The sequence below is a fragment of the Vidua macroura genome, chromosome Z (assembly GCF_024509145.1).
Source record: "Vidua macroura isolate BioBank_ID:100142 chromosome Z, ASM2450914v1, whole genome shotgun sequence".
Lineage (NCBI taxonomy): Eukaryota > Metazoa > Chordata > Aves > Passeriformes > Viduidae > Vidua > Vidua macroura.
In genome coordinates this window covers 7,917,804-8,157,453 of record NC_071611.1, presented here as the reverse complement: position 1 = coordinate 8,157,453, position 239,650 = coordinate 7,917,804, and the positions used below count along the sequence as shown (strand labels likewise).

At 40.1% G+C, this 239,650-nt stretch overlaps 5 protein-coding genes across 13 annotated transcripts; 2 read left to right on the top strand and 3 right to left on the bottom strand.

Moving 5' to 3' along the window:
• Nucleotides 1-28,387: 28,387 nt before the first annotated feature.
• CDC42SE2 (CDC42 small effector 2) lies at nucleotides 28,388-113,641 on the bottom strand. 5 transcript variants are annotated; one of them, XM_054003571.1, is made up of 7 exons: nucleotides 113,315-113,641; nucleotides 112,305-112,370; nucleotides 98,346-98,428; nucleotides 62,571-62,878; nucleotides 35,952-36,053; nucleotides 31,366-31,483; nucleotides 28,388-30,939 (listed from the first exon to the last, which is right to left on the bottom strand). In XM_054003571.1, the coding sequence occupies exons 4-6, from the start codon at nucleotides 62,622-62,624 to the stop codon at nucleotides 31,385-31,387; spliced, it is 255 nt and encodes an 84-aa protein (XP_053859546.1). In that variant the 5' UTR covers nucleotides 62,625-62,878; nucleotides 98,346-98,428; nucleotides 112,305-112,370; nucleotides 113,315-113,641; the 3' UTR covers nucleotides 28,388-30,939; nucleotides 31,366-31,384. The 5 variants fall into 5 exon arrangements, with proteins under 5 accessions (XP_053859546.1, XP_053859547.1, XP_053859548.1 ...); XM_054003572.1 differs by lacking the exon at nucleotides 113,315-113,641 and adding an exon at nucleotides 112,953-113,023; XM_054003573.1 differs by lacking the exon at nucleotides 113,315-113,641 and adding an exon at nucleotides 112,499-112,595.
• A 7,745-nt stretch (nucleotides 113,642-121,386) lies between these two features.
• LYRM7 (LYR motif containing 7) lies at nucleotides 121,387-153,152 on the bottom strand. 2 transcript variants are annotated; one of them, XM_054004364.1, is made up of 6 exons: nucleotides 153,101-153,152; nucleotides 150,954-151,026; nucleotides 150,265-150,335; nucleotides 147,779-147,860; nucleotides 144,791-144,843; nucleotides 121,387-121,637 (listed from the first exon to the last, which is right to left on the bottom strand). In XM_054004364.1, exons 1-5 carry the CDS (start codon nucleotides 153,116-153,118, stop codon nucleotides 144,827-144,829), a joined length of 261 nt encoding a protein of 86 aa, XP_053860339.1. In that variant the 5' UTR covers nucleotides 153,119-153,152; the 3' UTR covers nucleotides 121,387-121,637; nucleotides 144,791-144,826. The 2 variants fall into 2 exon arrangements, with proteins under 2 accessions (XP_053860339.1, XP_053860338.1); XM_054004363.1 differs by lacking the exons at nucleotides 121,387-121,637; nucleotides 144,791-144,843 and adding an exon at nucleotides 144,847-145,368.
• A 4,060-nt stretch (nucleotides 153,153-157,212) lies between these two features.
• On the top strand, nucleotides 157,213-161,163 carry HINT1 (histidine triad nucleotide binding protein 1). Its single transcript, XM_054003688.1, has 3 exons — nucleotides 157,213-157,376; nucleotides 159,963-160,067; nucleotides 160,823-161,163. The coding sequence occupies exons 1-3, from the start codon at nucleotides 157,266-157,268 to the stop codon at nucleotides 160,985-160,987; spliced, it is 381 nt and encodes a 126-aa protein (XP_053859663.1). The 5' UTR covers nucleotides 157,213-157,265; the 3' UTR covers nucleotides 160,988-161,163.
• Nucleotides 161,164-173,318: 12,155 nt separating this feature from the next.
• LOC128821738 (ubiquitin-associated protein 1-like) lies at nucleotides 173,319-206,081 on the bottom strand. 4 transcript variants are annotated; one of them, XM_054002991.1, is made up of 9 exons: nucleotides 205,476-205,731; nucleotides 204,675-204,870; nucleotides 188,665-188,705; nucleotides 184,235-184,359; nucleotides 181,479-182,402; nucleotides 178,064-178,102; nucleotides 177,412-177,609; nucleotides 175,963-176,064; nucleotides 173,319-174,538 (listed from the first exon to the last, which is right to left on the bottom strand). In XM_054002991.1, exons 3-9 carry the CDS (start codon nucleotides 188,696-188,698, stop codon nucleotides 174,398-174,400), a joined length of 1,563 nt encoding a protein of 520 aa, XP_053858966.1. In that variant the 5' UTR covers nucleotides 188,699-188,705; nucleotides 204,675-204,870; nucleotides 205,476-205,731; the 3' UTR covers nucleotides 173,319-174,397. The 4 variants fall into 4 exon arrangements, with proteins under 4 accessions (XP_053858966.1, XP_053858963.1, XP_053858967.1 ...); XM_054002988.1 differs by lacking the exons at nucleotides 204,675-204,870; nucleotides 205,476-205,731 and adding an exon at nucleotides 205,954-206,081; XM_054002992.1 differs by lacking the exons at nucleotides 204,675-204,870; nucleotides 205,476-205,731 and adding an exon at nucleotides 205,954-206,081 and having other exon boundaries at nucleotides 178,064-178,099.
• Nucleotides 206,082-209,327: 3,246 nt separating this feature from the next.
• LOC128821687 (DDB1- and CUL4-associated factor 12) lies at nucleotides 209,328-233,411 on the top strand. Its single transcript, XM_054002886.1, has 9 exons — nucleotides 209,328-209,631; nucleotides 210,457-210,711; nucleotides 221,233-221,439; nucleotides 222,665-222,725; nucleotides 225,376-225,569; nucleotides 226,671-226,736; nucleotides 227,407-227,569; nucleotides 231,309-231,493; nucleotides 232,231-233,411. Exons 1-9 carry the CDS (start codon nucleotides 209,551-209,553, stop codon nucleotides 232,387-232,389), a joined length of 1,371 nt encoding a protein of 456 aa, XP_053858861.1. The 5' UTR covers nucleotides 209,328-209,550; the 3' UTR covers nucleotides 232,390-233,411.
• The last annotated feature ends 6,239 nt before the right edge of the window (nucleotides 233,412-239,650 follow it).

Genomic DNA, 239,650 nt, shown 5'->3' with positions numbered 1-239,650 from the left:
TTTAGACTTAAACAGTTGCATAGTATTGAAGTTATTTGGTTCTTTATGAGAGCTAACAAACTCCTCAGATGTCTTGGTCTTTTTCCTTTGAAGATAGTGGAATAGTTATTTTTAAACCAGTAAGATAAGTAAAAAGCACTGTGAACTTTCTTTCAAATGATTCCAGTTTAATTTGTCCATATAACTTCTCTGTTCTTTTTATCACTTGTTAAAGACACATGATACTTATTATTGTGCCATGATGCTTTTGAAGAAATGCATTAGATTTCTGAAAGTGATTGCATAAAATAAAAGACCCTCTGCCTCTTGGGGTTCATTCATAACCAGAACGTAAGTTGAAAAAATTTTCTTCTTTTATACACCTCTTAAAATGTCTGTGTGTCACAGAATCAATTCTGCTTTGTCTTGCCCAGTTGACTTCCAGAAGAGATCTTGGAGGAAGGGCAAGACTCTATATAGGTAGTGTTGGGAAAGTCACTAAAAACTTGTGCTTAAGCCCCTAAATAATGATCAAACAAAAAAAGAAAAGAAAAAAAAAAGTCCTTATGGACGGTAATGTTCTTTACTAATGAAATGGTTTACATTTGTGCAGTGTGAATGATTCATTATCATAATTCCTTTATGCAAACCCAGGAAAGAGAAGATAAATGCTTATTCTCTTACCATTGAACTCACTTTAACCAGAGATCTCAAATGTTTTAGCTGTTTGGAGAATCCATGGCTCTATGCTTTAGCTTTTAATTGCATTTAAAATGAGACACATGTAATCAGCGTGGAAATCCAGTGCCTTTTTAATCTGAATGTTGTGTAAGTAAAAAGCTGACCTCACTTGGATGCTTTCACAATTAAATACTTTGAAAGTAGAATGTGCATTCAAAGAACACACTAGTGCCAGTGGCTCAGCTGGTGTGTTGAAATGAACTGGGAAACCTGGCCTGGTAAGGCTGTTGGATGTAGCATTTGGGGCTTATGGCAAACTACAGGGTCAGTTCATCTGAAACCCTTGGTGATAGGGAGGCCCACCTTCACATCCCCCCTCTGTTCCCAAGTCCTGAACTTCAGAATTGTAAAAAATAAAAAATCTTCTTAGTCCTATTTACCTCCTCTGATAAGCACAGAGAGCAAATGAGTGAAGTGCAGCATAGCAATACACCCTGAAATACACACCAAACCAGGATATGCATCACAGACATCAGTGGGATAGAGGATTCTGCCAGTACAAAAGCAGTGAATCTGGTATGAGTTGTTGATGCTGCTTGCTCTTATTGTAATGGGTGCTGGTGAAAATTGTCATCAAGAAGCAAGAGATACAGGACCAAATCCATTTCTGTAGATACTGGAAGATCAAAATAATAATGAAAAACTGAATTCAGAGCATTCTCCTTCCACATTGTCTGGTGCTGCCGCTAAGCAAGGGGGAAAGTACTATTGCCATAAGAAAACACTAGAAGGATCACAGGTGATTGTCTAATCCTGATTGTGAAAAGCTGTGGACCTCTGGTAATTTTTTTACTTGGTTTGATTGGGATTTTTCTTGGTCTGTTGGTTTGGGTTTTTTGAGGGGAGGGTCATTTTATGGTTTTTGTTTATTTGTTTGCTTTTAATTTTGTTTTGAAGTGTTTTGTCCAAAATCAAATTTTAATGTGAAATTGTTCTATGAAGGACAAAGTAAGCTTGAAGACATGCTAGAGTCTTGATGTGTTCCAGAGGAACTAAGAACAGAGAAGAGTTTTAGTTGAAATCCTACTTTTTAGTAGTTTGTCAGCTATTACAGAAAAAGCTATGGGATCATCTTTGCATCCTCTGGCCTACTCCTTTGAGAAATGATCAAAAGTATGATTTTATTGCATTGCAGACCTGGAGGCCTTTCTTCTTTCTTGAGTTTCAAATTCAGTGGGGTTTTTTGGCAATCTTCCATCCTATGCAGGTTTTGAAAGGATATTTGGCTGAAATTTAACTTTGTCTTGCAGCAGTATTTAATTAACCTTTGTCCCTCTGAGATGAAGATTAAAAACTATCAGGAAGTCTGTTATCTATCTCAGTTTTCACAGGTAATTGTTAAATGGAGCTGACAAAATACTCCATCAGAACACTGTCAAATTCAGTAGCAGTCTGTGAGGAACTCTTCAATACTAGTAAGTCTGTAGAGGCAGTAACAGGTAAAACAAACATAACAATCTCACATTGTGTGTTCAGCTTCTCCTGATGGCTCAAGCTCTTTTCCTACACAGAATGAAGTCAGGATGATTGGCTAAACTACACATCCTTTCCTACCAGGCACAGTACTTTAAGTACTGTTTAATGCATAACCCACAGCATAAAATACTGCGAGGAAAAGGCTGCCTGTCTATCCCTTATTCATTCTAACCAAACCACATAAAAAGATAAATTAAAATGCTGAATCAAGATATCCCTAAATTATGTCACCATTATGTTACAGACTTGTCTCAGCAAAGATGACTCAGCGTTTCAGTGGTGAAGTAATTTCCTAAATTGTAACATAGCTATAGAATGTGGCTTAGATTGCCCAGAAATTACAGTGGAAGGCAGAAGGCAAGAGAAGTGATGCAACTGTTTTTCTTCTCTATATTTCTCCCTGGTTTTTTGGTTGGTTGGTTTTGGCAGTCTCCCAAGATATTTCTGTTCAGCTAAACACTAGGTACTTAACTGCCAGTGTGCAAGCCTCACTCTACTGACTTCAGGCTCCATCTTCTCAAAAACTCTGAGGTCAACAGTCAGCTACTGATCTTGGTGACAAGTGCAAACCCAGATGGATTTTGTCAGCCACAATGGAGCCATTCCAGGTAAACCGTGTTTTATTAAGTTGGAATCTGGCCTGCTTACTAATTGTTTTTACTGTAGTATTTGTGGAAAGTGGAAATAGAAAATGAGAGAATTCTTGTTCAAGGGGAAGAGTTTACTTAGATGCCTAGTACAAATATATAAATGAGGTAAGTAATAGGACCCATTTTTTGCCTCAGTTGCAGCACCTCAATGTCCTGATGCAGGAAAACAACAGAATTAATCACAGAATACGCTAATTACTTTCTTCTAAAAAGAGATTTTACTTAAGGACTTTATTTGGTCAGATAAAAATGATTGATCCTTAAATTTATGTATTTATTCCTTTCCTGGCAAAAAAAGATATCAACACATACATTTTCACATAGACTTTGAAGGTACATGTCTGTCATAGTTTAGAACTGGTACTCCCAGTATTTTATGTACATCTTGAAGCTGCATTTTACACTAAATTTGCTGTCCTTGGAGAATTAAGGCATTCCCAACCACCATGCTGTTCCCCTCTAAGGCTACTTTGCAACATGTAAGCCTGGGAGTCCTGCAACTTGTTGCCCTCAGCACTTCAGTCTTCACTATTTTGCAGCAGATTTAAGTGGGTTGATTCTACTTATTTAGACTTTTTTTTACAGAACTTTACTTTTTTTTTTTACAAGTGCCTTTTGGCTTTCCAAGAATAAATCTGGGCCATTTCTTCTGTCTTCTTTAGCTCTGTAGCTCACAATGTGTTACATAGAGCAATTTTAGTTGCTGCATTCATGTCCTGCTTCATTATTCATAGCACGTGGTGTTTTTCCCCACTAGTCACATAAACCAGGAACAAGTGTCTGTTAAAATCTGCAAATGTTCTTTCTTAATGAAAACGAAGACAATAGCGCCTGCTGAGTTACAATTGTGTGCTCCATACCTTGAGATAATTTTTAATACTTAAAATACATGTGAACTTGAAGGAATACTAAGTAAGTCTGCAGATGGAAGGCAGAGAGACCTTGACAAATCAGAGGGCTTGGCAATGACCAGCTGTTGGAAGTTCAACAAGGGCCAGTTCTGGATTCTGCACATGGGAGGGGTCAACCCTGGATGAACTGGCAGAAAGGGGAATGACATGATGGAGAGCAGTGCTACAGAAATGGACCTGGGAGCCCTGGTCAAGGGCAAGTTGAACAAGAGTCAGCAGTGCCCTGGCAGCCTGGGGGCCCAACCCTGTCCTGTCCTGGGGTGCATCAGGCACAGCATCACCAGCCAGGGTGATGGAGAGGATTGTCCTGTTCTGCTCTGCACTGAGGCTGCCTCACCTCTGAGGCTTTATATTTTGGCAGTTTTGGGTGCCAAAACATAAAGAAGTAATTAGGGGCAAAGAAGGGCTACAGGGATGGTGAAGGGCTTCAAGGGGCAGCCATATGAGGAGTGGCTGAGGTCACCTGGTTTGTTCAGCCTGAAGAAGAGAAGACTGAGGGGACACCTCATTGTGGTCTTCTACAGCCTCATGGGTGTAGATGGAGGGGCAGGCATTGTTCTCTTCTCTGTGAGGAACACTGTCAGGGCTTGAGGAAATGGCTTGAAGCTGTGCCAGGGGAAGTTTAAGCTGGATATGAGGGAAAGGTTGGACTTGTGAGTCCCATCCAACTCAGAATATTCTTTGATACTACATATTTTTAATGAGTCCTTTACTGTCTCCATCTTTCCCTTACTTGACACTAAGCTCTGAAAACTGGCATTGCCCAGTTTGGAAAGCACTCTAATACTTGGATTCTTTAGTGATTTCACAGGTGCACAGAAGGAAGACCAGAAATAAGCTTAAGGAATAGAAAATGGTAAGAGCAAATAGGAAGCCCTTGTACTACAACCATTTTAAAGTAACTAAATAGTGAAACTAGTAGGTAGGAAATGCCTTTTTCCTGAATCTGTTTATATCAAGAAAATCCATCTGAAATTATGGTCTCCTCTGAGTCTGCCCCATGCCATTCCCATTGTTGTTCAGGTAACAGCTTTGTTCATTGTAAGAAGTATCAGTCTAAAAGCTTCAAAGAGTGCTTGTGCAGCACTACTGATATTTTATGTACTGCTGTTATGTTATGTGGAGTACCAATCTTATGCTAAACCTGATGCATGCCCTACAGGCAGGAAAAAATGTAAATTTCAAGTGCATTTGCAAAAAAAGACAACTAGAAAACCCAAACCTCACCCCCCCCACCTTCTCTCTCAAGATACTAATTTTCCATCAAATACCAGGCAATTCTTGTGTGTGGGCATCTGTGTGAAGAACTGGACATTTACAACGGTTGTTGTAACTTTTTAATTAATAGTATAAACTTCCTTTCTAATGCCAGTGAATTAGATTGCCATTTGGGATTTTTTCAGATAATGACGCAGAAAAAGAAAATATTAAAACACAATGCTGAATTTTTATAGCCCTGGCCAAATGTTTTTTCTTCAGATGCAGTTCTCAGGATCACACATAGTGATGTTGTGCTACAGGAGAAGATCTCTCAACATTGCATGGGAAAAAATAGCTCTGTTTTCCGCTTCCTCAGTCTGATCAGGAGCAAAAGGATTCTTTACAAGGAGTGATTTGTTACTACAAGCTCTCGTAAGCCATACTTTCCAAATTAGGCAGTCCTACATGAATGATGGAAGAGTAGAGGTAGTTCTTTGTATATACATTTTAAATGGGGAAGATTAGGTTTTCTATACACAAAAATCCTGTTCACCTTGGACCTGTAATGACACTTAAGCAACACAGGTGGGAATCAGACCAGGGATTTTTTTTCTTATGCTGTATATTGTATACAATGACAAAAATGTGGAACATTTCCATTCTTGGCAAAGCACATCCACTTAGTGTGATGGAGCATAGAGCTTGACTCTCTTGAATGCATTTAGGCCTTACAACCAGAAATTAATTGCCTACTGCAGTGGTATGGATTCTTTTCAATAAACACTTCAACATAATTTGAAAGAAATTCTGTTGAACTATAGTAAGTCTTTGTCTATTGAGAACAAGTTTTTGGGAAACAGGGATTATATTTCTCAGTCTGTTTGAGCACAGAACTGTGAATGAATGTAAAATGACTAGGTTATATCCAGAGCAGACCATGTGTGCCACTTCTGAGGATTTTGTGGGTGTGTCTGGCTGAGTTTATGGTGGGTATGTGTTGATGTTATGTAATCAGTGATATTGGATAACCCTGTAGCTAATAGGAATTGAATAGGTTGAGCAAACTCAGTTCTCCTGTGCAAGACACCTGAGCTATAAAACCTCCTGAATGATCCAAGAAGAATGGTGAAAGTCAGGAAATGGAGTAAGTCAGGAAAATTAATATAACCCAGGAAGCTGCTCTATCACTTCCCCTCCTCAACAGGATAGTGGGGGAGAAAATCAGATGAAAAAAGCCTTGTGGATCAAGACAAAGGCAGTTTAATAAAGATGGAACAAAGGCCGTGCATGGTAGCAAAGGAGAACAAAATATATATTCTCTCCATCTCATCAGCAGGCTATGTCCAGTCAAGTAGGGCTTCAGAACACACAGCAGTTGGTCCAGATGACAAACATCTAAAGAACGAATGCTTCCCACCCATTTCTCTTATATTTTATTGCTGAAGAGATGTCATAGTTTATGGAATATTCCTGGGTCAGTTCGTCTCAGCTGTCTTTGTTGAAGAAGATCCTTGAGTGAAGGGCATCCTTGATGCTGTGGGAACCCTGCAGCCAAAATAGTGGTATGTCATCAACACCCTTCTAGCTCCAAATACAAAGTACAGCATTATCAGGACTGCTGTACAGAAAATTAAGTTCATCCCCTACAGATTCAATACACAAGCTGGACAGGATTCCACAGTGAGTCAGTGGTGGAAGTTTTGTTTGAACTAGTTTTGGTTTAGTTTCCACTCTCCTAGCCTTGTGAAAGAAGAAATCTCCCTGGCAGTTCAGGCAAATTAGATTCCTAGAAAATCCAAAAATTAATCTACAAAATGAATACACCCTTAAAGAAGAGAAAAATTAGCTGTAAATATATTTCCTACATACATTATTTGGAGTAGCATAGGTCTGTAACAGGCTGCAATATAGGGAAGAATTAGTAAATCCATATCCTGGAGTCAAATGTACCACACTGTAACCAAGTGAGCTCTGTTATTTGTCTGAGAGTAGCTCCAAGAACATGGGAAAATTATTGTGGTAAGTAACTAAAGAAATGTTGCGTAATGTGGTGGTATCTGGACCAAATTGCTATCTAGCTGTACAAACTTAATATTGTCCATATGCATGAACATTGAAATAGTCTCCAAGCAATGCAAATGAAGTCTACATTCAGCAGAGCAAGACCACAGTATGCACTGGGGACCTAGAGATGTAGAGGAACTTTCTAGCTGGTGTGAAGTCAAGCTAAAAAATGCTGATATCTTTGGAATTGTCAGTGATCTACATGTTTTTCTGTAGAAAATGCTGGAGTAAGTGTAAAATATATGTCTGAAATAGCCTGCGAATTATTGTGAAGCAAAATATTTTGTAACCTAAAAAATATATGTAGAGGTCCCAATTTAATATTTAACATAGCAGCTTCTCATCTTGTGTCTAAAGCATACACATTTTGATCTCTCATGACAGCACAAAGAATTTTTAAGTGAGAATTTTTCTCACCGGGAGCTGTCAAACAAGGCTTAATAAACTCTTTTAGCTACTCCTTCTCCCACCCACACAGTTATATCCTCAAACATGAGACCCTCTAAAATCATGCTGAGCCAAAAAAGTTTGGAAGTCTTACTGGTCTGATTTCATCAACTACCCTATGTGCCAACATAGCAAACAAATGCATATTTCAAAGATGTACACTATGCCTTTTTACTCTACTCTCTTTAGCCCCACTAAGCAGAACAGGACCTAGCCTGTTAAGGTTTTTTTCAGATCAATCAGTCTTTTGATGCATAATGTTACCTTCTTGTACCAGTCGTGAATTGCTTTAATGGAAATGCAAGACAGAGCTGCTGATGCCAGTTCTGCTGGCATGGATATGAATAAGGGGCCTTCAGAGCAAGTGTTTACCCATGGGAGGTCAGGAAATAGGGAAGACTGGATGCTAAGGTCATGACAGCAAGGATTTAATGTTTTACTGGGCAACAGCCAATGCTACACCTGCATGAATATATAAAGTTAAAATGCTCAAAGTAGCAGCATTGAGATGTCTCTCCCAGCACCTCATCTGTTACATCTGCTCTCAATTTCTAAACAGCCAGGCATATCCAGGAAAACTAAAGTGACTGATTCTATCTAAGCTGTTAGCAGAGACAGGACTGTGATACCAGATCAGTCTGATTATTTGCAGTTCTCTGTACATGCATAAGGAAAGCTCTACTGTCTTTCTACATTTATCAGCTTTCTAAGGGTGTTCCCTACAAAGTATCACAAACAGATTGCAGTGGTTTATTTCTGGCGAGCAATGATCTCATTATCCCAGCAGAGGGAAATCTGGAGACATTGTCAAAGCAGACTGAGTTTTACAGAATTAGCTAGTGAATGCCTTTCTTTTCAATTATATGACTGCAGAAAATGATTCACTGATGTTATTGCTTCGTATGCATTAGGAAATGTTTGTTTTCATGTTGCACTCCCAAGAGTAGTATCTGGAGACTTAAATTCATTAGTGGTGTCACTTGACTTCCTATAAAAATTACATCTGTTTTTGTAAGTTATTCAAACTTCTAAGTTTTTGATAGAAGTGTGATATAGTATTTGGGAATTTTTTTGCTTCTTCTTTACATATTTTACATGTGCCAAAGTTAGATAACAGATCTTCACAAAAAATAAAGAAGTTATGCTTAAATATATTAAAAGCATCAGGTTTTATAGAAAGGGATATACATTACTTAATGAAAACTCTTCTGGTGCTTAATAGAAAGTTATGTTGTGGAAAAAAAAGATGAGTTTTTTCCTTTTTTTCCCTCTCTCGAGTTTTCATCTCCTGCAGAAACAAGAGCAAATATAATACTATCTCCAAAAGGGAATTCTGCTGACCTACCTATGGTGGACAGTAGCAGGAACTTCAAATGCCTGAGAAATGTATAAGTGACCAAAGTCTCTAATGTAAAGGTAATTATGAGGAAAAAAAAGATTCCTGATTAGTCATGAGAGCAAGAAAGAATAATTACTTGATTATTATTGAATATATTGAAACTGGAACAGAACCACAACTGAGTGGCTTAGGATAAATTTGATCTCATTGTTCTAAAGGAAAAGTCTGGCAAAAACTACACAGTGCCAAGTTAGAATTATTCTGAAGTGATAGGAAATAAAATATTTGCAGAAACAACCAACTACAGACTCGTACTTAATTTACTGAACAAGTTTCCTTGGCCTTCTAGGCAAGACCTTACCACAAAACTGCACTCCAGAATTTGAAATTTCATTTTAATACTACTAGTTCTGAAAAGGAAAAATAAACATGTAAAAAATGGAACCAGATGCACTCTGCTACTTGAAGCTCAAGAATGTTGACTCACCATCACAAGGAACTTCAACTCCAGTGGTTGATTTCTCTTCCTTCTTCAAGCCTTCCCCACAGACTGTTGACCCCACTGCAGCAGCATGCAGTGCAAACATATATACCTTCTCCCTAATCTCCTTAGCTCATAATATAAGCTAAGGTCATCAACAGTTTATACACGTCAGGCTGGATGCAGTGGTAGGACTGTAAAGAATATGGCATCCTCACTGTAGAAGTGATGGGTCCATGGATAGCTGACTCCAGAGCAAAGCTACTGGTTTTTTATTGCTTATTTAAGAGTTCATTTTAACCTTATTTAAGAGTTAATTTTGCTTATTTAAGAGTTTTAAGAATTTAAGAATTTTAACCTTAGTTCCTTAGTTTTGTCAATTGTGGCTTTAGAAGCAGTCTCACCAACTTCACAACCACCAAAACTGAGTGAGGACATGACAGGGCAAAGATGACAGGGGACAGGGAGGCAGAAGCTGCTGGCTTTAATTTTGCCAGGAAGCAAAACTTGGCAAAACTTTGACAGAGCAAAACTTTGCTCTGTCACCATAGCCAGCAGCAGGGCAGGGGACAATGGTGATTGTGGGGAACAGGAGGTGCTTCTGTGCCTGCAGCTGAGCCTACTGCAAATAGAGTTTAATAATGTCTGTCTAGACAGCATGTGAACTCCATCATTTGTCTCAAGGATAAACTGTCCCAGCAGTTTAGCAATTTGTGTCACTAGTCAGCTGTTCTGCAGAATACCTTGTTAATCTTCCTAGGCCTTGTAGGTGCCTTATACCTAGGTACAAGTGCCTTGTAGGTGTTAAACTAGAATATTGAACTCAGAAACTGTGTGTTTGAACACCATCTTTAGGATTTCGATGTTAAACTTCTCATCATCAGTACATAAATCTGCACGGACCTGAAGATATAGATAAAAAAACCCAAAGCACACTGAAAAAATCATATCACTGTATGCTAATTAAAAAAAGGAGAGGAAAAAAAAGAGCAACTTGATTTTTAGAACTGTCTGAAGTTCTGCAATGGTGGAATGACTTTTAATTTTCTTAAGCAAGTTGACTTTATTCCTGAGATCTTGAGCCCTGGTCAATACAGAAAAGCTTTGCTACAGGGTCCTCTGTCAGATTCCTATAACCTGTGTATCTGGGAAGTTTGTCTATTATGTCAAAGCTGAAGTGCTTTTACAGAGATATGCCCTTTTTCTGGGACTTGTTAGCTGGCCTGCATAGCAGGGCATACTACCTTGGGCTTATATATAATTGAGGATAAACACAAACAATTCCTGACTTTGCATATATGTCAACGAGACACATTGGCCTTTTTAATTGCTGCTTCACACTATACAGGTGATGAAGGTGCCACATTCTATGCAAATACTCATGAGAAAAAAAAATCCTTTCTGCATAACCTAGAAACAGCTAATAATGAAATTATCAAAAAATGGGTTACAGATGAGTCAGGGGAAGAGGGGGGTTTTACACCAGTTGAGCAAACCATTGCCAGGTTAATTCAGTATGTTGTCAATTTCTTTTGTTGGTGGCTAAGTGCTTAGGATAGAATAGTGCTTACTCCACGTTTGTTGGCAGGAAACAATCTTGTCATGTGAAGTACTACAAAAATTAACCAGGATGTGCAGTTTAAGATACAATAGCTAGGTAACAGGCCTTCCTAGCTCACAGTGGTGCCTAGAGTTCTGATTTATCTCTACAAGGAATGAGTATTATATGTGTTAGCACTAACACTATATGTGGTCCCACAAAATAAGTCTTTACTGTCTTGGACAAAGCCTCTATCTGATCAGCATTTCAAACCTACCTGAAAGTGCTAGGTCAGCAGGTTAATTGGAAATTTGTGACTGGTTTGACAATCCAGGAAAACTAGAGTAATGTCTCACAGGTTTGTATTTGTAAGACACAAGTATGTTGAGGTCAGTAAGTCAAAGGCCTTACAGAAGCATCCCCAAATTTTTTCAATTCCTGTGTCAGCAGAGCACTCTTACTATTTAGTATTTTGAGATTTACTGCCAGCAGGAAATCTCTAATGCAAAAACCCCTGGGGCTTGTGACTGTATAATTCTAAACAGTGTAACAATATATTTTGTAGCTTTTATCACTCTGATGCCTAAGGCCAACAAACTGCAGTTCTGTGAGGTTTACTTCCTCAGAATTATTTAGGAGAGGGTATTTGACTAGCAGAGATGTTCAGAAGTCACAAAGAGAGTGAGTGATCTGTGTCAAAAAAGAGAACTGAAAGTAAAGGGGTTTGCTTGGGCAGACATCTCACTCTGTTGCTTTCTTCCTGCTGCTGCTACTCTTTTCCCATGCAAAGCAACAGGCTCCTTCTGCACAGTAATTTGCTGCTCCTGTAGCTCTCCCATTATTTCTGGCATATCTTTTCCAGCTGTTGCTTGGCAAGAGCCTTCCCGTCACCCTGTCAATGTCTCAGTTTCTAGTGGAATGTTTGAAATGTGTACGCTTTTGGAAAGGCATATATAATGATGGTCCAGGCAGCCCCTTGATGGTAGCTTCAGACAAAAAAAAGGACAGTGTGACTAATAGCAAGTCCACATTTTGTGCTCTTACTATACACCAGAGAACACAGTAATGCTTTCAGAATTTCTTATCTCTTTCATTAAAGAATCATATTTTGATTTTTTATAAGATTCCAGGATGTTCTTTTTCAAAACTGCAAAATATAGTTTAAGTCTTTTTCTTTAAATTTATCTTCCTCATTCTGTATGGATTATTAACTTTGGTTGTCTTTAACACCATGAGGCAGATACCATAAATTGTTAGGGGACTAAATATATTCATGTTGAGATGCAAAGTTCCCGTCTTTGTTTCCAAGCTTCCTGCCTCATGCTAGGCCAGATTCTTTAATCAAGAAGCGCAAGGGAGGAGAAAAAACCCTTGTGGTCCATCCAAAGACAAACTGATGCTTTAAGTCAGATGCTTTTTAAATCTGCATTTACACTTCCTTTAAAGACTTACCCAATTATCTGTCTGTAGAATTTCTCTGCTTCAGAGCAATAACCACATGGGAAAATGTTTTCAGTACATGTTCCATGCTGTGACATACCTTATTTTTCAATAACTCTACATAGAAGAGGTAATTCTTGCTACCTGCTGAACTTGCTCTGTAACTTTGGGCTGTGTGGAGTAAACCTGTTTCCTGTCTCCTCCTTAATACTTCATTAAATCATCAGTTTCTGCTTGTTCTTAGATGTGTCATATTTGGTTAGCAAAACGGAAAACAGATTTAATTCTGTTGTATAAGATTTCCTTGGATATGGTCTGTGCATGGAGAAAAAAAGGATCTGCTGCCTTCACTATCAGAAACTTCTGCTCAGGGCAATTAAAAAATTTATTGTCAAAAATCATATCTTATTTCTTGGAAGACAATAAATGTGGGTTACAAAAGTGAATGGCTGTTGCGTGAAACATATTTAATTTCCCCATTTTAATCTTCCATGCTAAAATTTAGTGCTCAATTTTGAACAGTTCTGCTGGGAATTCACAGTAAGAAAGGACAGATTTTAGTGGGACAATGACATTATTCTATCACTGGTGAGTATGATTTTAGCCCAGAATATTGTTATCTTTGTCCATCAAGATAAACAATTGCATTTTTGCTTAGATTATCTGATCTGTGTCCTTTTTTGTATTTTACTGCAATATAGGAACCAGACCCCCAGAGAGCTGGTTCCTCACATTTTCTTTCTTCATCCAATGCCACAGGGTCAATTCCTGCTAATAATGCAACTAATCTTGTGATTTAATATATCTCCAGATTTAGAACAGTTTTCTTGATGTTCATAAAATGCACATTTTTCAATAGCTTCTGAATTTTGTCTAATAAAACTAGAGAACAAATTGTTTGGCTTTGAGTTTTTGTTTTGGTTTCATTTAGGGTCTTTTGTTTGTTTGTTTTTGCTTTTTCCTTTCTAATCTTATAGATTTGAAAGAAAACTGCTATAATGAATATACCACACTGGTGAATTATCTAATATACTGCTTTGGAACAAATTATGATGACATTCATGGCCTTTACTCCCTTGCTAAGTTGCTAAAGATTTTCTTGACAAATCTGAAATGTGTACATTTCTCATGCATTTGTGTATTGTCAGACATGTATTTGAAAATATGGAGAAGCTCTTGTGTTTCAGCAACCTACTCAATGTGCTTTCATCTAGCATTTTTTACAGGCATGGAAAATATCTCTTTGCATACATGGGAGTAATTAAATATCCTGTTTGCAGAAGCATTTTTTTGCTGACTGAGAAGTCCAGCATTAGGCAGGCTTGCTTCAGCCCATGAAAAACTTGCCAGTCAACAGAACAGCCGACTTAAGGTACTAAGCAAATAAAACCTTTCTTCTTCTAGAAAAAAATCCTTACTGATACCCTTTCTGCATGGATGGCTCTAACTGAGCTAGGCAAAAATTGTTTTTTTCTTTAGCAAAGGGATTGGAAGGGCAGAAATACTATGGTGCCTCTGAACAAGAGAAACATGACACACTGGATCTCTTGATGTAGTAAGGGGACAAGAAAGAAGAAAAATTAGATTTGGCATGTTTGCTATGAGGTTATTCTAACACCATTTTGTAATAAAATATGGAAATTAAACATGAGGAAATTATGAGTGGAATGTATGTCATATCTAGCAGATATGAGCAGATAATATTTTTGAAGAATGCAGGTTATCTTCAGATGAGAAAGCACATTGGAATGGACATTCCCTCATCTAACTCCTACTTTTTTAGTAGCTTTCTTCTAAGGAATGTTTTTCCATTGGGAAGGATTCCCAAGAGCTATTTCTAGAGAAATGATAGAGAAACCACTGTGGTTTTCCTTTAAACTAGTGTTTAATTACATCAGATGCCACCTACAATGTACTAAGCCATCTGGCTTGCATTTCTTTCATTACTGTAAGTTGGCTTATGGAAAAAAAGAGAACTAGATTAATGCCAATTCAAAGCTTAGACTGGCACACCTATCACCTGGAGAAAAAGCTATGGTGATGTTAAAGCTATTCATCCAGCAATTATTGTTCACTGTGGGCATTGGTTATATTCTCTAATTGAATGGAAAGGAAGCACAAAGCAAAGGCTTTGACATGCTTTTAGGACTGATGGAAGAAAATCACGAACTATTTCTGCATAAATACTTCCCAATTTGGCCTGTTACCACCTTCACAGGAAATTATGCCACAACCTGAAGTCATTACATTTTTGGGGTTGAAAAAGGGAGATTCTTTGTATTTTTGATCTGACTCCCAAAAATTATGTCATATCTCTTGTTTTGGGTTCAGATTTCCCTGGAGAGCTTATACTGACTATACAGAGCCTATTGAAAATGGTGTTCTCAGACAAAGCTGGAGACTCTAGGCATGATTTAAAAAAAAAAAAAAAAAATTAGTCCAGGGTACTACATGGATGAATTTGTAGATATCCTAAGGCCCTTTTTCTTCCATGACAGTAATTTTAAGTATATTAATTATTTAACAAGCATGACATTGCAGATGTAGTCTGAAGACTGCTGCTAATACACTTCTCTGTCCCATTGCTCGCTGCTTATCCTTGAGGGAATGCATGTAATTCATGCTTGTAAGTCAGGATGGCAGCCTACTCTTCTGACATTGTTTGGAAGTTTAGTTGGCTTGAGCAGTTAAGAAAGATCTATAGTTGAGCAGAGACTTCAGAAATGTACCAACCCCATTACTAGCTGAGGACATTATGCTCTTGTATTTTGGGTTTACTTCTAAGTGGAAAGGAAGAGTGGAAAAACACAGAAGAGGTCAGAATGACCTGACCTAACTCAGTTCCTCTCAATCTTTGTCCTACACTTCTTCCTCCAAAGTCCCCAAAAATGTCAACAAGAAACAGTCTCCAAGTTTCATTTCAAAATAACTGTCCCTTCTCAATCTGCTGTTAATTTAAAGCCAACATTACAGTATTCATGCTTACACATGGTACTGATTTACTTAATTTAGCAAGACTGATAACTATCTTTTATAGATATTTGTTAAAACAGATACATAGACTGGTACTGAAAGGTAGAAAAAACCCAACAGCTTCTAAGGAAAGGAAAAAGCAAACCAAACCAAAACTACAGTTTTCACATTCTTGGGAGGCAGTTATTTTTCTGACCCTCTGGCTCCTATTTTGACATAATTAGACTTTTCTGTCAGCATATTCTTGCAAAAACATCACCAAAGGTGTGCAACATTTTCAGAAGTGTCTGTAATTAGGATTCACTGTTTATGGGAGCACCAACAGCTCAGAGGGTATGTGGATCACACGCATTTCTTTCTTACTGCATTTATTGTTATGAGTCATGGAAAAGAAATGAATGGGTGCTCGAGAATGTTTTCCAAAACTGCAGCAGCCAAATTCCTTTTGGTAGCAATTGCTTGCTTATATATGCATATTGTATATAGACAGATTCATTTTGATCTACAGGTTAAATACAAAGGGAGAATATCTTGTTAAGAACAGAGAGCCCAAATGGAGGAATACCAAATATAGGCACATGGTGCCTTGTGTGTCTCATCACCTACTGGCCAATGAGTGTATACTTTTCACAAAGCTGTTCAATCCTGGCTCATCATGACAAAACTATTTTAAAACAGTTCACCCATATATGAAAGACAGAGAAGAAATTAGAGAAGCCTGACTATCCCTGATGGTATTTGTCCATTGTTACTTCCTTTTGTTTGAGTCCTCATATATAGGTTTTAATTGTGAAGGTTGGAAATTTTTGTTGTTAGCAGCTACAGGCTACATTTAGTCCCTGTTTTCTCTTAGCTGGAATCAGGCTCCACACAACTCTCAGCCTTACAGCTGAGTTCGCAGTTGTTCTCTGATCTTGCTACATTGTGCTTCATTTATTTGTTCTTATGAGATATACTGCTGGTGTGCTGATTCTATTCCTAGTAAAACTCTTACCTAAGGAATCAAAACCACAAAAAGAAAATACAGGAAAGGAATTGAATGTATACTTAGGAGGTTGTTTTCTAACAGACACATTCCCTTCACTACTGCCTGCAGAAGAGGTTGAGGAAATTACCATATTTTGCAGAGCATACTTGAAGTACAAGTGCAAAAGCACTATCTACAGTGCTATTGCTTTGTCAGTCCCTGTGCTCTGTCATGGACTTGGGAACTCTTAACATTAAAACTTCCTTGCATCTTTTCTCAAATGTATAACCACTTTTTAAGTACTCAAGAAAAGCTCATAGATTGAGTATGGATAATCAAGACACCCTTAAGTTTCCACCCCAATAGGCACCACTTCCTGAGACCTGCCAGCCTGAGGAACCTCCCTTACAGTAGATGGGGCCCAAAAAAAGCTTACTCAAATGAGATAATGATCTGTGGAAATGACGCTAGCGTCAGAGGTGAGGACATGTTTCACCAGAGATCGAAGTGTTCTAGTAGCTGAAATATTTCTCTGCGGAGCAGCTTTTGCCAAATGCTTTATTGCTATAATGAAGAACCTTAATTATATGAGCAGGAGTTAAACCTAGAGTATGTAGTTGCTGGTAGCTTATCACACTTATGGGACAGTGCACCTATTATTGTAGTTCCAGATGTGTTGTTCATATGCTCATTTACTAATCTTCTCCTTCTCTCTCCTGCTATTTTTTCCTCTTTTTTTTTTCTTTTTTTCTATGTCAAAGGTTGAGAAAATAGAGTTGTGCTTTGCACTGTCCTTTTGTGGTCATGCACAGAGGAACTGCAAAAAGGGACGTACACCACAAGGTTCTGCAACAACACCAGAATAAAATAGGGCACAAGAGAGCAAACAGAAAATCACCATGAACAGCACATGGAGAAAAAAGTAAGGGAACTATCAGAGCATGGAGACAAGGCATAAAGAACATAAGGTAACAGCAGTAACAGACTAGCAGACTAGCCAGAGCTTTGGCCACAGATCTGAGAATCAGATCTGTGAGGAGAGGAGACTTGAGAAAGTAGCTCCTTCTGATGCTGCTGACTCAAGCTCAGAGCTTCCATTCAGACTATAGCAGAGCTTTAAAAATGCTCCTGTTCTGGTGCTTTTGTTCAAGCCTCTTCAGTCACATTTTGTTAAATGCAGTTTGAGGAGAAGATTGAACTTTTTTTTATCAGTGTATGAGGAGTTTAGGAACAAGTAGGAGGTTGGCAGAGAAACCAATGTCAGAATGGCACAAGACAATGAGTTTTATAGGTAAATGAAATGCAGGTGTGACAATTTTCATGCCCTATACTTGCAGCATACCTTGCTCCGGTTATTATATTACAGAGTACTAACTTTATTTTTTTCTTTACTGTGGGGAGTACAGGCCCTATCTGTGTGATACATGGACCTGACACCTTCTAACAATCCAAGGTGTGCAGACACATGGAGTGAAGGGAGAGGAAAATTGGGCTATGTGTAAATTGATGGAGCAATGTACCCAGCAGTCATGCTGCCACCATTTTCAGTGTGCAGGAAACTGCCAAGATAGCAGAGCTACATGAAGCACAGAGCAGCTATTCCCTTTGTAGCTGAACAGAATAATACCTTCAATGTAAATGGATTCATCAAGAATTGCAACAGTGCCCTGTAGATTGCCTAGGCAGCTTTAACATCTGCTCTCAAAATACTTCATGTGTCTGCAGAGCAGGTTTCTTATCCTAAGTGACAATTCGGAAAAGCATGCATATGAGCTTTGCTGTTGCACAAAGCTATATTCCCAGGGCTGAGGGATGGAGAACTTCCTTTTCCTGGTGTTGGTAGGGAACTTCTACACGTGGTGCTAGAAATCAGCTTGTCCTCATGGAGCAGGATTTCAAGGCAAAGCAAATCCAGAGGACCAGAGTGGGAAACACTCATTTGCTCTGCCATTCCCTAGTGGAGAGAGACTGGAGCCTTCCCAAAGGAAATGGCAGTATCAGAGCAGCATAAGGCCCTTGGGATTACTGCAGATATGATGTGATCTCTGTGGGGCTCACTCCTTATGCTTTGAGCTGTTCATGCATGTTGGTCCTGCATATCCTACACTGCTAGGATCAGCTTTATAACAGGAAAGATTGAGTGGGATGTGAGAACAAAGCACTGCAGGAAGGCCTGAGATAAGGCTGGAAGGCTAGCTGTACTCTCTTAGTAATATATCATGTAACTGCTCTCAGAAGCAGCTTAGAGCCAATGAAGCTTTGAAAACCAATGACAAGCTGTAGCGTGAGCTGAGAACCAGGCATGCTTATGCATGTACTGCTTTGTCCTGTGTACACTCTTCTTGTACAGCATGTTTCAAAAACACTGTATTTCCTATCTAGTTCAGAATTGTCTTTATTCCACCTAGACAGAATAAAGGTGGTTGCACAAACAGCTCTTTGAATTTATTTGTAGGGAAGTAATGGAGATAAAAGATGTCAAAAACCAACAATGGTTTCAGTAGTCCTTGCCAGGTCAGTTGCTTGCCAGGTCTAAGATGAGACAAGAGATCAAGAATTCAGCCAGCCTTGTTGGAAAATGATAGTACCATAGTTTGAATAATGCATTTTCTTCTGCCTCATCCATATTTTTGTGCTAACTAGAGCTTATTCTTGAGAGCCAAATGCAGCAGAAAATGTGTAACATCTTTCTTGGTCGTGCACGTATTTATTAGAACTTGTAAGTTTCTTGCTATGGAGGAGGGAGGAAAAAGCACTGTCTCTAGTTATTTCTTTGGTTTGATCCTCAGAGATTTGGGACAGTCTTAAGTAACAGACAGAGAAGCTTTTGTATTTCTGAGGTAGTAAACCTTAGGGCAGTAAAATGTTTCTTTTCAGTGTGTCTGGTGGGAAATGGGTAATCTCTGGGACTAAATGGGTGGAACTGGTACTAAAATGGCTGGTAGCAAGTCTCATAGCTAGAAGTGAGCAGAGACAGTGCAACAGGAGGTAGGGTTGCCAGCAGAAAGCCACTGGCAGTGCCAGTTAGGATTTTCAGTTTTAGCTGAAGCAAAAGATTAGAGCAGACAGTAATATGGCACATATGGCACTGTGTCAAACGAGCAACTGTTTCACCCTTTAGAAGGGAACTTTGCTTCCTTTTTTGCCTTTCCTTTGAGCTGAGGATTCCGTGAGCGTCATCACAGACGCTAATATAGTGGGCGCTAAACTCTGCCTGCGCTGCCGAAAGGCACAGCCTAGAGGAAGATAGGCTCAAAGTGCAGATGGGGACACAGCAGGAGTTCCGGTCTCAACACAGCCCAATCAAACCACCCACTGTAAGCTGATTTGTAGCAAAAGTTTATTAAGTGTTTGGGATCTAGTGGATAATGTCACACTGGAGTTTTTCTTAATTTACATGATTTTTCAGGATTTTAGACCGTTTTAAGACAGACAGCCAAATGCTCAGTGATAAATGGGGTTGACCTGTGTGAGACAAGTCTCTGTGAAGCTGCAGAGTGTTCTGCAATGCCAAGAAAAAAAAGTCAATGGGGAGAAAAAACGCATATAGGGTTTTATTATCCTGGTATTGATCCATGTGTTTATGTGTTTCTATTATTCTCTTGGAATAAGAAACCTATATACCAACTATGTCAGCGTGCTTCTCACCTGTTCATGGTGCCTTCTTCCAGAGAGACATGCAGAGGACAAAGGGCAGCAGCACACCACAGAGACATGGTGACTCCCACCACCACTTGCAGTATGCCAGAGGACCTCTGAACTCTTGAGGTTCTGCACCAGTTAAAATCACCATTACACTCTCAGAGGTAGGTCACCTGTTAGTATGAATTTTGGTAGCACACATCTTACACCACCTGTTCCATGCAGTGTTGTGAAGAAAATGAAGCTTAGCACTCACCAGTTCACCTTGTCCAAAAGAGGATAATGTCTGCCCATTATATTTTTCAAATAAGCTTTCAGGTATAAAGGAGAGCTTAATAACAGGGGTGTACTGGGGTTGTTTGGTTTATGCAGCAAGATTTTGATAGAAGGGAGGACTGCAGGGATGGCTTCTGTGAGGTGATGCCAGGAGCAGGTCCCAACAGACAGTGCCATTTCCAGCTGGCTCTCAGATGCACCCACTGCTGGGCAAAGCTGAGTCCATCAGGAACACTGGTAGCAACTATGTGACGGCATAATTAGGAAAGAGTATAAAAACCCCACTGTGCAACCCCAGCTGGGAGAGAGGAATGAAAATATGTGAGTGAAAGAACTCTGTAGACAGCAAGGTCAGTGAAGGTGGGGAATGAGGTGCTGCAGGCACCAGAGCAGAGATACTGCTGCCCTACTGTTGCTGGCAAAGATTATGATGAGGCAGGCTGTCCCCCTGCAGGCTGTTCCCCCAAGAGTGTCCACAGTGGAGCAGGTATCGACTGCAGCTTGTGGAAGACCCCATGCCAGAGCAGCCCAAAGGATGTTGTAACTTTGTGGAAAGCCCATGCAGAAGCAGGGTCTTGTCAGGAACTGCGGCACCATGGGAGACCACACTGAAGCAGTCTGCTCCAGAAGCACTGCACCCTCTGGAAGGGATCCAAGCAGGAGCAGTTCTCACTGAGCTGCAACCTGTGAGAAAGATCCATGTTGGAGAAGTTCATGGAGGACTGTGTCTCATCGGAGGGACAACTAACTGGATGGACCACTAACAGGAGAAAGACTGTGAGAATTCATCTTGCTGAGGTGGAGGGAGCAGCAGAGACATATGATTTAATAACCCCATTCCCTGTCCCCCTATGCCACTACAAGGGAGGAGATGGAGAATTTGGAGTTAAGCTAAGCCTGGGAAAAAGACTCAGCTAAGTTAAACTCATTTCCCCAAACTGAGCCTGTTTTGCCTGTGATGGTAATTGCTGATGACCCTTCCTTGACCCTCTCTTGATCCATAAGCTTTGTGTTATATTTTCTTTCCACTGCCCAGCTGAGGGGAGGGTTAGAGCACCTTTGGTGGGCACCTGTTGTCCAGCCAGGGTCAACCCACCACAGCTGGCAAACTGACAAAAGGGTCAAAAGTAGAGGGAATGGAGCTGGACAATACAACTGCTCTTCAGTGTTACGGTTCCTCAGACTACATGGCACAGTGAGAAAACCTAATGGGGAAATCAGGTTTGGAAAATACTCCTGCAACAGTCAAAGTATTTCAGTTCATCAGCAGATATCACTGTGTCTTTCACCTTAGTCACTTCTGCATCAAACCCATGACTGCTCCTACTGAAGGCAGCTGCTGCAGTTCAAGGTCAGTTTCTAGTTTTCTGTGAGATTAAAGAAATTAATGTCACTTAGCCTGCCATCTTCCTTGAGTCCTGAAGTGACAGTTGTGTCATCTGAGACTTTCCAGATTGCCATTTGTCAGTCCAGAAGGACTAGGTGTCTGTCCCAAAAGGGTTTGTTCCTTCAGGGACTAGGTCTGGCATCACTCCAAAGATTTTTCCCATTTTCCTCTATCTAGGCAGTTTTACCTGACCAAAGAAAGTGGAATCTGGAAGTACAGTAGCTGCTGTATTTTCATTTTTTCACTCTCAAAAACTGCCGCCAAGGTTGGCTTGTATTTGTGGGCTTTTATTTTGAGATGTGTGCTCAGCCTCAAAGCAGCTGGACAGCTTCACTGTGGGTCTGACTTTTTGGAGAACAGCTGATTCTGCAACACACATCTTTTAGTGTACTTTCACCTCCAGGCAGGCTGGGATTTTTCTGTTGCTTCCCATAACACATGAATGCAAACATCTTGCTCATTAAGGAATCTCAAACAACCAAAATCAATATTGAAGCATTTAGCTCTGAGGAGTACATGGTGCCATGTTCACAAAAGCATTTCTCAATTAATCACACACTCTGTAAGAAGAGGTGGTATGTTTTTCACACCTCTGTTCTCAGAGATAAGAGGTGAAGTTGGTATTACATCAGTGACAATGTTGTGTCATTGGGGCTGACTAAGAGGATGTCTTAGTGTTGTTAACAACTTCTCTGATGATCATATGCAGGCATAGAGTCAGAAATATTTGTCAAAACCATGCGAAGTTACTGCACAGCCAGAGATCTGAGACTTGCAAAGACTGGTGATATACTGTGACACTGTGTTTGAGCAAAATGCCAGATAAGCAGCCCTTGTGGACTGAGTTGCAGCAATCATGACTGTGACAGCCACTCTTCTGTTCTTCTTCCCTCTCTCCCTGGATGTATTGCTTATAGGAGCCAGAAGTTTCCAGTATAGGAAAAAGAAGTATCCCATCTACCTATGTAAGTTCCTGAAACTTACCCCCTATGTTTTGGTGTTTCTTTCATTGTGTCAAGATGTCAGTAACAGGACTGTCTCTGCAGAAGCTTGGTAGAGGACAGATCTTGTTCCTGTGTCCCAACAAATGAATAATTGAGATAGATGTCACTAAAAGCCATATCTGAAACTGTATTAGAAGTGGAAGTTTCTTTTTTCACCAGATGATTCTAAGTGTTCTTACTGACATGGATGAACAAAGTAAATATAAGTTGCAGTGACCTCTGGTAAGAAAAGTTGTCCTATTCTGGCTTAGTTCCTGCATTCTTTGTTCAAATAAATCTTTTTATTACAACAAATGAGGCTTTTTGACAAGAATGCTGTGACTCTTTTACTTTTCTCAGAGGGTCTATTTTTTCTTATGTCATGGTAATTGCTTGAAGCAGCAGAGGACTCTCTTTTACCCTGCTGCTTCTACAGGAATCTTATCTTTCTGACTACAGAACACAGGCAAGGGACAAGGCAATTAGTTTATGGGAAAAATGGCTGGTTTAATATAATTATTACTAAAAAAAAAAGTTGTGTTTTTCTTCTTCAAAGGGTCTATTATCCCCTGTGTGCTTGTGCATCTCACTAGGAAGCTCTGAAGTAACCTTACAATAAGTATTACTGATGAAGTGAGGGTAAGGCATGGGATGACAGTAATTCAATGCTACATTACAAAAGCAGTGCTGTTACCCTTTACAAGGTTTTAACCCCCAAACAAATTTCGAACCACTGCTGATGCTACTGGTTTAAGAGCATTGTAGATATTTAGGGGTAGTGTTCCTATATTTGCTGTTTCAAGTCTCACTTAAATTCATTAGCTCTGGCTGCATATTCCTGACAATCCATTGAGATATGGCTATAATGCCATTTATGGTGTGAGAATTAAGACATTCTTGCAAAAGAATGGTGCAAAACAAGAAGCAGCAGCACACAAAGTCTTTGGAAACAGTTCTCAGGAGCCCCAAAATCTTAAACAGTACACAGTGAAGGAATAAAAATCAGATTATGTGGTGTACCTGAAATTTGGGCAAAAAGTTGTCTAGAGGACAAAGCAAAGCATTGAAATCCTGAACCACAGAAAAGTATTCTTAGTTCTGTAAAATGCTCTAAACTCTTTGCAGCCCTCTGATTCTGGATTCTCTTGTTCTGATTAGAAAAGGCCATTCTCATTTGCAGGTTCATTCATGGTCAGAGGACTGGACTGTAGACTTCTCACTGGGAAATAGTTCAGTGTGCTGTGAAACAGGTTTTACCCTGAGACAATAGGGAATCTAAAGCAGTTGCCCATCCAGAAGGACCAGTGCCCACTTTCTAATTACCTAAATATTTATTACAACTTTTAAACATATTGTAATGTGAACATCAAATTGCAAATAATGGGGCAGGGCAGGGAAAGGTTATGGACCCTGTGGCATGGTTTGTTGGCAAGGGCTGTGGAAATGTCTTACTTAAAGAGCTTAAATTTAGAAGGCATGTCTGTTCCCTGGAGAACTTTTCATCATGGGTGTGGATAGCTTTCCTCAGTGAGAAAGCTATTCAAATAAGCAGCTGCACATACTTGTTGATCGCAGTTTTCCAAGCAGTGACAGCTCTGATTATTGTATTGATAATAGCCAGGTCCATTGGCCCTTCCATGAGCTGACTCTGCTGGCATAACCCTGCTATATGGGGGCAGGGAGCAGGAGGACCTGACTTTCTTCACAGCATTAACCAAGTGCCCTTTCTTAGGAAATGTGATTTGGCAAGTATTTTCTTAGTGCAGTACTGTGCAAATTTGCACTTGGAAAGACAGTAGTGCAGCCCAGGAATGCGATGTAAATGCCTCACTTAGTGTGTGGGGAGGCTGAAGGAGTCTGGGCTGCCTCAGCTGGCCCTTGAACAGGGCAGCTGTTGTGGCAGCACGTGTTGGCCGACCCTGTAGGCCCACTGAGCTGGGGGCATGGCACTTGCATCAGGCTTGCATCAGGCAAGCAGTGACGAAAATAGCTGCTAGTCCCTTGTGCCAAATGGCTTTGGCACTTTGGCTTGGAATACCATTTCCATCTTATCAGTCCTGTGCTGGCCTCCACATTGCTGTGGGATGGATTTGAAGTGCTGCTCCAAAAAGGAGGACTCTCAGACAGGAGGTGAAAAGTGCCTTGTGCTCTCAGAAATTGCTAGGCACTCTTAGAGATAGAATTGTTATGTCTCCTTACAGCACATACATTGCAGACAGTATGAGCTATGCATCTACATAGATCAGAAAGTTTTAATTTTGCTCTACAACACTATGCAAGTGTGTTGTAAGAGGCTGAAAATCCTACTTTAATTGTTTTAGTAAGCAGTTGTGTTCATATAACTTCACTGTTCAAGGCTTTATAAAGCTGTTGTTTTAGCCACGGTATTTCCTTCTGTCACCTATTTCCAGTGCTCTGACTGTGATTCAGAGAACAACCCAGGAAGCTCTTAAAGCAAATCATGGCATGGCAATTTAATTCCCTTCCATGGACTGGGCTGGGTGCATTTTGGCAGTCTCTGAGGAAAACAGCATCTTTGCAATTGCAGTTAGATGTAAGCAGATAGAAGTGGGTGGTTCTAGTAAATAAAACTAAATAGTGGGTCTTGAATCTATAGCAGTAGGTCCAAGTATCATCTTGATTTTGACCACTGCCAGTAAATGAGTCTGGAAACAGACTTCTGAGTAAGTTTTTAAAGAGATGTGAAGCTACATGACCATCTATTCACCATCCTATGTATGTTCACAGTAAGAAAAATAGTTTACATTTAATATGGACTTTGAAAACTGTCAAAAAGTCTCATTTCTCAGCTCTGTTCCCCACACAGCCCTTTTGCCCTGGGCTGCTCTACTGCCCATTCTGACAGATCCCAATTATGCCAGCTGGAAACCAGGCAAGCGTTGCAACTTACAGAAAGAGAATTTTCTTGGAACCTACTACCTAAAACAGTGAAAAATGAATAAACCTTGCTGCACTGGGCTCTGGTTTTTGCAGCTGTTGCCAATAGCTTCTTCTTGAAAAGGATGCCAAGGGGAATACATACACTACTTGGTCATCTATCGAAGTTTAGCCTTCTCCCACACTTATTCTTCTTTCTTTTCACTCACTCATTTATATCTGCCCTCCCTGCTGTCCTCCATCCCTCCAAACCCAATACTGCTTACTGAAATGTGAATTTTTATTCCTTATTTCAACCCTTGGAAATGTTTCTCTCCATTATAAATGTGAAACAAAATGCTGCGCAATGCCCCCTATCAATGCATTACTCTACTGCTTAGTGCATATACCATATATGAGATTATTTTTAATGTTCCAGAAGGTGGAATTTTGACAAGTGAAAAAATATGTGGAGTGCCAGAATCTCCATTAGCATCAACCACTTTGAAATAGTACTCTTTTCCAAGGTGTATGGTTCTTTGAAAGCTTTATTGATAGTGTAAAGATGATTTCCTAAGGAAAACTGTTTCAGAATAGCCATTTCCCTAGAGATACCACATTTCAAGAAAGCTGAGGACTTCAAAATCAATTTCAAGCAGTACTCATTTTGCTCCTTGAGGCAATGTTTTAAGAACTGGCCTTGCACAACAACTGCCAACCACACACATTGGATGAGGAATCACGATGAGTGACAGCAGTTGCAAAAGATAAACCCAGGCTCCTCTGTGGTGCATTAGAATTCCTCATACCACTGTTCCATCAACTGGAGTCATTGACCTGGAACTTCCCATCAGGAAAGGCACAAATTTGATATATGTTTATTTTGCCTGGCAGATCATTTCAAATCAGTTAGGACCTACAAAGACTGATGAGAGACTTAAAAAAATGAAAGCCAACAAGCCCTTCCTGGAACTGAAGGCATAGTATGGGTGAAACAAAGTATATTCCTGGGAAACAGGGATATGCTGAGGACTCTGACCTGCAGGGCACTGGTAGAAGACTAGTACTCCTAGAATGCTGACATCAATATATAAAGCTTTCTTACTGCTTAGTGATGTTCACTTCACTTGAAAGAACTGATAAACCAAATATTAACACCCTACTGTTATTTTCTGCTGATAGGCTCTGTTACTATCTTGTATATAAAAACACACTATCAAATTTCTTGAGAAATACACCCAACGAACCATGAATTTGTCTATAGACAATGAATGCTATAAGCTCACACAAATGCTTACATAGCTTAAATTCAAATGATTTAAATGCTTAAATACAAATGAATGCAGCTTTAAATGCTTAAATACAAATGAATGCATGACAACTTAGTTATTCATAAACGGACGATTCTGCATCATATTGAAGGAAGCAAGTTTGGTATTCAGCAATTTATTGCCAACTCAACCAGCACTTTGAGTTTTCCAGGCTTAATAGAAAACTTGCTTGAAATCTGAACTTATAATAATTTCTCGTGTCTAGTGTGAAGGTAGAAAGTGATTTCTTGGGCAGTGCTGATAGATGGAATTACCACTGATAGCAAAAATGAATCATACTGCACGAGGATGGCTGACACTTGGTGATGATGTGGTTGCTCTTTTAGCAACATGTTCAATGTGCTCTGTGCCCCCAAACCAAGCAAAATACTCTAGACAAAGTTGGTGAGCGCAGTACATGGAAAAAGAGCTCCGAAAATGTGGAATTAAGTCTTTCCAGTAGATGTATTCACCACTGCAAAGCCTAAATGTTCTGTTTTGGGTGGGTTTTCCTTTTGGTTTTGTTAGGGTTTTTTTGTTTGTGGTTTTGTTTGGGTTGTTTGTGTTGGTTTTATTTTTTGGTTTGTTTCTTGTTGGTTTGCTGTTTTTTATGTTTGTTGTTTTGGGTGGGTTTTTTTTTTTTTTAATTCACAAAAAGTTTGATCTTTTTCCATGGCAAGGTTAAATTATCAATGTTCCCTGTAACTGATTATCTCTGATCCCATGACACTTTCTCCCATGTTCCCATGCTTACTCTGAATAAGCATTAGGAAACCGATCTAGGTTGAAACTAAGCAATTTAGTCATACGACCTTTCCTAGAGGTCAGTATCGATGAGTTAGCTGCTGAATCAGTGTCAGAGCTAGCATGGACTGTAAGGGTACGCAGATTGGACCAGTTCAAATCAGTTTCACATATGTGCCTTTGAAGTAATCCTACTAATTACCGGCAGAATCTTTAATGTCAGTCACTGAAAGTGCACTTGCAGTGGAACATCTGGTCTTCAAGATACACCTTTGTAGACAGTTTTAAGTGTATATAACCTCAGCATTTTAAAAAAAGGAACCCTTTAGTTGATTGGTATCTCATGGATTTATCTCCATCCTTATTTTACTTTAGAACCTTATTTCCCTCTAGCTGCCTTTTTTCCCCCTCAACTGGCAATTTAATGGACTTGGCATGAGCTAAAGAATTCATTATCAGTCTTAGAAGAATTTGGCATGAAATTTAAAGTAGTAAGTTAGTGCTTAAGGAATAAACTTTGAGAGTGTCAAATATAAAAATTAATTGACCCAAATAGAGAGTAGGCAATACTGTGCCTTGCAGGTACTTTTAATGCAGATGAGCATATTATGGTGACAAGTCTTTTACTGACCACCATAGTGATCTGCAGCACAATCAGGAAAGTAACACACATATGACTTGCAGTCAAAAGGAAACATTTCCAAAGTATTTTTAAGACACTCCCCCTTCCTTGCAGAAGCCCCTGGCACACATGTTAAATCAGTGCAACAATAATACTGATAAAACTACAGGTTAATCCATTTGGCAACAAAAGGGTCAAGTGCCACAAAAAACCTCCAGCCTGCAATTTATTTATTGACACTAGTAGGTTACTCTTTTCACCACAAATCTGTCTGTAAGATGCAAGTCTTTTTCTAATGCAAATATAATTTATGGAAAGGAAAGAGGGTAGGCCACCAATTGAAAGAAAACATTTATTGAATCAAAGTCAATACTTTCCTTTTAATATCTACAAGCCAACACTGAACTGACTTTATTCAAGAATGAACACAATGTACAAAAAAAGTATGTCTGTTATAAAAATATGTCAATTTTTTTCCTGGCTATTGAGCTGAAAACATTTTGGCAAGTGCAAGATAGGTTTGGCAAGCAAATTTAAGCTGCTATTACCAATAACAAAGATCAAATAATTTTGTAATAGCTTTGTAGTATATTTAAGAGTCATTGTTAAAGTGGCATTGGAAATGCTAACCCCTAAAAAAAAAATATGTATCACTGCACTGCCATGTACTTATGCATTCACATAATTTAACATCTCATCAGGAATCAGTATCTTTATCAATTAACACTATCCAACCTAATTTGAACTATTCAACCAGATAAGTGACATCTACCACTGAAATACAAGCTAGGGAAGGCAAACTACCTCCATAGCTGTGTATTTTATGTGTTGTTTACAAACAGAGAGAGAAGATTAGGTAGGTTCATAGATAATTAGATCAACCAGACAGCTGTTGTAATGTGAAATGAGGGAAAAGATAGAAACAGAATAAAGAACAATAGTGTTGCATCCCGGGTTGCGTTCCGATTAGAGTTTTATAATGTTAGTTAGCCGGTTCTGTGTACCCCCGTGTTTCTGCCATTGGAGCTTCCCCACGTCACTCCAGTAACCACGCCCTGTTCATTCCTGAAACTTCCGTGTCAGTTACCCCATCCCCGTGTCCCCGTTTGTCCCAGAGCCCTGTATCTGCCCCCATCACGTTCCCGTTGGTCGTCGTGGTCCACGTCACCGCCGTGTTGCCTGTCCCCATTGGGTGGGAGGGCTTCCGCCCTCGTCTGCCCGCCCACTATAAAACCCCACACACCCTCGGTCCCAGCGCCATTTTGTCCACGCGGTGCTGGGAGCGAGCCGCGGTTCTCCATCGCAGCTCCACGCGACAATAAAAGCTCTCCAGCCGACCGCACGGACAGATTGGACATTCCTTCGCCTCTTTGTCTCGCCCCAGCGCCGGCCACAGAGCGCGGCCAGCCCCACGCCGGTGCGCTGAACGCCAAAGCGCCCGGGCCGCGCAGCAGCCCTGGTCCCGCCGAGAAGCAGCGGCCTAGCTGGGCTCTCCAGAGCTGCCCGGGACCGGGGAAAACAATGCAAAGCCGCACAATAGTCCACATGCGTATATGCATATTTTGCATATCTATATGATATCCATCATATAGAGATGGATTTGATTAGAATCAGTTATGCCTTATTTGTTTAGATGGTTTGGGTCTTTTTCCCTCATAAAAATGTAATGTAACCAGGCCTCAAATAATTGACTTCTCTAAAATCACCACCAAGAAGCAAAAAAAGGGACCATTTATAGAGATAATCTGAAAACAGTGCAATATTAAAATGCAGTTTCACAACATGTGAAAGAAACATGCTTTGGAACCTGAGCAAAAGGCATTTTACTGACTTAGTAAAAAGTCACCCTGTATGTTGTTTTCATTGGCACCTGTTCTGCCAGATTAGTATGTTGCTCTTAGCAACTTCCATGGCCCTAAATATTTAGTACACAGAAACTGCCAACTACTTAGAAAGGTCTACTAAACTTTTCAGCCAATATTGCAGGCAGTCTGACATGCTGCTACTGGAAATGACTATACAGGTTGAAATTAAGGAAAATTGTAGAAAGAAAAAGAAGCAGCCAAACATGTTGCTCTTCTGTGTAAATAGACTAAAGCGATTCCACAACACTTAGATACGGTACTACACTGGTTTATAGTCTCAAGGTCAGCTCTTTCAAAATAAATATACTGAACATTTACAACAAATGCCTCATGAATGCAAGTTCTCTCTTAATAATTTCAAGATCAATTGGTTAAAAACTAAAATAAAGACATGACTCTGAAGTAGCTAAGTTACAAGTCCTTTTTCAGAAACAGGCATTTCTTGGTGCCACAGCAAAATTTTTCACATCTGCAATAAGCAATTTTTTTTCTTTTAGCACCAAGCAGGCCACCATAAAAAGCAACCTCACAAAGCATGCGGTCATCTACTCTGTTGATTTTGTATGAAATAATTATTTGTGCTTGCAGGTCTCAGACCTTTCAAAAATTCAATGAACATTAGGTAATTGAAGACACTAATGGAAACTCATTCATTTCTAAACTATTTGAGTGGAGAAAAGATTAAAAGACTAAAAAGCAACAGAATGTTGTGCATTAGTATTTCTGAGGAATGATGAAAGCTAAGATCGGAGCTTTAATTTGCCTTAGAACAACTAAAAAATGACAACCAATTCGAAACAGCTCTATGTCCGTGATACTGGTAGAGGCCAATGCGTGCATGCCACTGAAAGGCACAGTTGGACCAATCTGGCAAGTGGCATCATCAGAGCAGAACAGCAACTTTTCACTGGACTAATCACGAAGGGTGAACAATGAGCCATCACTTCTCTTGTCATGAGCACAGAAAGCAGTCACCAAGGCAAAAGAGAAGACACAGGAAAGAAGATACAGGAACTCACATAAACCTAAAAGACAGAAAACATGCATTAAACCAAGTTTGGAGCATTCTGACCATTTTCCAACTGCAACACTGCTATACATTGACTTAACACCATAGATCTTAGGGAACCACTGCCAAAGTGGTTCCATAATGACATCACAAACTTCTTATGAGATTTGTTTTACAACTAACTTCACCTGCGAAGACTGACCTACAAGATCACCCTTGGTTAATCACATGCTTAAGATCAGACTGATAAAGTCCGAACAATCTGCAGTCCATTCTGTGAAAAAGTAACATTCTTATGAGATACCTAATTTTTTACTCAGAAATGGATTTTAAAATTGGTCATCATAAAGACACAGGTTTTTGCAGGGAGATAATTATGAAGCAGGATGATTGTTTTTCATACTGCTCTAACAATACCTAAGAAGTAGAATGAAATACTTACAGCAAAGTTATCCCCAAGGTTATCCTGCCTTTGTATCTACGAGCTGCATTTGAACGTTTGCAGATATGCCACCTCCATAGCCTCCCTTCGATTGCATCTGATTCTGAATTGAGCTGACCTGGGGATAGAAGGGAAAAGAGGGGTAGAGGAAAGAAGAAGAAAATGAGCTGTAGCATCTTCTTTTAATTTTATTTTTTCTCTAGGTTTAGCTTCCAAGAGCTCCTTTGTTAAAAGCAAAGCTATATTAATTTTGCACAAGGACACATGCATCCAAGGCTTGCTTAAATTTTAACTTCAGCACGTAGCTCAGCAGAAAAGATTGAAGAAGTGGTGCTGAGGCAAAAGTTTTTCCTCTCACCCAAAGAAAACTGGCTGATTCATGGTTTCACTGACCCATTTGATTAATCAAAAAATTTAAAAAATCAAATCTTTTACTGGCATTGACTCCACCTGACAAACTAAAATTTATCTTATTATATGGAAAATATTCTTTGGCAAGTATGATGAACCATTCATTTATCAACAAGTTTACATCATTAAGTTAAAAGTATAATATACAACTTGCAAATATCTGTATGGCTAATTCAGATCACTAAAACAGGGCTAAACTAGGCTTTTCAAATCAAAAAGGACCATTTGGTTTGTTGAACATTTTTGATTTATCTACTTACATGACAATATTCAATTCTTCCCTTAATTGATACTATTCCTTTAAATGGAGGGCATTTATTTTTTAAATCACAGTCAATCTGAACTTTCCTGAACATAGCTGATTTGAAGGTATTTTTAACCTGATGTACACAAATACAAAGAGACACACTCTTTGTGCCCCCTGTTTCACGCCTCATGTTTCAAGACATGCACATCCTGCTATGACTTCCACTACCTCTATCACCAAACAGAAAAGGAAACCCATAGTTCTTTCCTGCTTGTGTTGCATGAGTCAAAATAATCATGTCCAAGTGCCTGCAGGAAGACAACTCGAATCTCAAAGGTTTGGTCCTTTTTTCTCTGCATCCCAGACCATACATAATAACTACACAAAGAGTGGAAAATAACATTCATTCAAGGCTATGCCTGCAGGGCACCACTTGCAATTATTTCATCTATGCTCCTCCTTCACAGAGACCTAAAAACATCACTGGAACATCACTATGCTGTATTAAAACAGCACAGGAGGAATATTTCCAAGCACCTTGCACAACATTCCCTGTCTACAAAGACAAAAGAAATGTATTTTCTTTTCTACAGCAAGCAAAACACATGCACATGTACAGAATGCATCAGCAAACTCATTATTCCATGCAGTTTTTCAAACCTATGTCACAAAAGAGCCTGTTTTTTTTGATCTGTATCTTCAATGGCATATTGCAATGTTATGCAAAGGATTGTGTTTTTATGTATTTAAGCAGCGCAATGTAAAACCATTTTATACTTCGGCCTTTTGCTGAAATAAGTGATACAGCTGCACAAAGCAATATTACCATCTTATTTTTCTTCAGGGAAAAGTATTCAGAGCCAATTTTCTAGTGCATCTGACATCAAAAACTACGAATGCAGTAAAAGAATGTGGTGAAGTGCATGGGGATGTATTGAAGAACTTTCACATATTACCAAGCCACCCATCTTTTTCACCAAGCATCATTTGCTGCCCATGGTAAAAAACAAAGTCTGAATTCAGGTTTTTTCCTCAGAAAATAATTAATCTACACATAAATGTATTCACAAGAGTGAATATAGGATGCCGGTAATTTTATCTGAATGAACTGACTCCAGTAGAAAAAAAACCTACAAAAATCTCCAGGCCACATCACCTTTCGACCTAAAAACTTGCTTACAAGACTTGAAAATTTTGGAGGGCAGCAAATCAACACAAATTGCAAGGTTGAAGTGGAGGTTTTCAAGAGTATTTCTAAAAGTTAGACTAATTTCTCCAGTACATGCATCACACATGAGTTACTGGATAAGGAAGTATCAGGCTTAAATGCAGAAACTGCTGCCCTTAAAACAGAGAATGCAACAAATGAAACTAGTCTGCATTAACAGTTCAGTAGCTATTTTGTGTATGAAAATGTTTGTAGCAGACATACAACGTTAAAATTGCTAAGCAAAAAAGGTCTAACATTTGTAGGCTTTTAAGGTGGCATTCTTTCTGAAGCATTGCCCTTTTGAGGCTGAGCAGCAAGAACAAGCACTGTGAAATGTAATTTTTGGTCTTTTTCTTCCCCAAAGATGCCATTGCCTTTCTCTGATAATATGCAACAGCAAGGTCCTTCTCTCTTATGTCTAATTTAGATGGGACTTAAGAATTTTAAAGATTTTGGAAAGGAAAGAGGATTGTACCCATTAAGGATCATGCAAGCTGTTGTGTTGCTTATGCATCTCATTAAATTTCCTTCTTTCCTTTTTTTACCCTCCCTTTCAGAATTAGGAAACAGTACAGACAGACCTTGAGAAAGAAAACAATGGGAAACTACATGAAATCAAAGACTGAACTGAAGAACATGAAGCATTAAAAGTAAAAGATTTCACCATGGACTGTGAAAGAAAAATAAGGAAAAAAGGGATGGGAATGAACAAGAAACAATGCACAGAGGGATCCTGCTGTTTAAGTACACCTCTGACAAAGAAGCAAGGCACTCTACAGAGAAGGAAAACAAAAAAGCAAAATATTTCAATAATATTCTGAATAGTCAGAATACTATTCAGTCACAACTGTAAAGATGTATAACAAAGAATAATGCTGATGAAAAAAGGCACAGGGCAAACAGGAAGTGAATAAAGAACCAAATATAAATGGAAAAACAGTAATTAAATTGCAGGTTTTCACCTAAGTTATTTAAAAAAAGAAAGCACAAAGAGGTTCCTTAAGGAATATAATGCCCATACTATAAAGGAAATTATGGAGCAGAAGAACATGTGAAGGTTAACACTGTAATCTTGGAATATACAAAGAATGCAAAATAAAAAATATACAAATATATGCAAAGAATGAATGTGGAGACCACCACAGAAGAGGCAGAAAATATGCATTGTGAGAAAACAGAGATTTGAGCTTCTGAAGCAGGGGGAGAGGGAATGATTATTTTTCACATACAGACATTTTCTATCTAGGATCAGAAAAATCTCGCTGGTCATTGATGCAGCACATTATCCAAATTAAAAAAAAGGGGGAAAAAAAGAGAGAAAGAGCTACTTAGAAGCATTCAAAATGAAAAAGTTTATGTAGAGAGACAATAATGATTACCTACAATCTGGAGATAAACTGGGTATTATGCAAGAAAAAGATTAAAGCAAACAGGCAGAAAGGGAAAAAATAAAGCTTCAGGCCACCTACACAAATTTCAAAAAGGCAGCTCAGCTGTGTGAATGAGGAAGGTTCCCTCAGGAGGAACAACAATTACTGAAAAAGCAAAAGCCACGCTTAAAAAAAGTAATCAAACAACCTGGTCACATTATTATTAGTCTATTATTTCAATTTATAATGGCTTTAAATATTAATGTAATATATCACATTAAATAAGGAATCAGTTTTAACTAAATTTTATTAAGTAGAATCTGTGTTTGGCCATTTAACTTGCATACAGAGGTTTTACTAAAAATAATTTCCTGCACACTATGTTGTTTCCAAAAAAAGGTATTGCATTTTTTCATGTTGAATTTGCTAGCTTTGCCCTTCCTCATTACATGCTGAGTTACAAAAATTTTTGTCTGATGTCAATAACACCAACTTAAACTAGTTGAAACTACAAACCTTCCTAGCCCACATTTAAGCTTTTTTAGCTCTGCTTTCTATTCTGATACCTCTAACAGTGATTTTTCCTCTCTATCAACAAGTCTTTGTCATCTCCAAATATGTTTTCCTTTAAAGACTATTAATAAAGTCAAGAAGTATTTTTCATCTACATAAAACTATTTTCTATATTTTATATTATTGTGCTTAGAAACAGATTGACATTTCACAGAAATTTGAAGCTCTAGAAGATACACCTACTTCCATAAGTTCATTTTCATTATTTATCTTACCTTCTGTTTTTTCACTTTCAGAGAGCTAAAAATATTTATTGTGTCCATCTTCTACAGGAAGCTACAAAATCTTACCTGTGACACTACTTGCTCTGGAAATAATTCACACTGCAAAGAGGGCTACAGAATACAGAAAAAGCTCAGCAAGAACATCCAAACATAAATTCATGTGCACCATAAACTGAGGTAAGTTAGAGTTCTACATGAACTATATTTAAAACACCTTGAGGCATTCAAAGTAAGAAATCTAGTCAACTATAAGACACTTGGATTTTTTTATATAATACCTGAGTATATTTTCAAGTATACATCTATTTTGGTTCATACATATAATCAGAGTGAATTTTTAGTTAAAAAAAAATCATTATCGTTTAAACAGCATCTAAAATGCGTTATCAATAAATATAGGAATTTAAAAATAAAATGCTATCAGGTCATTCTTCAGTTTCATACAGATTCTTTCTTATAGCTGAAAGACTCGTTGCTTCAGCTACAACATACAAATACAGTGTTCCTGTATTCTGTCTAATATGAAATTATGTTCATCCACTCATGCTTACTGAATTCATTCCACCGAATACGTCTCCAGATCCTACATGAGCTGTGTGAACGAAGTTTGTCGGCTCCCCAATCATGCTTCGATCAATCCGCCGTCGTCTTTTCTGAAAGGAAGGTTAAGAAAACATCTGAGATTCACTGAAAAGGCAAAACCAGCATGTGTCATAAAGGTAGAAGTTAACCATCTATAGGAAGGATATTGCATACACTGTAAGGTATTTTAACAGAGTAAAAAACCAGAGACCAAATTCTGAGGTTAACCGAAACACTAGTATTACTGTCCTTTTTACTTGGAGGATGTGTACCAGACAAGCACGGATATCACTCCCAGCATTTAGGCCAACAAAACATTTGTAAATAACCTTAATAAATTCCATTTATTAACTAGTATTTGCAATGTTTCATGCAGTAACTTCTGCCTATATTTGTATTTAAATCACAATGGGACAGATCAAATTTGAGTCATTCAGAACAAGAATTAAGGATCAAAGCTTGTTAGAATAGTCTATGAAACCACTAACATACAGAATTTCTTATTTGCATGCCCTGATGTCACTGTAATATACTTCATGGCAATGTCCAGAACAGTGCCTTGAGTTTGATCAGGGTTAGTCACAGACATATCTTTACTGAACTCTGAACCTATACACTCAAGATTGCTTTCAGTCTGCATGATTCTCGACTGTGAGCTGAAGGGGCGCAGTGCAGTAGAGTAAGGCAAAATGCCAGCTCAGGAACTCTTCTGATTCCTATACCATGCAACAGAAGGCAAGAATTGCTTAACCTCTGCTTCCCAATTTTCAGAGTCACAGCTTCATTTTTTAGTAATCTAATACCATGCAAATAAAAAAATTAGAGGCAATAAAGAATTTCCCTAATTAAGGCTGCTTTGGTTGGCTGCCTCCAGCTAAGCAATGCATCTAAAGGATAAAAACAAGAAAACCCTATCCTCATTTCTTAGACCAGAGCCAGGAGCTTAAACAGAGCAAATCATGCAGTGTGTAGTCACCATATGCCCATACTCTGAAAAATGCCTGCATTTGGAAAAAACCCACAGTTCCAGGATCTCAGTTCAAGCTATGTTGTACAAAGTAGAGCTTAACAGCAAAAACTTACTTGAGCTCATGTGAAACCTTCCCATTACCTTAAAGTTCACTTTGTCTTGTTTTTAATGATCTCTATTTCTAATTGGCTATGAGATTTTAAGACCACACAGATTCAAGGCATGAAGGTACATGTCCTGAGTGAACTAGCTACTATTTCAATAGCTACAGATGAATCTATGAATTCTCATAGCCCATAGCTTTGAGAATACATCATAGGATTTAGCCAGGAAGTACAAAACACCTTTAGTCCTGTTCTGCTCCTTTTTCCTATTACAAAAGGAGATTTCAGTAGATTTCAGTACCTTCTTGCATGCTATGAATAGCTGGGATGAGGAAGAACACATAAAATTCTGTGGGAACAGCTAAATACAATGATCTGATTTATGCTAAAACTAGTAGTGAATTCTCTAATTCCAAAGAATTTTGAAAAATCAATCAATTTATAAAATAAAATATTCCAGCTGTAAAAAAGTTGTACTTACACCATCCTCTACTATAATATGCTGTAATGTTGACACAGAAAGATGATCTAGACAGCTGTATGAAAATACACTGCTTTAATTAAAACACTTAAAATTATTTAATTCCTGCAGCAGTTGCCCCTCTCCCTCTTTTAAAAAAATAGCAGCCAAATGTATGTATCTACACAATACACCCATAATTTCTTCATTTTAATAGAGTTTTGATGCAGGGAAGAAATAGACAAACTCAAAGACTTTAGATTTTTCTTTATGAGTTTTTAAGACATTTTAACTTTTTTTTGTTGTTCAAAGTAATTTATTTTACTCCTTAACTTGTTAAGATCACTGGCATGCCAGTAACAAAGTGCTGGATCTTGTAAATGCTTCTCCACTAATCATCAGCTAGTCAACCAGTAACCACTAGTTAAACTGCACTGCCATCAAACCATGTCTCTTATCTTAAGTAAGTTCTTTATCAGAGGCCATCAGCCTGCTACCCCCTGACATGTGCCCACTGATGTGAGCTCCATGAAGCTGTGGAACAGTATTCAAATGCAGTGCCACAAAACAGTTCACTGTGAAAGCAAATAAAAAATTGATTTACTTTTCTTTTTTTTTTTTTCTGCAGGAGTACCCAGCTTGTATTTACATTACTGTTTCAGCTTGGATTCTGAGAACGCTTTTGAAGCAACTTTACCAGTTCTCACTTATCATGATTCATTGCAATTTCAGACTAATCTTGGAGTGTAAAAATTACACTTTTTTTTTAAATGAAGCTGAACTGGAAGACTAACTGATGCTCTCCCATTGCTAACAAGACATTTAAACCAATGAACCAGGTGAGCCAGACTGGAGTAGATCACAAGACATCTAATACACATAATGACTCCCCAACAGCAACTGTTCTGCTGTCCTACACAGCTGATCCTACTAGAATGTACTGTTCCTGTAGACATGGTCTCAGCCAGAACCAAAATGACCAATTAGAATGTGTAGGGAGACATGGGGAGCACTGTAAAAAATCACCTCTTTACAAGGAGTATAACACAGAAGAAAGCAGTAGGGGAACATGCCTGGAAAGGTTACAAAGCTTCTACAGAGGACACCGTAACTATTAGCTTTGCCAGGATTTCATTTTGAAATTACAGGCCTCGTATCTGTAAGAATACATGCATAACAATGTTTTATACACAGTAAGAATTAACACATGAGATTGATTTTTTCAGTATATTGAATTTGAAAGAAGCTGAGAAGCATCACATTCATCTTCTACTTAGGAAGAAACTAAACGTAGTAAATGCTCATTTCTCTCTACTATCTGTGGCTTTCCATGCTCTGTCCTTGTGCAGCTCACAACCTTCTTTCATGACTGATTTGTAGCTGTGAAGGACTGATTTTGTGTTCTGGGAGTTGAAAGTGCAGTGCTTGGGAAATGACCTCTCTCTTCTCCACAGCCATAGAAGCTGTGGCTGATCAGCTGAGATAATCACCATGACTTTCAGGAGGGGAAGACACATAAAATTCTTCATGTTAAAAGGAAATAAAAAATGCTGACAGGGTTCAGCAAAATTTAATCCCACTAGGCTTCACCCATACTTCAAACTGCTTGACATCATACCATAAATAATTACCCTTAGAATACATTTACACACCACTAATCTAGTAATAAGTAGTAATGAAATGTGACTAAAGGTCATCTATAAAACAAATAAATGTTTATGACACTAGTGCAAAGAACTTCAACATACACACCCCTGAGCATTTGTACCATCTAAAGCTTTGCTTTCAAGATGTTTCTGACTAAAGAAATAAATGCCCCAACCTAACTACAATGAGTCCTGTGTCCTCTATTTGCATTCCCTGTGGATTTTTTTCCTAGCAGGAGGGAAACAGAAAAAGGTCCATATTATAATTAGCTAACTTGACTGTTATCTTTCTTGACAGTTTAGATCAAGTTACTAAAACACTCAGTATCAGTGGACAATAAAAGTTTAAAATCTGTGTTAAAGTATTTTTTCCCCTCTGCCTTGTGCCACAGCACTTCCCCTTTTACTGGGATGGCAAGGGGTGACATGGAGCACAACAATGATGAGATGAGAGGAAAAGACCTGTAAAAGGATCCTGGAAGTGGAAAATGAAGTACCATCATTTAATGGCTTTACTCAGTTTGTTCCCTTGACAAAAAGCTGAAGAATTTGGATTGTGAAGTACATACCATACAATCTTTACACCATGAAAAGAAAAACTGATCTTGAAACTGAAGCAGAAGAGATGCAGGCTTGTGTATTAAATGTCTTCAGAGGAATGGAAATAGTGCGAAGACCCACCTAAGAAGCCTTGTTTTGAATGTGTACTAGATGCAGTGAAACAGGATCACATTTCAGTTACCATAGAAATGAAGTAAAAATTGATCTTTTCTATTCTTAATCTGCAAGTGACGCTTTGCACCCACACGTTAGCATTTCCTTCGAAATACCAAATTAGAAATCAGAAAGTCTCCAATAGTTGCATCATACCAAATATTTGAACCCTGCAAGTTTCTTGAAACTTTAAACAATTTTAAACTTTTGCCTAAAAATTTAAACTAATTATACCATGTATTCGACCTGCCCTTCAGCAAAGCCACAAACATTTCAATGAAATGCTGTTTTTCATAGTTCAAAAGACTACTTGTTGCAAGAAATTCAAAACTGTAATTTGTTTCTTTAAACATACTGATGGGTCCAGAAGTATGCAAAATTTTCTTTCTACTCCCCTGTATTTTTGGCTTTGGAAGTTATCTTTTTTCACTATCTCCAGATTTTGTCCAGAGGTCAGGCTGCGCTTCTTTAGCTCAAGCCCTTTCGTAAGTGATGGCAAGACTTCTGAATAAGGCAAGCTCTCTGCCTGTATGAAAAAGACAACTTTGGGAATTTTTTCTCCTTTCTGCAGTAATGCACCCCACTCTGCTCTTCATGAGTGGTCTTCTCAAAAACAAAACAAAAAAACAAAACAAAACAAAACAAAAAAACAACACCCACAAAAAAAAACAACAAAAAAACCACAAACAGAGTAACACCAAGGTCTCAAACATATATAAAAAATATTAAGTGATATCACTTAAATCTTGGGAGGCTGACAATTACTTTCCTGCTAGAAGTTGAAGATGCAAGTGAAGTCAACCTTTGTATGAAGTTTCATACAAAGATATTCCCAAGTCAAGTGCCAGCCTACATTTGCTAGGTATCAAAAGCAAAGGATTCTGTTAAGCTCCATAAGAGCAAGTTCTTCTAATTCTACACCATATTTGAGATGGCTGTGACAAACATATCAGAAATCCAAGTCGAAGTGAAATGTAACTGACAACAGCATTACAAATGATCCTATAAAACACAAGTCTGTGTGGATTTTACCTGCAGCAGGCAGTCCTCAAATGAAAGGGGTATTGCAGGTGCAGATGAGGAATGTGCATTAAAGTACATGGTGGAAACTGAAGAAATTCAGGATATAATATATAATTCAATATATTATTGCCATATTGTGAATACAAAATCTCCAAAAACAATGCTTCTTTATTAAAATTCACACATATGGCACCTTTCTCCTATTGCTTACCCATTTAATTTATCCCTTTACAAAACAAGAAAAAGTGCCAACTCTTTTTTCTACACAGAAATGTTATTTATCCAGCTGTATGATATTTATATCTGGCTATTTATATCTTAGGACCTCAGTAAACTAAACTGTAAAAAAACCAGGCAACAGAATACCCAATGTCCTCAATGTCTACATGAGTAACAAATCAGTGGCAGGGATAGGCTGCATTTTGCACCGCTCATTCAGAATAACAAAATTTGGTATTTATGTCACAAGTAGTAAATCCTTGTTTTAATCATTCTTCTCTAAAACTAACAGAGACAGTTACGTTTGTATTGAGGAGAACTTTAAAAAAATCAATACTTGTTAATATCATCAAGGTACCACAAGGGAAGGATAACTTTCCTACTGCCAACTTTTTAGCATTTACCCAAATGTTATGAGTGTTATTTTTAATAACTGCTTTATACATATGGTTTTTACTTATTTCACTTGCAGTAAAAATACATTGCACATAAAATATTTATGTACTACTTAAGTTATATTAATATATCATGCATCTAAAGACATTTTTCTGTCATTCCATATTTATCTGTGTCCCAAAAATACAGGGCAGAGTACAATACATTAGAAAGGAAACAACACGCTAATCTGATCTATCTAGTCTGATTTTGTGCAATGTGTTTCCAACCAGATCCAAATCAATATGAAGTATTCCATATATAAAATGCCAAGTGATGCACCTTCCTTTTTTTGATCAAGATTGTCTAGTCTTTCATTTGAACTATCTGTAGAAGAGGAACTTTTGTCCAAATTTGTCACAATTTCTCCTTATTCTTCAAGACATGATTATTTTTCACGACATATTATTTTGGCTTGATACATAATGAGAAAAAAACAAAACTATGTACCATGCTTTGGCATCTCAACTGATACAGAGTAAAAAAATCCAAGATTAATTTTCCAGTCTTGTATCAATTTCTTCTCTAGTATCAGAATATTAAAAAAATAAAATTAAAGGGAGTGGAGATTGTGTAGATCAAGGTATTAATAACACTCCACATTTGAGTGGATTATGGCAGGAACATCTGTGACTTCAGTGGGACCCATTCACCTGCCAGGCTTGCCTTCATGGAGTCAGCAATGCTTACTGTTGGCTGGCAGACTCAGCAACCTTGCCAAGCCAAAAAATAGATTTTCCCTTTCCTTAAGTGAATACTGCCATAAAACAGGCTTATCTCTCTTGGCAAATGCTAACTAAAGAACATTTAATTCCTCTCCAAAGCCTTATTCGAGATTTAATAAATTTACTAGCTAACTCCTCACACAGAAACTCTCCCTGGTGAGCAGAGAACTAAATGATCCATCTGCACACTATAGAGTTGCTTTGCAGAATGGGTTTCTGCGGTCAGAGAATAATCACTTAACATGTATTGCCTCCAAAAAGTTTTCTTTTTTAAAAGCAAAAATATGACTGTGTATTCATAAACACTAGAAAGTTACTAGAAAGCTTTTAATACTTGTCTCCACAAAATGAGGGTGAATTTTGACTGCTAACTCAGTCATTACAATGGCATGAAATACAATAAGAAACAATTCACTCTGTAATACTTCTTTCCAAGCTTGACTTTTAAGTAACAGTATGGTAGTTAGAACATAATGAAATATAATAACTTTTAACATCATCTCACCCTTTGTAACACTAGGGATCTAGTGCTAATACATCTTTCCATTCTAAACCAATCCAAATCCCAAACTATCCTAAAGCAAAATAAATCCCAGTAGAGCCACCACAACTGCTATTCTTATGATAAACAGGGCAAATGCAAAGAAGGAATATGCTCCTGGTTTTCCTCTGTATCTACATGCTACATTTGTTTTCACTATATTTTGTTTTCACACTATATGGGTGCACTATCAAGACACTGATAATACAGATACAATATGGATTTTTTAAAAAATTAAATAAGAGCTATCAAACTATAGGGTTTCATATCTATTGTGTTGGATTTCTCAGAAATAACCCTCAAACAGCAAGCCTTTTTTGGAGAACTTCTGCTACCACTTATTCTAGTGATAATTTCATGATTACCCAATGTAAAAAACAAACTCTTAATCTGCAAATTCACTTTGGGTTCTTTTTACCAATCAAGATAAGTGTCCCTGAGGACATTTCAACGATAGAACTGTTGAAACAGAGTAATTTGCTAGATTTGCATTCAAAAACTCAACTGAAACTTCAAAAGCAGTTGCAGGCCAAAGATTAAAAGAAATCCCAAGACAGAAATCTAAGGGAAGGATTTAATCAAAGTCAAGATAGTCAACCATTTCAAGTTGGAGGATTTGGATGGTTAGAGGAGAAACTGAAACCCTTCCCATTATTTTCCTTCTTTGACCTTTCATACTTTTTGTATCTGCTCTGAAAAAATACCAGCAGCAAGATTCCCTCTGCTGTGGCACCCATTTGATCCTCCAGACATTAACACACAGGAAGGGCTAGGTACTTGCTCAGAATAGGAAGTATCAGATCACCCTGTAGAGGTAGTTTTCTGTCCTCCCACACACATGCTGTTCTGTTTCCAAAATAGTCTCATACACAGAACGTCTGAATGTGTCTCAAGACAAGCTGTGGTCTGAGTGATGTGTCTCAGGTCCCAGTAGTGACCCATCAAAATTGCCTAAAAAAGGTTGTAGCATCTTGCATCAAACTCTACATAAGGGGGCTGTAGAAGCAAAGATATCCCTTGCATTTGTTTTTGTACATTGTGTGTTTAAGATGCATTTCTCCACACTTTCCACCCTAATTAGGTAGATTCATGTTAAAACCAACAAAAAGCATGTATACAAGTGAAGCTGGAAAGCTAACACCCATCTCTACCAACTAGATTGTTAGGTAGCAATCTAACCCTGTGAAACCAATGGCTGGATGTACATCATAAAGTCGGTGTGATATTTTTGAAGAAGAAAGGTTGCACGTTCCCTAAACATTTCTCTGAATATTGTGGTAGTCTCATTTTTTCAGCTGTTTTAAATCTGAGGTTACACTGCAGTCCATCATTTATACAATCTCCAAGTACTACATAAAAGTTGATGAAAGAGACATCATACAGAGTAATATTAAAATTCCAGTCAGCACTAGCATATGTTTAACATTTCAGTGTTTAATTCAATTTTTGAACCATAAAGTGACAATGACCATTTGATGAAGTGTAGCCCACATACTCTCTCAATAAGCCAGAGTAGACCTATGGGTTTCAAATGCCTCACGTCAAAACATCTCCCACACAGAAGAAACACAGAGATGCACAACTAAGGTAACATGCAAGATAAATTGAAATGCTAGACACTGTCTCCAAACCACTGAATTTCGTGACAGATTTATTCTAAAGCAGTAACATCTGATATCTAAGCCCAGCATAACAATGTTCTAATCAATGCTGTGATCTTTATTAACAAGATACCAAAGGTGCTGCCCTCACTAAAACACATTTTTTCTCAGTCTCCTACTTGGGCAGTTTTTAGCAGATCGTTTAAAGACTCCTGACTGATTAAGGATCTTGCAAACTGTGGCTTCATCTGAACAGAAGCAGGAGGAAACTGGCACAAGCTTTCAAGCCAGCTCTTAAGCAACACGTCTCCAGCACACTCAGCTTTCATTAAGTTTCCAAAAGTTCATGATGCTTCATGATTTCTGTAGCCAAAGGAGTTAGGAAATTGAGACCAGATACTGAAAAGAGCTAAGTTTTTTAATAATGTGAGAGGTTACAACTAGCATCTAATAAACCGATTATCAAGTGTACACTGGATTTAGCTTTTACAGCAAAATCACCTGGCATGTACTGACTGACTCAAGTGGAAAAAAAAGAATGATGAAATCTGATTGTCTGAGCTCCTCAGCAAAACAACTAACAGTTCCATTCATGTATATAAAAAAAATCGAAATTAAAGGAAAAATACAATAATCCAAAATGTCAGCAAAGACGGCATCAATCAAATCTTCCAGGTTGATTTTAAGTTTCAACTTCTTATCAAATTAATCTATTTCATAACTTTATACATCAAAAAGGATTGCATAATTATCTCAAACAGCTCCTCTTTTTTTTTTTTTTTTTTGCAAATTCGCCACTTTCTTGCATCTTTTGAAGTATAAGCTTTTTGGTTTGTTTACACAATATTCTATTATATTATGATGATGTTAGTCATCATATGATAAAACTGGCAATTGTAGCCTATGTTTTCTACATAAACAGGAAAAAAATGCCAGATTAAGTCAAATGACTCTGAAAGACAATAGGTCTTTTAAGAAATGTGTTTAGCTCACACATCAAAGGGAACTTGTTCCATTGCAGATGCTTAAACCACCTTTAAGTTACACAGTAAATCCAAATCTATTCCTTAGCATTAGCTAGAAAGCACTGTCCTTTTCAAAAAACACATTAGTAAAATTTTAAGATGCAAATTTTAACATTTGCAACTTTCAACTTGGCTGTCATTCTGTCCACAAATTTACTTATCCTTCTAATAGTTTTATTTTTATTACTTTGGGTGGTTTAATGTCTCATAAACATAATTTTTTAAAAAGGTATTAAAAAACCCCAGTAATCTAAAAGAATCATACTGATTTTCTGCAACAGTAACTACACTGCTTTAATGTCTTTAGACTGTCAAGTCTGACTGAAGATTAACAGATAATCAATTAAGGGACAGTAGAGCATGATGAAAGCAACAAATTATAGATTCAGAGAACAATCTGGATTGGAAGAGACCTTAAAGACCATCCTCTGCCCCCAAGTTCCAACCCCCCCTCCCAACACCATCCACCAGAATACACTGCTCCAAGTCCCTGCCAGGGATGTGGCAGCAGTAAATTCCCTGTGCAACTTGTTCCAGCGCCTCACTATCCACACAGTAATTAATTTCTTCCTGATATCCAATCTAATTCTACCTTCTTTCATTTAAAAGCCATTCCCCCGTGTCCTACCACTAGCTGCCCTTGCAAAACATCCCTTTCCAGCCTTTTTAGGCACCCTTGTCTGTGATACCAGCTTTAGTTTCTCAGCAAAAATCAGAACTTAACATATTAACTCTACCCTTACAGCTGAGTAACTTCCAATAGTTTAGCTGTTCCTTGGATCAAGTGGTCATTATCAACCTGCACAGATGAAAATAAAGTTAATCACTGAAACTTCAGTCAATCCAGATCTACAACATGGATAAGGGACAAAAACTCTGCTGTACAAGACATTGGAAGAGAGACTGAAATACTGGATTTGTTCATCTGTAGGAAAAGAGATATCTCCTTGTGGTCTTACTGTTCTTCCATTACCTATACAGTAGGGAACAGAAGACAGACAGCCTTGAAGGTGCACAGTGGCAGTTTGAGAAGCCACAGCCCGAAGTTACAACATAGAAAACACCAATTAAACATATAAATACAATGAACAGTTATGTAGGTGGTCAAACACTGGACCAAAAAACCCAGTGAATTTGCATGTCCATCCTTTGAGATCCCCAGAACACAGCTGGTCCTGATCCTGCAAAAGTCAAGTCTAGCTGGTTCTGCTTTGAGCAGCTGCATTGCACCAGATGGCATCCAGAGGTGTCTTGTCATCTAGACTACTTTACAAGCTTCTAGCTTCAGATGGTGATGAAGAGCAGGGTGCAACTGGCCTTCCTGCATATTCTCCTCTGTAACCCAAAATTATAGCAACATAAAACAGAGATTAAACAAATGATTTAAGGACTCAGCACAGTACAAACTTTCTGGAAACTTCTAATAGCTTCTTATAAAAATCAAATCCCAAGGTCTTGATAAGAGCATGCCATAAACTGTGTCATGTTGAGCTTTCTTTCCATTTGCTTACTGACCTTTCTCAACAAGAACACAGGAAATACTTGAAAGGTCATCTGGCATGATGAGAACTGTAGTCCTCTAGAGGATGCAGCCAGGATTACAACATGTAGCCCCTCCTGCTGAGTCAAATGAATGTCTCCTTACCCCCCCAGATACAACACAAACAAAAGCCTTGGGTGTGCTTAAGAACACTGAGCATTGAAACTGTTTTGTTAAGAAATTATCTTCCATGCGGTAATAAGACTTCCTAGAGTTAGCTGACTAATTTAAAGAGGTTTGTTATGTCCTGTGTGTGCAAGTGTCTGAACACATACGCATCTCAGTGGAAGCACACATGTTGCATAAGGTACATTACATGAAAGTCTTCTCTACTCCTTTGTACACTCTACATAATCTTCTACAACACAATGATATGCACATACCAAATTCCACTGCAGAAAACCAAAAGAACAAAAAATAAACTGAAATATTACCTCCAAACAGGTAATAGCCACTGTCAGACACAGGATCCTCATGCTCACTATTACAAAACCAATCCCTTAGTAAGCCTAACACTTTCTCTGGACCATCCACTGCATTGAAGGTAATACCCCTAAAGGCACTGCCGTATGTTCTCACAAGCCTGCACACTGTGATTCACCTTTAACTATGGCAATAAATCAGTGGTATTTTCAGAAAATCTCTTTATGCAACTCACTGTAATTCCCTTACTGGGAAACAATGGATTTTCATGTGTTATGGCACTATTTATTTTTTAGCAGTAGGATTAATGAGTGGAAGATCTAGTACTTTTGCTGTAAGCAAAGACAAAGTCACAATATTTAATAGCAATATCCTCAGGGATCAACAAACACACAGATAGTGATTTCATGAGTTTTTAAACACCTCCGTGAGTATCATCTTAGAAACTTGGCATTAGTTTTCCTGGATAGTAGCAGCTTCTTGTTGGTATGTGTATGTGAATATACACATGTATATATGCAAAAAAAAAAAAAAACCTGAATATTTTCCTGGTTTTCTAATGACATACTGTACAAATTACTTCTCAGTGAAGTTTTATCAAAATGAACTTGCTCTAAATGTAGATAGGTTTTTTTTTTTTTTTTTTTGCTTAAATCCCTTTTTAAGGGAAGTAATCCCATTACAGCTTTGTGTGTCTCAGTCTGAGACACACTTCTAACAGCTGACCTCTCTGGAGATCTCCCATTGGCATTTCCTTGCTAAGTTATTTGTCAACTGAGTAACCTCAGCATTGTCTCAGCATTGTCCCTCCCCTCTTACTCTAAAGGCATACTGAAGAGTTACATCCTCAGCATGAGTGCTATCACATGGCCTTGGATACCCTCATCTGTAGTAGGGGAGAAGAACTTCTCCCCTAAGCATGAAATCACAGATTTCCTTTAGTGGCAATCCCATTTCTTGCTCTTGTGAGGACTTCTGCAAAGGTCCCAAATTTGACTGTCAGTCTGTTCATCCAGCTCATTTTAGGCAAATAATTTTGAAAAAAATGCATCCCAAAATACATTATAATGTGACAGTCTGTCTTTGCTTGTCCTTGAGGCATCAAAGCAAAAAGGATTTAGAACCTACACAAGGGAAACAGGAAGAGCCTCCCATGTTCTTCCCATACTATGGGAAACAGTCAAATATTTGAAAGGTGATCTCACTAGTGGACGTAGAAATGGTGACACTATACACAAAATTATTAAAATACAATACAACAAGCAGCCAAGACAATTTAGCAAGGGATGGCCCAGTAGGTATTTTAGAGATGCTTACACATCAAGCCCACACACACTATGGCTAGAAGCATCTCTGGAAGAGCAGTCTACCACCAAGTCTTAAGGAACGTTCAAATCAGCAGCTGTGCCTAGACTTAGATTAGCTTTCTGCTCAGCCTTTGACATATTCGGAATAGTAACTAACACAAATGCCTATGCCCAACGTGTGGCAAATATCCCCAAATGACAAAAAGGAAGTTGTTCAGGAGCTTATTACCAAGTTCCAACAGAAGCATCGCAGCAAAGGAGGAGCAACACAGTGTGCCACTGAAAATCTTTGAGTTCAAAAGACAGACAATAAAGACAAAAGGACATTGTGTAGGAAAACAAGTCAAGCACTGTAAGCCTACATATTTTATTACAACAAGGAACATAAAAAGGAAGCCCTTTCAAGAAGTGTCCTGCTTTCCTTGGCAAAACAAAGGAATCTCTACTGCCTTGTCCAGTGTCCCATAAAAAGGAAAACACCAGTTCCAAACATGCATAGACCCCTTTGTGTAGTCTTGCTGAGGCATGCCACAATTCCACAGGTCTTGAGCGTAAACAATCACTACTAATTCAATTTCATCATGTAAGGAAGAACCCCATATTCCTAACTTACTTGTCCCATTCTACTCCTCTAAATTCAGTGTTGTTGAAAAGATGTATTCAGGAGCAGTAGCAGAAAGAGCTTCTTACTATTCCAACAGCTGCACTGCAGAAATTTTTTTAAGTCAGGTACATCCATTAGTCATAATTTACCGCTACACTCACAAGTAGTATCAACAACATCACACCATCATTTCTAGAGGTAGTGTTGGCTGTTCTTACTGTTCAGAGGAGCCCTCCTACTTACTAAACCATTTCTATGGCAGCCTATCCTTCCTTATCTTGCAGGTTTTCTGCACCAAGTTATCCATGATAAATCCATTCCTGCAAAAGCAGATTTTCTATTATTGTCTATGTCTCCTATCTGCAAAATTTTTGATAGCATTACATACAATTCTTTAGCCTAATACTGGCAATCCTGAATTTGCATTCACTGTAGAAATCCGGGAAATTTACAGTGTGTCTTTTCTCAGCGTGTAAAATCTGGTGATCTTACCAGAGTAAAACCAAATATTGGAGCTTCTTATAACAGGAAAGCATGGTTCTTTGACAACTGAACAGGAAGCTTTGGCATTGCAACACTGAGCATGAAGATATTTAAGATTCCTCCAGGTTCATGCATTTTTGGCAACTTCAGGGACACTGTTTCCCGGTTCCACAAATGTAGTCAGCTTCTACCAAAACCAAGATACACTCAACATCAGCTTTTGGCTATAGATTTGCAGTGACTGGCAGTCAAAGTCAGAATGAAGAGTAAAAAGAACAATGAACATACAGAGTAAAATCAGGTCTTTTGAAGAGCTGCTGGCTTGGAATTTTAAAAAGGCTGCATAATAATAACAGTACATTATTTATAGTAAGCATTTTTCATTTTACTCTTCAGCAAATGGAATCATGTGATATCTAAAAAGACAGAACATAACTCCATCTTCCTAACAACTAGAACTATGAATACAGAATTGAATAGTAATTTTTGGTAGGAAGATAGATATTGTTTCTAACTTAAAGAAAAACGCCAACAACCAAGATAAAATATTACCACCACCACCATTCTGTGTTTCATAACCTGAAACAGGACAGGTACCCTTTACTAATACCCAGGTTTTCAGTGGACTATGGTACCTATGCCAATTAAAAAAAAAAAAAGCTTTGAACCACTGGCTTGGCAGCATGACAACTGCCAAATCTCAACCATTTTCTATTATTTTAAGAGTTCCCTATGCCACACTGTCATCAGGCTATACCACCCAGAAGCATACTTCCATGATCAAGGCACAAAATTTGCAAGAATTGAATTTTCTTCCCAGATTTTCTGCATGATTTCTATGCCTAAACCTTGCTTCACTATCTCACCAGGTTTCCCTGGACATCTGTCAATGTCCTTGAACAGAAGCATTAGAGTAGCCACCTACAACTGCTGTCATGTATAGACATTGACATATGCTTCTCAATTGTGTTAGTTTTAGACTATGGAGAGATGTATACTACATCAAAATAATTCAGGACAAGAAGTGACTCTGGTCACTTTTCTCTATAACATCATTACAGACAATTTTAAACATAATTTCTTAAGCTTTGAAGTTCATTTTAGCACATACTGAAAATGCAAATAGATTTTGAGTACAATTTATGAATCCAGTATTTGTCAAAACTCAAAGGAAAACATTCTCCACTAAAACCACCACAGAGACGTTTACTTTCCAGCTGCAAAGCTAAAAAAAAAAAAAAAAAATCAGGATTCAGCATTATCATGACACTCAACACACCTTCTTAGGGACTACTACATAAAAACACTGAGAAATTCAAACCTTTCTGCCCTTTCCAATTATTTCCCAGCAAGGTTTACTTTCAGACCACTCTTTGGTTTCAAAAATTTTATAGTTACAGTTCATTTTCCTTTAAGAAATGAAACCACATTAAATTGCTTGTGGCTGTTTATCTGGGGTAATAGTCAAAGCACAGTCCACATATCCTACTGTATTTCTTGTCTTAGGCATTATAAAAATAAGTGTCTGCTATGTTTGGTCATAAAAAATACTTTGTCAGTAATACTCACCCCTGCAATGTATACAGAGCCAACATTGCTAAGAACCTAAGCTGAATTCATGCCCTTCTTGGGCATGACCAAATTATTTACTAAATTCCAGGGAGCTGAAGCCAGGGGATTGTTCACAGTAAGCTTACTGTACCAGTGTGGGAAAAAGATTCAGCGTGACTCTGAACACAGTGGGAGCTTGCAGAGCTGGCAACTTCAAGTTCAAAAGTGATTCCTTGTCAGAGTCAATCACTTGATGTACATTTTATTGATCAAAAACAACTCTAAGGTAAAACAGGTTTGACAGTCTGAGCTGTCTCAGAGCATGCCTCAAAGGGAAAATTTCGCTGGTCATTTACACAAAAGTTACAAACACACCAATACCAACTAAAATCTCACTCCCTTTATAATTTTTCTTTCCTTTTCACTGGGGAATAATGTGAGCTGACTAATTCTAGAACACTAAATTACATAAATTGTTATGTAATGTAAGGTATTGTAGGGTACCTGGTCATTTCTCCTATCAGAAAGATAGATCAGACTGGTGTAAGCTCTTCTGTTTTCTCTTACTAAACAAAGTGAACATTATTTACACAGGTGTCTAGTTTAGAGGCACTGAGAAACAGACAAAGATATTGCAAAACATGATCTTGGTGATATGAAACATGCTACTAGTATACAAGGAGAATAATTTCACTGACTCAGGGGATGATCAAGACACCCTCACATTTGTAAGCATTACAGCATTTGTTTTGCAGCACTTATGTCAGGTGAATATTGGTCCCTTCAGAAACCCTTCCTGTTTTATAATCTCATTAGATACAAAAAAGCTGTTTAAAATGAACATCTAGTAAGTTAAAAAAACAAACAAACAAACCTGAACCAAACCCATGTAATCCAGAATTTGCATCATCCATTTTAAAATCTAGCTAGAATAAATTTTTGCCTTAGCACCCAAGATGAGCTGCCTTCAAAGAAAACCATGATGTTTATACACATGCCCCATAGAATAAGCATCCTACTACTAATAAGCATCCAAGAGTATCTTGGCAGTCAGCAGGATCCCAGGGAAGCACCAGGGAAAATACTCTGGCAGTCAGATTTTGCTTCAGCAGATTATCCCAAAACATACAAAAAAGAACCCAAAGCAAACAAAAAAACCCCACCAACAAAGCAACAACAAGAAAACCCCAACAACAGAAAAAACAAAAAAAACCACCACTACCACCAACAAAACCCCAGCCAAAACTCCCCCAAAAACCAACAAAAAACCCCAACCGTGACCCAAAAAAAAAAAAAAAAAAAAAAAAAAAAAAAAAAAAAAAAAAAAATTCAACTAAACAGCAAAATCCAACCCATCATACAACAAATATTTTCACAAATCAGAAAAAATGTCTTTACTATGTAGAAGAACCTGAAGTTTACAACCTGTAGAAATCACCACAGCATTCAGCTCTTTAACCACTAAATCAGCTAACACACATCTATCTTCATGCCTCAGTCAATTTTTTGTCAGGTTTTAATCTAGGTGTGTATGCATGAAAAAGTGTGAACTTCCTTTTCATTGTCTTCTCTGTGCAGGAACATTAATCTCCTTTAATAATGGAAAGGTTGGCATTTTATTCCTGAATTTAAAAGAGCAGCTGAATCTCAGTGATGTGAGAAGCATGGCACATGTTTTGTTTCTTTAGGGGCAGGACCATGCAAAGACGCCTCAACTGCAACATTTTTAGTTTTCCATCAGTTTAATCCATGCTTTCATCATGACCACATCTTTTAAAGGTTTTAAAATAGTTTTAAAAAGCAGTAATTAAGTAGCTCACACACAAATCTTGTTTCTTTATTCCCTGAACTACATACATTGAAGCTTTCTTCCTTCCTCCCCTAAATTTTCCTTTCTTTGCATTATGAACTCAAAAGTAATTTCATTTTCAAAGTTTAGTTCCAATGTTAAAAAGAGAAGACATTCACTTGATATTCCTCCATGGAGAGTAAAAGGCCTGTAAGCTCTTTTGCCTGCTACTCTGTGGATCAGCATGTCTATTCTTGTATTGGCATTTTTCCACTCTTCGCAAGTTCAGTAATGCCAAGCTGCTGCCACAAATGCAAGCAATCCAGTACGTTGCATACGGGCACATGCATGTATGTGCATGTGCGTTTACATATCCTAGCAGATTCCTTTGGAATTGTGCCTGGCAGGATTTATTCTCCCATTTTAAAAGGAATCCATAATTTGACCACCATCTGAGAGCCTAGGAATTAAACGCGGTTTTAGTAACTGCAGTACAACAAGCTGTATTTAAAGTAATATTTGTTCCAAACAGAGTTAAATAGGACATGTCCTATATAGATTTCACTCTCATCTTCAAGAAAGACGAGATGCCACCTACATTTAGAATATACATCATAAGAATAATTTTCTTCCGTAAGTAATACACTCTGTTGATACAGAGCTGCAATTCCCAGATGAACATAGGCATATGTGCTTTTTTTAGGCAATTTAATCCCTGAAAGCATCAGCTTTTCAGTTCGCAAAATTAAAAATAAGTACCCTAAAAGATAAGTTTTATGCAAATATACATACTGAGAAGACTAGTAACTACATTTTATGCAGCTGTTTTTCTTAAATTGATTTGCCCCCTCTAAAGGGGGAAAATATGCCTTAAGTTTTAGCTTTCATAGTTTTAAGATTCTGTGCTGCCTAGGTGTGTAGCTCTGAGCTACCTATTAACAGAGTACATAGACAAAACAGTCCTTTTCCAGCTTGAGACCAAGGAAAACTGTTACAAGTTTCAGTCCCAAAAAGCTTAAGAGTGGACTGAAGAAAGAAAAGAAGAAAGATGGGACTTCATAACCTGCAGGTGTAATTGGACAATTAACTCCAACATCCAAATGGACCAAAACTTATAAAAGTGTGAGACCTTGTGACTAGTTGTCTATTTTGTGACCATTTTGGGTCCATCTTGGGTGTAGCCCTGGCTGGGCTCTTGTGCTGCCCAAGGTATATCCATTAAGGCCTTTCAATAAATACCGACTTTATTCCTTTAGCTCTGTCTAGTCTCTGTTCCAGGCCAGCCTCCCAAGACATCAGTTCCACCTCTAAAATTCTAAAATTCTGGTGTAATCTCCAAATAACATCTTTTCATAAATCCTATTTGGAAGTATTTTCTTCCATTTTATTCAAATTAGATTCATTTTCCACTATGTCATCCTGTATGTCCCAATTTTTCTGTTCTTTCCTAATTTAAGGTCACAGGTTCTGAAGCCACTGATGGACCACCATGCAGCTCTCCAAATAACTTGCCTGACATTTTCCAGCTGTAAAACAAGAATTGCAATGTTGAACCTTCAAATGAGTCAAGCCTGAACTGCAAGAAAACAGAACTCGGCACCCGTGACAGAACTGGAGAGTTTCAGCGAAGGCAAGACTTGAACCTACTTGGAGCTGTCTGAGGCCAGAATAAAAGGAATGCTGAATTTCCAGAGCATTTACCTACACTCAGCAGTCATGACACACTGCCCATGGGAAGTATTTTTACTTTTTAAGTAAGTACAATACTTTCAAAGGCCACAACTTCTTTAAACAAACTTGAAGTACAAAGCTTTGTGTTACACCATATCCCACTCAGACAGGTGGATGTAAACCAGAGGGAATGCAGACGCTGATAAGCAACAAGCAACAACTATTTCCTCCTGTGCACTGTGATAAGATGAGCTCTCTATGTCTGGTCCAGAGATTGAAAACTCCAGGTGGCTGAACAGTAGAGCATGAAATGCCATCCTTTGTCAGCAAAGAAAGGCTGGTCGGGGCAAACTTAAAAAGTCAAATCACAATTTGGGCTCAATTAAATTTCTCATTCTCTGGAGATATAGCAGCTACATACCAACTTGAAACCATCTTGAGCTGATGAGAAACACATAAACCACAATGTGCCAAAGATAAGCCAAAATTAAAAGTCTGATTTGAGAGCATCCCAATACCAAAACTTATGAACTGTGAACTAGGTAGTCCTTTATGATACACTATCAAGCAGAACATCAAGGGTGGTTATGTTCACCCTGAAAAAGTTAAACCACAAGCCAGAGAAAAGAAATTAAGACCCTGTCCACGTAAAGACAACATATTATAAACCCAGACTATTTTCTATGCTTGAACAAGCTGAAATTTCAATTGCAATAAGAGAGATAATGTAGTCTAAACTATTTAAAAAACATCATGTGAGCCTTATCCCTTTTAATGTCAAGTCACTTTCAGAGCATGACATATTAAAAAATCACTCAGTGTTACACATTCATTTGAGAGAGTAAACACAAAGAGAGATGGTATCTTTCCTTGGCTACAGTTCACTACAGCTCTCTTGAAGATAAACCCAAGTAACTAAAAAAACTCTCTAAAATTATTTGAAAAAAAAAAATACCCAATGGGTTCAGAGAGTCATTACTTCCCTGAATCTGCAACCCAGTGCAGTTGACAGCTTCAGCTTTTCTGTCCTGCCTCCACTCTTTTATTCTCCCCACTCTGCCTCCTGTGGCAGGATAGTTACCCAGAATTACAGCAGTCAGCATTTTAGAGTGATCAGCTAAGCCACTCTGAAGACAAAGGCAAGAAAATAATTACAATTGATTACCTATTGAAGTCTCTGACTTAATGGATACCTTATAAATTCAGGATCTTTGAGAACAGTGAAGAATAGCATTATTGTAACTAAATGGGAACTTTGGTATCATGCATATCTCCTGTGTAAGTGTCATGACAGGAGCTGCAGAACCAGAAGTTTGAGGAACAGTCTGAAAAAGGAAAACTTTCAGCATTGTGAAATGCTAATGTTGGGAATTAAAAATGCAAGTGCAGGCAGAGATCTTTTAAACAGCAATTTAAAAATACATATTTTTTGAGTTGCATATTGGTCTTAAGAATTATCACAAACATCTGAGATCCATACCAGTAATGTTACAATAAAAATACAGTAAGATATCAGCAGAGGAAGCTCCTAATGTCAATACTCCCTTTCATATCAAAAGCAGTCAAAGCCAGAAGGCTGAACATGTAGCTTCAGGGCAACGACTGATTTCTCTATTCACTACTTCCAAATAGTGTCGGTGAAAGTGTGCATCTCTCAGGCTATGTCCAGATTACCCCTGCCTCTAGCTGTTGGCCAAGTAGAAATACCCCTAAATCTCCATGCTTCTCCACTTCCCTTGCTCTGACGTGAAAGGCAGAACAGGATAAAACAGCTGAACTGACAAACATTAGAACTAAGGCACATCAAAACCACCAGGGCTTCAAGTTCCATTAGAAAAATTACAGAAAAATTACAAAAATTTGCATTGGAAATGCTTCAGCATAGTCTCCAAGGGTGTTTGCAAAACTATCAACTTTTACTAGGAAGCATCAACTAGTGGAGCTTGCAGAAGCTCCTTTTGACAGTGATTCATACCAGGGTTTTGATCTTGAAAAGGTCTTCTCACTGAAAAATTGGGAGTTTTGAGAGAAATAAGAATCAAGAAATTCAAGGGCTCTGGCACTGGTGTCCCGATCAACAAATAGCACAATCTACTTCCTGCCCATGTTTAAGTGGAAAGCCTGAGCTCCGTGGAGCCTGCAGCTATTAAAAGCATATTATGTCCTTCTTCAAATATGTTGATAATGGCAAGACACATTATCATCAACAGAAAGCTGGCATAATTCTTGTTTCTAAACTCCTTCAAAGAGTTATTTTCCATGTCATCAACTAGTATCGTATTAAGTAAATAGGATCAATGCAGCTAATGAAGGGCTAAAGATTTCACAGCCGTAATAAAAGAACATAAAATATTAAGTTAATTTTCATTCAGGTATTTATACATAATCGCAAAACACTTCCTTTGTTTTCTTTGTAAACAGTTTAATACTTGAACATCTCAAAAAATATTTTATGATGTGTGGTGGCTAATTTAAAGGTAAAAGAAAAATCTAGAGCAGCTCTATCAGGTGAAAGTCATACAAGAAGTTCAGGTTTTATAAATAAAAGCCAAGCATTTTGCTGCTTTTTTGATTGTCCCCCTGTGATAAGGTCTTCCCTCAAGATACTTCTAACAACAGCACTAAATAGAAAAAAGAAAGAATTTCAAGCCTCTAAACTGGCAGCTCAAAACATAACTCAGTAGGGTAACTCTGAAATCTGAGGGCTCTCTAAGGTTGTCATCTTTTACATGAGTCTTTACTAGGGTTAGTGAATGTGGTAGAATGATTGAATTTACTGAAAAAAGAGAGCCTGAGTTTTAGGTATTTTAAACTGGAAGCTGCACTTGCACAGAGCAGTTGTACTGAACACAGAGCCTGAACCAGTACTTCAAGTAGCAAGGCGGTATGTGTGCCTGCTGGGGGGGTGATTTATTCTGCAGTTATAAAGCACATAAAGGTGCCTTATGAATGTTTAATGAATGAATGTTTAATTCTCCTTTTTAAAAGTTGCATAAATTGCAGTGTTAGATGTATCCTCAGTTGTATCTATGGCTCCTTCTCCAGAAAGGAAGCTAGGGCTGACAACGTCCATCCATAGATAATTTCCTTAAGTAACCAGAGTTAAGATAATTTATGTCTTCTGAAGCATCCAGCATTCAGTTACACAGCAGTATGTGCAGGGTTTTTTCCTGCCTCTCTTTTAAGACTGGCCTCCCCACTCTAAATACCTACCTGTCAATCCTCTTTCATACATCAAAAGAGACACTAAACAAACTTCACTTTCCAAACCACTTTAAACCACATTTATGGCATAGCATGCAACAAAACTCTAATAACCCCTTGAAAAAACACAAAATGGAAAACATCTAAACAAGAGACAAGCAACAAAATATCAACAAATTAACTAGGGAAGGAAGCCTGGAGCCAGAAGTAAGAGAGCATAGTTTATTCTTTCGTAGCAGAGCAATAATTTTACTGCAAGGTCAAAGCAAACTGAAAAGCTCAGCTGTACTGAGCTTTGGCCCAAATCAGGTGGGAGTGCACCAGATCATAACCAAAGGCTTCTCAGACCAAAAATTAACTTTGCAAGTTAAAAATGGACAGACCAGGAAGAAAGCAGTATAGGAAAATAATAGATTCCTGGTGTAGGCAACAAGCTTAGCCTATGAAAGAAAGCATGAACACTTCTTCTAAAAACCTGCAAGATTTCTAAGCTTCTGTTATCAAGCAATGCATCTCGTGGTGGGAATTTGGTAGAGTTTAGTGAAACACAGCAGTGGATGAGATGATAGCACAGAGGAAGCATGTGAAAAATGTCTGATCTTGGACTAGGAAACAAAATCAGCTTACAGAACCTATAAAGGATATCAGTGGGAGGTGTAAGAAAATGTGCTATCACAGCAAGTGCTACTTTTCCAAAACAGAGGTCAGATCATAAGAAACTGAATTCAGGCTACTTAAACCACCAAGAAAATCTGGACATAGTTAGTAATAGATTAGTATCTCCTCCTCAGTATCATGAAAATAGATTATGAAAGCAACTAGTTGTCTGAAGTCTTCATTGTGGTAATATATATTATGAATCAAAATCATGTATTATGAATCAAAAAGAACCTCAGGCTATTAAGAAGCCACCACAAGGAACATGCTTTCTTCAGCTGCATCCCTAATTAGTTTTGTTGCTTTGAATACTTGCTTTCTTCATTTTATCACTCTATTACAGAGAAGCTTAGAGAGACAGTTTCCAACCTATGCCTTCCGTGATGGTGAATACTGCCATTCTGGATGTACCAAGTGAAATATTTAGCAACCAAAGTAATATTTAGAAGAAAGAGTAGAACACTGCTTTCCAAGACAGGTGTTTTATTTTACAGTAGCATGGTGCATCCAGTTAGCACTGACAAAAGACTAAAAGCTGTGCCAAGATACATTTCACTAAAAGATGATGGTAATACTTGAAGATGTCTTTGATTTAAGGACCCATAACGAACCCTACTATATAACTGCAACATTGCTACTGTTCTGCTCTGGGGTATGCTATTAGAGATGTAATGGCAGTGAAATTCACAAAGTAATGTGTTCTTATTGTCCTTCCATAAAAATGACTGAAAGGACTCATACATGTACAGTTCTCATGTTAAGTGCACTATGGCTGAAAAGAATACAGATGCTGTATTTGACCATTTCAAATGTAGTATGCTAGAATTTTGCCAGCAGAAAGCAAGGACATCCTGGATTTCAAGACAGAAGGAAACTCCTTAGCTCAAAGGATGCTAAAATTACCACAGAATCCTGCAACTATTAGGAATTTTTTTTTTTTTAATTTCCCCCTCTAGCAAGGAGGGTTAACATTTATGTCACTACCCATGACATTAAAGGTGCCTCAGGTATCAGCATCTGCCAAAGATATTAAAAAAAAATAATTTCAGAACATGTCCCCTGGCAGAAGGAGGGTACCTAAGAGAAACAGGGGAGAATGGAAGCAGGTTACTACTGCTTGCAGTGACAGGCAAGTTCCCTCCCAGGCTGCCTCACCTTCCCAAATGGCCTTAGACAACAGGCATGAGGCCCTGGAACAGGATGGACAGGCAACTGATCATGTGGACAAGATTTTCTTGCTGTGTTGATCCTCCTTTCTCTGCTGAACAGCAACAGGACCCGAGGGAACACATGAAGAAGTGTCAGGGAAAGTGTGGGCTGGATATAGGAAAAGATTCTTCACCAGAGGGTGGTTGGGCACTGGAACAGGCTCCCCAGGGAAGTGGTCACACCAGCACCAGCCTGACAGAGCTCAAGAAGCACTCGGACAATGCTCCCAAGCACACAGAGTAAATTTTGGGGCTGTCCTGCACAGGGCCAGGAGTTGGACTCCATGATTGTTTTGGTTCACTTCTGACTCATGATATTCCATAATAAATATAAGTTTAAAAATAGAAGGAACATTTTAAACATTGATCAGAACAATTAGCAAATTAACTTCCTGTTTTCAAGGTCTGTTTTGAGAGGCTGGTGGTTGTTGGTGCTGCTACAAGACTGTATTTGTCCTTCCACAGAAGGCCACTCAACATGTAATGGCTGAATGTGAAATGGCTGGGACACTTAGGCAGGCCATGAAAATGGTTGAGATGCAGGAGTTAAAATGAAAGAGGGCACATGAAAGGAATGAGACTGGGCAGATTAGGCTTTTCTCCTTAGAAACTGAACTCAACAGACAAGTTGAATGCACAGCAGGGGACAGACACATAATTTCTATCCAAGGTTGCATGTTTCACTCAGTTTGATACAATGGGGAAATATGTAACAGTATTTTGAGACTAAAAACTAGCATGTTTTTCAGCAAGTCTCTCGGACATACAAGCACACAACATCTGCAGAGACAGGGAAAACTGCTTGCTTATCACTTGTCTCATTTATCAGACTCATTTGCCTCAGAGTTACAGTACATACTTTGCTATTTGTCAGAAATGGAAAACATTCCTGTACTTACTCAGAGGTTTAAGTGTCTGATTAAACACTCCACTTAGTGCAACGGAGCATGGCAGAACAAGTGCTGTACAATACAACACAGCAAACTGAGATGAGTAACTGCAGGGAAAGGACTACTAAGTGCCTTTCATCAAGCATGCCAAGAAGGGCAGACATCTCTTTTTTTGAGACATATCCTGAAGAATTTCAGAATCTAGGTTAGTGCTCAACAAAATGCTATTACTATCTTAAACCCAAGGCTGGTTTTAATTATCAAGCCAATGCACGCCACAGTATCAGCAGAAACATAGTGGGTTGCTTCCTTTTCCTCCACTTTCCACATACAATCTCCACCTGCTCCATGAGTCATTACTCACAGACCACTGTATTAACATATATGGATTTCTTGGGCAGTAACTTAAACAGACCATAGAACTCAAGTCAAGATGTTGTAAGGACTGAGCCTCGGGATTCTCAAAAATGAACAGAATATGCCATTTTGCTATCTGTAATACTTTGAACTGTCACTTATTCAAATATATGCTCAAAAACAGAGACAAATAACTTTGGCTCTATACAGGTACAGCTAGCATTTTAAAGGATTGCTTGGCATTCAAGCAAGAGAGGAGGATCACAACTTCCCATGCTGATATCTCAGAGTTCATCTCCCACAACTCTGCTTGACTGAGACTGAAATAAAGTTGCAGTCATTAGTTCAAAATGTTAATGGTCATACTTTAATATCTGCATGCCATCAGTCTGGCTTTCAGGCTTTGTGCAACGACAGCGCCTAATGTGAGGCGCTTTTTTCCAATCTTTTAGTTTCCCTAAAGCCAAGTATTAGCAGCTGAGCATATTAATGTGAGGTTTTCTGGGTTTTTCTTGCTTACTGTAATACTACCAGTAGTAACTGGGTTTTTTTTTTAACATATTTGTAAAACTACTGTATGACCACTGTCACTTCTACATAGAATAGAGATATATTTCTATCAGAAATGACAGTGCTCTTAGCTTGATCTGGATGTCACATCATACAATGATATTTCCCACAGTCCTAACCACATTCCTGGTTAATTCCACCTTCATACAGGCAGAATTTCTTCCAACAGCAGTGGACTCAGAAATATACTCTAAAGGTACTTAAAAATATATGAAAACAAATAATATTTCTGTATTTTCTGTTTTCCTAATATATGCTTCGAAATTTTCTTTTATCTGTTTGCTATGTACTTTTTCAAACAACAGCCATTTAAAATTCTATTTTTAAGAAAGTATTTATAATACTAATGCATCCCTTCAGTCTTCAAAGATTTAATCTAAAAACTAACCTAATAGTTAAAGATTAAATCCTTTTTTAAATTAAGGTCGTGGAGGACTGGATTTCACTTCGGACTTTTTAATGTAATCATTTTCTTCTACCATCATTGTCTAGCCACACCCAAAGGCAGGCCTTAAGTCACACAGAAGTGAGGACATTTACACATCTCCACAAAAAAGGTATTTACTCTAGAAAGACAGTTTACATATTCATCACCCTTTTCCCTTCCTCTCCTTTTCAATTCCAACAAATATAGGCTCTTTCCAAAGACATTGGATAGATTTGATCTCAAGGACAGGAAAGTGACAGTGGTTTAGAATAGACTTTTTTGATCCCCATCAAGGCAGGTTATCAGTTAACTGCTTAATTCTCACCAGGCCAAACAGCCCTAATTAAAAAAATAATTTTAATAAAAGTAACGTAAGAAAACTAAAAAACATGAACAATTTAGTTAATTATATAAAAACAAGGCAGTGCCAATATTCATACTTACAGGCTGAGGCTGTTCTGCAATACAGCAGTTGAAACACAACCAAAACTCACTCATTGTTCACAGTCTGAAGTGGGAACACGGATGAAAAGCAGGATTCAACCTTTGTACTAAGTTCTTTGAACAGGTTTAATTTTAATGGCTCCAATGTGAGAATCTTCTTTTCTGATGAACTCTTCTCCAAAGACAAGGCAGACCCAGGACAAAGAACTTGAAGGCAAAAAGTTATTGTAGAGTCTTCTTCCAGAAGGTTGATCCCAGCACCAGAGAAATATTATGTATGCTTCTTTGGTCCCTAGCGTTACGTGAACCTGAAAATAGAAGTACATTAATCAAAAAGAGAGAATACAAAGAATCTCATGCTCCAAGCCAGCCACCCACACCACTGATTTCTTGGTAATACCCTGATCACAGACTGAAATATATTAGCAAACAAGGCATGCACTTTTTTCTACAGTGACTCCCAAAAATGGCATATACCATAAATCCATATGAGACTTACATTCCAGCTTTGGGTAGATGAAGTGGTATCAAGGACTGCCATCCAATCTATTGGCAGTCATCTTGGTTGGTTTCTAACTTTCAAATATCATTTCAGAAAGTGGTAATTGCCCATACACCCCTTTATCTTCTTAGAGAATTGTGCCTGTTAACACATTATACTTCTCAATGCATACATACACTCACACTGTGAGATTTAAATGGTATTTAACCTCAACCCTGTTACACAATTGTCAGTCAAAGGTATGCTTTCCTAAATGTTGAGGAAACAAATACATTTCTGTTTATAGAATATTTGCAAAATGGCTGGACCTGGTCAACACAATGTATTTTGTTTCCTTCCACCCTCTTCTATCCTATACTTCATTTACAGTTGACTTCAAAATAGGGTATTAGTTGTAGACCTTGAAATTGTTTCCTTAAACCTCTATAACTCCTCAAGTGGAACAAATGAGGCTCCAGATTCCAACCATTCCTTTGCTCAAATTATGTTTGTTGGTAAACCTCCATTCTGGTTTGTTTCAGTAGGAGTGCAATAAAAATTCCTGTGAGACTTCACTTATCTCACCACACATCATAAACTTTACTTGAAGAGAAAGTGAGATAGTGAATATTCAAAAGTTTTTACAGGTATACTCCTTAATAATTCTTTATACAACTGCATCTTCACTCACACAGATGTTTCCACAACTATGTAATTTCTATTTCTATGCAATTCCTCACAGTATGAAGTTGTTTGGAGGCTCCATGCATCGGTACACACGTTCTGTGGCAGAGCATCTCCACTTTGCTTCCACCTTCATTAGTTCTCTACGTGCCAAGCACATGAGCAAACATGTCCCTCATTTATTACATACGTGCCAAGTCACTGCACTATGTGGCCATGACTAGCCATGTACTTTCCACAACTACTGTCTACAACACGCACAAAAAGAATACAGCAGAACCTTTTCCATCTCCAAAGCTTTTGGGAAGCTCTCACACTTCTTGGCTTTTAAGACACTACCTGAAGCTCTTTGAGAAAAAAATGCATGCTGCAGTAAAAACATCTAAATAGCAAAATCCCATCTAAAGTACTCCTGTCTCCTAGCTTTGAAAAAATCAACTGATACTGTCAAAATTAGGTTTATCTGCCTGTTTCTGACATTCCTTGCATAAAGATCAGAACAGGAGGGGGGCGGGGAATATGCTTTGCTAGGTTATCTTATTGTTAACACCATATAAAACAAAGCAATTTTATTAAACAGGATACCTTGAGGGCAAGAAGGAAACCTAAACCCCGCTCTGACAAAAATACTTCTATATAACCTTTTGCTTGTCAGGCACTTAAAAAAAAGGTCTTGGTACAGTGCTAACATGACGTATTTTCACTATTTAAAGGATGATTTTCCTCCTTTAAAGATCACCATCTAAATCCCACGAATGAATCAAGAAATTGCAATAAAACTCGGGTTTCAACAACCAGTAGTGTGAAACCCAAGAATGAAAATAGAAGTCTCTACAGAAGTTCTCACTCCACACCTAGGTGGCTTCACACCCATTTTCTAAATTATTCTGGTGACTGAAAATTTCATTAGCTTTAAATAGCAAGAGTAACAAAGAACACCTTGACAGAAAAATACTCAGCTGTTCTCTACACGCTCAGAATTTGCATGCTACACAATTCTTTTCTAAATTTGATCCAGTATGTTACAAAATCAGAAGTAAAACACAGTTAACTCCTATTAAGCATGCAACATTTGACAATTCTAGTCCCATGTGCGTACAGCTTATGTCTCCTTAAGAGCTGGTAGATTTACTTCTAAGATAGGTGTGAAGTTGTTCTGAAACACAGCAATACCTAGCTGTTCAGATTATGAGGAACTGAGAAATCAAACATTCAAAGTTAGCATTTTAAAGTTTGATATATTCTAAGCTGCTAGAGCAAGGAATGGGTATTACACAGTGAGCTTTTCATGCTCTGTAAGTACCCCAATATTCTGAGTTGTGACTCCTAAAATTATGATACCTGTTGCTTCCTTACAATCACTTTCTAAGTCCAAAACTGACATACCAAACTCTTGTTCTCACAGAGGGTTAACTTTGATCCTCCTGTTACACCCAAGTACAGAAGACATACTCTGAAGGGACAGGAGATTCCTTTTGTTGACCTGTCTCTGTGTTTGTTCACTGACAGCTGGCAGACTCCTCCAGCTCACTGCAGCCTCTAGCACTGTGCAGAGCTGAAGCCCTGGGAGCAAACCTGAAGGGTTTGTGTGGGCACCTGCAAGCCTGGAAAGCTCTTCCTGGTCGCAGAATACCCAAGGACACAGAAGCCTTGCTCTACCACAGCTGCTCTCTGCATGCAGGACTTGTGATCTCCAGGACAGTCAAAACTAACTCCCTGCCTTAGATCTAAAGTTTTCGAATGACAAATCCAAGCTAAAGATTGTAAAGAATAATCTCTGAATACATGTTTATTCTTAAAAAGGCATTTTTAGTTCTATAGCCTGTAAGGTACTACATTTGCCTTTAGTTTGGAGTTCTGCAATAACTAACACTTTTTCAATCTGTTGACTTCTTATTAAAACACACCGCTGACATACCAGTATGTCTGGAGAATAACATTAACTGCACCTCTTAAAAGGCAAACAAATGCTTAGCAGTATTATTTAGAGCTCTGGAATTTCATACGACTTCCCAGTCTGCTAAACAAGTGATTTTTACAGGAATGAAGTTAATATAAATATCAGGTATAAATCCATTGCACCAACGTGGAAAGAAAAAGCAATTAAGCTGAAAGAAAAAAGGTGCATTGGTGCTGTGATGTTAATGACAACACACTAAAACTTCTTTTACATTGTCAGTTGCTTGTTTAAAGAACAAGTTGAAGCAGGAAAATTCTACTGTTCAAATTATTGGTTATAAAGAAAGAAAAAAAAATATCATAGCGGGCCTACAGCTTCTAGTCAGGTAATTATGTAATATTAGCACACCAGCAATCTCATGGGAAATTGTTCCTGCAAAACTTGAATTGTACCCCAAGCCTAGCTGCAATTAATGAGGTCTCAAAATACAAGCAATATTTCCCTCCTTTTTCATATGATTAAGATTTGAGTCACAGAACCATAGAACAGTCTGGGTTGAAATGGACTTTAGAGATCATCTTGTTCCAGCCTCCCTTCCACGGGAACACCTTCCACCAGCCCATCCAACCTGACCTTGAACACTGTCAGGGATGAGGCATTCACAACTTCTCTGGGCAACCTGTGCCAGTGCCTCACCACCCTAACATAGCATTGTTTGCAGTATTGCTGCATTTGTCTATGCAGACCTGCCATATGCAGAGCACAACAGAGGCTGAAGAACACACTTCACAGTAACAGCTCTGCCACCCTTTGATTTTGCTCTTTGCTCAGTTTATGGTGCTCAGAGTGGCAGAACACCATAGAGCTCACATTGAAAAGACAAGACAATTACTCTGTCTGAACCAGAAATTTATCAGAGCGATGAGTGGTGAAAGACCAGTTTGCTTTTCCCATGTAAACTTTCTGAACTCTGAATGCAACTTATTTTAGAGTGGATGATTCACATTATAGAAACACACAGGATTATCATGCTGAACAACTTTGTTGCATCTTAAGGTTTATTATACCTTAGTTATGATATCAATTTCATAACATTTATAGAAATTCTAAATATAAAGAAATCAAGATTTTAAAAATAATACATTGTTTAACATTTAAAGTGAAACACCAATAATGTAATTTTCTTCACTCTAAGGTTTATTCCACAGTGGCTGGTCTAAGGCAAAAACCAAAACTACTGCTTACTGTTAAATACCAGTCACAAAGGCAGGAAGTGCAAGCACTGCACTAATGATTAGTGGACAAAGCACATTTTATTACATTATCATCCATTTTTCTTACTAAAGCAGTATTAGCTTTTCAGTGAGAAATATACAGAGCAGGAAAGGAGGAAAGGTGTTGTCATGCACTAAATAGTTACTTAGTTGTTGTTTTGCACTGGGTGATTGGGAATTTGCACTGAGTAGTTTTTGTATTGCACCATGTAGTTTATGTCACATTGGTCTGTTCCTCACACCTTTCCCCTCCCTGCTAAGCCTCAGGTGTGGTGGTCTCTCTCTGACCTGCTCCCCCCTCCCCTTCTCCTCACCTGTATCCCATTGGATGTGACTTCCCAGTTCCGCCCCACCCCTCTCCCCTGGGCTCAAAAACCCCTGGACGAGACATTCGGCCTCTTTTTTTCTTCTGGACGCCACCAGACGCCTCGGCCTCTGTTACCCCCTGAGGTGTCACCTGGATCCGAGGTGGCTCCTGATAATAAACAGGATTTAGTCCCGAGGAGAAGAGCACTTCCCATCTTTTATCTTTGTCCATGTAGGATACCCCTGCACCGTGCTCAGAGGGGACCAGGGGATTCTTACAGAAAGGTAAACTAAGACATCAATTTTCCCTCTGAGCTTTTCACATTTATTGATATAGAACAGGTTAGACAGCATTTACCTTAACTGATGCAAACAGGAATATGCACTATGCTGTGGAGAGTCAAAATAAAACTATTTTTTAACTATACAGCTTGAGAACAGCCTGGTCTTTTCAAAAAGGCATCCTTTTAAGGGTGAATTTTCTATATCCTTTGACTGTATACCATTCACTGTGGCTTTACACAGGAAATGTGGAAACAACACTCTTTGACAATCACTTGAAACAAATAAAACCACAGGAAGAGAAAAAAAAAATTACAGAAAAAAAAATCTGAATTTAACTAGGCTTGCTCCAAAGCTCAAAGCACTATTTAAGGAGAATGGGGAAAACAGGGTTAAAAAAAAAAAAAAAAAAAGGCAAATAATGAACCAAAATCATGCCATGCCATGGTATGTCATGACACAACATGATGTGCCATAATAAGCACATGTAGGCACAAAGTCACGACCAAGCCCACTAATAGTATTTTAGTCTCAAGTATTTAATAAGAAAGAAACCTTCCAGTTATTCTTACTATAGGAGATTTATCCTATGAAATATATGGGTATTTTGATTTGGTTTTTTTTGCCTTAAAGGCTTTGAAAAACTATCATTTCTTTCAATCCTGCAAGCTGTAAATAGAAAATTATAATCTCTGAGTGTATTTTTAAGACTTCTTTCACATTTTGCACTTTAAATTTCTATTGTAGCCACACTATTTCCTCTTGATGATGACTAAATAAAGTCATGTGGCAACTAGAAATGAGGGGAGGAGAGGACTAAGGCATGTCCAAACCAAGAGAGAGGCTGTGCCCGTGCACATTTACATACACTTACAGCTGTAGCAACCAGAGGAGTCTCTCCAGCTCTCAAAGGAACTGAGAGGTGTTTATTCATTTGCTAGCCTAATTTTTTGAAATAAAACATTCTACAAGAAGCAAGAGGTTTTAAACAAAGACAACCTACAGAGAAAGTTGCCTCCATTCATGAATTTTGTATCAAAAACTTTATCTCATCAGGGCACTGAACTTACAGAAGCGCTCTTCCTCCATTCCCTATACAAGAACAGACACTTCTGGGCACTTTGACACTGATTTTTATGCAGCAATTATGTTCTGCACTTCCAAACCTTGAGAAACCTTGAGCTGCAAGTAACTCTTGCTACACAAAAGACAACATTCACCATCAACATAGCCTGAATAAGGCTGAAATCCTTTTTTCAATTCCTCATAATCTTCTCATATTGACTCTGCCTCCCAAGTCCCTTAGGTTTAGTTTCAAGACATTTAACAATCTTCTTCAAAGTCTGAGTTAGACTTTCTTGTACATTTTTAAAACCTGAATGTATATGTCCTGACTCTGTAAAAAGGTTATTTTATTCATGTCTTTGTGATAGTTTTTTTTCACATTATTACTGAAGTGGTAAGACTGTAGGGCTTTGCTTTGGCATTATTGGTCAATTGGAGTCAGTTCTTATTTTTTCCCCCTATTAATACTGAAATAGTTTTCATTAGTATATTTCCTTAAACAACTTAGAAATAGGTTGTACTTAAATCGAGCTCAATACAAACTAATAACCATAAACAATTACCATTATAAGAGCAATTTGCTTCTGAGTTAAAGGTTTGAAAGATTCTTGAAAACAGGGGAATAGTATGAAGGTACTATTTATAGCTTACTTAAAGGAGACAGACAGGGTGATTTTTTTAACTGTTGTTGTAGCTAATAGTACAGAGTCTAGCTTTAGGAACAATCACATCTTTCACTGAACACCTCCAGATTTTGTGCTTTCAGTTTGTAGGAAGCCATCACAGGTTCCTCTGCAATAAATGTACCGACCCACCTGGAATAATACATGGGAAAGCAGAAAAAGATACAGAAAGGAAAACACAGGAAGTGTTTAAGGAGAATTACTAGGTTTTCCTTATCAGGTTCCTGATAGCCTGAGAGGGAGCTGTAAACAAGGGGATAGCAGGAAAGCATACAATTCTGTCAAGGAAAGAACAGCTCATGAAGTGTGACAGTAAAGACATTTGCAAGTGCCAGCTGTGACGTTAAAGCAGAAAGGCTCTAAACATTTTTACTTCTTTTTTTTTTTTTTTTTTCACTCTCATCTGCAACTGCTTGAATTTTACTCTGTTTTTTTCTTCAGAGTAAAACTCTGAAGTTTTACTTCACTTACATTTATTTATTTCAGTTGAGGGATCCAGCCCTTGAAAGGTCCTTACTATATTGGGCACAGAACCAACAAATGAGACAGTACCACCTAGTCATATTAAAATTCTTCTTGTCCATTTCTTTTCAAAGCTTCCTCCTGTCTTTAATTAATAACTACATTTGATATATAAGGGTTCAGTGCGTCTTTCTGAAACAGCCAATTCATAGCTCATACTATTCCCCACACTTACATGCTCACAGCAACCTGCTTCTCTTGAAACCACAGCACTAATAGTTCTGCATTATGAAAATGTAGAAAGACTAATAGAAAACTCATAATCAAAAATTTTTTACTAAATAACAGGAAGGCAAACCACAGACTTAATAAATATGTTCTGTCCTACCTAAGACATAATCTAGGCATATTTTGCCCTGCCTCCAAAAACAGCCAGCTAAGAACAAGTAAGAAGCCTTTGAGAATTCACTCCTATGGTTTAGAAAATCTGATTTCATACTGACTTATTTGCATTTAAAAAATGGTGTTAGACAAGATTTTAATTGGTCAATAACATTTTTTTCTTAAGTGGCAAGTCCTATAGAAGGAAAAACAATGCTTTTCTCAGCTAGCCTCCTTGTTACTTCTAATAGGTAATACCAGGGAGGAAAAAAGTGAACAGGGGAAAGTAATGGTTCAAAGCAAACCATCAATAACGTACCATTTCTGTAAAGAATGGAAAGAAAGAAACCCCCAAACAAACTTTCCTGAAGAATGCCCAGTTATTATTATTATTGCCATGTTCTACAGTAATGATGGGGAATCCTCAACATTGGCATCCATGGAGACCATCATTTTAAAAACAGTGCAGCATTAGAGAGAATGGAACAGTCTATGCTCACAACATACTACATGGCAGACCATACAAGATGCTGAAAGGACCTGTTCTTAGTATGACAATAGATAAAAAGCATTACTCACAGCATTTAAAATGTTCTTTTTTCCACAGGAAACTAACACATCAAAGCAATATCCAAGGGAAGTTTGGGGTAGAGGAGAGGAGTTAATGTGAACAGGAGAAGAAAGGCCATTAAAAGTGCAAGAGTTCACAGAGGCAAACTCTTAATAGTACAGTAAGTGTTTCATATCAAAAAATATATCACTATGGTATACCACTATTTCAGCTTTTAACCAGCCACTATGAAACAGAAGTGCAACACAAGTGTAACATTGTTCCTAAAGACCTTTTAATGAACTTCAGGAAATTATTGCTGCTACTTCTGTTGTCCCTGGTGTGCGGTGCCAATTTACACACTGAGACAAGGGATCCCTATCTTTTTATTCTAGTTTGTGCAAAGCATGAGCTTTGGCCACTAAAGGTGACTCCTCAATCACCAAAACTTTACATCATTTATACCTTTCAGCAAACAAAGAAAGCACAGGTCACTGGCTACAAGTTACACAGATATCTTTAATTAGTATTACACCTTTTACTGGTTAAATTATTCTCATGTTAAGTAGTTCACATGCTCAGATTTTCTCCTGAGTTGGTAAGTTTCTTTAGTTCATGGGCTGTGAGTCAGTGGTCCCCGTCTCCCTCTGCCAGAATTACTTTTTACCCAGTTGCAGCTGGTCTCAGCACAGCTGCTGTGTTTGCTTTATTAGTTTCTTCCTTATCATAGGAGTTGTGCCAAAAGTCCTTGTGGCACATAAATTGTGCTTTGTTTTTGTCCACTATTAGCAGTACATTCTTCTCCCCTAGCTTTGTCAACCTCCCTCTGGGTCTGAGATCACAGAAGAATGTCAAAGCCTAAATCTTAACAAGGCAATTCTACTTAAAAGTAATTTATCTAATACCTGGACATCACTTCTTCACCTCCCACTTGAGTGCAAAACAATTATGAGACCAAGCGCAGTAAGCAAAAGCAGTCTCACATTTTGTGGGACTGGATAAGTCAATTTCACTGCTACCCCATGAAACTACCCAGGATTCACATGGAGCCATCTGAAAAGCCAGATGAATTATCTCTGTTCAAGTCCTCCCCGGCATGTGACAGTGCATGCTTCAAATGGCAAGAATGTATCAGCAGGATGTCTTTGCTTTAACTTTCAGTTCCACAGCTTGCAAAAAACAAAACTGAAATACGTTTTTGTTCAAAGTGCAACAGAACTGGGTATTTTTAATCTGCTATCATTTAAGGCCTTACCAGTCATTAATAATTGTTCTCTTGACCTTTTATAATTTCTCTATTATTAGCTTGTTTAGATGACTTGAACTCTGTATATGCATGCACATGTAAGCACATGGGAGATGGCTTAAAGAAACTTAAAAGTTAAGACAAATCACATTTTCAAAGATACTTTGGGTCACTCTAGAGTAGAAGTGCAACATAGGACTTCTGGAGTGGGTACTCACAGAAGTTGTAGGCAGAGGCCTGTGAGTTCATGCAGTCCATTTTTTCAAGTGTACCAATTCCCAAGAAGCAGTACATTCTCTTTTTACTGCCCAGTGTACTGTACTTTCAGAACTCACTTAAATGACCACTCTGCAGCTTAATACAGGTGACATCTCGTAACTGTTCGCTCATTTGAAGAGCACACACACAAGAACCACACATACACAAGTCTAAATTAGGCTTTAACTGGTCTGAAGTGGTATCAGTTTCTCCTGACTAGACACTTGAGAACAGTATATCGAACACTTGGTGTATTTTACATGCAGTGCATCTTCAGACAGAAAATGGTGCAGAAATATCACCCAAATTTGGAAGAAAAAGCAGGATGTAACAGGGCATATGGCAGAGCCAGAAAGCAAAGAAATTTTAGAACTTATGAGAGATGGAAAAGTGCTAACTGGGCCTGTTTAGATTTCACTCTAAAGATAAGCATGGGGAGTGGCACCAGTAGACTCACAAAGCAAGTTTCATAAAGAATTATCTAGTCAGAAACCTGGATTCATGTAAAAATCCTTTCCATAGCATTATGTGTGGTTGCAGAAACCTGGATTCATGTAAAAATCCTTTCCATAGCATTATGTGTGGTTGCAGACCAGACCATGTGGAAAGAAGAAAACTGATAAAATGTTTGTCTTTTTCCTATTCTCCATCAATAGCCAGAGATTAGCTAGCACATTAATGTGTAACACACAGCACAAAGTGATGCCTAGACAGGAGGGTCATGTTTCATCTTTTTCTAGCAGTATAGAGCAGTAAATGCTTCTTTCTCCTGCCTCCAGACATTTCTTAAAGTCACTTCAGGGAAAGGAAAATCCAGACATACCTACAGCAACAAAGAAATCTGGTCCGAGTACCATAATTTAAGTATGCCATAACGCAGCTAACAGTGTCCTAATTCTGTAACACTTATACAAGTGCAAAGAGAACAATGAACTGAAATACAGCTCCTGAGAAGCACACAAAGAGAGCTCCTATGCTTTCCCAGCAGAGAAAACCCCTTTCAGTCACTTCTACACACAAGAAACCTGCTAAATACCGTGACTGCATGTGTGTGCACGTGTCCATACAAAGCCACACACACAGCCTACAATTAGTAATTGCGGCAATCATTAAGTATTTCATTCCTATGGCTAAGGCTCTCATGCTATATCCACCAAGTACGAAAACCACTAACCAGAAAGCTAACAAACATCTACAAACATCAGATAGGCAGCCTGTACTAGGAGAACAACTACAAATTGAAAAACTTTCTAGGGATACCTGGTTTAAAAAAAACCCATATATTAGAGTTGTAGTTAGTATGAAATAACATTTTTTAGGTCAACAGTATATTTTGATTTTTTTGCTGGAAAGATTCATTTTTCAAAAGAGAATGAAATTCAGAAAAGGGAAAATTTCAGAAGCTCTCCAGATTTTTTTATACACACATCTGCTCTCACTAAGGCATTACACATGCACAGAGTTATATCTCCTTACTAGCAATAACACCAGTACAGGGTTGTTTATCATAGAAGAAATACTGTAATTTCCAAAATATCTTATTTTGTGACTATCTTCAAATTTCAGCTTGATTCAGATAAAACACATTAATAAAATGCACATTAATTAAAAGGAATTACTGTTCTTTGCTTCTCCCTTTCCCAAACTGAAATTCACTGCAAATGATCCTTAATATCGAGTTAAATTTGAGTATTTACTTTACTCTTTCAAGTAAGTACTTGACCACAGAGAGCTCTTGCTGCTTACACTGATAAAGATGCTTACCTCCACAGAGTATGAAAAAAATGCAACTACCAACAAAATCTTGAAAATCCTCACTGACTTTAATTTTGTGATAGATAGATGCTTACTAATTTTTTTTGGTTAGAGATCTTGCTGTTTCGCAAGTCCGTGATGGATGAACCCATTCTGAGTGAAAAGTGCTTTGATCCAGACAGACACCATCAACAAGGTCGTCTGACTGAAGTCTGTCCTGCTGAGCAGAACTCTGCTAGGCTATATCTTCACAGGAACTAAGGAATCTAGGCTATGTCCTACCATGAGCTGACAGAACCAACCTGAGCTGACTGTGATGGGGTCATTCCCTCAGCGTTATCTTCTCCAAGCTGAACAAACCAAGTCCCCTTAACCACTCTTCAGAAGTCTTGCCCTCGAGACCTACCACCATCTTGGTCACCCTCCCTCTCTTACAGCTTTAGATAAAAAGATATTTAGATATTTAAATTGTGTAACCCAAAACTGCCCCCACAGCACTCAAGGTAAGGCTGCCCCAGTAAAGAGCAGAGCAGGACAATCTCCTCCCTTGCCTGGCTGTGATGCTTTGCCTGATGCACCCCCGACTGCCGCATTGGTCCGTGTCTCACAAACAGGATGGGATCCTGACTGGTTGCAGACTTAGGATTTATTATCTGTCTGTATCATACAAGCAAAAAGCAAGAGACACAGGAAAATAACAACATCCATGCAAATCCAGATCAGAGACAAGATGGCAGCCCATGCAAAGCCTTTTTCTACATACTCTTTGAACCAATAGCGTAAAAGAAAAGGTGTAAAGTCATTGTACTCTAATCAATTAGAAAAGGACCCACGTGGGTTTAACATTAACAAAAGGACTTCTGTGAACCTCAAACAATACACAATAATTCATTATTTAAGATGGAAACTTTTTTCTATCTTTACAAAGCATATATCTAGGACTTTTCACATCTTGAACTATCAGTAAGTTCTTGTTCTTTCTTGTTCTTTATGGTAAATATAAATGTATTCACTTGGTTCTTAACATCCTAGCTTCCCATGAGAAGGTTTAGAAATTTCCCAGCCTTTCTCAGCTTTATGTCTACTTTCTGGGGCCTTTTTGCACTTTCTAAAGTCTTTTACCTTTTTATATTCCTACACCCCATGACAGAGCTGGCCCTCCTGGCTGCCAGGGCACTGCTGACTCATGTTCATGTTCAACTTGCCAGAAAAACCAAGCCCCAGATCTCTTTCCAACTCTCTTTCTGGATGGCTGCTTTTCAGACTCTTGCTCCCCACTTTGTATATTCAAGCAGCATTACTTTAGATCAGACAGAATCTGGCATTTGCTCATTTTACATTCCATATGGCTGGTGATTGCCCAGCTCTCTAGTCTATCCTGATCTCTCTGCAAGGCCTTTCTACCCTCAAGGGAGTCCACAGCTCCTCTTAATTTAGCAAAATCAGTAAAGTTAATTCATGTAGGACAACTTACTTAATATCTACACTCAGAGACCATTTTTTAAAACTCTACAGAGCACTGTCCCTAAGATGGAACCCCACTAGCGCAGATCACCAGTCTGACGTCACCCCATTCACTGTAACCCTTTGCGCCCAACCCATGAACCAGCTGCTCACCCACCACATGATGTCTTTATCCAGCTGTGGGCTGGACATTTTCTCCAGAAGGGTCCTGAGAGAAACAGTATTAAAAGCTTTACAGAAATAAAAAAAAAAAAGATTACATCAACTGGCTTTGCTTGATCAACTAGGTAGGATACCTTGTAAAAGAAAATTAAGTTTGGTAAACAGATCTTTCCCCTCATGAACTCATGCTGGTTGTAACCAATGACTGTATTGCCCTTACGATGTCTTTCAATAACTCCCATACCAAGTACTGAAGTGAGACTGACAGGCCTGCAGTTACCAGTCCTTCTCACCTTTCTTGAAAATTTGATTTAAACACTGCTTCATTTGCATTCAATTACTGCTTAATTGATTACCATTTAATTTCCATTCAATCACTGATTAATAGTAATTTGATCACCATGTAATCACTAATAAAAGCCTTTTAGTTAACATTATAACCATGACTTCTCTTAGTTCACCTGCCACTTGGCATTTTATACATTGGGCAATATGAACAGTTTTACCAAATTAAGTTCAATAATAAGTTATTAAAATTTAGAAAAGTAAACCAGGTAGTGACATCTAGCTTTAAGCCCAAAATACACTACGACACCTTTCCTACATATGCAGAAAAATAACTAAGTACATATAGTCAACTTAAAATAAAAACACATGGCGCACAAATTTTCAACACTTCAATGCAATTTCATTGAAGATACCAGACTGATTGACCTAGTTAAGAAACAAAGTGCTATACAAAAAAAGGAATTTCAAAATGTTCCAGAAACATTTTAACAAAGTACATATTCTCAGCAGAACAGTTACTGCTCTTCTGCAATCTGAACCCAAAGGAAACTAGATGGTCTCCTCAGAAATGAGTTGCCTATCTTGCCAAGGAACACTGACTTGTGTTCCCTGTGTACCCACAAAAAGGTCATTATTGTTAAAAATATCCATTTGGGAAATGTCCTGTGGGTAATATCTCAGTAGCAGAGTAGAACTCACCTGGAGTTCTTCAGCCAATGAAAAACCACTGCAAACCTCAAACAGTTTGATTTTCACAGGAAACACCCACATACACAGTGGTGTATGGCTTACCTACATTGACAGGTATCCAGGGAAAGGAAAACCTAGAAGAAACCTGTCAAGGCTACAAGCCATTTTTCCTACAAGCTTTAAATTTGCTTGTTCAAACCAGTAAATCTTAAACAGATTCACTGCAGCTCCCAAAAGCGAAAGCTGCTGACAAAGCCATATACAACATGCAGTACTTGTTCACTAAATATGGAAGAAATGCTATGTCTCTCAATTCTTAGCTTCTCACTATAAGGAAGAAAATAGGTAATGTGAAAAGCATACTCTGACACCAAATAACCACAGGATGACACTATTTGAACTCCGCAGTGAACTCCTAGTTATAGTAACAACTCCAAATTGTTGTTATATATTAGACTGTCATATATTAGACAGAAAATATAAGCAATATCCTGTTAAAAAACAGGCATATTCACAGACAGGATATAATCTGAGAGATGTAAATTCAGTCTGCCAACAATACACTAATAAATTGCAGATTATCCCGTGTCACAAACTCTCCTATTTTATCCAAGAGCCGAATGTGTTTAAATGTGCTTAAAATATCCTTCATAGCATATGAATGTGTTCAAACATGCTTCATAGCATAAAAGACTGCTCTTTTATATTCTGAGTTTTGGGGGTGTTTTTCATAAAAACAAAAAAATCAAACAAACCTCAATTTCTTAAACTGTCAAAACCACATTCCTATGAAATAAATTGTGAAAAATATAATTTATCAACTAAAAGACCCTCTGTTCTCTGTGATGCAAAGTATTTTCTGTAAGTTACATTAATAAGCATGAGAGGACTGAGACATTATACGTGGACACTTCTTGTTTTGTTTCTCAGAACACAGAGAAGCTTTCCAAGATACATCTGGATTCAGCAGATGGTCTCTTGCCTACCCTCAAAATAGCTTTCTAGGTTGTGTCTATTTCACCATTAGCTTGAAAGTTTTCTGTGAAACAGAAGCATTGGTTTGCTTAAGATCTGGGCTGTGTGACAACAGGGGACAATAACCAGATCAGCAGGTATACTGGCAAGATCTGGAGCAGATTCTTGGCCAAGGGTGCAGCCACTGGGCATCCAGCTGGCTCCAGACTTCACCCCAGGAGGAAAACCCTGGGTCAGGGACCTCACACAGCCTTCCAACCCCCATGTACAGCCTCGTGGATATTATCTACCTCTGCAAGCACCCTCAGTGCAGGTACCTGACGTCTTTAAAAGCTGAAGGAGAAAACAGATGGATATGTAGATTACTAAGGTTTTATTTTTTCTCCCCACAAGCAAACATTGGATTCACCTGAATTACATTTACACATTCATTCTGACTGGAGAAGTACTTCAGCCAGCTGGCTCTGATGCAGTCATGCACCTGCTGTTAATTCTCTTCCTTAAAAATGAATTTTGTTAGCTCCTAAGCATATTTTGCACCAGAAACACCCTATTATTTTTTCCCCAATACATTCCAGATTAAACTTATCTCACACAATATAAATTATATTCACTGGAGGCAAACATGACATTTGCAAAGCTGAGTCATGCCAGCTACTTAATACAACCTCTTTTAAAGAGGATTTAAATAACACAATTTTTTTAAAATCAATTAATCCAGGGACTGTGAAGGTAAACTGTTAACCTTATTGTTGATAGAAGATGTTTTCCGCATGCTAAAACTTAACTCACAACAAAGTTACCTGCTTCCCAATTAAATTCAGTTAGAAAAACTCTACTTCATATCCTGCTACCCCGTGTTCAGAAACAGATCTTCTGAATGCAGAGTCAAACACAGTGCTTGTGCTACCTGGGATCCTAATTAGATCCCAATTTCATTAAATAAAAATTAACAAGGTGTCCAGCTCTTCTTATCACGTTCATGTTCTTGGACTGATCAGAGAGTTTTATTCTGCATTAGTAAATACCTATCACAACATAAGATGTTCCCAAAAAATCTTAACCACACAAAAGAGTCCAGAAAGAACCACATCACAATCCTCCCTGCCCCCAAATAAGGGTATTTAATTATTTAGCTCAAGGCCAGACAGCATTTGCTGTTTAATTCCTTAACTTAGCTTTCAGTTACTTATGTTCCCACACAAAAACTTCTGCCTTTGAATGTCTGTTCTTAACATAATTCACAGATTAGAGACAAATTTATTAACTAAGAAATCAGAAAACATTCTGGAAAGGAGGAAAAAAGAAGGCAATAAAGAACACAGTGGATATGAGACTAGATCTGCCCATGGTTAGATACACTACGCCTACAGAAGAGGCAGGTGTTTAGTTGTCTGAGATGTGATTTTGTGCATAATCATTGCGCTCCACATCCCAAGATGGCACCTCTGGAGATGCCAAATGTGGCTGCATGTGAGGGAGCTGACTTGCACAAGCAGAGCAGTGTTAGCCACACCAGACAGAATTCTGGAGCAGACTACAGAAAGTGAGTCTGGCCCAGCTGCTGCAACTCCCACAGACAGACATGACTGGCCAAGCCTCAGAGCATGGCCCCTCCCAAAATGCCTCCCTGCCCCTCACACATTTTTGTACTTCAACCCCTCCATGGCCATCCCTGTAGGTTTGACAGCTGGGCATCCAGAGCTAAATCTAACTTTGTTTTTAAGATGCGATAATTGCAAAGCAGAGTCATGCCATATGGCCTAGCTAAAACTTAGTTCAGACAAGTGTTTTTTCGCCTGAAAAATGCAGTGTATTGCTATCCAGCACAAAGAAATCAGAGCTGCATCATGTGAAAACTAAAATAACTACTCCTATATAATTGTAACAACAACAACAAAAATAGGTACTTAAGAGATTTTGAGTCTGGCCTAAGTAAACGCTTTACAATAGCACTGTGCTTGATATTGTAAAATATCAAGTTACTTGCCCATTGCTACTACATAGCACTGACAAGCTCAGAGCATGTTGCCAAGTCAGACATCTTGTATGACACTCGTCTGTCAATTTCACAGAAAGACACTGCTGCTCTGAAGGGAAACAGAGGTGCCTAAGCTGAGCATAGATATGGACTCCTCATTTAGTTGATGCTAGCTAGAAAGTCATCTGTTAACAGAGTATTTTTAATCACTGAGAACAATGAAGACACCAGTACAGTGTTTTCAACAATAAATAAAAACTCGAAGTTAAATTACAAAGGATAAACACGAGATCAAGTTATCTAGCTTATTTATCAAACACAGAAGGTTTTTATTTGCATTATCATGCTTTCAGATGAAAGATGGAAGCATAAAACACAACTTCAATTACAAAAATAATTATTATGTCCAAAACACAAAGGACATCGCTGATATAACTGGATTGTTATTTTCTAAGGCAGGTTTGCAAAATAGCACTTTTGTACTCTGACACACAGACTCCAGGCCCCTGTTACTACTCTAACACAGACTTAATCAATTTATCCATTAAATTAAGCTAAATGGTATAGGGGAAAAACCAGAATGCTATTACCAAAATGCATTTCCTGGAGTTTTTTCCTAAATTATACAACAGTCTCAGGAGGCAAGTAGTGGAAGTTTCAGGCCATTATTCAGTGGGGGAAGAAATGAAAAGGTTCTTGATGTATGTTAAAAAGCTACATTACCAAAAAAAAAAAAAAAAAAAATTCATTAATGACTGAAAGATTTCACCAGAACTTTGAAAAATAGTACCAAGCAGGTAACCAGCCCATAGCTTTCACCCTGAACAGGCATGATTCATCATCTTAGATCCAGTGACTTCTTTGCTACAATTTGTGGTATCAATTTTGAGATAGGATTTTCACAGCAAAGGCTGGTAGTTACTGTAAAAAAAAAAATCATGCATTTATATAAGGATCTTTGAGTATAATCAATCATCATGAATTCTATTTATAGTATTTAACAGGAATTAGTTTAATTGTTAAAACCAAACAAACAAATAAACAGGAAGCTCATGGCAGGTGTAAGGAAGTCTCCTGACCTCTCCCTCTTTATATGTGTGGGAGACTAAGGCATGCAACAATTGTATTTTAAGACAGCCAGGAACATTCGTAGTCAACTTTGTTCTAAGCACATACATTTCCAACATTTCAAGGACTTCCATGTGTATCTTTTCACAGAGGTAAGGCATTGGAACTGCTCATAGATGCAAGATGTCTCTTTAGAGACAGAGATCCTTTCATCAGGCCAACAAGTATCTACTAGTTTTTGAAATTCTGTATGTTAATCTTTTACAGTTTTATGAACAGACATAACAACAGTAAAATATGTTACCTTTTCCTAGAAAGCAACAGATATAGCCTCAGCAGAAGTTGTTCTATACTCTGCTCACAAAACTCTGCAGTTCATTGAACAGTATGCCTTGAAAAAAGCCCCACTGAATACACACTGCTGATTACTTTAATCTGTGATGTATTTAAAAAGAACTCTACACATCTGCCTTGGTATCTGTTTTCATTGCATTCTAGCAATACAACTATAAAGACATATTCAGATAATTTCATGACAAAATCACATTATTTTAAAGGGAATTTTTTCAGTTATACAGTTTTACTGCTCAGAACAAACATAACAAGTGGTCCTTTGCATGTCTGTTATTAACACACGTTGCTCCTCAATTAACATATATTAAGAGAAGACCAGGTTTAATCCTTCTTTAAGTGGAAAGACTGACTAAAGTAAGGAAATATAATATGAATATACTGCAGTGGCTGCAGAAACTACTTCTCTACTAGATGGGCAAAATTACAGTATCCACGTGGCAAGTTAAGATATATACTTATCAAATTTTAGGTACTCTTAGTAGTGTCATTCCCCTTATGTCAATCTTGTGTATTTATAAAAGCTCTGCAGTATCCTCAGCAGCTCTTTGACAAACCATCTAACAAACCCCTAATGGATATAGTGAGTCTGTTCTTTAGGTAACACTAATAAAACACATACACAGTTGTAAGAGTTATCAACGCTTACTTGCCAGATACACACCAAGCAAAATGTGAAAGAAGATTTGTTCTCTTTGCTACAAATAGGCAACAATACAAGACTAGAACTGTGCCAGATAACACTACATTTCTCACTGTTTATTATTACAAGGGTTTGTGCAAGTCTAGATTTTTGTATCCTACTTTGAAAGGATTCTCATATGACATAACAGGATTTTAAAATGCCTCATTTTTTTCACAAGATACAGACTTTATACTTGAGATTACATATAAGAGTCAAAAGCCTTGTAAGTGAGACAAACTGCACAAGAAAAACAGGTTAAAAAAAAACCAAAACACAGTTTGGAAAGAAACTTTAGTTACTAATGCTGACATACTGAAGTTACCAAATCTCTCTTGCATTATTTCAGTTAGTTACCTGCTTGCCAGCAGGTAAGGAAGGCAAATGAAATTCACACCATACTACCCTCTAGTTCCCAACCTTCTGACCTAAGCAGAAACCCTAAGTGAAGCCTAAAAAATAAACAATGTTTTGACCATAGTATTTCTCACGCCAAAACAATCACAAGGCATGGAGTACTTCTCCTGATAACTTGAAAGTCATGAAGTCCTACACAAATGTGAAGTATAATACTTGTGCTGCCTCACTATGAAAAGAATGCTGCTTCCACACAGAGTAAGAATCTCAATAAACATAAGCATGAAGACTCAAGTGCTTCTCGCATCATACAAAACCATTTACCCACTTGAAACAGGGAAATACAAGTTCCTTTACTCAAGATCACCTACAGATTTTTCAGACATCCAGCACAACAGGCAGTTTTTTGTAACATACATCACAAAGTCATAAGGAAAATGGTAGTGACAACTATTGCAACTCTGTATCAGGAAAGATTACCAGGTTCCTTCGAGACCCAAACTAGCCAGAGACAGCACAGTAAATTACAAGGTTTAGCTCCTGATGGACTTCACATCAGATGATTTCAAGTTTAAACCCAGAAAATAAATACTTTTCCAGAACCTTCTACACTACTCTTACCATCTGGTGTCTTATTCTACTCTTGTGCCAGGTAAACTTGGTTAATAAGTTATTTCTCTTGGTAATTACTTAGCTCCTCCTCTAAGGACCTTATTCAGAAGCATCATCCTAGCTCCAACTGTTATTATGGAGAAACAAGACAAACCATAAGAATTTCCTAATATTCAAATCCGCTACTTTTACTGGTACTGCCATGGTCAACACATGCTTCCCTTTCAAAATAGAGACGTAGTCTCATTTAACACAGCAGAACTTGTCCCATGCCCTCATTGCAGCAATACAGAGATATAAACCACTGACTAGTACAACAGCTTCATTTTCTCTCAAGAACTACTGTGGCAAATGATCACAAAACAGGCATTACACAAGTTTTGAAAAGATAAAAATAGCCCAAACTAGTACACTGCCTTTTACAAAAGAGGTACAATGAGATATTTTTTGACTTTGAGAGAAGATTTTCTTTAGTTCAGAGGAGACACTTTCCCTGATCTCCAGTTACCTTAAACTCCTAAGCAGCTTTGCAGACACTTCTGAAAAAGACATTGTAGTATCTCTGAAATATATAACTGGTATTTACAACTGGTAAATATCTTCATACTGACATTCACAAACTGCGGTTTGCTTTAGTGCTCTGTCTGCACACTACAGAACTGCTGAGAAACTCCACTATCATGACAAGTTAAGCTGTAAAATTCAGTGGAAGCCTCTCTATCACCGAAAAAAATAAAGGTGCTTCCTGCCTTCACACTCCTCTTAATTGTGTCTGGCTTTGTTTGTTTTATTTACTAGCATAATAGTATTTCATTTATATAATCCTTCCCAGTGAAAGATCTGTTGCTGAGTAATTAAGAGTTTTGCTGGAGGGTACAATCGAATCTGCATGTGCAATTGACTTAAGTAAATAAACTCAAATGAAAGAAGCAACTACTTTGACTAAATTGTCAAACAGCTGCACGGTGACAATTCAATTTACCATAAAAGTTTCTCTGTTTTGAACAAACAAAACAGAATGTCACACAACTGTTCATTTTTCTTTCTCTATATGTGGGTGGGGTGGGAAATATTTTCCTTTAATCTGCTGACAAAGATTCACTCTGTATATTTGGAAACAAAAACCCAAAAAAAACCACACACCAATTCTTTTTACTGGGATAACAGTTTTTATCTGAAAGTTTAGATTAAGGTGTAAGAAGTATGCACTTAGATAAAAGTTGCAGTTGTTCTTGAACGTGTTTTTCCTTCTCAAATAAAGGAAAAGGACCGTTAAAGATGGTGTCAAACTTTAAATGTGTAGCTTTGATTTCACTAGCAACTTCTGAAAGGAGCACAAGATATAATTACTCAATTAAGTATTTAAGTACAGTCTCAAGTCCCCTCCCAAACCAAAACATTTCCCTCATTTTTCTTACACCTCACAAAAAAAATACAGAGAATTCTACAACTTGAGTATCCAAGTGCCTCCAAATATTTTAACACTTGACCTTTCCCCCTAGATTTTACAGCAAGTCAACAAATATACCTAGTAAAAGGAACACATTCTCCTTAGCATTCACCTTCAGTGCTCAGGTTGAGAGGCAACAAAAAAGGGAAGCCAAGAAATTAGAAACTCATTCAATCCACCATCAAGCTTCATTCAAGCTTGCTTGAACAGTTTGGTGGGATGATAGCTCTTCACCCAGCTCCTGTGCAGGATAATAGTGCCTACATACCAGAGTCAGTGGAAGTGAACTGTGGTCCTGGACTTGCAATTGCCTCACGTCAGCATTTTGGCCTGATCAGAAAACATCCAGGAATCACCACATCTGCTGCTCCATTTGCTCTGGGCTGTGACTTAGAATCAGCTTGTAGGACAAATATTTTACAGACTGCATCTAGGAGGTATGAAAATGTAAGGGAGAACAAACAAAGATCTGTACATAACTTGTTAAAAATGTCTACTGCATTTGACAAAAGGCTAGAAAAGAGAACTAAAATAACCAAAATGTCCTCATTACAGTAACTAGATGAGCATCATGCAGTCAGTAACAGCACCTTCACTGGCAAGGTGCACTTCCTTCCTAAGTGGATTTGATTTCCCTTTTTTCTCTGGAGAAATAAGGAGTGACAGCTCACATGCGAGATTCAGTATGCAAGCCAGATATGGTTGTGGTCCTTTCACACAGAATAATCAGTCACTGCCCCAAAGCCCTCTTTGTCTGCCATTCAGACACAGATCATTTGGTTTAAGGTATTCATTATTCAGTCTCTCCCTCCAACAAACGCCCCCTCTCTCCCAGACATGCAGCCCAAACTGTGGCTTGTGAATCCCCATCCACAGCAAGGTAATTAATGAAGCCTATCGTATTCTCATCAGTAGAGATATCCTCAACTCATTCATGGAACTTCCCATGGAGATAGATCAGATTGCTGCACATAAAAAACCAAGTATTTAACATCAGTTTCTGTAGAAATCGTCGGTCACAATAAGCATAACCACTTTAGAAGCACCGACGCAAATAACCCTTTGAATTAGTACACTTTTAAAAATAAATTCCTTTCTTAAACCATTGCATCTTTAAGGATTTTGTGCACCTACACTACGAAAGTCAAAACTGACTTCTTTCATGCTTTTTACCTGGTGACAATGAACTGTTTGCACTGTACCAGACAACACTGTGAATTTTCCAGAATATGCACTATCAAGACTCTTAAAAGCAACAAAGACACTGCCAAGTCTTTAGTCATTTGTTTATCAATAATACTAAAAGACACATGGATATATTTCAGTCTAAGTGTCAAAATTAAAACAAAAAAAAAAATATATCCCAAGAGAGAATAACAGGCACACAGGTTCATCTAAATACTATGCTCATCCTTAACCCTCTGGCCATCCTGTGCTGGGAAGCTGCCCTCATTCTTTTCTCCAGGCCCTTGTTGCTAGGGTTGCAGCTGCACAGCTCATTGCTGTTGAAGCACATGTCTCTGGAGGGGGACACAAAGGGTTTCATTATCTGCTCCTCCCAGTGCCAGATAAGAGCATCCCCCCCGTCCCCCCACCAGAAGCAGGCAGGCAAGCCTTTGCCAGACGTGACCACTGACATGAAGAGCTGCAGAAAGCACAGTGCCCTGGCTGAGCTCCCTGTCACCACCAGCTTGCTCCCTTCCAGGGACACACTGCATAAGCTGCTCATTTATGATCCAGTCTTGACTCATGACTTGATGGGGAGCCCACATTGCAGTTCAACTTAAGAATTACTGAGACGAGACCTGTATTTTTAAAACTAGTGAGAAGAGTCTCCTAATATACCCAGTCTTCCAAAAGAGCTCTGCTCAAGAGATGTGGCCTTCTCTGGGGCATGGAGATTGAAGACAGAAAACAGAAAAGGATTCAATGACCAAATCAGCATACTGTGCTGTGGTCTCAAGCACGTTCATTCGCACTGAACAACCTTCCCAAGGTTTAATTTAAATTTTTACCAGCATTAAGAGCTAGATTCATTCTGTACACTTGTGAAGGAGAGGGCTATAGGCAGTGTTTCCATACAGGAAATGCAGCTAAATAAATAAAATTAGAAGTATTTAAAAATTAATTATATTTTGGATGGGTTTTGGTATCTTATTAATTGTAAATGCCAGAATATTGTCAGCAATTTTTCAAAAGGAAGTTGTTTAGCATTTCTGGTGTTAGAAGAAAGAAAACAAAATTAATTGTTTTCATTTTGGATTTCCCTTTCTCAGGGCAAAAATTCACTGCTGAAAAGCAGAAAATTAGAGAAGAGAAAGACATTAACTCTTCATGAGAACCCTGAGTATCAATACACAATAATTGATTAAATATGTTTTTTGGCTATGTACAAGTAGTTTACAATGGAAACAGAATATTTATTTCATGTACATCTTACATAGAGACTTTAATGATTATCAGTTCTACATTAATAGCAGATACAGAGATTGAATAGAGTACAAAAGTATTCCCACACAGGGTGCCAGACTATCACACAGCAAAAGGTAGAAAGGAAATCACAGTTTATCTGGGCCTTTACTAAAGGCCAGACTATTTTTTCACTTAATGTCATCAAATGAGCAGTCTGAAGGTCTGTCTCTTCACAACAGTGGACAGTGGAGGAAACATCTAGGATCTGTGCCAGCTCCGAAGAAACCAAGTCTCCATAGAAGGCAATATGAATTCCCTTGTTTCCTGTCCGTAAGATTACCAGAGCATGCTGGCAAGGCTGTGCACTTACTGTACTCCTGAATAGTCAGGGAGTGATGACTTCCAGATAGTCTGAAACCAAAAGGCTGGTATCTGTCCCATGATCTGACAATTGCGACCTGGCACTGGAAGGGCCATAGGCAGAAGCATGCTGTTTTAACTCTGTGTTAACAAAGGACAGCCCAGTCTTGTTCATGGTAACTTTCTGAGAAACAGGTTAGATCTTCCCTCATGGTTTCTCCCTTGGTAGATCTACAGAGGTCTTCTAGCCTCATTGTTATTTCCAATGGGCACAAAGAAAGCAGAGCTGAGCAAACCACACTTTCGACGAAATAGAAATTCACATTTTGAAAAAAGCAGCACATTTACAATTACCTGTCTCAGCTCTGTGTAAAGCATCTAATCCTGAAGAATACAATCGGTATTATTCAAGGACCCTGAGTGAAATACTTCTAGTACAACAAAAAGTTTACTTTTTTTCTTAACCTACAATTGTGGGCTTTCTTCCATCATGAGAATATATCATAAATAGTTAAAGCAGAAACAAAATAAGATCAAGAAATGGTACAGGTACCATTGTTTACTTGTAGTACTACGTATTTCAGTATTTGATTCCACCTGCTCTTTCATCTAGCCTTATCTCATATCTCTGTCTCCCCCTCCTGTTGCATAGCTCTGTAACTGGGATGACAGAACAACTAGTAGAGAGAACTTCAATTTCCATGTTAAAGACATACATCAGCTACAGTCCATGATAAAAAAAAAAAAGCAAAAAACACTACAAACACATGTATTTCATGTTAGGCAGCCAAAAAGGCAGAAATAAGTAGAAAAATAAAGAAGGATAGGAGAGGAGCAGTAGAATAACACACAGTGATGCTGAAATAACTACAGCTCTTGAACATGCAATGTAGTGAATAATGCTGACACCTGTCAAAAGAGAGTGAGTCTTCTTTTATGTCACTAATACATCTATTATTGAACATCTGAAAATAACTAGCAGGTGTGTATATTTTTACATAGCTAGATAGATACCTCAAGCATTTCAACTGCTGTAATAAGATGTGCACAAACCTATCACTCTCCAAAAAAAAAATGCTGATTTAACTTGCTTTGTAATACACTGATATCCCAGACAGCTGCGAAATTTATACAGCACTGGTAACACCAGCAATAACAGTCAGTGCATGGTGGTCGTCAACTTTGACTAATACAGTACTGGTATTTTGATGGAAAATGCACAGTGCTTAGGATTTTTGCAAAAATTCTGAAAACAATAGTCTAAAATACAGTCTTTCACTTCTTGATGAATATCGTGTGTTACTGTAACATTGAAAATGCAGTTTATCAAAAATTAAATACTCTTTAAGTGTACCAATACTAACAGCACAACAATGAGATACTGAAAAGTCTTTTAGAAGCTCTTGTAAATAGTTACTGCTCTTAATTTGTCAAGCCATGGACTTTTGTTCCTTTTGTAGCTGCATGTTACATTAAATACACCCTCAGAACATCATTCTGTAAAACAAGCTATTATTTCTGGATATATGTGCATCTTGCTTCTAGAGGACTCTCATCTATATGAAGGACAAAAAAAAAAAAAAAAAAAAAAAAGGCAGCGAAACAAACAAAAAACCACTTCCACACTTGAGCTCAACTTGAACTACCAAATTAGCAAGAGCTGCAGTGCTACCCTATTGTAAAGCTTCCGGTGAATAAATGCTACGTGACTTCTTCAAACACATATGGAAATGAAAGTATATCAACCTCTAGAGACTGGAACAAACATGTGCTTTTGTAACAGTTTGTTATGGGACACAGAGGTTTTTCTGCTACAAAACTTCACACTGGGGAATTAGACATCTATTTACAAGGGGTCACTAGTCACAGAATACCAACATGTAGGACCAATACATAGGTTAACAGAGTATCCATGAGTCTCCAGTACTACCTTAAAGATCCCTTTTAGGCCAAATCATTCTGTAATTTGTAACACATATCAACTCCCTTCCCCACAAATGGCACAACAGTCAGTTTTTGCAAAGCTATCAACTTTTTCCTGGGCTTTAAAAACGGTCTTTCTCCTGTACCACCCACCACACAGGATTTCATAATGTAACACTATCCATCAGGCTTCAAATTCTGTGTCAAACTAACAGAACACCACAGTGGTACCAACCACTACAGCTAATCTGAGATAAAAGCAGCTGAAAGGAAGAGGCAGAGAGGCAGCAGGAAGGGTTAGTGCTATACTGGAGGTAACAGGAAAGGCTGGTGCTCTAACGGGGGGAAGAGACAAAGAGGAGAAACAAGACAGAACATAGCAGAGAGAGAAAAACTACACTTATGGAACAGGTTGATTTGTTTGGTTTTAAACAAGAATGGAAAGTAAAAGCCCAATAGATAACCTACTACATTAAAAAGCTTTGCTGAAATATATCTTAATATTCACAGGCAAAGATAGTTGCAGGAGATATAGAGGAGCTAGATGGAGAGCGAAGGAAAGAGGGTACAGAAACAAAGGAACCATTGTATTTATGAGAGAGCACTTGCTGGCAAAATCATTCATTCTATGGACTGGGTTATCTGAAGGTAAATAAAATTTTGACAGAAAGTCGTGTTTTTCTTCCATAGCAATTCTGTTAACAATGAGAAATTTCAGCAAGTCTCCATGAATTTGTTTTCATTACAACAAATAAATCAAGTAGTAACAGCTATATACAAACTACTCTGGGGATCTGCACTTTAAAATCAATGGGGACTAGAGATTCATGTCACTGTGTGGCTTTTCATTTACTTGTTAAGTCATAGTCCATTAAAAGACATTCAATACCGCAGTCTCTTGTGGCTTCTCAAGTTAGGGCCCTTATGTTAGAAGCACCTCAAAACTCAGATGGAAAGTTAGGTTGTGAGATTGTCAGAAGTGTCATGTACCCAGCAGTTTCCACTCAACGCCTGACAGATTCTTTGAGATGCAGGTGCTACTCAACTACAGATTCAGCTTGCTACTTTATAAATCAAACAATTCCTCTGGTGCTCCTGCCCCCCAGTAATTAATTACAATGCTTTTCTGAGCCTCCTATCCCTCTTCTGCCTAAGGTAATTTATGTATACATAAATACATATATACAAATATATATATGCTGTAACAAGTAACTATCACCCATGTAGTATTCTTTAAGAGAAGGTATTTCACACTTCCTCCTTACCACAGTAAAAACATCTTTCCCACAATACTAGCACTAATTTGAACAGACCATTCTTAAAAAGGAAGCTAGGGTAGCCTTACTATCCTCATTTTTTAATTCACTCATATTAACTAAAAAGCAAACAAAACCCACTGAAGCTACTGAAATTTCCCACAATTTTCCTGCCTGAGATAATTCAAAAGCAGCATTCCTCTTCTGCCTGTCAATGGGGTTTACAGAAGTTACAGCTTGAGGCCATCCACTCTTACAGGTCTTCCAAGTGTGCACCAAGGAATGAATGTGCCCAGGATGCACAAATGCAGCTCAGCCTCTGAATGTGATTCATAATTAAGGCCCAATATGACTGACAAAGTAACTGTTGAAATGAAGTTTAATAAACCAGCCCCAAATGGACGGTCAGTCATGCATAATACAGTCAGCGAGAGGCAGATCAATTATGCAACAGGAATAATGGAAATACTGGCCTACTTACCCTTCCTCTCCAATTTACTCACTAACAGGAAACATTCCTGGTAGGATTAATAACTGGGAATGAAGAAAGACTAGAAGGATTAAAGACTGATTTCAGTGCAATTGAAATTTCATTTCAATGCAGAGAAAGACTTAAGACATGTTTCTTTGGATTGGTCAAAAGAAGAAATCAGATTCTTGAAAAATCTACAGCCACTACTTCATGCTGAAGGGAGCAGGAGCAGCAAGATATTTCTTCACTCATTGTATTTTAAAAAGAAAATTACATAACTAAGTAATGTCTCATGGTAAGCCTAATACGACATGAATGAAGCATATTCCAAGAAACTGGATCAGTGTCTCCTGGACATAAGGTAGCACACAAACAGTCTAGTCAAATAATTCTGGACATGAGTAGACATGCAAATTAAGTCTCTGTGAAATGACAGAAAGGAAGCAAGAAGTCTGTAAAATCTGCACCTACAAAGCAAAATGTTACTAACATTTTCAAGACAGTATTCTGAATCTATGTGCAAATCTCTGAACAAGTGTATATGGGAACACATCAGTCCTTAAAGGGACACAGGTTAAAGTGTTTTTCCCAATAAGAACACACACAGTAAGCTACACATAATATTAATAACAAAGCTAGAATACAATCCATTCTGTGCCCCTCAGTGGGCTGTGCCAACTGTTGATCTGAAAGACAGACTGCAAGACTATTTTGTGAGGCCAAGATGAAGTTGAAAATTTATTTCTGCCATTAGCACAAATACTTGTGCTTTCCTTCTTTATACTGGATCATTCATATGGGAGAGAATAGGATCCTGGTCTTTCCTTTCAAGAAAATGGACAGCTGCATGATTAGAAGCTCCACCCAGAATTCAAGAACATTTAGACGCGTTAATGAAACTAACAGATCTCCCCTGCTTCTGCTCACTTTCAGCCAGTTCTTCGATTTCACAGGAGCTTTTCTCTGTCTCTGACCTACCTAACTTACTAGGTTTTAAGTATTTCAAGTAACTTTATGCTGCAGAATGGGAGTCTTTAATTATTTCATAGCTATAGCAATCTAATCGGACTGTGTAACACCAAGGCATCATCTGGCAGCTTTAGTGAACGGACAGCATCGCACATACAAACCTGACACACAGAAGACAAACAATAAGCACTGAACATAGCAAGGACTATTAACACTCAGCCCAGGCTCTCCCAAGAAACAGGACGTCAATGTTCAAGTACATCCAGGACATTTGTCCTTGGCATTCTCTCTGCAGAGAGCACTTTGTCCCAAACATTAAGTATTGAATGGACTTCGGGGCATTTTCCGTTGTGATGTGATCATTCAAGGTGCAAAAAGCCAGAATTATACTCTTATGCCTCTTGGGCTTTGTGCCATAACTACAAAATGGCAGATTTTTTTTTCCAGTATAAAATCAAATATTTAAAAAAAATATTGGTTGCAAAGTACGGTGTAAGAGGGCAGGACACAGGTTTTTCAGGAAGTCTTATTTCCCACTGTACATAAGATTAGCCATTTAAGAAAAAGCTTTAGCATGCAACTTCCAGAAAGGAAAAAAAAGTCTTATAGGAGAGAACTACTCCATCTGTAATATAAAGTGGATTCTATAGCAAATTAGAAGTTTAATTATAAAACTCCAAAAATGAAAGATCTCTCGTGTATATTCAGTATTTCAAATTAAAGACCCTGGACATTATGCAGGTATATTTCCCAGCATAATTCCTTTGTGTGTCTTGTGCTGTCCTTCTCTTCCTCATTACAGCACAAAGAGGCAAACCAGTTTAAGTACCTAATTTAGACATCAATCAATATTCCCTACACACTTTTCTATCCTACTTTTTGTTTACTATTCTCTGCATACAGACAGGTATAATGAAATTTGGTTTCCATGACTTATTGAAGTCATTTGAAGTACTTATTGAAGTAAATTGAAGTCATTTCCATGACTCATTAAAATTTTCTTATTGACAGACTTTGATTCCTAGCTTTCCTCGGTTTTATGGTTTCCAATGCCACAAAGCTTCAGAGAATTTGTGCTTCATGTTTCACATACTGTGAAAAGTGAGAGCAAAAGGACTGTGGACTTTCACATTAATATAACTCAGCTGGATCAGCTATATTCTACCTCGAAATGCAAATAAAATGTTTCAGGGAGATAAACTAAACCATTTCTGAACACTTATGTGAGAAGCTGGATCAGTCACATAATTCAGCTGCACCCCAGTGATTTGACCCAAGTTTAACAATGGAGGAAGTGGAAGACAATCAGATACAAATACAGATGGTATAAGAGTCAGCAGTAATGAAATGTGTTGCACAAATGGACATCTGAAATGGAATAACAGAAGGACAGTTTTCTACCTGTGTTACTTCAATTATTCTACAGGATTAATATGATGAAACAAATTTAGAAGTTAAAGGTAGCTAAGCTACACTGAAAAACAAAAGTCCTTCATGAAAAAAAAAGTTGAGATCCAACATCTTATGTGAGTTTCTTTCCTTTGCCCTTAAAGTAAAAAGCACTGAATTAAATTTCAATTACATAAATGAACTAAAATTTCTCTTTATGGCATTGCTCCAAATTAATGAATCAATTATTAAACTGAAAATTAGACTCTAAGAGAATTAATGAAAATGTGGTGGATGAAGTCTAAACATTTCCTTACACAGGAAACTAAAGTCTTGCACAGAAAAACCAGCCCATGGACCCAATTTGAAAATCATACACTAGAAAAGCAAGGAAACATAAAAGACATAATTGAGATTTTGAAGATGAGTGTTTTTTCTATGGTGGCATCAAGTTGTGCACACAACATATGAACAGTCCACCAGCATTTTAGGGTTATGACTTCTGGATGCAAAGAGTAATACAGGAATGTTGCACCAGCTTTTACTGCTAGACATGAATGGAACAAAGGCTTCCTCACCAAACTTAAGTAATTTATAGTTTTGACACTACTTTCACAAGAGAGAGGTTTTTTCCATCTTTTCCCTCACCCCAGTATTCTAGAACTCTACTGAAATAGCAATACGAGAATGGAAAAATTGAGAAAAACACATTTTTGGTTTTTTTTTTTTTCCCCAGATTTTTCTGAGCTTTCTTTTAGAAGTTGGAAAGTGTATGTTTAAGAGTATTGTGAGGCCAGATGAGGAATATACTAACTATGAAGAAGAGCCACAAGCCTAAATACTTCTACTTCACATGACTGCAAGTACATCCACAAAGCACATGATCAGAGTCATGCGACAAAATTCCTGGCACGTGAACAAACTCCACCACATAACTGCAGTGAAGCAGGGAAAAGCAGGGAAAAGAAAAGTTGCAGGGTTCTAGGCAAAGAGGCAGCAGGAAATGGCACTAGAGCACTGCCCATCACTATCTTACATACTTTCAATTTCTGAACATCAAAAACGTAAAAAAAATGAAGAAAAATTAGGCTCTAAGGCTTTTTTTTTTTTTTTTTAATCTGGAATGGGCCACATTGTAAGGTTTTTATGGAGATTTTACCATCCCCAACTTCATAGCTGCCAGCAAGGCAAGTCAGGAAAGCTGTACTTCCTGATCTATGATTGAAGCTTCCTGCAGACATTCCTGGAGCTTGTACAGAAAGGCCAGCCAACAGGTTGGGAACACCCATTGCACTTCACTTGTTTCTGGCACAAGAATGAAACACACATATTTTTGCACTGCGGAGTTCTCTTTGCTTCCTGTCTACTCCACTCCAGTGGAGATCACCACTCACTGAACCACTGCTCCAGAAGTTCTCCTTCTTCCCCACTTGCTTTCCTGCACCAATTGCCATCTATCCCTGTGCCTTCCTGCTGCTGCTTACAGTGCAGCCCTTACTTCCCTCTGGTTTTAAATATTTCTCATCTTTTCCTCTTCTTCAAATAGACATCATCATCATCATCACCATCTTTTACCTATCTTTATCACCCCTACATATGCTACCCAACTGCCTGGTTCCTTCTTCTATCCACCCCCACAGGACAGTATTTTTCTGGTTGTGAATTTTTATGGGGTTGGCAGTTTATAAAACGACTTAAAAATTACCTTAGGTTTAGTAAAGATACTATGATTGGGCTACTACTTCTTTCTCTCTCCCCTTTCCTGACCGAGTCAGAAGGATGGAGACGCCCCATCTGCAAAGCCCATTCCCGCTGTACAGTGAAACATTTTTCACATGGGGGGCACATAAAACATCTGGGAACGCCCCTGAGTCCCAGCAGCAAGCAGCAGGCCAGAGGAGGAGCTGCAGGGTCAGCAACAGAGACTGCAGCTCCTGCTCCCAGTATAGGATGCCATTTATACTTCAGTTTCTCATGCTAATAATACAATCACCTTTCTGTCACATGCTTCTCCAGGGTAAATTCATGTGCAGACTTTCTTCCTCAGACTCCCTGGCAGAAACATTTTACAAGTAATAGTGAAATCAGAGCTAAAAAGATCAGGTGATAATGGAAAGGAAGTGCACAACATGAAGGATAAGCCCAAACACGTCTGGTATCATCAGTCATACTGAAAACACTCCAGAGTGTTCAAAGGAACATGGGGGAAGGGAGACAAAGAATGAAACAGAAAATGTAACACTGACCAGTATCTTAAAATGTAAAATGTAATTTTACCAGTATTTAAACAAAATTCAACATACTTTGAGTATTTTTAGGGTAAAGCATAAATTTTTACTGGTACTTGAATTACATGCTACATGAATGGTGATTAGAAGCAGAGAGTAAGGTAAAATAGAAAGACACTTAGTTCCTGAAAAAGAAATTGACAACAAAGCCTGCAAAACACTATATGGGGAATTTTTGCAATATGTTCCACAAGTTGCATCTCTTTCTGAGGAAACAACATGTGTAAGAGATTTTTATGTACATTTCCTAAGGTACTGATATCCTACAGAACTATTTTCCACACCGTTCATTTGGATTTTTAGACAGTAAAATATGAAAACAGTAAAGAAAAATATTAAAGGAGAACTACAAGCTTCTAAAATTAAAATTACTATGTAGAATTGAGGTCATAAGAAATCAGCAATAGTTTCAGGGTTTAACTGTTTCATTGGTATTTGTGTAATCCACAGCAATTAACCCTACATAAATGTGCTATAGTCATCATCAATGCGTGAAGTCAAATAGGAATAGATCTATCTGAGAATTCTGGTGGAAGAAAATTCAGGTAATTAAAACTACTGGCCATTCCTACACATTATTTAACACTACAACAAAGCACATGTACTTGAGGAAAAAAATAGAAAGTACTGAATTAAAGTTGGATGGATCCTTAAAATCAGAGCAAACCAGGATAAACAACATTGTAATATATGGAGTTGCAAACTAAATTATTACAGAATCACAAGGTTGGAAGAGACCTTCAAGATCATCGAGTCCAACCAGTTCCCTGACACCTCAACTAAACCATGGCACCGAGTGCCATATCCAGTCTTTTTTTAAGCACATCCAGGGATGGTGACCACCACCTCCCCGGGCAGACCATTCCAGAACTTTATCACCCTTTGCATGGAAAACTTTTTCCTAATATCCAACCTATATTTCCCTTGACACAGCTTGAGACTATGACCTCTTGTTCTGTCAGCTGCTGCGTGGAGAAAGAGACCAACCCCCACCTGACTACAACCACCTTTCAAGGAAGTTGTAGAGAGTGATAAGGTCACCTCTGGGTCTCCTTTTCTCCAGGCTAAACACTCCCAGCTCCCTCAGTCATTCCTCATAGCGCTCATGTTCCAAGCCCCTCACCAACCTTGTTGCCCTCCTCTGGACGTGCTCAAGCATCTCAACATCCTTCCCAAACTGAGGGGTCCAGAACTGGACACAGCACTCAAGGTGCGGCCTCACCAGTGCCGAGTACAGGGGGAGAATGACCTCCCTGGGCCTGCTGGCCACACCATTCCTGATACAGGCCAGGATGCCCTTGGCCTTCTTGGCCACCAGGGCACACTGCTGGCTCACGTTCAGCCAGCTGTCAGCCACTACTCCCAGGTCCCTTTCTGCCTGGGCACTGTCCAGCCACACCGTCCCCAGCCTATAGCACAGCAGGGGTGATTGTGGCCAAAATGCAGGACTTGGCACTTGGATTTATTAAATGTTGACTCTGCCCACCCATCCAACTGTTCCAGGTCTCTCTGCAGAGCCCTCCTATCCTGCAACAGATTGACACAGGCTCCCAGCTTAGTGTCACCTGCAAATTTACAATGAAAGACTCAACACCCTCATCCATGTTGTCAATAAAAATATTGAACAGAACTGGCACAGACCCCTGACCCCAGGGACACCACTGGCGACTGGCCACCAGCTGGATGCAGCACCGCTCACCACCACTCTCTGGGCCCAGCCATCCAGCCAGTTCCTAACCCAGCAAAGAGTGCTCCTGTCCAAGCCGTGGGCTGCCAGCTTTTCCAGCAGTGTGCTGTGGGAGACAGTGTCAAAGGCCTTGCTGAAGTCCAGGTACACAACATCCACAGCCCTTCCTGCATCCACCAGGGAGGTCACCTGGTCATAAAAGGAGACCAGGTTGGTCAGGCAGGACCTGCCCCTCCTAAACCCATGCTCACTAGGTCTGATACCCTGGCCATCCTGTAGATGCTGCATGATACAGTTACTCAGTATAAATTGCTCCATTATTTTGCCAGGTACTGAGGTCAGGCTGACCAGCCTATAATTACCAGGATCCTCCTTCCCATCCTTTTTGTGAATGGGCGTCACATTGGCCAGCTTCCAGTCATCTGGAACTTCCCCAGTGAGCCAGGGCAGTTGGTAAATTATGGAGAGAGGTTTCACAAGATCATCTGCCAGCTCCCTCATCACCCTGGGATTGATCCTATCTGGTCCCATGGATTTATGAACATCCAAGCAGCTCAGCAGCTCTCTGACTGCCTTCTCTTGGATAATGGGGGGACCATTCTGTTCCCTGGCACCATCAACCAACCCAGGAGGACAGTTGTCTTAGGGACAATCCATCTTCCCACTAAAGACTGAGGCAAAGAAGGCATTAAGCACTTCTGCCTTCTCCTCATCTGCAGTTACTAAGTTCCCTCCCTCATCCAGTAAAGAGCAAATGTTAGTCTTACCCTTCCTTTTACCATTAATATATTTGTAAAAGCATTTTTTATTATCCTTTACATAAGTCGCCATTTTAAGTTCACCCTGAGCTTTGGCCTCCCTAATTTTTTTCCTGCATACTCTAGCAGCCCCCTTAAATATTTCCTGAGAGACCTGACCCTCCTTCCAAAGATGATACATCCTCCTTTTAGTCTTAAGTTCCTTCAAAACCTCCTTGCCCATCCAAGCTGGGTGTTTACCTTGGCGACTCACCTTTGGGCACACAGGGACAGTCTGTTCCTGTGCCCTGTGCCATTATTAAAGCCATGAAAGTTATTACACAAAGAAAACCAAAAGAATTTTGCCATCTTATATAAGAATTAAGTATCAGAGATCTATTTAGAAGCCTTAGTTGAAACAAAGGAAGTGAAATGTGAAATACATGTAATTAGCAATTCCATCAAGAATTTTCCTTGATAAGAAAATTGGGAAAAGAAATAGAAGTGTATGTGGCTGCACATACCATGAATACCGGAGTCTGTTGGCAACAAGACAACAATTTGTCAAAAATAGTGTGTTAAATTTATTACAAAGTATCTGGACCTCCTATCATATTAGACATGAACATTAATATATTTTTATTATGAACATAAAGAACAATTGAATATCATACGTCTGTTGGAATTCTTATCAGGGGCTTATCAGGGCCTGTTTAGAGCTCACAAAAGGTGCCATGAAACCACATTAAATCTTATTAAGGTTAAAATCTATATCATGCTTTGATGGTTTTAGTACCACAATGAATATTTATAGATCTGTCATACATATTTGCATCAACATTTAAAGTGAATAGTAAACTGAAAGTATTGCCTACCTGAATTTCCCAACTTCTGTTACTTTCTTTAAGCAGCAAGTTATTCAGTGAAGATATCCCCAATTCTAGAAAGCGACAAAAAACTGAAAAAAAATAATTAGATTACTATCTGTTATAGCACCTAATCCAAACTATTCACAGTGAAGAGCAATGTAACTTCATAGTTCCAGGAAAAAAACAGCTACAAGAGGGAAAGTCAGAAGTTCCTCCAAAGCTTCTCCTTTGCAAAGCACCACAGGTGTCAAAATGACTGAGCTACTTCCACTTGTGAATGATTTCAAGGATTACGGCTACCTTGTTTACAGCACTGCTGAAAGAAACTTTCACTGACTTGTGCACTCTCAGGTACTCTTAATTCTAACATCCCAGTCTGTTTACACACTATTTAAAATACATAAATAATTTTATATATATATATATATATATATATATGTTTAATGTAGTTAAATGAAGTAAATAAGGAACATGGGTACAAAAGCAGTACCTACTTAGTTTTGGCTGCTTCCCTTGCTAGGGTCAGACTTTTATAATAGCAGAGGTGTGTGGAAATTGTATGCATGTTCCAACATTATTTTTGCAAGATTACAGCTAGGTATCTTTCTTAGTGATCAGATTTCAAATTACTGGTAACACCAGGTAGTTCAGGGAATAATTGTTTTGTACCAGTTAACATGGCAATTAAATGACATGAAGTGTGTGAGGTTTAGCAAACAAGTTTGATACTGAATCACATCCATGACATCTGCTACAGAGTTCAGCAGTTCTTAGTTAAAGGAAGGATGGATTACAAGTACTGCAGGCAATAACAGAAAGGAAACACATTTTTAAGAGCTGGCTCTGAGTTACAAGAAGAACCACTGCTACTTGAAGTAGCATGAGAATATTTAGTGCTGTTAAACCTCTGTTCAAAACTCAACCCAAACAAACCAGAACACCCTGGTATTCACAGAACATCCACCTGCAATGATAGTCATGACAGCACTGATGTATCAGAAATGGGTTTCAAAACAGACAGAAGACGTGAGGAAAGCTGAAAATACCAAACAATCTAGTTCATACTTCAAATGTACATATAAAAATAAGGTACATGCAATAGTAAATTAAATTTTGTACATTTCCTGTGTTAGATAGGGCAATGTTTTGCAGATTTTATTAAAATAACCAAAACAAACCAAAACAGAGCAAAACAACTCCCCAAACAAAAAGTTCCACCTCCCTACCACACTTGAGATCCCCAATGCTTAACCTTCATGCTTTATGGTAAGGCATTTGCTTGCTGACTTCTAGTGGGGGCTTTTTTATCATATCTCAGCCCTTCCTTGCTCACACACTAGGGAACCAAGACTTCTCTTTCTTCTCAGACTGACATAATACAGATTTAAAAAGTAAAATTAAGGGGTTTTTATCTTTACCCATGTAGTTTTCAGAAAAGATTGACAGAGAAATTGTAGACTAGAAACGAAGAGCTAAGACAGACAAGAGCAGGTGTAACAGACCATAAATGCAGAAAAATGGTTGAATGAAAAGAAAAATGTTGTGAAGGAAAAGGGGAAAGGGGTAAACTTGTCTGCATAGCATTGCATGTCAAGAGCTGTGAAAGTCCAATATGAAGCAAATAAAATCCTTAAAACAAGAAAAGCAATCATGTCTTTTTAGAGTAGATGTCAACCTTATGACAGAAATGTCATTGAAGGTTAGCTACCTTCTAGTTTAAGACTCCGTGGACAATATCTGATACACAGATAGGAGAAACAACTAATTTAGCTGCAGTTAAACACAGACTTCCTCACTCACATGCAATGCAACTGTGAAAGCAAAGTGGAGAAAGACTCATACTAGTAAATTTCACTGAGAGAAAACTGCATTATGAGAAATTAGCAAAGAGAACACATTAATAGCACACATTAATAACATCCTAAGCATGTAGAGACCAATTAAGTATAAAAAATTTAAATATGTAATAACATTTATACAAATGAGGTAACAGTAGATATAAGAATATCTATATTTACAATCTCTAAGCCAAATGTCTTCCTCCACCCCTCTCTTAAAGAAGAAAAGACTTCAAGACTTTCACTAAACTTCAGCATTAGAAATGTGGGGCCATGCTGTAAGAGCAGCAGGACAGAACAATGAAAGCCATCCTTGTACAATAACATCTTAACAAGTCAGAAATTAGATGATGTGGACCAGTGGTCATGTCACAGCTATTTAGAATCCCAGATGTATGAATCCTGGAGACTAAACATACATCCTAAAGGACAATTTAATTAACAAAGTAATTTCTATAAATGGTAGACTTTTGGCTTGAAAGGCTATTAAATGACAGCAGAGTGGAAAAAGTAGTTGTTTGCAGGTACTGCCAAGGCACACTACTTATGCAGCTGTGCCAACTTTCTGTTAACTCTGGACGGCTTACTGCAGACTAGCCCACATCACATTCATCAAAAAAGCCAGTTATAACAAGTATTTGTCTAAGTGGTATCATTTGTATGAGAATCTGAAGCTGTTTACTTCTCTGAAGCCTTGTTTTCAAGCCTGTATTTCTAAATAATAATTACATTACTATAGACATTACTGATTTACCCAGTTACAAGAAATCACTAATGTGGCACTAGTGATTAACAGGTCACATTAACAGGCGATTTCATTGTCATCCTGGTATTATCTGCTCAGATGATTTCTTATTTTACTTAATCCTTCCCAGCTTACAAGTCACATTAGCCTTTTATGAGGAGTTCACTATAAAACATGCATATGAAACAAAGATGACAAAACCCAAATCAACAAGGTAAATGAGATATGGGTGCCCATAGAAAAGTGAAACATATCTATCAGTATAGTGCTTCTACGGAAGAGAGACATTATTTTAGAGAACTTCAATGCCAAAGAAGTCTATTTTAGTGAAGCAGCTATAAAAGCATCATAAGCATCAACAGAATTGAGAAAATTAATACTGCTATTTCTAAGTATCAAATTCAGAGAGTAAAAGCATTACTGCAGTTCCATAACATTTTCTAAGCTGTTTTCCAATTACACAAAACAGGTTGAAATTTGATACATAACTTGAAAACACAACACATATACACTGTAAACTTTAAAAATGTATTCATGCCATAAAGAAAAATATTTTCAAAGCTAAAGAGCTCATGAATTTACAGTACATGAACAGTTAAATAGCCTGCAAACATTCAGTCCTGTCCATTGGAAGAAAAAAAAACAGTGAACTTCAGCAGTTTCACTGTTTTATCCATTAGAAAATAAAAATCTAAAGTTTGCATTGGGTTTCACTGTCTTCATTTGAAACTTTTTCATCATTTTGAAAGTTATTAAAAACAAAAATGGAAAAAATGCCAATGATTTATCTTGCACCTAAGTAATTTTTATCTCCATAAACACATACCATATATACACACAGATTTACAATCCTCATTCTATTCTAGTCAAAGGCAAAGTCAGATACATACAGAAAATTACAGACAGGCCGTAGAGCATATTTTATAATTCACTATGAAGCCTGTAACTGGTACAGCAATTAATTACACTGAACCATAACGAATGGAGTCAGTGAAATGTGAGTTTACAGCTGTGAATACTTGGCACCAAAAGACACATTCAGTATATAACATTAAAGATAAGTTAAAGAAAATTGTGGAGATTCATTTTAGTTTCTCCCATTCCTATCAGAGGGATATAAATCTCAAATTCAGAGTTCCTTAAGAGGACAAACTAGAGATGGAGTTTACACTTAGGGTATGTTTTTAGGAGAAAGGCACTCTGTTTCTTAAGGAGAAAGATACTTCTATTCACCAGCTTAGCTCTACAGGAGGACTTGGGACAGTAGCCTACTTAAACTTACCTCAGAATGCCTTTTCCTCATCTCAAGCATTGTTCTCAAGAGATCCTCAGAAGATAGCAACACAGATATTTCAATACTTTATAATGTTTGCATTTATCTTGGTTGGCCTCCAGAAATTCCCCCCAAGACAGAAAAAAAAAGGCAAATAATTCTCCCAGAATTAGGAGAAGGGAGGAAGAGTCAGACACCCATAAGACTGGCATCCAGGTCGTGTTTATCTGCACTGGCATAAGGCTTTCCTATTTCTCCTCTTTCTAATGAAATTCCTTGGCTCATCCGAGACACACACATGCCTGCTTTAGAAGATGAACACATAACACTGTATGAACACACTAGGGAGAATACTGAAAAGTACTTTGGGGTTAGAAGCAGAAAGTGCAGAAATTCAGCTACATAAAGGGTGAAACCTTGTATTTCACTTTAGACACACTGAATTTTGAGTATGGAGAAATTCAGTATGTATTACAAAGTTTGAGAGGCTAAACCTGTCTAAAGTGGAAAAAGTTGTATCTGTGTATTAATATTTCTTTCTCAAGATTATTTTACTACCATAAAGGCTTTTCTTTTTTTCTAAGCAGTGAAAGGAAGGTGCATTTAGTAGCATGCTTTTCAGAGCAGGTAGTGTTTTCACACCTGCCAATATAGACTTTGAAAACCTGACATGAGTAACTTCACTGATTCATCTGATAAAGGATGTAGTCTACTTGAATTTTTTCTTTGAAATCTAATATGAAAAATCTGTCTACTTTAAATCACCCAGGTGACAATCAATCTGTGTGGTACTACAGACCCTGCACCTAACAGAAGCAGACAGGTCAAGGGAACGATGGAATGAAAAAAAATCCCACCCAAAACTACAACAGTTCACTGTCTGAAGCCCTACTGACCCTCAAGTTTTGTCTTTTAAAGAGCTTTAAAGAGAGATAGTCTAGTGGATGGTAAGTATCTTTCTCCTCAAAAAGCAAAAAAGGACCTAGCAAGTCACTAGATATACAAATGACTACACTGCATACATAGTGATGTTCAGCCCTCGCAAAAAGAACCTTGAAAAAGCAGCTTGTTTTCCTAAGGCAAAGACTGTCAAAGCCATCACTGCCCACATTTGCACTCTCAAAAGGAGGCCTGGCATTTTGAAGGAAAAATATCACAGTAATAAGCGTTATTACTATGACAGATTGTGTACAACAAGTGAATAGCATTGTAAAAACAAAATGCACCAAGAAATGTGAATGCACACACAGATGGCTCAGATCTCCAGATGACCTCCCAAGTTAAGAACAGTCTAAATGTTCACATTACACTAGGCTAATAACACTGCTCTACTGGTGGCAAAGGCAGCTCTGGTGAACCTCCTGACTCATTTAAACTCTGATGCAGCAAGAGCATCTCAACTCCCCATCCTTCTTGGTTGTTTTGCTAGAAGGTTTACCTATGCAATGAAAGAGTTAAGAAGCCCACTCTCTCAGGCAATCTAACAAAAGTCATAATGACTTGGTCTGCATTTTGAACTCGTATCAATGCCTGTAATTCTCAATAGCAGTGGGTTAGTGCTTTTAAGCTAGTAAGTTATTCCAAGTAATTAAAATTTCATAGAATCATATAATGTGCTGAACTGAAAGGGAACCAAAAGGATCATCATCCCACTCCTGGCCCTACACAGGACAGCCTTGAGAGTCACACCATGTGCCCAAGAGCATTGTCCAAACACTTCTGGACTCTGTCCGGCTTGGTGTCGTGACCACGTCCTAAGGGAGCCTTTTCCAGGAACAAACATACTCTGGGTAAAAAATCTTTTCCTAATATCCAACTTAAACCTCTCCTAGCACAGCACCTTCGTACCATTCCCTCGGGTTCTGACACTGGTCATCAGAGATCAATGCTGCTCCTCTTCCCCTCACTAGGAAGTTGTAGACTGCAATGAGGTCTCTGCCTCTCCTCAGTCTCCTCCAGGCTCAACAAACTGAGTGACCTCAGCCACTCTTTGTATGGCTTCCCCTCTACATCCTTCACAGACTTCATTGTTCTCCTACTTTGAGGCTTGAGACAATCTATATAGCAATGGGGAAAAGAAATCATTCTTCATCCAAATCTCCAATTTTTCCAAGTTTATTTAGGCTACAGTAATAAAGCGACAAGAAAAGTCAGTTTTAACTTTTCTCTTGTCCACTTTTCCTACAAATTCATAGGCATTTATAAGTATATCTGTAATCAGCACTGAGGGCAATTAAGAATCAGTTTCAGAACAGAACACAGTTCTTCTTTATTTAAAAAAAAACTAACTAAACTATCATTGATGATACTTCAGAACTAATTCCGCATCTGAGAAAACAGCTGCAAGTACAAAAGAATCCAAATATGCTTACCCAAAATCAAGCCCCTTAAACATTAACAATGCTTTGACAGAAATCACCAGGACATGCACTATCAGTAGCAAGTGCTCTTGGTAGATCTCTCTAACTGTAACACAATGACTTTTAAGTCTATCTATAAGTTCTCAAAGAGGGAACAAAGAAATTGTGGAGCTTCTTTGCTAGTTTACAAAATCATCATCTGCCATCTTCTGAACAGAAGGAAGATTCCACAATTACCCATATTTTATTATTTCAGTAGATTTGTTTCAGAAACGCACATACACACACACAAAAAAAAAGATTAAAAATTAGACAATAGGGGCTTTTAATTACATCATATTACTTTGTTTTTAATTAAGCAAAGAACATGCAGTTAAAGAACACGCATGTCAAAGAACAAGCAGTGCTACTGCCACTGAGCATATGTAATATTAACAGATTCTGTTAATGCAGATTCCAACTTTAGCCTTCCTCCCACATGCACACACGCACATTACCATGGTGATCTGCAAAATTTGCTGCCTGGGACTTCAGAACAGTACAGCATTTGACCTCAGCATCTTTGAATAGATACTAGCACAAATTAAGTTACATTTTAAAAGACATTAAGTCACAAATAGTTTGATAAAATTGTCTGTACAGAAGAACACTGATAAAAATATCTGAATATGATCTCAACCAGTAGAAACAAAGCAACAAAGCTTTCAGATCACACTTTCTGAAAAAAAAGTCCTTGAAAGAAAAAGAACAAAGCTTAAGAATTTTTAAAAAGAGGTAGCATATATACAGTATAAAAAGCATAATCTGGAATCACCCATTACCTCTGTGAATATTTGAGTACCTATCTGATCTGTGGAAGCATCAGTTTCAGAAAAACCTATTTTCTTTAATGGAATTCTTAATTTACATACTACTTCACTAAAATGCACACTTATTTGGACTATCAGAGGTCTGTACCTGCTGTGAGCTTCTCCCAAGTGGGATCACTCTTGATGCAGTCTCCTTTTATCTATTACAATTTTCAACTGAACTAATAATAATAAAATAATCTTAAGAAATAAGGATCATCTAACTGTGAATACATATATATCCTGACAACACAGAAAACAAAAGGACTGGGAGCAAAGGTGACAATTGTGCCCCAACCAAATAATAAAAACGAAATTCACCACAACTTCCAGTATCTGTATTTTTCTGTATATAAACTGATAATGCTCACACTTTGGTCTATAAGCACCTCTGGATACAATTATCTGCAATTCTACTGAAGAAATACAAGAAGTAAGACTCCACCGTAACTGCTAACTGCTGGTTGGTGGCCAGTATCACTCTCACAAATGCATTCTTGCAGAGATGCAGCTAACTTGCTCTGCAGACTTTAAATTGTAATGAATTTAGGATCTCAGTGAAAGCTTCACCACTAATTTAATCATAGCCAGGGTTTGACCTGCAATGCTTAGAACTGAAAGGAGTCACCACTCCTGCTGACTTCCTGGGAAAGGCCTGTGCTAAGTGAAAGTGCCACTTAGCAATCATTCATGGAAAGTAAAGGCAGGGAAAGTGCAGGGATTTAGAGTTCTTCTACAGAAAAAGCTTATAGGAAGCTTGGATACAGTAGACCCTAGAGGATGATCCACATGTGAAACTGTCTGTACTGACATACTGCCCCTTCAAATTCACCTCAATGCAGTCTCAAGTTGAACCAAGATTTTTGAAGAGTACCCAAGGCTTTGCCATTTAAAAGACAGCTTAGAAGAAACAAGGTACAATTAATAAGAAATAGCAGAGCTGAACACACCTAGATTTATCCTTTAAAAAAAGTCCCTATTTCAACACTGAAATAAAGACTTGATTACAAGCAAGGGTAGCAAACCCCGGCTGTAACCAGTGACATGCTCCTACTGTGGGCACATTACCTAAACATTTGTGCAAGATGAGTTTTTGATAGGACAAAACCATCCAAACAACCAAAAAGAAATAAAGTAATGAAATGCATCAAAGCTTAGTTTTTCTATTACCTCTGCAAAGATAATTTCTCACATATGCTTGAGGACAAAAACCAAAAAAATCAGATGAGCAAGGAGTGCATGAAGTACCAAAAATGACACTTTGGTGTTATTTGGTGAAGACTACTCCCTGCTCCCTTTTTCCTCCCCTTAAAAATTAGATGTTACTTAAAATACACATTTTAAGTCTTTCTTACAGTCCACTGTACACTGACTTTTTGAACATGTCTTCACCAAATAAAATGGGTAAAGTCCTATTTCTGATATACTTAATTTTGGCTGAAGGAAATAGCTTCTACTGTATCTCAAAATCTGTTTATACAGTTCAAGTGAACAGGACTACTTAACTTAAAACTACATTCTCACATCAATTTTAGGGTTTTTTAACTATATCAAGGCAAAACAAACCTTATAAAACTCAGCTTACTAGAAAAGAACTTCAGTGCAAATATACCAAGGCAAGATACCATTCACTTGAAGGGTTAAGAGAAGAAATAGGTAGTTGAGCTCAAGTGAAAAATTGTTCTCAGGAAGCTTTAAAGGAGTAGGTGGAATTCCTCTAGCAACTGGTGTTTGATGCTAATAGCTGCATCGCATGGGGCCAATTAAAAGAGGTGTTATCAGACAGTACAAGATTTACTGAATATGAGCTGTAAGATAAAAGCAACCAATAAACATAACAAGACACTTTCTGCATATAATATTTCAGTACTAAGAAGCATGACTGTTTTGACAAGGAAGCCAGCTGCAAATTAGAAAAGTCCTATTTTTGCAAGAGATTTAAACAGGTGGTCTCCAAATTCAGTGAGTGAGTACAAAAAGGATGATAAAAGGCCCCATTCCAAAAATGAAGCATGAGAAAAGTATATCAAGCCCATAAAAAGATAAGCCAGAACTTTAAGACAGAAAAGGTACTAAATTTAAGACAGAACTCACAAACCTCAGTCTGAAGGCACACATTTATTTTTTTCTATGAAGACAATTGGGATTTTAACTGGGGAGGCTTTGGTGACAACACACTTTCTATTCTTTGAAAAGAAGGATTTTGTAAGGAAACATTTTTGAACTCTTTGTAATAACTGATAAAGTTCAAGGCATATACAGTTAGAAAAAAACAGGTTGAGTTGTACAGCATTTTGTAAAAAAGTACAAGATACCAAAATACCCAGCGAACCATGACGCAGTCTGTAATCAGTTACTTGGCTCATGAAGGGTTTTGCCCTTGTACTGTTCAAATATTGATTAAAAAAAAAAATAGCGCTCTCTTTTAGCCTAAATTGATAGAGATACTTAAAATATTTTATCCCTGCTTGCCTGAAGTGCAACTCAAAGCATTCTAACTGTTTAGCTGTGAAAAGTTACTAGATCAGAGAGGTCATCTCTATGTTCACTATTCCACCAGCATTACTGTTTAGATCAGAGTTTCTCCTTTTCTATAAAGATGAACTGTAATTTCTCCTCCAGCACTTCTTCCCCAACAGAGAGGTTCTGGTTTATGCAATGCAAACACAGGCCAGCACACTTCTGTTACACTTCATGTAGGGTGGGGAAAGGATTCAAACTCTGTCCGTGAAGAATTGAGATAACTGTTTTCTAGTAACTATGGTAATCAGATCAAGGGCTCAGGTAACTGCAATTCAATACACCTTTGACATGACTAGATGTCAGCCTAGAATATGATCCCTACTTTCAACATCAGCAAAATAAGTAAACCATTGAACGCAACTCACAGAGACCCATTTCAGTTTTTTGTTGAATATAGTTTAGCCATAACACAGAAGTAAGTTGCATAGCAGCTCCTAGCTCTTCAAGCAGTGCAATTATCAGCAGTTTGTATTCTCCCATGCACCACTCATGCACTAATGCACACGCAGACAGAAGGTACAACAGAATCACAGAATATGCTGAGTTGGAAGGGACCCCCAAAACAATCAATTCCTACTCCCAGCCCTGCACAAGACATCCCCGAGTCACACCAACAGCTCTCCCTCTGATGTCTGACAACAAATATTGCAAATCTGACTGGACAGAAAACTAAATAAATTAGAAGAGGAAATTCATATATTTCAGTTATGTTTCAGGAAGAAGCCTGCAAAACCTGCTGACAATTTCATTTACACCTTATATCTTCCTCTTTACACCTCCTTCCTAAGCCATTCTGTTAATGTGACACTGACAAAGAATATATAAGACTGCTTTGAAGTAGGTCTGCACTCCCTTAACTTTGCCTTCTATATGGACAAGGCAGCTCCTCTTCCCCTTGTTGTTGAGGTGAAGCAGTCAACAGAAACTACTGTTCCTCTTATGCCTACCCTTGGTCTAGCAGCTTCATCTCACACATCCACTTCTGAGCACACACAAAACATTCAATTTGAGAAAGACCACGGGAGTCCTCAGGCAGAATTACCCATCTATGTATGACTCGGGGATGTCTTGGCGACCCTCTCATAGGACACTCACCAGCCCAATTTTCCTACATTCACTTTGCTACTAATAGGCAGCTTTCTCACTGCTAAACTTCCTGCTCAATCTGCCCTTTATGTGAAGCCTCCACTTAAACATGTTCACCGCAGCTGTTTGATTGCTCTTTTACTCACGTTCAATTGCTTCAGGTTGCCTCTTCCTTGAATTTGTCATCATTTCTTATCACTGCTAGTCATACAATAAAATGAGCCACTCATCATGCAAGACAGACTTGCTTCATCAAAATAACATGAAACCTTTAAGTGACTGTGAATACTCAAAAGCCTCTCTTCAGATCAACTGATTTTCTTTAAAGAAAAATTAATCCAATCCACCCATCTCAAGATCAGCATCCGTCAGAGCAGCATTCCTCCTCCCCCTCTCTCCTTCATTTTCCTCCTAGGCTTGGTTACAGAAAGGAACACCATGTGCCTGCTTTTCTAGCGCATGTACATCTAGTCTATCCAAAAAATAAAATCATTTATTTGTGTAGTGTTATACACTTTGCTTCAGTACTTTTTAACATAAAAGTAACACAGCAGCTATAATATAAAAATAACTCCTTCATGTCAACCCTGCTAAGTATACTTTGAGAATTGATAAAATTGGATTGGGAGACAGGCATTCATGTTTCAGCAGTTAATTGTCTACAGTCCTTCAGAAAGCACTTTTAAAGTATAAAAACAGTGACGAACACTTCCACAACACCCTAAGTTCCTCTAAAACTCTTTTTAATTGCTACACAATACAAGGCCAGTATTAAAACTAGGAGACACAAGATGGCTAATATTAAAGTCATGGTAGCAACAAACACATTTTAATGAATATGGTACTAGAAGCAAGGGCCACACTAGCCTTCATCTACTTTCTCTATCTACACGCACACAGAGGCGTAGAACGAGAAACACACACCCAGGATAAGGCGGTGACCAAAGATAAGTGTTTACATACATTTACGTAAGGCAACAGTCTATAATGCTTGCTAGAATCATAGCTAGGAAATACACATATTGCACTAATGAATTATATGATAAACTGCTATTCACAACCTGGATCCAGGCTGTCAAGTGCAATCAAGAGCTCCAACTGAGTTGCTGAAAACTGATTTGAATAGACAAAGTGTATCAGTCAAAAGTGAAAATTAGTCTCATTTGAATTCTATCCAAGCACTCACTGACACTGACCAGAACCCAGTGGGTTTCTGTCCAGAGCTAAAAGGAAACATGACAGAGCATGCAAAACAGACTGGCACAAGATTTTCCTTAGCAGTATGGTATGCTAAGTTTACATTTAATTTGTAAATCTAAGTTCACTGAAAATAAAGTAACAATAACCAAAAAAAAAAAAAATTAAACAGGAGCAGTATCTCAAGGGAGTACTTCAACACCAGGATTCTTTTTTTCCATTATTGAGTCATTTAATTCCACATTATGCTTCATGCCTAAAAGGTAGGACTATAAATCACATTAAGCAGAGCAAATATCTCAGTGCTATTCCTAATAGTTTGAAAAAATAATCCTGAACTTCAGGAAACTGCCACCTCAAAGATGTATCACAGCATGAAATATATTCTCCTCGTCAGTGGTGTAAAGGAAAAAGTGCACTACTTTTCTAATAGTGCACTTTAATTCTAGTGAGGAGAAACTCAAGAGGCAAAAAAAGAAGCCCCTTCATCCCCAACTCAGGGTCAAAAGGTCTGGCACAAGTATCTTCAGGGTTTGTGTAAGCTTGCTCAAGTTAATGGGTGTTACATGGACTCCTCTGCAGTGGACAATCAATTACAGCAACAACTGTTGATTAGCACTATTTCACCACCAACAACCATTACTCCTAGAAAAGCAACTTATTGTTGGGGAAGGAGATGAAATGAGACATTTAATCCTTCTTGTTTGCTGTAACAACTCTATGGTACATGGTCTGATTTTTTGAAATCATTTTAGGGTTAATATTTTATCACTGCAATGAAACCTCTGATATACAGGTTAAAAAAGATACAGTAAAATACACAGAAAGTTGGAACACATACTCAATTTATCATCCCCTTTTCCTGTTTCTAAATCAACTCAGCTTTTTTTTTACTTGATTGGGTATTTGAAATCTTTCTATCTTTTCCCTATTGTGATCAGCCACCACCTCCTCAAGACTTCCCATAGACCACTACACTGCACACCAAGCCACCACAGAACTTCCAAAACACTCACAGCGTCAGAATTACTAGCAGGCTTCAAATGAAATTTATTTAGTATGGTTATATGACAGCACAAGTAAATTGACAATTATTTTTTTGCAAAACAGAACAAAAGATAATTTAACTGTAATATTTCTGTACATATACATAACCTACATATAACAACAGTTTCAGAGTTCTTTGTTCCTCTGGTGCACAAATGCCATATAACATTATATGGACTGTGTGATGTAATTTGTAAGCTATACAACTCTGGCCTAGATATAGAGAAAATTCACCAGGAAGTGTCTTGAACACTGAATAACTCATGCTTGTTAGCAAAATCATTTTAGATGCCCAGACAGCTATATCCAGGTTCCAGCTTCTCACTCAAGCTAATGGGAGAACCCAAATTTAAAAGAGCAGTGATATAGCTATTGACATACAATGAAGTTTATGTATATACTAAATTTGTACAGTGAATTATCTCACTGCTTATTTGATCCACTACTTATTTCATTAGTGTAGTCATTTACTTGATCACTTCTGCAATTTCATCTACAACAGTCCTTTTCACCCTTCAAAAAAACCTCATTATTACAGTAGAAATTTAATATTTAATTACATCTTTCAAAAATGCATCTATATTTTAACACTGTAAAAAACAACTCAGAAATATATATATACCTTCAACGAGCTGCTATTAATCAGATCACCTAAGTAAAATACTTAGCTAAATATGCCTTATGCGTGAGGAAAAAGCAGCATCTAATCTCACTTATTTCAGTCAAATGTAGGGAAACACACTACTATTACTCTTACCAGTATTTCCTAAACACTGATTTAAGTCTAAAAGGTGACTGTCAGCCCTGGAGGATTAGATAAGATCCATCACACTAACACTTAAAGCAAGCACTTAAGGCATCACTTTCTCCCAGATTCTCTTTTTTATTTTTTAATCAGTTATTGCAGTCTAGGAAAGACATATATAAACAACAGCCATGGGAAAAGTCTGCCTAGGGTCTCACTTAAATTACTTCTCAAGTTTTTATCTCGCAGACATGAAATAATCATTTATCAATCCAAGTTCAGAAACAAAACTGGAAAACTTACAGTTTAATGCATATCCAGCTTCAGAGTTAAATGTCACAGGGCCTCACGTTCTCCTGGAACGTTCTCCTGTGGAAGAGTTACAATTCTGGTAAACGCACAGGATCACACGCACGGAGTAACTGACCGAAAACCACACGCTCACCCCAGCAGACAAGCGCCACATTTCAAATAACAGCTGTTAAACGCTGATCTACCTCTCTAGATGCGCACGAAAGTCATCGCTGTTGCACCCTAGCTCCCTCCTTCCCCAGCCGGGAGGGCCTTACACTCCTCCCGCGGCCCCGCGGGGCTCCACACACCGCTCGGGGACACGGATGGGAGTGACGGAGGCGTCGCAGCATCCCCGCCGCGGCACCACGCCCTGTGCCGGGCACAGCCCGACCCCAGGCCCCGCTGCCCACCGCGGCACCTGCCCTCCCGCCGCACGCTCGGGAGACGGGTCGGGGGCGCATGGCATTAAAAAAGAACCAAAAAAAAAAAAAAAAAAAAACAAAAAAAACCAAAAAAGAAAAAAATCCCCAACCCACCCCCCAAAAGCCTCACAACAAATCAAAACATCCAAAAAATAAAAACCGCAACACCCAGGAAGCCCAAACCCCTCTTCTTTTTTTTTTTTTCTTTCTTTTTTTTTTTTTTTTAATCGCCCACCAATAAATTTGTTGCTCGCTCCTCTTTGTCCGAGCGTCGAGCGGGATTACGGTTGAGCATCACCCGCCGCGCCCGAGGCACTGCCCGCTCCCGAGGCGGCACGGCCGGAGCCTCCCCCGCATCGCCCCGCCCAGCACCAGCCCCGCCGCCCCCGGGCACCTCGCTCGGCCCTCGCTCGCAGCTGCCCGGCTGTGGGGCCGGCGGTGCGGGAATACCGGCGGTCCCAGGCGGCGGCGCAACACAAACCCCCCATCGCTCCCATCGGGCCCCCGGGAAAGGGAGCGGCCGCAGCCCAGCCCACCGGCAGGTACAGGGCAGGGTGCCGGGCGCGGGGATCCCCGCAGCCTTGCCCCGCCACTCACCGCTGCCCACGGCGGCGCCCGCTCCTTTGTGTGCCCGCCGCGCCCCGGCACCTCCGTCTCCCGCTGCCGGGCGCCCCGCGCCCCCTCCCCGCCGCGCCGGGGGCGGAGGAGGACGCAGCCGAGATCCGCGGAGGAGGCCGCTACCGCCCGCTAGTCACATGCAGCGGGCAGGCGCGGCGCAGGCTCCCGGCGGCTCCCCGGGAGCCCGGCCGGCAGCGTCCGAGGCGAGCTCGGAGGTGAAGATGGCGACCTCGGCGGCGCGGGGAGGGAATCCCCAGGCCGGCCCGCTCCCCTCCGCGCTGCCGGCTGGGCTGGGCGCGCCGGGGAGGGGAGGGGACAAAGAGCGGCTGCCGCTGCCCGTCAGCGCTATCGCTGTGCCGCCCGCTCCTCCTCCGCCGCCTCCGCGCGGTCCAACCTCCGCCAGCGCCGCAGCGCTCCCTGTCCGGCCCGCTGCGCTCCGCTCCCGCCGCCCGGGGCTCGCTGCCCACCGCAGCGGGACTCCAGCGCTGACTCTTCTCTAGCCAAAATGTGCTGACATCGCCACGGCCGTAAGGAATAGCGGAAAGCAGGTCACGAAAGCTGGTGTGCTTGTGGTCGGACAAGAAAATGAGAAGGGGATTTGTCAGTGTTGACAGCAGCAAGCCCACTCTGCGTGTCGGTAAAATGTCAGCGTCCTACATCCCCCGTTCCCCCGGCAGTCACTTCAGGTGCTGACAGAGAGGTGGTGAGTCATCATGGGTGCTCCACACCTGTAGCTGGTTTACTGGTTCAAAATAGGTATGGTGAGGAGCGCTACCTCTGCTCCGTTCCAACAGATCATACATTGTCTTTTAAAAATAAAAAATAAGGGGAAAATGCTGAAGGTGGCAAGCATGACTCAAACAGGAAACACGATGAACATGCAGTATCAGGTATTCCTTGCTAGGTGCAGAAGTGTGGCTGGAAGCTATACCCAGTGACACCGTGTTGCTGTCAAGCCATGGTTCTTTACAGAGAGACTTAGGTTGCCGTCTCTCCTGTGCACGACTTTTCGTGGTTTTGCACATCATCCGTGGTTTGGTGGCATGAGTTGAAGTGAAAACTGTGCCAGATACTTTTTTTTTTTTTTTTTTTTTTTTTACAATTGTGGGTATTTTTCTGAGAGGGCTTTGAGCCCACCAGTATACTTATGTCTAATTTGCCTTCAGAAGGACACAGTGTGAGCAGTGCCTCCATCAGGTATGCCCTGACACTGATCTTCCATTCAAGAGCCAGTCACCAAAAACCAGTTTCAGCTCTGGGCCCTGCAGATGGTGTTTCTGCTGTGTGTGTTTAGAAGAGGAATGTCCTTATTTAGAACCCTAGAATCATAAAGGTTGGAAGAGACCTCTAGGATTGCCAAGTCCAACCATCAACACAGCACTACCATTGTAACCCCTGAACCACTAACCAACATCATCCAGCACCAAATCCAGATGCCTCTTAAACACCTCCAGAGATGGTGACTCCACCTGGAATGGTACCTCCCAGGGCAACCTACTCCAATGCCTGACATGCCCTAACAGTGAAAAAAAAATTCTAATATCTAATCTGATTCCCTGTCTCAGCTGAAGGCCATTTCTTCTGATCCTCTCACTGCAGACACAGTAGAACAGACCAACCCCCACCTCACTACAGCCTCCTTTCAGGGAGCTGTGGAGAGCAATGATGTCTCCCTTGAGCCTTCTCTTCTTGTGACTAAACAAACCCAGCTACCTCAGCAACTCCTTATAAGACACGTTTTCTAGTCCTTCATGAGCCTTGTTGCCCTTTCTTCCAGCACCTCAATGTCCTTTTTCAAGTGAGTGGCTCAGAATCAGACTTGAGGTGCAGCCTCAGCAACGCCAAGTACACAAGGATGATCACTCCCCTCATCCTGCTGGCCACACTGTTTTTGGTTCAGGCCAAGATGCCATTGGCCTTCTTGGCCACCTGGGCACACAGAGGCTCAGACTGATGCAGCTCGCAATGAGCACTCCCAAGTCCTTTTTTGCCAAGCATCTGTCTCCCCCAGCCCGTAGTGCTGCAGGGGTTTGCTGAGACCCAAGTGCAGGATATGGCACTTGGCCTTATTTTATATCTGCAAAGAACAGCTGCAATTGTTATTTCCATTCTGCTGAAGATTATCATTACTGTTCACGGATTTTACTTGACAAGAATCCTGTTATGTAGAGAAACTATTATCCCTGCTTTCAAGATGAGAAATAAAGAGACAGTATACCTTGCCTCAGGTCATATATATGCAGTATGCAGTAAAACCAGAAACTTAATCCAGAATTTTGGTGCAGATCCAGTTAGTTTAAAACCGCAAGTTCATTTTCTTTCTCAAGCTCTGTTTCTCAGGACTCCACTCATGAAAAACTATTGTAAGAAGGAGCAAAGCAATGTTGAAAAAGACATGCTAAAATACATTTTGTTGAATTTGTGAAGAAAATAATGTGTACTTACATGGAAATATTGAGAGCAAGCATATTTACACATAAAACGCCAGCAGAAATATCTGGTTTCATAAGCATATGAACCAATAAGGGGAACACTATGCAATGTGTTGTTTCAATATTGTACATTTAAGGTATGTGATGTAAGAACCAGTTTTTATTGGTTACATTCCATGCAGAAGCAGGTGAATTGCAGAAACATCATAAAAATCTTTGGCCAAAACTGCTAGCACAGTAATGATATCCTGAAGGACTGCCTACATTAGTAATACCATTATATTCTAAAGAGTTGTGACATTTTCATCAAGCACTGTGATAACACACAGCTTCAGCTGTTCCCCACAGCAATTCCTCTTAAGGAGCAGAGATATGTCAAGTGCCTCCACAATCATCTGTGTTAGATGCTTCTGGTACCACTTCAGAGTTTCTGGCCTCTCCACTGTCATGTGTCTCAGCAGACACAGACACACACTGGTGTGCCCAAAGTGACGTTGCATAGCCAGCAGCATAAACCTGTAAGGTGTCAGCCCCTTCAAACCAGGTCTAGCAGCAGAGTCAGAAGATTCATCTGCCTGGTGAAAGCATATGCCAAATGCTTGTCAGAGGACAGTTGTGTGGCAGGCTTTTTCTGGCAGCAATGGTATGTATTCAGGTGCCATTGTTGCTAACAAAGTACTAACCATGGTGTGTGTGAGAATGAACTGTGTATAGAGCCAGCCATGCTTGCAAGTGAATTCAAGCCTTCAGAAGATTGAACTGTGTTGGACAAACGTGCTCTGACCAACAGTTTTTATTCTGCTTTATTATGGTTAGTTCTTCAAAAGTGCAGTCATGGTGCCTTTACCACTTTCCAAGTATCTCTCTCATGTCCTTCTGACTAAATACTGACAATTCTCCTGATTTCTTTCTTCAGTGACAGTCTTGCCTGTATTACTGACTACTTTTACTAATTACTTCTCCCATATCCAAAGACAGGCAAGAACTTTATCTTTCAGAATCTTCTTCCTCTCCTGCTGTCCTCAGGGCCTCATGCCAAAACCTGAAAGAAATGGTCAGGCAGAAATAACATTTCTATGAACCTTTAATGGTAAATTATGTTCTTCCCACTCTGTGGTCCAGAATGTTTACTAGTTAACATACAAAAAAAAAAAACAAAAAAAAACAACAGATAGAAACATCTATCATTACTGGGATTGATGGTATCTGTGAAAAAAGAAAAGATTGATTTTAAAAGGGAAAAATTAGCTTATAATTCCAAATTTAAAAATGTGTTGTCTGCTTTTCTGAATGAGCAATAAAATTCACACACTAATTGTGACTAAATAGTAGTGTGTGGGTGTAACATTCATGAACGCAACAGGATTCCTCCATTTCTCATGTAGCCATATACATGTCAGTGAAGGTATGTACCACCAATTAAAAGTTGCAAAGACAGCTACTCACTGAGTTGCATTAGCTGATCATAGCTGCATTTCTCACCTGTGGCAACTGTCTACCCTCATACCTTCATAAGGAATTTTTTTCATGTAAAGGGTTGTTAAACATTGGAATGTACTGCTCAGGGAGGTAGTGGAGTCACCACTCCTGGAGATGTTCAGGGAGTGGCACTCCCTGCTATGGTCCCAGTTGGCAAGGTGCTGATCAGTCAAAGGCTGCACTCCATGATGTTGGAGGTCTTTTCCAAACTAAATCATTGCTGATTCTGTGATTCATGATGGCAGCCTAGGCAAACTTACATTGTTTTGCAGCTGCCAGAGGCAAGGAACCAGAAGTGTGGTCTGTTAATGTAGCTCAAGAGGCAATCTGCTATGCTCTGATTGCTCAGTCGGTTGCAAGGGTCTCTTCGTGGCCAGTGCAGAAGGAGACTCCAATCACAGCTGCCAGTTTTAAGGAGAGCTCAGCCCAATGAATAGAGGTGGTGGGGCTGGAACAGAAAAGTTAACTCCTTGCTTGTCTTCTTTTAGGGTAAAAGAGGAAGCTGCTGAGGATATTCACTTCCCACTGATTCCTATAATTAGTTCTTCTCTATGAACAAGCCAGGGTAAGGAAAAAACTTGCTATTTTTTCCAGAAGAGGCAGAAGTTTCATCTGGAAGCTTCTTTCTTTCTTTCTTTCTTAATCTGTGTATGTTTTGCATCCAAGTCCCTGTATGTGGCTTGATAACTACCCATGTGGAAGCTGATGCACCATGTGTGCTCCCTTAAGGCTTTATAGCGAGTAAATGTATTTTTCTGAATTAGATCCAGACAACTGAAACATGAGCTGAGCTTCTCTTTCACCAAGTAGTGTAAGGCAGATTTACCACTCAAAAAAATTGTGGGGAGAATGGAAAAGAATGTGTGTCCTCTTGACTCAGTAACTTCTCACTCAACATGTAAAGACCTGAACTTGGCAAAGTGGCTCAGAGCTTTTCTGCATAATAAAATGAAGATCCGTAAACAAAAGAAATTCACCAAATGGAAATCCAATAGGATTTTCTCAGATAATAGTACTGTTTCTCTCAGAAAGGAACTTTGCTAAGTAGCTGCAGTGATGTAGTTGCTTCATTGTGAACCTGCAAAGAAATATCTGCTTACATTCATTTATTGTCCTTTTTTTTCTGACAGAAGTGAAACTCCACAAAAAATAGCATTTTTTTACACTTGCAAGAACCCTGATGGTAATTAGGTTTCTAATATATTTTCTGTAACTTCCTTTGGTTTTTATTCTGGCTTTCGAAATTTGTAATTATTTAGCATGCATCTTTGTTTCCTCTCTTACCCTCTGGCTGTCTGGTCTGTTTAGGTTGCATATTTCTGTGATGTTTGTGCTATGTTTGCACTTTGTCCAATATTAAGCAACGCACAATTTGTTTGGCTCCTCTACTTGCTATTGTGATACAAATTATAAATATTTCCACAATAAACCAACTCAGTGTAACTGAGGATTGAGGACAAGTTGTTAAGCCTTTATCTAATAACAGTATCAACCTCTATTGCTTTTTCTTACTTCAAGCTGTTTGAACCCTTTTTGCCCCATCACCAAAATGAAAGGAACTTCAAAAGGAAACCAGCGTTCCCTGTACATTCAGAATAAGTCTATTTCTGACTTCTAAAAAATAAAATAGGATGGTGTATCCAGTGTCAGGGGTATTTTGTGCTTTAAGGTGAATTCTGTCATATCCATTAAATGTTCCCTGATTCTTAAATCAGGGAATTACCTCAGTCTGATCCTGACCTTAAAACTTGAATGACTTAGTGGAAGACATACCACTCTCTTCAGTGAGACCAGTTTTTTCATCTTGTAAAAAATTTCAGGTCTTAACAGAGGGCTGTGTGTGTTTGAGTACTTTTTTTTCTACCAGGGGCTTTCATGTTCAGTCCCACCTTACAAAATACAGTGTATCTTTGATTTTGTTTTTCTTCTCTTACACTTTTTATTGTAGCTAAATTTAATTATTTAATGTTAGGCAAGCGAATGGAATCTTACACAGCTGATGGAAAGGTAACCTAAGTGATGGGTTAACTCTAAAAGCCTCTTGCAGTAGTATTTGCTGTGCCATCAATCACTCTATTAAGATGCCTACCTGGTTTATGTAACTTGCAGTAAGTTGCATCAGCTCATGCACTGATGGTATTTTTGTTCTCTTGACAACCTGCTAGATTAATTTGGAATTGTTTTCAGTCCTAGGCCATCACAGATTGCCAACATTTATTTTGAACAGGATATTCATATTCATGAGAAGAAAACAACCGCCCTGAGCATCTGAACAGTGACTGTAAGCCTGAAGCACATGCTTTAAACTTGCAACTGGGATGTCAGACAGTGATGAGTAGAGGTGTTTATTTCATGTCCACAGTACTGGTCAAAAGAGGTAGGGCTCACAACAGAACTAGCTGATATGCTTGGAAAACCATGCTGAGTTTTTCCTATAACAAGAATCCCACTAACTGCTAGCAGAGTTTTGAGTCTTTCAGAAGACTCAGGTCAAGCCAGAATATATAAGAAGTCACCTCAAAAATTAAATTCAGCTGCTATCATGCCCCAGAAAATGTGTGTGTGAGGTTACAGAGGTTTTTTATCATTTTGCCATCAGCATACCTGATTCATTCTTGGGGAAGGTGCAGTTCTGCACGTCCAGCTGCACTACCAGACAGACAGAATTTGCCACAACAGGGCATGGGTGTCTGCACAAACCTGCCCCCAAACACCTGCCTTTTCATTCCTAAACCAAACAAGCCCACTGATAGCAAATAACATTGACAATCGTGTAGGAGAATGTTTTCCTGAAGTTGAAATGGATGATAGTATCCATTCTGAATGCTAGTCTCAGATTTGCAAAGGGAAGAGATATTTCAGTCTGTGCCAAAACTACAAAAGACGACAAAAGTATGCATATAGGTTGAAATACAAATAAGATGGACCATCAATAAGAGAACAGTATAAAGTTCCATGAATTCTGTAACCCATGTATTCTAGTTTCTTAGATTTTCTATCCTGTGATTGATTCCCCAGTGTGTGGTAAAAAGTCAAATGACTAAAGTATTTCTTGCAGAGGAGAAATTCAGTAAGTCCCTAATGTATAATTTCTGCACAGTATAATAAAGGAAAACAAGATTGTGTTGGTTTCCATCTCCTGGATAGTACTTCCCTTATCTTTTGGGCCACCTCTTTAGCCCAAACTTGTAGAGTCTACAAATCTGGGACTTTACCTTTTTATGATAAATGCACAGATAGATACAGCATAAGTAAGAGCCTTACTTATGCAGACAAGAAAAAAAAAAAAAAAAAAAAAAAAAAAAAAAAAAAAAAAAAAAAACTCTAGCACAAAACTGAGAAAGAGAACAAATAGCATAAGAGGAAAATAGCCGTAGAGAAATCTCTATTTTCACATTTATGCATTTGGGAGAATTGGCCTAGAAAATGAATCTATCCAATTACCCAACTGATATGATGAAAATCACATCTACCACAGACAGCCACAATACATTTTTTCCAGTTTTATGCCTGTAGTAATATATAGTGGCAATAAAATCTGCCATCTAATCACACTGTAATCCACATATTCTATTAAACTCTATTTCCTCTGTGTGTTGAAAGCCTTTTCTCCCCTATGGCACAAAGTTAAGAAGGCATCATTTAATCAACTGTTTTCTTTCCCGTCTGTCAGAAAACCATGCAAAGTGTGAGAGGCTTTCCTCAGATGTAACTGCTGAGTTCTCAGTAGCAACATTTCTGTCTAACATATCAGAGCATCACCATATTTCACCTGAATTAAGTACAATCTTACTATTTTGAAAAACAAAAGGAAATACAAACATATTTCTAAACTAAGGGAATTTAATGCCTTGGAAATTGTGCTGGAAGTAAAAAAGTTCAGCTGTTTGAGTTAATTGCTACATTGCAAACTAAAAGATTATCAATTATGCCTTCCTGAGAAGTGTCAAAAGCAGTGGGTTTCAGAAGTATGAGCACTCAGTGGAGGCAGTTTGCTGCTGTGCCTTCAGGGCTCTCCCTGGCAGCCAACAGCAGGTGCAGTGCAGTAGAGTGGTACTGGTGTAATGAGAGTGAGATGACCAAAGCTTCCTTCCTACTGCAGTGGTATTTATATCAGGTGTTCATTCAGTGAGACAAGACTTTAAATACATTTTATTATGATAACAAACACTTCCAATGGCACAAAAGTTTTTTTAACTGACATTCATTGCTCTCTGTTCTATTGCAAGTATTCCTGGAACCTCCTTTTTTGTGGGACATCAACAGTAGCACAGCAGGAGATGACTGCAGTGCTGAGAAACATCTTCCCTTCCATTCAGTCAGAGAAATCTTGGAACATTCAGACTTCACAACTTGTCTCACAGAAGTCTTACCTCCATCCTGCTCTGGAACTGTTTAAAGAAAATATTTGAGGTGAAAGTAATGAAACAACCACACTAACTCATACAATTAAGTTTCTGTGAAAAAAAAAGTGAAGGAATGCACATCTGATTTTCCCCCTTAAATGGAAGCATTCAGCTCCTGCTAATTAACAATTTGTGTAGAGCTTGGTGGACTCTGAATAACTGCAAAGGAAAAACAGGCACTGCATGATAAGATTGAACAAACTTTAAAACAATCTATGCTTTAAATAGATAGTAAATATAATTCAGGTTCCAAATTAGATCTGAATGTGCTCCAGATATTGAACTCCCATTGAAATTTACATCAACTTCAGGAACATCTCATATTAAAAAGCAATAGAATTTTCATTGTGTCTGAGTGGATTTCAGCTATTCAATCCTGTATGGATCATTTTGTAAACATAGCACAGTAATGTATGAGTACCAGTTAGGTATTCTATCAGACCAGGTTCAACAGTTTAACAGGATACCCTTTGCTAAACAGTACAAATGATACTTTTTTTAAACGTCCAAAAAACAGTCCGAGCAACTTCTTGTTGAATTGTGTTCCAGTTTAAAAATCCCTGACAAAGTGACTGATTACAATGCACATAAGAAACCAAAACCAAACAAAAATAAATAAGAATTATAATGAAAAGGTGGAGGACAGCAGCAGGGAACAACTACATAAAATATCCCACTCATTAATATATTTAGGAAAGCACTCCAAGGATTTCTGTGCTGAATACCTGATTGAAAAAAACTGTAAAAAGTCTTTCCTCAAACAGCCCACAGCTGAGATGTATATGGAAATCATATCTAAATAGGACTGTGTCCTGGAGCATATAAGAATGTGCAATTTTGGCAAGTCAGTGTGTACTCTGGTGCTTTGTCTCTGCCATGTGATTGCTTCCCTTTTGGTTTCTGTATCTCTAGCCTTGCTGGTTCAAATACACACTTGGAAACAACCACCACTTGTTTCACCACGGGTATTGCAGCCTACCTGTGAGACAAAACCAGAACCAGCTGTGACATCCTCATTTATAACACACTGCATTGACCTGTCCAGGAGCAAGGAATTCAAAACATCAGAGAGTATCACACAGGCTGTTATGGACCATATTGGGTAGAAGAGAATGTGTAGGACACCAAAAGCATGGGAGTTGTGGGAGTAAGACTGGGAATGATGTTCTGCTTCGCAACTGCCACCCCCAGTGTTCACAGCTTTGTCAGCATCTGGTAATACATTGTAGCTAGATTTTGAGGCCCCATCCCCTGTCCCCCCATGTCCCCATTCAAGTGCAGATAGCCACGTCTCTGATAAACCACAATCTTGCTGGAAAACAGCCCAATTTACCCATGCCAAGTGGGATCATGTTTTAAAACTATTTAAATCCTCTCAGGCACTGAACTTTTGTTTAAAGATATTTTTTAACCTGAATGCTGCCAGTGCTAGAGCAACTTCAGTAATGTGGAAAACAAGTGGGAGCAACAGCAAAGACGTGTTGCTGGCAACCAATGCTGCTCAAACCTGTTCCACATAGTTGCCAGAGCTTTCAGTATAATGTTACACCAGCAGATTCACACCACTCAGAAAAAGCTGGAATTTTTTGACAAAAAATTTCTAACCTCTAGCAAAAGTTTGCAGATTGGTATTGCAAGATACTTTATAAGATATCTGCAGGGGCAAATCACATTTAATATTTAGGCATATGTTAATGGGTGTTTAAACAAAAACAAGTACTAACTAATTTGGGTTACAGGACAGATTTGGAAGGCTCCTCAAAGTTTTTTCCCCTGACTCATTCTGTATTTGGAAAATAATGTGACTTTTCCTGGGAAATGAAATTCTTTCTCTCCCCTGCCACTTTCTCAAGAATGCAGATCTACTTATGATGACATAATGTGATGAAATAAAAGGAAATAAGTAGCAATGGAAGGATGTATTCCTGAAGGCCTATTTCTGTCCACAGTTTAACAATTCCATTTACTTCAGTGGGACCTGGGTTAAGTTTTGGTAGTATTAAAGGAACTTCAATAGCAGAATAGTTGTCTACCTTAGGCAAAAAGAGAGTGCGGGACTTTCAAAGTATCAAATTAGAGACATGGGATTGTACTCCATTTATTATGCCCAGACAATCTGGTGCAGGAGCAGAATAACTAAATATGCCCTGGTCTTCCTTTACAGATTTCCTACTACCAATTCTCTCAAATAAGACTTAAAAAGAATAGAAACACATACACACACTCAGACAACCCCAAACCCTCCTCTTGAAGCTATAAAATTCGTCCCTCCCTTCCCAAAACTACCTCTGTTTTAAGCATGCAAATTTATAATCCAGGAACAGGATATATTCAGTTTCAGAAAATGTTTGAAAAAGAAAACTAGTGTTGGATCCTCATTTGTCAATACAAAAAGAAACCTCTTTTATACATACTTGTTTAAGTTTCAGATAAACCTATTATGACACAGAGATCTCAAAACAGAGTAGAGTGCCCTAAAAACTGACTTAGGCCACCTGAATTCACTGATGTACAATAAAAGATGTAAATTGAACAGCTATGCATAGAATATTTCACTTCAATATTGCTCAGAAATGTTAGACTGTAGACTCTGGCCATACAAGGACTATGATTTTTGTATTTATATTCTCTACAGAGAATTAATAAATATTTAGATCAAATCCACGTGCATGCATATATGGTTGACAGAGAGAAAGAGCCATTTCCATGAGGCTTCAACAACTCCATACTGCTGTGAGGATATAAAAAAATAGAGGAGTGCCTTTCAAACTGAGTCAGTGGTATGTACTAGCAGGAGCATATCTGCAAATAACAGTGTATAAATACAAAATAATCATAAAAATAACCTTTTAAAACTGCTTGTAAAAGCAAGTGGTTGATTAAAAATGTTCCCATTGTTCTTGTTTATTCTCTTTTGTATCAGTGGTTCTGCTGCAATTCATACTATATTTTTGAGTCACTGCCAATGCTGCTATCTGGAGAGAAACAACTGAAGCAACTTTAGTGATTGCTGTCTTTATATAGTCACAGTATGCCAATACTGCAAGGCTGCTAATTCTGTACGCTGACTTTTTATTATTTTGTGCTTCTATTATCCCAGATAAAATAGCTACTGCAAAAAAATGTTATGAATAGCTCTGTAATGTCTCCTCAGGCTGGCAGAAAGGTGCTATAGAAAGCTGTGTTCTTAGCTGCTGCTTCTCCTTCTCCATCTTTCCCAGTTGTCACTTCTCTCTGCTGTCTTTGGTGAAGTGGGCTTGCAGTTGCCGACAGTTATAAACCTCTTGCAGCAAAGCAGAAATGAAAAAAAGAGAGCTACTGACAGGGCGGAACGAAAGTACCCGTGGAAGAAGGGCCCTCTCCTCAGTGTCCTCTTCAGCAAGGGAATAATCTCCTTGCTTGTGATTTTTACTGGGTTAAACTGAATGAACATCCATTCTTTGATGATGCAAAGGGTCCCCATATCTGTTAGCTAGGGAGCAAGAATAAAAAACAAATTCCCTAACTTGCTTGAAACACGTATTGTAAACAGACAAAATGCAGTGCAAGCAATCCTCTGTGATTCAGGCCTGCAAACAAACTCAGAAAGATGGTATAGTATATTGCTTATGTTTGGGTCTCAGGAGATATTTGTAGGATTTAGCTTTCCCTTTTAGTTTTTCCCTGAAAATGTAATTGCAATTAACTCTAATACTTTGCTAAGGCCTTAGCCCTTCACACATCCATGTCAAACTTCATACAGACAAGTTGTTTCATTCATTTAACAAGTGGTAAAGCTCTAAGCCACTCGTGTCTGACACTGCCTGTCACCGTGCTCCAGCTTTGTGCTGCTTGCACTCACCACGTGCCTGTTCTGAAGGGAGCGCAGGTAGCCCAGCAGTTAAATGCTGCCGACATGACCCGGTAGTCCACCTCCAGAAGCTGCAATTTTGCCTGTGGATAACTCCAGAATGGCACTCTGCCTCACAAACTAAAAATGCATATTTTTCTTCTTTATTTCCTAGTATGGTAATAGTTACATTGCCTTCAGTAAGACTGTTCACAAATTTGAATGCAGATTAATGTCCTGCTGTGCATGGAGAAGAAAATAAAAAATACTGATACTGCTCTATGTTTTTTCACTTCTCTGTCTGATAGAACAATTCAGATTAAGAGTTTAGGGGTTCATTGTTGTTTTAAACTTCAGTATGAAGAGAAAATTAATTGTGGAGAGAAGAAACATTCACTACATTCAGAGTTGAACTGGTGAACAAAAGAAGAGGCTCAGGATGTTGCAAATGTTTTAAGTCTTAAAATGTCTTGTTACTAGCTAGAAGCTTTTATTATGCAAAGAAATACTTTTCCTGCCTCATGTAAGCTGACGTACTTTATTAGAAGTCTAAGTTTAACAAAGCTATTTTTATTTTCAGGAAGTCATAGTTTATATGATTTAAAACATGAATACATGGAGGACAGCCCTGGGGAAATGAAGCCCATATCTGGAAATGCAGCAAAAGATCACTTGTGCAAGTTTTTAATTTAACAAATTCTATTTGCAGAAGCCAGAACTAGTAGTGTTCATGCTCCCAGTTTACTCAACATAGCAGTCTCTCAGCACTAAATGTCCTCCTCTGTTTTATTAATGATTTTAGCCTCGTTCTCATAATTTACATTTCTTATAGTTCTCCTTTCCTGTAATTAAGTACCTCCATTATTTAAAAAAAAAAAAAAACAAAAAAAAAACAAAAAAAAAAAAAAAAAAACAAAAAAAAAAAAAAAAAAAAAAACAAAAAAACAAAAAAAACAGGTGTGAATAATGAGATGCTTTCCAAAGAGTGTCACTTAGATCAAGGTCATGAGAATTAGTCTTCTTGAAATACTCTCAGCTCTGCCACCAACTTTATCTGAGACCTTCATTAACCACTTAACCTCTCCACATCTGTTACTCCACCTGGCAAAGGAGAATGGCAATACTTTCCAAGCTTGCCAGCTACATTTTACTATGAAAGTATTTTTGCAACTCATGAGTACAGACCGTCTCTCAAGAGCCAGGTGTTACTGCCCAGGCCTTGATGGACTTGGCACAGTATGAAGGACAGACATAACCCTGGTCTGAGCTGGGGGTTTGTGCAGCTGGCTGACCATGGCTACTTTGCAGGTTGATACTATAGTGGAGGCCTACAATCACTTTATTGCAGAATCTACCTCATAGGTTTGTAGGTCTGGGGGTTATTTTACAGGTAAATTTGTTAGCAGACCTCCTATACTAATCTGGCAGAGAATAGTTTAGAAACCCCAAAGTAAAAATATTAGTAATTTATTTTTTTCCCCAAGGTTTTAATCTATTAAAATTGTCTGGCTCCTTTTTTTTTACTATGTATACAATTTGACTCTTGATTTGAAGGTTTTCTGAAGTTAAGAAATATATGGAGCATTTGGGAAAAGTGGAAAATGATCTTGAGAAGGGGTGGTTGTCACTCTGCCAATCTGACCTTCTCGCCTCGCCTCGCCTCTCCTCTCCTCTCCCTCTCCCCTTTCCCCTTTCCCCTTTTCCCCCTCCCCCTTTCCCTCAGCTCTTTCCCAAGAGCTATTTAACTGATGGTACAGTTCCCTTTTGCTAAAATACTGCCAGTCTTCCTGACACTAGCAATTAGTTTCAGCTATTGTGAGCTGTATTATACCACTGTGCTGCAACACTAGAGGGGTACCAGCATTTGAATTGAATAAAGGATACCTCTAAATTTCACCATTTTTTAAACCATAAAACAATGGTTTACAAGAGGGCTATTTTACAGAAAGGAGTCAGGAGAGATAGATAGTTCCTTGGAGGTCCAGTAAAAGAGAGAAAGTCACTTAGCTGAAAGGAACAGGCTAACCTTGGCACTTGATTTCTCATTATGTAATTCTGTACTAAGAACTTACTAATGATGGCCTTTATGAGCCCCACTTCTTAGCACATAGTTTATCTGAAGCAGTGATGAGAAAGCCAAGGGTGCAAACTCCATTCCACCACTAAATTAGACATCAAAAACATAAGGGATACAAGATTCCAAAGTGCAAAGGCTCTGTCCTTCTGTCTAGATGCCTCTAGTTTTTTCACAAGTGGCAATAGCTGGAATATCTCCATAGTGCAATCTAGGCCTTATCTGGGTACCTTATGGTAGGGAAGGGAGAAGAATAAGGAGAAAAAAAGAATCATGTATCAGTCATCAGAGTAATAAATTTCATTTTTATAATTGATCTAAATTTCATATTATTGGTATTTATTACCAGCAACTTCTATATATGGAGGCAGCTGTTATTTCCTTTAATGTGCTTATTTTACTCCTCTGCCCACATACTTCCTTTGCCTCAAGCATGCCTTCCTGGCAACATTGATTATGAATCAGTTTACTTCTGACAACTGTTCTGAGTACAGCTTTTAGAAAGCCATGAAATCCTTCCTTTCCCAAGGTGTTTTAGGTATCAAAAAAAAGTGCTAATAATATAAAACTTGATGTTTTTTAACAAGCTTGTCTACAGTGAAAAAAGAGAAACTGGTTCATATTGTTACCAAGGCAAAGTTATTTTTGTTCAAAGCTGTTCACCACAAGGTAAATGAAGAAATTTTATGTGATAGATATCCATAGTAACTCTCTGGAAGGCAGAGGTCATAAGGAAGGCAGGAAGGTCATAAAGCAAGACATCAGCTCCACAAAAATATATGCTCAGATAATTTTAAATGGGAGTGTGAGCTGTGGCAGCTGCTGGGAGGGCCTAGATCTAATTTTCTTTTACTTTCCCTCCTTTGTTTTCCTTCAATAACAAGCATGCAGCAGTACCAGTTAGTGAAAATTTCCACAAAGACTAATAGTACCTTAGAGGGCTTGAAGCCAGTCTGCAAATGTCCCCAGCTATAACTGAAAGAAAAAACACCCCAAACCAAAAAACAGTCAATTAATGAGAGTCACATCCAATTCCTCTAGGAAATGCGGAGGCATAAATTGTCTGTGGCTTCTTTAAGACCTTTTTCAACCCAAAACAGAGATTCCTTATGAAACAGGCTAGCAGCTGTTTTTTTCCAGGTGCTCCGTTACCCACGAGAGTCAGGAGCAGCATTGAGTTGATCCTGAGTGAGGGTGTGGTTTCAGAGCCACCCTGAGCTGATCTTAGGCCCTGTTGCTGTTAAAAGAAGCAATTCTGCTCCTCCTGTGTTATCCAGCTGCTCAAGCTTGCTATATGTTTGGAAGTTTGTAGGGGTCCCTCAGCCATGAGACATCAGCTCTCTGATCTTACTGAAGGCCAATTTCTTTCTTAAAGGCACAGTTTTCAACCAGATCCACAAGCTTATCTCACTTACCAAAAAATTTCTAATTTTGATAGGAAAGAGAACACGTTCCTGAGACCAAGGCATAATCCCCTTTTCAGTGGTAATTACATCAGAAGCTTAACCCAAGCTAAGGAAGTCTCTTGAACACATTTTGCATGACCAGAAGCAATTTGTTTTATGTCTTCAGTGTTTCCTTATGTAACTTCCCTTAGCATTAGAGGTGTTAAAGTACAATTTTGTCAAACACAGCCTGCCTGTGTCAGCATCTAGTTAAGCCAACTTCAAACACAACCATTACAGTTGCACGAGAGACCTGCATGTTGCAGCAGGAAGTGTTTGTGCCCCTGCAAGAGCATTAGCCCTACACTTAGGCAATGTCCAGTTTGTGCTGTGGAGCAAGAAACCCACAGACATAGTTCAGACCTTGAGCTGAGCTCAGCACTGACAAGGGCAGCTGCCCAGTGTTAGAGCCTCATGATCTAAGTCTCACCTGATGGCTCAAGACATTCAAGCATTTCCTATATATAAACATGCAAGCACACAAAATCATGAACCATAATCTAGGCATTTTATTAATCACATAATTATATTTTTCAAAGCTTCTTCTAGGACAACCTAAAGGCAATCGGGCTGTGTTTTTTCTTTATGTTGCAGGAGTGTATAACATCAAACACAAGCACACGCAACAATTATTACAGTGATTTATAAACTTCCAGCAATTTTCTATAATCTTTCCTACCTTGCTGTGGGCACCAGCAGATTTTCCCCAACTTTTTTCTGGATAGTGCATGTCTGACAGATAATTATTGCTCAGAAAATACATTCCATGCAAAATATTTTGTAGCACAGTGATGCTGTATGTAATTCATCAAAGAATTGTAGCATTGCACCTTATCTCCTGGGATTGACTTTAAAGAGTGATTTCTAATGAAAATTCCTGCTGAGAGAAGCAGAAAAATTGGAGCAGTATTGGTCCCTGCAGATGCATTCTTCAGATCCCAGATTTCCTATTCCAGATACAAAGCCTAAAAAGTACTACTGTTTCACTGTAAAAACCATGAGAAGTAACCTCTCAACCTTATCAAGCCTGATCTATGACAAGATGACAACATGAGCTATCAAGACTTTTCATGTATGTGTTTGTGAGTGCATACACAAACATGCAAATCATATGCATAGGTATCAGTCTCCTCATATAAGGGAGGAGGGTTCTAAAACTGGGCACTACAAGATGAATAAGACAAGGTACAGTTATTTGTACAAGAAGTAGACTAAAATAACACAGACTGCTCTGTGAGTAGGACCTTTCTCCCCCAACAGTATTGTTACACTCATCTCGGACACACACTGAAAACAATGACTTGATCTCCCCAACATTACCCAAAGCCCCAGGCTGTTGCCTTTCCTCCAGACCTTTATATGCTCATTTTAGGTCTGCTGACATGGCATGGAAAACCAGGTTAAAGAGGTAAAGGCAGGTGTTTTCTTTTTACCAAACTAGCGAAACCCCATCATGTTATTTCACACAGCTTCCTCTTTGTGGGCAAATTAATTTGAAGATGAGAAATGAGAACTGCCTTTGCTGATACCTCTTCACAAAACTGTGCAGGGAAGGACACCCAGGTGCATAAGCAGATCCTGGATTGCATAATGAAAAACAGTACTTTTAAACAGATAGCCTTATTCCTGTGCCCTGAAGAACTAAACTCTTGATTCCATGAATATGGAGGAGACATTTACCCCTAAGGAAACTCTTCAATGCCACTATAACCTTTCTCTTTTTCCTAGCCCCCTTTCACAAGTCTGCTTGTGGCCAGCTGCAAGGTGGTGCTATTCATGTTGCATATTCTGTTCCAATTTAAGAAGTGTCCTCTTTGTTGTGATTATGTGCCTTGATGATTATCACTCATATTCACTTTTCCCAGGACTATCTCTCACTCAATCCCACGCATGTGTCAGGACATTTTACAGGGTATTTGGGTGAAAACCAGAGCAATCTCTGGTTATTCTGTACAGTCACTGTGGTACACACTCATCACCCTGCTGCTTCTGTGCTGTGCAAACGCACACTCAACACTGCTGGATTTTGCAATGGTCCTGTTCCTACAGCTAAATGTAGAAGACAAAAGAGAGACACAGTCACTCTGAAAAGCAACTGTGGTGTCATGCAGACAGCGCAACCTGACTGTGGCTCTCTAGCTTTCTCTGCCTTTGGAAGCTATAACCTGCTCTAGTCCTTTCTGCTGACAGCATCTATTTTTTTACCCTCAGCTGCCTTTAATGCATGGGCCATTAATGCACTGTGGATACACAGACAACATTCATCCGCTCACTCAGCCAGACATCTGGAGCTCAGTGGCATTTGACCTCTTCTTCACTCTGGACCAGGCAGCGTGGGCAGGTTTCATTACTCCCTGGTGCCTTTATGTTGCCACACAGATGGACACTCCAGACCCTGACGTGGATACCTCACTCCTGTCTTGGCTCCAGATGTTTTCTTCAGACAGGATATGTAAGTAAAGGAATCAACAGCTAATTTCATGAAGGGAGGAAAGGAGGGGAGTTATTACTATGAAAACAATATTGTGCTTGCAGGGAAAATACTTTGGACATGGGAACTTCAAAGTAGGACAAGAGTGATAAGAAACAGATCTCAATCAGAGCTTAATTTCCTGTTTTCTGTTCAAAACAGTCCTATGTTAAAACCAATGAAGTATTTCTATCCTTGCTAGGTCAGGCAGATTTTATCCTAAACACTACTGATTGCTATGATCATAATATGAAGCAATAACAACACACAAAATTTTTTTTCTACAAAAGATTTTTACCTGCTCTCTTTCTGCTGTTCTGGTAACCCAGCTGTGAGTATGGATTCCCACTACCTGCTACCATGATTGCTAAAACTTCTTTCTCTTTTGCTTCCCACTGTCATTTAATCTATAAAGCAGACCTTAGAACTGTCAATCAACCTGGCTTCGTCAACCCTCTTTATTACCTTTAGCTCAAGGCTGCTGTTCTGATCTCCCAGTCAAGAGAGAACCAGCTCCACTCTAGGAATTCAACCTCTGATGCATCTCACCCTCTACACTACCAGGCTGCTACCCTCACATCAAGGTTTTCTCTCTCTGCAGGTGCCCTCAGTCTCCTTCTGGCCATCTCTGGGTTATTTTCTTAATGAAAATCATGGAATCACACAGAATCACAGAGTATATGGAGTTGGGAGGGACCCACAAGGATCATCATGTTGAACTGCTTGTTTTGCACAGGATGTTCCCAAGAATCACACCAGGTGCCCAAGAGCATTATTCAAATGCTTCCTGAACTCTGTCAGGCTTGGCGCTGTGACCACTTCCCTGGGGAGCCTGATCCAGTGCCCAGCTACCCTCTGGGTGAAGAGCTTTTTCCAACCTAAATCTCCCCTTACACAACTTTAGGCTATTCCCTTGGGTCCTGTTCCTGGGTACCGAAAAAAGAAAGGGAAAGGGAAAGGGAAAGGGAAAGGGAAAGGGAAAGGGAAAGGGAAAGGGAAAGGGAAAGGGAAAGGGAAAGGGAAAGGGAAAGGGACAAACCAAAATAGTGTCTATCCTAGAGTACTGCTCCTAGCAAGAAGTAAGAATGAAGAAATTTTTAGTATTCTAGAACTGCAACTAGTCCTCAGCCTCTATACTGACATCAAAATGCAAATGTAATCTGCATAGTTATAAACTATTTGCAACCTAAAATCAATATGAAATAACAGGGACAAATCTGGGCTTCCTAAGCTGATTGTGGCTTGCAAACAGTCCAGCTACATGCAGTACCTGCTGCTGACAGATTGTTCAACGAGAGAAGGCTCTATAGACCCAGAGACTGTTGGATCACATCAAATTCTTTGGCTAAAGGAAGAAAAATTATAGCCAAAGGGAAGATTTTCTGTGATCAGATCACTTTTCCTAGCTCTTCCTCTGGTTGTTGCACTCACCTGGCCTAGCTGATAAGGAAATTCCAGGCAGGAAGCTGTTATGCTATTGAAGGGAACTAAAAAACCCCCTGTAGATTTCCAGGGGTCTGGGGACAGCCGTTGAGGAGCATTATGATCTTTCCAGAAATCCTCTGCAACGTTGTCTTACCCAGCTCTTCGTGCTGGGGCGATGTCCATCTCCCACAAATCACCAGTCACCTCCCATGCCTTCCCCAGTAGCTCCTCCCTCTGCTCATGCTCAGACACCGGGAATGGCGAGTGACCCTGAGGTTGGTCACTGCTAACCACTCCTGTCTAACAGAGCTAGAGGCCAGCTACTGACCAAAGTGCTAGATGATGCTGGCAGGATCCCGTCCTGCCTGTTACACTATGGGGGAGGCTATCATGGCAGCAGGATTGTTTGGGATATTGAAAGTCTGGGGATGACTGTGCAAGGAGGTTAAGACCCTGAAAAGTGCAGCACTCCCAAGTCCTGCACAACCCACTCCCAAGTGCCAGTAACAGCATCTCTGGGTTGAGTGTGGGTACAACTATTCGTCCCTGCTCTCATGCCATGCACTTCCCTGTGCAGTGCTCTAGGGACTGCCTCAAATGTCCCTCACCTGGTTTCATTCACTGGCCCCTTAGGGTCAGCTGGAAATAGGCCAGAGTACTGTCTGCCATTAGGAGCTCTGAGAAGGCACTTCTCACGGAATCAGGCTTTTACCTAGAATGCCAATGATCAGTTCTCCATTCATATCTCTAGCTTTCCTGTTTTTCCTGCAAGGACACATTATTACATATAATAAAGGAGCCAAGAGCACAGCTGAAAGCCATGAGACAACTGTGTTCGTGTTTGTGTCCATCTAAGGTTATCTAAGGCTGTTCAGGTACACAGATGGGCAGAAAACTAGAATACTTTATTGTGTCAAATGTACGGTTCATAAAATCAACCACATAATTCAAAATACCCTTTAAGTCAGATGCTACCTTAATATGCCATAAGTAAAGGCATAAAGATGAGCATAACAAAGGAGGGAAGTTACAACACTTGACACAGTGCCTAACTTGGCTTTGAAGCAGCATGTCCACAGCTGCACAGCTGTGGAAGCATTCTGAAGTGTGAAGCTTTCTTGAGTTTCTTGGACAATTTTGTTGCTCCATACTAAAATGTCATGTGCAAGCACAGGTTAGAAGGTCTGGAAAAGGCTTTGTTGGTGCTCTCTGCAGTTGGTTTTATGACTATCTTTTTGGACTGATACATTACACACACATATGTATATATTTAACTGTACTAGATATACTTCTTAGATAACAGCCACATTGTCAGTAGAAATAAAACACACAAGACATGAAACACGGAGCTACTTTCTCTGAAAGTAAATCAATCACCATGTTGAAGATCTATACAGATATTTTCCAGGGTAAAATTTAAAATGACTCCAGAAATAAAATGAGTGGTTATGCATTCTTTCTATTGTTTTCTGTATTGCTTTTAGACTACTGCATACCCAAAGGCATGCAGTGCACACAGGAGCTTGGCATGCTTTGAAGATTATGCCAAATTCTGCTTGCTTTATGCAAGAAGGTGAAATCAATGATATTGCTCCTGTACACAAGACAGAAAAAATTAAGTCCCTAGTTCCTCATTTCCTTGGCAAAGTATCCTTATAAAGCATGCTGCCAGTTCTGCAAGCTTTTAAGCAGTGGATTTAATTAGGCTGTTTATATAAGCGGAACCATGTATTTGTTCAAATGCTACTCAGTTCAAATTCTATGCCACAGCTGAAATTTTCATATAAAAGTCATGCTTCAAGGAATAAGACACTCCTTACTGAAAGCCCTCTCCCACTGCTGTGGCACTAATGGTGTGGGTGAGGGCCACACAACTGAGGACTTTAAAATTGTATTTCCATACAGCACCTTTCTTCTTCCTTGTTGTGAGATTGATGAGCAAAGATAAGGCAACAAGAAGCACCAGCCTTTCTGGTTTTAATGGACTCAGGATATCCACAGTGATTTACATGTTGCATACACAACTATCTGGCATGGAATTAACTCTTCTCATAACTCAGTAGGGGTAGCAGAAACCATTAATCACCTAAAAAGAATCATCTGAGGTATTTGTACACGGTTAGCATCAGTCCCTATATATTGAAAAAAAGGAGAATTTTGGTTCTCAGCAAGAAAATTATAAAAATCATGATGGAAGAAAGACAAGACAGATAGTGGTCAGCAGATAGGAAAGATAGAGAAAAATACTCTTTTCTGTACATAGTCTAAGTCTATTCTGACTCTTGTACCCAAGTCGGAGTCCGCTGTGGGCCAACATTACATAGGTAAGCAGAACTAGAACTTCATAGTTACTTACAAGAAACCCTCTCACATTCCTGAATAGCTTTTGAATAAACCTGAAATGTGGAGTGAGAACAGTAGAATCCCACTGATTCACGTGGGATTGAGTTTTCTCATGTTTAACTTTGTGGAAATACCAGGAAATAATTTTAGCCGTTATCATTTCAGGAGTAGTATGCTCAGAATCCATCAGGCTGCTGCCTGATCCTGAAGGATGGTACACTGTGGAAGGGATTCATGCTGGAGTAATTTGTGAAGTCTGTGAGAAAAACTCATGTTGGAGAAATTTGTGGAGGGCTGTGTCCCATAAGAGGGATCCCACACCGGCGCAAAGGAAGAGTGCGAGGAGTAAAGCATGAACAGGACCTATTCTCTACCCCTTTGCACCAGGGGGAAGGGGCAGAGAAATCCAAGAGACAAGTCTGGAAAGAAGGGAAGGATGTGGGGATGGTATTTTAAGACTTGGTTTTATTTTTCTCATTATCTTAGTCTGATCTTTTTTTTTAATAAATTCAACTACTTTCTGCACATGGATCCTGTTTTACCCATTATGGTAACAGGTGAGTGGTCCCTCCCTGTCCTTATCCTACAAGCCTTTTGTTATATTTTCTCTCCCTTGTCCATCTGAGGATGGGATGGATAAAGCAGCTTTGGTGTGTACCTGGCATCTAACCAGTGTCAATACACCACACACAGGTAGAGGTCCAATGTGCAATGCTCATACAAAAACCATTAAGACAAAAAAAGACCAGCATCTCAATGGATTTTCATCTTTTGTCACCTGGCAGGAACATTTCTTACTGTAGAGATCATGGACTACAGAGGGGTATATGTATACTCCCACCAAGTGCAGCACAACATCTCTTTTTGTTTTCTCTTTCTCCTTGTCTCCTCATTTTCTTGTAAGCAATGGTGGAGATGTAGGAATCTCCTTCCCTTTCAGCCTCTGCTACCTTCAGTCTGGTTGAGCACATTGCTTCTAAATCACTTTAACAAATATATATCTGGCATAATACATTATTTTCTAAGCCTTTAGCTGAATCCTCATTCCTACTCATTCTAATGTTTCTATTGAACATGGTCTGATACTGTGGGTGTTAAGACTTAAAACATCCTAACAAAAAGGGTGTCTGCTTTACACGAGACAATACTTAACTACGAGAAGTCACTGATCACAGTCTAACATCAGTGAGAACTGCACTTCATGCTCTTTTTGATATTCTGTCTGTATTTTCCTCTTAGCTCTGGTTATAGCTGTTAAATTGTCCCAGCCTTACCTTAGCTTCTGAGAGCATATATTTGCAGAGTAATCACAGCACACAAGTGTGCTATCTTACACCAGCCAGCACTACGGCTCATTCTTCTTAATTTCCTTATATATATGGATACTGCCTTGGAGATTTAAATAAACAGTTTAGTTTACCTTAGTTTATTCCTAAATTCAGATGAATGAATACAAAACATTATTTCTTCACCTGTTTAATAACTTTTAAGATAGCTTTTGCATCTCTATTTAGCAGCCCTTAGCAATTTCTATGTATGAAACAATCCTCTAAATAAAACAAAAATAAATACATAAATAAAATAAACACAAAAATTCTTAATTTTTTTCTTGTTGCTAAAATTTGCAGAGCCCCATTACTTCCAAAAAGGTAGGTTTTTTTAGGATTCAATGGGATTTTAGTTTCAAATCTGTTCCATATAATGCATCTGGTGCAAAGCTATCCAGTTGAAATATTATTGCAAGGTTTTTTTTCTTGTTTGTTTCTTTAAAATTTTGTCTTTCCCTGACATAGAGTAGAAGAAATAGCACTTAGGAGAAATCCCTGAGAGACCATATAACTTAACTTCTGTGGTTTTAGTTACTGTATGTTTGATAAATTACTTCACCTGTTAGAAAAGTGAGTTTTAAATGAATGGAATTATACAATAAAATTATTAAATCTGCAGCAAGGTTCACTGGATGTCTTGATCACAGACACAGTGTTGTTTACTCTTTTCACAGGTTTTGGGCACTTTTCTTGCACTCCTTTTCTCCTGCATATTTGAGGTGTTCTGCCCTGAAATGGAGAAAAAACATGTGCCAACATTTGCATGTTTCTTCTCTATTTTAAGTGTTTGCAGTTTGAAATACTCACTGAAATGTGGTTTAGAAAAATAGTCAAAGAAATTGCAACATACATCTTAAAAGAGGATTTCAAACAAATCTCTCTTAGGGCAATGGGAAGTACATCAAACAGCATGCTTTAAAGTATGATTCATCATTTGATGTAGCTGATGCATCATAACGTTTCCCATCTGACAAAGGCGGGCAATGCACCCTTTACAACTATGTGTCGAGTGTTTTGTCACTGGCACCACAAATTCCCTCAAGTTTGCCTTTTGCACAGCAGCTAAAGCAAAACAGTTCTGAGAAGCATACCTGTCACAGTTCTGTGCACCTGAGGCCTTTCTACATGGCTTCTTGTCTGAACACACATTAAAGACATTGCAAAAGGAGCCTCACATTTTCTAGAGTCCAGTTTTTTTTGTTTGTATTGTTAGTCTGACATAAGTTGACATTTCATTTTCTCATACCTAACAAGCTTATAGTGATTTAATTCCACATTTTGATGAAGTTGTTGTTGCAGTGTGCAGCTACGCAAACGGAGCAAAAGGGCTTTGTGAATTTGAGATGGGAGTTTCTGTTTCCTAAACCTAAAACTGGAGTTTCTATTCTGTATTTTTACGTGTATTCATCCTTCCCCCTGGAGTTATTCCCATTGGATTTTACCTATAATGTATTCACACTTTGCTTGTGAAATAGAAATGTTCTATTGGTCTCACCTTATCTCTTATTTTCCCCTATAAAACCTGTGTCTGGACCCCAGATTGGGGTCACTTGTACATGCGGCGATTGGGCAAATACAACCTACTTTGGACTGCACAACAAGTGCCCAATCTCTTGAGTCTCTTTATCCCGGTCTTGCTCGCGCTCTCTAAACAGCTCTGTCCGTATCAAACGAACCCACAAAGGTGTTTGTTGCCTCTCTCTCTCTTCGGCTGCTCCCGGAAGCACCTGGCCAGCGCTCCGGGAAAGCGGACCGGGCGAAAAGAAGGAAGTCGGAGAGAGAAGAAAAGAACGAAAAGCAACAGTTGTGAGAAGTTGAGAGCTTCCTACCTAATGTGTGCACAGCTACAATATTATCAGAAAGTAATATGGGTAAAGTTTTGATATGATCTTCCTCATTGTAACATATAAGGGGTTTATAGTCCTCTTATAGGGGAAATTTTCTTCCTTCATTCTCCATAAGAAATAAAATATATAGCCAGAAATCTCCACAAGTCTTTGCAACTAAGTAACTGTTTACCTAAATCCCACTGAATGCGCCTGAAACAAAGCACAAACAGGCAAAATTAGCCAGAAAAATGACTGCAAAACAGGTACTTGACCCTAAACCTTTCTGCTCAAAGAAATTACTTTCTGAACATGCTGCAGTTCTAATTATGACTGCAATGAATCCAGACCAAGCACAAATTAATATACTCTTTGCCTTTACTATTTCTGTATTCAGTCCTCTCTTCCTCTTTAGTCTGAACATCATCAGTGTTCTTTTCACCTCCAGCCTGCACTGCAGACTATAATTAAATAATGAAAATCTATAGAGGGATTTATCTATAGAGGGAAAATGTTTAAAGAACCACTTGGCACATGGAAATTTTTGTTTCACTTGTGCAGAATTAGTCTTTAATATTCCTTTATTCCATTTACTCTCCCTTCTATGCATTTTAATGCTCTTGCTCTCATTCCCATGATCACTCATTTTGGACTTTATTTATTGGTTTGACAGAAGCCAGACTTACCTCAGCTGCTATTGGACAATACTGCAGTGTCAAGTGAGACCACTTGACTGCTTGTATTTCCACAAAGCATGTTTGGAGGAAAATTACTGAGGAAACCACATGCATAATTAACTAACAGAGACCAAAAAAATTTAAAATCTGGCATATTCTTAATATTAAAGGAAAATTTCTTCAGGGGCTATTTTCAGGTAGGTAAGAATTCCTTCTTGGTCCCTTATCAGTACTGTATCAGAGATCTCTTCCGCTGATACAGTGTGATATGTTACAGAATAACAAGGCAAACTGCTACAAGAGTTACTATATATATTATGTAGCCTTTGAAATATTATCCTGGGGCATTACAGCGGGAGAGCCACGCTCTTCCCCTTGTGACACTGATAGACACAGCTATGTGTGAAAAATGCAGGTTTGTCCCTCCCTTGTCCTTAAAAGCACTTTTTTTTTTTCATGGGTAGTTTGTGCTGAGTCACCAAAAACCCTCTCAGGAACTGACTTCAGATTGTATCTCTAAGCATCAGGAGAAAATCTGAAGCAAAGGATAGTGGCCTTCCCAAGGACAAAACACATGAATGGATGGATAAAAGGTCCACACAGCAACATCAGTGCTGGCTCATGTGCAGGTGGACAGCCACAGACCACTTAATAAATGCACACCTGGAACAGTAAGGAAGCATGGCAATGACCTTTTCGTTTTTTTCCTTTACAAACTGACGGGGGAAGTGCAGAGTATTGTACAGGTCACTGCTTGTTTTGACTACCACAGTTCTGGTGCACAGTGAGCAGAGTGACAAGGTTCCCATGCTCAGTTACGGAGATGACTTTCAGCTGGAAAGGGTGGTTCAGGGCAGCTGAGTCAACCTTCACCCACGGCGACCTCAGAGAACAGGGCTGCCACTGCTACAGCAACAGGTGTGACAGCAGAACTCTTCCCACTTTTATGGCCTAGAGTATGCCAAAGCATGCCATCCTCTCTCCCAGGTTCAGGAGGCCATCATTTCACCAGCTGTTTATTTAATCCTGACTAATCCTCGATTCAAGACACAGCTTTTTAGATGTGTAGATGAGATAAAAACCTGAAGGACATACCACAAGAAAAAGGAAAGCATAATTTGAAAAGTAGGTGATTTTACTCCACCATTTTGAGGCAAACCAGGTTACTGAAGTTCTAACTAAATGAAAATATTTGTTTCTAAAAAGAGGAAATTATTTAAACTTACTACTATTTTTCAAAGTATAAAGACATAACATTCCTCTGTTTTCCGCTGCAGACTTATTCTTGCTGGCAGAAAAAATAAAGTCATGACACACAAGCTTCACTAGTGAAGTCTTTCAAAATTAGGTATTTGGATATCTATGCCACAGATTTACCCTCAGAGAAGCTAAATACCCTCAAAGATTACTGGATTTTAACTATTAAAATATCAAACCTGTATAAATGTAAAATCATGGAATCATTATGGTTGGAAGAGACCTCTAGGATGGCCAAGTCCAACCATCAACACAGCACTACCATTGTAACCCCTGAACCACTAACCAACATCATCCAGCACCAAATCCAGATGCCTCTTAAACACCTCCAGAGATGGTGACTCCACCTGGGATGGTAACTCCCAGGGCAACCTATTCCAATGCCTGACATGCCCTAACAGTGAATTTTTATTTTTTTCCTAATATCTAATCTGATTCCCTGTCTCAGCTGAAGGCCATTTCCTCTGATTCTCTCACTGCAGACAGTAGAACAGACCAACCCCCAGCTCACTGCAGCCTCCTTTCAGGGAGTTGTGGAGAGCAATGAGGCCTCCTCATGACTAAACAAACCCAGCTACCTCAGCAACTCCTCATAAGGCAAGTTTCCTGGACCCTTCACAAGCCTTGTTGCCCTGCACTGGAAACACTCCAGCACCTCAATATCCTTAATACCCCTTAATATTCAATTTGTGTTCCTACATTTGCTTTGTTTTAAATAATTATCTTCCCATAAAACTAAAGTTCAAAGATTTGATAGCCTACCAAACTTCAAACTTAAGGACTGGATTTTGCAAGTAGTTTGGAGTTATCTGAAGCTGGGAAGTATTAGGTCTCTACCGCTATTAGGTCTATACAGCTCTTCCTGTGAGCTGGTCAGCCTTTATTTTTAGTTTTCAATTGTCAATATTTCTTTTCTTTTTGTAAAGGATGTTTAAAGAACTGCCAGTACTTGAAGCTGTATTTACAAGTCCAGTGTGATACAAACGGGGCTGATAATGCAGCATTCAGACTTCAGCTCCTTCAGGTGGCAGGACCTCTAAGAAAAATATGTCACTGAAGTTGCCACAGGTTTGCTGATCTCATGTTACCTGAAAAACTGAGAACTCAGCTCCTTAGGGAAGGTACAGGCCACCTTTCCATATTAAACTTTTAATGCTACTTCCAGATCAAGTCTTTGTAAAATCACTTTGTAGTTTAAAAGCACTCCCTGTAAAATTAGCAACTAAATGCTTCCTTTACCAAAGTGCACAGGAACAGAGAAGGGGATTAATTTTTCCCTGCTACATTAGAACAAACACCTTCTTTCATCTGAAACTGTAAAGAGTTCAACACAAATCTTACCAACACAAACCAAATCAATTCATAGATTAAATCTATCATCTGTGTTTTATGAACATCAGGCTATACAAAACATACTAATACCATGATTGATCCCTAGCCTAATCGTGCAGAAAAACACAACTGAAGAAACCTTTTACTTTGAAACTGTTAAATAAAGAAGAAGGAAAGGTAGTTAGCACAAGACCAGAACTCAGTATTTAAGCCGGAAACACTCTTCGGATGTATTTCATGCTCTCAATAAAGCTACAGTGTATATGAAGTCAACACTTCATGAAAGAGAATACCAAGGCAGAAGGCTCTAACAGCTGCATCTCTGGTAGACAAAGCCAAAAGCTGAAGCACAAAAGAACTGTGCTACATGAAATCACTGAGGTGGCATCTTTTCTGCCAAACTCTGCACACGTGACTACCTTGAGCAGACCTGAAACTCACCGGTACAACCCCAGGTCTTCCTAAGCATCACTGCTGGTGTGTCTGCACAGGTCATGGACACAGCCCTGCACAGCAATGTGTGCTGGTCAGACCACACTGACCTCTTGGCTGTGGCAGCTGGACTGTAGCAGATCTGAACAAGCACCAAGGCTTTTCCAAGAGCACCTCCTGTCTGCCTGCAGAAGAGCTCTATGTTTTGGTTTTTTTTTTTTTATAGAGACATAATAAAACTACAGTTTAAAGAACTGTTTAAGGCATATCTTTTATGATTGAAGATATATACTCTAGAAGGAAAGGCACATGCATTTGCTTTAAAAATTTACTGTTCCAGTAAACCTAAAAAACTTAAATGTGATTGTGTTATTGTGAGCCTATTCAACTACAGTTTCTGTTGTACACAGAAAACCTTTTTCCCCTCCCAAGCCATTAAGTGAAAACTCCTGTAATGACTTGAAAAGTTTCAGCTAAGACTTCAACCTTTGCAAAGAGAGATTGCAACAATAGTTCCTTTTTATTTTTTATTTGTATTAATAAAAAAATATATATGAGCACAATCCTAGCAATATCAAGAACAGATTCATACCAAGAGTGAAATTAAAAAGGGAAATGGAAACTGGGGTGATGGCTGGATTCTGGAATGCAAACCACGTAAGCATGAAATAAGGGGAGGAACAATAGTCACTATGACCAACTAGCACAAAGAAGCCTTTAATTACCTTAATAAGCAGCTGCTCATTAAGCAGGTTTGTGAGATTCTTTCAAGACTGAAAAGTTAAATTTGAAGAAAGCAAACACTTACTGGGCCCAGACAGCAACCAAGTCCGAGATCCTTTTAGGCTCAGTAACATATTTGGATTCCCAGTTACCCTGGTCTAGATACCCCCTGGATTCCTATTTAAGATCACATTGAATAAGAGCAAGGAATAGGCCTGTCAGTCTCTTATGTCAATAGCCTTTTTTGTATCACCTTGATTTTCATAATCTCATCACTGCAGAGTTTAGTTTGGTTTTGCTGCCAGGAATTCACAAGGACAGCAGGAACATGGAATGCTAATGCACACACCATAAAGATACTGCACAAGAGTGTAAGAACAATCATTCTGAAGACCAATAAACTGTACCAACTATTTTTACAAGGTACTTTATTTTCACCATTTGTCTATGTTATTCAAGTGACTCATTCTGTATTTTTATTATGAGTATTCAAGATATATGTAAAATGAAGGACACAAATGCCCGTTGAATCACAAGCCTGATCCTGTAAGTTGACACTTCGCTACTGTATTTCTACTGATGTATTCTTACTAAAAAATAAAACCCTGGAACACATGACAGCAGAAGGATACCAAAGCAATAGTGCCATGACAAATTTCTCCACTTGTGGTTTCCTCAAAGAGCATATAGAAGACCACCATCTACCACTGACATCACTGAACTCTTTTACTACCTGTTTTGCATAGTAATGGGCAATACTGTTTTACATCAGTACTGAAAGAGTGAAAACTTACCAGACATCAGTTCTATAAAATCAATCTGCAGGATAAGATCACTAAGGCTACACCCACAGCCTAAGGCAGTAGCTATGAGAGGTGAATTCCCCCCAATTCCAACATGCCACGGGATGTACACCTTAATGGTTATATAATTTCCCAGTCTTGCCAGACCCCTGTTTAATTACTTCTGCTTAAAAGTTAGTCATTTTTCCTGAGGCAATGCTCTGGTTTCTCTTTACAGCTGCCACTACCTTGTATTTTCTCTTTCTGGCTTATGACTCTCTGATGCCTCTTATAGGAAAAAAAAAAAAAAAGTCAATACAGGCAGGCTGCAGAAGGATGGGGAACCAGACATAGAATACAGCTAGTCCTTAGTAAAGTAAACAATACCAGGGGCCTAGAACAGGACATTGCCTACAGACAGAAACATTTGTTTTGCAGTGGAGCCACTAGAATACACTAAATGGCAAGAACTGCAGTCATTTAATTATGTCTCCCATCATGTGCCAGGTGCCTTTTAGCTACAGTGCAGGGAGTATGAGTGCAATTCAAAGAGGGTTACTGACAGCTGTATTTGCTGCTGGCTGCCCTGGCCATCGCAGCCAGAGGCAACAGTTTTAAAGAAAGGAGTACTTGTCACACTGACGTGCTTTGTAAGAAAGAGACTGGATGAAGGCACTAGTTTCCTGGTTTACTCAGCCAGTCAAGCCAAATCAGTACACACACAGGCAATTCTGACATCTTGGAGACTGAGAGAACAGATATAGCAAGACTCATGAGGTGAGACATATTGTTGGACTACCTCACTCCTGTGTGAGGTACTTAGATCCTAGGGTGGTGCCTACTATCAATTTCATGAAGAAAAGATTCTATGTATCACTGCAGTCGTACCTCTTTCCAATTAAAATGGAAGTGAACAGATCATTGTCATGAACTCCACAAGAACCAATGAAGTATCCTTTAAAAAAAATGCAAATTACTAGGGCTTACTAATCACACTTTTCATATATTCACTCTAGGCAAGTTCACTTGCAACTAAACAGCAAGGCCCTTTTCTTTGGAAAATGCCTCAGTCACTCAATGATTACAAGTTAAAACACAAACCATGAATTCATAAACCATATGATCTAAACCAACATGCTTAGGCTATGTTGTGTCTGGGTTCTCTTGTGCTATCATGTGAGAACTCAAACCCTACCATTCCTGCTCATTCCAGAGTGTGTAGAAGAAAACACTAGACATGCTCTCCACCTGTAAAACACAAATAATTTATTCAGATAAGCCTTTAAGAACTCACTCAAGCATCACAGTATGCTAGTGTACAATTAATGACAACTTCAGAAATCATGCTTTTGGTGCAAAGCATAAATTTAACATTAAATGCCACAAGATAATTTTTCATTACTTCAAAAAAGCTTATGATTGACAAGAAACTTAAAAATAAATATTATCAGTATTAAGTACTCAATTTAATTTTTATATAGCTTAGAAAAACTCTGATTGCTGGGAAACAATCTCTGTCTGAGAGCTGTCATAATCAGAAACATTCCTGGCTGAAGTAACACAATTAATGAGTGCACTTTTAAGTTCTGTGAAAGTATTAACTATCTTCCACAGAATAAGTGCATTATGATAATCCAGCTCTCAATAAAATCAATGAGTTGATTTCAGTCTCTTTTTTCCTGGTAACAATATTTCCTCAGGATTCTTGCTTTTTTGTTGGTTTATCTAAGTAAGGAGTGTTGTCTTGTAGCAGATCTTTCCTGGGTATGAGTACTGAAATAGAAAAAAAAAAAAAAAAAAAAAAAAAAGAAGATATAATCTTATGAAAAATACTATTTCAAATTCTAAAGGTGTTTTTACATTTACAAAAAAAAATCTGGTTACTAAATGAGGATCTGAACTTGTGGTAAGTAGTATCACGGTATCTATCTAAGACAAAATCATACTAAGATTTTACTTTCAGCTGGCTACAATAATGTTTTCCCATCTCCTTTTATAAGCATTGAAAATTTTGCTATTAAGAAGCCATAAAGTTTTGCAGTAACTTTTAGCAGGAGGGTGAATGGCATTTTTTCAAGCCTGAGTCATATTATGCTTCAGCAGTTTCAAAAATGAACACTGGATTTGACTTAGCTCTCTCACCTAAGTTTAGAATCTAATCTGTAATATTTATCTTGTCACATCTATTTTAAAGACCAAGAGGAAAAGAAAGCACCTAGTGAAAGTACTGCCACTGTATTGTCACTGTCACTGTATTCTGTGTCCTTCATTACTGAGTCCCCTGTCCTATTCAGCTGGAGGCTCATGTTTTCTCTCCTCCTCCTTCTGTTGCTGATACACCTGGCTGTCCTAACCCCATCCCTACATACTCACACAGGATTAGAATACAAGCCAGTACTTGAACATGAATCCACCTGGCTTTTGCAAAGGAAGCTCTGCCTTACAGTTTCTGCTGGAGTTCTCTGAATGGTGCCTCAGAGGTTACCACAACATGTTTGAATTCCCCAAAGTCCCTCAGTCAATGCTTTTATAAAACAGCCTTATTATGACAGAAGTCTTGCAGAGATAAGTCACTGGTTAAACTGTAAGATGTGAACAATAAATGATCAGGTCATCCATTGGAGTGATGTCAAATGTGGAGTTCTATAGGTATTTTTGCTGACACGTTCAACATATTTGTAAGTAACCTGTGAAGAAAAGGTTTTTCATTATACCATCCTGAACAATTTCGTTAAGAAAATGTCTTACTGTGAAAAATAGCAAGACACTCTTAAGACCTGACTGAGTAAACTGACTGACAAAATTATACCTGGAGACATGCGATGCACACAGGTCAAGAAAAATACTAACCTCGCAAAGTAAGTGTTAAGTTCAAAACTGATTATGACCACTCTGATGAGTTTAATGAGTACAATTTTGTAAAAATAAATACATAATATGTATGCTTAGCAGCCAAAAATTAAACTTAGAATTAGCAGTGACTATTAGCAGGAATCCAGTTGAAAATGAAAGAGAAAACATTATTGTGCCATCATTGTGTCTATAAATGCCTCCTTGCCCACAGTGTGCAGTGAATAGCAAGAATAATCACAGGCATTCACCTGTCGTTTCTGAGAGCTGTTTAATGGGGAAGTGAAAAAAAAGGAAGCAATAAAGGACTTAAAACTCATTAACAGCTTGGTGAAAATGAAAAGTAATTGAAGAGAAGCCCATTGAAGATAATTAAACCAGAAAACATCCCTGACTCAGGAGTGCTGCCAGGTGTGAACAGCTGAAAGAGGTGCAGATTCAATTTTTATATTCCTCTTCTTCAACTGCCTGGAATTACCGTGGAAGACTTGACACTGGTCCAGACTTATCTTTGGCCTTGATTGTAACTGCTGTTTTAAAGTTAAATGTTTTACCAAACCTAAAACTGAAAATTGGTACAAAACTTTACAGACAACACTAAACGGAAGTAAAAGGAAACCATGTACACAGCTGAAGATTTCCTGTATTCTTTTACCATACAGTTGTATAATGAGCCTACCTACTACTTCTCTTTTTGACTGCAAGATAAAAGAACTTCTAAACCAGGAATCAGGATTTCAGAATTTGATAGACTTTGCATTGAGGTAATCACTGTGTCACAAATCTTACACAGCATAACCTGAAACTCAAATTGTTGGAAAAAAGTTTTGGAAATGAACACTCAATCCTCAAAGAAAAAGCTATTTTATGGTCAGTGTACATACTGCACTTGCTAATACTCCTCAGGCAGCTCCTCCCTATTTGGTAGAGCAAGCACCTATAGGTAGGTTTATAGGTTTATATCTATAGATAGGTACGGTGGCTACTGCCTTTAGACATATGCTGACTGACTAGCCTGTACATGCATGCTGACCAGCTATCTAATTGCTGACCTTCCTAATAGTTATAGCTAGTTAAGGGCACTCAAAGTAGTCAATGCCTCTTTTCTACCAGCCTCCATACTTCAAAACATTTGTATGGAAACTTTGTACCTTTGAAACCTCCACCTGTCCTAGGCAGTAACATTAATGAATAGCTTACATTGAGAATTTTGCCTGAGAATAACAGACAGGCTATTTGCCTCACTATTCCTTTCCTTATTTTCACATTCTATATTTATTTACTAAACTGTAACATAAATGTAAGTATCTTTCTAGCATGCAGGCTTACTCACCTATTTTGTCAGAATCTGTGTGGACCGCCTGAATAACAGAAGTTCTGAGAATCACTTCAACATCTGAAGCTATTTTAAGAAGCTAGTAAAAGGAGTAAGAAGAGAGGAACAAGAGAGTAATTTAAATTATATGTGACTATTTCTGAAGCTATTTTCCATACTAGACAACTATTCAAATAATAAAGTCATTCAGTAATACTACTCAGTTATTTATGAACAATGTATACATTGCTTTCGCCTTGGGGATCCTAGAATAACTTTTGACATGTAACTGACCTTGACATGGAGCACACAGTGAGGGAAACACTGGCCTAGTAACATACACGAGTACATACATCTGTGTACCCAATTAAAACTGCAAATGAATAAGCTGAAATGCAACTACAAAACCAAGTAACTAGCTTCCGATGATCAAAGACACTCACTCACACCTCAATAACCTTTGACTTCCCATAGTGAAAGGGCAATCTCATCCTTTCAACACTACTGCTCCTGAAATAAGGGGACAAAAACAAGGGCAAAACATGACAAGAATTAAGAATACTGAGGTTTCACAGCAGAACTGTGCAGAAACAAGGCACTTTCTAAAGACTACCTGAAGTATTAGTATTTGGCAAAAGGCCTGGAATTCCTTATCTCCCTAAGAGGATAAGCTGCAGCACCCTTGCTAGCTTTGCTGAGCCATTAAGAGAAGTCTAATACTTGTTTGCATGATACCTGTGTCAGAAATAAATGGAATGGCTCAAGTGAGACATTTCAGGAGACACGCTCACACTAGGAAGTGGCACGTACCAACAGAAGTGGATCTTTGCAAAGGCTAGAGCTCAATACTTGCCATCTACACTGTACTTCTCATGCTCTTCCCTTTTAAGGGCTTCGAGCAGGTACCCTCCAGTTCCTTCTGCTGAAAGCACATTAGCACCCAGGCTGCATGCTCCTGAAGCACAGCTTCCTCTTCAGGCTGACCTTAATGGAATTCTGCTAGTTGGTCTGACACTTTACATAATGAGACAAATCACAGGTGCATTAGATTCAGCTATCACATTTCTCATTCTCATACTTGATCTCCTTATGTCACTGCAAGCTTGACATGTACAAGTACATACAGATACAAGTACTTGTTGTCATATTAGAATACACTGTAGTTTTCTATACTGGCTGGTCAATACTCCATTTTTTAGTTGCTGTCCAAAGCAGAACACTAACAGCACCACGTTAACATAAGCAAGTGCTCAAACTTTCTCAAGTCCTATATAAAACTTCATTCAGTTCCTCTGCAACCAAGTCTATTCAGTGTGTACATGTAGTAAATGTGATAGCTTCTGTGATGTCCTAGGAGTGTGTAGCTGGAATAGAAGTCTAGTATTTCTTTCACTGACACAGTTAATCAAAGATCAACTAATCCATATTAAAAAGTCACATATGTGAAATTTGTAGGTTGCCTAGAAAACAAATACAGATTTCAAAATTGCAGCAAATATTTTTCCTGTACATCTATTAAAAAAAACAACTTTGAACACATAATTTAGCTGATAATTCAGTGGTAACACAAACACTGAGTATTAATACAGGAGGCTGATAACAAGCTGAAATTCAGGAACTCCTAATTAAATGGTCAGAACTATTTATGTTACTGTTCAGTGGCTGGCATAAGGAAAAGGTTTTCATTTTATTTCTTCAAGGGACAGATGTAGGCACTTTCTTGCAACCAGTGCCCAGTGACAATGGGCAGTCTGATAAAAGGCTGAATGACGAGGACTAAGTTAATCACTCTGTAGGGCTGTTAATAAATAAAATTATCTAAAATACAGAAGTTCTGTTTCAGTTCACAGTAACTTTCAGAAAAAATGACTCAGCAAAAAGTGTTAAGGCAACAATTGAGCAAACATACCTTAGTGAATTAACAGAATGCTCTACTTTTAATGCATGATGAGGAAAGAAGGAGCAAAAAATCCCTGTATTATAATTAATATATACTACAATCAATCCTAATAATTTTGCTGTTTTTTGCCTTCCACAAAGATGCTGAGCCACTTGTGATCTGTTAGTAACTGAGCAGATTGTTTAATTTCTCTGTTTGTTTCTATTTACCTAAACAATAGTAAGCAGGTAAATTTAAGTGACCACACTGCAGATAGGTAGCATGAGCAAAGCATAAGATATTTACATGAAAATTGCAACTTCAAACATTTTCTCATAAAATTTTGTCATAAACTTCAAAATAATCACATTGAACTATCAGAACACACTTTCTACGTACGTATTTTTGTATGTACAAGATTCTGTAAGACAGTATTAATACCAATGGACTTGTTTATATGTTTATAAACAAAGATCCATGTAGAAGTCTTTCTAAACCAACCCAGCTTTTGTGATGTCTCAATGTGTTTACAGTGGTTTAGAGATCCTTTAAGTAAAAAACTCATTTCTAAATATTCTTACATAAAGTGGAAAGAAACCCCAAGCAACAGAAAGCAATAAAATACCTCATTGATCTTCTCTTCAGATGTCTCGTCTCGGTTATTTCTGAATTCTTCATTTATCTTTTGTCTTGCAGCTAAATAAAGTAAACAAAAAACTAAAGAATTAACAAAAATTTTATTTCAAATTTGTCACTGCCCCAAAGTTAAGAATCTTAAGTTCTTTATGGCACATTCCTGAGACACTCTGATCAAAGTATTTCAATGTAAGATCTCCATGTAATTCACATGATGTCACATTTTAAGTTGACTGGTATAGTAATAAAATAAGATTCCCAATTTAGCATTCTGTATTGCATACACAAGGTACTAAAAAAGCAGGTTTAATTCCTTGAGGAAAAACCATACATACAGAATTAATTAATACATCTAACCATGCTCTGGCTGGACTGAAGAGAAGTTAAAAAAACAAAAGACATGTATCTCCCAGGAAGATCAGGAACACTTAAAAAAGAGATGTTTCTCTTCCAAAATATGTGGGTGCTTGAATATGGGTGCTTTAATCTAAGGACCGTTTTTCTGTTTCAAATTAAAGGGTATATGGTTAGGGACACACAAGTTTTCCCAATTATTACTTGAAAATTATGGGAGTAATTTGAGGAAAGATTATGTTAGGAATTATCCTTCTCTGTACTCCAAGAAGAAAGTTCCACAAAATATAGGTAAGCACACACCCCACAAAACAAGTATCTCACCTTCGAGGGCTTTGGTATCATTTTTGAAAACTTCTTGCCGTGTTCTGTGTAACAACTTAAAAAGCTTCAAAACCTGCCAATACAACATAAACAGAACTAACTTATTTGCTAGCAGGATTGTTAGTTAAAATGAAAATGTTTTGGTTGAAATTTCTTGTTCCTTCCATTCAGTACAGAATTTGATAAGGAATCAATATCTAAGAGGCTTTACTTAAATTCCTGATTAAAACACTTGCAGCCAAAGCAGATGTGAAGTCATCAAAATCTTAGACAGGTCTAGATATTTCAAATTACCCTAAGATGCTGGCACCACAATCCTAAATAATTATTGGGCAGGATGGGAATACAATCCTGAAAATACATGGGACACAAGCATTATTTATTGTGCCAATGTCAAATAAACACAACAGAACTGGAGTAACTCTAAAAGCCAAGTTACTTGAAGGAATTATCAAGGTTACATCAGTGCATATTCTCTAGCTATTGAAAAAGACAGAAAAATAAATGGCTCAAGTATTCTCATGTAAAAATCTTCTACAGGTGGTGTAGCAGAACCAATACAAAGTCCTTCCCTTAAATACAACTGCCAGGTCAGTAAATGAACACTTCAATAAAAGCAAACACTCAAAAAGTTAGGATTTACAGTGTAGAGAAGACACCCCTGAATATGTATGAAAAGCAAACCCCTGGAGAATCATAGATCACAGTCATGTGGTTTTGGCTGATCATTCATACAGACTGCAATCAATTACAGAAATACTCAAATCCTTATGAGACTTTTTTGGTGTTTGCCAGACTGGAAAGAGTCTCTGACAAGCACCAGAAAAACATAATCTTGATAACAACGTGCCTTTTGAAGATCCTTCTAGTAGTTCCTATTATTTTGGCATCTCTAGAGGGCACAATTCTAGGTACTTCATAATAAGCTCAAATTGTTCTCTCACGATTAGTATTCCAAATATTTTTTAGAAGGACACAGAAGAAACACAGAGCTATAACTCAGGAAAAAAACCCAGCAAATGAACAGAGTCATGTTGCCTTTAACTGCACCATTCCCTAGATGGATAAATCTGTGGAAAGTAAACTCAAAGAATTACAACACAGCAAATAAACTTCGGGTTTTGCAGGTATTTTAATATCCTAAAATTTTTCTACCCCATAGTATATTTGACATCTTAGCAAATAGCAAAGTAACATTACAAATGATTTTATGTTAAACACATGTATGGCAAAACTTTAAGTTTTTTAGGGTTATTTTGAACAATTTGATGAGCCACTTCCAGGCATCTTCCTACCCTTACAGCAGTCTATAGCTTCCTCACAAGGGGAGAAGGAGGGGCAGGCACCAATCTTCTCTCTGGTATCCAGTGACAGGATTCAAGAGAATGGCCTGAAGTTGTGTCAGGGGACACTGAGGCCACTCTGGAGAAGGTTCTTCACCCTAAGGGTGGCTGGGCACTGAACAGGCTCCCCAGGGAAGTGGTCACGGCAGCAGCCTGACAGAGCTCAGGAGGCTTTTGCACGACTCCCTCAGGCACGAGGTGTGACTCGTGAAGACGGTCCTCGATCATTTTTGTGGTTCCCTTCCAACCCAGGGTATTCTCTGGCTCAATTTCTGCAAACCCCTCCTGGAAACTTTTCACCACACCAGCCACAATGGTGAAAAGCTGTATTAGATGGTCTTGATCAAGATATATTAATGCAGACACCTCTGACCTCTACAGCCGCCTGCTTTAACGGAGAGCTCCGCGAATACCTGTTGACAGTACACCAAAACTAGGCTTCACGACTCTTCTGAAAGAAGTGCGGACAGGAAATTACACCGTAGTAATGAAAGGGCTTATTAATTCCTAGGTCCCTGTTTTTCCCTATCTCACTCTCACGAGACGTGCTTTTGATGTATTTTAACCTCTGCTTATCACATCCTCTCGCTTCCTTTTCCCGCAATGGCCTTTGCGTGCAAACCACTACTCTCTTTTACCTAGTTTTTGTATCCTTCTTGTCCTCAAAGTCTACGTCTTTTGGCTCTACAAAAGCTACAAAGCCGCAACCTCCCAGCACGGACAGAATACTTGTGTACGTGTGTGTGTGTGTGTGTATGTATGTATGTGTGTATGTATGTGTATGTGTGTGTGTGTGCCACTCGCCTGCTCGCGGCTCCCCATGGCGCCCGCCGCCGGCACCGTCCCGCCGCCGGAAGTGCCGCGCCGGAAGTCCCGGTCAGGGACGAGCCGCAACCTCCCGCTCTGCTGCCGGTGCCGCCGCCAATGCTGTCCCCCGGGGGCCGCCCGCCGCCGCCGTTCCGAGCAGCCTCTGTGCCCCCGTCCCGCTGCCACCGCCGGCGGGGCTGGGGCGGCCTTCACAGGCTCACAGAAGGGACTGCCGGCTCAGCCTGGAACGGGCCGCAGTGGCTCCTCTGGTCCAACCTCCCTGCTCAGAGCACACAGCACAGGACTGTATCCCGACAGTTCCATCCCCACTGGGGAAGACTTCACAACTAACCTGGACAATCTGCTCCTGTGCCCGCTCACCCGCACAGTAATGAAATTGTTCCTCGTGTTCACAGAAACTTCCTGTGCATCGGTTTCTGCCCACTGCCCCTTGTCCTGTTGCTGGGCACCACTGAGAAGAGCCTGGATCCTTCCTGTGACACCTTTCCTTCAGATAGTCATGGACATCGATGAGGTCCCCACTGAGAAGAGCCTGGATCCTTCCTCTGACACCTTTCCTTCAGATAGTCATGGACATCGATGAGGTCCCCCGAAGGTGATCGCGCCCAGCTCCCACAGCCTCTCCTCGAAAGAGAGACACTCCAGTCCCATCTTCGCTTCCCTCCTCTGGACCCGCTCCAGGAGCTCCATGTGTCTCTTGTCCTGAGGAGCCCAGAACAGGACACAGCACTCCAGATGTGCCTCACCAGGGCTGAGCAGAGGGATAGGATCACCTCCGTTGATCTGCTAGCAATGCTCTTCCTAAGGCACCCCAAGATCCCACTGGCCTTCTTGGCTATCCAAACAGTGCCAATCCTCGGTATGCCAAGGTCTGCCACTGCCTGCAGGATGAGCTCAAGGGGGTCCACAGCAGGCAGGCAGGGCTGCCCACAGGCTCCTCAGTCCACTGGAGGGGTCAATGGCCCAGGGACCCCTGCCCTCCGAGGGGAGCCGCAGTGGGGATGAGGCCCCGCTCCCTGCCCAGCACCCCCTGCTAGGGTGTGCACATCACTGCCCAGGGTAGCACAAAGACCAGGGTGTTTTACTCCTTCTTCTGAAGAAAATTATAATTGTTTCAAATGGGTAACTGGACAGCCATCAATTTCTGTGAGACACCTAGAATGGCCAATAAATGATAATATTTGCTGCTCCTTCAAATCAGTTTTTATTCTGCCAGAATGTTTCCTTGCTCGTGCAGTTAGAACAGCCAACGGCAGTTTGGAATCCTTCCTTATCTGGGGTGCCGTCTTCTTTCCCAGTCTATTTTTTCACCACTTCAGAAGAAAAGGTGTGGTTACAATTCCTTGTTTCTGTGCTTATCAGTAGTATCTCAGGACCTCTCAAGTTTCTAAGGTATTCAGCTGTACTTAGAAAAGGCCAGCTGCACTTTTCAAGGACACTTTTGGTTCCCAGGATCACAGCTGCCAAGCTGGCAGGCTTTTTTTTCTGCTGGTGTTATCCAACAGGCACTTTCTCGTGTTCAGTCATTTCCCCTCTCTAGTCAGGTCGCTTTCTTGGCTGCTCATACCAAGTTCCCCACAGCCCTGGCTTGCCTTACTCACACCCTCACCAACCCAGCCTTGGCCTGGCCACATCATGGCCACGCTGGGTATGTCTATAAACCTGAATTGCCATTCACCTGAAAAACAAACAACCTTATAGTTCACTAGCACATCCTTCAGCATTAGCTAAAGGCAGCATAAGGATTTTCTATGTAATCAGCTCTACTGCTCACTACACCTCTAGCTTCAATACACAGTCTATTTAATTGTTTAACTGCAATTACATTGGAAGCTAATTGAAATATGGGAACACTAAACTTTTACTCAATAATTTTAATATTTTTATTATTAATACTTACTTGTAAGCATCTATTACTTATTTTTACTATGTAACTTCTAAAGACACTTGATCTGTTAGCAGAAGTGATGTTTATTTATCATTTATTTCCACAAATAATTATTGCAGATGTGAATGAATGAATGAATGAATGAGACCCTTTGAAAAGAGGATTTAATTAATTCATTGTTTTATTCAAAATAATATAAAAGTTGCTGTTTACATGGTGAGACAAAAATATATGCTAAAGTCAACTATATGAAAAAAGATGGTTTTGCTTTTTCAGAAAAACTTCTAAATGTGTCTCTTTATGTCTTGTCTTAACATAAAAATATACTTTCTGACTAACTCCACAGCAGCATTTGATCAAATTAATCATATATTTGCTGAATAACCTTGGTTAGACAACAATATAATTCAAAGAAATTTGTCCCTGAAGTACTTCTTTTAATTGTCATAAAGCTCCAATACCATCTGTAGGACATATACATGTCAAAATATCTTAATCCAGACAGAACATCATCTAAGGAAGAGAATAAAATTTCATTGTCTAATGTGCTTTACCAGATTTTTTTTCAGGGTATTTAATGATAAACTATTTCAGAGTTACTACCAGAAATATATGACAAATTCTGCTCTTTTTCTAACATGTTCAGGTAATCAGCTGCAGAAACCATATTAGCTTTAAGCCACTTAGCAGTACTTATTCCCTGCCTCCCTCCAAAATGCTTTCCTGTAACATTTTAGTCTAGAGACAAAGATATATAAATGTCTCTATTAATACCCTCCTAGACAAATCTAAAGGGAAATCAATCTATTTTATTTATAAAGTTTAGAAAATCATAGAATCTGGAATGGTCTGGGTTGGAAGGGACATTAAAGGTTATCTAGTTCCAATGTCCCTACAATAGGCAGGGACACCTTTCACTAGACCAGGTTGCTCAGAGCTCCATCCAGCCTAGCCTTGAACAATTCCAGGGACTGGGCATCCACAACTTCTCTGGGCAGCCTGTTCCAGTGCTTCACCATGCTCACAGTAAAGAATTTCTTACTCACATTCAATTTAAACCTCCAATCTTGCAGTTTAAAGCCATTCCTCCTTGTCCTGTCATTACATGCCCTTGTAAAAAATCTTCCTCCATCTTTATTGTAGGCTGCCTTCAGGTACTTCAAAGCTGCAATTAGGTCATTCTGAAGTCTTTTCAAGGGTGAACAATTCCAATTCTCTCAGCCTGTCCTCATAGAAAAGGTGCTCTGTCACTCTGATCATTTTTGTGGCCTCCTCTGGGCTCTTTCCAACAGGTCCATGTCCTCCCTGTGCTGGGAGCCCAGAGCTGGATGCAGGGTTCCAGGTGGGCTCTCAGCAGAGCAGAGCAGAGGGGCAGAATCCCCTCCCTCCCCTGCTGCCCACGCTGCTTTGGCTGCAGCCCAGGACACGTTTGGCTTTCTGGGCTGGGAGTGCCCATGGCTGGGTCATGTCCAGCCTCTCACCCACCAGCACCCCCAAGTCCTTCTCCCCAGGGCTGCTCTTCATCTCCCAGCCTGTGCTGATAGCAGGGGTGGCCCTGACCCAGGTGCAGGACCTCGTACTGGGTCTTGTTAAACTGCATGAAAATGAAGCTTTGTTGTTACTCTTCAAGGTTTGTGTTGTTTTTTGCCCCTGCTTTTTCATTTCTCCTATTTAATGACTGATGTCATAGATATATAAAAAAATCACTTACAACTAGATGTATAGCTGTGTAACTTTGTGTTGCCCTCTGTGAATTATTGCTTGGCCATATTGATTAGTTTGTTTCATGGTTGGCACGTCAAACTACCCCTCTGCAGGATCGTGATTTCAGGAGCACCAAACACCTGCAAACTTTGGTGGAAAAGCTAACGCAGCCCAGCCTGGTGCAGTCTGCAGGAGCTGTCCCAAGAAATCACACAGATATTTGCGCTGGATTTGATAAGCAATACTTCTGCCCACAAGAGCCTCTCCCGGGACTACGCTGCCACTGCAGAGTCACTTTGCACTTGGCAGCGTTGATCCCTGCGCGGAGCCTGCCATAGCTCCTCCCCCCAGGATCCCTCCGCGATTCCCGGCTCAGCGAGGGCGCGCCAGCGCGGTGGGCGGGGACCAGCGGGACAATGACAAGCGAAATCGCCAATCAGACGGGCCGGAACGGCCAGCTGCCGGCGTTGGCCCAATGAACGCCGGGGGGCGTGGCCGCGGAGGAAGGCGGGGCTGAGGGCCGGCGGGAGCGCCGCGGGAGCCGCCGCCATGGCTGACGAGATCAGCAAGGCGCAGGCGGCGCGTCCCGGCGGGGACACCATCTTCGGGAAGATTATCCGCAAGGAGATCCCCGCCAACATCATCTACGAGGACGAGCAGGTGCGGGCTGTGCAGGGGCCGGGGGCGCCGCGGAGGCGCTCGGGAGAGCGGCGAGGCGGGCGGTGCGCCCCCGCGCCTCCCTGCACCGTCCCTGGAGCTGCATCCGGCTCCTTGCCAAGGGTCGAGGGTTCTCGCAGCTGGTGTGGGAGGGTAGTCGTGAAACCTTTGCCACTTCCAGGCAGCCTTCCTGCGGCTTCCGAGCAGAGCACCCCAGCTGGCTGCTGGTGCAGGTCCCGATGTGCCTCTCCATAGCCTTACAGAGGTTATGCAGCTCTGCCTGCTGGGCTTTGGCGGTGAACCTCCGAGAGGGATTCTGGTGCATCACAGCATGTTCGGGCCGAAATTAAATAATTACCTTTAGATGAATTGCAATGGTTATTCCCAAAATGTAAACTAACTAGTACTTAGTATAAGATCTCCTGCACTCTTTTCCCCCGTCTTTCAGACTGAAATACAGGAGCTCTATTAAAAGGGACTTTTGCTTTTGAAATAAGGGATTATTCTCAGTGTACAATACACACTCCCTAAGGATGCAGTTTGTCAGATTTATGTGCTTAAAAATCATGCATAGCTTGAAACTGTTTCCTTAATAGATGGCAGAATTGTTGCAGTTGCCATATGCTCTGAAGAATATTGGAAATGTTGACTGATTTCTGAAAGTCATGCTTATATTACTGCTCTGTGTTTATGTGAAGGTTTGTGTTCTTTATTTACCCGAGTCAAACCTCTCTGAGTTTTTTCTTCAGCTGCGGTGGCTGCAGCAGAGTAAGCTGGGCACTGCTTGATTTAGGAATCAAGCCATTGACTTTGCTGAGCCCACTTTGACAGCTGTTTGTGTGGAGTATTTTCTGGAAGAGTCATTACCTACAGTGCATCACTTGATTTTTTACTTCAAAGTGCACAGAAATGTAGAATTTCTAGGTTTCAGTTGACTGGTGGGTGATCTTGAATTAATTTTGTTGGCTTTAAGGAGGTCTTTTTAGAGGTGGCTGAAAATGTTAAAAGGAGGAGGGTAAGGAAGGCCTTTAATCAATAATTGACCTTCAGAGAAAGGGAAATACTGAAAAGTACAAAGTCTCTGTAGAATTATGCCTTATCACTGTTTTTCCAGTTGAATCTAAACTTCCTGAAATGAAGTTTGGTTTCCCACGCACTCATGAATTTCTGTGACTGTGCTTTTCCCTTAATGCTACTTCTGCTTTCTGTACCATTGAAAACTATTTACTTCCAATCTTTTGCTCTTTAAATTCTTTGATGCGTTTTGGCCATTTGCACTCTTCCTCTATGAGACTACATATAATAAGAAAGCTGCTTACAAAATGGTCAGCTCTAAGTATGATTTATTTAATTGGGTGCAAATTAGTTTTATTCATCAATTATATACTTACCGCCCTTCCCTGTTTGGAAGAAATGAGCAGTTCATCAGAGATTCAAAACTGGGCATTATCTTGTTAAAGATACCTTAAAACCAGATAGATTTGATGTATAAAATATAAGTTGTGTAGAAGATTGATTCAAGTTGAGTTTGGGCTTTTCACCAACTTTACTTTTGACAAAAGCCACATTTCTTCTCATACTAAAAAACCAGTATAGTTGCAAAGAAGATTAACTTTATTGATTCACAAAGAAAAGTATCTAGGAAATAAGCATTTTGAAGAATCTAGGTGTGTGTTTTTAAGTATCCACTGTCTGTAACATAACCAATCACTGCCAGGTGTTATGCTGTTGAACGTGATGGGTAAGTCAGAGATATCCTTGGACTAATGGTTGCAGAGTGCTTCCTGTGCATCTGCACATTTGTTGAGGTTCCAGTTGCAAGTCCTAGTCCTCTGGTTGGCCATTTTGTACAAAGAGACACAGCTTCATTTTCTTTTGCCTATTGGCAGTTCCTAATTTGATATTTAGGTGATGCATGCAGTGTATGATTGGTTGTAATTTTGGTATTTAGTCAAGATTCAGCTAGTCATTACAGACAGATATTTGTATTTCAGAAGTGAAGCCTTTCTCTCAATTTGAGTATGTCTGAAGCAAAGCTGGTGTTAATGCATTGCTCTGAAATACTTGGTGCTGTTGAGAACAGAAGATTAGTACGGTCTCAATCACATAACTTCAGGATCTTTGGTATTGCCTTGCTGTCTTTGATGAAGGAAATATTCAGGCATAACTGGAAGATGATTAGCAGCTCTTTGCCATTTTATTAAACATGGTGTTAATTAAAAAAAATAAGTATAAATGTACTTTTTATAGGCATGCATGCCAACAGCTTTACTAGTTGTTATGCGTATGTTGCAATAGTAAATCTTGAACCTGATTGTATATTGCTTTGCTGAGAAGTCTGTAGCTTTTAAACAGTACTTTACAAAGCAGTGATTTTTTTTTTTCAGCAGATCTTGGTAAATAGTGTTTTGTGTTTAGAAATTAAAGGATTTAAAATAATATATAATTCAAGAAAATTTAACATCTCTGCGTATGTTTGGGATATCTGATAATCTGCTGAAGTATGTATTTAGTGGGGCATATTGATTTACTGAAACTCTTACCTTTCTCCAAAAGAAATTATATTTTATCTGTTTCCTGTTCCTCCAGTGCCTCGCGTTCCATGATATTTCACCCCAAGCTCCAACACATTTCTTAGTGATTCCTAAGAAGCCAATTGTCAGATTGTCTGAAGCAGATGATTCTGATGAATCTGTAAGTACTCTAAAGGTTTTCTGTACACCAAACTGTGCTTCTCATTATTTCATAATATCCCTTTTCCTCTTGATATTTCAAACAGGCAGAGTAGTTTTCTGATACTCTAATGCTTGTCCTCTAGCTTAAAAGATAATGGAGTTAAGGTTTTTCAGTAAAATTAGCAAAATATATCCATGTGTGTATTTTCCATGCAAAATGAATTGGAATTTGTTATCTTATAATCCTGATGCCTGTTTTCATTGTTTGCATGCAATAGTACTTACTCTAATATAGACTTGGGGGTTTTTAGCAGGTCAGAGGTGAAGAAAAAGAAGGTTAGCTGAGAGGTGCTGAATATTTCATTTTATAACTAAAAACATCAAGCTCAAAGATTTTATAAACTTTACATGGTAAGATAAAGTTTCTTTTTCACCAGAAGGATATATGTTGTCAGAAGAAGTAGTGGGGGCTTTAACCATGAAGTAAATTTAGCTTCTGTGACACTTTTGTAGTCTGTTACAGCCTGGCTTGAAAAAGATCAATAGTTCTATTTTCCCCATATATTAAGCATAGGCAGTCTTTATAGTTTTTCTTGGAAAGTGTCAGTTGCAGGCAGGCAACAATTTGAAGAGCAGTGGCTGAATTTCTGAAAATTAACTTACTGGCTTATTGGTTCTCTGCTCTCATTCCTTCCCTTCCCACCCTTTCCCCTTTTTTGTGTGTTTTCTGTTGGTTGTTTTTTTCTTTTTTTTGTTTTTTTCTTTCTCCTCCAGCTTCTCGGGCATTTAATGATTGTTGGCAAGAAGTGTGCTGCTAAGCTGGGCCTGACCAATGGATTCCGGATGGTTGTGAATGAAGGGCCTGAGGGTGGGCAGTCTGTCTATCACGTACATCTCCATGTTCTGGGTGGTCGCCAGTTGGGCTGGCCTCCTGGCTAAGATTTGTACACCACAGGAGTTAACTGCATGCGTACAAGTTACCACCAAATAGATTTAATATGTTGTCCATCAGTCTAGCCACTGTTAGTGTATTATTTTTTTTAATGTGTGTCTACACAGGGTAATAAGTGCTCTGAACAACATTCGCACAATAAAGATTAAGCATGTGGGAATCATCTCTGTCTGGTGTACCTTACTGATGGAAACACTTCTGAAGTTGAAATTATGTTCTCTGGAGTTTAAAGCACAAAACATGTTTCAGTCTGCTAACAAGTCTACTGTAGGTACTGATTTGCCAAGGCATTCAAAATCTAAAGGTGCAAACACTTATCAGACTTTCATGTCTTCTGGGAACAAATCTAAGCTTTTAGAACGTGGTATGTAAATATTTGTAAAGCCAGCATAGGCTGCTGCTGGAACTTCTAAAATGTGAAATTCCAAACACGCTGTTCAAGGGCTGTGTCAGTGCAGTATGTTGGGAACAGACATTCTAAGGCTCCATTTTTCCACTGAGAATTAAAACAATAGTCTTAACGGCAGCTGCTATAGCTCAGTAGCACATGGGTGATTTTGATCAAATTGAGGACTTGAAATTAAAATACTGAACTGTTTGAAGATATTCAAGGCCATTTCTTGGCATGTAAGCAGCATGATGTAGTATGCATATATATATCTTTTAGATTTCAGATTTCAGTGAGCAAATCTTTCAGTTAATAGTACTTTCTCTGTTGCTGCATACAGTTGTTCATGAATGCCAAGGGGAATGGAACACTGCTGTTTGACCAGCTGTGGGTTTTGCTGCCTGCCTGCACAGCCTCCCTGAGGAGCCCAGGTTGGGCTGAGCGGCAGGACAGTAATCGCAGTGACACTCTGGGATACATATTTGGTGCAAGCACTCCCAGGAATGTCACCCAGTGTAGGCTCCAGGCTCTTACATGAGTTTGGAGTGACTTCTATGATTTTATCTTTGTTTTGTGCCACTCCGAAAAGCCGAATTGCTATATAAAAATTCATTTTTTGCCACAACTTCCCAGTTCTCAAAGGCTCATAAGGAGCCACAGAAAGAAACCCCATCCAAACACCACCTCCATTCTCCAAATTGAGAATGCACTTGCAAAATTGTTGGAGGGGTGTCTTTTGGAATCAGCCATTTGTTCACTGGCAAATTCAAACATGTTGAAAAGGCCTTTTCTGGCCTTGAGTGTTTCAGACTGATGGTGTCAAACCTGATGTGCTGCCCAGAGTTTCCCAGACATTTCCCTTGGTTGAAACATCAACAAAACCACCCCATTGCCCAAGGCAATCAGTGAGAAGATGAGGCACAAGTGTAACACTTGATCAAACTGCAGGCCCCATTCCCCGTGGGAATCTGAAATGCAACATCTCCCTTTCCTGAAATGGAAGGACGACAACTCAAGTCCCATAAGAAACCCAAGTCCCAGAGTCCTCTTTTTGCACGTAGAACCAAGAGATGTCCGCTGTCTTGACACCTGCTCATGTCTGCGTGCTGACTTCTCTGCTTCTGGAGTCAGGACCTGCTCTCCTCTGAACTCGACAAGATCTCACGCATCCTGCTGACACCCACTTTCAACCCCTGTGAAAACACAAACACAACCCTTGTCCAAAGTTATTAATTTGAATGGTTTTTTCAATTTGATCTGTCCAGTGTCTGGGATTCTCCTCACGTTTCACTTGATGATCAGTGAAGTGGGCCCTACAAAAGAACTATTTGAAAATATTAAAATACACAAAATCTCCAGCCTCATTCCAGCCCTATTTCAGGCACTTCTTCACCTTTTTCTCCTTCCTTTTTGAAACAGAAAAGTTGAAAAATATAAAACATAATATAAAATAAGACAAAAGACCTCAATGATAAAATGCATAAAACTTATCAAAACCGACAATTCAAGAAGGTTCAAAAGAAAGAGATTCTAAATAACATATGTAAAATTGAACAGAGTACAATCAGTAGAAACATTGTGTCAGCACTTCAGAGGCTGCAAACAGATGAAACATTTGTTTCCAGTGAAAATCCTTGGCATCTTTTCCCGGGCAAGGATGTCAAGTTTGACCTCAAAGCTGCATCAGCTGCTACATCTGTAGGACCGAATCGGTAGGTCAAAATGACCTGCATATTATTCATTTTTGTACAGAAACCTCTGGATTTTGCTGGCAAACTCACCTGTCCAAGTTAAAATCAGGGCCTGGCCAGGACCCAAACTTTAAACTGGAGTGATATCCCCTAACATATTATCTAAAACAAAGCTTGTACCAACAATACATATATGATACTTAAAACATAACAACCTATCATAACATTTTTCACATAAAATAAACACTTGAAGTTCAAGATGATAAATAGATCAGATGACATAAGGATTCATTTTCCTTGAGGCTTCTTTGAGGGGAAAAGGATGTCAATTGGAAGAAATCATAAGATCAACAGTTGACAAAAGACTGTCAAAATGTTTCAGGCATCTCCCTCTGAGATCTTCTGAAAAACATTTGAGAATGAGAAGAAATAGAAATGCAATTTTTCCACTCACAAGAGATATAAAAACAAACCAGAAGGTCCAACTAGAAAAATGCACAATACAGTTAGAAACCAAAATGAGACTTTAAAATGGCATGCAACCTCTATAAGATTGCATAAAAGACAATAAAACATACGAAAATTTGCTATGAAAAAACAAAGCACAAGGCTTCACCTAATAATATGATAAAATTTCTTAACAATAACATTAATAAAACACTTAAATAGTTAAAAAATAAAAGAAAGGATTTGAAAACAACAAATTATACGAAGAAATGTGTCATTACACAAAGAAATAACAGACTATAAAAACTGACTATTAAACAATGAAATCAATCTCAGAAAACCCAAAACGAATTCCTTTAAAACTCTTATATATTGATAAATTTATAATAAAACACAAAAGACTGAAACAAAACCAAGGATCCAACAAAACTGTGTCTTCTCATTAAAGCAATGTTCATCAATGTTTCATGACCTCCTTTTCAGTCAAAATCCTCCCATCCTTAAAGAAAAACAACTAAACTTTTTCGCTAAATAAACTTGATCTTTGAAAAACTTAAAATAATTTTTGAATCAAACAGTACTTAAACTCAATATATAAAAAAATTTCGTAAAAAATTCCTAAATTATATTAACTTTATAAAATCCATATGTATCAAATAAATAATATAAATTCATTATCAATTAAACTTTTATAAAACTTAACTTCTTCAGGGCCCAAACCTAAAATAAAACTTAAAGTGATATACTCTAATTAAAAAATACTTAACTTAAACTCAAACCAAACTATATAAAAATCAATCCCATCATTAATAAAATGTTAAAATACAACCTAACTTAAACCTTAATATAATAAATTACTAAAAATTCATGCTATTTAATTTTCTATTTCAATTTTCATTATGATAAGATGTCCCCATTGTGTATCCCACACAATGATGATCTGTCACACAACAAAGGAACGAGTGATTGTGATTCTTTCTTCTGGTCCTCTTCCACAATCTTCATGTGTCTTCTGTAAAGTTGTTTCGTTGAAACAGTATTTGAAGTGCTGCAAGAAATCTTACATCCCAAACTTGGAGGATCCTTTCAAGCTGCTCTCCCCAGATGTTTGCCTGAATTGATGCAGTGTGTTGAAGTGTATCATTTTTGCTGCAGGCCCTCACCATTTCTTCCAATGAGGGTTGACCAGGCAGTGTGTTGATGATTTGTCTGCATTTTTTGTTGGCATTTGCAAATGCAAGACTCTGAATCAAGTGTGGTTTTGCTGTTTCTTCATTCACTTGCCTGTTCACTGCCTGTGTGAGATGCTCAAGGAATGAAATAAAAGGTTCTGAAGGTCCTTGTCTGATCCCTGTGTAGATGTTTTCAGGTGTTCCTGCTGATGGAGTTTGTAAAATTACATTGCATGCTGCATTGTTGATGCCAATCAACACATCCCGTGGTAGCTCTTTAATCTGTTGTCCTGTATTATCATTTGGTCCCAGGGGTTCACCTGCCATCTGCACTATGGAGATGGCTGCATTTGGTCCTCCCTGATACCTGTTTTTGAGCTCCTCAAGAGCCCTCCTCCACCTCGCTTCCCATATAAAAATCTGTGATTTGGTGAAAATCACTGAATCGAGGTATTTGAGATCATGTGGTGTAAAATCATATATTTCAAATGTACCCTTTAATAACTGTTTAAAATATTTAGAATCCAATCCATCTTCTCGCAGTACTGTTTTTAAGTCTCTCACAACTTCATAGTCCAGTCTTTCCCATCTCGTGATTGCAATGGACTACAAGTCAATGGTAATATGATGCTGTCCATGTTCACCATATCAACCTTTTTGTCTTTCAATGCTCTCTTTCTGATTTCTGCCCAGTCTGTGACACCAGACACTTGTGCAAATTGTTATCTTGATGCATCCTCTGTCATCCCGGAGTTCGCTGACATTTCTGGCCTTTTCACACCTTGCCAAGATGTGGTTCTTTCATCTTGGAGGGCTACTGAAGTTCTTGGCCTTTCTGCACCTTGCCAAGATGTGCCCTCTCTGTTCCCAAGGGGTATTGACACCTCAGGTATCTTTTTCCTTCCTGGATGATGAATGGAAATCCACATTGGCATTTCTTCTCCTCCTGGCTGAGGAAGGGGAAGCTGCCTTCCCTGCAAAGTCCCTGTGCAGCACAGTCGGGGGAAACCACGGCCGAAATCGCCGTCCGTCCAGCAGGTAGCCTGGGTGCTGCTGAAGAAGGAATATTTACAGATGATATGGGAAGGGTGTGGCTACCTTCTGCTGGAAGGGACAATTGGGAAAAATGCATTGCCAAATGCAAACACAGTTCCAGAGCACAGCCTGTTAATTGGAGGAAAGATTGTAAGAAAAAGTCTCTTGTAAATGGAAAAGATTCCGGTGGAATCTCAGATGCCACAGGTTGTTGTTGCTCTTGAGAAGAAATGTCATGAGTTCTGTTGTCTTTCCGTTGGTGTTCTTCTTGAAACTGTGGCAGATGAGTGTCTCTGGAAATCTGTTCATTATTAATGATATGAAAAAACGTTGCGATTTGGCCGTTCTGCCACTGGATGACGCTGTCGCCACACCTGCCAAGTGCGGCTGCTGACCAGGTCGTGTCGACCTAACTGAAGGGTCTGGGGTTGGTGTTAGAAACATTGGAGAAGTTTGGAGAAGGCCTTGAGTTGCACTGGTTTCAAAAGACAACTGACTGAATCTCATTTCGGGGTGAATGTTGAGGTCCAATCGCTCAGCGTTGCCGCAGGACATTTGATGCAATGCGTGTGCTTGTAAAACATTGTTTGCTTTGGCTGCTGTGGTTTCTGGGCACTGCTGTGTATTGTTAATTTTTGGACGCGCGCTGCAGTTGAACCATGCGATTGCAGGCTCACCGATGCCGCGGAAAAATTCCGGCACCGCTGCTCTGCCGCTGCCACAATGCAGCTCCGTTGCTGCTTGCCCGCCACTGCTGATGAAAGGAAATGGGCGGTGCGTTGCCCGCACTTGCTGTGGAGGGGCGGTGACCAAAGGGAATCCCTGCCTTGGCGCTGTTCAGCCCGTCTGCACTGGCATGGGGGTGTGGAGAGGAATGTCTCTTGTGCAGTCACGCCCCGCTTCTGCCTGCCTTGGCATGGCTGCGCCTCTTTCTTGCTCGCCCCTCCCCGCTCACGCCCGGTGTCTGCTGTGCCTAGCCCGCGCCCGGGATTTGCCTCTCCGAAACCAGCGCCCACACTCCCAGCCCCTTCCGCGTTCGCCATGACTCTCGCAAACGCATGCGCGGCCTGGATTCGCCCCCTCTCTGTCTGCGTCGCCATGGGGATGCGGGAAGGAACGCCCTCGCCTTCACCGCGCCCCGCCCGCAGCGGCTCTGGCGCGGCCGCGCCCTCGGGAACGCCTTCTTCCTTCCCGCAGCCGGGCCTCACGCCGTCCCGGTCCCGTTCCGGGCCGCTCCCTTCGGGCTCCATGGCAACGCCGGCACCCGGCGCGGTTCCGCTATGTCCCGCCGCTGCCGCCGTGACCGTGGCCGCGCGCCGCGTCCGGCCCGGCCCGGCGCCGCCCGGGTCTGCCCCCGCGGCCGCCGCGCAGCGTCCGGACGGCTGGCTGGCGTCCGCCGCCCCTCCGACGCCAGAGCGGCTCCCGCGGCCATGCCCGCCTTGACTGTGCCCGCGGCCCCGCTCGCGGTTCCGTTTTCGCTTTCCCGTGCGCCCTCCGGGCCTCCCCGCGGCTGTGGCCCCGGCCTCTTGGGTGGCTCCGGCCCCTCCTGCCGCCCCAGACCCCGCGCCCGCCACTACGGACGCTGCTGCGCGCTTTTTCGCCGCGGCTCCACGCACCCTCGCGGTCTCCCCGGCCGGCCCCGCAGTGTCCCCGCGGTGCCGCGGCCCCCGGAAAGGCAGCTCCCGCCCTTCCCCCGTGACCCCCGGGGCTACAGAGCCCGCCTGCACCCCTCTTGTTCCCGGCGCTGTCTCTGCCCCCTCTGCCGCCTCTCCGCCTGTTTCCCTGTGAAGGGGGGTGAAAGGTGTTCTGCCGCCAGGATAAAGTTTCTCGTTGGTCTTTGCAAATCAGGCAAACATGCCACAAAAAGCATCAGGGTGTGGAGTCCCAGTGGGTGGTGGGTGACCATTCCCCCCGCCCTCTTTTTGACGGGGTTAATTCCGCCCCCCCTTCCTTGGTAGGGGCCCTTGGCTAGACGGTACCCCTTCCCCCTCTGCCCCGGGGGAGTAACAGCTGGCCGCTGTCGCCGGTCTTACTGAAATGAACAGGGCTAATGCCTTTATTAATGTTCAGCTCTTTATTGAAAACATCAGCTGGGCAGGGGGCCTGACACGGAGCTCGCTCCAGCTGTTGTAGCTTTCCCAGGAAGCCGAAAGCAGAGTCTGTCGCTGAAGTCTAGAGCAGCAGTTGTCCCCTCTTCTTTCCTTGTGGCACACTGGTAGTCGAAGAGTGAGGAGTCGTGCTGTGTCTGTTGCTGAAGTCCAGAAAAAAAGCTGTCCCCTCTCCTTCCCTTGTGGCAGCACCCGGAAGTTTTCACTCGGCTTCCCACAGCCTACTCTAGTCTAGTCTTTTGTACGTGATGGTGACGGGCAAAAGTCGATCAGGGGATGTGTTTCCCTCTTCCTCAGCTACAGCATATGTCTAGCCCCCTCTACTGTATTGAGTTCTTTATTTAAGGGTGCCTTTATCCCCTCAAAACACTCCGATGACCCCAAGGGGTTTTTTTAATTTGCATTTTAGTCCCAAATGGGGTGGGAGGCCGGTTATCTCCAGGAAGTTTAGAGAAAACAAACAGAGCAATTAGCTAATTAACATTTCAATATCGGTACTCAGCTAGAGTTAGTAGTTGTTTCAGTGTTGCCATGGGAACTAGGAAGGCCCTGCCCGGGAGTATCGGGAACTTTGTTCATTACATTGCCACTAACTGTGTCATCTGCAAACTCGATCCGGAGAGATCTCAAGTAGGGAAGCTCCCAGGCGCCTTGGGTCCTCCTCCTTTCCAGGTCGAATTTGAGGCGACTCGTCTCTGCAGAGATTTAAGCTGTCTGTTCAGGAATCCTTCTCTGGACATGCTCCTCTCCTCAGTCTGGGATTCGGCGTCTAGTTCGTGCCCTTCTGGAAATTGGGCCCTTTGTTGCTCAGGCTGGGTCGATGCCAGGTGGTCGATGGTCTGGGCTCGAGTCCTCTGGGCTTGTGGCCCCTCAGACTGCCCACCCAAAGGGACGCCAATTATGTCGGAATCTGTGACATTTAAATGATCCTGAAATTGTAGAAAGTCTCTGTCTTTCAGCCCCGCTGCCAAAGAAGTCGTAATTAGTCTGTGCTGGTTTTCAAGGTTGTTTATTCTTGGTTATCTATGACATGTTCTCTCTGAGCTGCAGCAGGTCTGTCTCACAGGACAGCGTGCGGGGCTCTGCCCCTCAGTGGGATGTTACAAACATTATATACTAGAAACTACGTGTGCTATATTTACAATAACCAATGCCAATATCTGTCACCCATGTTGAACAGTGTGTCCCCAGCCTAAACCAATAGAAAAATGCCAACACCACAGTGAAACATGGAGGGCATGAAGAAGAAGAAAAAGGACAAGGCACGCCCAATTTTCCTCCATCTTGCCCCCTTTGAACCCTTATCTAGAATCCTAAAATTCTACTTTTGCACCCGTGCCACACTAATTACTACTTATATCAAACACTCCGAGCTTGTAATTAATCCTATAAGATTGAAAACTCTTTTCCATGGACAGAGATCAGAGACAGTGTCTCTCGGGCTCTGTACAGGGGGGCTCCTGACCCCCTGCCAGGGTCCCAGACCTTCCAGGGCAGCCAGAGAGGGGATTCCCACACAGCAGGAGATCAGCACTCTGCTAAAACCACGCAGGGAGGAGCAAATGTTTAAAACCACCAATTCCCTCCACTTCCTGGGGCCAGTGAGAGCTTTCCTGTGAGTAAGGTGAGGGGAATACAAGGCAGCTGGGTAGTCCTCCTGATAGTATAAATTAGATGTGGGCACTTAGTTTCCCCAGCAGAATCTCAGCGAGCATGCAGTAAATACTGCTGTCAGGGAACAGCTGAGGAGTTTGGCAAGTTTATTTGGAACCAAAGAAAAGGTCAGAGAGGTGACAGGAAAATGTGATGCCCAGTCCGAAACAGTGCAAGGGAGGAAAATTTTCGCTCCATGTGCTTTGACATTTGGGAGATGAGTGTTGGTTGATCACTCTTCCAGGTTTTTAAAAAGCAGCTGAGCAAAGTATGTTCACAGGCATTTTGAGTGCCTTACAGAAGCTGGGCATTCCTAAGCAACACACAAGAATCATTTGCACAACCCACAGTGCCATGTCCTAACCTCGGAATCTGCAGGCACAGTTGTGACACGACAGATGAGTGACCAAAAATTTCTGTGAGCAGAGGAGATGTGAGTTAAGTCAGCTGCCAGATTGGAGCCACCTGTGAATCCCATTTGATCTATTGTGAAAAAAGCAAGTCTCTGGCAGATCTGAGCCCCAGCAGCAATTCCCAGAGCAGGAACTATCTGCTCCCTTGAGGAACGGCCTGGGACACTGAGAAACAACAAATAATCAAAACAACAACCACACATAATTTTCCAATGCCTGATACAATTTTTTTTAAACAGGTTATCCAGCCAATCCACATGACTATACCTTCTTGAATATTTTATTATGTTTGTTCTCCAAATTTTATTTTCTCAACTGAAGGTGAAATTTGACCAAAATACAGAAATAAAGCACATGGCTGTGAAAAGCAGCCCATCCTTGGCAACAACATGGACATGCTTGAAGTGCTGCACGCCTCAAAGATTCGAACAGTGGGTGCCTTACATGCAACAGAAACTATCCAGCTGTTGTCAGAAATGGTAACATTTTTCTCTTCCCTTTGAGGTTTATTACCTAGTTGCTGCTTTAATTCTTGTGTGAAAATGTGCTAAATGAACATTTTAAGTGTCATCCCCTTCCTACTATTTGATATTTCACTGACAACTGCTACAAAAGGTTTTTACTTCCACTTGACCATGCGTTAAAGTGTCATAAAAGCAATCTAAGAGCTTTAGAGAGCTTGGTCATGTACCATCAAATAAACACAGAACTAAAATGGATTCACTTTTGTATTCAGATGCAGCAATGACTATTAATGTTTATTAGCAAAGGCTTGATACTTTATTTCAATAGTTGACAGAACTGAAAATAAAATTCAGTTTGCTACAGAACTCTGGTAAAAATAATTTTAGGTAAACATGATCAAAACGCCCATTTGATTGACTGCAAAAGATTAAGTGGGGCTGGAAATCTGTACAAGATCCCCTTTTCACAGACTTGCTGGTGTGGAGAGTTTCAGGAGCCCTGACCCACAGCTGGACTGACCCTTCCTGGCCTGGAGAGCAGCCACAGAATACTGTTGACACAGGCTCTGTGCTCCAGCAGATCCGGAGCAGGAGCCACGAAGCCAGGTAAAAAAAGCCCTGGGGCAGCTGCTGTTCCCACTGCCAGACTGCAGATCAGGAGCCCTTGGCTGCCATGGGGGTGAAGGATGGCTCTGCAGCATCAGAGTCATTTCAAGGCTGCTGCTGTCCAGAACCAGCAGGAGGCAGCTCGAAGATGCTCTTGTTGAAAGCACAACCACCAGTTAAGGCACTGCCTCTACAGTTCTCACCAGTCTTCCCACCCAGGCACACAGACCACAGACAGAACCTCTGACAAAGGCACAGCAGAGACATAAATCAATGTGACCTGACAGCCTAAGGAAAAGCTCCAAGGTCGTGAGTGTGACCAGAACTGCAGCCAATTTTCTCACCATCCAGGAGCAGGGCAGAGCTCAGCCTTGCTCCAGCCAGCAGGACCTGCCCCCACCCACAGTGAATTGTGCCAGGACAGAACAGTACCAGATTAACAAGTGCTGCACAGCACCCTGAACATTGAACTCTGGTCACATGGGGTTCTCTTGTTACATGTTGCATCCCGGGTTTGGGTTCAGATTAGGGGGTCTGATATGTGTTAGTTAGCCAATTCTCTGTACCCCCGTGCACCCCCCTGCCCCGTGGTGGTCCACTCCGGGTCTCTTACCATTGGAGCTCACCATGCCAGTCCTGTAACCACCCCCCTGTCCACTCCGGAGAGTTCTGTGTCTGTTACCCTGCTCCTGCAACCCCATTCGCCCTGGAGCCCAGTCCGCCCCTGTTGCGTCCCCGTTGGTCACCCCTGTCCACGTCACTCCCCCATAGCCTGCCGCCATTGGGCGAGGGGGGCTTCCGCCTCCCTCAGCTCATCCCCTATAAAACACTATGCCTTCCTTTGTTCAGGGCCATTTTTGTCCACGTGGCGCTGGGAGCGAGTTGTGTTTCTCCATCGCAGCTCTACGCAACAATAAAAGCTCTCCAGTTGACCACGTGGACAGAGTGGACAATTCCTTCACCTCTTTGTCTCGCCCCTCGTGCACAGCAGCAGAATGGTGCCAGCCCTAACCCGGTGCCCAGAATGCAGAAGCACCCAGGACTCGCGGCAACCCCGGTCTCGCCGAGAAGCAGTGCCTTTGCTGGGTTCCCCAGAGCTGCCCAGGACCAGGGAAAAACAAAGCAAAGCCACAGTTATGCATTCATTCAGCAATTCCTCTTTTCTAAGCGACCCTCTTAATCCCCTCACTCTGTGGTACTTTCTTCTCTGAGATGCCATAGTAGCAATACCCTTCATGCCTTCAGCTACCCAAGGATCTAAATCCAGAAATGTCATTGCCAAAGGAAGAGTAGCGTCACTAGGATAGACTTGGGTGGGCACAGCTCTCTGGAATAAGACCTTGCATCTTCACAGCTGCCACTTCGCATCTTCACCTCCACAAGAGCTCCAACAGCAGAGCAAAACCTTGGAGGGGAACTTTGAAAAAAAACCCCACACACTAATACAATCAGACATTATTTTATTCAGAGGTTTGGTCTAAATAGTTATTTCTTTGCTGGCTAAGACTTCTTGCCCCTTCAGGACTGCCTGGTACCAGACAGGGACTCACTGAAGTAGCAATTCTGAGAAAACCAGAACAAGCAACACAACCGAATGCTCACAGCAGTGATTAATCAGGAACCCCATTTCTTCACTTCACTGTTGCATTTCTCACCTGGGAAGGAAGAAAAACTCGGGATTACCTGCACTCACAGAGGCAGCAGCTGCTGTCCCACCAGCTGCTGAATGTCCTTCTTAGACAATCTTTATTTCAGCTCCACCACTAGAAAATGGTGAAAGTCAACACTACAGAGTATGTGCAGGGCAACCTGCCCTGCTCCTCGTCATCATCCCTCTCCACATCTCCTAGATACTTGCCAGCAGATCCCTCTCTTGCACCATTTTAAGTAAACATTTAATTCACACAGTTGGGCACCCCACAGAGAATTCCAGAAGTGCACACTGGGCCCAAATTATATGTTTTGGTCATAGAATGTTAACAACATAATGGAAACAAATGCCATCTCCTTTGGAGTCCTGATGAGCTCCTCCTACTGAAAAACCTACATTGATGCAATCAGCTGAGACATTTTGCCCTCCAGCAGTCCAACGCTCCAGCTCCAGGCTCTAACATGAGTTTGGATCCCTAGGCTGGGGTTTTACCACACAGCAAAAATAAGCCACAGAGAAGCACAGCACCTTCTACCACTGCAGCTGCAGCCCAGAGACCTCTGGTTGTTCTGGCCAACAGTGTTCACTTGTGCCCACAGGAGCTGGCAGCACCTGGGCAGGCAGGATCCAGCAAGGTCCCCGTCTGCTGAAGCCAAACAGCATGAGAGATGGGAACCATGACACTGGGAGTTATATTTCAGGGTTTTATTAGTTGTTCTTCTGCAGAATCAAAATATTTAGCAAATTAGAGATTCCTCAAGACTGCTGATATTTCATGTACTTAGAACTTGATCAATGTACAACATAATACTTTGAACTATCAAAAACAAACCCAAACCTGATTTGTAGCACTAGATATTTTTATGTAATTCTATAGCAGTGTGGAAAATGGAACTAATGCAGTGAGTATATTTGTTTTAAAGAAAGTGCTTGAAAGAAACCTCCTGCATCACTTTATGTATTATTTAAAACAAAAAGATTAACTGACTTTCTAGCAGGGCATTGTCTTAAATATCCTACAAGCCTGGGGGATTAACAATACTGAGCCTCAGCTCTCTGCCTTCAGGTTCAAGAACCAACACAAGTTGCAGGTCCAGATTGAGTTCACAGCTTAGCTACTTCAAGGTAACCTTACTACTCAGCATTGGACACTCATGTCTGGCAGAAGTGTTGGATGCATGGGTAAAAAACAAAAGCCAAGAGGACAAAAAACCCCCCAAGGTTCTCTTTATGCATAGTGACAGTTTCTGAACCAGTGTTTTACTAAGTTACAGACTAACTTTCAACCAAAAAATAAAACTCCATTGCACTAAAGGTCAAATTTAACCAGGTAATCTGGACTGTGACACAGTCAAGTAATTCAGTACAAGCAGACAAGACACCATGAAAGCAGCTTCAAAGAACCAAAGCATTCTAGTTTCAGAACCAACTTAATATTCTTCTGTCCAACTCCAGTGCAACAATGAGGGGGGAACCACTCCATCTCTACCTATGTACAATTCCAGTCGAGGTTGGGCAGTCTCAACTTTCCGTGGCCAAGCTGGAAAAAGGAAACTTAGGAAAGGACACTTTAAAATTTAATTTAAGAATGAAAGTTGGCCCTCATTGGAAAGAGAAATGCTGGAGTGATGCACGCAGGCAGGCTTACTCAGTAATTTTCCCTTCTATGCAAAAAGCTCGACTCCTTCCGCTGAGAGCAGGTCACACTGGATGTGAAGGTGGCGGGGCTGGTCCTGCTCCTTGCACGCCAAGAATCCAGGAATGTGTCTTCAGCTGGCTCCTGCACGGGCCATTAGATCTTCCAAAGCATTGTGTTGGTCGTTGTTGTGTAATAATAAGACCTCCTTAATGTCTTTGAGTTCAAAGCCCATTTCTTTAAATTGACTCATTAATTGGAGAAGCTCTGTGATCTGAAAGACAGATAGCCTGTTATTTGCAAGAGAAAAGCGGATGGCTCAGTGCTTGGTGAAGGTTTAGCAGAGAGCCTGTCTTCAGCAGCATGACTGTGGATTCCTCCTCCCCAAGCACAGCCCATTCCGGTTCTACTGGGAGAAAGTCTGCTCACACCAGAGCCACCAGAGCTCTGGGCACAGCAGCCCACAGGGACCTTCTGTCCCCTCTGTTTGCCATCCTTCACTTCCAAAACCCTCTTCAACCAGGGCACCAAAGCTCAGTCTGCCAGGGTGTGTCTCCCTTAGAAGGATATTTATCAACTTGGCCCAACGTGGGATCCCAAAAATGCTAATTAATGGCACCCAGCTATCCCATCCAGCAGCTCCTGCTGCACCTGATTTTTTTTAAAGTTACTTGGACTTCAGGAACAGTGCAGTAGCCCTTGCTATCAACTGGCTTCTCAGATCTAGGGCAAAGTTGGGGGATTAGAACAAAGGCCACTGTGTACATACAGTATTTCCAACATCAACTGTGAATCGTCCCTGAGCTTTGAAAAATAAAATGGCGAGAAGTGAGTCAGCTGATCATTTTTATGAACCCTCTGCCATTTACAGAGCGTCTGCTCCACTCCAGGGGAAGGAAAAATCCCAAACAAGCAAGCAGGTTGAAATAGGCAATTAGGAGATTAGCAATTTCCAATTCTGGGGCTGAGCCAATAGCAAGTAGGTTTCTCAAACTCAGTTACTTTCCATCCTTGCACTGCTATTGCTCTGTTTACAAGATTATCACTTGACCAAGAAAGACAGGAAGACATATCTATGTTTTAGGGGGTTGGGTTGCACCTCTAAAGACTTCATGTAATAACCTGTTACACTATAGGCTGGCAGACTTTAAAAGATCCTCCTGTCCCCTGCCCTTACTAGCTGCTCTTGCTGTACCTTTGGTGCTGGGAAAAGCAGCCAGACAGTGAACCAGCCCCCAACACGTGCATTTTATAGCTTCTTCCAGAGCAAGCCCTAACCCAATTTGCTGAGGAGCTGGGCAGATGCACTTGTACAAGGGAGAAAATTCATGGCCAGGACAGGCAGGCAAGGTTTGAAAGACAATTTGCTGCTGCTGAAATTAACTGTATCTGCACCAGGCACCTCACCCACAAGAGAACTCTGGGCATTCAAAACAATATGACCACAATAAGCAGGATCTAAAAAAAAAGTCCTGTCCCCATAAAAATGGATGCAAATGAGACTAACAGAATGGCACAGGCAAATTCTAATGCTTTAACAATTTTTAGCTTTATCAACAAAAAGATGTCCTTTGGCAGTCAGTTTTGGAAACAAGGCAGCATTACCATGAAAGCCAGAATTACATCAGCCAGAGGAATTGCTGCTGGAATTCCCTGTCATGGCACATTTTTCTAGTTCTGCACACTTTGCACCCTTACCTTCTCCTCTGAACACTGGTGCATTTCCAAAGCTGCTTCAACAAGAAGTGGATCAAAGCCCTTCTCACAAAGCTGTCCATGTGTAAACAGGTAATCCAAAACCTATGGGGAATAAAGAAAACAAACTGTGTTTGCAGAGAGGCACTTGCAGCAGGCAGCTGAATGTCACCTTGGTATATGCAGAGAGGTTGAGCATGATTCTACCCAGTGCTTCACCAGGGACAGAGATACAGTCCTTCCAAGCAGAGTTGAGACACTCCTTATACAAGAGCTTGTGCAGAGAAAGCAGACAAACACTTCTGTCCTGCTGTGCTCTCTGACCATCCCCTTTGTTCTAGTCAAAGCAGCCTCAGAAGTGAATCTTTAGCCCTCTGATAGCAGAGCAGAAGTTTCACTGTGCTTTTTATACTACAAGTTTTAAAAATGAAACTGTAGGTCCAGCAGCCAGGACTTGTCTACTTTTAGCTTCCTCTCAGACAGCAACAAGAGCTGATGCAATCTGAGAGCAGTCAGCCTTTGAAGATCAACTCAGCATACTGGCAAGTGAGCTGCAAATCCCAGCTCATGCACACAGAAACTGCTGCCAAATTTCTTATCCACCATCAACTTTAAGGAGCAGGGTCAGGTAGGCAATGCTAGGTATGTGAAAGAACAGTGCTTGCAAGTAGAGCAGGATTTAAAACCACCCTCCTACCTAAGGGACCTTTTTTCCATATGATAACACAGTTCACTCCAGCACACAGCTTAAGCTGTATGTAGGGAGAAGGCCACCAGATGAATCCCACAAGCAGGAGTCCCTGGGACATGCTCTGTGCAGCACACAGCCTGCTGAGGGCCAGCACAGGAGGTTGGGCCATGTTCTCCCACTTTGAAGTGTTTGTTTGAAACAGATCCAAGAGCCAAGCTTTGCCCATCAGCACTTAGTGCCCAGTGACCTGGTTTGAGCAGGCATTGGAGGCAGCGCTCAAGCAGGAAGGAGCAGCACCAGGGCACACACAAGTCAGTCAGTGGAGCCTTGAAGGAGCCTTTCAGAGCTGTCTTAGGCCTGCAGGGGCCAATCTCTCTACAAGGAGAGATGTCAGCGTTGTAAACCCTCGTGCTCAGAACAAGGGAAATTGGCTGGATTTCTGTGTCACATGGTTCTTAACACAGCACAGAGCCATGCTAAGCTTCCTTTGGATGTGTTTATGGCTCTTGGGGAGACCCAGAATCTCTCCCTGCGGTTTCATATAGAGTAAAGGGCCCATCCCAAACTCGGCATGGCTCCAATCCAGCACCCGCAGGTGTGGCTGACTCTAGCAGTCTCTCACCAGAAATAAGCACAAGCTTTAGGTTGCAACCCCCTATTGGAGTAACAGCATTTCCCCCATCCACTTTGTAAACCCAAAACAGCTTCCCAGCAGAACCAGCATCCAATCAAGCATTTCTTTGCACTGCATGAACTCTTACCTGATCTATGTTCTGTCCCTTCTTCTTCATGGCTTTCAGGACGTTCTCAGGTGAGTAGCCCATGTTGACCACGGTCTCCACACAGTGCCTCTCACTGGGGGAGAGGCCCTGCTGCAGCTCAGCCACGAGACTGCCCGGCCACTTCATGCAGCTGCTGTTATTGGGCACTTTAGACACTGCAAAGTTTTGGGGTGTTACCTAAGGAGGAAAACCCAGAGGCTGAGGTGATGGTCATCTCCTGTATCCCCCTGTATCCTGTTTCTGCTGAGTACTGGAACCAGGATATCCCATATAAGTAATTCAAAAGATTTTCTAGAGCACCCTTGGGAAGTTACACGCTGTGAGGATGAAACCAAGTAGCCTAATTCCCACCATACTCTTTTAACCCTCAAAGCAACAATCAACAACCCAGATTCTCCACAATGAACTCTCTCTTGCTGGTGTGACCAAAGTCTTTGAACACCCAAGCCCTGCAACAGTGAAGGCTGGGATACAGCCAAACCCTGCACCTCAAAGGAAGTACAGATTGCTTCCTTCACCTCAGGTTTACTCATGACCTGTTGTTTTCTGTACTCAAAGGAGCACCACTTACCAAGATTACCATAAACATGATCCAATGCAAGCAAGCACACAGGTGTATTTGGAAACTTACCACAGGGATTTCTGTTTCCTGGTAGTCTGGGTGTACCTGCTGGACAGCACACAAATAAAACAAGTATAAACATCATGCACCAGTCAGCAGAATTTGCCACAGCTGGGGGAGAAGGGTTTTATAGAAGATTCTACCACAGGATGGGAGACTTTAGGGTCTGATCAGGCTTCCACATATGAGATGCTGACATTACCCATTGCCTGCAATTATAGAATCTTCATCATCATAAGGATCATTCCTCCTCTCAGCACTCTACAAATGGATTACACTCCAAGAAAGACGTGTGTACCCCCACAATAATTTTAAGACTGTTTATTCTGTCACTGTAACAGCTGCTTGTTCACACAGCCCCAGTTCAGCTCCTGACCAAGTCTACACTGCCTGAATAACAGTGATAATTTTGAAGTCATTGCCTAAAGACTTCTTTGCACTTTTTGACTATGTGAAGGGGTAAGAGAAAAATGCACCTCTTTTCTATTCACTGCACTGAACTCCATATACCACATAGGAACAACGTGCCACACTGGGTCAAAAGAACATGTGAGTTTTCTACCCAGCACTTGTCCCACTCCCAGCACGCCAGCAGGGCTGGGTCAGGTGCTGTGCACCTGCTCTGCTTCTGCAGCACCACCCCACCACTTTGTACAACCTTGCCCAAGTTAACAGCAGTGCACAGTCAGGCCTCGGCCTCACCAAGGCTACACATTTCAGTTCAATACATTTAGAATTCTTGCGTGTTAAACAGTTAGAACAGATTGCAAAAAATCACTGTAGACCAAGAACCGCAGTTTTTAGCATTTCTTAATACTTATTATGATGTCAGCACTGATTGCTTGAAAGGTTGTCCACATCCTCAGAAAGGCCTTCTTAGTGCCCAAACTGAACAACAAAAAACCCTCTATAGAAAACCAATTCTGAAAAGATCTACCAGGATTTTGACAAATTCCATTTATTTGCAAAAAGATCCTGAACTACCAACAAGGAGGTTTTCTTCTGCATTCCTGAACATCTTCCACTGTAAAAATTTCTCTTCTAGAAAACCAACCCTGAGACATCATATTCATTCTGATACACTAGGATATCCAAGAACCTATTCTCATGGTGTGTTCTTCAGACCCTTCCTCTCTCCAGACACCTTTTCAAAAGGGCAAAAAGCACTGGAATATAGGATACACTGAACTAGGGAAAATAGCCCTGAAATCACCTAGTGGGTTATCAAACAGAAGGATGATGCTTTGTTATTGACGCTGCAGCCAGGAAAACCAAAACTGTTTCTGACACCAGAGATTAAACAGTCTGGGAAAGCCAACTCCTCCTACACAATCTGCTTGAGTTTAATTTCAATCTGCTGTCTTCATTAGTCATTTCTACCTCTGCTAAAGCTGCAAAAATCAACATACTGAGATTCAAGAAAAAATAAAAGTGAGGAGAGGGGACCACCACAGAATCTATGCAGCCTCAGAGAAATTACAGATTTATTTCCATTCAAAGATTCCTATATCCAAGTCAGTGGTAAAGCAAAAACTCCCATGGTAACTACAAATTCAAAGTTACAATTTCTAATCTTGTGAGGAAAAAAAAAATCACTGTGGAATACATTTGGATATGAGCCTTCTGCTCCCAGCCACAGAGATGACTGTGATTTCATTCTACTGTTTTCATATGCTGAGGATTTTTGTTACATTTATTTAAATTATTTTGCTGCATTTCTCACTTAAATTTCTCACATATCAGCCGTAATTTTCCAGTGGAACTATACTGTGGAAACATAAAACAAGTATAATCTGAAGTCCTGGAATTTAAACATAAAGAACTAAATCTCGTCAGCATAATTATTTCTTGTTTCACTACTTCCAAAGTATAGTTTCAAATTAATGAATTAATTTTATTATTTCTCCTAGTAAGTCTATTTTTTCCCACTTTGCATCTTCCCTTACAACATTATCAAGAATACACTTTCCCTCTTGGTCTTTAAAAATTTTAAATTTAATTCAGCAGAGAGATTTGAATAGTTTGAGTGTAAATTTAGGCATCTTAATGCCACTCTGTCTAGTTGTAAGTGATCTTTCATCCCCAGAGATGGTATATGTTCCATAACTGAGGTCATAGAGGCCCCCTCACACCTGTGACCTGCAGCAGCGAGCAGGTGCTCAGCACACTGCTGCTCCTGCCAAAGTTAACAGTATTGAATTTGTTCCAGTCATCAACAATCAACTGTTCTGCTCTGTCAGATACACTATTTCCCAGAATATTGTACTTCACAATTATGAGTGCATTTATCTAACCCTGAAAAGAACTGGAAGGACAAAAGGGAGACATAGCATTATCACTTGTTTCACAGCACATGGTGTCACACAAAAACCTACAGCATGACACTAAAACCACAGAATCACTGAAACACTGCCTATATTGGACAGAGAAAAAAACCCGGATTATTTTAGAACAAGCGAGAGGATTTGAATACACAGCTTTCACTAGGCTTCATGAGTACTGGTGTCCTGATCTGCAGTTCTTCGTAAAAAAACCCCACAAGCTTACTCTAATCTCTGTTCTTATTCGCGAAGAGACAAAAACAACACCTGATGTGAAGTTACTATTCTCAAAATCATTTTAGAACTTGCAACAAGATTGAGGAAGAGTCAATCTCCCATCTCAGCGCTGTATGGTGACCAACTATAACATTAAAAATACAAGATGATCTTCAAGACTGTTTTTGGTCTCCACTGAGCAATGACTCCATCCTTCTTCACAAGAAAGGGCAAATACAAGATTTCACATAATTATATTTTATTTCCTGTTAAAGATTAGGTTTTTAAAGGATCTCAGGAAGAAAATTGAAACTAAAAAAAAAAAAAAAAAAATAGGCTTACTTCACTGTAGGTCAACTGCAAGCACTTTTTTCTTCCCTGAATGACACACCATATCTGTGTGTTTTAACCTATTATTACTTCTATATTACTTCTATTCCTTAAGAAGCCTGCATTTCCCATTATTTCCAGCAAATAAACAAGCAAACCAAGGAAGAAAACCAGAAGAGATGTGATTCAAAGCCAACAGCACTTCAGAATCTAATATATCTCATCTGGGTAGGACAAAATGCAGGACTGTACACAGAAGATGCCTTATATGCTTAGCTCAAAGGCTCAACAAAAAATGAGAGCTGAAAAAACAATCACTGGATTTGGTCTAAAAATGTCAAATTTGGGGAAAATTCAGGGTAATAATCTGAGGATTAGAACTACCACCACAAAGACCTGTTTGACTGATCAATTCACCATGTAAATTAAGAGGATCTACAATTCACTCCTAGTAAATGAAATCATAAGCAAAGCAACAGGGCTATTTAGAGGCAAGAGCTGCCTCTGCACTACTACCTCTCACCAGCAACCCCAGTTTGACTCCACTCCATGTTTACCGTAATCGATGTGCTTTGAGATGATTCTTCTTCTGTACAAACAGTCGAAACAGCAAGGGAAGACAGCCTAGATGAAGAGGATAATGTCTCCCTGCCACTGTCCTCATTTAGAGCGGAAAGACCAAGCATATGGTGTCCATTCAGTTCACTGGCTTTGCTCTGAGCACAGGTCTGCAAAGAGCTGAGCAAAGTGCCGTTGCGGAGACAGGTAGTGCTGTGGAAAGTGCTCGTGAGCTTTGATGATTTCTGATCACCCTCATCGGAGTCAAGCTTAGGGAATGACAGGGATTTGATATTGCTCACTGAAGTGATGGGGGAAAGGGACACTTTGGAAGACAAGGACATCTTTTCACAGTTTCCCAACTGTGGTAAAGTGATAAAGCCATTGGGTTTGTGAAGGGGTTTGAAGTCCAACGTGGCCTTTTCTATGGATGCCAGAACTTCCTCATCTTGCAACACAGACTCAGACCCTCCTTTAGGCAATGTATTATCTAACAGCTGGGCAACAATTGGCCCAGTAGTACCAACATGAATTTCAAGGATATTTTTTAATTCCTCCTTATCATCGATAGTTTTTAATTCCAATTTGTCAAAAGGGTCTTCTTCGCATTCAAAATCAGCTGGGTTGAAATCTGCCTTTGGACGAGGTGGACTGAGGACCTTTTGCTTCACAGAGCTGGTGTTGGCTGGGGTAGGAGTCAGAATATTATTGTGCTGCAGGCTAGCAAGGATGGGGTTAATAGGTGGAGGCATGGCTTCAGGGCAAGGTCCCTCTGAGAACCCCATCTTGGTGCTGTCCTCTGGAGCTGCTTTTGAGTTTGCTAGAGCTTCTTCTGCCTTGCGTTCAGCTTCTCTCTGGGCAGCCTGAATTTTTTTGATGTCTTCAGCCCACTCAATTGTTTTCTTTTCCAGTGAGAAGTCATACTGAATGGAGGTGAAAAGAAGAGAAGGGGAAGTAAAAAAGGTAAGTTATAAGGATCATAGCTGCTACTTCTAACAGCAACATAAATTAATGCAAAGAGAATAACAGCTACGTGAATTACCAGGAACAGCAACATTTTGTCAATCTGCCAGTTGTGAAAAAGCTGGCAGACACTAGAAGTACTTAATTTTGCCATTAACAGTAAAATCTGGCTGCAGCCTGGATTAAAATACTGTATTTTGCTTCCTTCCTACACTTAGCTTTGCTTTAGAACTACTCATCATCCCAAGATCAGTTTCACAGCCCTCCCACCCTCTTCCCCCAGGACAAGCGAGGTAGCAAGGGGAAGTCTAATGAGTTATTAGATGAACAATCACACCCTGATCTGGCACCACTGAACCATCCCCAGCCCGCTAGTTCTACAAGTCATTCAGCAGAGTATTTTTGCATCCAAAGGCCAATACAGTATTACTCAGTGTCCCCTAAAAGATTCCTCAGGGACTTGATATTAGAGTGTTACACCCATTGGTTTAAGGCAGTATTTTCATTCCCACTTCAGTGCAGTGCCTCACCAGCCAAAGGGGATACAGTGGCTACACCAATGACAATGCATACAGACAGCAGCAGATTTCACTGTAGTTACTGATGTGACAGGATCTCAAAAGCTTTTTCCACTTGACATCAGGTCCTTTAAGGCCAGATCAGCACAAGGAGGCATCTACTCATTACCAGTGTACTGACCACAGAGTGGCTTAGTTGTAAAGGGCAAAATTCTGAGGAGCCTAACTCCATCTTTAAATATCCACATTTTTTTAAATACTAAAAATAAGGGTGGGAAGCTGTATTTCCTGCACTTTTTTTTTTAAACAGCACTCATTACAGCTATAAAAAGTCAAATTCCACCATGAGATGCACAGTCCACCCTGTGCAGGGTGTTGCAGTCTGAACAGGCACACTATGCTGACTGAGCCCCAGCCTGGCAGAAAAATGAAGAATGCTGGCACAATTAAGCCAGCAACAGGACATCAGCATCTCCTTTGGCTCTCCCACACCAGCCTGAGTGGAAATATGGGTACTAGGAAAATCAGGTAGTTGTTTAATGGCTATGAGGGAAAAGCCATGAAGTAGGATAACAAGGTAATATGTAGGGCAGGGAGAGAACAAAAACAGCAAGAAAAAAGCAAAACCACCTGCAGCAATGTCACAGACAAAGTAAAAACAATCATCAATTAGGACTGGTCAAGGAAAATCATGGATCCAAATGAGAAAGCATAATTCAATTAGATATCCTGTATCATAACCTGCATTTGGAGATTAGATTTCCAACAGTTGTGCTAAAGCAATTGATTTTATGCTACTAACAGTTTATTTTATCAGAAACATGCTCCTCAAGACAGGGAAGCCATCCATGTACCAAGCTGTAACCCACAGCTTGGAAAGAACAGTCACTCAGAACTACCCAGAAAATAAGAACTGAAAATTATGTCATTGCCTGGGTGTATCAGTTCTTAGAATTTATCCTGTTAAAAACTATATTCAAATTTTGTCAAGGTAACATTCGGAACTAACTACAAGCACACAAAACCACTGTGCTTCTTTGAAGCAGATAGACTAAAACAAATGCTTAAAAATAAAAGCCCAATGGCTTTTTAAGGCAATAAAAATTAGACGCTTTCTGCATGCCCCATCATATTTTACTTTCTATATAGCCCAACAGATCTTCTAGAAATACAAGACTGTCCATGTGCAAACTGTGATAACTTGGAAGGTACAGGACCACAGGCTGGGGCCAGGAGTGAGGGGAGAGAGAGCGGGAAGGCAGAATATCACTTACCTGGGCTTCTCTGACAAGCTGAGAAGAATCAGATAGACAGAAACCAATGGGTAATCCAACCTTTGCTGGGGTTTTGAACTTGTCTCCTATCTTGAATGGGACATCATCAAGGTAACTGAAAGGCCCTGAAATCAGAAGCAGGAATTGTATTGATAAAACCCCCACAACTCACAAATTTCATGCTTTCAATTTAAGCTCACGTTGTTGTGCTTGGGAGCTATTTTATCTCCACTGCAGCATCTACACCAGATAATACAAATGGAGTTTGAAGCTGTTTGGACCTCAGTGTCTCTTAGTTTAGAAAGTTTAGTCAGAGTTTGTTTAATTCCTAAATCCTAGCCCATATCTGTTAAGGAAAAAAAGATAAAAGAAAAAAAAAATAAAGGCAAACCCTCTCATAACTACAATCCACCAGATACTGACATCAATGCAATCAGTATCTTAGTTTCCTTTGTGACAACACTATTCCTACACAACTGGATGCTGAAGCTCTCCTGAACACTGTATTCTATCTCTATAAAAAGATCCATCATTTTTTGTCAAAGCAGATTTTAAAATTACTCAGCTTCAGAACAACTAAGACAAACTACAATCCAGGTTTTGACATACAAGTAGTACATAGCATTTGGACAGAAGTGGTCACAAATGTAAAGCAATGAAACAAAGCCATTCCACTTTAAACAAAACAGGGTGAAATACTAAGGCTATTAACACAGCAATTCTAATTTTTGAAACAAGGCAATCTAACTTTATCAAGCCCTACATGCATAATTTTTTTCTAGGATGACACTTCTCCTGCAAATTCACAACGAAAAAAAACACTTAGAGCTCAACCACCCCAAGCAGCCACAGTATTAGTGTGTTTTCCTTGAGCAACTGTGAAGAAGTATGAGAAAAACCAAAATACAAACTAAACAGCTTTTCCATTAACTGAAAGTGGTCTCTTGGATCACTGGTCTAAGCTTTTGGAATCACAGGCAAGGTTTCTGGCATGTGTAACAATCTGAGGAGTGACTCTAGGCCTCACTTGTAGCTTCTTCCTGAGTGACACAGATACAGAAAGACGTTAGTGGCAACATCTGAGATGGCGTTCAGTGACCAAGCTCTCCTCAGTCAGTGAACTGTGACTTGCTGCTTTTATCTGACTCATTTTCATACTCAGATGGCAGTGTAAGTACTGTTTGTGTTCCCTCACTGTTGATTCATCTATAAGGCAGCCACAGACTCCCAGAGGCTGAGCAGCTTTCATAAACAAGAACATCCTGTCAATTTGCAGTTAAAGGTTTATATGCTGTCATTACTTGAGCTCTCATACCGTGCACGCACTGGGTGGTCACAGAGTCCTGTTAGGACACTTTGAAACTATCAGGAGGAACAACCTACATCTCACCTGCACCTCTAGGATGAAAAAAAATGTTCTAGGTAGAACATGACAGTATTTTCAGTGATCGTTACTGGGAATCACATATGCAAGCATTGCACAGCATCCAGACAGCATGGCCAACATGACCACTCTTTGCAACACAGAATCCAAGTTGTACTTGAGCTGACAACTTGAGAGCCTGATATGCCAAAGCATTTGCTTATACAGAAATAACAACTGTAGCAGCCTCTGCAGCCGGAGTGGTAAATCATGGCCAGGTCCGAGACAACCAGATCTGCCAACTGCTGCTACCATGGCCTGTTAGTCCCACTGGCTGCTCTACACCAGATGATCCAAGTGCAGCAAGATTACCTCTCCACATGGATCTCCCAGGCCAAATTGCTCAGTGTGTAAATCCTTGTCTTATTAGACCTATTTACATTATGTAGTGGGCACTTCCCCTTGCACAACTACACCTGAAGCAGATACCAGACACAGAGGGTGCAAGCACAAACTTTGCTGTTTACATACCAGCAATCCTGCTTCGCATAGTAAATAAATACTAAGCATGCCTAGACTAGCTATATTAAGCTGCCAGCTTAACCTCAGAAGCTTGACTAAGGAATAAAAACTTCCTACTTTGTTCCCCAGTATACTTATTTTTTTAAAAACCACCCTTGCTATAATCTCATCCTGAATACAACTATGAGAAAAAGCCCATAAGCGCATATTAAAAATACCTCAAATGGTTTAGGACATTTGATGACAAAAAGTCTGAGTTAAAACGCCTGTGCACATAGAATTCAGCCCAATCAGAACAGTACTAGCTCGGTAAAGCTGAAATCTTATCCAGAGAGCTATGAGTCCTTTTATTTCTGTGAGCAGATCACATCACACACACTGAGGAGTAAAGGGTGCAAATTGTTTTAATTGCCACATTCTAGAGCAGTAAGAAAAACCTACATAAAAAAGATATTATTACAAAAGTCACATGTTCAAGTGAAACAACTTAAGTTTTTACCAAACTCTTATTTAGTAAGTCTGTTAGCCACTTCATCCTTGTATCAGTTAAAAGCATACTGAGTAATTTCTGAAAATAGGCATGACAAAAGTGTACTTGTCAGCCTGGTCTCTGTACTACATTTCTGGCACAGCAAACTATTACAAGTCTTCACTTCAGCGTAACTCATAGAAGTGTCCTGTTTGACACCAAAATAGAAACACTTCAGAAAAAAAAAAACAACAAAACAACCAAAACAGTTATCAGGCATGAATGGGGAACAGTTTTGAAACCATGTGCAACTTAGTTGCTGTGGTCACACAAACCACTTATGTAATTGTTGGAAATCAGAGCTTTGAAATTGTACAGTGACAGCAAAAATACAACTGAAATATTGAAGCATAATCCACACTTGGCATAATCCACACAGGAAAAGGGATTCCTTTCCCTCCACTCATATCTTGTGTTTCCATCTTCACCTCCATTTGAACATGGTCCTGAGCAGCCTGCGCTAGGTGACCCTGCCAGGGGTTTGGACACAACAATCTGCAGATGTCTCTGCCAGCCTCAAGCATTCTGTGATTCAGTGACAGCCCTCTGACCTCTAGTAAGCAGTTCAACAATAATCACAAGAGATACATCAACTATATTGACTGATTTCATCAGCCTGCCAGAGACACTGAGCTGGAGGCAGCCATGGGGATGGATGCTCTACAGTAAACCAAAACTTAGTGAGATAAACCTAGAGAAGAACAAAACAACTGTCCTGCTGATCTCTTAAGACATAATTAAGACAAGGAAGTTGGTCCACTACTCCTCAGAAATAGTACTGCGACAGTGTGATTAGGAACAGAGGGTACACAAAGGAGCACACAAGTTACAAGTTAACCAGGCAGCTCACAGCACCATTTGTTTGGAGCTGGTTATTTTGAAGCCAAGGGCATGTTCCACCACACTATACTGTTCTGGGAAATATTTAAGACATGTTGAATTCTAGCCCTGAGCAGCCTTTATTAGTCTGGTTAGGTGAGGAGAAAAATAAAAACAGACAAAAAAGACAAGTAGATCAAAGTGTTCATAGAGACTGTTTTTAGACACAGGAGCAACTGCTGAATAGCTGGCAACTACCAAATGAAAAAAATTACTTGTCTTGCAGCAGGGTCACTGAGCCACAGCAAAGAAGGAGACCATCTAAAAATGAAGTTTTGAAACGCTATTTCTATTAATCCGTAACCCAGTATTTAAGTGAGACATTTCTTATTTTTTTACTTCAACTTTACACTTGCAAGACTAAATAAAAAGCTCCAGGAAAAACTGAATTCCCCAGGACCCTTTTATTGGAAAAATTATCCAGAAAGATCAAGGTTGAATTTCTAAAAGCATTAGTTATGATAGCCTGAAAAGTCATGATTACTGATTTGAGGAAGCCACATTACATACAACAAACTGAACTTTAATGTTCCACAGCAACATTAATTACACTCAAATTACACCCCATTTTCTAAACACTAAGGACATTACAGGCAAATAACTTCTATGATACCAATCACCTGCATGACTTTATGCATCTCATATGCAGAAGACAGAAAAATGGTGTCTTTTCTTCATCTGCCTTCTGAACCAAGTTTGTCCAATTAAGGAGAGAAATTAATGGCTGAGCAAAAATGAAGCACAATTCAATGTTGTATTAAAAGCTTCACTTTTAATTCAACTTGTCATGTGATTTCCATAGGAAGATGCTACAGATCTAAAGCCCACTTCAGCAAACACCAGAGCAGTTCAGCTTTGATTTTGAAGGGGAATTTGTTGGGGAAGGAGAATGTGTTATTCTGCCATGAAGGAACAGGGAACAGCCAGAGACTGATTTTCAGTTTAATCAGAGAACAAGCAAACACAACATCAGCAAGCAACTATGCAAGAAGGAAGCCAAGGCACTTCATTCCTAACAAAAAACTACTCAGAGGCTGAACAGATTAGTCTCTATGGACTGTCTAGGCTAGGACATTAGTCAGCAGCAATAGTAGGATTCATCCTATTGAAAAGACAAGGATGCTAAATTTCACTTACCATGAGAGTCGGATCCCAACTTCTTAGAAGCCATCTAGAACCTGAAAAACATTTTACAACAGCTTGAACAACTTTGTATATGTTGCACAGAGTGAGTCTATGCAGTTCCAGAGTCTTATCTCTATGTTATGGAACACACTGCAGACACCTGATGCACCTGTTCCCAAAACAGATAAGCAAACATATTTTTTATTTTTAGCCTTGAAACTAATTGAGCAGACAAATAACTTAGACCAGAGTCTGCCAATTGAAGCAGTAATATAAAGAAAAAAAGAAAGCCCCAGCCAAAAAACTAAAACAGCAAACAGCCAAGACACAACCAGGGTGAAGAGGAAGACAGAGAGTTACAGATCACAGCACACAGAAGCCACTCTGTCTCAGCCTCATGAAGCACACCCTGCCTCCCTTGTCATTAAGGATAGCTCTTCCTACTGGAAATACCACACTGATCCTCCTCAGTTTAATCCCTGCTGCTCTAAAAAAGGGATACTACTGTACTGGCTACACAGCCCGTTAGCCAACATGGCACTCACCTAGACACATTGAGCAATGCATAAAACAGGTGTAAAATAAATGGTACCATGAGAAAGATATGTTGGATAAACACAAGAAATCAATGAGAACAGGCCCCATCTACTGCCCACAGCATTTAGCAGCAACTCTTAAAATGTGGATGTGAATCCTACATGGCCAAGATGTTAAACACAGAAGTGGCTAGCCAGCTTTTAACAGAGAGTAGGTCTGGCTCACCAGAAGAGTTCAAGATAGATTAGCTGTCAGCTAAAATTCTGCTCCAAGATGTTTATGGTATACTCAATAACATGGGAGTTTTGCTAGGTTAGAAGTACATCACAAGGTACAACAGCGTAATTTCTAGAGTAATTGAATTTATTTTTAAGTACTCCTTGTAACATTATGCATGACAAAGACTCAGAGATGCCCTTTGTCTCTTAAGTTCTCCATCTCAGACTGAAATGCCCAATAGCTGTTCTTCAAAACCATTGAGACCTCTGGTACATCCCCACAGGCAGCAGAGCACAACAACATGGGGCAGATCTAACATTCATGCCCATCATTCCTCTTGTCAAGGACTCTTGTGCTCACTGTTCCCATTGCAGATTCCAACTGCAAACATTACATATTAAAGCAAGGTGAGGATTACACAGTTTACCTATTTCCTCCTTGTTGCCGCTGACAGGACTGGGGACAAGAAGAGCCAGTTTCAAGAACTCTAGGACAGTCCCTTTTGCAGTGCAAACATCCCTTTCAACGTTATGTTGAAATCAAGAAGTGAACCATCCCTGGCTAATGGGAAATCTACACAAAGCTAAAGCCAAAGCTGTACGAAGATCACCCACGTGCAACCAGACTTCGTGAAACACAGTGGCAGATGCTGGGCCATGGGGAAGTGAGTCATGCTGGGCAAGTCCAGGTGCACGCTGCACATAAAAACTGTGTGTCATCCTGCCCAATATTTGTCAGGTTCTTTTCAGAACTCACCAACCTCTCCAGCAATCTGAAACTATTCCACTAAGCCAGAAACTGGTTCTGGCACCTTGTTCTCAGAAACAAAGAAAACATTAAGGCCTCAAAGACGGAAAGAAAAGAAGATGAAACAGTGCTAAGCCTGCCATTCAAGGAAGGATGTCAAGGGCAAAGCCACCAGACTACTCAGTAGAGTTGCATGTCAACCATTGGAGGTGAACAAGCCTTACCGGTCCCAGTGCCCAGACTGCAGACAACAGCACATGAAATAGCCGCACTTTCAGACCCCGGTTTCACTGCCAGACAAGCTGTTGTGTTGGTAGTTCCTCTGTGTGAGAGTAGCAATTAGGTCATCTACTGGATTTGTTTTTAGTGAAAAAGCCAGGTGACATGTAAAGTCATAGAGACCTCACGTCCTCACCAGTCCCGTTTGTCACTGAAGACTGTGTGGCACTAGGTGCAAGCACTGCCCACTCTCCACCTGGGACAAAACCTCCACACACTTCTTTTAATTTCTCAAAGTTCTTTTTTCTAGTTACTACCTCAGACTAAAAAGGAACTCCTTTTTTTTTTTTTTTAGAGGATTCCAAAAACTTTTGATTAGAGAAAGTAACCTCCTCACTTTGCCAACTTCAGTTGATAAGGGTGTTTGCTCAAGGCAGCACCAGTTACTACCGGTTACTGCTCCAGGGACACAAGTGGCAATGCACCCAACAAGCCAAAACTGCACATCCAGCTTCCAAGGAGTTTTGCAGTAGCCTACCACTCTGGAGCTGCACAAAGTCTTAGTGTCATCCCACATAAGATATATGTATCTTGCTTTTGCTGACAATCCTGTAGTAAAATGCTAATGTTGATCTAAGCTAATGCATTAAATTCAAGATGCAGTGGAAAAATAATTCCTCTGCCATATGCAACACCTTAATTAACCACAGAACTAGCTAAGGCACATCAGCAGCAAGCTAGTAATGAAATGGATCATTTCAAGAGCCAGTCACTTTAAATTCACATAGCATTTTGAGTTTATATCACACAGGTCTTGCTGATACACTCTGAGTGAGCAATTATTAAGACAACATTACTTCAGAAGGCACTTGTCAGCAAACAAAACTGTTAAAACACTACACACAGTTACACAAGAACAGGCTGCCAGCCACATTTCATCAGCCCCTTCCCAAAGAAGGTTTAATTAAAATAATGTCTTATGACTAATCAGATTTGACAGGCTAGTCAGGGACCACTGTTACAAGCATATTGCTGTTGCTCTGTTGTCCAAGCTGGGAAAACAGTTTTTGCACCCAGTTAGGTGGTTACTCATTTGTTACTATGATTCTGGGCATTATCTGAACATTAATTACAACGTGCCAGTAAAGCATGTTGAACTGCTTCCAAAGCTTTGTTCCAAATCAGATGATGGACAAGTGCAGCTCTACCACTGTTTGCTTTGGTCTCCAGAACAAGATACTGAAGGGCATTGGTGGTAACAGCAAACGGTTGAACAAATTGAACGGGATTTTGGCGTAATACCTTACTGCACATTGTAAAGTGACAGAGGACAAAAAAACTTATTCAACACCTTTCCTGCTCTAGAGGAACCAGTTAGTTGCATAGTACTACAGGGTGCTCTTACAGCCACCTACAAGCTCTCTTCTCTAAATGTAGACCTCCCCAGCTTCACTCCCTCATTCTTGGCTCTGGACAACTCTCCATGGAGAAGGTCAGGGCTGCAAGTGCCTCAAAATTATGAAGAACTGAAGCAACCTGATGTGAACTCTTCTCTTCCCATCTGTACAATTTTTTACTTAGTAACACTGAGGCAGCAGGTCAGGATTCATAAAACCAGCCAGGCAGAGTAACACAGCATAGCAAGAGCCCAGGATGAGGGCAGAGGACCTCAGAGCAATCATGACAGAAGGGGAGGGGGGGACAGGAAACAACCACAACAACAGACAACTACACAAAGATTCAGAAACAAAACTGGCAAGGCAGAACTGATGACAGCAACAACTGGCACAGAGAGGTGACAAGCTGGAATGGCTTGGAGAGACAGAGGTGACCAAGGCAATTCACTGGCCATGTCATCACTTAAACCTGAACGGCATTTAGTTACACTGCCAGACAAGGAGAATACAGAAAAGCATGACTTGGTGCAAGAAGGCAATGCTAAAGGGAGAGTCTCATCAACAGAAGAGAACAAAAAAAACTATAACAAAGAGCATGAAGAGATTCCAGGAAGCTGGGGTGTTTTTTCGCTATTATTTCAATGTTTCTTCTACTTTCCCTTGAGTTTATATCTTCATTCCTTTTCTTCTGAAGGAGTCTGACTAGACAAGTTGAAAGTATCCTACCACTAATGATATCTGTAATTGCTTTATTCATGATAACTTAAACCAATTCAACTATTTGGCAATAAGAACTGGACTCTTGCTGCTATATTCCTGAGTTTGGGGAGCATGTAATCTCTGAAGTAATTTCCATCTAAAATTCAGATAAATGAAAAATGAATAACTTATGGGTGAAAGAAAAGTTGAGAATGCTTCAAGTTATCAACCATAATCAAATCAGCACATCTATGATTTTTAGAGAAAGAGACCTGATCTTGCAATTTCCATTTCAGCTGCTAATACACATTGTGTAGTCTACACACTACTAAGGATGCACCATTCGGTCTGAAAACTACAAAAACAAAAGGCTGAAAAAGTAAAAAAAAAAAAAAAAAAATTCCTGCCTATGTTACATTAATGAACTACTGATTTTACAGTAAAGAAAAAAATAAAAATCACTTTGTTTCAAGAGATTATTTTCTAATGATCACAGGTGTACAAAATTTAGACAGTGTTTTCAGTTTTCACTGTACCTACTTGTTTCAGCGCAAGTCAAGGGCTATAACCAACATCAGGTCTCTCTACACATAGCTTCAAACAGCAAAAATAGAAGTCAACAGTGCGTATTGCTAAGACAAAACGAAAGTTCTCATCAAAGCTTCCCATCTATGTAAGTGTTCAACCACTGCAACTCAGCTCCAATCTCTTATGACCTCTCTCAGCAAAAAGCTGTTCAGTTCACTGTAGTACAAAACAGATCCCATGCTTTTACTGCAGTATCCAAATAGATTACATCACCCCAAAACCTGCAGCAATCACTTCTGCTTTGTACCTCTAAGAGTTCTGCAAACAAGAGCACATGGAGGTACACCCCTCGCAATAAAGGACAAGCACCGATAACAGCTCTCTGGATAAAGCTGTAAAACTACATGTGCTGTACTGCAACTGCATGCCCACAACACCCCTGTGGCTCCTCCACCAAAAAAAAAAAAAAAAAACCCAAATCAAGCAAAACAACAATAAAAAAACCAAACCAAAAAAAAACCCCAAGACCCCCAAGCCAAAAACTCACAAAAAGAAAGAAGAAAAACCATCTCTTTCACCAGTCTTAACAGAAAAGTAACTTCTTGATCTACAGCAATTCCTCTTAAGGGCTATCACAATCCAGGAGATAAAGTAAATTAAATTTCTTGGTCAATTTTAAGATTGACAAGAACAAACCAAAGCCTCATTGAAGACAACACTCTTATAAAGTTGCTATCCAACTGTCAAGGGACACCAGTTAAAACAAATCTAATGCTATCTTCATGTTATGGAATACAAATACAAGTGATCATTATGCTACATTTAACCATTCAAAGTAGGGCTTACACAGACAAGAGGGGCCTTGAGGGAGGAAAGTGTGAGGTATCCCTGCTGCATACATATCCCATGGATCAACAGTCCAAGCAGCTGCGATGAGAGACCCAAGTCTGAAGCGCAGCCTAGATCAAACTAATGCAGTTTGTTATTACTAGTGCAATGATTGAGGGGCAGAGGGACCGGAACAAGTAAAATGGCACTTTCTAAAGCTTTTTTCAAATACATGAGTAGGAAGGAAAGGGAGATAAGACCCTAAAGAACAGGACTGTGTGCAGATCACGTTACTGGATTATAAGACAACACTAGTGATGGTCACAACATTCATTATGGAGTTTTTCATGGGGATGTTCGATTGCATCTTCCTAGCAGTGATAAACATCAGGAGACACTGATTCTTCAAATTGTGCCACTGCTTAACGTGACATCGTGGGTAATCAGCCTTTTGCTCCAGGACCTCTCTATTGGCAGCTTCCACACACTCTCAGAGAGGCATGGCATCTCTCTGTCATTCCGTATGGATTCATGGCACTGACATCAGACACCTACAGTTCCAGTTACTTCATGTCATGTCCCACTTTCTTCATTAGACACTGGACTTGTTACAAAGAGGTACTGTTTGGCTGGTTAAGGATTTAAAGTTCATAACTGGTAACAAAGAGCTCCATTCCTCTTAAGATCCTGACTATGTGTTTGAAACATAAGGTAATTTGCCATACACTTCACCCAGAAATCAGGGACAACCCTACAATGGCTGTGCAAATGAAGCACACTAACATACCAATTTTTTAGTCACTTTGTGACTTATCAGCCATACAGGTTTCCAACACGGTTGAAGTTTATACACTACATAAACCTCTAGAAATACAAGTTTCACAGGCAACAGCACAAGGAAACAGACAAGTACTTACAAGCAGCCCTGTGGTCAAAGCAGATCAGGGCAAGGTTTTCCTCGGGCCAGACAATGACATGCCAAACAACAGCATGGAAAATGCACCTATTATAGATGCACCTATCACATTTAACTGTGGCAGCAAATGGATAGCCTTTTTAAAAAGGACTCTTTCCAGAAAACTCAATCCTGTCACAAGAGAAAACCATCTGCAACAAATATCTAAGGCTGGACTGATTTCTACACTCCAGAAACTTGGGCATAGTGCAGGTTCTGTTCATCCAAGAGCAGATGTGGACTTCAGAGCACAGTTTAGTGATTTTTACCCAAATTATTTAAAGATCATGTAAACAAAACAGCTGAGAGAAAAGAGATGTGTTTTCTTCTTTTGTTTTCTTTACTTCAAGGTCAGCTTCACTAATCTACAAACTGCAATATCACCGAAAAAAAAAATGGTAAACTAGAAATATAGGACTAACTTCCCCTTCTTGAGGCACAAAATAAGCAAGACAAATCTGAGAGATAAAAATATAAATGTGCCATGCAATTCCTACATTCTAGGGAAAAAGTGAAAAAGATGACCCTGGACTCATACCAGCAATAAGGGCTGCAATAATCTCAATGCCATAATGAAACAAGTCCCAGATTTTATGAGCAGAGCAACTGTTTTTAACTGCTATTTTTCTATATCTAAAGTTTGGATAGCAAATACCTACCAGTTTTGAGAGTTTGAAATTGTCAGATGGTAAGCATCTGGTAACTATCAACAAATGTAGCTACTTCAGCTTAATTACCATAAGATTTCATACTACTACCAGAGTAAATTTCTTCTAAGCAATCGTAGCATTAGCAGAGCCAGGAATGTGCATTAACTTTCCTCATTAATCACAGCACTTTAGAAGGAAGCTAATATTTCAATACAACCCTTCTTGAGAGAGACTGCTGATTGTTAGTTTCAATAACAAAATAGCCCATTTACTCTGTTCTTTTGGTAACGATGCATGGATAAGCAGTAAAGTATCCTGTACATTTAGAATGTATGCCTGCAACCCAGAATATCAAACTAATTAAAATGCTGCTCTATTTGTTGCAGTGGTACTTCAACATGTAACAAATTGATTCTGAAGTACTTGAGTATTATTAGTATTTCAGACTTGTCCCAGTTATGAATGAGAACTAGACAGACACTCTCAAAATGCACAACAGAGTAAAACAGCTTTTAATCCATTAATCACAACATTCTATTTTTAATTCAAAAATAAGAGCATCTCTGCAGTTTCAAGCTTTTTGCTCTTATAGTCTTTAACTGAGGGGAGTAACAGGTAGCTGATCTGGTATTACTTAGAAATAAATTAAACTCTGTTGACCATACTGGGACCTACTCCCAATACCAACACAAAAACTCAAACTATTTTGATACATAAAATAATTTGTATTCATTAATTTTCAATATTTATTTATTAACCATAACTTAATTCATTTAAATACATTACAACAGTTAAATGGCTATGTAAAAAATCCATTCCAAAGAAAGCCATAAGGTTGTCATCTTTTCCCTGTTAAAGCTCAGAAGAGAAATTATAACTTTTGTTGATAATTATGGTTTTGGTTATAAATTTGGTGAAATATTAACACTTATAGAATTGATTTAACGAAGCAGACAAAAAAAATCTATCAAGAAATCAAGCTGGCCAAATTTATTAAATGGAAAAATAAAATCTGCCAGCAAGTCAAACATCACTTGCAATTCCATGTATTGGATCTCAGACAAAATATTTGCCTCTTGCACTGTACAAGAATAATGAGAACAGTGTTATACTACTATAGATGCATCAATTTTTCCTTTTATACTTGGGTCACACGCACTACCCACTCTTACCACACATTTAACATTTTCCCAGCAAAATTCAGCCTGGTACTGAGGGAAAAAATAACCTGTTACATTAACTATTCCACCTCCAAACAACCCTGCCTGTCCTGCAGCAAGTAGGCTCAAACATTGATATTCAGCATGGGAGCCACTGTTTCAGATCCTGATTGCACACTCAGCCCAAGCAGTTTCAACACACATCAGGCCAACAACAGCCTTTTCCCATTCCTGAAAGGATCTCTCCCATTATGTGGTTAAAACTGTTAAACTATTTCTGCCATCTGATGTCCCTGTTTCCCACTGACACATCTTATTTCTCTCAACTAAAAGAGCCACATTCTAAAAATATAAATTCCCTGCAAACTCACTTGATTCAATCATGGAACATTTTGGGTTGGAAAGGATGTTCAAAGATCATCTAGTCCACACACTCTGTACAGGCAAGGGTATCTCTTCTTCAATCAGATTGCTCAAAGCCCTATCCACTGTGTCCTGGAACAGCTCCAGGGATGAGATATCCACAGCTTCCCAGGGCAACCTATTAAGTTCCTCACCACCTTCATTTCTTCCTTATGTTCAATTTCAATCTTCCCTCTTTTCAGTTTCATCTTTCAGTGTTGCCATTTTCCAGGAAACACCCCAATTCACCATAAATTAATCTTTCTCCAAATACACACTTTGAGATACATGGAAGAAAAAGTCCTAAACACTTCACACTCCTAAAGCAACTAAGAGCTGGTCATAGGACACCTGGAAAAGTGTGGTCTCCAAAACACTCATTTGTGAAGTGACAATATAAGCTCATAGCATCTTAAATCTCACTGATTTTCAAAACATACCCCATGAGACTTGGTTTGCCTTTGCCTTGACAGTGCTATTGTGAGAAACCTGAACTGCACCCTAGGTGCCACAGGTGTGACATTCTTCCGAAGCTTATTTGACTTTTTCTGGGGTTTATGCGTTTCTCTGACACCTCATCACTGGTAGCATCTTAGCTTTCAATGCCAACTCATTTTGTACTTAATTCATGTGTCACTCCATATTTAGCCAACATCTATCTTCATCTAACCCATCTTATCAAGACTGAGGCAAGAAAATAAACATAGACAGAAACACACAGCTGAAAAAATGCCAGGTTTTGCAGCACTGAAGGATGCAACTAAAAGACCAGGAAGAAAACAAACCCTTATCACTGTTCAAGAATACTCACTTCAGCTACTGTCATACGTTCACTGAGCTGAGGCCTCATCAGGGACATACTCCTTACCTAACCAACTCAACAGAACAAAGGAGTCAAACTGAAATTCAAAAAATGTATCAAGCAAGTGAAAAGATGGTCCCATTGCAGGAATGCCTAAAAACCAATCTTGTTTCATCTCTCTCTCAGTCAATCCTGCTTTCAAGTCTTGCCACACAGCCCAAACAGGACTGAATAACTGCATTAAAAAGATGAGCTAGGTGGGAAATACTATGGGTAGACAGCACCAAATTAAATTTCACTTCCAGAAGTCACATTTTCAAATGAAAAAAATTAACTTGTTTTAGTTAACAAGGAACTGGTGCATAAGAGCATTAAGAGCAGGAAACTGATTTAAAATTAAGAGTAATTTCTTAATTATTTCTTATAATGGCTTGTAAACTTTGGAGAGGCTAGAACTGGTATGAAGATGATGTTCTGCCCTTTCAAAACACATAGCAACAGAAGCATCATTACCAGGTATCAAAAAAACAAAAAAAATCTTCTGTATATGAAAACAGCAGCAGACACTTGAACTGCTCAGCAAACTGGCGGTACCCACACTGACTATACTTCTGAAACAATTAATTTGGAACACAGGAAGGTAAGTTGCCTTGAGCAAGCTTATCTAGTGTAGAAAAATAAAAATTTACCTCTGAACAGTGAAGTGAAACCGAGATTGCCCTCAGCTATAGTGGATCTATTGCAAAACAGAAGCATGATAAATAAAAGAGCTGCTTGTTGTGTTTTGTATTAGAAAACTTCATGGGCCCACACTACCTGAGGGCAGCATACTCAGTCCTGAGCACAAACATCTTCCTTGCCATCTCTTCATTTTGTAGTTCTCAAATAGCAAATGCCCCTCTATTAGGGGCTGCTTAAATTGAAATATGGTTCAGCCTGTAATCCAGCTACAGACTGAAAAATTCAGAAATGGAAGCCAGAAGCAAGAAGGAAAAACCAAAGACTGCACATCTGTTAAACAAGGTTTACTCTGTGTGTGCAACTGCTACAGCTGAGGTTACTAGCAATGAAGATACACAAATATGCAGACAACCCCCACCCTCCAAGAAGGAAAGCAGAGCAATTACTCAATCCTTGAGGTGTACTTTTCAAGCATGCTCCAGCTGCTACACTCACCTTCACCTACCACTTCAGAAAGCCTTTCTGTACCACAGGCGTCATTCTTCCTTCCCTGCCACATTCACACAAGGTACTTGGTAGATCCCCAAGCTTCATAAAATAATCTCCTCACCCACCTACCTTAATTTCTACTGTTTCCATTTAAAATGAGCTTTAAGATTTAAATCTCCTCACTTAAAACAAACTGAAGGGGTGTGCTTTCCCTCTGTGTAAGACAACAAGTTTGCCCTCCCAGCACTGCAACCCTACTTGCAAACCCTGCCAATGTTTGGGCAGGTAAGTTTAAGGAGTAGTGTAAAAGTCTGCAATTTGAGAGTGAACTTTCTATCACAAATACACAGAGCAAAATCCACAGACTTGCAAGGTAGTAGGAGAGACAGACCAGCACATGCACATAATTACAAGCCTCCCAACAGTAAGGGCATATGGATACTGAACTTCCAGTGCTCAAGTGGAATGGAAAATAGAAAAGAAACCAAAGACAAGGAAAGACACTGCTTTCAGATGAAATCTAGATACCTACAGGATATTTATAATGCCAGGAATTACACACTTCTCATTCATTTTCTTTCCCCTGAGGGCAAAGTAGTTTTGCTGAAATTCCCTTATACCCTCAGCACCACACAGCTCTTATATGAGACTCCAGAATACCTGTCAAGGCACTTAACCAGCAGTGAAACTGTCCCTGTTTTGAAGGTATGAGGAATATGGCACAAAGCTGAAGCAGTTTGCTCAGAGTCATCCAGCTCAGCCAGCAGCAAAGTCAGAACACAATCTGTGTTTCCTAAATCCCAAACCCACAGCTACCCCAGGAATCTCACTGCAGTCTCTCAAGTTTGGAACAGTGTCTATTCTCTACCAAATTACTCCAATTCAGTCTTTTTCATCTCTTCTTCATAAAAGCCCGAGGAGGCACTTCAGATTTGAATATGAAATCTGGTGTAGTCCAAACTTTATTTTTAAGTTACTATTTCCAATTAATTTAAGTCTGTAAATTTGTTATATACGATATAGCCTTCTCAACAGTACAAACTTTTTCCCTGCACATCACGAAGTTCTTCAGCAGATACAGTAATGAATACAAGTCCCAGAACACTTAAAGAATGAATAACTAAACAGAAATGTCTCATTTTATGTGCAATAAGAAACCATCAGAGATGCATTAGCTTCATTTTCTCAGGACATTTTGACAGATCTGACTCAGCTTCAGCAATCTAGCCTTATTTTATTTTATAACTAGACCAGAGTAGGTTGCTGGATGAAGCTGCCCCATGACCACAAAAGTCATCCCACAGATTCTCCTCTCCAAACATTTAAGGCTGGCAAGAACACAGGAGAGATCTCTCTCAGTGGACCATCATAATAACCATGACAGGGCAGTAAGATGGCTATTTTTTTAAGAAGCAAAGCAGCAATACTGTGGCCTGACCATTCCTCCTCTGAGCTATCAGATTTTCTACTGTCACCTGAGAATCAGTCCCAGCCTGCCCCTCTTATAACCCATATGTCTGATTCAACCCAGCTTACTTTAGGAAATTAATCCAGGGCTGCCTAATGACAGAACATGAGTACCACATTCAGATTCCTGCAAGAACATCAAATTACAGGAGAAATTTGCTTTGAATGAAGACTGGCATAAAATGGATACACAGCTTCTCTTCCAGCATGAAGGGAAAGTGAAAAATTCTTTCCATTACTTGGTAGAACCGATTTAGCCAAAGTACAGCCAGATCCCCTGCACTAAACACGGTTACATTTCAAGTGTTCATCACAAATATTGTAACACATACAGAACATCCCCAGAGACAGACTTTCAGAACTGTACAATAAATGCATATGAACAGGGTGACATTACTGTGTCACAAAAACAGCAGTCATTTTGCCAACAGAGTTCCCAGAGTCCACCTCTAAATTCAAAGGCAGCTCAGACCACCTTGCCATTCGTGCCAAAACCAACTTCTTCACCTTTGACTTCATTTATTTTTCATCTTCTAATACAACTGTGAATTCTTTAAGGTATATTTATTAAGCCTTTTCCAATTGAAGACCTTCATATAGATGAGATTAGAGACCGTAACAGTATTACTTTGATATTCACACTTGAATTTGATAGCTCTCCCTTTGCATACAAATCCAGAAATATTCAACAGTGTTACTTAAAAGCAACACGCCATCTTACTGTCTTTTCTTGGATTTTCTTTGCAAAAGAGACATTAAAGTACTAAGCACTTACTTCCAGGTAAGTAAATAGAAAACAAGTATTGGGTTCCCTCCCACAAGAAAGAATGAAGCCTCTAATTACAGGTACTTTTTTTTTTTTTCCTTCTCTTCTTAATAAGGAATATAAAGGTTCTTGCTGGAAACAGTTCTTTTGTACATTGTTACAAACACAGCAAGCAAAATGAAACTCAACAATCCTTCACCTGTTTTCTAACAAGAAGTCAGACTATCAACAAACTGCTTGTGGTGACATAATACTTAATTAAAAGATTAAGAACACATACTTTTCTTAGAGGCTATGTAGCACAAGGCTTTTCTGGCCTTCTTCAAACATAGTTTTATTCCAGGTGATTAATAATGATTTTATTAAAGATAAAGAATTCTTCCCTGCTATATGTGCCTTCTATATTGCTACGTCAAATTATGACACAGTACTACGCAAGGACACCACATGATGGTGTTAGTCATTAGGGTGGAACCCAGAGTGGCTTTGCTGTATCACAGAAGGAAACACTTAAAAGTTTAAACAAGCACTTCAGAGAGTGTTAATGAACTAGGAATCTAGTTTTATTTTAGCACTCACAATTGATGAGGTGTACCAAATTCAACACACATGCACTTCCCTGTGTCTGAATTAGGCACAGGGCTAAAACATGACACAGCACACTGGTAACAGGCACACCTTTGAAACACACCTTCCCAAAACCAGGGAATAAATCTCATCAGTCATTTCAGTCATGGCTTCCTCTGCTGCTAGCCTAGGGATGACAAATGGTGCAAGCACAAACATATACGTAAGGAAGGAGCTTAAAAATGAAATCTTTCACATAATCTAGTAGATAGTTACCAAAAATGCTGAGCTACAGTAACACAGACCAGACAAAAGCTCACAACTCTTTACTACTACTTTCCCCTATACCAAGCATCAACAGCTAAATACATTAATTGTACTCATATGCAGATCATCCTCCAGAAGAAGAACTGACTACATCTTGGATAGGACTCCCCTTCTTCTGATTTAAAATGTTATTTCGTGTAAGAGTTTCTGACACAAAATGCAGCTGAGATAATACCAACTCAGTCAGTTACAAACTATAATACTACTAATGCAGCTCGGCATTTTGAACCAATCTGTTTTCCTTCTAGAAAGGAAGATATAAGTCTAAATTCTGTATATTCTCTTTCAAGTACATTACAAGCTTAAGAGATTCTGGAAAGACCTTGTAGCTTTCAAAAATTAAAAAAAAATACAAACCAAACCGAGTCTGGGCATACATTCTGCCCTTTAAAAGTTTCCATCCACAGGAAAGACAGCATTTCTTAACATTTAAGAAAAAAAGCCTTTGCGCGAAAGGATTTTGAATAAATCTAAAGACTTGAGAGAGGGAAAGCCCCCAGTGCTTAGGTTCTGATGGAGATCTCAGCACAAGATTACATTGACTGCAAAAGGTCATTAGGGACACAGAACATGAGCTTATTCAAACCAAGTCAGAGGGTCAAAGCATTAAGCAACGCACTTGCATGCCAGAGAGGATTACCCACCTAAGTAGTTAACACACAACGACTGTGAAGTCAGGCTTGTATCGATCAACTGCACTAATCCCAAGGGTCGATTGCATAGTGGTATGTGCTGCAAGATCAATAGCTTTGCCTTCCCAGTTATCAGCGTAAGCATACACAATGCAGGGATGAGAAACCAATCTTTGATGCATCCTAGGAGACCTACTTTTTCAAACAAGAAAACTATTTATAAATTGTAAACAACCCTTCTTTGCCTTTCCTTCAAAGAACTGTTTTCACAAACAGCTTCAGAGCTTTCCAATTATGGCTCCACTAGATCTTCCTTACGCTGACATTGATCTGAATTGCGCTGATCAATTTTAAATAGAGAATCATGCCTTTAGGTAGAGATCCTTGTAAAATGACAGCTGAAACTCTGGAATTCATGACTGAAAAGACCAGGAGTGATTGCTACACAAAACACCAGAGAAGGTTGGAGAGAAGTTCTATGTAATAAGGAAAGCTAAATTTCTCACAGATCAATTTATTAAAATATTCAACCTAGCACCAACTGTAAAATACGGGAACAGACTGCTCTTAAAAATTAATGATACAGAGACTGGATATGGACAACAACAATTATCAATTAACTGAACTGCACAATGAAATTTTCAATCCCTAGAGTTTGTGAAAGCAACAGGAAACCATAACCTTACACAAATTAAAAAGGAGGATGAGTAAGGTGACAACTTCTGTGTCATTAAAGCACTTCTGCCACCAGCACAAACCAAAACAGCTCCGGCTGTCACAGTGTGACAGATGAGGCTGGATTGGTCCAGAAACCTAACTCCATTCTGTCAGTTACAGGTTTTTGTCTCGAGGATAACAAAACATCATGTGAATACTGGAGATGGAGCTCTTCCATGTGTTTTTGATGATTTTTCACCATTATAATTTTTCTATCCATCAGCATAAACTATACAGTAAATCTCCCAGCTGACCAGTATACTTTCAATAGTCTGAAAATTTAAGTTCTCTTCATGAAAAAGAAACTAACAGTTATTGATTCACATATGTTAAATCTGAGAGTTTTTTGGTCTTCCCTCTTAAATTTCATGTCCATTTGTTTCAGCCCATACTTGAATACCACTTTAATAGCAGCAACTTATTCCCTGACTCCTTTGAGCCATAGGGCATGCACAGAAAAAAAAAAAAAAAAAAAAAACAACACACACAAAACAAACAAAAGGAGATATCAAATGAAGGCCAAGTACAGGTGGTGAGGCAAGGAAAGGACCATCACTTCATCACTTTGAGGTGTTTTTTTTTTTTAAACTAAACCCACAAACTTGCAAAAGCTGTTTAAAAATGACATACTTTTTTGTTTCCCTGCCCTTATAATTAAGGTTTTTGCCTAAAAGGTTTAAGCCACCCAGTGGCAACGGTAACGTTAAGAACCACTGGCACTTCTGAATTGCAGCTCTGTGTGTACAGTAAACTGAAGTCATTGAGCAGCAGTTCTGCGTGGTGCTCTAACCCAACACCACCCCGCACACGCCTCAAAATGCTCCTCGTGCTGCTACCACAGGCAACACCTCAGCCCACCCTACTGCCTGCGCCTGATGCACAGTTTTTCCCCATGGAGAAAAGGGAAGGAGGCCAAAACAGGTTTTCCCCACTCTTGCCTGAAAAATGCCAGGAAACCAGCCGCTGCAGGAATGCCTGCACAGGGGCAGAAGGTCCCGTGCTCCAAGGCTGATAAGAGAAGGTGATGAAGAGGTCTGGCACTTCCTCTTTTTCCTCAACACCCTGGATCACAGCTGGAGTAGGAATAAGATCCCCCTCACCAAGCTGCCACAAGGGACTCCTCTTAGTCCCTTAAGAGGCTGTGGGATGCAGCAAGCCTTCCATCAGCAGCACAGCCGCTGAAGTTACATCATCAAGAACAACGCAGCTGCCCCTTAGTTTGGCAACACTCACTTGCCAAAGTGACTCACGTAGGAATATCGACCTCAAAGTGCTTAAATCCAACAGGAACACATTTGACTGGGTCCAAGATGGCAGCTAAATTAGTTCCACAGCCAAGTGCCAGAGTCCATCTGCTTATCTCCACTCTCATGAGACAACATCAGTGTTGCAACATTTCTATATGATGAGGTTTTTTTCACTTGTTTGGCTTTTTTAATGATATGGGGAATAAAAACAGTTAATAAGGCAGATATTCATTTCCATCTATTGTCATTTCTTTTACTAATTAAAAACAAAACAAAACCAAAAAAACAAAACAAAACAAAACAAAAACCCAGAACAAACCTAACCTTCCCTTCAGTACAATAAATTTTGAGCTATCCAAACACAGGAAGACAGCCCTTGAATTATACGAAATAAAAATAAATAAGTAAATGCACTGAATGTCTTATTTCTAGTAAGCACTGAGCTAAAGGGATCACAAAGCATTATCAGGAAGTTGAAACAACTAAGCTGAAATATTTTTACAACAATGTATACATCCATGGGATGTCTGCATCTCAAACTCTGAGAAAAACGTAGTCAAAAGCAAAATACGTAACTAGAAAAGATCCCGAAATTGGTCATAAGGATAAAAAGAGAAGTGTAGGGCTAAAACCCACTAAATAAACATGACTGGATCTTTAGCTTACAAGGAGACGCAGCCAAAGAGTGAACACTCCGTGATTTAGCAGAACTCTTAAGTCACAAGTAGTACAGGGACGATGAGTACCGCGATTTACACAGCACAAAAGGCAGAAATTAACAAGTTACCTGAAGGCAGACTCGACACACACCACACCCCCAAAGAAAATCAGATGTTTGTTTTGGCTCTTCACGGATTTAGTTACTGCGAGGAAGCACTTCCGAACATCACGGACACCAGCAGCTCACTCGGATTTCAACAACCACCGAGCAAACTCATCAAGGGCAAACTCATCGGGGTTACTAGGCAGAAAAACATTCCCTTAACTCCGGCGGTCCCGGAAACTGCTGGAAAGCAGGAGCTTGTGGGACAGGAGCGTCACCTCTCCTTGCTCCGCGAGTCCAGCCCAGGGCCGAGTGCCGGCCCCTCACAGCGGCTACACCGAGCGGGAGAGGAGCGTCCCTGTCCCCGGAGAAGAAGGGGCGCGGTCCGTCCGCAACTGCCCCCGCCCTGTACCTGCGGCCCCCGCGGTCCCCACCCGTACCTGCGGAGCCTCAGCCTCGCTGCCCCACCCAGTACCTGGGTCCCCCCAGTCTAGCCCGGTACCTGCGGCCCTCGGGCCCGCTGTCCCGCCGTCCCGCGGTCACCGCCCGCCGTCCCTACGGGCCCCGCTCGGCGCCGCCGGACCCGGGCGACGCCATCTTGTCTGGGCCCCGCCGGCGGGATGGCGTCACGCTGTGGCGTCACCTGCGCCCGCCGGGCCAATCAGGAGCGGCGGGCGGTGACGTCACCTCAACGGGAGAGGGGCGGGGCGAAAGTAGAGCCACGCCTCCACGGGGGCGGGGCCGGGGAGCGGCGGTGTGTCGGCCGTGTCCGTGTGTCGGCCGCGTCCCTGTCCGTGTCGCCTGCGTTTGCCAGCCGCTGACGCTGTCTCTGTCCCTGTCCCATCCCTGTCCCTGTTCCATCCCCTTACGAGCCGCTGTCCGTGTTGGATCCCTCACTCTGCCCTGCTCCATCGCTGTCCCAGCCCCTGTCCCTGTCTCTGCCCTTGTCCCAGCCCCTGTCCCAGCCCCTGTCCCTGTCTCTGCCCTTGTCCCAGCCCCTGTCCCAGCCCCTGTCCCTGTCTCTGCCCTTGTCCCAGCCCCTATCCCAGCCCCTGTCCCTGTCTCTGCCCTTGTCCCAGCCCCTGTCCCAGCCCCTGTCCCTGTCTCTGCCCTTGTCCCAGCCCCTGTCCCAGCCCCTGTCCCTGTCTCTGCCCTTGTCCCTGCCCGTGCCTCTTCCATCCCCGTCCCTGCCCTGTCCCCTGCCTCTCCCTGTTGCTGCTCCTGCCCCTGTCCCATTCCCTGTGCCATCTCCGTCCCTGCCCTTGTCTCTGTCACTGTCCCTTTACCTGCTCCAGTCCCTGCTCTGTTCCCAGCTCCTGCCCTGCCCGGGAGCTCCTCCAGCGCCTCCTGCCCTTCTCCCAGCTGTGCATCGTGCAGGGGCTCCCCGAGGGGCTGGATGAAGGTGGTGCGTGGCACCAGAGAGGCCATTTCGTACCACAGCCTTCAGCCCCTTCTCTCAGCAGCCACGGCCGCTTCACCCTCCCGAGGGGCTCAGGGGACAATCCCGCTGGGTTTTCAGCCTTTTGAGCCGCGCTTCTTCCGAAATGGAGGGGTTTTGCCCAAAATGGGTGTGGTAGTTGTGTGTGTGAGGGTGGATATGGAAAGAGGAGTTAATCATGGTAAATCATGACCGAAAACGGCCAAACTGGAATTACTGCTTGTATCCTCAGAGGAAACTGGAAAGCCTGAGAGGTTCTTATTTTATAGTTTCTTTTTCAGTTTGGCTTCTCACAGCACCCTTGTCTTTGGGGTTGGTTGGATGAAAACACAGAATAAAGGTCATAAAGTCATTGTTGTATCAGGAAAATGTGTACTGATTCCATGTGACTTGAGGCACCATCAGATATCAGGTGGTCAGAAGCTGGCTTTTTTTTTAAAGCCAGTCTGCATATCACATGTTTTCCTTGTTTCTTTACTCAGGAATACCACTGGCAAGTAGTGATTTCTGGGTTTGGATCATATGAAGCTTTACCTCTGAAATCACAGAAAAAGAGTGTATGAGTTATGTGGACATCAGAAAAAGCACTTGTCCTTCCACATGGATCTCAAAGGGGTGCAATGAAATGCAAATACAGTGTTACCTCTTTAATTCCCCAGCAGTTAGTGATTTCCCAGGTGGAATGTGTGGGAAAATGTGGGAAATTCAGGACTCCTAGACAACTAACCAATATGGTTAAGCAGAAGCCGTTTATTGTTTACATTACACACATATTTATAGATTCTACAAACTACTAAGTACACACTTCTTGACTGGTGCCTTTGTGTTGTTCAATCGCTTTCTGCCTGCGCTTCTCAGTGTATGTGATTGGTTACAGTCCAGGTGTTTCACAGTCCTTTGTTATCTAATTCTTGTGGTCTTGGTATTGGGTTTCTCAGCCTCTTCTTTCGTAATTTAGCACAGTTTATGTTTCAGTAGCCTTGATGAATTCCTGAGGCTTTGATAACAAACTTAGAAGCAGGCTGGCTGGTGCACACTATGGCCTAGCCCTTGCAAATACATTGCAATACAGGAAAATGACTGGGGGTAAAATGAGAGAAATTAGAGAAAACCGGGAAGTTGCATTCACATTCTAACAGAAGTTGTAACAGTACAGAAAACAGGGTGAAGCACAGTTATGACTCCCTGGATGGGATGTGGTCAGCATGCCCAACTTCCCCCACACAATCCATGCTAAAGGGGACTGAAGGGAGGGGTGGAGCAGAGTGGAGACAGCAGGGCCAGGCTCTGTCGAAATCCGGGCAAGAGGGGGAACTCAGTGGTGCAGATAAACTGTATAGCAGCTGAAAAACAAGGGGGAAAGGAGGTGCCTTGCTGCTGAACCAGGTACTGGGGCGAGATCACAAATGCCCACCTCCATCCCAGAGGCTACCTCAGGTGTGACACTGACATTACCCACCTCCAAGGTACAACCACCCCACGCTGCACATGGTGCATGACTAGAGTTACTCTAGTAAAAATGGAGTAACTGGTGCAAAAATAGTATAAAAGTAAGTTAAAAATGGGGAGAAATTAGAGAAGGTTCCACTGTAACTTCTGGGATCGACTGACTGATCAGGCTGAACCTGTCAGAACTGTACTCTATGTATGGTGACTGTTTATCTCAATTGCTCTGAATACGTTTTTGCAGCCAGATCCTATCACCAGCGATTTTTTCATCTTAACCTGTCACAGTTTTCTATTACATTAGTAAAATATTATTGTTCTGTAAACTGTCCTTCAAGGTGTGAGTCCTTCATTAACAGTGGGTAAAATACTTGAGTGTGCAGCCCTGGGAGAGGGTCTCTCTAATGCTTTTGGTGTGCGTTCCTGGATTTTTTCTGGGGTGCCAAGAGACCCTCAAAGGGGTTTTTGTGTTTCCATGTGACCCTGAAGAGTCAGCTGAACCACCTTCTGATCCAGTGAAGAGTTGGACATTAAGAAAAATTTCTTAGTAGAATGGGTCATTAGACTTTGGGAATGAGCTGCTCAGGGAGGTGGAGGAGTGACCTAAAGGAGATCTTTAGGGAAAGACTGGACATGGCACTCAGTGCCGTGGTCTGGTTGACAGGGCAGTGTTCACTCATAGCTTGGACTGGGTGAACTTGGAGGTCTTTTCCAACCTAATTGATTATCTGATTCTGTCCCCATAGTGGGACCCTGACAGACTGGTCGGGGACAAGTGTCTCGGCTTTCCCGGGGCGCTGACGGTCTGATCAAACACGAAGGGTTTGGGAAAAATCTCCCTTTCCCGGGAGGGATTCCCGAACCCCCACCTTGTACTGAGCCCGCCCCGCCGCTAGGGGGCGGCGCACCCTCACCACGCTGGCTCCGCTGCCATGGCAACTGCAGAGGGGGCGCGGCCAGCTTGCGGCCTGGTTGCTAGGCAACGGGGCATCCGGGCGGGGCGGAACAGCCGCCGTAAAGCTGCGATTCGACTGTCGTAAAAAGAGAAAAAAAAAACCAAAACGAAACCCCGTGGTGTTGTAAAATGCCGTGAGGCGCGGCCGGCGGGGCCTGAGGGACAGAGCCTGGGCCCGGTCCCGCTCCATATGCCCCGAACCGCCCCGTCCCGCTCCATGTGGGGCTGCTCCTCGTCCACATCCTCCTCATCCTTCTACTATGGCCCGGAAAACAGTTAGCAGGAAGCGGAAAGCGGCGGCGGCTGCCGCCGCGGGGACCGGGGGACTCCAGGGGGAGCAGGTAAGGGATGAGGTGGGGATAGGGGAGAAGCGCTTGTTCCCGGTGGTGGGAAGGGAGAGAAGCGCTGGTTCCCGGGGCGCGGCGGACGTGCTGGTCCCCGGGAGGAAGGGGGTGACCCTGTCCGGAGGATGAGGAAGGAAGGTGTCCTGGGGGATTGGGGATCCTGGGGAGGGGCAGCCACGGTCCCGGTGGTAGCCAGGAGTGAGGAGCCCCCGGTCTCGGTGTCAGATGGGGAGGGACGGCCCCGGTCCTGGTGTCACCCCAAGAGGGGCAGCCCCCAAGTGCCAGGGTCACGGGCGAGGAGGAGCCCCTGGTCCCAGGGTCAGTCCAGGCTTTGTGCCCGCGCCCCGGGGCTCGTGGTGCCCGCTGGGTTCGGCCGCTGCTCGCCGCTCGCTGCCGCGTAGCGATGATGGCTGGATGGCTCTGGTCCGGCCTGAGGAGGCCGAGAGCCGCCGTCCCTATCGGGGAGCCACCTGGGTGTCACCCCTGCGCCTGCCAGGCTGAGGGCGAGGGCTGTCTGCGCTGCCCCTCTCCCGTTCCAAGCGCTCCGCTTCTTCCCGTGAACATTTGGCGTACCAACGGTGCCGAACCGCCACGGACTGCCGTTATATTATCGCCGTGTTACTCCTTTAGCAGATATTTCTTTTTGATTTCACGCTGCTTAAGGCTCTATCAGCGTTCCCGAGTTAATTTCCGTGCGCGGTGTTCCATGGGTGGTTTTAAAGGCTTCAGGGTTTTGCCGGGAATATCGCTGAATTTGAAAGGGTGGTGTCTTAAAAGTTTGTTTTAGTTGCTTTATCCAGTGCCTAACTTTATTATCCACAGTACGGGTGGGATCACTCTGTTCACAAAAGGAAAAGGCTCCCGCCGGTGAAAAGGTCTCTAGTATACTACGTGAAAGGGAGAGAGGTCCGGATGCAGAATGAGTCCAGCTACCACCGCTTGTTGCATGGATACGCAGCCCAGCAGCTCCCCAGCCTCCTGAAAGAGAGGGAATTTCGCCTCGGAACACTCAATAAAGTGTTTGCCTCCCAGTGGCTAAATCACCGACAAGTGGTGTGCGGGACAAAATGCAACACGGTGAGTGCCACCTCTCGCTGTTTCCCCGTCCTCTGTTAATTATTCCACCTCCACCCTCAAATGATGCTTATCGTAATCAAAGTGTGTGAATGGCCAGGGAAAACTTTAAGAATTAGGAGTGGAGTCAAAATCGCGGCCTATTGAATGAAAGCAATGCTTAAGGACGATCTGTTCTCATCTGAATATGAGGCACTTCAGGAAGCATCTGTGTGATCTTACAGAGCGATTTACACCTGGTTTCAGGATGAAGAGCAACAGTGGGATTGGATCTTCCCTTTTGTCCTGCAGATGAGACACTAATGGACAGATATTAGCGTCTCTAATGGTGGCTGTCAGTGCTTGGCCAAACTTGCTGCTAAAGTTCCTTTTTTCTGTTAAGCTCAATCTTACATAGTTTGGTTTTACAAATGATTCTGTGCTGATGGCTTTTAAAAGTTGTTCTAAAACTGGTTAAACTCTAGATATTTGTCAGAGCATCCAGAAATGTTCTGACCTTAAAAAAAAAAAAAAAAAAAAAAAAAAAAAAAAAAAATTCAGGTCTTCAGTGTTGCTCGTTGACTTTATAATTCTTCACTCTAAAACTGTCTCCAGTGTCTGAATAGCTTTTCTGGTTTATATATCTTTACATACTTCTACAAAAACTGAGAGAACTCCTCAGGTTCTTGAAATGATGCTTGGAAACATTTCAGGGGAATATTAAAATGGTGTCCTGTGGGATTAGTAAATGGAGGAGATCATATTTCATAGGTAATATTCACCACCAGAATTAGTAGCCCAAGTTCATTGGCTGAGGTTTCAATGTCATGCAAGGAGTTCTGATTGAATTAGTGCAAAATCCTAAATTGCAGGTTAGTTGGTGCCACATGTGGAGGGAAGGGAAGGGAATCGAGGGTTAGAAGGAATGAATGCATAGATGTAGCAGCTCTTAAATCTCAGAGTGTATCAGTTGCTGCAATTGCTTCTTTGCCTCAAGATCTTTCTGTGCCAAAGCCATGCTCAGTGGTCTGACCATCAAGGGTCAGTGGGATGTTTTTTTCCACTTCTGATGAAACATTCTGAGATGTTCTATTATTATTCACAGTTGCACAGAGGGAGACTTTTATGCAGTAGCTCTTAAGAAGTAGGGCCTAACTGTATAAACAAAGCAATCTTTTAACAGCATTAAGCTCAAAATAGAATCTCTCTGCCTACTTTCTCCACATATGTTCATCTCCTCAGCCAGTCAGCAGCCAGCACTGGTTGTGGTTGTAGAGCTGCTTATGGGAGACGAACTCCTGCTGAAACACAGGCTCCCAAAAATCTTGCTTACTCTAGCGAGATGACTGTGTGTTTTATAGAGTTGCAACGATTTTGCTGTGTTCTGTAACTTTTGTAGCTCGGGCGCGTTTGCAGCGAAGATAAATGGGCAAGTGGGTGTTAACGCAGCCTTGCAGAAAATTGTTTGGAATCAAACAATCATGAAGCTGAAGAGGGATTCACTAGCATTGTTAGCATTGTTCTTCCCTTTGCACATGCTGCAGCCAAGGGTGTTTGTCCACAGCCAGACTTAATGTTAGAGACAGACGTCCTCTGTCATTGAGCAAAATAGAGTGATTGCAAAAGAAGTCCCTGCAGCATTGTGAAAGATCATATATGAATTATGACTGCTATAATAGCTGTACCTTGTTTGCTTTGTGCTCACATTTGAACAAGTAAAGCGTTAAACTCTACACTCTAATTATGAGATTTTTTTCTCTCATCTCCTGAGTGAGTGACCTGTTAAAGAAAAATGCCTTTGTTGATTCTCATATGCTGAAGTTGTGGTATTCAAGTTGGGAGTAAATCGAAAACACCTTGGTTGACTTCAATGAGGTTTGCTGCATTGGAGTTGCACTTAATTAAAATTAATTCAAGAGAAAAATATAAACTATAGCAGTTATTTTAATCAGGGCTTGACTGTGGCACTGAGTGCTTTTAGCATTTAATTTATAAATTACCCTTCACTGTTCAGTGCCAGGAGGATTCACTGTTCTTAATGACAAAACAAAAATACACTCTTGTCACAGAGGAGGAAATTTGGGTTTTGTCAGTTGGCAATACTAGTTACTATAAAAACACTGAAGAGAATATGGAGTTCTCTGTCAGTTACTCTTTTTCTGATGAAGATTATAATATGTTCAATTATGTGGAGTAACTTTTTACCCTTAAAACTATTCCAGGATGTGAAATTACTTTATTCTTCTCCAGTGGATTATGGTGCTCATAGTTGAGCAGCTGTAAATCAGATTTTTCAGATATTTATATTCTGTAAAGGTACGTGCTTTTTCTGGTAGATTTAGAATTATGGGAACTATTACAAGCATTCAAGCACCTAAAATTTCAAATGAAATCACCCAGACTTTTCACCTGGGCTTTGCAGAGCCAGGATTCCTGTTTGCAAGAATTTTCTAGACCTTGCATGCAATGGGCTCCTTAATGTTTTTCCAATTCAAATGAATATGCAGGGAACTTCCGAGGGGTGCAGACATTTAGGGTGTGTTCTGAAAGGCATCTAAATTAACAAAGACTGATGCTATGAAGATACATAGAATAAACTGTGTCAGAAGAAGATACGGTCTGTAATCTGCGGTCTTCTTTCAGGCGTCGTAGAGAAACTCATGAGATTTAGGTAGGAGATAGGTTTATGGCAGACAAAAACATAGAACACCAGGTTCCTGTGTTTTGGTGGGTTTTTTTTTTCTCTTTACTATTTCAGGAAATCATGAAGAATAAAGTAGCATCTAAAAAGTAGTTTCAGTAATAATTTTTCAGCTTCTTTTCCTCTGTTAGTTACATCTACATGTTCAAGATATAATCTTTTTGCTAATTGCAGAGTTAAAGATGAAAAACTATAAGAGCTGTAAATCATTCCCTAAATACAAGCAGCTAATTAGTTTCCAGTTGTTTGAGAATATATTTGCTTGGAATCTAGTTTTGTTTTTTTTTTTTCTTTTTCCAGGCAAGCCCTATAGATGTATTATACATACATTATTATACATATATATACATTATACATACATATATACACATATTATTATATATACATTATATATATAGATGTGTTTAAACTTCCTTTCTGAGTGCTCTCCTGATTTCTCAGGCAGCTTTTCCAAGGCATGCACGGGTTGGTTTCTGAATGCTGGCTGAAACCTTTTCTCTCTTCAGCAGATTGGTGTGTTGCCTTAGCTGCCCTGCTGTAAATCACCAGCTCTCATTTCCTATTGGAGACTTTAAACTTGTTTCAAGAGATCCTGTGTCTGTTTGTGTGTCTCATACAATTACAGCCCGGGATTGTGGTGAGAGTACAATGGGAAGTTCCTCCTCTGTGAATATGAACTGTCTATAAGGAAAATTATTTCCCCTTGCTTTGCAAGTTAATGTGTCTTCTGGCTTTGCATATGTGAGGAAGCATTGAGATGACAGCTCATTTCTGATCACATGTAGGAAATGAGAAGTCTCCTCCAGTTTGTAGCTCTACTCAAAAGTCCAGTGAACAGTGACTGAAACTCGATGTAAATAAATCTCTGATGCCTGTAGTTGATATCTCCATTCACATATCTTTCAGTGGCTTGTGACCAAATAGCCAGGTGTTGGTTTCTTGTCTCAAGAGTATTTGCTATTCTGTCAACTGCACGTGATCAATTACTGCAGACTCGTGTCTGTCTGGTAGTTTCTGTTCCAGGTATGGCGTGAGTTGTAAGGATGCCCTTTAGCAGGCAATGTCTGTCACTTCTCCATGCTTTGCCATCTGTCAGCATATATTAACTGTCTCCCAGCCCCCTGAAATTAAACACGGAGGGCAAAATGCAAATAAAAAATTATAAATGTGATTTTGGTGCTGCACAAATGCAGTAACATCAAAGTCTGTGACCATTAGCTGGTAGTGCTTCCTAGTTTCACAGAAAAGTGGAGTGCCTGATTTCAGGGCCTTGTCTTTGAAAATATGAATTCTAAGTCAACCAACTTGCTGGCTGCTTTTACCTCTCCTCACTTCTCAGGTGGTTTCTTTATATTGTGGATTGTTTCGCTTTGGACCCTTTCGAGAAGGATGGTTTTTTTACATTACACACTTGAGTGCCTCTACTGCATAACCTGTTAGTAAGTTTTGTGCTAAGATTAGTGCACATTAGCGTGGTTGATGTAGTTGCCATTCCCTGTGATGTTCGAAAAGTCATAGCAGGTAGATGAAGTCCCAGGTGACTGGAAAAGGGAGAAGCCATTGTATGTATCTTGAGAAGTGGTAGAAAGAAGGACTCCAGGAACTACTGACCTGTCAGCCTCCCCTCTGCCTGGGAAAATCATGGGATCTAGTTTCCTCCTAGAAACTCTCCTAAGGTACATGGAGGACAGGGAGGTGAACTGAGGCAGCCAGCATGGCTTCACCAAGGGTAAGTCTTTCCTGACAAACCAGAGGATTTCCGTGATGCAGTGACAGCAGAAGTGGACAAGGAAGAGGTTACAGATGTCATTTATCTGGACTTTTGTACAGTCTTTGACACGGTCCCCTGCAACATCCTTCTGTCTAAATTGGAGGGAGATGGAGTTGATGGATAGACTGTTGGGTGGTGAGGCATTGGTTGGATACATCCAGAGAGTTGGTTGGATAATCACATCCAGAGAGTAGTGTTCAATGTCTCAGAGTCCCAGTGGACATCAGTGACAAGTGGAGTCCTACACAGATCCGCACTGGGACCAGTGTTCTTTAATGTCTTCATTAATGCAATAGATAGAGGGATCCAGTGCACTCAGTAGGTTTGATGACAGCACCAAGCTGAGTGGTGCTTTGACACACCTGAACAATGGGATGCCACCCAGAGACAAACTTGAGGAGTGGGTCCATGCATCATAAAGCTCAAGGCCAAGTGCTGGTGCTGCACCAGGGTCAGGGCAGCCCCTGGTACCAGCACAGGCTGGGCATGAACAGACCCAGAGCAGCCCTGCCCAGAAGGGCTTGGGGTGCTGTGGGTGAGAGGCTGCACATGGCCTGGCCATGGCACTCACAGCCCAGAGAGCCAAACGTGTCCTGGGCTGTATCCAGAGCCCCGTGGGCAGCAGGGGAGGGAGGGGATTCTGCCCCTCTGCTCTGCTCTGCTGAGACCCACCTGGAGCACTGCATCCAGCTCTGGGCTCCCAGCACAGGAGGGACAGGGACCTGCTGGAGCAAGCCCAGAGAGGAGGCTACCAAGATGGTTGAAGGGCTGGAGCACCTCTCCTACAAGGAAAGGCTGAGAGAGTTTTGGTTGTTCAGCCTGGAGGAGAGGAGGCTCTGAGGAGACCTTATCAAGTCCTTCCAGTACCCAAAAGGGACTTACAAAAAAGATGGGGACAGATGAATTGAACAGGGCTTGTAGTGATTGAAGAGGTAATTATTTTCAATTAAAAGAGTCACACTAGATACAAGGAAGATTCTTAAGCTTTACCATCAGGGTAGTGACACACCAGCCTGAGTTGCCCACACAACTGCTGAATGCTCAATCCATGGAAACATTCAAGCACAGGTTGGTCAGAGTTCTGAGAAACCTGGTCTAGCTGATGTCCCTGCTCACTGCTGGGCACTTGGACAAGACAACCTTTAAGGGTGCCTTGTAACCCAAACCATTCTATGCTTCTTTATTTCCATCTTCAACAGAAAGGAGATATACGATTCCAGTTTGATAGTTTAAAGTGTCCATGTTTCTTTGAGGCTTGGCATATATTAGTAAATCTGTATTGCTACAGGAAAAAGAACCTGATACCAAGTGTTTTATGAACAGAAAAGAAAGATATTTATGATCTGAACAAAAGTCAAGGCTGAGAACTTGGAAAAATCAATCACTGCTACTCAGGTATGACCAGAAATAGCACTGATGTAATAGCACAATAAGCATTAATAGCACAGTAAGTCTTCTTTTGTTGTTTTGTTAGCAAAAAATATGTTTGAAGGAGAACAAGTAATAATTTTCCAACTTGGCTGTGGGTGAGATCTTTTTGTGACCAGCCTTAGTTAGTCTGGAGTCATGCTCTTGCAAAAGTGGATGTTCCCAGCTGCTCATTTTGGCTAGCACTGATGTGCATGTGGCTAGGGAGTCATCTGCTTCTTTGTGCGCAGACAGGTTTTCTTGTAGGGTTAGTTTCACCAATGCAGATACAGTTGACCTTGCAGCTACTTGAGCACTAGTTATTGTCACAAGGGTGATCAGACTGTTTAGATGGATGGTGAGGAGGAGGCATATCTCTACATCTTTAGATTCTCAAAAGATAAACTTAAGCCAATTGTGGAACTTGAACATGATTGATTCTTTCTTAGTGACTATTTTTAACAGGGCAGTGTACTTATGTTGGGTTTCTTTCGAAAGTTACTATGAATGACAAGAATGTGCCCATGATTTCTGAGAGCACCGTGTGAGGAGCTGGTGCACAGAGCATGTTCTGAGCTCTTGCATGAAGAATGAGCAGTCTCTTTCATGCATGTTATTTGTGCCTTTTAGATCTCATCCATCCTGCTTGCGTAGTAAAAACAGGATGGCACCCTTTATTTTTGTTTTGATTGATTTGTACAATCAACTAAAAGATAGGGTAGGACTGCCTGTTCATCTGGTAGTTTTTGTGCAGGGGCAGCAGCTGAAGACATGAGTCTCTGCTGCCTTGAAATGGCATTTCATAGACCTCTTTTTTAATCTTGCTGTTTAAAGTGAATGCTTTCAGTTGAAGATACATGGGAAGGGAATTTATCTCTACTGGGTTGTTAGCTTTCTAGGTGTTTCTTCCCCCTAAATTATTGTGTCCTGAAAGGCAGGCCAAAAAATAAAAAAAACTGGTAAACCATTCTGCTCTCAGTATTGCATATAAGAATATGATGGGTTTTGCAGTTCATACTCTCATCTTTGGATACTCTGTTCCCTGCTACAGTCTCTACTTTTGGCAAGCTGATTAATGAACTTCCCTCATCAGTGAAGTGAGGTAGTTTCTTGATTGACTTGATCATAAGCAGGTTGGACAGCCAAGAGGAGAGCCATATGGTAATCGCAGGGAAGCTATTTGCCAAAATGACTTCTCACCACTTCTGCAGGTCAAAAGAAAAATAAGTGTACAGCTATCAATCTCTGCAAATATGCAAAGATCATGAAGTTTCATGGCTATGTCAGCTGTAGTACCTAACCATGCTTGTCTGCCTTGATTCTTGAGTATTATCACTGTTGCAAGCTGTACATCTAAAGTACTTTAAAAAAAGAGGGGAAATAGATTTCTCTCTTCCATGTCATCCAGCCTGTTTCCTTGTTAGAACACAGTTGTCTGGCAGAGAGCATGGTAGCTGAGTCTGCTGTGTTTCTCACAGATGAAGTGTGGTCCTTGCACTTCTGCCAGATGGCTGAAGCAATCCAGATTTGGTAAATCCTGGATGTTAAGTTGTTTGGCATACTAAAGGCTGACACGCATATGTTTTACTAGAAGGAAGAACTGAATTTTGTGCAAATCTTAAAATCAAGAGACAAATACACACAATTCAGTATTTGGAGGCTGGTGGAGTTTTTTTATGTCCAGCAAAAACATTGTTGGATGGGTTTTCCTCTTTATATAATGAGTAGCCAGGAAAAAATTCTTATTTCTGTTTGAGATAACAGAGAAAATTACTGTATGGTTCAGTTATCAGGACTTCGCCAAGACTTTTAATGTCTACACTGCTTTGAAGTTGTTTGCAGGTGTACTTATTTCAACAGTTGAAAATATTTTGTATTTTATTTACTCTGGTGTCTTTCAAACTCCTGAAATAGTATTGAAATTTTCTGCACTCTTAGCTGAGTTCTTCTCTTGTTTTTTAACATTTCTTCCTTTTTGGCTTTAAAAGTGTCTATCAGCTGTGGCTCATCTTGGCTTCTGTGTGCTGGATTTATAGGGATGATTTCTGGGCAACCAGAGGTGCAGCTTTCAAGTGTGAGCTTTTGCTTCCTATAATGCCCCAGGTGATGTAAGAATCTCTGTGTGCAAGCAGTGGTTGCTTATTTTACTCAAGGGAGGTGATGGTTGTTTTTAAACTACTCAGTGACCAACTTCCTTACCAAGCAAGTGGAGAAGTTACTGCTCTGACCTTTACAACCAAAACAACATAGCCAGTCCCTTATATGTGCAAAGTTTTAAGTTCTTTATCTTTTTAATCCGATTAGTTTAGAGTTTAGGTAAAAGTATTTTGCATTAGAGTAAGTTTTTATTAGCCAACACAGGTGTATGATGAGGGTGTCAGACTAGAGAATGCAAAGGGGTTTTAATTTCAGTCCTCCTGCCAGATGACTTGCACTTCCAAGTGTGAATCTGTTACAGCTGTCACAAGTCTTTTGAGTCCATGAACATCCTTAGGTGTGGGTGTGTTTTAATTAGTACTCCTGGTGTCAACATTAGGACGTGCAGCTGACACCTGCAAGCTTTAATCCTAACTACTAAACTGTTAATTTTGTTTAGGGTTTTGTATTTTTCAGTAGTTAAAGGAGGATAGGGGAGAGAATTGGGCATTCCTGCTGGAAAGAAATACTGGGAGTGAAGGGGGATATGCGCTCACATGGGCAGGACAAGGGATGATGGGAGGAGAGAGGAAATGACTGATCCTGATTCTTTAGATATTCTCAGTTCAGTCAGAGAGAAAGAGAGAGGTTTTCTAACCTGGCGAGAGCCTGGGAAACAGTTGGGAAAGAATGTAAGTAATTCTCTAATCTCTCTTGTTATTCACATTGTTTATAGATATGTTCTGCCACCGTGTGTCATTCACTGTGCACCAATGGTGTGAGATGTTTTTACTTTAAGACCAGTGGAATTAGTCTGCATGATGTTCTCTATATATAGAGCGGTGCATTTGAAATAAATCAGAGTTTCATTTCTTGCCTTCTAACTTGGAGTCCTTCTGTTCCTGTCCTACTCAACAGTGACACTTTAGTGCAGATGTTAATTTTCAGGTGGCTAGAGTAGAGAGACTGCTGTGTGCATTGTGTTTTTACCATCTGGCTCGGGCAGTGAAGGCTTTGTAAGGCTTGGGAAGAGTGAGGAATGTCTCCCTCCTACTCAGCTACACCTCAGCTGTTGCCATACACCACATGTGTGTACAAAATAAAAAAGTAAACATGAAAATGCAGTTTCTGTAGGAATAATCTGTTTGTGTAAGACTGCTGCCTACAATCAGTTGCAGTGAAGTTGCAACGAGTGGATTTCATCTTTTCTGTGGAATGTGTGTAAATTACCATACTTTATCAAGTTTTGATAGGATGTTAATATTCTGCTAGTTCAGTACATCAAGTAAAAGATATGCTGCTAAATTATCTTAATGTATTTTTCCTATGCTTTTATTAAAAGAACAGATCTATACTCTGTAAGAGTTCACCAAAAGCAGCTTGTATGTATAACTTCTCTCTAAGAACTTCTAGATTTTCTTCTGATCTTCTAGAAATGTCTGACAAAGGATTTCAGAACAATTTCCTTGAGGTGTGTATTTTTAAAATTGTATTAAAGGTTTTTGTTACAGTTGTCATCTTTGGTTCGCTTCCAGAGATTTTGAGACAACATTCTTGGTTACAGAAGGAACAGACTAAAAATAATGTAGCATTTAATTATAATCTTGGGCTATGAATTCTAGATCACTTGCCTTAGTGCTAAGTCAGCCTCAGATCCTCCATTTCCTTGCTTAACTCATGTTCCCTCATAGGGCTTTGTCTTCTCTGTTAGACCTATTTGACTGTCACTGCAGCTGCCCTCTGAGCACCATCTGTGAAGTGACCCAGCCCATGAGCCTCCCAAATGAAAGTGCACTTTGGCAGGCAATATAAACCTTTGTTCTGGTTTAAACTGTAATCCCGTGGTTGTAGATGTCTGAACTGACATAACACTGGGCATAATGTCTGTTTGAAGAGTTGTAAGATAATAGAGTTTTCTGACATTGTGTCAGTGACATATTGCTGTAATTTCTTGTCTTTTTGTGGGATGAGGTATATCGCTAAATATCTTTCTTTCAGATGTTCACACTATATTTAGTTACTATTCTCTTGTTTATCACCAGAAAATAAATTCCAATTGCATAAACTGTCAGTCTGCCAAAGCTAAAACTTTATGGTTAGTGTGTTACCTGGGAGGCAGGAGAATCGCGTTAAGCTCCATGGGGCTTAATAGCTCTTTTGAGGTGGGTTTTCATTCTCACTGTGGTAGGTAGAAATTTAAAAACAATATTGTTTTGTTGTCCTGAACAGGGAAGAGAGTTTTATGTTCAAGGGCTTTTTATTCGAATGGGAAACCTCCCATGACGGATTTCTCTCTTCTCCCTTCCATTACTGTGAAAATGAAATGGAATGATTGATATAAACCCACTGTAATTTTTACTTAACCTGTTTTAAGAAGGAATTTATGCATTTTTCAGCAATCCTTGAAGCATTTGTGGATTTCAACTCAAAAAGAATGTCAGTTCAAAATAGGGAGGATATTTGACCATCTTATTTTTCTTTTCTCTTTGATGATGACTTACATGTCTGTTTTTTTTTTTTTTTTTCCTAGTTATTTGTAGTAGATGTCCAGACTGGTCAAATTACCAAGATTCCTATCCTGAAGGATCGTGAACCTGGCATGGTGAACCAGCAGGGATGTGGCATTCATGCCATTGAGATCAACCCCTCAAGGACCCTCCTGGCCACAGGTGGAGACAACCCCAACAGTCTTGCAATTTATCGTCTGCCTACACTTGATCCTGTCTGTGTGGGAGATGTAAGTGGGAGTATCTGGGGAAAGTTTATTCTCTCACTTAAAAAGTTACTACTTTGAAGTGTGCTTGATCAGAGCAAGGTTATTATTTAGGAGCCTTGTAAGGAAGTAAAGTTCTGAAAACATTTCTGATTGAGTTGTCATTTCTGTTATGGTATCTTAAATATAATTGAGTACTCAAACATGTGAGTGGATTTTCAGGGCTTTGGGTCTGATTTCTTCCTCATCTTCCTTCAGGTCTACTTTAGCTTACTTTTCAGCACCAAAAATGTAACAAAATCCTAAGTATTGAAGTCTAATTGTGGTGATGAGCTCTGAAACTATTTATAGTGAAAAATCTCTTTTGAGAAATTAAAACTATGTTGCAAGTTGTTAAAATTTTCTCCTTATCCCAGTGCAGCTTCTGGATGTATTATTCCAGAGGTGGAACTTGGTTTTGAAGATTAATTCTAACCCCATGGCTTGTGGCAGTTTGATACAAACTGGTACTGGTTTTATTTATGAAACATCCTGAAGCCTTTTTAAAATGGCCAGTCTTTAAAAAAACAGCCTGGAGAATATGGTGATGTCCTGTGAGCATTTCCCTCTCATTTCTCCTTTTTATTCAGAGCTTCATGTAGATGTTAACTGTAACAGCAGAGGTCAGGTCAGAGTTTCTGCAGCAGCAGATAACCAGCTGCAGCAAGATTTGACTGAAGATTTGCATGACTTGCTCTTCATTTGTGTGACTTTCTAGCTTTATTAACAAAACTAGAGTCTTACGCTCCTTTTTTTTTCCCTCCATAGGTTTCTCACACGCTAAAGAAAAGAGTCTTGAAACATTAATCTGTAGGTCATGTATTGTAAACTTAAGATTTTGGTTACTTTTCATAGTAGGATATGTGTTGGAAGAAAAAAACCCTAACAAATAGATACTTTACAGAAGAATGCTGCTTTCAGAATGGAAAATGTGAGAATTCTGGAAAATCTTAGAATTGAGATTAATTTTTCCTTGGTCAGAGGCCTGTTTTTCCAACACCTGTTTTTTCTTTATTAATTGCACTTCAAAACCAGATAAGTTAAAATTACTGCTAGGTACTTGAACTGTTCCAGCTTGATACTGGAATCTTACCTGTATGCTTTTAATGTAGGTCTGTCCTTCTGAGCTTGTACTAAAAATCGAAGGATACTTGTCTGCTTTGAGACTGCTCTCAAGTATAATGGCACAGAAAAATCTTTCTTCTTTTAGGATGGACACAAGGACTGGATATTTTCAATTGCGTGGATCAGTGATACTATGGCTGTTTCTGGTAAAGTCATATTTTTTTCTCTTGAGGTTTTTTTGTTTGCTTGTTTTTTAAGCTTTCCTTCTCTCTGAATGTTAAAGTGATGCACAACATTTGATAAGTGTTAGGAAAGCACCTCTGTCAGGGCATTTGAAACCACTTGGAACTACCTAGGCTATTTAAAAACTTCCTGGACTTAGTATGGTGCTTCATTTTATTTTGTTGTTGGGCCTTAGTCTAGATCTGATTTTCCTAGTATTAGAATATTACTGTGTTTCTAGTTAGGGGACGTTTGAACACAATGAGTTACAGGAAAAGATTCCACATAAGAGGAGTAATTTCAAGAGGGGTGTTGGTTATTGGTTAATAACTTTGAAACACTTGAGATCAATATCAGTTTCCTGAAGTCATGTGAAAGAGTAATTAATGAGAATTCAGATTGTTTCATCAAGCTCTCAGTACAGTTGTGTGCGTATATGTATATATGCACTTGCACTATGGCAGTCAATACAGAAGGCTGTAATAGAGAAACTCAGTTAATGACTTTTTGGTGACTAGTTGGATAATCAGTGTTACTTCATAAAGAGTTACTTGGGTAAAGGCAAAAATAGCAACGTCTTGTTGCATTAATTTAGCATTTTACTGCCTTTCTGTGCTGAGAGGGTGTACTGTTCTGTACTCAGAGTTGTCAAACTGCAGGTGAGAGAAAATTATAACAGTCTTATGTAAAAGTCACATATTTGAATTGTTGGTTTAGTTTAGTAGGATTTTTCCTCCAAACCCAAAAAGCTAATCCTAGAATTTTATTTTTGAAATTTTAATCAAGTTTTTTATTATAAAACTTGATCTTTGCAAGTCTCTACCCCAAATATGTACAGAAACTCCCTCACATTCAAGCTCGTAAGCTTGAAGAGAACAGCACAAATGATTACAGATGTCCAGGGGAAAGACAAGGATCTGATAGACTGCACAGCATGTGAGATAGAACTGTGTTGACTCGGTATTTTCTAAAGGTCAGGGATGGATGTGTGAGTAGAAGTGTTCTCTACTGCCATATTCTCTACTTTGGTGCTTATAGCAGACAGGATGTAGGTTCTAGTTTCCACACCTCAGACACCAGGGAAAACTTGTTGAAAGCAATTAGCAAGACTGGTTGCTAAACTGAATTCTTTAGAACTCACTGAGGCCCCTAATTAAGAGTGAAAAAAGACAACTAACTACTGATATGGTTTTAATTTTAGAGATTTCAATTACACCTGTATCTGAAAGTGTCAAGCAGAAATACTTGAACTCTAGACATTGAGGATATAGCATGTATTTTTATGGCAAAAGCTTCAGATGAGATGAATAATTCTCAGGATGGTATGAGCCTAGGGTAGCAAATGATACTCTGCTTGGCTTCAGGACTAACCAGTTGAGCAACATACATGGACTTTTTCCCCTGCCAGGGCTATTAAAAGGGACAGCTTCCTCTGAAAGTATGTCAGGATGTTTAGAAATTTTACTGCTGAGTATTCAGCCTCCATAACAAACAAGATTAGGTGCAATAAAAACCAATGGCATGTAATGGAGTGGCAGGATGTTGTGCTGCTGTATGCAACTGCCATTAGGATTCTCCCTTTTGTATTCTTCTCTAGTAGGTGATAGTGGCAGATGCCTGAATCCATCTGTGAGAGGGCAAAGCCATCTCTGCTGTACTGGACCACTCCTATTGCAACAAGATGTTTTGCTTTACTCTCTTTGCAGCTTCTCCCCTGTGAGATAGCAATGCTGATAAATTTATTAGCCTTATATAGATATATAGCTTTTCTGGCATCTTCATTATGAATTTCTTTTGACAGAATTTTTCACTTTATGTAGAGAAGAAATTGAAGTACCTGTCAAATCTGTCAGAGCTGACTTAGATGGAAGTGAATTGCCTGAATGCCAGAAGGGATGTGTGTAAAGTCTTGGATTAAGTCTGTATTGATCAATGAACCAGAGGCATTCAACTTTCTTCATCCAGTGTTCTTAACATTAGTGATTCATATTTTAGATTAATGTCTTCAAATTCAGTAGAAAAATAAAATGAGCTCTTGTCTGTTTAACCTAAGTTACATTCTTTAAGAAGGAAGTGGCACAGGTTTTAGCGAAATAATTTTTCTTATAGATTTCATCCAAAGTGGTACAACTATGATTAGAAATAGATGTTTCTGTTCAGCTCACGAATTACTGTGTACTCTGCCATAAGCATACTGACAGAAATCAAGTAAACCCAAATGGGCATAAACCCAGCTGAGGTTTTTGTGGAGATATTTTGCATTGGTTTAACAGACTCTTTTACCAAGGCTGAGAGTGACAGTCTCAGGCTGAACCTATAATCTTCAGTTGCTTCTGATAATTGTTGCACAGGGTTGTGGGTTTGGATGTATCCTAATTTGTTTGAAAACATATGAGATGGTCTAGCTGCTTGGAAACCATATGGAGAGTTGACAGTGAGTTCATAATATTCTGAACTTTACAGCTCAGTAAAATCATCTTTTTGTTAATAATAATATATGGGCACTAACAGTGTGTTCTGTTAGATTAAACTAAGAGTATCCTTTTTTTCAGACCCTATTGATTAATCCTTTTTTTAGAAAAGCAAGTTCTGTATATATGGAATGGACTACTCACGTATGGACTATTTGATCAGGTTCCCGGGATGGTTCGATGGGTCTCTGGGAAGTCACAGAGGATGTGTTATCCAAAAGTGATGCCAGGCATAATCTCTCTCAAGTTCCTGTCTATGCCCACATAACACACAGTGCTCTGAAGGATATTCCTAAGGAGAACACCAATCCTGACAATTGCAAAGTCCGAGCATTGGCTTTCAACAATAAGAACAAGGTCAGTAAGATAAGCAAGACAGTTGAGAAGTCCTAAAACTGTCCCTGTGTATTAGAAAAACTAAAAAGTAAGCTAAATAGAATATACCAGAGAAGCAAGTTAATATGTTTTTCTCTGATTATTTTGCATCCTTGTCTTTTGAGGCAGTGGTTTTAATCTACTACATCTGCTTCTGCCCCAAGTGAATGGAGGAGTCTAGAAGGAAAAAAAAAAAACCCAGACATTTTAGAAGGCACACAGTTTTCCCATGGGTTTGGTTTTAGATTTGCACCCTAAGCAGGGGAGTAAAGCAATATTTACAAGAAGCTGATAAAACAACAACACATCTCTTGCAGCTTGAATCCCATTTTTGAGTGCTCTTTCCGCTTTCCTTCGTGTTTTGTGAAGACCAGCTAACATTTAACAGTTCCTGTTTCAATGGTTGAATCCTTTCTGGGTTGCTCAGCAATTGAGGTGACTGACTCACAGGGCAGGCACTAGCACTTGCTTTGGGTTATTTTCTTGGTATTTGACAAGCAGTAAATGTCAATCTCCCCCATCCTCATGTCCTGTTATTACCAGTGGGTGTAGCAATTCATCCTTCATCACTTCCTCCCCCCCCCCCCCCCCCACCCTCAAAGAACAGAAAAGGTCTGAAGCAAAGTTGGGTGTGCTGTTGGAAGCACAGTGATCCTGTAGGCTTTATTTTTCATAATAGCTGTTAGTTACTCCTTCCTGATTGAAACTTAATGTAACTTTTTCAGTAGAGTAGTGCCTGAAACTTGCTTCAGGGTTAGAATCAGTGTGGGGCCTGCTGAAGAGAATTGTCAACTCTAGATTGTACTGTATCATAATGAATTATTTTTTTGCCTAGCAAGATTTATAGTTTTGAAAGTTATTGTTATTTACTCTTTTGTTAATTTAGATTCTACTTGACACCTGAAGTACTGTATAGCATTCTATGAAAATCAGTATAAAATGAAAATCATCTTGAGAGAGCCTTTACAGGATTATGGATGAGTTCAATCCAGACTGTGCAGCCTGTCTAGAACAGAGTGTGAGTTTGTAAGGATATCTGTAATACAGAAACTAACACTTTTCTTTTTATTTTCCTTCTAATAGGAGTTGGGAGCTGTGTCCCTGGATGGGTATTTTCATCTTTGGAAAGCAGAGCACACGCTATCAAAGGTGCTTTTCTGTTTGTTGGAGTTAAACATCAAAACCTGGAAGCAGTTAAGGCTGTTCACTATTCTTCATTTCTGTCATATATTTGAAGAGCAGCAGTGTTTGTAAAATACTTAAAAGTTCTGTGTAAAATGAAATGTCCTGAAATTTGGAGCTTGAAGAGGAGAGAAGCTCTGTGCTCCCCTTAACTCGGAGGACAGAAAGCATTCTTAACTTTCTGCTAGTTTCGGGTTAGCTGAAGTGAACTGTTGTGTGGAGTATGGTGGATACTTGATTAGTAGAATTCATAAAGGAAGTTGCACTTATTTAAGTGTAATGGCAAATCACACCCAGACTTTGGCAAATCACACCCAGACTTGCCTATGCTAGTGAATGTGATACCTTTTTTCAGCTGAGAGCTGATGTTGCTGTGCATCTGCTAAAGAAATAGCAGCAGCTTAGAAGGATCTAAAACAATTTATTAAAATGTCCATTTTTATTGGCTTCGGCCTTTATTGTCTCCATTTGCTTCAGATAAGGCACCCCATTGCTTTCAGTTTTTTCCTTCTTATTTTTCTCCTGCATTTTGTGTTTTATTTCCCTGCAACTTCCTAGAACATAGCTTACAAAATTGTTTTGTTAACACCTTTGTCTTTCCTTGTAACAGGTTGATTTTTATTTTTTCTGTTTCCAGTTACTTTCGACAAAGTTGCCATACTGCAGGGAGAACGTGTGTTTGGCTTATGGTCAGGAGTGGTCAGTGTATGCAGTAGGATCACAGGCACACGTCTCTTTTCTGGATCCAAGGCAGCCCTCTCACAATGTTAAATCCGTCTGTTCCAAAGAACGAGGCAGTGGTAAGAAACCTGTCAAAGGTGCTTCAAATGGTTTGCTTGCAGAAGTAGCTGTTAAAAACTGTAGTAAGTCAAGCTTCTAACGAACAGGAAGGGCTTTTCTAGTGATTGGCTTAATAATTAGCAGTGTATGTATAGATTTGGTTTTGTGACAGTATACCTGGAGCAACAAACAAACCAATTGTGACCATCTCTGAAATCTAATGAAGGGCAGCATCACTGCCATTAGAAGCAACTCAATTGTAAACCATCCAGATATTACTGAACTTTCAAAAGTGTGCATTTTACTGCTGTGTATTTTTTACTGGGTCTTGTTCTATTTTTAATCATCTCAAAGCAAATGCAGTCTTTTTACCACTATTCATACTGTTCTTGCATTCTTCTCTATGAATTAGAAAAAAGGCATGTTGTCTGCTCTGTGCTACCTTATTGGGAGTATGTGCTGTGAGGGAAAGCTTGCTTTGTAATTTTAAAGCCATGACTGAGATTCCTGATTTTCTACATGATTTGAGTGCTATTTCCTTTTCTCATATGGATGCAGTATGTCCAGTTGAACCTTATACCAGGGCCAGGCCCGAGGGCTTGCAGAGTGCATGGTCCCATAAAGTGCTCTCCATATCCTTTACTATCAGGCATGAGAAGGTGCAGTGAGTGCCACATTAATCCCAGACCAGTAAGTTGCAGTCCTTACTTAGCTCATCTCTGGGCTTCCATCTCTTCATCAGGCAGGTTACCAGAAGAGGACATATGTTGGCAAAGATAGGAAAGTTTTATTTATGCAGTTACTGAGCAGTGGTGTCTAGATCAGTGTCAGGGTTTGCTGCTTTCAGATCTGGGAGAAATGTGTATCATGTCAGGAGAAGTCAGCTGAACGTCTTACCAGCAAGACTGCTTGTCTTCACTTGCTGTTAGTGAGGATTCTGTCCAGATCCTGACCCAGACACTGCAGTATGGTGCCCAGTGGTGGCTGGTAGCTGAAACCTGCCTCAAGTATGTGATTTTCCATATTGGGGGATAATGTATGTAGGGAGTATTTTGAGGGGTTTCTCCAGTTCATGTCTGGAGAAAACCTTTGTTCAGGGCTGTTTTCTCTCCTGCAGAGTAGGTGCATCTTTTTATTTGGCGTGGTGGTGGAGGCACATAAATAACAGTAATTCCCAAGATACTGAGTGTTTCCATTTTATATTGATCTCCCTGGGACTTGGGGTGGTGTAGCACCTCTAAAAAACAGGGTCTTTATTGATCTGTGGACTAAAATCTGATTTCAAGTGCTTTGCAGTGGTAGCTGAATGCACTTAAGTTTCGAAGTGCACCTGCTGAACGTGGTAAGTCCACATTAACTTCAGTTCACTCAAGTTGTGCACAAAGGCAGGTCACAGAAAGGTGGTGGCTCAGTAAGGCTGGAGTTGGAGCTGGCTTTCCTCTGCTGTAACCCTGTTTACACAGGAAGGCAGTGAATGCTTTTTAGTACATCTTTTAAGTGTTGCTTTTCTTAGCAGCTGTAAAGGGAAATGCACACCTTGGACAGTAGTTCTTGATCCACAGAAGCAATTGCTCTCTGCATGACTGGCCTGTAGAGCCGTGTTGTGTACTCTCTCTTCATGTCCTGAAGGCAGCAGACAGAGCTTGTATGGCATAGACTCTGTGACTTCTTGTGTAAGGCATACCACTACATCTTCATTTCCTTCTGGGATCTGTAGACCATTCTTGCAGCATGGGAGTGAGGCTCAATATACTTACCTAAATAATCTAGATCCACAGGTGGTAGAGGGCTGGGAGTATATAACTTACTGTGATAGGTTCTAGGCATCAACTGTACTTTTAGCTTGATGGGAATGTTTAATCTGAGGTACTTCAGCCCCTTAGGAGACAATTTGAAATGCTGTTTTTGAAAGCCTGTTCTAAATATCCTTCTTAGTAGTGGGTACACAATGGATTTCTTCAGTTAATTTCTTTAGTTAGAGAAAGATCCACAGTTGTTCTGCATTTTATCACTTTTTATTAATACATTTAATTGAAAAGTATATATCATCTGCCTTGATACTCCATCACCTGTTTGTGTGAAGAAAGTGTTCTCGTGGGTGGCTTGTCAAGAGCACTTCTTGGAGCAAAAATAAGAGGAGGTCCACTCTTGTGCCTTTCTCCTCTTAGCCAAGTGACTGCTCTTGCTGACTGCAGAGGGCTTAAGGCTTTCTGTGTGTCTTTGCCAGAGCCAGATCCATGTGTTGGGATTGGGGGGGCAGGTCTTCTGCTGTCTTAAGTGCATTTGTAGCTCTCTGAATTAAAATAGAAACTCTCATATGAATCTCGTAATCTACTTCAGTAGAGAGACAGTGGTTTCCCACCCATTAAGCCCTCAGCCAAGACTTCACCCCATATCTGGAGCAGGACAATGTGGCTTTGCCTTGTTCTAAGTGTGTATCACGAATGCTGGTGGCTGTGGATGTCACATCCAGTGGCAGAGGCAGAAGGATGAGGACATGTTTCCTGTTAGGACTTTATACAGAGGGGAAAGGAAAACTCTGTGATTGCACCCACAGCTCCCGATTGTCTTTTGTCATGTGCGCTGCTGGGAATATTCCAGGATGATACAAGTTCTGTGACATTCAGCCCTGCTTGGTGTGGTGACAACACTTGGCATGTGACTGTAGCTGGCATAACTCACGTATTTCCTCTCCTGTTTGAATGCTTGTTTAGGCTGTAATTCAGTGGTATTTTAAAGAGGGCCTAAAAAGCCCTAGGGTTTATAACCTGGCATCCGGTCAAGAAGGAAGGAGAAGTATAGATGTAGTGGAGTTTAACCTGCATGGAAGAGTTGTTTGCAGTAGAGTGGTTACACAGAACAGTATTTGCACAATAAATGGAGATGAGATTACAGGATGTTTTGCAGATTGCAAATTTCTTACATTCAGAATCTCCCCAAGACTAGTTCCAAGGGATCCTTGATTAGCTGAGACTTCAAATTTAGATTTTGTGAGAACAAAATTTACACTCTTGTAATGGGATAACTGAATTGTGCTGACATGTTTAGTTTGAGCTATACCTTCCCATGTACTGGTGGAACATGGTGTAGTTTAGATGGCAGGAGTCCTGTTCTGTTTTCTTTCCTGGCTAAAGTGATAAAAATGCCAGCTACTAAAAATCAGCTGTGCTTGTTTGAGAATATTTGAGTGGAGACAGATCAGGCTCGTTAATAGTTCTGAAGCTATCTTAGCAGCAAAGTGACTGGTGATTATTATGGTTACACTTCCTTACACCTAGCCTGTTGATCAGCACAGTGCACTTGGTGGCAGCTGGGACTTTCTTTTCTCAGATGGTCATTTACAGCAGGTTGGCAGGTAGTTAGGATGTGAGCTCATGGAGGAAAACAGCGTGATGTTCTTCCCTCTGTCTGCTGCCATGTACTCGCTCTTGGTGTGTTAACTTAAAGGCTTATGCACACAGAGCAAAGGTACTCTGGACCCTAATTGGCTTATCTGGCAGACCTGAGGGCTGCTGAGGATGAAGCTTCTTACTATGTACCATTGGTGTAGCTGATGGTCTCAAGGAGTAGGGCAGTCATGTATGCAATCAAAGCTGCTGTTTCAATAGCATCAGTGGGATTTGTCTGCACTGCTCTGTAGCAGTGGGAAAACTTGTGTGTCTTGGAGAATACTAGTAAGTAATATTAGACATGAAGTAACAGCACTGCAGAGCCAAAGCATCCCTATTCCTTACTGCACTGTCCTTCTCTGTTTGAAAGGTATCCGCTCGGTGAGCTTCTACGAGCACATCATCACTGTGGGGACAGGGCAAGGCTCCTTGTTATTTTATGATATCAGAGCCCAAAGGTTCCTGGAAGAAAAGCCCCCCCGTGCCTGCTATGGACAGAAGCAGAAATTAGGAGGAAGTGAAATTTTGAAGTTGACAACCGGGAAAGGCTGGCTGGTAAGTAGTTTGTAGCTGTGATGGAGGTGGGAGGAAGTAGGCCCATTATATAGGAGTGGCGTAGAGCCAATTCTTTTTGGACCTGTTGTGTCTCAGTCAAACAGTATTCATGTAACCAATAACTAATAATTAAGAGCAAGAAGTGCTGCAGAATTGCTTTCTACAAAAGCTTTATGAAAGGGTACTGAAGGTTATTTTCTTGAGTTAAGGTATAGCGATTACAGTTCTTATGCACTCATTCATAAATAAACTAGATTTTATATCTTTACATTTTCAAATGTAATCTAACTTGTAGTTTTCAGAACTTCAAACAGAGAATAAATGGTCTTTCTTTAAAGCCGTGATAATCTAATGTGGTACTTGAAGCAAGAGAGTTTTAATTTAATTTTGTGCAGTTTTAGAAACTGTGGCTTCCTGAGGTAATGCCATGGCAGGCACTTGAGTTTGGTTTTCTGTATGTTATCATAAAGCAGTTAACAGCTTTGTTTAACTTTGCTCTATTACCTTTTGTTGTATCAGTGCAATGTCCCCTCACCTCCCCATTCCAGTGATTGACCTAAATGTTCTCAGAAAAAGGTTCAGGACAACTCAGGTATCTTTTAGTTGACATTTATGAACCTTCAGGATTGTTAAGAGAAAATACTCCTTTTTAGGCTCTGGAAGCTACCTAGTGCTTTTGTGAAACAGGGTTTTGGGTTTGTTTGGCAACAATAACAATCTAAACTTTCCTTTAACAGAACCATGATGAAACTTGGAGGAATTATTTTTCTGACATAAATTACTTCCCAAATGCTGTTTACACCCACTGCTACGACTCGTCTGGAACGAAACTGTTTGTGGCAGGAGGCCCTCTTCCATCAGGACTTCATGGGAATTATGCTGGTCTCTGGAGCTAATGATAACTCTTCGTTCTGATGCTGATCTTTACACAGATTTCCACTTTTTCTTTTTTTAACAACAAAATTGTGTGATGTCATTGATTCCTGATTTAAACACAAGTTATTTTTTGGCAGAATTTTCTGTTGGTCTCCAACAGTTTTGTACATCTTTTTGAACTAGTTTTTTGCTTTAACCTCCTTGATCCTTTATATGGAGGGGTTTTGAAGTCCTTTTTTATTGTATTTACTCCAAATGACTCTTCCCCTTATTTAGGCTGGCTTGGCCATGTGTCCCCTCCTCTACTTTGCTGTGAGGTAGGATTTCTTTCTTACAGAGTGGTTGCTCCTGAGCTTTCTGTGAAAGTCTTGGGGCTGCATGTGTGCAGGTACTTTGTTGTCAGTTACATTACCTGGAGTGAGGACTACTTGTAATTAAAAACTATTAAAAATATTTATAAGAGATAAGCTACTAGTTTATCTGCAGAGCCTGGCCCTGGCCTGGGTTGATCATATTTTTTAAAAGTACAAATCTAATGACACTGTTTTTACATAGAGGGATATGGTAATTTTAAGCTGTACTCACTGGAGCCCAGGATGGATGGATTCCTTGGGGGTATTGCCCATCAAATCCAAAGTGCAGGAGTTTCTAAAAGTGCATTTGTGTTCGAATGGTAGTTTTCAGCAGTGCTAGGAGCAAAAATTGGTCTGTTTCTTCACTGTCCGTCCCAGGTATCATCTTGCACAACTGGAGTTTGTATAGACTGTTCTGCAGCATGGCTGTTGCAGGGTGACATTACATTGAGGGCTGCAGAGATGCTGAGAGGAAATGGGGGCTAGTTATTCAAAATGAACTAAATCTATCTCTTCTCCAGATGGTTTCTGAGTATGCTATTAGGGTAGCTTATAAGCTCTTTATAAACTGCCTAAAACCTTGGACCTTTTTTATCCCAGGTTGTGGAAATTTTTCCCCTTTTTGGTGTTCTGGTTGGCCATCTGCTCAAAGAAGCCAATGGAATAAATAAACTATTTTTTTCCACCAAGATTAAAGAGTGCATCTCAGACTTTACTAATGCAAGTGAGCAGCTTTCCGCGAAGGAGGGTATCTTGGTGTTCCCTCACTTTGCGCTAGCATATGCTGTAGGAGAGGCTCAGGATTTTCCAGAATCCCCTGCTGCCTTCTGCTTTCAGACTCCCTCCAACTTCACCTGGGACTGGGAGGGGAGAATGGGTCCAGCGCCCTTCAGGTCCAGCTGTGAAGTATGTATCTCCCAGGGTGATGGTCTTACCCAATACTCAGCTAAAATGCAAGACTCCAAGGTGTTCCTCCTTTTGGCAGGCACCAGACTCTCAGCTTGTTAGTGATGCCTCTGTCCTCTGCTGGAATTAAGGCCTTTCCCCTGACACTGGTGGAGCAAAGTGTGCCTGTACCTCACAGCTTTGGTGCCAAATGGGCAGTTGATTGAAACTGAGAGGAAAGACAAGGCTGGGACATGCTCTATTCTCCCATCTCTGTGGGAGATCAACTACCACTGCAGTTCCTGCCCACAGCCCAGAGCTAATCTGCATTTGTCTTTACAGTCTCTCTCACCTTCATACTCAATATCTTCATCAGTAACACCAAGCAATCAGCATCAGGCTTAAGTTCCAGCTGCTATGGAGACCTGGATGGAAATCCTACAAGGAGTGCAGGTCCCTCTCATTGGAGTGGAAATCCTGGCAAGAGAAGAACTCTCTCCCATGTGTGCACCTATCCCAAAAGTATAATTAGCACTGAGCATTAACACAGGTGCTTCACAAGCAGATTTTCCAGTGTTTCATAATACTTACCATTGTGGCCTGGTTGCATAAACTGCATCAGTTCAAGGTACTGTGTGTATGGCTAGACAGGCTTTTCTCTGAAAAGGTAAAATTATATAGCATGGGGTAGCTGCTTTGGTTATTTTAGGGGCTTAGAAAACTGGAAGTATATGAAGAAAAACAAGTCTTGGGAGAAGAATGGCAGGATTTGTATCCTTACAGCTACTGTGTAAGATCATTCTGTCACAAGGAACATGTTTGTTCTGCTTTGGTTGGTTTGTTTGTTTTTTTAAATTCAGTTTGGTTTGAAGTTTTTTGCTTTGGTTGGTTTTTTTTTGTTTTGTTTTTTTTTTTTAAGAAGCTAGACACTTGAGTCTAGCTGAATGTCCTCCAGTTCTGCTGGAGTAACAGGTAATAGCTGGACATTTAGTGTCAGCAGTGCTAAAGGGAGACTCCTGGTCTGGAAATTCTAGCCCTGATGTTGATCTATTAATTGAAGCATATTTTAGGCCATGATAGGAGGAAAAAGAGTATGTGTATGGCCTTCAAACACAAAGGCTGATTTTTCTGAAGTCTCTAGGTTACTGAAGAGGCACCACTGGAAACTGTCCCTCCCTACTGACTGTGATCTCCACAAGTACCTCAATGTGTGCTCCTAAAGCCTGGTAATATGAGTGCCCTTTTCCTCCTTTTTTTTCTTCATAAAAGGCTCTGCACAATTCTCAGATGAATCAGACAATGATGTAAAATGTCTCAAGTCTCACATGCTTTTGTGTATTCTGCTATTCCAAGGGTGCTTTCTTGGAAAAATAACTTCTCACAGTAGCGGAGCCATCTTTGTTGCTGTGTGAAAATCCCAATAAAAAACTGGTAATCAAATCAGATAGTGCTGCAAGCACACAAACAATTTGGACCAGAAAGAACTTAATTTTTAGCTAGTTTCAGTGGTTTTAAATGCTTACAGTGATATAAATGTTAAGTTTCAGAATATTTCTCTGGTTGGTCATATATAACTTTTGTTCCAATTACTGTTAGAAACTGAGGCATAGAAAGGTGATGATGATATGCCAACTGTCCAAAGATAAGTAATAGGAGAAAAACTAATTTTTTTTTTTTACTTTGACTTTGTTGCCCTGTTGGGTTAGATATCTACTGATCATGGTTAGAAATGAGTGGGTTTCTCATCCAAGCACAGGAATGGCTGCAGAGCAGGTAGCCTCGAGGCTCTGCAGAGAGGGATGTTGGGTACCTCACTGTTCAAAAGCCAGATACACCCCTGCAATGGAGTGAGCTCAGTCTGGTGACTGCACTTCAGTAGCTTCTTGAATAGCTTTCTGTGCGCTGCTGAGACCCAATGACATGCATATAATCTGACCATCTTATATTTTCACTGTTTCTTCAAGATTTCCCTCCCTTGATCTTTCCTGCTAGAATGGTTTGTTTGAGGTTGCCTCCTCCAACCCAAATAATACCAGTCTTTGCTGTAGCAATATTGTCCTTGCAGAGGTCACCTCTGCTGAGCAGGAACAGGCTTGCTGGCATTTTGTCTACCTGTGCTAAAAACCTTCAATTTGCTTTATTTTAACTGGGTAGAAGTTGAAGGCTGGCTCAGACTGTTGAACAGGGCAGTAGCCCTGGTACATGTTTGACTGATATGATTACACAGTAGCAGTCTGTTCGGCATGGGCAACATACTCTGGCAACATACTTGGGCAACATATCGTGCTTGAAGGAGAGAACTTTCAGCATAACATGCCTTCAGACTGGTTTCTATTGACTTCTCAGTTGTGTGGAATCTTCTGTGCTACCACTAAGTTCAGTAGACTACCATGTTGATTTAGGTATTGTTGGGTATTACATTTTCAGTATTTATGATAGGTAATCAAACTAGTGACTCAGTTATGGGTTTGGTAATACCTAGATTGTAAATACGGAGTAGCAACTCTTCAGTAACAGCTGGATGTTAGGTCATGGGACATTCCTGAGGAATCAGAAGCTACTTGGCATTGTTGGCTTGAGCACAGTAACAAGGGTTATGCTCACCCTCTTCACTACACACCTTATTCCTGTAATTCCTCCAGTTTTCTCCCTTGTACAGTCAGGTCTTGTAGGGAGAATTGCTAGTGCTCTCCTCTGGTGCTTTCTGGGATTGCAGCAAAGAAGTGAGTCCATTTGTTTGATTCCCTCATCAGTGCTGCTGGTGTTAGTTCGAGGTGAGTAAATTACCAAAGAATAGTTGAAAGTAGATTTATGTTCACAGTCTCAGTTCATTCTCCCCACAGATCCATTTTTAAGATCATTGCAAGAGTGCCCAGTGATCTTGCTAGACTTAGTCTGTTGACAAAAGTTACAGTCGTATTGTGGGTGACTCTTGTGACTGTCCTCATGAGAGAAACTCCTGAATTCCATTAAGGGGTTTATATTTGCTGCCTCCATTTTAGGTCTTTGGTGGCTTTTTGTATCTAAAGGATTAAGATACTTGGGGATCATTCTCTTCGAGAATTTTATCCTATTCCTTCACCTGAGCACTTGCTTTGTCTATAGCTTGCAGCTAAAAAAATAACAGATTAAATTTATGATCCAGCTATGTCGAGTGGTGCTTTGGTGTCTTAATTTGTGCCACTCAGCTAAGAGTGAGTACAGGCCTTTTGAACTGCTGTGCCTCAGCTGGTGCAGGCATGAACCAAAGCAAACTTGCTGAGACCCTTCACAAGGTCACTTGTTTGCTTTGTTTGCAAGAAACCAAGGACGGGTGGGCTGTCAGTTACTGCATGTGGGAAAGCAGCAGCATCTTTCAGCAGCCAGGTGGGAGGTCTGTTTTTAGTGGTCTGTTACCCTGATTTTCAATAAATGCACTTTTCCAATGTGTCTGATATCTTCTTACTTAGCTACTTTTGCAATTGCTGCTATGACTGAATTACTGGACTGGGGTATAGCTTGTTCCTAAGGAACTCTGTTGCAGATCTGTGTATCTTGCAGGTGGACTTGATCCTCTGGCCAGCCCATGCTGAGCCAGGAACTCCTGAGTTACCAGACACAATTTTTTTAGCTGAAAGCCAAGTGAAAATTCCTGTATACCCTGCTGGCCACCCAACAGTCTGAGCCCATGGTATGACCCCAACTTAAAATGCATTTCTGAATGTTACAGTGCCCTCAGTAACTTATTTGAAATTCTGAAGCAGACACTCTAGGATAAGGGAGAGTGGAAGAGAGAACACAGCTACATCTTGTGTGAGGTGCTCTCCTTTGCCCCTGTACATGAACACTTTGTGTGGTGAGGATGGGCAAGGAACACCAGAAAAAAACAGTAAAAGGCAAACAGTGTTTGCTATGGCTCTCAGGACTCCTGAAGAATTTAAAACTAGAGGGGATATGTAAATGCTTAATCAGAAACATCTTTGAGAGATCAAGTATATATCCTGACATTCCTGTGTTATTTTAGCAACTAATTTTATTTTAATAACTCTGTTTTATTATAATAACTGTGTGTTATTTTTCAATGATAAAATTAGGAAGTCTCTTTTTGCTTGTGATGTTGTTGGGTTTTTTAATGAAAACCATGTGGTACTTGGCTAATTTAAAGAATGCTCTTGCAGAAAGGAATCTTCCCATTTTCTAACAGCCTTTCCCACTAATACCCTGTTGGGAGCAGTATAGTCTAAGAAAGTGCACACAGATTTAAAATAGAGTTGGCAGAGTTGGGAAAATGTGGGCAGTCTGACTGTTTCTATACCCAAAAACCCACCAACACTTGATTGTATACAAATTGTGTTTGCTGTACTGAAACTGCGAGGGTGTATAAAACCCCTTGCAACATACTGCAATGTCTTTAGACGAAGATTCTTTTGAATTGATTCTTTTGCCTTCGGGACAAAAAATTTAGGAGTCAATACAGTGTTCTCTTAGGAACTGCTTTTCTGGATTCCCTTACTAAAAGGGAAAATTCAGGTGCTGAATCTTACTATCTCATTAAACTTGTACTTTTTATTTGCCCATTCACCTGGTTTCTTTTCATTTTCAAGGCCTCCCACTGTCTCAGGGTATAAATTACAATTACTCATCCAAATAGTACCGAAACGGACCAACCAGAGATTAATGTGCCTTCCTCTTCTGGTACCTTGATCTTTATAAAGTTATCTCAAACTTGTCACTGTCTTAGGGCCGGGTACATGCATTGTCTTTTTCTAATATGTATGTGTTGAAATTGCAACAGGTTTGTACTGTTACTTGTGACTTGTTCCATTTGTGTTAGCATGTGGTGTAGACAAATCAATACGCTGGGTGGTCTTGGTATCAGTCTTGCCAGTGACACCTGTCATTCCTTGATTGTATGTTCACGTGTAGATAAATGCTGGGTCTTCCCCACTGCCTGTGGTGCATAAGATACACAAAATACACAAGGTGTTTTAAAATGTGCAGTGATCATAACTTGTTGCCTGAAGGTAGGATGTCCTACAGTGAACTGTTTTTAATGTTTTTTTCCCAAATATTTTTAATAAGATCCAAAGCCTTGAGGAAAAAAAAAATAATCAGGACTTGCTGATACTTGATGGCTTTTGTTCTGAATCCAGGGTCTGATGTTTGTTAACAACTCCTCCAAATCCATCCATCTAACAGAGGCTTTCTCAGCTTGTTTCTGTCATGAGCTGTATCGGAAACAGCACTGAATCCTGAACTATCAGAGAAGCTGTCAAGCAAAGTAGTAACAGCTCCCTTCAAATATTGCAGTGCACATTTTTTAACTGTAAGATAAACCTGTTCCAAGTTATTGATGCAGCTTGCAAATGGAACAGTGTGAAATTGCAGATAGTATGTGAAACCAGCCTGTCTGCACATGGGGCTTAGTGTTCTGTTACCTTGCAAATGGTTTCTCCCCTCTGAAAAGGTGTTTTTTGTTGTTTTTTTTTCAACACAAAGACAATTACATTTGGCTTAGTTTTCTAAAGATATATTTGTTTACAAACCTCAAACTGACATTTGGCATTTGGCCTGAGTTTCTAACTCTTATGCCTTTAGAAAATACAGTACAATTGATACATTATGTCTCGTAAGAGTATGGAAAAGGAACATACATGCTGTGGCCTTCCATGGACATGCCTATGCATAATTAACTGAATTACAGTACTGCACTCTGTTGATCCATGAGGTTACCTTTGCATTTAGAATCAGCATGATTAGTCATCAGTGTATTGACATTAATACATGGTCATGGAGCTCTAAGGTCTGTGTGTTTTCTCTTCTAGCAGTATCTGTTCTCTCTGTACCGCAGTGCAGACTTACTGTGGAGTTCTTTTTGCTTCATGCTAATTTCAGAGTTCCTTTAAATTCAGTGAGGTGCTGTTTTTAAGACAGTCACTTTTCTGAGTGGAACAAATGGATTTAACTTAGTTTTCTACATATAGCATCTTCCTCTTATCCCATTTCTTCCTAGTTCACCTGTGATGATGAGTTCAAAGCTGTCTGCCTACTCTGAAAATTATTG

Excerpts from the sequence above, each read along its gene's own strand:
- CDC42SE2 (XM_054003570.1), bottom strand. The coding sequence starts at position 109,201 with ATGATGACAAATTCAAGGAAGAGGCAACCTGAAGCAATTGAAC. Across the intron at positions 98,429-109,158 it reads GCAACCTGAAGCAATTGAAC|TTTTTTGTCGCTTTCTAGAA; the intron begins GTGAGTAAAAGA and ends ATTTTTTTTCAG. Across the intron at positions 62,879-98,345 it reads ACAGAAGTTGGGAAATTCAG|GTTCACGTAACGCTAGGGAC; the intron begins GTAGGCAATACT and ends TTCTATTTTCAG.
- LYRM7 (XM_054004363.1), bottom strand. Across the intron at positions 147,861-150,264 it reads CTGAAGAGAAGATCAATGAG|CTTCTTAAAATAGCTTCAGA; the intron begins GTATTTTATTGC and ends TCCTTTTACTAG. Across the intron at positions 145,369-147,778 it reads CACAGATTCTGACAAAATAG|TACTCATACCCAGGAAAGAT; the intron begins GTGAGTAAGCCT and ends TTTCTATTTCAG.
- HINT1 (XM_054003688.1), top strand. The coding sequence starts at position 157,266 with ATGGCTGACGAGATCAGCAAGGCGCAGGCGGCGCGTCCCGGCGGGGAC. Across the intron at positions 157,377-159,962 it reads TCATCTACGAGGACGAGCAG|TGCCTCGCGTTCCATGATAT; the intron begins GTGCGGGCTGTG and ends CTGTTCCTCCAG. Across the intron at positions 160,068-160,822 it reads CAGATGATTCTGATGAATCT|CTTCTCGGGCATTTAATGAT; the intron begins GTAAGTACTCTA and ends TTTCTCCTCCAG.
- LOC128821738 (XM_054002988.1), bottom strand. The coding sequence starts at position 188,698 with ATGGCTTCTAAGAAGTTGGGATCCGACTCTCATG. Across the intron at positions 184,360-188,664 it reads GTTGGGATCCGACTCTCATG|GGCCTTTCAGTTACCTTGAT; the intron begins GTAAGTGAAATT and ends TTCTGATTTCAG. Across the intron at positions 174,539-175,962 it reads ACCAGTGTTCAGAGGAGAAG|ATCACAGAGCTTCTCCAATT; the intron begins GTAAGGGTGCAA and ends TCTGTCTTTCAG.
- LOC128821687 (XM_054002886.1), top strand. The coding sequence starts at position 209,551 with ATGGCCCGGAAAACAGTTAGCAGGAAGCGGAAAGCGGCGGCGGCTGCC. Across the intron at positions 222,726-225,375 it reads TGATACTATGGCTGTTTCTG|GTTCCCGGGATGGTTCGATG; the intron begins GTAAAGTCATAT and ends CTATTTGATCAG. Across the intron at positions 225,570-226,670 it reads CTTTCAACAATAAGAACAAG|GAGTTGGGAGCTGTGTCCCT; the intron begins GTCAGTAAGATA and ends TCCTTCTAATAG.